Source organism: Elephas maximus, chromosome 2 (genome assembly GCF_024166365.1).
Source record: "Elephas maximus indicus isolate mEleMax1 chromosome 2, mEleMax1 primary haplotype, whole genome shotgun sequence".
Classification (NCBI taxonomy): Eukaryota; Metazoa; Chordata; class Mammalia; order Proboscidea; family Elephantidae; genus Elephas; species Elephas maximus.
Window position 1 is genome coordinate 83680525 of NC_064820.1, and position 236934 is coordinate 83917458.

Here is a 236934-nt window from a genome sequence, read left to right on the forward strand (position 1 = left end):
GGAGAGGTACAAAATAGGAGCAGCTATCCCAGGTCAGCGATGCTGTGTTGTTGTGTGCCATTGAATCATTATGACTCACAGCAACCCAAGAAAGAATAGAGCTGCCCCATAGGGTTTCCTAGGCTGTAATCCTTATGGGAGCAGATCACCAGGTCTTTTCTGCTATGGATCAGCAGGTGGGTTCAAACTGCCAGCCTTTTGGTTAGCAGCCCAGAGCTTAACCAATGTGATACCAGGGCCCCTTTCCCAGGTCGGTAGAGTTAAAGGTCCCTTCCCTGGGAAGGTTTCCCCAAGTTTAGACCTGGAGGATGAGTTAGTAAAACAAAGAGGAAAAAGAAAAAACTAAGCAAAGCAATCAGCATATATGTTAAGGCTCAGAATCAGTTAAGAATCTGAATTAATCATCCTGGAAAAGAAAAGGCTAAAAGTTGAATGAAAGATTTTCAGGTATAATGAGTTCTTTATACAGACGGCAATGACCTCCTCCCTCAGGCTACCTCACAGGAAAGCCTCGTCAGAGTAGATCCAGGCTCAGGGAAGAACCAGCCAGTGTATATGGGCCTGGAGGCATCGAAGCACTGTCAGGAGAGAGGTACAACTGTGGTAATCGGAATCCTCTCAGGGAGATCCTGCGTGGGGTTGGATGGAATATGGTCTTTGGGGGTGAGTAAGAGCCCTCCAAAGGGTTGTTATATAAGAAATAAGTGGTCATTAAACTGCCTTCTGAGAAGTGGAGTCAGTAATCTGCCAGGCTTTTGTTTTGTCAAATGGAATGTGCCAGTTGGCACATTCTGAGGCTGAGATCCCAGAGGAGTGTCTGGGAAGCCTCCAGCTGCCTTCCCTCTCCAACTTCTCCCATCCAGTGCTCAGCCTCTCCTCTAAGAAGTTTGATATTAAAAGAACATCACTTTGAAGGAACACCAAATTATTTGCCTTCCCAGAAGGTTCACAAGTCTGTTTGGCCCTGTCCATAAGAAAGAAGGACATTGACTATTCTTCATCCACATTTTACACTTTTCCCTGCCTCCTAACAGTCTTCCAAACACTGCATATAAACCAGAAGCAGTTGATTAGCACCTGGAATGGAGGAAGGGGAGCCCCAGCTGAGATGATGGTTCAGAAACAAAGCCAGCTCCAAATTGAGTGCTGGAGATTCTGTTCCTTAACCCCTTCCCTCTACCACAGGGCCAGTGAGATTGAGGGTGCCATAGGGACCAGTAAATATAAGGAAAAATCCAACATACCGACATTTAAGGAAACACAAATTAAAAAATGCATTCATATTTAAACCTGTCAAACAAGCAAGCCATTTTAAAATTGGATAGTATCAAGAACAGGTAAAAGTGAAGTAAAATTCTATTCACTAATGGTATGATGTGTAAAACCTTTGTCAAAGCCAGTTGCCATTGAGTTGATTTCCACTCATGGTGACCCCGCATTATGTCAGAGTATAGCTGTGCTTCATGGGGTTTTCAGTGGCTGATTTTTTGGAAATAGATCAGCAGCTTTTTCTTCCGAGGCACCTCTGGGCAGACTTGAACCCCTAACCTATCAGTTAGCATCCAAGCATGTTAACTGTTCGCACCACCCAGGGACTCCATCAAAGCCCAGTAGGAGATATATAGAAGGGGTTTTAAAATATTCATATATAACCCAATAACATGGGAAATGTTATGTTTTAATGTTAAATGGAAGTCAGAGCTACATGGAATATGTTCTCACCTATGCAAAATAACAAATAAGATAAATTAACAAAGGTCATTGCTGGGTGATGTGATATATGGAACACTCTGGCTTCACACATTAGTCTCATGAGCTTGGTCAATGTGAGTTTGTATATTGAGATGGATTTGTTCTCAGGATCCTTATAAAATTTTGAGCAAGGGCAAGTTGCAAAGCCTGGATCACATTAAATCCAACAAACTAATGAACGACTACCTGTCACTCCTTTCACTGGCAACACATTCAGTATCACTACTGGACACTTGTTACTAGGTCCAGAAGACAGGAAAGAACAAGACAGCGCTCCAGTCACAAATGACCTGCCAAGGTCAATGCGTAGAGGTAAACCAACGCATAGAGGAATGAGTCAGAAACTGCTACCAGACTGTTGTAAAGAAAGGGTCTGTCACAATAAATAATAGCCTCATTACCTGAACCAGAGTGCAGGGTCAGAGTGGGACAGCTGGGATCCATTTCCCTTGCTTAGGGCCTGGTCAGAGCTGCCTCTAGTGGTGGGGTTTGGGAGGACCTAGTAGAGAATGGGCTGCATCTGAAGGGACACCGAGGTGAGGCACAAAAAACAAAAAGAAAACAACCAAAACTGGTGCCATCGAACTGACTCTGACTGATAGCAACCCTATAGGACAGAGCTGCCCTATAAAGTTCCCAAGGCTGAAATCTTTCTGGAAGTGGATTGCCACGTCTTCCTTCCACAGAGCAGCTGATGGGTTCAAACCGCTGACCTTTCAGTTGGCAGCTGAGCATTTAACTACTGTGCTACCAAGGCTCCTTGGTGAAGCACAAGACCCCTGAAAGCCAATGAGTTAATGGTACAGTGATGCTAGCAGCTGCTGGTGATATAGGGGAGAGGCGAGATTAACAGATGGAATCTTAAAGCTCACTAAGCTTCTGATGATGATGCTGGCTTGAAAATGGAATTTAATATCGTTATCTAGTTCTGTGACCAATAGACATCAATCAGTCTAATCTTTGGGCACACTCAGTTACCATCTTGCTGAATTCTGGAATTCTGGAAGTGGATGGCTCCTACTAGCAACCCAAACCATGCCTTTTATAGTCAATAGCACCCCATTCATCCTTTGTGTTTAGGTGTTCGAGATAAATGTCCGTTGACATTTCAGTTGTATACAATATTTCTTAAAGTTGTATCTGTAATGATTTATCTTTGGGGATTGGGATAATAAGAGAAAGCAGTGGTTAGCTTGTATGCGTGACCTTTCTTATAAACAATATTGTTTTGTGAGGGTCTCTCCTTGAAAAAGAGGAACAAACACTGGCTATGTTTGTGAAGGTCTCTCCCTGGAAAAGAACAAATACTGGCTATGTTTAGGTTCAGGTAGTATATTTGTCTTTAAACTGTTAAATCAGAGTTATATTGGCCAACAAAAGCCTATTTAAAAAATGCTTTGATTTCTATACAGGTAGTCCCTGACTTATGACAAGGTTACATTCAGACTCCGTCATAAGTCAGTTTTGACTTAAGTCAAGTAACTTTCTTGTTGCTAGGTGCCATCAAGTCAGTTCTGACTCATAGCAATCCTATGTACAACAAAACGAACCACTGCTCAGTCCTGTGCCATCCTCACAATCCTTGTTATGCTTGAGCCCATTGTTGCAGCCATTGTGTCAGTCCATCTCATTGAGTCTTCCTATTATTCTCTGATCCTTTACCCAGAATGTCCTTCTCCAGGGACTCATCCCTCCTGATAACATGTCCAAAGTATGTGAGACCAAGTCTTGCCATCCTTGCTTCCAAGGAGTACTCTGGCTGTGCTTCTTCTGAGACAAATTTGTTCGTTCTTCCGGCAGGTCATGGTATAGGCAATATTCTTTGCCAACACCATAATTCAAATGCATCAATTCTTCTTCAGTCTTCCTTATTCATTGTCCAGCTTTTGCAAGCATATGAGGTGATTGAACATACCATGGCTTGGGTCAGGTGCACCTTAGTCCTCAAAGCGAGGTCTTTGCTTTTTAACACGTTAAAGAGGCGTTTTGCAGCATATTTGCTCAATGCAATACACATTTGCTTTCCTGACTGCTGCTTCTATGGGTATAGATAGTGAATCCAAATAAAATGAAATCCTCAACAGTATTTTCTCTGTCACAAAAGACCTGCCAAGGTTGATGCGTAGAGGTAAACCAGCATGTAGAGGAATGAGCTAGAAACTGTTACCAGAGCTGCTGTTAAAAAGGGTGCCTGGTCACAATAGATAAGAGCCTCATGACCTGAACCAGAGTGCAGGGTCAGAGTGAGATCCACACTAAGGCCACAGCAACCTCGGTAAGTCTTCTGTAACTTTTTTCAGTTTTCATTATTTGACTTTTATTATTAGTATCTTTATTTTTTTTTTATAAATCAGATCCTTGTCTTTAGGAGTTGGCATGAGAATGATAACATCAGCAAATTTCACCTGTGACATTCTATGTAGTACATATCACTGACCATAAGTAAAAAAAAAAAAAAAAAAGGTCATTAAGTATGGTTCGTCGTTAACTCGAATACATCGTAAGTTGGGGACTAGCCATTAAACATTGTTGCCTTAAGTAAAAAAGGTTAAGTAGCTGAGCCAGTAATAATTATGCCCACAACTCCTCTCACTGGGTGTTGGGTGAGCACCTGTTTCTCTTGCAACAGGCCTGGGGGATGCCTGCTCCCGTTGGCAGGCTCTGGACTAGGGCTGTAAGAAGGTTGGGCTGCTTCTACCGGTGATGCTTTTAGACTGGGTCAACTGTAGTGATTACTCCTGTACAAACCCACCAAGTTATCAAGCAGATTAAATCCAAAGTAATGAATAAGATCTAGTTAATCTGTTAGATGAGGAGAGACAGCCTACCTTGGGACAGAGGTGCCTAGGTGCAAAAGTGAACAGATGGTACCATATCTTTTTCTTACTAATAACATCAACTAATTTTTTAGTGCATATTATATGTTAGCACTGATCTAAGTTCTCTGCATGTTCTTTGCTCATTAAACCCACTCAACAACCTTATGGAGTATTATTATTACCTCTATAGAGGGAGAAACTGAGGCACAGGGACGTTAAGTAACTTGCCCAAGGTCTGCCAGCTGTAAGTGGCAGAGTCAGGATTTGAACCCAGGAAGTCTGGTTCCAGAAGCCATGCTTTTAGCTACAAAATTAGGCTGCATCTCAGTACTCATTACTCATGCAATTAGGCATTTTCTCATAACAGGTGTGAATAATCCTCAATTTAGTCAAACACACAGGTGGGCGAAGAAAATTTGAAATAGACTGCTGTAAATTAGTAAAACTAGCCTCCAAGTCATTCTGTGACTGAGGCCGTCAGCAGTTACACCAAGTACAAGAATACTCCACCTGGTGAAGAGAAGGGCCTCACACTCTCTCCTCCCATTTCATGAGCTTTGGTAGCCTTAGGCAAAGTCCATGAAAGCCCAGAGTCCCCACAGGCAGGAGGGAATGTAACTCACCCTTGATTTCTGGAAGAAACAGCATCACTCAAAACATCTGATGTGGACAAAATCCAGTTTATTTTTCAAGCTTTTCCAGGCCCAATTCTATTATCTCTTGGCCGTTCTTTCAACTGTATAACAACTCTTAGGAAGTTTTTTGGCGCCACTCCAATCCATGGTGCTGTTAGTTTTGTCTGAGTTCACTGGGACAAGAGCATAGACCATCACCCACTTGGTGGGGGAAAGCAATTTTCACATTAAGTGTATGAAAAACATAAATAAATTTCCTTTCCAGGCTGATAATTCCAACTCCTTTCTCATGTTCTTTTTTTCTAAGCCTCTAATTAGCTTTTTATCCTGCAGCTTTCACATCTCTTTTAGTTGTCATTACTTCTCGGCTTATCTGTCACTTTAGCCTCCTCTGCGGTTTCCCTACCCCCACCCATCACACCCCCTCTGCTTTGCCGATGGTCTTAAAGTCTAACTGTTAGCATATCACTCACCAGAGGCCCCTCCAGTCCTGACTTGTAAAAACAGGACTTCCTACACATTATACTCTGTCCTAAAGGCACAGGACAAGAGAAGGAAACCCAAGAATGACAGAAGGAAGCCCTGGGCTAGGGGCTGCAGGGCAACAGCTCAGGGTAGTAGAGAACAGGGTTTCAGTGAGGCGCATTCTGGGCTCCAATGCCAACTTTACTGGCTGTGCGACATCATGCAAGATAATCTCTAAAAATGGGAAAAAGTTTTACTTAACTGGTAGGTATTATCGTGACAAGTTAAGTGGTCATTATAAGAGTCAAATGGCATCTGGCATATAACCAAAAACCAGTTGACCTCTAGTTGATTCCAGCTCATGGCTATTCCATGTGTGTCAGGAGAACTGTGCTCCCCAGAGTTACAACAGTTGGTTTTTCAGACGTAGATCACCAGGCCTTTCTTCCAAGGCACCTCTAGATAGAGGTGACTCTTGGTTGGCAGCTGAACACATTAACTGTTTGCAATACCAAAAAACTACCTGGCATATAGTATGTCCTTAATAAATGTTAATTTCTTGCCTTGCCCTTGTAATTAGCAGGATACGGCAACCCTGAAGGGTTAAATCACAGTCTCCAAAGGGGTTAAGTAAACTCGGTCCAGATGAGGGTCACTTGGGTACCTAAGGGGTATGAGCCGGTGGATGAGGCAGAGCAGCAGCAATTTCTAGGCATTAGTGACATTTGGAGCCTCTTGGGACGGCAGCTTTATGATCCAGGGACCATGGATTACAGTCCTGGAATTGAAGCAAGGGAGAAGGGATCAGATCACCAGTTCGATATCTGACTCAGAAAACTTTTTCTTAACCTAAGAACCACCCATTTTCCCTTTTTCCTCCTTTCAGTGTTTTAGTTATTTCTCCTAAACATTTCATCTCTGTATGTTGCATCTCCACCAGCTTGGTTACTGACATTCCCGGCTTCTTCCTTGGTTGGATCCTCTGTGATTTCTCCGTGTTGCAGAGGATATGTATATTGATTTTTTACTGTGTTTATACATTTAGCTCATTTAGTGTGCTTCCCTCGCTTTGGGGCCTCCAAGCACTTGAGCAAAACAGTCAGGAGGAAAGCTCAACTGGGATTCTTCCTGGAGGAAAAAATGGCCCAAGGGCAAACAGAGGGGACAGTAGCAAACCAGGAAGTAATCAGTCAGCACCAGCACCCACGAGGCAATATGATTGATTGGGCCTGAGCACACACCAAAGAGACATCCCTGCCCTCAAGGAGTTTCTGTCTCCAAGACAACATTGCCAAGTTGTAGACATTCATTGAATTACTTATTTAAAAATGTTATGTACTTGTCAGTTTTCTTTTATTTCTTCCAGTTACCTCAACAAACTCTCCTGTGGTGGAGTATTCTCAGACTCAAAGCCTTTGGCCAGAAACTGTTCCTAGCTCAAATTTAATAGCAATTCATATTCGTTGTGTATATTTTTATGACTACCAGTCATACTGGGTTCCCCTTTATCTTGGTGATAAAAAGCATCTCTTTGGGGCTGGGAGGAGGGGTCATGGGGAGTTACTGCTTAATTGATAGAGTTCCTGCTTGGGGTGATGAAAAAGTTTTGGAAATACATAGGGGTATAGTGGTGATAAGGAGCCCTGGTGGTACAATGGTTAAGTGCTCAACTGCTAACTAAAAGGCAGGCGGTTTGAACCCACCAGCCACTTGGTGGGAGAAAGATGTGGCAGCCTGCTTCTGTAAAGATTATAGCCTTGGAAACCCTATGGGACAGTTCTACCCTGTCCTCTAGGGTTGCTATGAGTCAGAATCGACTTGATGGTAACAGGTTTGGTTTGATAGTGGTGATGGTAGTACAACAGTGTAAATATGATTAGTGCCAGTAAACTGTGCACTTAAAAATGGTTACAATTAAAAACAGCGGAGAGGGGGGTTGGGAGACAACAAAATTAAGAGGCTCCCATGAGCCAAAGATGGGACCATTTGAACATTAATAAAAATAGCGGATTGAAATGCACATATGCAGGCACTCTTTTAAACCCCAGTACTTACTCTAGTTAAGAATAGTGTTTCAGGAGAAGTGCCATGTAAGAATCTCAGCGGTGGCACCTGAGTTGACCAAAGCAGTGAAAGGGCCAACGTGAGTGACAGAGATCTGGCTGAGGCCCCTGCATGGCTGCCGAGATTGGGCAGTACCTTCTGTCAGCTGGGAGGTACCCCGGCCTGGGGGAGCTCTGGCCCTGGTTGCCTAGGGGCTCTAGCCGATGTTAGGGGAAGGAATAGCTGCGGAGCTCAGTGACAGAAGACAGGCAGGTCTCACTAAGTGTGGCCCTCCTCCTCGAGCTGGATGTTGGGGCCACGCACTTCCATCCTTGCCCTCGCCCTCCCACCAGTCCAAACGCTTTCATTCAAGCCCTGGCCTAAAGAACCAAGACAAGGTAGCACCCTATAATGACGCTCCAGCAAGTAACATTTTCAAACCACACCAGCTGCTTCCCCAATAAGACTCAGAGGGTCCTCTAATCAAAGGTTTTAGCTTTAAAAATAGTTTATACAGAAAGAACTCAGTGGCTCTCAAGAGTGTAAAAAAAAAAAAAAACCGAAATTAAGGTAAAGTGAAGTTCCCTTACTGGACTTTCCACTTCCTTTCCTCTGGCTCGTTAGCCCTTTCATTCCGGCTGGCTGCTCCTGACCGCACCAGGTGCCTCCTCCTCCTCCTGTCTGCTGGGCTTTACGCTTGTGCTTCTTTATAAGCGAGCATCATGGAAACGGAGTCTGCTCTGTTCCTTGTACTGCCCTCCTTGCCCTCGATGGACACACCAGCTGCAGGCAGACACCAGGCCTGCCATCAGCTGCCCCTATTCTCACCTCCAATGTATGTCACAGAGTGGGCGTGAATGATTCCACCCGCAAAATTCTGGCACAAATGCCCAAGGGCAAATCCAAGCTTTAATCCCTTTAATTTAAGTAAAAGCACAATAAGCCTGCTTACCTGAGGAGAGGAGTATGTGTTTGTGTTTATCCCCTCTGCCTGGCTCTTTAAGATTCTGATTTGAACAGGAGACCAGTGGCAGGGCGCTGCCAACCACACTGTCTGGTCAGATGCAGTTTCGGTCAGAGCCCCTTACTTGTTGGTTTGATTGCACGCTACCCACCTGAGCAGGCCCCAACTTGAGGTCCATGGAGGGAGTGGGCAGAGCAGTGGGGTGTTAAGCCAAGCTCCTTTTGGAGTAAAAATCCCAAGAACATCTATCTGCACTTTAGTAATGGGATTAAAATAAAGATTTCCAAAAGAGGAGGCAATTTATTTATCTACCATCTTGAGTCTCTAATCAGGGCTTAACTGGCACAGTGGGATTTGAAAACCAACACAGGAAGTGGGCTACTTCTTAAAATAGGTACAAAGGGGGTCTAACATCTATCTCTGGGTGGTGGATTATGAATTGTTTAACTTCCTTTTATGTATTTTCTAAAATTGTTCCTACACTTCTAAAATAGAAAATTGATACTTATATATCACCAGGAGCCCTGGTGGTACAGTGGTTAAGTGCTTGGCTGCTAACCGAAAGGTTGGCAGCTTAAACCTACCAGCCGCTCTACAGGAGAAAGATGTGACGGTCTGCTTCTGTAAAGATTACAGCCTTGGAAACTCTATGGGGTAGTTGTATTCTGTCATATAGGGTCACTGTGAGTCAGAATTGACTTGACAGTAATGGGTTGATTGGGTTGTATGTCTATCATTAGAAAAGTAATAAGGTTATTAAATAAAATAACCTAAGCTCAGTGATTGGTTACTTGGGTGAATTAGTTGAGAATTAAAATGCCTCTCCAGGTTCCTGATGGTCACAAAGCCCTGAGGTCAGACCCAAGGAAGCGTAAGTCATGCTTCTCCCCTTCTGCTTCATGCCATTTTGGTGGGTGGCTCCCATGGTAACGAGGCTCCTGGGGGTGAGAGTGATGTCAATCCATTCGAATCCACCTGCTGATCTGTGAGGGGATGGCCCAGGGTGAGCAGGTTGGTTTCCAACAACCTGAAAATGGACCAATCTACACAGGTATAGGGATCAGTCCCTGAAGAAGGACATCATGCTTGGTAAAGTAGACAGTTATCAAAAAAGAGGAAGACCCTCAACAAGATGGATTGACACAGTGGCTGCAACAATGGTCTCAAGCACAGCAATGATCATGAGGATGGCGCAGGACCAGACGGTGTTGTACATAGGAGTCACTGTGTGTTGGAATCGACTCGATGGCACCTAACAACAACATAGGTATGGCTACTCTTTACTTGAAAAAATTGATTTTAAAGTTTGAATGGTGACTGGGAAGGATAATAACGATTTCAGTATTTTTAATGTTGATGGAATGTTCTCAAAAACACTGTAACTGGGAAGAATTGTCTTGTATATCACAGAACTAGATTGTAAGCTTTGTAAGGGTAGGAGGCATACTTTCTATCCAAGGGCCTTAAGCCCCCACCCCCAGCACCTGACACATAGGTGTGAACCCTTTAGGAAGACCCCCAGCAGCAAAATGTCAATTTTGGAAATCTAACTCGGTGGATAATTCTTTGCATTTACAAAAGGATTCACAAAAGGGCTTCTTCAATTAGTCAGTTTCCTCTGAGCATTTAAAATGTTTTATTTACAAATGTATGTGTTTTTATAAGCATATTTTAGAAACACCTATTACACAAAATGAGAGAACTATGTAGTGCTCTTTTTGCTAAAAGGCAGATTTTTTTTTTTGCTTGTTTTTTAAAGCATTTTTGTATTGAGGTATAACAGAGAAACCACAGAGCGTATAACTTAAACGTTTGTTGTGACATAATAAATGTTTGTTGTTTTAAGCTGCTAAATTTAACGGTTATTTGTTATGGAGCAATAGATAACCAATACACTTTACTTTTACTCCTACCTTTCCTCAATCTCCCTCCAGTATCTTAATTTATAGTTTCTTTTTTTTCTTAGGGCAATGACCGACTCTCTCTCTTTCTATATATATATTTAGGTCTTCCATTTTCACTATTTACTTGTTTAACTACTTTGTTGAGTGGTATAATTCACATACAATAAAATTGGCTGACACATTTTCAAAGATGAATTTAACTTTATTTTGTTCCTCAAATCTGGAGTAATCATGTAGCAACCAAGAAAAACTAGACCAAAATTAAATAAAACTTTCTTTAAAGGCAAACAAATTTAGGGAGAAATACCATTAACACGTCTACTGATAACATATGAATCTTTTCACAGTCTTGTACACCTAAGAAAATCTAATAAGACATATTATAGATAAAACTAAATCTCATAATATTTTTACCAAAAATAAAAGTCTTTTTAAATCTATTGAGTGCAGAACATCCTCATCCTACATAGCTATCAAGGGGCTAGAATTGGGGACAGGTGTTGGGAGTACACAGGGAGAAAAAATAAGTGTCATATAGTGATGGCCTCAAATAATATTAATGGCTTCCTGCTGCCACGTAACTAGAAGGCTCCAGAGAAGGAATCTGGGCTCAGTTCACAGTATCTGGCACAAGTTTGGAAGTAAGAAGTGGAGGCATCTCAGCCAGATGTTTGCCAACCCAGGAGTGGTAAAGGTTGGTTTCATTAGTTCTACCACCATTTCCTTCCAGCAGTCTTAATTTAAAATACTGGTTAGATGTTGTTGTTGTAGGTGTGCCATCAAGTCACCTTCAACTGATAGTGACCCTATGTACAACAGAGTGAAGCATTACTCTGTCCTGCACCATGCTCAAAGTTGTTGCTGTGTTTGAGCCCATTGTTGCAGCCACTGTGTCAAGCCATCTCGCCGAGGGTTTTCCTCTTTTTTGCTGACCCTCTACCAAGCATAATGTCCTTCTCCAGCGACTGGTCCCTCCTGATAACATGTCCAAAGTACGTGAAACGAAGTCTTACCATCCTCACTTCTAAGGAGTATTCTGCCTGTACTTCTTCCAAGACAGATTTTTTCATTCTTCTGGCACTCCATCAGATACTCAATATTTTTTGCCAACAACATAATTCAAATGCATCAGTTATTCGGTCTTATTCAGTGTCCAGCTTTTGCATGCATATGAGACAACTGAAAATACCATGGTTCGGGTCAGGTATACCTTAGTCCTCAAAGTGATATCTTTGCTTTTTAACACTTTAAATAGGTCTCTTGCAGCAGATTTTCCCAATGCAGTATATCATTTCATTTCTTGACTGCTGCTTTCAGGGGCATTAATTGTGGATCCAAGTAAAATGAAATCCTTGACAATGTCAATCTTTTCTTCATTTATCATAAGTTGCTTATCAGTCCAGTTGTTAGGATTTTTGTTTTCTTTATGCTGAGGTGTAATCCGTACTGAAGGCTGTAGTCTTTGATCTTCGTCAGTAAGTGCTTCAAGTCTTCTTTACTTCCAGCAAGCAAGGTTGTGTCATCTGTATATTGCAGGTTGTTAATGAATTTTCCTCCAATTCTAATGCCCTGTTCTTCATATAGTCCAGATCCTTGGATTATTTGCTCAACATACAGACTAAGTATGATTAAAGCATACAACCCTGACAGATGCCATTCCTGATTTTAAACCATGCTGTACCCCCTTGTTCTGTTCTCAAACACTGCCTCTTGGTCTGTGTATAGGTTCTGCAAGCACAATTAAGTGTTCTGGAATTTCCATTCTTCACAATGTTATCCATAATTTGTTCTGATCTGCACAGTAGAATGCCTTTGCATAGTCAATAAAACACAGGTAAACATCTTTCTGGTATTCTCTGCATTCAGCCAAGATACAGCTGACATCAGCAATGATATCCCTTGTTCCACACCCTCTTCGGAATCCAGTTTGAATTTCTGGCAGTTCCCTGTCCATGTACTACTGCAACCATTTTTGAACGATCTTCGGCAAATATTTCCTTGTGTGTGATATTAACGATATTGTTTGAGAATATCTGCATTCTGTTGGATCACCTTTCTTTGGAATGGGCACAAATATGGTTAGTATTGATCAGAAAATATTGCTGCGGAATAAAACAATGGCTATACCATGACCTATATAATGCTATTTGGTGGCTTTAGTGTCCTTTGAAAATAGAACTGAGGAACAGTTTATATTTTTATTTCTTGCCTCCTAGGGGAAAGGAGACAAAAGATTACCTTTGGTAGGTATACAGGGTCGTTATAAGTCAGAATTGTCTCGATGGCAATGCATCAATAGGTCAGGCATATTTTCTTTTTTGCCCCTCCCCCCCCCACCCCGAAAAGACATTACAACCTTGCTATGGAGTCCAGCTATGAAAACTATGCTCTTACCCCAGGAGGGCAGCTTGAGAACAGAAAAGTGGCAGTTGAAGGACACTGTGGCACCCTACATTCAGCTCATTGGTCTAGCATCTTTCATGGCATGAGGCTGTCTCATTAAGTCACTTGTCCATGTTTTCATTAAAAACAAAAAAACTAGCACTGAATGCCTCCTATGCACCAGGCACTATTTTAGGAATTCATGATGAACAGTGGACAAAACAGTGGCACTTCTGCAGGAAAGAGTAGAGCATGGTTTTTGTTAATATTCCTCTAAGGCTGACACTCTCTGGATCTAGTCTAGACTGATTCATGTTAGTAAGATGCTATAGTTCTCCGCTACTGAGAGTTTACAGGTCAAATTGTGCATCCTTTCTCCCCAACTTGGAAACCTCAACATAGGAGGAAAACAGAGAAAAACAAAACATGAATGTGCCTCCTTCACTTTTACACAAGGCTCAGGATCCTGGACCCCGGCCATTTCTTTCTTCAAACTGCCCACTTCCACCATCTCAGGGCATCATTTCCTGGAGTTTGTCTTCACTACTAGGGAGTAACAGCTCCTCTTAATATATTATGAGATGCAGTCACAGTCAGGCTACAGACTCCATGCAGTTTAGAAATAATCTCACTGAACAATGACACAGACCCAAGCATCACTTTTCACCCTCCTCTATGCCCAGCACAAGCACTTTCAAAGAGCCAGACTCAACCACCACCCCAAGCAAGGTACCAGCTTCAACAACCTGGGTTTGTGTCACAATTCCATGGTTTACTTGGGGCAAAAGGAAGGCAAGGTTCAGCAGTGCTCCTAAAATCAGTTGCGCTCAAGGTTGAGAGGCATAGCAGTTTTTCTAGGCACAGGACACCTGAGTCAAAAGGAAGAGCAGGAAAAGAGACATAGGTGGTTGGGGGTGGCAAGAAGTCTAGACAAAATGAGCAGTGGTTGGAGAAAAAAAAACAATTTGGGACAAAAACAAACAAAAAAATGTTTCTTTATTGTAGAAACCAATACTGAGGTGTAGATACATTGCCATGTTGACTTTAACAATAAAATGGGCCTTATGGTATGGACAGAGTGACGGACTGAGGGTGAACCAAGAGGGGTTATTCCCATGGAACGCCTGAACATGGTCTCTCACAGACAGGGAGAACCCTTGGCCAATAGAACCATTAACAATTGTCTGCTCCCTTCATTTGTTACAAGAAACACGAGTCATTCCAATAAAACCCAGCTATTGGCAGAAGGGAAATCTAATGTCTGAATTGTGAGGCAAAAAGAACCAGCTGCTTCAGCTTCTGGGACTCAATTAGAACTTCCTATTTCAAGTCAAGTTCTCAGCTGTCCCACAGCTCAGGAAAAAGGGGATGAACCCAGCCACTCTCTCCTCTACATACATGCCCCAGCCAACAGCAGGGTTGTTCCATATTTTATTGGCTTCTTAAATGCATTAGGAGTTGAACTTAGATACCACAGGATGATTTAGGAGCAGGGCTTCAAACCAATTCCTTCCAGTTTATTCCCCTGCTAAGAAATTGGTTAGGGAGTAGGGACTAATTCTGAGAACCACTAGTATAGCAGGGGTTCTCAAAATTTATTATACATAAGAATCACTCCGGGATCAGAATGAATCAGAATCTACATTTAAACAAATCCCCATGTGATCCTTACGTATAATAAAATTTGAGAACAATTGCTCTACTAGTGGCTCTCAGAATTGGTCCCTACTCCCTAACCAGCAGCATTAGCATCACCTGGTACCTTGTTGGAAACCTTGGTGGTGTAGTGGTTAAGTGTTACGGCTGCTAACCAAAGGACTGGCAGTCGAATCCACCAGGCGCTCCTTGGAAGCTCTATGGGGCAGTTTTACTCTGTCCTATAGGGTTGCTATGAGTCGGAATCTACTCAATGGCACTGGGTTTCGTTTTTGGTTGGTTGGTACCTTGTTAGAACTGAAAATTCTCAGCAGGGGTATGAATGGGTTTCAAGCCCTGTTTAGGAGCAAGAGAAAGACGAAGTGAAGCCAGGTTGGGAGAACAAATGAGATGAGAGTCACATGAATGAAGGCCTAAGGTCCAATTTGTAATAAAAAATTTTTCTAGTCTTCCCCAAATGCCTGGAAGCTTACATCCATGGGCCCCATGCACCGGTGCTCTCTGGGTCACAGCGGGGGTCCTGCGCAGGGTAGTACACGGGCACTGAGTGTTTGTGGTAGAACTGCAGCCGGGAAAGGAGTTGCTTGATGACATGGGGATACTCTCTTGAAAGGTCATGTCTTTCTTCAGGGTCCTGCTCAATATCAAAGAGCCAGAGAGTTTTGGTTGGTGGGTCCAAAGATGGTATCTCAGAAACATTGGATTGAGATGGTGGTGGGAACCAGTAACCACAACCTGGCAAAGGCATAAAACAGTTTATTGGGGGAGAAGCATCGTAGGCAGGTTCTAGCTTTAGAGAGGGAGTCTGGGGGTAAAGGCTGAGCTGGACTGTGGGCAAGTAAAAAAAGATGCAGCCCTTTGATTACCATTTCTACATTTGTCTCAGACTCCCATCTCTGGTGCTTTAACTGTTCATATCTACAACTTTACAACCAGGTGCACCCAGGAATGTATGTGTTGGAGGGTGGTGATGGTTGACTGTCACAATGACGGGGGCGGGGGGGTGCTATCGGCATTTAGTGGTCGGGGCTAAGGATGCTAAAACATCCTGGATGCATGGGATGATCCCAAACAATGAAGGACTGTCTTGCCTCAGATGCCAACAGTGTCCCCATTAACAAAAAAAAACAAACCAAACCCAGTGCTGTCGTCGAGTCGATTCCGACTCACAGCGACCCTATAGGATAGAGTAGAACTGCCCCACAGAGTTTCCAAGGAGCGCCTGGTGGATTTGAACTGCTGACCTTTTGGTTAGCAGGCGTAGCACTTAACCATTATGCCACCAGGGTTTCCGCCCCCATTAAAAGTACTGCTTAATTGCATCGCAGCCTTAACCATTATACCACATACTTAAAAAGTATTGAAAGGACGTCACTTTTAGAGAATGCTCAGGGAAGCAACCTCCTCCCCCAGTTGCACCACTGATTGAGGGTGTAGCTCTTAGAGATTCTCTTTGCTAGCTAGATGTGCTGCGCCTTGATAGACACGCATATCTGACCTCCTCATTTTCTACAAACAATCAGAGTGGATGGAATTCCTTCTTCTCATGTCCCTACATTTAATTCCCGCCCCCCTCTTTTTTTTTGTCAGAACCAGTAGGTTGAACGCAGCCTCCTCATTCAGCAGCCCCAGAGATATGTTTTTGTAAAAGGGCAGTTACTACTTCCCGTTTTCTCCTCCTGACGTTCTGGTGGGAAAGCCTGTAACGATAAACTCGGACCATCCATCCCAACAATGGAGGCTGTGTGACTGGGAACAAGCTGAGTCTTAAAAGTAGGAAAAGAAAATCTCAAACAAAGAGTCGTCTTACTGTGACACATACCAGCAGGAGTCATGAAAGGTTTTAAAGACAACTTAATATCCAGGTGTCTGAGTGGAGTTAGGAGAGTTGGTCTGGCTTTGGAGTGTTGAGGGGTCAAGTAAGAAGAGGTGGGAATAGAGACAACAGGAGATGCGGAGTGGTTAGAGCTAGAGTGATAATGTCCTCACTTTCCGGGAAAATGGCTGAGGGAAATAGGCCCAGGAGCATGGATAGACTTGAGGTCCTGCTCAGAGGACATAGCCTGCCTCGCCGGCTACAGGAGGGGAGTTTGCTAAGCTAGGCATTCTACCTGGATAGCCCGTCAGGAGCTTCCAGTTTCTGTGTCTGATTGCAGCATGGAAAGATGTGTTGAAGGCTGTGTAGTCTGGAAAAGAAGAATCACCCTTTGCTGGAGCTGTGCTGTTCCCAGGACCTGAGAAGAAATCGTTTGGGAGAATTAGATCGCTGTTATTGGAACGTGTCATTATAAATTAGCATTTTACATCCTTCTTGTAGAACAGTAGCTTTTATTCAACACTGGAGTGCAAATGTGTATCCTGCCACAGAAACGAATCTTTTATTAAATATAAACAGAAAGCTATAGTTACATTAAATGTCAGTCATAAACCACCACAAATATAAAAGGAAATCCCAAAGAGATTAGAACACTAATTCATCCTTAAAATCACTGTGCTCTGCCAACGTGCGGCTTGCTGTATGCAGAACAGTGTTCTGTTACAGCAGGGTGGTTTGTTTTGTTTTGTTTTATTGTTAAGAAAAGTTCAAATAAAATAAATACATTTTCTGTATGTACTTACACCTATGTAGCTAATAGACTAATTATAAAATGTACATTTTAATCAGGTCTCTTTCAAAATATGAGAGTTCAAGCATGCCATGAAAAATAGTACGTATATTTATTTTTTGAAACCACATTTATAAAATCTAAAAGTGAGCAAAGCTCACAGTTAACTATTCAGACAGGGCAATTCTGTATGTAAGAATAAATTGTGTCCAAATTATTGGTTGGTATATTATTTTTTATATAGAGAGTGCATTAATTTTATCATCTTAAGGTCTTATATTAGTTGATCATATGTTTTTAAGGGAAGCAATAACTAACACCTATTCCTTTTCCTCTCTTGAGTTTGGAGCCAGTTGAGAGTAGGGGTAGATTTCCCAATAAGCAAGGCAAACGTGTGCTTACCAGTACTTACCAGTAAAGAAATTGGAAATCTAGTACTTCACTATTTATGTGAAGTTTGAAAAACTGATTTTTCTGAGTGCAGAGGCCAGTCCTATGATAATGCTGCCAATATGTCAGAGCACAGGGATGTGTTACCCAATAGAAATGTAAGTGCGTGGTTACGGTGCTTACCGCACACCATCTGCTGTGCATTCACTTAATCTTGGAGCCTACAAAATTAAGTAATCCGACCTTGGTTGAGAGGTAGAGGCCAAGCACATGGAACTAAAAATATTGCCTTTATTATTGATACAGTTGATTAGAAAGAACATAGCTTCAAATCTGCAGCAGAGAGGATTCACTAGTAATCGTCCCTGGATTTAGAAAGAGGTTTCCCTGGGCGGTATAAACAGTTTGTGCCTGGCTACTAACCAGAAGGTAAGAGGTTGAAGGTTGGAATCCACCCAGCAGCACTGTGGAAGAAAGGCCTGGTGATTTGCTTCCATAAGATTACAGTTATTGAAAACCCTATGCAGCACAGCTCAACTCTAAAGCTCATGGTGTTGCCATGAGTCAGAATCGACTTAATGGCAACATTTTTTTTTTTTTTTAACTTAGAAACACTTGGCCACCTGTCAGTAATCTTGCTGGACAATCTCTGGCGTCCCTTAGAGCACACAGCCAAGAGCATAGCAGAGCTTATATACATCCTGTGGACACGTTGGCTCCAAAATTAAACAAACGAGTTTTCTTGTGACACATACCAGTAAGGGTATAAAAACATTTAAAGACAGCATGCTCAGTTCTTTAGTTTGGATAACTTTCCTCTTTTCTGCTGGTAGAGAGGGATGAGTGAGGTGCACCAGCAAGGCCAAACACTACTCTAGTCAAAGACTCCGTGGAAACCTGAGGGCAAGCCATGGCGGGTCCCCTCCTCACCCTTCTGTCTATGCATATGTAAAAACCTCAGCTTAAGACCTAACCCATAGCTTAAGACCTAGCTGTATAGTATTTAGTCTATTTTAAGTCTATATTTATCTTTTTTCAAATATGGTTATAGCAATCATCTTGGGAACACTTAAAAATGTTGCTAAACTACCAGCTCAAAAATTAATAGCCATAGTATATGATATGTCTGTTCAAGTACAGGCTCCATCAAGGTGGTCAATTCATCTGTTTTTCTTTTAGAAAAGGCTTTGAGAGCACCCGTACCCACCAAAGCAGGACTTCTCTGCTCCTCCTGGTCTTAATGCAGAAGGCAGGAGCATGGTCATTGGTGAAAAAGCCCCGTTCTTTGTCAGTCTTTTGGGAAAAAACATGGTAGAGACATGCTAGAGAGTAATCAAGTAAACATCGGTGGTTTCAGACTTTCAGTCTTAACAATCATGAACCAACAAATCATTAGCACCACAGAGGAAAATCTTTCTGACTTCTTCCTGTTTGTATGTCTTTTGGCTCCAATACAAACGGATGCTTCTAGTGGTTAAGGTGCCTGAGGATGGCTATCACAGGAAATACATTCTTAATATACAAACTGTGAAGCCTCATGATTGTCTGCTCATAAGTTTGTATAAAGACCCTGTTTGGATAAACAAAACAAGTATGTTTTGTGAACATAAACAAAAAAAGGAAACATAGCTATCTCAGTTATACTTATATACATTTTTTCTTAAAACAAACAGGAACATCAAATACCTAAACAATAAATACTACACAAAGAAGACTAATAATGAAAGATGCTCTTATCTCAACTTTATTTACTTTTTTTTTAAATTTTGAGAAATTAAACAAAGAGAATACTATAACTAACACCCTGTGAGCCATCACCTAGAATTAACAGATATTGACATTTTGTCGTATTTGTATTTTTTTTAAATAAAGGAAACAAGACAATGAGGTGGAAGTCTCCTTTGTCCCCATTCTCAGTCCCAGAGCCCTCAGCCACTCCTCCAGAGGCCACCGCTGTCATGAATTTAGCGTATCCCTCAGCCATTGTAATATACAGTAATGTATATGTGTCTGTGTGTGAAGGAATAATATATAGTATTGTTTTTTACTTTAAAAACTTGTATACATGTGTCATGCTCTACATATTCTGCAACTTGCTTTTTTCACCCATTATTGTGTGTGTGTTTTAAGGAGCCCTGGTGGAACACTGGTTAAAGCACTCAGCTGGTAACTGCAAGGTCGGCGGTTCAAACCAACCAACTGCTCTGAGGGAGAAAGATGTGGCAGTCTGCTTCCACAAAGATTTACAGCCTTGGAAACCCTACAGGGCAGTTCTACTCTGTCCTATAGGGTCGCTATCAGTCGGAATTGACTCAATGCAGTGATTTTATTGTGTTTTTTAGAGACTATGAATGTATATATTCCTTTTAACTGCTTAGTATTTCCCCTTATAAACATACCACATTTTATCTATCCATTCCCCTGTTGATAAGCATTTAGGTTTTTAATTTTTTTTTTCTATTATAAACTATCTGCTTTCTGCACATGTACAAGAGTTTCTCTGGGGTATGTGTCTGGAAGTCGAATCGCTCATTTGTAAGGTGCACACATTTCCAACTTTACAACGTGCATACTAACTGGCCCTCCCATATACTGTACCTGATACTGTCAGGCTTAAAAAAAAAAATTGCCTATTCAAATTTTTAAAAAACAATTTCATGGAGAAAAGTGAGCAAAACACAGGTACAGGCTTGATGAACAGTGACCTCTCCCGTGTAAACACCAGTCTAATCACAGAACAACATTACCAGGACTTCCGAAACCTCTCTCAACCGGCGTTCAATCACTACACTTTTCTCCCTAAAGGTAGTTGCTATCCTAACTTTAAACAGAGATTAGTTTTTGTCTGCTTTTGAACTGTGTATAAATGAAATCATACAGTATGTACTCTTTATTTCAGGCCTCTTTTGATCACCATGAGATTGTAAGGTCCATCCATGTTGTTGTTTCCAGTACTTCACTTATCTCATTGCTGGATAGTATTCCGTTGTATGAAAATCTCACAACCTCTAACATTTAAATTTAAAACCCACCTAGAAGTAATTTTTGTATAAGGAATGAGGTTTTTTTTGTTTTTGTTTTTAAATAGGGCTATCAACTGACCAAGCACTCTTTATTGAAAAGGTTATTCTTTTCCTATTCACCTGCAGTGACACTCCCTCCCAGCCAGGGGGTAGATGGACCCCTCCCTTGCTCAGTGCCTCTTGACCCGGGTCCCTCACAGAAGGGGTCTGTATATACATTAAGAAAAGCCCCACCCCCTCCCATGTTGCATGCATGTTATACTCTACAGCCAAAGCGCAGCTGTTCCTCCTGTAACCTCTGCCCTGCCTCCCCCTGCTGGGGCCAGAGGGGTAGGGGTGGAGGAAAGGGTGGAGGGAGACCGAATTTGGGCTTCCTGCACGGTTAACGGAATCCCTGGTGGCACAGTGGTTGAGAGCCACAGCTGCTAAGCAAAACGTCAGCAGTTCAAATCCACCAGGCACTCCTAGGAAACTCTATGGAGCAGTTCTACTCTGTCCTGTAGGGTCGCTATGAGTCGGAATCGGCTCCAGGGCAATGGGTTAGTTTTTTTTTTTTTTGGTACAGTTAACTCTCTCATGTGGATTCTGTGGAGGAGGAAATGGGCATCAAGACTCTAAAGCAGTAGACAATCCCTAAATGCCATCTCTAGATTGGAACTGCTTTTATTTTTTATGCATATATTTTAGGGCTATAGATGTACTTTCCTAATTTTGTTTTCCATGGCTTATTTTTGAGCACAAAATGATTGTAATTGATTACGTTTATATCATCACCTCTTTGACTTTTCAAAGTCCTTTTACACTATTGGCATTTTCCTTACCCTAGCCCATGAGGTAATTGGGACGAGCAGCGTTGTCTTTTTTACAGGAGACCTGAGGAAGTGAAAAGTGGGTTTAAGATCTAGGACTAGAGAAACTTGGGCCTCTTACCGCCGAGGCTGGGTGGCAGAAGTTTGGCTGAATAAGCGCTACAGTTTCACGAAGGGGAACCTGAAAACCTGCAGTTATTCACTGAGAACTTTGTGCATGTCCAACTCTGCTCTAGGCCTGGTACAGCCACAAAGAAGCCAGCCCTGCTTTTGCTTTTTCTTTAGGCCTTGCTAATAAGAGAGAGTTGACCGTAAAAAACCATACTTCCAGATGAGGTGGGTGGGTCTCTAGAGTAGTGCTGTCCAAATGAAGTTTCTGCAATGATGGAAACATTCTACATCTGCATTGTCCAGGGCAGTAGGGTGGGACTGAATCTAGGGGTCAATCTGGGAGCACTGATTTCTTAAAATATTGAGTTTTACAATTCATGTACATGGTGTATCTCGACATTTATTCATGTCTTTTATATTTTCTTTAAATAATGTATTATAGTTTTCTATGTAGAAAGAAGTCTTCCATGTTTTCTTGGATATACTCCAAGTTGGCTAATGTTCTTTATATTAAAGTGATATTTAAATTTAATTTTTGGTGAAAATATACACATCAGAACATGCTCCCGTTTGACAATTTCTGCACATATTGTTCAGGGACATTGCTTACATTCTTCACATTGTGTCAACATTCTCATTATTTCTGCTCTAGTTGTTTTACCCTCATTAATTTAGACCCACTGCCCCTAAATTTCTCCTCTATGCTCTAGAGTTACTGTTGTTCCTTTGGTCTCATATAATTTTTTTTTTTTAAAGCACAATACTTAAGGATGACATTTTTTACTTTTTCAGCTAAACTGTTTTGTTTTTGCTTAAAGATGACTTAAAACAAAAGTTTAAAGGTTTGAAAAGTATCTCAGGGCAATTGTCGCAGGGATTCCTCCAGGCTCAATGGGTCCAGTAAGTCTGGATTCTTTGGGAATTTGAAATTCTGTTCCATACTTTTTTCCCTTTCTATCAGGATCTATCTACTGTGTCCCTGATCAATACATTTGGTAATGGTATTAAAATATATTTTATTTTCTAAATATTTGCTGGTATTAAAAAAAACAAAAACAAACAAAAAACATGTTGCCATTGAGTCAATTCCAACTCAGAGCGACCCTACAGGACAGTAGAATTGCCCCATAGGTTTTCCAAGGCTGTCGTCTTTAGGGAAGCAGATTGGCATATCTTTCTCCCTCAGAGCAGCTGGTGGGTTCAAACTGCTGACCTTTTGGTTAGCAGCTGAGCGCTTAACCACTGTACCATCAGGGCTCGCTCCTCTGTTGCTGGTGTGTAAAAATACAATTGACTTTTTTTTGCATCTTGATCACATATCCAGTGACTTGGCTAAACTCATTTGTTAATTCTAATCTTTTATAGATCCTTTGGATTTTCTATGTATGCCATCATGGCATCTGCAAATAATGACAACTGTTTCTGCTTATATCATCTTTACACCTCATTTCTTTTTCTTGCCTTATGGCATTGGATAGAGTACAATTTTGAATAAAAGTAGAGACAGTAGGAATTCCTATCCCATTCTTGATTTCGGGGGAAAGAAAAGCTTTCAATAATTCACTGGTAAGTATGATAGCAATAGGATTTTTGTAGATACACTTTATCAGATTAAAGAAGTTCCTTCTTAGTCCCAATTTACTAATTTTTTTTAATCATAAGTGGGCGTTACATTTTATTACATGATTTTCTTCATATAATGAGACTATCATATAATTATTCTCCTTTATTCTTTAATATAATGAATTATATTTATTATTTTTAAATGTTAAACTAGTCTTGCATTTTTAGAATAAACTCCTTTTAGTCATGATGTTTATCCTTTTCTATATTGCTGGATTCACATTTTGTTTAGGATTTTTACATCTGTGCTTGAGGCAGAAATTGCTCTATAATTTCCTTTCTTGTAATGTTTTTGAATCAAGGTTATGCTGGTCTTATGAAAGAAATTGGGTAGTGTTCCCTCTTTTTCTATTTCCTGGAAGAGTTTTATAATATGGGTATCACTTGCTACATATTTTGAAAAATCCACTGCTGAAGCCATCTGTCTTAGTTATCTAGTGCTGCTATAACAGAAATACCATAAGTGGATGGCTTTAACAAAGAGAAATTTATTCCCTCGCAGTCAACGCATTGCAAATTCAAAGTGAAGTTCAAGTTACTAAGGGTTGCACTGTGCCAGCCAGTTGGAGCCTGGCTGCCCGGCGCCATGTGTCCTTCTCTAGGCCGTAGAGTGGTCAGGCTGCATCTGGAGGGACCCTCCGCACATATGTGCATCAAATCTCCACTCTGTTCGTGTTTTTACTTGTTCCAATTACTGTGGGCTTAGGCTGAGTCTGCTCTCTCATTTCGCTGTGTGGTAAGCAATTGCATACCCAGTTACACATGTGTTCATTGTTGTCTTGATTCTTGATTTTAAAAATCATTGTGGATCTAAAAACAAAAATTTTTCTCCAAAAATAGTTCCCCAAGAAACACTAGCTAGAACACCCGCACTCCAAGCTACCCCTCTACTGACCCTATTTGCTTCCTTTTCAGAGATGAAAAAAGCCCCCAACAGCTTACATAGGGCCCTCCCTGCTCCAAAGCTGAATTCACAGAGCTGGATTTAAGAATTTAGCTGTAGCATTCTGTATGCCTTTCCTCTATATTTCCGAAAAGGAACTAATCACTGTGCATTTTAGGAGCCTTGATAATAATCTCTTTTTATTATCTCATTAAATCATCTAACAACTCTGGATTTCAATTTCCTTGTGTGTGAAATGAGGATAAAAACAATGCCTCCCACACGGGATGAGTGTGAGGATGGCATAAGATCATACGTATGGTAAGGGTTCTGTGCACTGCAAATATAGAAATCCCACTTACAGATCTTCTGAATTCCCACAGAAGTTGCCATAGGGCTGGCATACAGACAAAACTGATTAACCAAATGAAAGAAATCATTGCAATTTAGGTTGAACCCATGGCCTCTGATTGATAGCCATCAAAATCAAAGTGTGACCAATTGCCGAATCCTGTTATGACTGTAAGAGCTGAGCCAGCTGTCAAAGAAACAAGGTATGGATTGGAAAATTACAGGGAGGAAAGTGTAGTAATACCTAATTTCTACTTGCTAAACCACCTGGCCAAAGTTGTGAAAGTAGAATGAACTAGAATAGGGATTCCCAATTCTGGCTCTGCATTGGAATCACTGACCCCTGTAGTCACCTAAGTATCTAACTCTGGTTCATTGAGCCCAGTCCAGCCCAGCCCTGGCACAACATGGGCAGCTGGGCCGCTGCCACATTCAATGACCTGCCATCATCACCTGAGCAGCAGCATTGATTGTACTTGTGATGGACCTGACCTAGCTACTGCCCTAGGTCACCAGACAGCCCATTCTATGGATGAGCAGCGATAGCAATCAGAAAGCTGTCAAGTTTGCCTCCCTGTATTGTCCACCCCATTGCTCTTATTCTGTCTACAGTGAGCATTCAGAAGACATTTAGCACTCTTTCCTTAAAATACCTCTTTAATAATTGAAAACAAACCTCTTTTCTCCATCTCCACATTTATTATACAGATAGTAGGGACAGGAAGAAACAGGTAGTTTCTATTCTAGTCACCATTTTTATGTGAAATTGATGTTACAGCTAAATCAAATGTCTATGAGCATGGATGTTCTTGGTTGGTGAGCAAATTTTAGAAGCCGAGAAACAAACAGAAATCTCTTCCTGATTGTTTGCTGGAGAATCAGAGTCTAGAAAGGAAAAGGAAGGACAGAGTGAAGAGGTGGGAAATGCCTGAAGTATGTGGCCATGGTACCTCCAGAAATAGTCATTTACTCAGTCAACGAATGTTTATTGAGCGAGTGCTACCAGCTGGGGACATAATACTGATGAAGTAGGATGACTGTTGTGACAGAGGACAGGGAGCTCTAGGAACACAGGTGGGGACTTGGGTTAGTCTGGGAGAAAGTGAAGACTTCCCTGAAGAAATAATGTCTAAGATGAAACTGGAAAGCTGAGTGGAAGACAGAAAGATTTTTTTTTGGGTGAGGATGGGGTGTGTTTGTGGGGGAGGATGTAAAGTAAGAAAAGCGATCAGGGCAGAGGCACAGATGTAATAGGCTCTGTAGTATCTATACATTTAGACACCAGAAATCCTCAAGGTATTCAGTTCCTGCTGTACCTTTAACTTTGGATAAACATTTCTTTAGGAGTTTTTGAAACATCTAACCTCAGAGCTGGAATCAACCTCATCCCATGAGACTTTGTCTCTCAGGCTTGCAGTAAGCTACAGGTGCTATATTAAAAAAAAACAAAACAACAAACCTGTTGCTGTTGAGTAGATTCCAACTCACAGTGACCCTATAGGACATGGTAGAACTGCCCCATAGGGTTTCCAAGCAAGGAGTGGCTGGTGGTTTCAAACTGCCAACCTTTAGGATAGCAGCCAAGTACTTAACCACTGTCCCACCAGGACTCCAGGTGCTATAAAAAAATCAAAACCAAACTCAGCGCTGTCAAGTCGATTCCGACTCATAGTGACCCTATAGGACAGAGTAGGACTGCCCCACAGAGTTTCCAAGGAGTGCCTGGCAGATTCAAACTGCTGACCCTTTGGTTAGCAGCCTTAGCACTTAACCACTACGCCACCAGGGTTTCCATAGTGGATTCTAAATTTGCTTGCCAGTAATTTTATGGATCGGTCTGTGATTCCTGGTGTTACAGCCCTGTTTAAAAAAATTCCAGGGGCCCTGACTCAAAAGTGCAATTCTAATTCATAAACCATTTTTTGGGAAAAAAATGGATTCAATAGTCTTCAATTCCACATGCATGAAATAAAGTAACATGTTTTTTTGAGACCAGGTAACTAACACTGAGTAATGAGAGGAGATAGCATGTCTAGGGTAGAAGTAAGAGGAGAAGTAACCTGTCCTGGCTTTATGGCAGAAATAACAGCTAGAAGAATCTAGCAGGAGGAAAAGAAAAGCAGAACAATAAAGGTACAAGGAGAAAACAGGAAAGGAAGAAAAGAGGTGGAGTGAAGGAGTGGAGACAAGAGAACATAGTACAAAGGGGCAGGAAGGGGAAGAAGGAAGCTGTATCAGCCTGGCCTTTCAGGGGAGTATTTAGAAGCCATTTTTTGCTTTGAGCCCTAGTGGTGCAGTGGTTAAGTGCTCTGGTGCTAACTGAAAGATCTGCAGTTTGAATCCATCAGCTGCTTTGTGGGAGAAAGAGCGTGGTGATCTGCTCTGTAAAGGCTATAGCCTACAAAACCCTATGTGGCGCAGTCCTACTCCATCACATGGGTCACTCTGAGTTGGAATCAACTCAAGGGCACAAAACAACAACCCTTATTTATTTGCCTCTCTGCTTGTCAGAATTTGATGAGGCCGTTGAGGCTGGGGGATAAAGTGAAACTCAGAGTAACTAGGGTTCAAGCATTATTAAACTCCATGGAGCACAGTTCTACCCTGACATACATAGGGTAGCAATTAAGTCAGAATCAATTGGACAGCATCTAGTTAAAAAAAAAAAAATTAGCTACTTTGTAAACATTTGTTGCATTATTTTTAGTTATTTGAGCAGCTCCACTACTTTACCAGAGCTAATTTATGGCAGTATTAGCAGTGATATGACGATCCCTGATTTGGGAGTCAGATTGCCTGGGTTCAAATCCCAGCCCCACTACACAGCTCCATGGCCATGGGCATTTTATTTAGCTTCTGTTTTCTCACAGGTAAAATGAGTACCTATCTCAGTGATCTTGTTTTGTTTTTTGGCGAGAATTAAATGAGGTATTACATTGAACGCCCTTAGCACAGTCCCTGGTATATAATAAGCTCTCAGAAAATGTTAACTATTATGATTTATTATTATTATTAAATTAATAGTTGTTGGAACTACACAATTTTGTTATGGCAGTGGTTTTCAAACTTTCTGAGTGGCAAAATACTCCCCAAATCTTATATAGTGAACCTCCATCTTGGTTCACCTTTGACAGTCTCCAAAGGACTCCACAGGCTCCATGGACCCCAGGGTGAAACCCAGTGACTCACGTGGGCAGAGGCAGAAGGGGTGTGGGGGCCTGGAGGGCCTGGAGAAGCCATGTCAGCATTAGGGGAGGATGGAGCTGGTTGGTGGGTATGGGTTACAGTGGGCCATAAGCCCCTTGCCTACATGGCCACCCCACCCCTCAGAGGCCTGTGCAGAAGAAGCCCTGTGCCTGGAGAAGAATAAAATAGGGAGGCCTGACCACCATCAAAAATTCCCTCACCAGACTCATCCTGCCCCTTATTTCTGGATTTAAACTTGATTACTACAAGTTTGCTATTACACCCACACGACTTATTTAGAATCCTTCCTGTCCTTGGCTAAATCCTTACAACATGAAACAGGAGTGTCGGGAAAAATATGCCAGACATGAAGCTAATCAGAAAAAGGTGAGGAGGAATATTACAGCTGTTATTTATTAGCTGCAAGGGAAAAATAAAAATGCTCATAATTTTTCTATGTGCACTTCACATGATATATTTCAAATGAATCTAAGTTTATGATTTTCAGTTTACAAAGTCAGTTTCTCTAACATCTACTCACTCAGTCCATATTTGATATTTTAAAAGTCCTAGTGAAAAACAAGCTTTGATGTGGCTTGCTCAGCCTAGATAGAGTTCAAATGTTAATCATTATTGAATTGTGTATAATAAGTATCCAGAGAATGTGCTTGTGTTACAGAGAACTTCAACAGTTGGTTAATGTCTGACATTAGCTGGGAGTGTTAATTGAACAGTGTAAGCTGAAACAACAGAAAACAACCATACAAGGAGTCCTCAAACTCATGACCCTCCCAGTAAATTAAGCCATTTCTCTCTGAGGTGGGTTGAAGAACATACTTTGGCTTAAATTGAATCTGAATAAATAACCTCTTATACATTACTCATTCATTCACCTACAGAGCAGATATTTGTTTTGCTGATCACTCTATGTGCCAGATATTAAATCTTCAAAATGAATAAGCTAGAGTCCAGCAGGTAATAATCAAATAATTATGCTAAAAGACCATAAATTCTAAAACAGTGGAATAAGCATTTATTGACTGAATTAATGTACGAAGTGCTAGGAAATTCCAAAGGAGATACCAACCTTCCTGGGAGCTGGGCCCTAAAGGACTGAATGAATGTGACAGGTAAAGAAAGCATGGCAAAGATGTTCCAGGCAGAGGGGACGTCTCAAAAGTTTTCTTCTCCCTATGATATCTCCCTCCTTTTCAGTCTCTAATGGGAAAATACATGCAAAGCAATTAGCACAGTGCCTGGCACAGAGAAAATGCTCAATAGGGTTAGTTATTTTTGACATTCTTTTTCAGCCTCCATTTCTTTTTCTTCTTCTGTTTATCCTCCAAGGTTCTATGTTCAACATTCCCCTGGATATGCTAGACTCCACAATCTTAACTCTTGCCCAAACAATTGTGCCTAATCTCCAACCAGAGCCCTGGTGGCAGAGTGGTTATGAGCACAGGCTGCTAATTAAAAGGCTGCCAGTTTGAATCTAACACCTGCTCCTTAGAAACCCCGTGGGGCAGCTCTACTCTGTTCTAGAGGTTCACTGTGAGTCAGAATCAATGGCAACTGTTTTTTTTTTTTTTAATCTCTAACACAGCTGTGTCTCTAACCCAGGCTGACCTGCCCAGGCACCAAGTGGCCAAAGTCTAGACTTCTTCCCTCATTCATGCACTGCACCTTCCATCATGCTCCATTCCTGCACTTGTAAATATGGAATTAGATATCCATCTCCTATTTCTGGCTTTGACTATCAAAACAGACTCAACCTCTTCAGCTCATCTCCCCAACCCAACTCTTCTAAAAACAGTTTAAGTACTCTCTCTGGCTCTGTAATCTTCCTGCTGCTCCCATGAGCAACTCTGACTGTTTTCAGCCCCATAACCAGGGTAAGGAGTTGGGGCAGGGCTCAGAAAAATCCTGTATAAATAACTGCCTATAAGATAGTGTCCATAGGCAGTTACTCTCCTCTGATGTCCCATAGGCATTGCAGTGTCCTGGAGTCCCAAGCTGGGTGCACTGTCTCCAGCTCTTCCTGCTGTAATTAAAGTGGTAGAGAGAAAGAGACAGGGGATGGAAACCTGGGCAGAACCAACACTGAAAGGCAAAACAGAGGGAAAGGAGCCCCCAAAACACAGAGGAGGAGGAGTTAGACTAGAAGAGTGCTACAGAAGTCAGTGGAAATATTCCAAAGAGAAACTGGTTAACGTTGAAGAGAGAGAAATACGTATGAGAATGCCGGAAAAGAGAGCACTGGATTTGGCAAATAGGGTGTCATTGATGACTGTGGAGACAACAGTCTTACTGGCCATGTATGAGGTTTACATTACTTTACCCAAAGAATTTGGTCTTTGCCCTTGGTTCCTGAGAGACAACCTCTAAAACCTTAGATTTTTTCCAGTAATCGTAAGTGTCTTTGATGAGGGCTCCAGATCACACCTAACCTAACAGGTTATGCTAATGAGATGCCAGGCCAGAAAAACTCACTCTGTAATTTCAGCCTCATGATCACCTTGTGATATGGACCAACCTCAGGGGAGAGGGGCTAGAGCTTGAATTATATAACAAGACCCCCAATAAAAGCTTGGCAATGGAAGCTACCTGGGCTTCCTGGTTGGTGAAAGACATTGATGCATGTGGGAGACTAGCATGTTACTTTTTGGGCCATGGAAGCACTTTGGGAACCCTCCCAGACCTCATCCTATGCATTCTTTTTGCTGTAATAAAACTGTAATTATAAGTATAGCACTTTCTGTGAGATCTGTGAGTCATTCCAGCAAATTATTGAACTCAAGGGAGTACTGGGAGCCAGCAGGTCAGAAGTGAGGGGGCTGGGAACCCCTAACCTTATGGTTGGTTTCATGAGGGTATAGAGGGAACCCCTGCATGTGCAGCCAGCAGGTCAGAGTGAGGGGAGCCCTGGGGACTTCCAAGCTTCCTGCTGCTGCCTGAGGTCTTAGGCAGACTTGTCATTCTGGGGACTGTGCCCTTTAACTTGTGCTCACTGACCTAGTGCTGGGGGCGGGGCGGGGGGGAGGGTAGGATTAGAGGAAGAAGTGCTGCCTATGCAGCTGGTGTCAGAACAGAAGTGGCAGGGAAATGAAAAGTGGGGGTTTGTTATATCCTTACAGCATGTAACATACAATGCCCATGATAAACATGAATGTGAGGTCCAATATAACAAATACAGATAAAAGAGTGTGTATTTTCTCTAATCATCCTCAAATTAATGTGATAACAGTCATTTCCAGTTCTGACATCATTACTCATGTGCAACCACCCTCTCCATTGGGCTTCTGCCTCACAACAGGCTAATCGAATGCAGAACTGTGGCTTTCCATTGAATTCACATTTTTAGTCTGTCTCCCTCTAAATACAAGTTTTTTCAAGTAATTGGTAGAGTCCGTCAGCAAATAGCTATAAATAGGTACTGTGTGTATGAAAAAAAAAGGGAAAATAACCAAAAATATTCCTCCTCAGCCTATGATTGAGATGATGAGCATGGACTGGGCTGAGTCGTCTGTTCTCTGGCTGGGGATGAAAGAATAAAGACTCCCCCGCCCCCCAACATGGCATTTAGTGAAATCCCAACCACACAGCCTCATGGTTCAAAATGCCTTGCTGAAGGCCACACTCTTCCTGTGCTGTGTGGCTCATATTCCAGTGTGCAGGAAAGACGTGTCTAGGCTCTGAAAGCATTTTTGGATAGGGATGAAATAAGGCTAATTTAATACTTAACTTGGAAAGGGGGCCCTGCCCACTGAATCAACCCATGATGACTGTCGGATGGGCCTGGTTTCCCTGCGCAGCTTGGTGATACCGCCCTTCGCGACCCTGGAAGCCCACGTTAGGGTAACACCGACAACAATTACAATCCAGGAAACTGAAGCCTATTGGCACCCTTCCAATGATAGCCCTCCACGGCACTGCCATACCATAGTCCCCAAACCCCGGCATGCTATTGTAATCACTGAAATGAGGGCCACAGGGTACTGCTTGCCAAAGGTAAAAAAGCAAATATCTGAGACTTTTTCTATCCTCCCGTTCTTGGCAGCAGCTCAGCTGAAACTAAGGATGTTTCATATTTTGAGAAGTATCAGAGTCTCATATGAACTAGGGTTCAGAGCACGATCTCTCTTTCCACTGAAAACTGGAAGCACATCTGAGACAGTAAGCAAAGAGGGTTTCTCTGATCTACAACTCATTGTGAGAGAGCAAAATATTCAGCAGGTGCCACTAGCTCTTCAGATCAGCTTTGAAGAGGTTTGATTCCAGAACACGCTCGCCTTAATGTTCATGAATTTTTAGGTGCTGATGTGAATTTGGCAGCACAATTATGGAATCCAACAGACAGATATCCTGAGATTCCTGAAGCTGCAGTCCTCACCCTAACAACCCCTATTAACTCTCACATCCATAATCCCAAAGTGCTCGCCGAGGATCGCTGATGTTAGATATCTCACACACATCCGTGAAATGACTCAGAGAAAGGGCGGAATGTGAATCTGTGTGGGCCAACCCACTATGGAAATTTCAAAACTCTCTCCTTAACAGTGACTTTGCCCTGCCATTTTGAAGCTCAAAGCAGGTGGGAGTGACTTAACCCTAAATATTACTACCCATTTCTTCCCCTTCCCCTCCTGCAGTGTTAACCTGCTCACATGAGGGAAGACGTGTACAGCAAAACTCCACTTCTGAGACCCGGACGTGGAAAACTAATTAAGATGGGGCAATAAACAAGACAGAACTGAAGTTTCTATCTGATTCGAATAGGAATGTTTAGAATCAGGTAGATTTGGAAATGAAATGGAGGGGCTACTATCATATCGGGGACTCACTTTACTAGAGGACAATACCCTACAAAGCCAGGATATATTCTGAAAGTTTCGCTGGTTGGTCTGATGTCTGATGTCTTCTCCTGGCTCTAGCAGAGGTTTGTCACATAAAAAATCCTGGTAACATGGAAAATGTAAAAGACATACCGCCCCCCACCCCTGGCAACACTCCTACCCCCTGCAACCGCTTGCTTGGTTAAAATAAGGGTTGTGGAGAGCAAAGTGGGAATCTTAGCAACTGAACACTCCATGACAAACCCAGGGTCGGCCTGAGTGGGCAGAGGAAGCAGAGTAGGAAACTGCCTACAGACGGGTAAAGAGTTGCTGACAGTCTCTGCTCTTCACCAAATATGTCACCCACTGGCCTCCCTCTGGGGCTAGAATTCCCAACAAAAGCATCCTCCCACAACTGACAAAGACTTTGCATTTTAGAAGGGATTTTATGTTAAAATGATGACAACAACAACAGCATCTCAACAAGAGTTTTTTGAGCATCTGCTTTGTTCAAAAGATTGAGCAAGGTGTCACAGGAATTATAAATAGAAAAGCATTAATTAATTGATTTAAAAAAATTTTTTGAGGATGTGCCTGGTACTATTTTTGATATTGGGAAAAGTCTCTCTATTCAAGAAGTTTAGAATGAATTGACAGATAAATACCAATATCAGGCAATACATGATAAATGCCAAAGGAGTGGTGAGACATAATTTAAGCATTAATGGAGCATCTGGAATTTACATAAGCCATTGTGCAAAAGACTTTGGGGAGTAAGTGCTACAGAACGGCAGAGACAGAAAGCTTATTGCTGGTGGGCGGGGTAAGGAAAGGATTCCCAGAGAAGGGAACCTAGGTGGGGAGGGTGTGCATAGAAGGATCAGTAGGACTCAGAGAGGCAGATGGATAGAAAGAGGGTGGCCCAGGCAGAGGTGAATGACATGAGGAGGAATTCACCAAGGCTCCACGGATTTTGGAGGATAGTTGGAAAGCTGGCTGGCAGGAGGAGGACAGGGTGAGAACATTTTGAAAACGATGGGTTGAGTCAGTTTCCCCTAAACCATAGAAGTTAGAGCCTAGAACTTCTTTCGGTAGCTAATTGGAAACCAGTGACATTTTCTGAGCAGGGGTGAAAGACATACTTTAGAAAGATTCAGCTTCATGCTCACTGTACTCTGATTATTAAGTTTCCCATACGACTCAATACTGCGAAAATGCTCTTTATGACCACTGGGAGGGAATATTCTACATTGTAAGATCATAAATAAGTATTCTGTATCAGATGAGGAAGAAACCAACCAAAGAGTCTAGCTGTGCAAGTACTGAAACAGTCCAGGCCCAGGAGGTGGAGGGAAAAGCCTAATGACAAGAAACCAAAACCAAACCCATTGCCATCGAGTCAATTCTGACTCATAGTGACCCTATAGAACAGAGCAGAACTGCCCCATAGAGTTTCCAAGGAGCGCCTGGTGGATTCAAACTGCCAACCTTTTGATTAGCAGCCGTAGTTCTTAACCACTACGCCACCAGGGTTTCCTAACGACCAATAGAGCAGGAAAAAGTGAGGCAGCAAAAATGACCACCAGCCCTGCATGGCCATCAGGGAAAGAAGATGAAAACAATGAGAAGAATGTTACTTTTTCAGGGGAAGGATTAGTTTGGTTTTAAGCATATTGCATGACAGAAGCAATTGCATGCATAGGTTTATGATGCAGGTGCATTTCACTTCACATTTTTCAGTGCACTGGGAATGACACCAGAGCTCCACAGCATGGCCCACAGGCCCTGCATGATGTGCTATATTCCTTCCTGGGACTACCATCCAATCAGGTTCTGCAGTTAGGTGTATGCCAGTGGAATGTGAGTGGAAGTGGGCACACCACTGCCAGGCCCAGGCCCAGAAAACCCTCTTGTGCACAACTTCCCATGCAGACAAGCATGCTAGCCTTGGAAGGGCCACAAGATGGAGGGGCTGTGCTTCCTGAGACACTTATTGGGGGAGAGCTGTATACTGCTCAGGAATACTCATTTTGCACTTTACATGAGTGAGAAATGAATGTCTATCTTATTTGAACTGTTAAGAGCTTTTGGTTTGTCACAGCAAATAATCCGTCACCTCTCCAGTGTCCTCTCACACCATTCCCCTCATTTAGTATATTCCGACCATACTGCTTTTCCTTCAGTTCTGCGGACACACTATGCTGTTAGTCCAGTCCAGTCCTTCCCTGCAGCAGGGGTCTTTGCCTTTGCTGCTCCTTCTACCTAGAACACTTGTGATAACTCTTGGCCTGGCTAGCTCCTTTCCCAGGCCTCAGATCAAATTATACTTCCTCAGAGTGCTTCTACTGATCTCCCAAATTAAATTAGGTCAACCCCTTTTGTAACACATACTACAATTCGTAATTAGGTATTTATTTACATGTTTATTTAATCTCCCTTTAAAAATATAAGAGCCAAAAAAGGAAGGGATCATGCCTATTTTGTTCACCAGTATATTGTACACTCAGCACCTTGCACGGTGCAGGTGTTTGATAAATATTTTTGAATAAATGAATGGCCTGGAGCTCAAAAAAGAAGCTCTGATGAGATGTGAGAGTGATATAAATACAGACTAGACAGATGGAGGGTGGGGAGAGCGGAGCAGAGAGCTGAGACAGAACTTAGGGAAATGTGCGCTTGGGTGGGGCATCTACAACTCCGTTTCACTGGGTGGTTGCCATCTCCACACCCCTAAAAAGAGTCAGCGTAAACGAATAAGGTTTAGAGAAAAGGAACTAGGATAATTAGGAGAAAATCATTCTAGAATAAAGAATGTTAGAGCTGTGGATAATATCTCATCTGAGCGCCCCTTTGCATAGATGAGAAAATGGAAGTTTATTTCCTTGACTCAGTTTACCCAGCTAGTTTGTACCCAAGGTGGGAATTGCTTGTCAGGCATCAGCTCTGTATTAACCCAAAACCCATCACCGACGACTAAGTTTTGATTCATAGCAACCCTATCGGACAGAGTAGAACTGCCCCATAGGGCTTCCAAGGAGTGGCTGGTGGATTCAAACTGTCAACCTTTTGGTTAGCAGTCAAGCTCTTACCCAGTGTGCCACCAGGGCTCCAGCTCTGTATTAGGCCGCACTAAAAAGGGGCCTTTTCTCCTGAGCAGTCAAAGGGAAGGGGGACTGTGTGCAAGCATGAGTGGAGGAACGAACATCTAGGTCCTTATTTAGTTGTGTCTGCTCACATGTTACAAGGATGAGATAAAGAGCCTCCTCAGAGAAAACACCAGCAGGCATCCTGGGATCTGGAAAGAAGCACCACATTTCCTTTCCCGGGTGACTCAGCTTCTCCATGGAGAGTGTTTTCACTTACACGTTGGAACTGGAGCTCTAGCTCCAAGACCGGCAATTCCCTGTATCACACTTCTCTCTGCACTGGGGATCTTCTTGTATTAATACGATTAAACTAGCCTGTCAGTCCTGGGGTAGCCTTTGAACACTTGAGGGAAAGCTAGCAGCTTTCTGGGGCTTTTCCAAAAGAAATATTTGTTACTAAAGAGTGATTCCCACACATATCCCTGCCTCCCTTGATCAGGAGATAATTATTGGGCTGCTAAAGCCGCTGAAGCCAGGGCCTGGCAAGGCAGTGTGAGCTGCTGCAAGAGCACCAACGGGAGCAGAGAAGGCCCTGGATTTGCACTCCACTCATCCCCTCCACTCTTGTAAGCTTCGATGAGTGATGTCAACAGCATTCAGGATCCAACAGAAACAGTACTGGCCTCTTTGTCTGCATCTGACAGAGACCAACAAGGCTTGGATCAGCCATCTGCTTCCCTGCTATGGCTGTTTTCCTACTTTGTTGTTATTGTTGTTAGGTGCCATGGAGCCGGTTCCAACTCATAGTGACCCTCTGTACAACAGAATGAAACACTGTCCAGTCCTGTGTCATCCTCACAATCATTGTTATGCTTGAGCCCACTGCTGTAGTCACTATATCAATCCATCTCACTGAGGGTCTTCCTCTTTTTCACTGACCTTCTACCTTACCACGCATAATGTCCTTCTCCTGATAACATGTCCAAAGTATGTGAGATGAGGTCTCTTCATTCTCACTTCCCTTAAAGAGGTTCCACTGATGAGAACACTATAAAGACTGGAATTCTTCCTCCATGGAATACAGTAATTTATCCTTTCTTTCAGAAAATATTTATTGAGCATCTACCCTGTGCATAGAGTCCCTGGGTGGTGCAAATTGTTAACGCTCTTGGCTGCTAACCAAAATGTTGGAGGTTCAAGTCCACCCAGAGGTGCCTGGAAAGAGGGGCCTGGTGATCTACTTCTAAAAAATCAGCCATTGAAACCCCTATGGAGCACAGTTCTGCTCTAACACACATGGGGCTGCCATGAGTCAGAATCGACTCAACAACAGGTTACTGGTACCTTGTGCCCGGTGTTGTGCTAGGTACTGGTTTTATTCTACCAATGAATATTTATTGAGCACCTACTATGTACTGGGAACTGTGCTCCAGTGCTATGGGAAATGCAAAGATGAGAAAATTACATTTCCTGCAGTCAAGAAGCTTGCAGTCTATTGAAAGAAAGGCCTGCTCATTGTTTCAGTGGCGTTGCTCTCCAACCCGAGGGTGTCGGCAGAACTAGATAGGACTCCTGGCTATCTTGGCCAGGAAAGGGTAAAAGCAGAGTTCCCAAATGGTTCCGAGGGCCTTGAGTCTTTACCCATTATTGTGGGAATAGGAAGGAATGCCCTTTAGTTCCAAAGAGCTCATGTAAGATATATGCAGAGTCAGAATCCTGTAAAAGGAAACAGAAGTACCAGGGAAGAGATTCTCTCTCAGGATTAGTAACTGCTCATTGCAGATGTAAGGGAAATGTGGAATGAAAAGAAAAAATGTGTTTCATTCTTAGCACAGGCTTTTTTTTTTTTTTAAACCAAAACTAGTTCAATCCTCTTTCCTTTCCTTGCCACCTACTCCAACCCACCTAGCCACTGAGGTTAGAGAACATGGTGAATAAATCACAAAAGTTTCTTTTAAGTAAAAAAAGTAGAGAGTAAGTTAGGGAAGAGAGGAAGGCTGGGAAGTGCCTAATTTTCATGTGACACAGAAGAAATGGAAACCACTGAACTATTTTGGCTGGTAGAGCAGGGTGAAAGCTACTCAGAAGAAAAGGGTGAGAGCTCAGAGGGATCAAGAGAAATCTCTTGACACGGCAGATAATTAATACACCAGAACTAACAGCCAAAGGCAGAAATGGAAGCTGTAATTACCCAAATGCTTTCAAAGAGTGGATCCTGGAGGGGAGACAAAAATGAGTAGTTCCTACTTTAGCAGATGTTAATGATCTAACTGGGTGGTGCACATGGGTAATATCCCTCCTCTGCTAACTCAAAAGTTGGTGGTTCGAGTAAACTCGGAGGGCTTCAGAAGAAAGATCTGATGATCTACTTCCAGAAAGAAAACAATTAGCCATTGAAAACTGTATGGAGCATAGTTCGCTGACACATATGGGGATGCTGTGAGTCAAACTGACTCAACACAACTGGTTTTTGGCTTGTTTAATGGCCTAGTAGGGACTGATCCTTCCATTCCCGCCACGGGGTTGATGGAGTTGTCTACTGGTCTCTGACCTCCTGGCTCCCTCCCAAGTCTTCCTGCTCTAGGGCAGCAATCCCTCTGGCTGTGTACCCTGGGGGAATTGAGAAAATGCAGCCATGCGTTCATGTCTCTTCTGAAGTCTGTGTCGTCTGTCTCTAAAATCAAGGCCACTTGAGGGCAGGGACTGTATCTTCCACATCCTTTCACATTACCCCCTAAATATCTGTCCACTGGCTGATTTTTGTCTGCAACATTCCTGAATCTGTCAACCAGAGACAATTGCTGAATTCTCAGTATTGGCTTCCAGGGTTTTGTGAGAACAACAACACACAGACACTGTTTCTTAGGAATAGGAAGTTCCTCACAGGCTTACTCAAAGGAATGCACCTTGAAGAGAGGGAGAGACCCCTACCAAATTAGAAAAAACATTTCAAAAGGACTGTTGAAAATACCAAAGGCTTTTCCTAATAACTGCTGAATGCCAGAACAAGGATCAGACCTAATCCTATATTCATATCAGGTTGGCCTGCATGCTGAGTTCCTTTTGGCATTGACTATTATCTGTGTTGACAATGGATCCCTGGTGACAGTGGTGAAGAGCTTGGCTGCTAAACAAAAGGTTGGCAGTTCTAATCTACCAGGGGCTCCTTAGAAACCCTATGGGGCAGTTCTACTCTGTCCTATAGGGTTGCTATGAGTCCGAATTGACCTGATAGCAACAGGTTTGGTGTTAACTGGGTGGCGAGAATCTGACATAAAAGTGAGAGAGCAGAATTAAGTTGGTGAGGCACACGGTCATCTAGTGTTCTATCATTAGAACCAACGTTTTAATCAGTGATTTGACACCAGGTATGTGATTACGACTTAATAAGGTTAAAAGGAGAATAAAACAAGGTTATTTGGAAGAAAAATATCTTTTTGTTTTTATTCCTTAATTGTATTTCTAATTATTTTCCTCCTTTTCATCTTCCACTATTCAAGGAAGAGGATAATGCAGTGTTTCCCTCTGCTTTCCAAGACAATAAGAACTATTTCTGAGAAAGAACTCACTCGTCTCTGCATTAGATTTTTCTGGTTCTCTCTGACCTGACTAGAAAAACAAGAGGGAAAGAAAGGGAATGATAATAAGTGAGAATATACAACTAACATGCCTCTGTTCCCTCATAAGGAAGATGGCAGTGTGAGCTGGAATGTCTAATTGAAGCAAATTTACAAGTTTTGATTATCGTTTTCTGAGCGCTCACCTGGGTCTGTGGGCTCTGGTACACCCAAGAAATGTACCTGTTGTGCTGGTTGCAGTAAGAACCCTGGGTGAGGAGAGCTTGAGGAAAACAGTTCTTCACTGCTCAGTGAAGGGCAATGCTGAGTGTAGTCATGAAGAGCCTGGACCTTGCCATTGATTCCAACTCATGGGGAGCCTATGTGTGATACAGGAACCTGGACTCCAATCCCAGCATGCCACCTTCTGGCTGTGCAGCCACGAGTAAATGACTTAACTTTTCTAAGACTTGGTTAATTTATCTGTAAACTAAGAATACTAATAGTGCCCACATTCATGAGTTTTCTTTGAGGATTAACTGGGCTAATGTGTGTAAAGTGCAGAGGCAATGACTAGCACATAATAAAGAGTCTATAATGGTGGCCTTTTTTATTATTGTCATTGTTACAAAAACCTCTCTGGCCTTATTCTCCTCTCTACCACTATATTGTGTAACGTAAGAATTTAAAGGAAACAACAACAATAACAAAAAACTAACTGGCACTCAGAGGAAATAAGAAACAACAGGGTCACAGTGTGCCCTGTTGTACATAACAACTTTATATCTGAAAGATGTCATGAGGCTATTAATGAGCATGGATTTTTAGTGATCACCTCCTGCATGTAACACATCGTATCAGGAACCAGCAGAGAAATAGTAACTTTCACTAACAGCTAACATTGACTGAGATGGCCCCTTTCAGAAGCTTACAGGAAACAAAACATGATTTTTGGATTTGCCCTCCTCATCTGGATATATTACAATATTGACGCTTCTCAACGTCTCCATGCAACTGGATTTTTAAAAAAACTTTTGTAGGTCTGTGCAGCCACATCACACTCTTTCCTCATAGTAAGTTCCCAGTCAGCCATTCCTCCTTACCCTGCTCTTTGTAGATGGCCCCAAGCCCAGCATACTACATTCACTCATATTACATTCCAGCCTGTTAGATTTGCCTCATTATTCTCAACTGTTAGCTTCTCTGGGATTCTGACTTAGTCTTCTAATGTACTCACTCTCACCCACAGACCCCACCACTTCTGAAATGTGGTAAGTATGGCTTTGGTAGCTTCCTCCAAGTCACACCACTAGAAGGTAGAATATGGTTCGGCAGCTAGACAAGGTGGTTAAGTCAAACGGGTAGACATCACCAAAAACTCTACCATTCCACTAAAGACTTTACCAGCCGACACACACTTGACATGCTTACTTCTTCACTCCTCGTCACCCCCAACTAGCTAATCTCTTTCTGTGCTGTGTTTGTGGACTGCACAGATGAGAAGTTGGGGTGGGTAGGGAGTGTTTTAGAAACAACAAGGATGGTGGAAATGATGCCAATGAAAATGAACACTGAAAAATGTTAAGCTAATGTACTTCAGTGCTTCCAGTCTGTGGAGGGAGATAAAGCAGCAACTTTTGAGAGATTAAATAATTCAGTGCTGAGCCTGCCCTAGACACTTACTCTTATGTTCCCAACTGGCTTGTCATTCCCAGGCTCTATCAGATAGCACACCATTGTCAAATGGCTTCTCAGTAGATTTAGCCCCATTAAAATGTCTTTCTTTAAAATGCTTCCATGCCAGCTCCCCTGAGATACAGGCACAACGAAAATGGTACATTTCTCTTCTATAACCTCTCATGAGGGAGGCAGTGATTCCTCATTTGAGAGAGGCAAGTGATTAACACCCAGAAAGAACATTAAAGCCAATTTCAGAGACCTGGCTTCCAATACTTTATGCTGTCCCCTTTAACACCAAACCCAACCCCGTGCCGTCGAGTCGATTCCGACTCATAGTGACCCTATAGGACAGAACAGAACTGCCCCATAGAGTTTCCAAGGAGTGCCTGGCAGATTCAAACTGCCAACCCTTTGGTTAGCAGCCGTAGCACTTAACCACTACACCACCAGGGTTTCTGCTGTTCCCTTAGCCCACCTCAATAGCAACTGGAGGAAAAGCATCTCAGTTTTCAAAGCCTTTTAAACATATTTGAGGAAACTGAAGGGAAGATTTTTTAAGAAGGTGCTTAGGTGGTAGAGATACCAATAGTTTGGGCCTTTTTCCATAACTAAGACGTCCTCAGAGGTGACCTTGGATGGGACAATAATAAACATAATAAGACAAATTCAAAAAGTGAAGGATGAGAACAAAATAACCTTCCTTCTAGCTTCTTTCCCACATACTTAAAAAAAAAAAAGTCTTATTTTGAAAAATCTTAAACATACACAAAAGTAGACAGAATGGCATAATAAACACCAATGTACCCAACACCTACCGTGAACAATTATCAATTGATCGCCAATCTTGTTTAATCTCTACTTCTCATTCTTCCCTCCCCATATATATATATATTTAATTTTTATTGTGCTTTAAATGAAAGTTTACAAATCAAGTCAGTCTCTCACACAAAAACTTGTATACGCCTTGCTACATACTCCCAATTGCTTTCCCCCAATCTTCCCCATATTATTTTGAAAAAAAAATTCCTGTCCTCATAACATTTCATCTGTAAATATTTTAGTTGTAAACATTTTAGTATATGTCTTTAAAAAAATAATAAAAAGTCACAATACTATTAAACTTGTTGCCAGCAAGTCGACCCTATAGGACAGAACTGCCCTATAGGGTTTCCAAGGAGCAGCTGGTGGATTGAAACCACCAACATTTTGGTTAGCAGCCAAGCTCTTAACCACTGTACCACCAGAGCTCCACAATACTATTATCACATCTAAAACATCAACCATAATTTCCTAATAACTCCACCTATCCAGTGAATGTTCAAACGTCTGACTCCACACGGTTTGCAGGAAACTTTTCTGGTGAGGCCAGTTACCCCCCCGTTTGGCTGAGGATCCTGTCCCGGTGCACGTAGCTAGCTCAGGCAGCCCAGCATGCCTCAGAGCACATCCTGTACTGGGTGGAGTGAGATTCATTTCATATTGCATTTACACCTCCCAGCAGAGAGAAGCACTCCCTTTAAAGCATTTTCCTTGTTTCCAGAGCCACAGGCAGCTTCAGAAAGCCAAATTCTTTTCAATGCCACGGGGATCAATCTCCCTCCCAGCCTTCAGGACAACTCAACACTCCTGTCTTTGCTGATGCCTCGCCCAGTTTGCAGAGTCACTGGAGGGCAGGACGGCCCCTTAGCCCTCTCTGCTGGGGCCAGCGATGTCCGGCTAACTTTCGTGGAGTGAGGTGGGGCAGCACCTAGGAAGGCACCAATAAATGACAGCTATTCCACTTGCCCTGCTTTTTGCTTCCTAAACTAAAACAAACAAACAAAAAAACCCAAACCACTTGCCATGGAGTCAATTTTGATTTGTGGAGACTCCATGTGCTCCAGAATACAAGTGCGCTCCATAGGGTTTTCAAGGCAGTAAACTTTTGGAAGCAGATTGTCAAGCCTTTCTTCCACGGTTCCTCTCAGTTTGAACCACCAACCTTTGACAGTCGAGTGTAAACCATTTGTGCCACCCAGAAACTCCTAAACTAGCCAAAGTTAATCGTTAATAAGTGCTAAAGATAAGAGATTTGCAAAGCAGTTACGTGTAAAACAGACATGTGCTGTGTTGGAGGGGATACAAAGATGTATGGACTGACATCCCTGTCCCTGTCTTTGAGAGGTTTGGAATCTACCAAATTACAATAGGGAACACTATCAAAATGGGCTCAGTGGTCACCAAACCAAACCCAAACCCACTGCCGTCGAGTTGATTCTGACTCATTAGCGACCCTACAGGACAGAGCAGAACTGTCCCACAGAGTTTCCAAGGTGCGCCTGGTGGATTTGAACAGCCAGCCTCTTGGTTAGCAGCTATAGTACTTAACCACTATGCTACCAGAGTTTCCAGTGGTCACTAGGGAGGAGGAATTAGTGCTTCATTCTGCCAGGAAAGGTGGTGGTGGTGCTGGCTGAGAAGGCCTTTCCAAGGAAGGTTACATTTGAACTGGATCTTGAAGAATAAGTTGGATTTTAGCAGGCAGAAAAAGGTAAGAACGAGCCCAGAAAAAAAAAACCCAAACAAAAAACCCATCGCCATCATGTTGATTCTGACTCATGGTGACCCCATGTGTGTCTGAGTAGAACTGTGTAGTATAGGAGTTTCAATGGCTGATCTTTTGGAAGTAGAGTGCCAGGCCTTTCTTCCATAGCACTTCTGGGTAGATTTGAACCTCCAACCTTTCAGTTATAGCTGAGTGCAAACCTCATGTGCCACCCAGGGACAAGAGAGGGCAGTCAAGACAAAAGGAACAGCATGAGGAAAGCACAGAGGCAGGAAACCATGTGCACATTTGGGGAGCAGGGAGAATCTGGCAGCGTTGAGTCTGAGAGCCAGTGGGAAGGAGGGACAGGAAACAAGTCTGGACAAATTGGCGGGGCCCAGATGTTCAGGGCCTCTGAAGTGTGGACTCACGGACTCGAGTCCAGCTTTATTCTGGAGCCGGCACGGGAGAGTCACTGAGGGATTCGAAGCAGGCGAGCAACTCTCATGGAAAGGATTCGAGGTCCACCCCTGCCAGCAGGGGAGGTATTTGGTGACAGATCTTTCAGCACTTACCATGGGTGACTCCTATATCTACATGAAGGGACAGGCCTGTGGAGGAGCTAGAAAGAGTGAGGAACAAACAAGGAGACAGAGTATTCTGGAGCACGTTGAGGAGGAATGTAGTGACTGTTGGGCCTGCCTCAGCTCCCAGAGCCAGCAGCGCTTCTTGTACTTCAGCTGGAGCTGGGAGAGCTATGCTGCAGTCAGGTTGGGTCAGGTCCAGGCCTGACACTGGGCCAGAGCCCTCTAGCAACTCCACAGCCACTTGGTAGAGGGTATCAAGTCACACTTGCTGTCAGCTTTCACCCTGTGCTCCTGCTGTGATAACCATGCCCTGGCCACCTGCCTGATCGAACTGGACTGCCTGGCTGTTGCCAGCCTACTCTCCCCACAGTAGGCCTGCCAGTCTGGCCCTAGACCCCATTGTACTGACGTGCTTCTTAAGCTAGACGCCCACTTGCCTGGCTAGAATTCTGGCTGACCCTGGGATTCCTGGCCACAGCCATGAAGTGGAGGCAGCTGAATGTTCGCAGACAGTGTAATCTATAAAGCAGGGCCCATCTCTTGGCTCTCCTCATCAAACCTTGGTCTGGTGGCCCAACATGGACCCCTAAGCAGTTTGACCCAGTGGACAGTGGCCCATCTGCTGCCCCAGAAGTGAAGGTGTTGCTCCTCCGCTTATCCTTAGCAAACCTTGTTCTCCTAATTTCTATTCACTTCTCAAACTTCCTATCCCATCATCCTCAGTGCGCCCCTTAGATCTCTCTGCCAAGGCAGAATGTCAATTCATCTTTTCTTCAAGTGTTCACAGCAGGATATAGACAGATAACAACAGATTCTGCCATGCAGGGAGCCAGGTCAGGCAGGGAAAATAAAGACAGAAATATTAAATCTTTTTTCAGAATCAAATCTCTGATCCCATGGATTTCTAGTATAACTGGTACAAGGACTTCAGAGAGAACTGTATTGTGAAAAGACAGATAGAAATCGCGCAGTGAAAACCATTCTTGCTTTGGACGGAAAATGAAGTTACTGCCTGAGAGTTGTTTCTCATTTGCTTTGGAAAGAGATTGTCTAGGCAGTATGGAAGCCTCCACTCCATTTAGGAAAGCAGACCAGATTTCTCCTGACAGTTAGTTTGGCAGGGGATAGATTCTGTGTACTATGCCATGTGAGCTCATTTTCCGGGTGACATATGACACAGTTCTAATTCTAGACACTAACAAAGCTGCACCTTCAGTCACGAAATTTTAATTAGCATTGAATTGTCTTTGACTTTTTATTTGGGATGCATTTTAAGAAAATAAAGGCCTTCCTTTTCCAAATAGTGAGCACCCTTCAGGGACTATGTTAGTTAAACATCTTTAACCATGATCTACAGCTTGTCCTTCGCAGGCTAGTGGAGTTTCAGGCACTTTCTACAACAGAGTCCCATGTTTTGGTTGTATCAGAAAACGGCTGTGGTTGGATTTCTCCCAAGACCTTAAAGGCCTTGATTCTTTAACCGAATGTTGTTAACATACTTAAACTTCTTTCTACACAGAAGGTTTTACATGATACAACAATTTAGTAATGCAAGAAAGGTTAGATAAAGTTTCTGTAGAAAATTCAGGCCCTGAAGTGTTGGATTGACGGTAGTAGTGGTCTGAGTCCACCCAGAGGTACCTTGGAAGAAAGGCTTGGTGATCCAAAAAATCAGCCATTGAAAACCCGAAGGAGCACATTTCTACTCTGACATACATGGGTTCACCATGAGTTGGAATCAACTTGAGCCTATCTTCAGCTGTCTGCTAGGTCCTGGGAGGGGCACAAGAGAAGCACAAGAGCTGAGAAGAAAAGCACAGCGTCCTGGAAGGTAGAATTCTCGTCTTCCATGTGGGAGGCCCGATTTGATTCCCAGTCAGTGCACCTCATGTGTGGCCACCACCCATCTGTCAGTGTTGGTTTGCATGCTATGATGCTGAACAGGTTTCAACAGAGCTTCCAGACTAAGATGGACTAGGAAGAAAGGCTTGGAGAACTGCTGAAAAATCAGCCAATGAAAATCCTATGAATCTCAATGGTCCAATCAGCAACAGAAATGGGGATGTCACAGTACCAGGCAGCATTTTGTTCCATTGTGCATGACACTGCCATGAGTTGGAGGTCATCTCAATGGGAGCTAACAACAACAAGGTGTTGGGTTAAATTATAAAATTTGAAACAACAGCTGGGGCATTGGGCTAATAAGGTGAAGGTTCTCTCTCCTTTTGAGCTCAGCAAGAGCACAGTGTAGAACCACTTGTTAGACACTTACCACACACTGCCATCCTACTGTTATTTTAGGTTTCACCTCTCCAACAAGAACGCAAATTGTTAACATTCACTGTCTTGCCCACATCTAGCTGTAACACAGTGGGTACTCAGCACTATTTGTTGATTAAATGACCAAGGGCACACACTGATAGGCTAGCACTTTTAGGAGGGGGCATTCTCCTGGTTGGTGGCATTCTGTTCTGGATACTGAAATTTCCTCTCTCCCTGCCTCCCTAAGAACATGAATTCCACTAAAAGGTCACAATCAAACTGGCAATATTACCTAGTGGGACACTGAAATTCATCACACCAAACCTGTTGCTGTCGAGTCAATTCTGACTATTAGAGACCCTGTAGGACAGAGTAGAACTGCCCCATAGGGTTTCCAAGGAGCAGCCGGTGGATTTGAACTGCTGACCTTTTGGTTAGCAGCCATAGCTCGCTGTAGCTCTTAACTACTGCACCACCATAGGAGGCCACTAAAGAGTTAATTCAGTTCTGACATAAGAATTATGTGACAAGGGTATAAAGATTGCATACAATCGATTTATAACACAATAAGATTATTATTATTTTTTTTAAAGGACAAAAGTAGTGACTGGGGACATTTCAGATGAAGAAATAACCATGTTAACCTCACTGCCTTTTAAACATTTGCATCTGTGAACTGCAGAGGCTCAACATAAAGCAGATATCCACTGAAAGCCATTCTGGCACGAGAAATTTCTCTTGAATAAAGCAAAACAGATGTCTGAGAGGGAAAAGCAAACTCTTATGGGCGTATCAACATTCAGAATTATATAGTTATCTCAGGAACCATACATTGTGTGAAGCAATAAATATAGAATCTTGACCACACTATGTCCCTAAAAACCAAATATAAAAGGCAGAAATTTAATAGCTGGAAAACACTAATAATTAATGCAGATGAAAAACTAAGCAGTATATTCACATTTCATCTATCATTTTTTTTTTTTTTTAAACCGGAAGGATACGTGTCAACTGAACTAACCCTGTTCCAGAGATAAATATTCAGAACTTTTTGGCCAAGTGCTTGTAAAAGATGTGAGTTCAGATTCACTTGACTGTTTAAGTAATTAGAAGTGCCACATCTTTGTATGTGCTTCCAGAGCAGGAAAGAGTATACCAGTGTCGTATGTATTTATGTCCACATCTTGGGATCCACAAACTAATTTGAAAATAGGAAAGCGTTCAAAGGCTACACCACTTGATGTGCCAATTGGTATTGCAGAGCCGTAGCCTGTGTTCAAGGAGTCCCTGGCTGGTGCAAATGGCTGCTAAATGAACAGTTGGAGGTTTGAGTCCACCCAGAGGTACCTTGGAAGAAAGGCTTGGTGATCCAAAAAATCAGCCATCGAAAACCCGAAGAAGCACATTTCTACTCTGACATAGACGGGTTCACCATGAGTTGGAATCAACTTGAGCCTATCTTCAGCTGTCTGCTAGGTCCTGGGAGGGGCACAAGAGAAGCATAAGAGCTGAGAAGAAAACCACAGTGTCCTGGAAGGCAGATCCACCCAGCCAAAGAAAGACATCTCTATGGTAGGAAGGAAAGGAGTGAGAATAGACAAACTCAACAAGCAACCCTCTGAAACCAGGCTGGAAAAGCTTTTCACAGACGCTTAAACTTTAGCCTATATGTACAATGGATGTATATAATAGTCTGGGAATGGCTGTACTACAGTAAAGATCAATTTGGTAGGAATGAATGCTAATATAACTAAAATAATCTCAAATGCTTGATTTGGTCACATTACAGAAACAAAGTCACAGGAACATTCTGTTCAAAAAACACACACACATACTAGATGTGGCTTATGTATGTAGAAGGCTCAGAATTGTACTGGGCACACATCCATATTATAACAATTGATGATGGTAATTAAAAAGCTTACACATTATGTGCATACATATAAGGAGTAAGTAAAAATATTTTCACTAAGTTTTTCTACTCATTCAGTTAAACAAATTAAACTTCAGATACAGTCTCTACTAAAAGCCACATGGCATTTATTTACCATTAAAAACAGCAGAGATTCGTACTCCATGTAAGAGTCAAACAGTTCTATACAAATCTCCACTTTTTTCATTATTTATTATGAGTATTAGCAAAAGAGTGGGTTTTGTTCACTTTCTTCTAATTTTGTTGTTGTTAGGTGGCAACCAGTTGGTTCCAATTCATAGTGACTCAATGAACAACAGAACAAAACACTGTCTGGTCCTTCACCATACTCTCAATCATAGTTATGCTTGAGCCCACTGTTGTAGCCACTGTGTCAATCCATCTCACTGAAGGTCTTCCTCTCTTTTGCTGACATTCTACCAAGCATGATGTCCTTCTCCAGGGATTTGTCCCTCCTGAGAACATGTCCAAAGTATGTGAGACATAGTCTCGTCATCCTTGCTTCTAATGAGCATTCTGGCTGTGCTTCTTCCAAGACAGTTTTGTTCATTCTTCTGGAAGTCCATGGTATGTTCACTATTCTTCACCAACACCATAACTCAAAGGCATCAATTCTTCTTTGGTCTTCCTTATTCATTGTCAATTTTGCATGCATATAAGGTGACTGAAAATATCATGCACCTTAGTCCTCTAAGTGACATCTTTGCTTTTGCACTTTAAGGGGCTCTTTTGCAGATTTGCCCAATGCAATGTGTCTTTTGATTTCCTGACTGCTGCTTCCATGCGTGTTGATTATGGATCTAAGTAAAATGAAATCCTTGACAACCTCAACATTTTCTCCTCTTACCATGATGTTGCTAATTGGTCCAGTTGTGAAGTTATTTTATTGTGCTTTAGGTGGAGGTTTGCGGGGCAAATTAGTTTCTCATTAAACAATTAGTACATATATTGTTTTGTGACATTGGTTGCCAACCCTGCAACGTGTCAACACTCTCTCCTTCTAGACCTTGGGTTCCCCACTACCATTCATCCAGATTTCCTGTCCCCTCCTGCCTTTTCGTCCTTGTCCCTGGGCTGATGTGCCCATTTAGTCTCAAATATGTGGTTGAGCTATGTGTATTATTGTTTATGAGCCTGTCTAATCTTTGGCTGAAGGGTGAACCTCAGGGGTGACTTCAGTATTGAGTTAAAAGGGTATCCAGGGCCATACTCTTGGGGTTTCTCCAGTCTCTATCAGACCAGCAAATCTGTTTTTTGTTTTTTTTTTTTGTGAGTTAGAATTTTATTCTATATTCTTCTCCAGCTCTGTCCAGGACCCTCTATTGTGATCCTTGTCAGAGCAGTCAGTGGTGGTAGCTGGGCACCATCTAGTTGTGCTGCCTCAGTCTGGTGGAGGCTGTGGTGGTTGTGGTCCATTAGTCCTTTGGGCTAACCTTTCCCTTGCGTCTTTGGTTTTCTTCATTCTCCCTTGCTCTAGACTGGGTGGGACCAGTGGAGTATCTTAGATGGCCGCTTGCAGGCTCTTAAGGCTCCAGACACTACTCACCAAAATAGGAAGTAGAACATTTTCTTTACAAACTATGTTATGCCAATTGAGCTAGATGTCCCCTAAGACCCAGTTGTGAAGATTTTTGTTTACTTCATGTTATACTGAAAGCTGTGGTCTTAGATCTTCATCAGTAACTGCTTCAAGTCCTCTTCACTTTCAGCAAAGTTGTGTCGTTTGCATATGGCAGGCTGTTAATGTGTCTTCCTCTAATCCTGATGCAGCGTCCTTCTTCACACAGCCCAGTTTCTTGTATTATTTGCTCAGCGTACAGACTAAGTATGGTGAAAGGCTACAACCTTTCCTACCTTTAAACCAAGCAGTATCCCCTTGTTCTGTTCTAACGACTGCCTCTAATTCTGTATACAAGTTTCTCATGAGCAAAATTAAGTGTTCTGGAATTCCCATTCTTTGCAATGTTATCCATAATCTGTTATGATCCACACAGTTGAATATCTTTGCATAGCCAATAAAACACAGGTAAACATCTTTCTGATATTCTCTGCTTTTAGCCAAGATCTGACATCAGCAACGTCAGTTTGTCATACTGTGTCTGTCAGTTTGTTGTGCTGTGGTGGTTTGTGTGTTGATGTGATGCTGGAAGCTATACCGACAATATTTCAAATGCCAGCAGGGTCACCCATGGTGGACAGGTTTCAGTGGAGCTTTCAGAGGAAGGAAGAAGGACCTGGTGGTCTACTTATGAAAAAATTGGCCTGTGAAACTCTTCCGATTTTACTAAATATAATGTTTTCCAGCATTCAAAATTGTTTGAGTGAGAAAAAATGAATTATAAAGCACAAGATTCAAATAGTCTCCAATAAAAACACTTAGACAGTGATCCATTTAAAAAGACTGAGCTCCAAATATGGTTATATGAATAAACAAAGGCTGCACTGTACAAAGAGTTGTTAGAGTATTTTCACATTTAATTTTGTGACTGCTTCCTCTATGTCACGGATTTGTAATATAGTCTGAGATGTCTGTAGCCCTGTCACTTCTGAAAGAAAATATACAGAGTAAAAAGTATGCTGAGAAGGAAAACGTTCATTGTCAACACAAGGCTCTTGCATCTGAATTTAATAATCAGATGTCATTTCGAGTCTACATAGTTTTTCAGGAATATAAACACTTGAATAAATCAGGTTGAAATTATATATAACTCGGTTCATATATGTCAACTGTGATTAATCTATTTTTACAAGCACATGGGCAATTTCTTATGAAATATTCTTAAAAGCAACCTAATAAGGAAGAACAAGCTTGTGGCTCAAAAGGATCATCAACAAAGCAATGGAGAGAGAACAATTCAATCTTCCCCTAGGATGCTTTGAGCTGTCACCACCTAAGCCCACCATGCCTTTATTCAGATACTTTCCCTACCTGCAATGCCTTCGCCCCCCCCCCCCTTTTTTTTCCAAATTGTGGTAAAAATATATATAATAAAACATTGGCCAATTCAATGATTTTTACATTTATAATTCAGTGACATTGTTTATGCTTATTATGTTGTACAACCATCACCACTATCCTTTTCCAAATTATTCTACCACCATTAACAGAAATTCAGCACCCTCTAAGTAATAACTCTCCCTGCCCCCCTCCCTCCCACCTCTAGTAATCACTAATAAACTTTGGTCTCTCAAACCCGTTGCCATTGAGTCGATTCCGACTCATAGCAACCCTGTAGGACAGAGTAGAACTGCCCCATAGGGTTTCCAAGGAGCACCTGGTGGATTCGACTGCGACCTTTTTTTGGTTAGCAGCTGTAGCTCTTACCCACTACACCACCAGGGTTTCCTTAATCTCTATATATTTGCTTATTTCATATAAGTGGGATCGTATAATATTTGTCATTTTGTGACTGACTTATTTTTCTCAGCAGAATATTTTCAAGGTCTATCCATGTTGTTTATCCATGTTGTATCATTTATCAGGGCTTCGTTTCTCTTTCTGGCTGAGTAATATTCTACTGTATGTGTACACTACATTTTGTTACTCTCCTTTATTTAAAGGCCCAATCTCTCTTCTGAAATCTTTTGAGAACTCCATTTAGGAATATTCTTCCTCTCTCTACCTAATATCTCATCTACTCTGTTTTCTCTATTATTCATTTGGCTCTTTAGCATCTACTGTTGAGTATTATTAGTTAACTTGACATATGTCTACCCCCTATTTCCCTAACTTAATTATATGCTCTTTGAGGGCAAGTAACTATGGATGATACTCTTTCCATCCCCTATAACAACCTTGAATCATCAGAATTGTCTGGGTGTTTGATAAAAATAAATCTTCAGAATCTTGTTTCTGCATACATAGGGACGGGGAGCGGAGGGCAGGAAGCTGCATTTTAAACATGTTGCAGATTAAACATTTTAAACGTGTTGCAGATTTTAAACATTTTTATGCAGATTAAGATTGAGAACCACTGCTATAGCCAAGGATTAACAGAGTGCTGTGAACATAATCCATACCAAGAAGTATTTGTTGACTATATAAAGATGGAGCCCTGGTGGTGCAGTGGTTAAGCATTTGGCTGCTAACCAAAAAGTCAACAGTTTGAATCCACCAGACGTTCCTTGGAAACCCTATGGGGCAAGTTCTACTCTTTCGTATAAGGTCACTCTGAGTCAAAATCGACTAGACAGAAATGGGTTTGGTTTTTTAGTTTTATATAAAGGTACATTAAACAAACAAACAACAACAAAAAAAAACCCAGGCCAAACCAAACCAACCACAGCCACCACCAAACCAAACCAACCAAATAAAAAACAATGTGTAAAGTTAGGAATTAGAATTATCTAGACTTATGTCTATAAGTTAAATCACAATCCATTCATCTTCTCATGTAGCTGACTGTACATCAAGTGTTATTTTAAAGAGAATGCTTATTTTTAGTCTCATGGTTGCTTAATAAGGCAAACTATTTCCCTATACTCCTAATTAGGAGATCATATGGCCAACTCCTTGTCCCCTCCCTATTTACCTCCCCCAGAACTCTTTCCCTTGGCTTTCCTTCTTGTCTCCGTTGCTCCTTCACTGCTTTCTATCTGTCTAAGATATTGGTTGCTTTTCACCCATCTCACTGCAGTTCACAGGTTCAAGACAGAGTACCTTTGTATAAGAACAAGACATCCCTTCTGTGCCAGGGAACATGGCTTGATAAATGAAGGACAGGCTATGCCCTTGTGCACTTAGCAACCCGCAAACCTGTGCATGGCAGCCTACCAAAAAAGGTGGAGTACAGCATCTGAGCCTACCATCCTTGCTCCCACATTTTCCTGAAGATGGTTTTTCCAGATGTGCTTTTATCTGACTTAACACTTTTATTATTGAGCCCAGATGCTATTGAGTAATAAGGAAATTTCCAAACATTATTTGTGTAAATGCTCAGAAGGAAGCTGCATGTGATGAATTCTTGTGAGACAAATGTGAAGGATTTGCTTTTTATTTCTACAAAGGAACGAATAAAAGGGAATGGATTTACATTTTGGAAAAGTCCAGAATAAAGACTTTTTACTATAAGGGAGACTGAGGAATTCTCACCTCTGGATATGCTCTGAAATAATATAAGGAATGATCCATCTTTGGTAATTTATGGTTGACCTGAGCAAGATGGTGTCCTGAAGCCCCTTCTTTTTCAGTGAAGGCATTTTTCCTATAATGCTATGATCCTAGTCCTGCCTTTGCTGCCATTTCTGCTGAAACCACCTGAGGTCCTGAGGACCCCTTCCAGGAGTACAACCTTGGGTCTCAAGTCCTTGCTTCTTATGCCCCAGGTTATCTTTTGAGTAGAAAGCTGGTGGCAGCTACAGCAGCAGCAGGCACTCAGGCCAGTGGTAAATCTATAAAACTACTTTCTAATAGATATGCAGATTTCTCAGGAAACAAGTAGTATCAGAACAGCATTTCCAGTCTGGGACATATCTTACAGTCTCACTGGATTCTGAACTCCTGAAGGGCAGGGAGTCCTATAGGTAATACTCTAATGCTTATAGGGCCCAGCAGAGAAGTTTCTCGACAAAAATGCTTATTGACTAAAGGGGCTTTTTATTCTTGAGCTCAGACATCTAATTCTGCCCTAAAAATTCTTCTCTGCTTGGCTCTTCAAGAATATTTTCCTTCCTTGTGTCACTCCACATGATCCTTTCCCATTCCTGGTTACAGTTTTCTGGTCCCTGGGCCACGGTTACTAAATAAAACACCAGTTACTGTTGAATTGACTCCCACTCATGGTGACCCATGTATGTTAGAATAAAACTGTGCTCCATAGGATTTTCAATGGCTGATTTGTTTGAAACCAAGCCTTTCTTCTCGGGTACCTCTGGGTGGACTCAAACTTCCAAACTTTTGGTTAGCAGTTGAGTGTTAACCATTTATACCACTCAGGGACTTGACCTTAGAATAGGGAGATTAACTGGGTGGGTCTAACCTAATCACATGAGCTGGTGGCAGAAGAGAAGTCAGATAGCATCTAAAGGTGAGAGGGATTCAACATGGGGAAGGTTCTCTGTTGCTGGCTTTGAGATGAAGGGAGTCATGGGGCAAGGACCTGAGAGTGACCTCCAGAAGCTGAAAGCAGTCCTTGGTCAACAACCAGCGAAAAAACAGGAACTTCAATCCTACAACCACGAGCAGTTGAATTCCACCAACAACCTGAGTGAGCTTGGAAGCAGATTTTTCCCCAGAGTCCCTACACAAGAGCCCAGCCTGACTGATACCTTCATTTCAGCCTGTGAGGCCCTAAACAGAGAATCCAGTTGAGCCTGCCTGAACCTGACCTACAGAACTGTGAGATAATAAATGAGTGTTGTTTTAGGCCACTAAGTTTGTGGTAATTTGTTACACAGCAATAGAAAACTAATATAGCAGCCCTTTGGGAACTTCTGTAGCACAACCCTACTTGCCTCCATGACTCTAGTTCAATCATTTCTCTACTTGGAGAGATAAAGAATGGGCATTAATAGACTGAAAATAAGCAATAGCTATGATTATGATTTTTGTTGTCATTGGTCACTGACTCATTCAACCAATTGCTTCATTCTCTCTCGTATTTGTGCCTCGCTCCCCAAACTCACACATCTGTCAAATCTTCCACCTGGCTATTTGTCTAGGTTTGTCTGGGTTTTGGTACCTTATGGTAAAAGCCTCTGTCTCAAGCCATATCCTCTGTGCTTCAACACAAACAATTGGAAATATCAATATAGGCCCTGCAGAGTATCTACAGACAGATCTGGGGCAATCCATGGATCAGATAATGTGACTTATATAAAATAGACTTGAACAGAATAAGAGTCAGATTAAGATCACTGACATACAACCACAGCTGCTCAGACTTGAGCTTTTAGGACAAGGACAGCCAAAATCCTGGGAGCTTTTAGCAATGTCTGAGATATTGACTCCCATTTCTAAGGTTCGGGGCCTTGCTCAAGCTACATGGCACTTGACAGTGGTGCTCTTTAGACTCTAGCTCCCTTGACATTTCTTCCTCCCTTCAGAAATTCCACTTTCCTTGTGTTTAAATCAAAAGAATCCATCAAACAAAGCTTCTGTTATTTTTGAGAGAGGTGAAATGATTTTCAAATACATTGCTTGATCCCGTCATAACTAATCCCCCTCCACCTTGAGCAACTTTGCTCGATCCTCTTTTTAGCACTAATTTTATTCTGCTTTCCATTTTAAGTGGTGGGTTACATGTGTTCCCTCCCTCCAGCTCCTTGGGGCAGGGGCCATGTCCCATTTATCTTTATGTTTCCCCAGGGCCTGCACCATGAGCATTCAATATGTGGGTAAGGAGTTTAATTTAAGCATTGGGTCCAATTATAGTTGAGATTTCCTTTTCTGTCAGGTTTCAGGTAGGACGTTTAAGACCCCTTGATCCAGGGAAACAAGGACCAGATGGCAGCTGCAGCTGAGTCTACTGGGGTCTGCTCACAGGAGTAAGAGGATGTTAGGAGGTGATGGTTCCACAACCCTGAGGAGGTTAAAGACTGGAAGGGTAGGGTAGAGAGAAGCTCCAGATGGAGGGAAGGGAGTGCCAACCTCACTTCCCACCCCTCAGCTTGCAGCAAGCAGGGGGTTCCTTCTCTAATTTGATCTTCGCAAAGGCCAAGTGCATTCCCTGGAGAGCAAATGTGAAACAATGCAGTTGCTGTTTCAAAGCATAGAAAAATAGTGGCGGTGGGAAAATGTGAGGAAAGCATTTTTCTTGATTTATTTTTTCTTTTAAATGCATGCTAGGGGAGAAGCAGTCATGAAGATAAAATATGCAGCAAATTATGAACCATGACAGAAAGACATTTTCTACTGTCCTTTAAAATCTTTAAAATGTATCTAATCATTTCTTCAGTCACTTAGCAAACTTCACATCTACCCTGATTAGAGCAAGCTTCACTCTGTGTGATGTGTACGTGCTTATCTTCCAGACTAGAGGGTCTCCAGGGCAGGAACCTTCCACAACTCGTTTTCATTCCCCCAAAGCCTCGCGCAATGACTGAAGACACCAAGAGCTCAGGAAATGGTGGCTACTGGCCAGGAGGGAGACAAAAAGGGCAGCAGAAGCAGAAAGGTTAAGGGAGGACTGACGAGACCAGAAGGGCCAAGTGCTTCAAGGAGAGGGGAGTGATCAGCACTGACAAACATCACAGAAGGCCAGTTGGCTCATCCTAAAAAGGAACCAAGGGCTTTGGAAATTAGAAGGCTACTGGTAAGAGGTGTCTGGGGGAAGGCAGGTAGTAGTTGGGTGAAGAGTAAATGGAAAAAACACTCCCTGGAGAGCACAAATAGACATGTTTAAATACATTCAGCTCTATGTCCATTGTTACAGTAGTGGCTACAGAAATGGTAGAATACTGTGTGTCAATTAGAACAATGAGGAAATATCAGGGTTTCTCAACCTTGGCACTACTGGCATTTTGGGTGGATAATTCTTTATCATGGGGAGCTAACCTGAACATTGTAGGATACTTAGCAGCATTCTTGGTCTCTACCCATTAAGATGTTAGTAGCAGCCCCTCCAACCACAGTTGTGACAACAAAAAATATCTCTATAAATTGCCAAATGTCCTGGGAGGGGGGGATTGCCCCTGATTGAGAACTACCAATCTATATGTAAAACAAAACCAAATCTGTTGCCATCAAGTCAATTCCAGCTTACGGTTGACCCCACGTGTGTCGGAGTAGAACTGCGCTCCATAGGGTTTTCAATGGCAGTGATCTTTCAGAAACAGATTGCCGGGCCTTTCGTCTATAGTGTTGCTGGGTGGATTCAGATTACCAACCTCTCTGTTAGTAGCCAAGCACAAACCATTTGTACCAACCAGGCACTTGCACATAAACCCAAAACTCGTTGCTGCCAAGTCGATTCCAACTCATATCGACCCCATAGGACAGAGAGAATTGCCCCACAGTGTTTCTAAGGAGTAGCTCGTGGACTTGAATGGCTGACCTTTTGGTTAACAGCCAAGCTCTTAACCACTGCACCTTCCATTCTTGTACATAAACCAAAAAAAAAAAAAGAAAAGAAAAGAAAACCAAACCCACTGCCATCAAGTCGATTCCAACTCATAGAGAACCTACAGGACAGAGTAGAACTGCCCCATAGAGTTTCCAAGGAGTGCCTGGTGGATTCAAACAGCCAATGTTTTGATTAGCAGCCACAGCTCTTAACCACTATGCCAGTAGGGTTTCCTACTTGTACCTACTGACCTGGAAATATCTCCAAGCCAGATCACTGGGTGAAAAACGCATGTGACAAAAAAGTACATTTTATGTGGTACTACTTACTCAAGAAAAATACTATATACACACTCACCCCTCCATAAATACATATTATATAAGTAAGCACATTTAAAGTGATCTGGAAGGATAAAACTGTTAACGGTGGTCTCCTCTGGGGAGGGAGCTAGGATTAGTGAATTTTGGCTTTATCTTTACTGCTTGCATGTAAAAAAACTAATGAAAATATAACCGTGCATTGCCTGGTATTAAAATAAAATCATTTTTAAATGAATGGAAATTTAAGATATGTAGAAAGCATATGTAAATTACTCCTTGACATGTTTAGGGATGAAGAGAAAGGTGTGAGAATGAAGCAGAGTTATAGGAAAGAATTTTTAGGATATGGGATAATTGAGCACTGCTAAATCCAGTCAAAGTTAAATTTTGTATAAAACATTATGAGGAGGTGGGTGAATAACTTTTGGAATGCTTCCACTTATTAGCTCAAGATTTCAATAAGGCTTTGCCAGCAATGACTTTCCCACTACAGTAAAATATGCATGAAATGATAGAATTTCTCTGTTTTTCTACCGCATGTTTCTTTAATTTATATTTCTTTGGTGTGTGTACAGATTTCTGTAACTAAAGTGCTGATGCCATTATGGAAACGATCATTCTTCAGAGCTGGAAAGACCTGAGAAGAAAAGCTGACTTTGACTTGTGTTTCGTCTGGCATGGCTGGATATAGTGCAGAAGTATATTTGTTTTTCATTAATTTGTTTGTCATTTTTCACCATGATCTATGGAACATTTATTTCCCCTGAAGCAAAAGGATCTGAAATGTCAGGGGTTTCTCTTGGTTCTGCTGGGGGTAGTGAATTGTTGCAAGAACGAGATTTTCTTCATGCTTTTTGATTGTAGGAAGAGGCATTTTATGACCTTTTGGTGTTTTACAGTGATAATGAATTTTGTGACAAACCTGGAAACTTCGAGCTTCTTTGTTAAAGTAATAAGGCTTGAGAAATAACTTTGACCTGGACCTCTGGAGAATTAATCAAATACAGATTCTGGAAAAATTGATGAGCTTGGTCTTTACTGAGACATTCTAATTTATTACTGTCACAGAGGCAGTACACAGATCTATACCACATAAAAACATCAAACAATTAGCTACAGACCCAAGACCCTAAACAGAGATTTCAGCACTTTTGGTGGGAGGAGCTATAGGCTCAGGAGACTTTCAGCCTGATCACAGTGTTGCTTTGTTTCCTAGTTCTTTTTTTTTTTAGTGTAAAAGTGCTTATACAAAATATGGCCTATATGGAATAGAGTGGAAAGGAAAATAAAAATCATCCATAATTTTACTACCCATGACAACACTATGGTATATTATTTATAATCTTGGTTTTGATGCCTATATACACGTACACAGTTGAGATGAAACTGAATATAAAATTTTACATCCTCCTTTCTTCCCTCTTAAATATTTCATATAATGTTTTATTTCTAATCTCTAAACATTTTAAAGTACAACTATACTGAATCCTGTTAGGATGTTCAAAAAAGCCACCAATTCATGAAAAAAGCAAGTCATAAAGGTTTTCTTTTTTTCAATAATATGTTGTTGTTAGGTGCCACAGAGTTCGTTCCAACTCATACCGACCCTATGTACAACAGAATGAAACACTGCCCAATTTTGCGCCATCCTCACAGTCGTTGCTATGCTTGAGCCCATCATTGTAGCCACTGTGTCAATCCGTCTCATTGAGGGTCTTCCTCCCTTTCGTTGCCACTCTACCAAGCATGACATCCTTCTTCAGGGACTGATCCCTCCTGATAACATGTCCAAAATACATGAAACCAAGTCTTGCCATCCTTGCTTCTAAGGAGCATTCTGGCTGTACTTCTTCCGAGACAGGTATGTTCATTCCTCTGCCAGTCCTTGGTATATTAAATATTCCTTGCCAGCACTATCATTCAAAGGCATCAACTCTTCTTTGGTCTCCTTGTTTAGTGTCCAGCTTTTGCATGCATATGAGGTGATTGAAAATACCATGGTTTGCATCAGGTGTACCTTAGTCCTCAGTGACATATTTGATTTTGAACACTTTAAAAAGGTCTTTTGCGGCCAATTTGCCCAAAACAATGCATCATTTGATTTCTTGACTGCTGCTTTCATGGGCATTGAAAGTGGATCCAAGTAAAACGAAATCCTTGACAATTTCAGTATTTTCTCTGTTTCTGGGTATCATGACATTGCTCATTGGTTCAGTGTTGAGGATTTTTGTTTTCTTTATGTTGAGGTGTAATCCAAACTGAAAGCTGTAGTCTTATCTTTATCAGTAAATGCTTCAAGTCCTCTTCACTTTCAGCAAGCAAGGCTGTGTCATCTGCATACAGCAGGATGTTAATGAGTCTTCCTCTAATCCTGATACAGCATTCTTCTTCATACAGTCCAGCTTCTCAGATTATTTGCTCACCATACAGATTGTATGTAATAAGTATGGTAAAACAGTACAACCCTGATGTACAACTTTTCTGATTTTAAACCATGAAGTATCCCCTTGTTCTGTTCAAACTACTGCCTCTTGGGCTACATACAGGTTTCACATGAGCACAATTAAGTGTTCTGGAATTCCCATTCTTCACAATGTTATCCATAATTTGTTATGATTCACATAGCCAAATGCCTTTGCATAGTCAATAAAACGCAGGTAAACATCTTTCTATTATTGTCTGCTTTCAGCCAATATCCATCTAACATCAGTAAGGCTAACCCTCATTCCATGTCCTCTTCTGAATCTGGCTTGAATTTCTTGCAGTTCCCTGTCAATGTACTGCTGCAACCCCTTTTAAATGATCTTCAGCAAAATCTTACCTGTGTGTGAAATCAATGATAATATTCTATAACTTCCACGTTCTGTTGAATCACCCTTCTCCAGACTGGGCACAAATATGGATCTCTTCCAGCTGGCTGAGTAGCTGTCTTCCAAATTTCATGGCATAGATGAGTGGGTGCTTACAGTGAAACTTCTATTTGTTGAAATATCTCAATTGGCATCCCGTCAATTCCTGGAGGCTTGTTTTTCACCAATACCTTCTGCGCAGCTTGGACCTCTTCCTTCAGTACCATTGGTTCCTGAAATGGCTGAATGTTGACTAATTCTTTTTGGTATAGTGACTCTGTTTGTGTATTCCTTCCATCTTCTTTTGACGTTTCCTTTGTCACTTAATATTTTCCCCATAGAATCTTTCAGTATTGCAACTCGAGGCCTGAATTTTTTCTTCAGTTTGTTCAGCTTGAGGAATGCCAAGCACATTCTTCCATTTTGGTTTTCTAATTCCAGGTCTTTATACATGTCATTATAATACATTACTTTGTCTTCTCCAGCCACGCTTTGAAATTTTCTGTTCAGCTCTTTTACTTCATCATTTCTTCATTTTGCTTTAGCTACTGTAGTTTAAGATCAAGTTTCAGAGTCTCTTCAACATCTATTTTGGTCCTTTCTTTCCTTCCTATCTTTTTAATAACCTTTTGCTTTCTTCATGTATGATGTCCTTCATGTCATTCCACAACTTATCCAGTCATTAGTGTTCAATGAGTCAAATCCATTTTTGAGATGGTCTCTAAATTTAGGTGGGATATACTCCAAGTTGCACTTTGGCTCTCATGGGCATGTTTTAATTTTCTTCAGCTTTGACTTGAACTTGCATATGAGCAATTGATGGTCTGTTCTGCAGTCAGCCCCTGGCCTTGTTTTGACTGACCTTATTGAGCTTCTCCATCATTTCTTTCCACAGGTGTTGTCGATTTGATTCCTATGTATTCCAACCCATGAGGTCCACGTGTACAGTCACCGTTTATGTTGATAACAAAAACTATTTGCAGTGAATAAGTCATACGTCTTGCAAAACTCTATCGTGCGCTCTCTGGCATTGTTTCAGTCCCCAAGGCCATATTTTCGAATTACTAATCCTTCTTTGTTTTCAACTTTCACAATCCAATCACCAGTAATTATCAGTGCATCTTGGCTGCAAGTTTGATCAATTTCAGACTGCAGAAGTTGGTAAAAATTTTCAATTTCTTCATCTTTGGCATCAGTGTTTCGTGCATAAATTTGAATAACAGTCATATTAACTGGTCTTCCTTGTAGGTGTATGGATATTATCCTATCACTGACAGTGTTGTGCTTCAGATTAGTTCCTGAAGTATTCTTTTTGACAATGAATACAATACCATTCCTCCTCAATTTGTCACTGCCGGTATAGTATACCATATGATCCTCCTATTCAAAATGGGCAATACCAGTTCATTTCATCTCAGTAATGCCTAGGATATCGATCTTTATGTGTTCCATTTCATTTTTGACAATTTCCAATTTTCCTAGGTTCATATTTCATAGATTCCATGTTCTGGTTGTTAATTAATGTTTGTATCTGTTTCTTCTCTTTTTGAGTTGTGCCACATCAGCAAATGAAGGTTCTGAAAGCTATACTCCATCCATGATATTAAGGTTTACTCTATATTTTTGAGGAGGCAGTTCTTTCTGAGTCATATTTCAGTGCCTTCCAACCTGGCCGCTCATATTCTGGCACTATGTAAGACAATGTTCCACTATTATTCGTAAGGTTTTCACTGGCCAATTTTTTTAAGAAGTAGATCACCAGGTTCATTTTCCTAGTCTGTCTTAGTCTGGAAGAACTGCTGAAACTTCTCCACCATAGGTGACCCTGCTGGTATTTGAAATACTGATGGCATAGCTTCCAGCATCACAGTAACCTACAAGCCACCACAATACAACAAACTGACAGACGAGTGGTGGTGCAATATATGTAAATATTGCATATATATGTATATGTATGTAATATTATAATAGGAGCATTATATTCTACCATGTTCCCTCTGAATGTATGATGTCATCAGATACATTTTTCAGATTCTCTATAATTGTGGACATGATTATCCTTTATTTTTGGGAGGTGAGAAGAGAATACAGACTCTCTGAGGTCAGGATGCAGGACAAGCTCACAATGACAATTGGCGAGGACGCTGTATTTACCACAGGGACAGGGTGACTGACCAACAGGCCAGTATTTCCGTTACTCTGCAAGATCAGAGTAGGTACTTGAAAAGAGTCAGAACCCACAGCACAAACAGGATCTCAAAGAAAATTTGTGTCGGAGAAGTCTGCTACCTCACTCTTACTTTGGGAACCACATTTCCTGAACGGTGGAAGCTCAGGTCACTGCCTTTTTCTGGAAGCTTGAGTTTTCTCTCTGAATGTTGATACAATTAGATCATCAGGAGCAAAAGGAAAAGGAACCAAGCCTGTGAGATAAATTCTAAAATCTTCCACTCTTGGTGACTTAAATACATGTTGAAATTTTTTCATCGACACACACCACTTTAGGATCAGAAAACAATTTGACATTTGGATAATCAGAATGATAATGTAAATTGTTATCCAACTAGCCTAAATAGGAACTTGGGGAAAAACAATAAACACTTAAAAAACAATTTTGAATTTTAAGGTCTTGTACCTCTGTTTTAATTGTATTATCTCACAAAAAAGGTTTAATTAGTCTTAAATTGGTTATTCATGCAATATTTTATGTTATTAGAAATCTTGAGCTTCAAACTGGGTGAAAGTCCTTTAGGCTAGAGGCTTGATACTCAAAGTGTGGTCAGAGAACCAGTAGAATAGGCACCACCTGGGAGATTGCTATAATTGCAAAATCTCAGGTCCTGCCCCAGACTTACTGAATCAGGTGATTCACATGCACATGCAAGATGGAGAGGCACTGCTCTAAGTACAGTGGTACACCAGAGGTCTGGGATGAAAAATTGTTTTCACCTGGTGGTCACAGAGGACTTAACAGGCCATGAGTTAGAGTTGTTAGTTCTGTTCACCACTTGTTCTCTTCTTTCACATTAACAGCTTTCATTTTCTAGTATTACCTTTTCATCACCACCTTATCGACACTCAAAATCTGCCCCTTCTGTTGAGTGAGAATATAGCTCAGGTAACTAACTGTGATTTTCTAATGCCAACAATGCCAAGATTGTTATCTTCTTTTGGTCAGGCTAAGATAGGCTTAAAAGGAAGATTGTTGGTATGAAAGCCTCTGATGGGTTGGAGCACTGCACTGATAATAATGCATTTTAACGGCTAGTGATTGATAAAGAGTGCGTTTTTCTCTCACTCACTTCTGTTTCCAGAAATACAGCAGTCTTTTGGAGCCCTGGTGGCGCAACAGTTGAGAGCTTGGCTGCTAACCAAAGGGTCAGCAGTTTGAATCTACCAGCCACTCCTTGGGAACCCCATGGGGCAGTTTTACTCTGTCCTGTAGGGCCACTATGAGTTGGAATCGACTTGATGGCACCTAACAGCAACAACATGGGCAATATGCAGCCCTAGTGGCACAGTGGTTAAGAACTCGGTTGCCAACCAAAAGGTCAGCAGTTCAAATCCACCAGCACCTCCTTGGTAACCCTACGGGGCAGTTCGACTCTATCCTATAGAGTCACTGAGAGTTGGAATCGGCTCGATGGCAACAGGTTTTACAGGCAATATGAAGCCCTGGTGGCACAGTGGTTAAAGCACTTGGCTGTTAATTGAAAGGTTCAGCGGTTCAAACCCACCAGCCATTCTGTGGCAGAAAGATGTAGCTGTCTGCTTCCGTAAAGATTACAGCCTTAGAAACCCAATGGGGCAGTTCTACTCTGTCCTACAGGACTTCTTGAGTCAGAATTGACTCAATGGCAGCTGGTTTGGCTTTTTTGGTACGGGCTATGTAAGTTTTCAGGAGCATTTAAAAGCAGGCCCAAGGTCAGGAATATGTTTGGTTTAGTAGTTAATGAAATTTAAACTCAAACCCAGTTAGTTTTTCATTCAGCTGAATCATCAAAACTTGATGAAGTGCCATCAAGTTATCTAAAAGAAAGCAGATACTGCACAATGGAACGGCTGATGTCATCTTTGCAGCTGCCAAACCATCAACGATTTGGAAAGTGATTCTTTGACAGGGAAAATGTAAAATTATGAAAAACACGTACGTCTTAGATTTGCTTACAGGCTCTTCCAAGTGTTTGGTGATTTATGTTCATCTCTTTCCTTTCTTCCCTAATTTAGTTTCAACTGTCAATATTTTCACTTTAAAAGAATGTGTACTCATTTGCGTTCAATGAAGGGTAAATGCCGCACTTTAAAATCTGTGGAAAGTTGAAAAAAAAAGTCATGTAAACTTGAAAATATAGTTGATACTAGAAAAAGGGAAAGGTTTAAATATTTTTTCAGTTTCGATCATTTAATTTTTAAAACATTAGTTGTTAAGTTAAAAATCAAGTACTATAACTTGTATAGGAAATAATCCAAATCCAATCTTAAAATTTCTTTAAATGAACTATATTTATACTCTAAATAAATCTTATTTCTCAGTCAAAGGATTATAATGGAGGAAAGTACTTGAGCTGAGTTTCTCTTTCCTGTTTTATAATCTTTCTTCTTTATGAGAAAGGAACTGAAAGTCAGAAAAGCAACAAATTATTTTCTGGAAGGAGTTTTTACAACATGATAGAAAAGAATGTCTCTGAAATGAATTTTTACAAGTAGTCCAAATAATTGTGACTTTCTATTTAAGTCATTAAATTTATAATAGTGTCAGTCACTGGTAAGGATGGGTTTTTTCCTCTCTTAAACTTGACATCAATTAAGTCAAATCCAAGCTTCCTGTGTCTTACTTTATAAACAAACATTAACTATTACAAATCAAGTAGTTTATGGCATCTACTCAATCTCTACAGATCTTTTAAAGTCTTTCCTTTTATTACTATTTTTTTATATAAAGAAAGACATATATTCAACAGCTACTTTTTGTTGTGACACTGTTTGGATATACAAAAAAAAAAAAAAAGAATTCATTGCCATCCAGTCCATTCCAACTCACAGTGATCCTATAGGACAGAGTTGAATTGCCCCATGGGGTTTCCAAAGAGCACCTGGTGGATTCGAACTGCTGACCTTTTGATTAGCAGCCAAAGTCTTAACCACTACACCACCAGGATTTTAGTAATGAATAAAAAAGACAAAAATGTCTGCCCTCATGTAGCTTATATTTTCATGGGGTGCAGTAGATGATAAACAAATAAGTAATTAAAATATAATTATGTTAGATGGTAATATGTGCTCTGAAGAAAAGTAAGGAATGGATAAAGGATGGGGTAGTGGTGGGGAGGATGCCTAGATAGTGCCTAGAATACAGTGCATTGTCAACAAATGTTAGTTTGTTTCTTTACTCCTCTCCATGTTATTTCTCTCAACTCCCCTCACTTAATCATGTACTTACTTTGTTCAGAAATGTATATGTGGAAGCATCTAGGAAAGAAAGCACTACCCAACAGAGCACAGGTATATAACACCCCTCACATACTAAAGGAAGATGCTAAAGCTGACTGAAAACTCTTTTCCTGAGAAGACAGTATGGTGCCCCCAGAAAGTAAGTGGAGGAGATACAAACTTTTACTAACATTCCAAATTTGGAAATAAGGACAGGTCACAAAACAGGATGGAAGCCTCCCAGTGAGAAACTTTTTCAATTATTATGAGTCAAGAGTATTAAGAATCACCTATGCCAGGAAGCACAAAAGTATCTCCAGAATATCATATGGGAAGCTTGCAAGTAGGGAGTTCATCCTAATAGGGGGTTCAGTAGCACTAGGAAAAGAACTAGGCACAGTCACCTCATACCTGGAAAAGAGTTCAAGGTAATGACAACAAATAGCAAAACTGGCTCCAGATCTGTGGCTCCATCAAATACAAAGAGGCCACCTAGATACTGTGTTTCCAGTCTAGTCCTGCTCACTGCACTAGAACACATCTCCTCATCCACCGGCTATTTGACCTTGTATCTTACATACACTAGCCGTCCTACTTTCATATTTAAGATTATTCTAACAGTATCCAGTGATAATCCACCTATATTGTTTTCTGAGAAAACCAATCAGTTTACCTTAAGAATGAGCAAACAGAATAATACTAACGTGGAACATATGAAAATATACAAAGACATGAAATATTATACAACATAAAAGAAGATGAACATATCATATAGTGGTAGAGATGAAGCATCTATGAGAACTATTTACTGAAGATGGAAACCCTGGTGGCGTAGTGGTTAGGTGCTACAGCTGCTAACCAAAGGGTCGGCAGTTCAAATCTGCCAGGCGCTCCTTGGAAACTCTATGGGGCAGTTCTACTCTGTCCTATAGGGTCGCTATGAGTTGGAATTGACTCGACAGCACTGGGTTCTGGGTTATTTACTGAAGAAAAAGAGTAAACTCTGAGAAGTTAATACAATCAAATTAAATATTTGTGAAAAAGAGGTAAAACATAAAATAGTAAAGAGACTTTTTTTTTTTTTGAAGAGCCGAGAACCTATAAAAAGGCAGTGAGGAAAGAGTTTTACTGTACTACAATTTGAAATACCATTGGAAGCATTACAAAGAAGCAGAATCAGCTCTATAAAAAATTAAATAAATGATGTAGTACTCATCTCAGGACGTAAGGGACAAGGTCAAAGAGGTAAAAGTGGCAAGTGACAGAACAGATATATAAAGGACAATGGATATCCAACATACATGTAAGTGGTGGTCCTTCCAAAAAGAGCAGAGTAAATTTAACAGAGATAAAATTTAAAAATATAGCAGAATAAAACTTCCCTCAGCTGAAATAACTTGAATTGTGCACTGTTCACTGTGTACTAGGAAAAACTGATGAAACAAATCCAAAATTCACTGGTAATTTTTTTTTTTAATTATCAGTGCCAAAGACAGAACACTATCCAGATGGAGGAAGAAAAACTAGATACCTCCAAAGCAAGGAAATCAGGCTAGACTGAGATATTTTTCTGTAACAATAGATGTCAGAGGCCATGAGCAATATCTGCAGAATTTTGAAAGAAAAAGTTGTGACCTTGGGATTGTTTACCCAATGAAGTTGTCACTATGTGAAAAAGACACATGCTCAAAAACTCAAGGACTCAGGAAGCATACCACCCATGAAATTTCTATGGAAAAAAGATAATTCGAAGCCAACCAAAAAAAGACAAAATAAAATTTCTATTTCTAGATAAAATTAGTTGTAGTAAAAGAGAGCAAGCACTAAATGTATAGGAATTTATATAAAATTAAGTCTGTCCCTCACTCCTGTATCCTGGGATCACTTCCCAAATAAATTGCCTTCACATAAGCCTTTGTCTCATGCTATCCTTTTTGTAAACTGATACTAATACAGCAGGCATGAATGAAAAATTCATCACATGACATTGAAAATACTGGTAAACTAAATTAAAAGTTTTTAGTTCTCTAATTCATACCACATAAGAAAACAATCTTTTTTTTTTTTATGAAAACAATCATTTCTGGTAGTATAGTGGACTAGAAATCTCAATGGACCCTCCCTTTGAAAATAACTAAACATGCTATATAAGTTTATTTTGAAAAGAAAAAAAAATTCAAATGTATTGTTGAAATGTTAGAAAAGTATCCTTGAAAATTATATGGTGAGAAACTGCCATGTCCAACAATATGGAGGATTAGGAGTTAGATTTGCCCTTCTGCCATAAACAACTAGAAAACTGGACAATATATAAGAAGCAACTGTTTTTAGGTATTTAACAACAGACAAAATTAAAACCTCAATGATATATCATTAAATACCTACTTGCATGGCTAAAATTAAAAAAGACTGCCAATACCAAGTGTTGGTAAGAAAGTAGAGTTACTGGAAATCTATACACTGTGAATGAGAATGTAAAAAAACTAAAGTTTGTTACACCGGGTAAGAGAAAGAAACCAAATACAAAACTCTGCTATATACTCCTTTCAACAGACATACTTAAAACACTGGGAATGTAGAAACGTTGAAAGTAAAGAATTAAAAAGAATATAACAGAGAAATATTAACCAAAAGAGAGCTTGTATATCTGGGGAAAAAAAAAAAAAAAAGGACTTTAGGCATCACCACCCATTCCCCCACCCCCCCGCAAAACAAGCACTCAAACAAAAACCCAAAAACATAAGAGAAGAAAGGCTACTTAGCTATGATAAAATGTTCACATAGTTTGATATAAGATTAAACAAGATTAATTTGTATATAACTAACAACATGACCTCATGTTAGACAAAAAATTAGTGAGTACATAAAAAATTTGAAAAAGAAAATTAACGAGCTGATCTAATACATAGACAGAGAACACTAAGCCCAACAATTGAAGACCACGTTTTCTTTTCAAGCACATATGGAACATTTATAAAACCTGCCTAGGTGCTAGCCTAAACAAACTTCAGAGGATTGGTCTCTTTCATGTCACATTCTCCGATACCAATGCAATTAAGATAGAAATTAAAAACAAAAGAAATTACTAGACAAGCCATGTATTTTCAAGTTTAAAAAAACACATTTTTAAACAACTCATGAGTCTAAGATGAAATAAAACTATATTTATAAATGAACAATAATAAAAATACAATATACCAATATATATGGGATGTAGCTATGGCAATATATATTATATATTAATAAAATTATATCTATATATAATTACTTCAGAAAACAAGAAAAAAATAAGTGAATTGAATTTCAACTTATGTTAGAAAAATAACAGAAAAAATAAGGAAAATAAAGAGGAGGAGTTAGTAAAGTAGAAAATACAGACAATAGAGAGGAATAGCAAAGTCTAAAGTTGGTTCTTTGAAGACTAATAAAATAAAAAAACCTCTTAAAATGTTGATAATGAAAAAAACAGAATGCATGATATAAAATATTAGGAAAAGGGGAGACTGTAGAGATAGTGTTAGTTTGAACCATACGAAACTGCTGTATTTGTAGGTCAAAAAAGGTCAAATGTTGGCAATTTCATATATTTTAATCTAATAAAAGATTATTTTTACCAAATGTGTGCAAATAAATTAGAAACCTAAAAAGTATAAACTCATAGAATTTAGACTCTAGAAAAAAAGGAAAAATTTAATAATCCTAAAATTGGAATCAGTAGTTAAAATTTTTACCACAAAGAAAACACCAAGCCCAGATGATTATCACCCTTGAGTTCTACCAAACATTCAAAGACAAGTATCTCCACATTTGCAGAAACTCTTACATAAAAAGAGGAAATGTCCTCCAACTTATTTTATGAAACTAGTATAACCTTGAAAAGACCTGACAAAGACAGTATAAGAAATCATAATTACAGAATACTCATAAACATGAATGTAAAAATACTGAATTAAATATTAGCAATTTGAATACAACAATGTGTAAATTAAGTGTATCCTAGAAATACAAGTTAAACATCAGAAAATAAACAAAGAAGAAAACCATATGATCATTTCAATAAATGCAGAAAAAGATTGAAAAAAAAGCAAGCACTATTCGTGATTTTAAGCAGTAGTTAAGAGGCTGGCAGTTCAAATCCACCAGGCATTCCTTGGAAACTCTATGGGGCAGTTCTACTCTGTCCTATAGGGTCACTATGAGTTGGAATCGACTCGATGCAGTGGGTGGGTACAAACGAGGAAATGAAGAGAATTCTCTTAATCTGATAGAGAGTATAAAAAAAAATCTACAACAAACATCATGTTGTTGCTGTTAGGTGTTGTTGAGTCGGTTCCAACTCATAGCAACCCTATGTACCATAGAATGAAACACTGTCTGGTCCTGCATCATCCTCACAATCATTGTTATGCTTGAGCCCATTGTTGGAACCACTGTGTCAGTCCAACTTATTGAGGGTCTTCCTCTCTTTGCTGACCTTTGACTTTACCAAGCATTATGTCCTTCTGCAGGGACTGGTTCCTTTTGATAACATGTCCAAAGTACGTGAGACGAAGTAATGCCATCCTTGCTTCTAAGGGGCATTCTGGCTGTACTTCTTTTCAAGACAGATTTGTTTGTTTTTTGGCAGTCCATGGTATATTAAATATTCCTCTCCAATAGAATAATTCAAGGCGTCAATTCTTCTTCAGTCTTCCTTATTCACTGTCCAGCTTTCACATGCATATGAGGTGACTGAAAACACAACAGCTTGGGTCAGGTGTGCCTTAGTCTTTAAGGTGACATCTTTGTTCTTTAATTTAAAGAGGTCTTTTGCAGCAAATTTGCCCAATGCAATAAGTTGTTTGATTACTTGACTACTGCTTCCATGGGTGTTGATTGTATATCCGAGTAATATGAAATCTTTGACAACTTCTCTCTTTTCTCCATTTATCATGATGTTGCTTATTGGTCCAGTTGTGAGGATTTTTGTTTTCTTTATGTTAAGGCGTAATTCATACTGAAGGTCTTTGATCTTCATGAGTAAGTGCTTCAAGTCCTCTTCATTTTCAGCAAGTAAGGTTGTCTCATCTGCATACTGCAGGTTGTTAATGAGTCTTCCTCCAATCCTGATGCCACACTCCTCTGCATATAGTCCATCTTCTTGGATTATTTGCTCAGCATACAGATTGAATAAGTATGGTGAAAGGATACAACCCTGACACACACCTTTCCTGACTTTAAATCACTCAGTATCCCCTTGTTCTGTCTGAACAACTACCTCTTGATCTATGTACAGATTCCTCATGAGTACAATTAAGTGTTCTTGGAATTTCCATTCTTTGCAATGTTATCCATAATTTCTAATGATCCATATAGTCAAATGACTTTGCATAGCCAATAAAACACAGGTAAACATCTCTAAGGTATTCTCTACTTTCAGCCAAGATCCATCTGACATCAGCAATGATATCCCTGGTTTCACGTCCTCTTCTGAATCTAGCTTGAATTTCTGGCAGTTCCCTGTTGATGTACGGCTGCGACCACTTTTGAATGATCTTCAGCAAAATTTTAACTGCATATGATATTAATGATGTTGTTCCATAATTTCCTCATTCTATTGGATCACCTTTCTTGGGAATAAGCATAAATATGGATCTCCTCCAGTTGGTTGACCAGGTAGCTATCTTCCAAATGTCTTGGCATAGACCAGTGAGCACTTTCAATGTTGCATCTGTTCGTTGAAACATCTCAATTGGTATTCTGTCAATTCCTGGAGGCTTGTTTTTTGCCAGTGCCTTCAGTGCAGCTTGGACCTCTTCCTTCAGTACCATCGGTTCCTGATCATAGGCTACCTCCTGAAATGGTTGACGGTTGACTAATTTTTTTTTTTAATTAACTTTTATTAAGCTTCAAGTGAACGTTTACAAATCCAATCAGTCTGTCACATATAAGTTTACATACATCTTACTCCGTACTCCCACTCACTCTTCCCCTATTGAGTCAGCCCTTTCAGTCTCTCCTTTCGTGACAATTTTGCCAGCTTCCCTCTCTCTCCTCCCATCCCCCCTCCAGACAAGAGTTGCCAACACACTCTCAAGTGTCCACCTGATATAATTAGCTCACTCTTCATCAGCATCTCTCTCCCACCCGCTGACCAGTCCCTTTCATGTCTGATGAGTTGTCTTTGGGGATGGTTCCTGTCCTGTGCCGACAGAAGGTCTGGGGAGCATGGCCGCCGGGATTCCTCTAGTCTCAGTCAGACCATTAAGTATGGTCTTTTTATGAGAATTTGGGGTCTGCATCCCACTGATCTCCTGCTCCCTCAGGAGTTCTCTGTTGTGCTCCCTGTCAGGGCAGTCATCGATTGTGGCCAGGCACCAACTAGTTCTTCTGGTCTCAGGATGATGTAGGTCTCTGGTTCATGTGGCCCTTTCTGTCTCTTGGGCTCTTAGTTGTCGTGTGACCTTGGTGTTCTTCATTTTCCTTTGCTCCAGGTGGGTTGAGACCAATTGATGCATCTTAGATGGCCGCTTGTTAACATTTAAGACCCCAGACGCCACATTTCAAAGTGGGATGCAGAATGATTTCATAATAGAATTATTTTGCCAGTTGACTTAGAAGTCCCCGCAAACCATGTTCCCCAGACCCCCGCCCCTGCTCCGCTGGCCTTTGAAGCATTCATTTTATCCCGGAAACTTCTTTGCTTTTGGTCCAGTCCAATTGAGCTGACCTTCCATGTATTGAGTGTTGTCTTTCCCTTCACCCAAAGCAGTTCTTATCTACTGATTAATCAATAAAAAACCCTCTCCCTCCCTCCCTCCCTCCCCCCTTCATAAGCACAGAAGTATGTGTTCTTCTCAGTTTTTACTATTTCTCAAGATCTTATAATAGTGGTCTTATACAATATTTGTCCTTTTGCAACTGACTCATTTCGCTCAGTATAATGCCTTCCAGGTTCCTCCATGTTATGAAATGTTTCACAGATTCGTCACTGTTCTTTATCGATGCGTAGTATTCCATTGTGTGAATATACCACAATTTATTTACCCATTCATCCGTTGATGGACACCTTGGTTGCTTCCAGCTTTTTGCTATTGTAAACAGAGCTGCAATAAACATGGGTGTGCATATATCTGTTTGTGTGAAGGCTCTTGTATCTCTAGGGTATATTCCGAGGAGTGGGATTTCTGGGTTGTATGGTAGTTCTATTTCTAACTGTTTAAGATAACGCCAGATAGATTTTCAAAGTGGTTGTACCATTTGACATTCCCACCAGCAGTGTATGAGAGTTCCAATCTCTCCGCAGCCTCTCCAACATTTATTATTTTGTGTTTTTTGGATTAATGCCAGCCTTGTTGGTGTGAGATGGAATCTCATCGTAGTTTTAATTTGCATTTCTCTAATGGCTAATGATCGAGAGCATTTTCTCATGTATCTGTTGGCTGCCTGAATACCTTCTTTAGTGAAATGTGTGTTCATATCCTTTGCCCACTTCTTGATTGGGTTGTTTGTTTTTTGTGGTTGAGTTTTGACAGAATCGTGTAGATTTTAGAGATCAGGCGCTGGTCTGGGATGTCATAGCTGAAAATTCTTTCCCAGTCTGTAGGTGGTCTTTTTACTCTTTTGGTGAAGTCTTTAGATGAGCATAGGTGTTTGATTTTTAGGAGCTCCCAGTTATCGGGTTTCTCTTCATCATTTTTGGTAATGTTTTGTATTCTGTTTATGCCTTGTATTAGGGCTCCTAGGGTTGTCCCTATTTTTTCTTCCATGATCTTTATCGTTTTAGTCTTTATGTTTAGGTCTTTGATCCACTTGGAGTTAGTTTTTGTGCATGGTTTGAGGTATGGGTCCTGTTTCATTCTTTTGCAAATGGATATCCAGTTATGCCAGCACCATTTGTTAAAAAGACTATCATTTCCCCAATTAACTGACACTGGTCCTTTGTCAAATATCAGCTGCTCATACGTGGATGGATTTATATCTGGGTTCTCAATTCTGTTCCATTGGTCTATGTGCCTGTTGCTGTACCAGTACCAGTACCAGGCTGTTTTGACTACTGTGGCTGTATAATAGGTTCTGAAATCAGGTAGAGTGAGGCCTCCCACTTTCTTCTTCTTTTTCAGTAATGCTTTGCTTATCCGGGGCTTTTTTCCCTTCCATATGAAATTGGTGATTTGTTTCTCTATCCCCTTAAAATATGACATTGGAATTTGGATCGGAAGTGCGTTATATGTATAGATGGCTTTTGGTAGTATAGACATTTTTACTATGTTAAGTCTTCCTATCCATGAGCAAGGTATGTTTTTCCACTTAAGTATGTCCTTTTGAATTTCTTGTAGTAGAGCTTTGTATAGGTCTTTTACATCCTTGGTAAGATTTATTCCTAAGTATTTTATCTTCTTGGGGGCTACTGTGAATGGTATTGATTTGGTTATTTCCTCTTCGGTGTTCTTTTTGTTGATGTAGAGGAATCCAAGTGATTTTTGTATGTTTATTTTATAACCTGAGACTCTGCCAAACTCTTCTATTAGTTTCAGTAGTTTTCTGGAGGATTCCTTAGGGTTTTCTGTGTATAAGATCATGTCATCTGCAAATAGTGATAACTTTACTTCCTCCTTGCCAATCCGGATACCCTTTATTTCTTTGTCTAGCCTAATTGCCCTGGCTAGGACTTCAAGTACGATGTTGAATAAGAGCGGTGATAAAGGGCATCCTTGTCTGGTTCCCGTTCTCAAGGGAAATGCTTTCAGGTTCTCTCCATTTAGAGTGATATTGGCTGTTGGCTTTGCATAGATGCCCTTTATTATGTTGAGGAATTTTCCTTCAATTCCTATTTTGGTAAGAGTTTTTATCATAAATGGGTGTTGGACTTTGTCAAATGCCTTTTCTGCATCAATTGATAAGATCATGTGGTTTTTGTCTTTTGTTTTATTTATGTGATGGATTACATTAATGGTTTTACTGATATTAAACCAGCCTTGCATACCTGGTATAAATCCCACTTGATCAGGGTGAATTCTTTTTTTGATGCGTTGTTGGATTCTACTGGCTAGAATTTTGTTGAGGATTTTTGCATCTATGTTCATGAGGGATATAGGTCTATAATTTTCTTTTTTTGTAATGTCTTTACCTGGTTTTGGTATCAGGGAGATGGTGGCTTCATAGAATGAGTTGGGTAGTATTCCATCATTTTCTATGCTTTGAAATACCTTCAGTAGTAGTGGTGTTAACTCTTCTCTGAAGGTTTGGTAGAACTCTGCAGTCAAGCCGTCCGGGCCAGGGCTTTTTTTTGTTGGAAGTTTTTTGATTACCGTTTCAATGTCTTTTTTTGTTATGGGTCTATTTAGTTGTTCTACTTCTGAATGCGTTAGTTTAGGTAGGTAGTGTTTTTCCAAGAATTCATCCATTTCTTCTAGGTTTTCAAATTTGTTAGAGTGCAATTTTTCATAGTAATCTGAAATGATTCTTTTAATTTCATTTGGTTCTGTTGTGATGTGGTCCTTCTCGTTTCTTATTCGGGTTATTTGTTTCCTTTCCTGTATTTCTTTAGTCAGTCTAGCCAATGGTTTATCAATTTTGTTAATTTTTTCAAAGAACCAGCTTTTGGCTTTGTTAATTCTTTCAATTGTTTTTTCTGTTCTCTAATTCATTTAGTTCAGCTCTAATTTTTATCATTTGTTTTCTTCTGGTGCCTGATGGATTCTTTTGTTGCTCACTTTCTATTTGTTCAAGTTGTAGGGACAGTTCTCTGCTTTTGGCTCTTTCTTCTTCTTGTATGTGTGCATTTATCGATATAAATTGGCATCTGAGCACTGCTTTTGCTGTGTCCCAGAGGTTTTTTTTTTTTTTTTTTTTTTTTTATAATAACTTTTATTAAGCTTCAAGTGAACGTTTACAAATCCAATCAGTCTGTCACATATAAGTTTACATACATCTCACTCCCTACTCCCACTTACTCTCCCCGTCTTGAGTCAGCCCTTTCAGTCTCTCCTTTCTTGACAATTTTGCCGGCTTCCCTCTCTCTCTATCCTCCCATCCCCCCTCCAGACAAGAGTTGCCAACACAATCTCAAGTGTACACCTGATATAATTAGCTCTCTCTTCATCAGCGTCTCTCTCCCACCCGCTGACCAGTCCCTTTCATGTCTGATGAGTTGTCTTCAGGGATGGTTCCTGTCCTGTGTCAACAGAAGGTCTGGAGAGCATGACCGCCGGGATTCCTCCAGTCTCAGTCAGACCATTAAGTTTGGTCTTCTTATGAGAATTTGGGGTCTGCATCCCACTGCTCTCCTGCTCCCTCAGGGGTCCTCTGCTGAGCTCCCTGTCAGGGCAGTCATCGATTGTGGCCGGGCACCAACTAGTTCTTCTGGTCTCAGGATGATGTAGGTCTCTGGTTCATGTGGCCCTTTCTGTCTCTTGGGCTCTTAGTTGTCATGTGGGCTTGGTGTTCTTCATTTTCCTTTGCTCCAGGTGGGTTGAGACCAATTGCTGCATCTTAGATGGCTGCTTGTTAGCATTTAAGACCCCAGACGCCACATTTCAAAGTGGGATGCAGAATGATTTCATAATAGAATTATTTTGCCAATTGACTTAGAAGTCCCCGCAGACCATGTTCCCCAGACCCCCGCGCTTGCTCCGCTGAGCTTTGAAGCATTCATTTTATCCCGGAAACTTCTTTGCTTTTGGTCCAGTCCAATTGAGCTGACCTTCCATGTATTGAGTGTTGTCTTTCCCTTCACCTAAAGCAGTTCTTATCTACTGATTAATCAATAAAAAAACCCTCTCCCACCCTCCCTCCCTCCCCCCCTCGTAACCACAAAAGTATGTGTTCTTCTCAGGTTTACTATTTCTCAAGATCTTATAATAGTGGTCTTATACAGTATTTGTCCTTTTGCCTCTGACTCATTTCGCTCAGCATAATGCCTTCCAGGTTCCTCCATGTTATGAAATGTTTCAGAGATTCGTCACTGTTCTTTATCGATGCGTAGTATTCCATTGTGTGAATATACCACAATTTATTTACCCATTCATCCGTTGATGGACACCTTGGTTGCTTCCAACTTTTTGCTATTGTAAACAGAGCTGCAATAAACATGGGTGTGCATATATCTGTTTGTATGAAGGCTCTTGTATCTCTAGGGTATATTCCGAGGAGTGGGATTTCTGGGTTGTATGGTAGTTCTATTTCTAACTGTTTAAGATAACGCCAGATAGATTTCCAAAGTGGTTGTACCATTTTACATTCCCACCAGCAGTGTATGAGAGTTCCAATCTCTCCGCAGCCTCTCCAACATTTATTATTTTGTGTTTTTTGGATTAATGCCAGCCTTGCTGGTGTGAGATGGAATCTCATCGTAGTTTTAATTTGCATTTCTCTAATGGCTAATGATCGAGAGCATTTTCTCATGTATCTGTTGGCTGCCTGAATATCTTCTTTAGAGAAATGTGTGTTCATATCCTTTGCCCACTTCTTGATTGGGTTGTTTGTCTTTTTGTGGTTGAGTTTTGACAGAATCATGTAGATTTTAGAGATCAGGCGCTGGTCGGAGATGTCATAGCTGAAAATTCTTTCCCAATCTGTAGGTGGTCTTTTTACTCTTTTGGTGAAGTCTTTAGATGAGCATAGGTGTTTGATTTTTAGGAGCTCCCAGTTATCGGGTTTCTCTTCATCATTTTTGGTAATGTTTTGTATTCTGTTTATACCTTGTATTAGGGCTCCTAGGGTTGTCCCAATTTTTTCTTCCATGATCTTTATCGTTTTAGTCTTTATGTTTAGGTCTTTGATCCACTTGGAGTTAGTTTTTGTGCATGGTGTGAGGTATGGGTCCTGTTTCATTTTTTTGCAAATGGATATCCAGTTATGCCAGCACCATTTGTTAAAAAGGCTGTCTTTTCCCCAGTTAATTGACACTGGTCCTTTGTCAAATATCAGCTGCTCATACGTGGATGGATCTATGTCTGGGTTCTCAATTCTGTTCCATTGGTCTATGTGTCTGTTGTTGTACCAATACCAGGCTGTTTTGACTACTGTGGCTGTATAATAGGTTCTGAAGTCAGGTAAGGTGAGGCCTCCCACTTTCTTCTTCTTTTTCAGTAGTGCTTTGCTTATCCGGGGCTTTTTTCCCTTCCATATGAAATTGGTGATTTGTTTCTCTATCCCCTTAAAACATGACATTGGAATTTGGATCGGAAGTGCGTTAAATGTATAGATGGCTTTTGGTAGAATAGACATTTTTACTATGTTAAGTCTTCCTATCCATGAGCAAGGTATGTTTTTCCACTTAAGTATGTCCTTTTGAATTTCTTGTAGTAGAGCTTTGTAGTTTTCTTTGTATAGGTCTTTTACATCCTTGGTAAGATTTATTCCTAAGTATCTTATCTTCTTGGGGGCTACCGTGAATGGTATTGATTTGGTTATTTCCTCTTCGGTGTTCTTTTTGTTGATGTAGAGGAATCCAAGTGATTTTTGTATGTTTATTTTATAACCTGAGACTCTGCCAAACTCTTCTATTAGTTTCAGTAGTTTTCTGGAGGATTCCTTAGGGTTTTCTGTGTATAAGATCATGTCATCTGCAAATAGTGATAACTTTACTTCCTCCTTGCCAATCCGGATACCCTTTATTTCTTTGTCTAGCCTAATTGCCCTGGCTAGGACTTCAAGTACGATGTTGAATAAGAGCGGTGATAAAGGGCATCCTTGTCTGGTTCCCGTTCTCAAGGGAAATGCTTTCAGGTTCTCTCCATTTAGAGTGATATTGGCTGTTGGCTTTGCATAGATGCCCTTTATTATGTTGAGGAATTTTCCTTCAATTCCTATTTTGGTAAGAGTTTTTATCATAAATGGGTGTTGGACTTTGTCAAATGCCTTTTCTGCATCAATTGATAAGATCATGTGGTTTTTGTCTTTTGTTTTATTTATGTGATGGATTACATTAATGGTTTTACTGATATTAAACCAGCCTTGCATACCTGGTATAAATCCCACTTGATCAGGGTGAATTCTTTTTTTGATGCGTTGTTGGATTCTACTGGCTAGAATTTTGTTGAGGATTTTTGCATCTATGTTCATGAGGGATATAGGTCTATAATTTTCTTTTTTTGTAATGTCTTTACCTGGTTTTGGTATCAGGGAGATGGTGGCTTCATAGAATGAGTTGGGAAGTATTCCATCATTTTCTATGCTTTGAAATACCTTCAGTAGTAGTGGTGTTAACTCTTCTCTGAAGGTTTGGTAGAACTCTGCAGTCAAGCCGTCCGGGCCAGGGCTTTTTTTTGTTGGAAGTTTTTTGATTACCGTTTCAATGTCTTTTTTTGTTATGGGTCTATTTAGTTGTTCTACTTCTGAATGCGTTAGTTTAGGTAGGTAGTGTTTTTCCAAGAATTCATCCATTTCTTCTAGGTTTTCAAATTTGTTAGAGTGCAATTTTTCATAGTAATCTGAAATGATTCTTTTAATTTCATTTGGTTCTGTTGTGATGTGGTCCTTCTCGTTTCTTATTCGGGTTATTTGTTTCCTTTCCTGTATTTCTTTAGTCAGTCTAGCCAATGGTTTATCAATTTTGTTAATTTTTTCAAAGAACCAGCTTTTGGCTTTGTTAATTCTTTCAATTGTTTTTTCTGTTCTCTAATTCATTTAGTTCAGCTCTAATTTTTATCATTTGTTTTCTTCTGGTGCCTGATGGATTCTTTTGTTGCTCACTTTCTATTTGTTCAAGTTGTAGGGACAGTTCTCTGCTTTTGGCTCTTTCTTCTTCTTGTATGTGTGCATTTATCGATATAAATTGGCATCTGAGCACTGCTTTTGCTGTGTCCCAGAGGTTTTGATAGGAAGTATTTTCATTCTCGTTGCTTTCTAAGAATTTCCTTATTCCCTCCTTGATGTCTTCTACAACCCAGTCTTTTTTCAGGAGGGTATTGTTCATTTTCCAAGTATTTGATTTCTTTTCCCTAGTTTTTCTGTTATTGATTTCTAGTTTTATTGCCTTGTGGTCTGAGAAGATGCTTTGTAATATTTCGATGTTTTGGACTCTGCAAAGGTTTGTTTTATGACCTAATATGTGGTCTATTCTAGAGAATGTTCCATGTGCGCTAGAAAAAAAAGTATACTTTGCAGCAGTTGGGTGGAGAGTTCTGTATAAGTCAGTGAGGTCAAGTTGGTTGATTGTTGTAAGTAGGTCTTCCGTGTCTCTATTGAGCTTCTTACTGGATGTCCTGTCCTTCTCCGAAAGTGGTGTGTTGAAGTCGCCTACTATAATTGTGGAGGTATCTATCTCACTTTTCAATTCTGTTAAAATTTGATCTATGTACCTTGCAGCCCTGTCATTGGGTGCATAAATATTTAATATGGTTATGTCTTCCTGATCAATTGTCCCTTTTATCATTATATAGTGTCCTTCTTTATCCTTTGTGGTGGATTTAAGTCTAAAGTCTATTTTGTCAGAAATTAATATTGCTACTCCTCTTCATTTTTGCTTATTGTTTGCTTGATATATTTTTTTCCATCCTTTGAGTTTTAGTTTGTTTGTGTCTCTAAGTCTAAGGTGTGTCTCTTGTAGGCAGCATATAGATGGATCGTGTTTCTTTATCCAGTTCGTGACTCTCTGTCTCTTTATTGGTGCATTTAGTCCATTTACATTCAGCGTAATTATAGATAAATAAGTTTTTAGTGCTGTCATTTTGATGCCTTTTCATGTGTGTTGTTGGCCATTTCATTTTTCCACATACTTTTTTGTGCTGAGACGTTTTTCTTAGTAAATTGTGCGATCCTCATTTTCATAGTATTTGACTTTATGTTAGTTGAGTCGTTACGTTTTTCTTGGCTTTTATCTTGAGTTATGGAGTTGTTATACCTTTTTGTGGTTACCTTATTATTTACCCCTATTTTTCTCAGTAAAAACCTAACTTGTATCATTCTGTATCGCCTTGTATCACTCTCCATCTGGCAGTTCAATGCCTCCTGTATTTAGTCCCTCTTTTTGATTATTGTGATCTTTTACCTATTGACTTCCATGATTCCCTGTTATGTGTATTATTTATTTATTTATTTAAATTAATCTTAATTTGTTTGTTTTTGTGATTTCCCTATTTGAGTTGATATCAGGACGTTCTGTTTTGTGACCTTGTATTGTGCTGGTATCTGATATTATTGGTTTTCTGACCAAACAATATCCTTTAGTACTTCTTGTAGCTTTGGTTTGGTTTTTGCAAATTCTCTAAACTTGTGTTTATCTGTAAATATCTTAATTTCGCCTTCATATTTCAGAGAGAGTTTTGCTGGATATATGATCCTTGGCTGGCAGTTTTTCTCCTTCAGTGCTCTGTATATGTCGTCCCATTCCCTTCTTGCCTGCATGGTTTCTGCTGAGTAGTCTGAACTTATTCTTATTGATTCTCCCTTGAAGGAAACCTTTCTTTTCACCCTGGCTGCTTTTAAAATTTTCTGTTTATCTTTGGTTTTGGCGAGTTTGATGATAATATGTCTTGGTGTTTTTCTTTTTGGATCAATCTTAAATGGGGTTCGATGAGCATCTTGGATAGATATCCTTTCATCTTTCATGATGTCAGGGAAGTTCTGTGTCAGGAGTTCTTCAACTATTTTCTCTGTGTTTTCTGTCCTCCCTCCCTGTTCTGGAACTCCAATCACCCGCAAGTTATCCTTCTTGATAGAGTCCCACGTGATTCTTAGGGTTTCTTCATTTTTTTTTAATTCTTTTATCTGATTTTTTTTCAGCTATGTTGGTGTTGATTCCCTGGTCCTCCAGATGTCCCAGTCTGCATTCTAATTGCTCGAGTCTGCTCCTCTGACTTCCTATTGCGTTGTCTAATTCTGTAATTTTATTGTTAATCTTTTGGATTTCTACATGCTGTCTCTCTATGGATTCTTGCAACTTATTAATTTTTCCACTATGTTCTTGAATAATCTTTTTGAGTTCTTCAACAGTTTTATCGGTGTGTTCCTTGGCTTTTTCTGCAGTTTGCCTTATTTCGTTTGTGATGTCTTGAAGCATTCTGTAAATTAGTTTTTCATATTCTGTATCTGATAATTCCAGGATTGTATCTTCATTTGGGAAAGATTTTGATTCTTTTGTTTGGGGGGTTGGAGAAGCTGTCATGGTCTGCTTCTTTATGTGGTTTGATATGGACTGCTGTCTCCGAGCCATCACTGGGAAACTAGTTTTTCCAGAAAATCCGCTGACTGGTACGCTGGCTCCAGGCTCTGAAAACAATCGCTGCCTCCCCGTATTTGTTCGTTCTCCGTCTCTAAATCTGTGTTTGTTGTTCAGGGTTTGTAGATTGTTATATATGTGATCGATTCACTTGTTTTTCCGAGTCTTTGTTGCAAGAGGGATCCGCAGTAGCGTCCACCTAGTCCGCCATCTTGGCCCCCTAATTTTTTTTTTTTTTTGGTATAGTGACTCTGTGTGTTCCTTCCATTTTCTTTTGATGCTTCCTGCATCATTTAATATTTTTTCTGTAGAATCCTTCACTATTGCAACTTGAGGCTTGAGTTTTTTTCTTCAATTCTTTCAGTGTAAGAAATGCTGAACGTGTTCTTCCCTTTTGGTTTTCTCCCTCCAGGTCTTTGCATATGTCATTATAATACTTTGCTTTGTCTTCAACAGACATCACACATCATGGTGAAACTCTGAAAGCTTTCCCTCTGAGATTGGGAATGAGACAATGATGGCCAATATCATCACTTTTTATTCAACATTGACTAGAAACAGTACAGTAAAATATGAAAAACAAGCGAGAGGTATAGGATTGAAAAGTGAAAAAAATTTCATTATTCACAACTTCCTTATTAATATAGAAACCCGACAAATAATTAGACTTGATAACAGGGTTTGACAATGTCATTTACTAGATGTAAGATTAATGTCCAAAAGACAACTGAATTCCCATATATGAACGGAATTCAAAATGAAAAAGGCACCTTTGTGTACCATTGTCTAGGTACAAAAACATAAGGTACCGAGAAACAAATCTAAGAGAAACTTTTGAAAATTATCATACTTTACGGAAAGTCATTAAAGAAGACATAAATCAATGGAGAGACATACCATGTTCATGAATAAGAAGACTCGATATTGGTATAATGACAATGCTCTCCCAATTGATCTACACATTCAATGCAATTTCAATCACAATCCCACTGACTTTTTTTCACATTGGTGGGTATAAAAATACTGATTTTGTTATTTTCAAACTGTAAGCCTATGTTGCATTTATTTTATTGTATCTAGAGTACAGTTTCTAGAAGAGTTAAATGTGAGAGGTTAAGTATTTGGAGGACTGAAGAAAATATAGGTAAATATTTGAACTCAGAATGAATTTTTAAACAAAAACATTAACAAAATGGAAGAATTCTATAAAATGAAAATTTTTAATTTAAAAAATATCATAAAAAATTAAAGGTCAAATAACAAAGTGCATATTTTAATATATAAAAATTTCTTATCAATTGATGAGAAAAATCTTTTTTTCTTAACATTGAAAAAGGACACAAAACTAGTAATTATGGCCCCCAAATAGCCCCAAAACATTAAAAAAATCCAACCTTAGCATTAGTTAAAACAATTCAAATTAAACAACATGCTATTTTATTTATAAAACTTGCAAATGTTAAAAAAAAAAAAAAAGCTAATATGTCCTATAATCAAGGTTCCAAGAAATAAGCACCCCCATATGTTTATGGTAGAAGTATCAGTTGGCACTATATTTCAGGAAAGCAACTGCACCATATATATATATATATATATTAAAGAATCTTCAAAATGTTTATACCCTTTAACCCAGGAATTTTGCTTTCAACCATTTATACCCCCAAAATAATGGATGTTCACCACAGTTTTATTCATATCAGTGAAAATATGGAAATATCCTGAAGATGCAAAAATAGGCTAATGGTTTTATAAAGTGTATCCTCATGTTAGAATGGTAGATGAGAGTGACAGAATACCATGCTGTGCAATGTACTAGCAGAAGTTTTACAAAAGAATTTTAAAGATGAAAAGTTTCTATGCTTAATAATGCTAAAAATGAAAACCAGTAAACCAGTTGCTCCAACTCATGGCAACGCCATGTGCTTCAGGGTAGAACTGTGCTCCATAGAAATTTTAAAAGTTATGACCTCTTGGAAGTAGATCAACAGGACTTTCTTCCAAGGCACCTTTAGGTGGATTCAAACCACCTACCTTCCTGTTAGCAGTTGAGCACTTAACTGTTTGTACCACGCAAGGACTCCTTGACAAAAACTCAGTAATGACATAATATATCATATGATCCAAATTCATGTGTGTATCAGTGAGTGAGTGTAGAGGGGAAGAGAAGAAGAGAGAGGAGGGGAGAGATAGGTGAGAAGAGGGAGAGAGGGAGAGGGAAGAGATGGAGCAAGTGGGGTAGAGAAGAAGAGGAGGTGGGAACTCCATCAGCCTGAGATGGGAAGAGCTAGATGGTGCCCAGCTACCACCGATCACTGTCCTGATAGGGAACATAACAGAGGATCCCTGATGGAGCAGAACAGTGGGGATGCAGATCTCAAATTCTCGTAAAAAGACCAGGCTTAATGGTCTGACTGAGACTAGAGGGACCCTGATGGTCATGTTCCCCAGACCCTTTGATAGCCCAAGATTGGAACCATTCCCAAAACTAACTCGAACTATAAGACAGACAATGATGCTGGTGAGCAGTGAACTTCGTGGCTCAAGTAGACACATGAGACTATGCGGATGACTCCTGTCTGGTAGTGAGACGAGAAGGAAGAGGGGGACAGGAGCTGGTTGAACAGACACTGGGAATACAGGATGGAGGGGAGGAATGTGCTGTCTCATTAAGGGGAGGATAGCTGGGAGTGCACGGTGGGGTGTGTATGGATTTTTGTATGAGAGGGTGACTTGATTTATAAATTTTCACCTAAAGCACATTAAAAAAAAAAAAAAAAAGAAGAGGGATAAGAGAGAGAGAAACAACAACAACAAAAAACACCAAAATATTAACGCTGCTTATTTTGGGGTAGCAGGATAGTGGGATTAGGGTTATTTCTACCTTTAGCTCTAAGCTTTCTGTATTTTTCAAAATTTCTCCTTGAATAAGACAAAACAAAAACAAGCAGGTAGCTTCCCAATGCATAGAGGATGAAGTCTAATCTCCTTAGTCTGACATACTAACCTTACTTATCTTTCCCATCTTCTCTTCTATGCCTTTCCTTTGTCCTTTGAACAGGTTCACATACACACACTTTTTCTTACACTCTATGTTTTTTCCACCTCAGTAACTCTTGCTTCAAGTTTCAGAGAAAGTTTCCCTTCCCTCCATTACCTTTGTGACTTAGCCTTCCTTCACTCTCACAGCAACTGTCAGAGTCCATGGAAAAGACTTGGCAATTAATCGAGAACAACTTGTAACATCTCTACCACTGTTGCCTTGAACTGTTATTTTTTCTTTGAATTCTTTGCATATTTTTGTTTTTCTCTTCAACTAGGTTATAAACTATTCTTTGTATTTCCCATTAAGCCTAGCACAACAGAGTGTTTGTGGTAGGCAGAATAATGCCCCTCCAAAGATGTCCACATCTTAATCCCTAGGACCTGTGAATATGTTAAATTACATGGCAGAAGGAAATTAAGGTTGTAGATGGAATTAAGATTGCTAATCCGGTGACTTTAAAACAAGGGGATTATCATGGATTATCAGGCAGGCCCAATGTAATCACAAGAGTCTTTAAAAGTTGAAGAGGGAGAAAGAAACTCTTTGATGGTTATGAGGGAGGGAAGGAGTGGAGAGGGAAAAACACTAACTAGACAATACGTAAGTGATAACATTGGTGAAGGGTAAGACAGTACACAATACTGGGGAAGTCATCACAACTTGACCAAGGCAAAGTCATAGAAGCTTCATAGACAGATCCAAACTCCCTGAGGGACAGAGTTACTGGGCTGAGGGCTGGGGACCATGGTCTAGGGGAACATTTAGCTCAACTGGCATAACATACTTTATAAAGAAAATGTTCTACATCTTACTTTGGTGACTAGCACCTGGGGTCTTAAAAGCTTATGAGCAGCCATCTAAGATACTCCACTGGTCCCACCCCATCTGGTGCAAGGGAGAATGAAGAAAACCAAAGATACAAGGGAAAGATTATTCCAAAGGGCTAATGGACCACAGCTAGCACAGCCTCCACCAGACTGAGCCCTGAAGAACTAGATGGTGCCCAGCTGCCACCACCAACTGCTCTGCTAGGGATCATAACTGAGGGTCTCAGACAGAGCTGGAGAAAATGTAGAACAAAATTCTATCTCACAAAAAGAAGACCAGACTTACTGGTCTGACAGAGACTGAAGAAACTCTGAGATTATGGCCCCTGGGTATCCTTTTAGCTCAGTACTGAAGCCGCTCCCAAAGTTCACCTTTCAGCCAAAGATTAGAAAAGCCTATCAAACAAACAATAACATGCATAGTTCAACCATATACACGAGACTAAATGGGCATAAAAGCAAAGATGAGAAGGCAGGAAGGAAAACTGGATGAATGGAAATAGGAAACCCAAGGTCAAGACGCAGAGAGTGTTGACACATTGTAGGGTTGGCAACCAATGTCACAAGACAATTTGTGTATTAATTTTTTAATGAGAAACTAATTTGCTCTTTTAACTTTCACGATTAAAAAAAAAGTGGAAGAGGGTAGCAGAGAGGAGACATGATGATGGAAGCAAGGTCAGAGTGATACGAGAAAGACTCAATCCTCCAATGCTGGCTTTGAAATTGAAGGAGGGGGGTCATGAGCCAAGGAATGCAGGCAGCCCCTAGAACCTGGAAAAGGTTTCCCCCCAGAGCCTCCAGAAAGGAACACAGCCCTGCCAATACCTTGATTTTAGCCCAGCGAGACTTGGGACAGAGCTCTGACCTACAGAATTGTAAGAAAATAAATTTGTTGTTTTGAGCCACTAAGTTTATAGTAATTTGATCTCATAAAAATAGAAAAATTAATGCAATGTTAAATATTATTTGCCTTCATTCACACTGAAATCATGAAAGATAAGACCAAAGCTGATGAAATCAAATAAAACAACAAATAATAAAAATCCTTTTCAAAGAAGTCTTTCCTAATCATGCCTAAATGCTATTTATTCATTTCTCTTTAGTGTTTATGTACTTATGTTATATCACTTATCATTTGTCTCTATTTTATAACTGTGTTGATATCATTTCCTATGCAAATATATATATAATTATTTTTTTTAACTCTGATTCAAAAGACTTTTCAGAAGCAGGAGCCATGTACTCATTCCCTAGGCATTTGCTCCCGGAGATAACAGACTTCGGTCTATAAATGCCTGATTACTAACATCTTACTTTATGGGTTAGTTAAGGCAGATCATTTATTCAGCGTTGTAGAGCTCATTCATGTTTCAGAAATTTTTAAAAAAGAAGTTTTATTTCAGACTTATACACAAGCAACCTAAAGCCCCTAAAAATAAAATCTAACCAGATTAGTAAATACTTAGAAAGTAGACTCTTCACAGTAAAAACAATTTATTGTGGTAAAATATATAAAACAAAACATTTGTCATTTTAATAATTTCTAAATGTTCAATTCAGTGACATGAATTACCTTTGCCATATTGGCAACCATTATCACTAGCCAACTTATTACATTTTAATTTCATTAGATATATCTCATACAATTTTGTGAGGTTTTTTCAGAATTCTCTGGAAATAAAGGAAGTGGTCTAGATACCCCAAAATCTTTAACAGTCCTGGGTACAAATTGGGCTCAGAATTGACTCAACAGCAGTGGGTTTTTGGTGGTGGGTAGGGTGGACAGAGCTGCTAGATCTGAAAGGGACTATTTGGAGGGTGGTCTGTTTTGTGTTGGATATTAAAATCAGCATAGACCTTTTTAATCAACTAGAATTGACAGGCTACTCTTTGAAACCTAGGCTAAAATTTCTAAGCTCTACCAGAACTAAAGAAAAGTAAGCAAGTAAATAAGTGGTCAGTTGGAAATAAGAAGGTTTGACATCATCATAACTCTGGGAAAAAATAAAAGCTGTGATGTGTAAATGGGGTTATGGGCAAGTAACCACATGGTGTTGTACGGAAAGGAATTCAGAGAGGCAGCTGGCCTTTTGTCAAATGCTCTTATACCCAGCGGCTGGGCCAGACCAAGCCCTGGCCTTTCAAGTCAGGTTCCTTATCTGGCCCTGGGAAGCCTTAAAAAAAGTTGCTTGCCCTGATTTCTCCAAACATAAAATTGGGGCAGTGGGATCTGTCATCTCTGTGTAGCCTATGTCTGTGGCGAGGATTAATTAGTGTTTTTAAAGTGCTGTGGATTTGGTTTGGTTTATTTATTTTCTCAGGATGAAAGCCAATATGCCAGAACCAAGTGTTAATAGTAAAGGTTTGATGTCTATTACTTGAAATGTGCTGTGTGAAGTGGGGTAGATAGGATATGAGGCTTGTGGGACTGCCTTTGGCATCAAAAAGGCCACATTTCCAAACGAGCTTTAGTACTCCCAAAGTGGAGGAAGCAGAATAAACGCCTTTGAAAATTAAAAAAGAGGAACATGATCTGGGTTTTGGCTCTGTTATTGAGAGCATGTACCAACCCACACAAAGGAAAATTTGACGAGCCACTGTAGACAAATATAGGCAGCTAGAGATGACACAAAATTCTGCTAATTTGGTGATAAGTTGTAAAACGAGCTCCTGTTCAGTGAAGAGAAAGAATCTGCAACCAAGGATATGAGGGCTGATGCTGTCATATACCAGTTTCTCTGATCCTATATGGGCAGGTTCTCTGACCCTATACAAGCAGGCATAAGGAGCAACAACTCCTATAGCCACAAAACTCACTCACTAAGAACCCAGCAGCTTCACAAACACTGAAGTCTCATAATAGCCCAGGTTTTTTTTTTTTTTTCCAATAGATCTTTATGACTTTTATTCCTGAGGATGGAAATAAAGTGTTCAGTACTAAAAATTAAAACCGTAGCTTTCCCCTATCCCTATAATCCCAACAGCCAGAATACAGTTATTGTTAACTGTTGTTTGGACATGTTTACAGGAGATTGGTATAACTGTCTCCAATTTACAGGTAATGAAACAAACAGCTCAGAGAGCTTGTCCACAGTCTTACAAGAAATAAGTCAGAGCTGGTATTCGAGCCCAGGTCTTTCTGCCTTTCCATAACTACATGTCCCATTAGGCTACACTGACCCAACCCCATACTCTGCTCCCTCTTCCTTCCACCACTCTCAAATATAATTATTATTAGGCACTGACAGGGCTTCCATAACTAGCTTTACAAACAGAAGCATTTATCATTCTAGAGCTAGAGTACGCATGAAACCAGCCTCATTTAGATGTATAATGTTCCATAAACATATTATTTAAGCAAGATAATTGTAACTAAGATCTGAGTGTACTTTTCCCATGAAACAAGTGTAGGACGGAAAGCAAAGAGACCCCTGAAATCAATAGGATGTGACTCATGTGCAAGCCCTGAACCTGGACAGCCCAGAGTTCCAGTTCTGTTATTTATTAGCTGTATGTGACCCAGTACCCAATTTCTTCATCTCGATTTTGAAGAGGGTGGATGAGCTGATTGTCAAGGTGCCTTCTAGCGTCTGGCGTTGTATGTAGTGATGGGCAGTTTGTAGCTGATTTGCCACTGCATCCTGCCTAACTCCTTTTATTCTGCTCAATATCTAACTTCAGAATGAAAGACAGGAAGCTGCTTCTGTGTTGCTACTTCTATAACTATCCACAGAAATAAATGAAAGCACTTGAAAACCATGTATATTGTTTTTGCTCTTGCTAGATTTACTCTAATCAAATGAGTTGGTGATAAACAAATTATTAATTTATTAGCATAAATTCATTCAATATGTAATAATCTCTTACACATAAGGCATTGAGAGAGTTATACAGATGAAATCTTGCCCTCCTTGGAGCTTACGGTTCTAGAAGGGAAAAACACACAAATCTACATAACCGTAATGCAAAGTGACAAGAGCTCAGTGTCCTAGGAAGCTTCAGAGAAATTCAAGGGATTCAAGTCTGGGGCAATCAGAGATGGCTTCATGGAGGCATAGAGATGTGAACCTGGCTGTAAAGGGGGAGCAGAGAAGCCGAGGAAGATGAGGGTGACTGAAGGAAGGCATGCAACAGACAGTGCTGAAAGGTCGTTTTAGCTGAATGATGGTAGGAGGTGGGCTGAGGAGTCTGTACTTGGCTCTTCGGGAAGTTGGGAACCACCAATGGCCCTCAAGCAGGGAAGTGGGAGGCTATGTCGATGCTCTCTTCCAGACCAGTTTCTAACAAAACTTAAAGCCTAACTGATCAACAGTACCTAGAACAGTACATCCTGAGCAGTAAGTATTTAATAAATAAATAATCTTGGAAATAGTAACATAATATCAGGAAATGTGCTTGAGTGTTGCTCTAAAGAGGAAACAGAGAGCAGCTCCAAGCATTCCAACCTGGATGACTCTTGGATCTCAAGTAGAGATTTGGCAGTTTTACCACAGCAAATGCATGTGAGAGTGGAGAGGAAGGGAAGACTGTTCTTCCACCCTATAATCACGAGCAGAAATAACATCTCATTATGACCTTTAAAGAGATGAAGCCCTTTAAATGAAATAGTAACAAAGCTGTACAGAATCACTTTGAAGACAAGGCCTTTGGTGGTGTGGAAAATGCTAACATCTGTCAGTGCCCTTCATCTATAATCAACCTTCTACTAGGAGAATCCTAGCGTTTTGTATGTGTGCCTATGTGTTAAGTACATATGTCAATATTACACAGTTGGATGTATGCGAGAACTCTAACGATTCACAGAATGCTACATTTGGCTTTACAAGGTGAGTTGTATTCTCAGACGGGGTAGGATCATTACCTCAGAACAGCCAAGATCAATCTTGGGGTCCACAGGATGGTGTATATATTTTCTCTAAAGCAAAATAATGCTTTAGAAATTATTTCTCCTTGTGGTCTGAGACATTCTGCTTAGAAGCTAGGGGAATCACAGAGTTTGGAGCAAAGCTCCCCTCTGAACCACATGAAGATGAAGAATCTCTGGTCTGGGCCTAACTTGGGACAATGGCCATTACCCACCACTTTGAATGTTCCAGGCTTTCCCATAAATCAGCCTGAATGGTACTCATCCCGCCCCCTCAAGTTCTCTCAGTTTTCCTTACTGCCTGTCTGTACCCCTAGAGAAAGATGTAGAGTCTTTTCAGGAAAAGACTTCAAAATATTTCCGGGAAGAAATATTTTAAAGACATGGGTGAGTAAATAATCCTTATGATCTATTCTTGGAGGGGAAAAAGAGAAGAGAAAAAGGTATTATCTGAACGGAGACCAAAAAACTTCCAAGATTTCCTCAGAACAAAGCATCCAAAGATGGGTAAAAAGTTTCCTCAAACCACACAGAAAATCAACAACAGCCCACACATCTGATGACATTGTGATGAGGGCTGTGGGGAGACAGAAGTGTAGCACTGAGACAACCAGTGATGGATGAAACAATGTGAAGGGGAGCTTTCCGCTGGTACCTAACACCACAAAGAGAGCGGTAAGAAGAGGTGGTGCTCCAGACCCAGAAGGGAAGTCAGGCTGAGTCGAGACCAGAGGCAGGGGCTTTATAAATATATATTTGCCTCCCAGGGAGGTCTAGGGGAAAGGAATGAAGATGGATAGGGAAAGTCCACATTACCTCTTCTGGCTGATAGTTTCAACACTGTGGAATAGTGAGAGTGAGCATTTATAAGCTGGATAAATGGTTTCAAACATCTGTATATGATAATACCAATTAAAAATTAAGAAGTGGCTTGTGACTATTACTTTTATGTATTATAAAATGTAGGATGTAGGTTCAGGATTTAAGAGTAGAGTGTGAACCGGTATCTGGAGGTCCTTCTGGGCTCAGGAAAGGGTAAGAGGCAATAAAACAATAACTTTTCAACCTGTTGATCTGTTCATCATTTATGCATTCAGCAAATATTCACTGAGAACTTACTATGACGGTGGCTGGCCCTGTGCTATGCACTGGGAATAGAGCAACAAATAAAAATATACACACCCTGCCTTCATGGAGTTTCTATGCTTCGTTGAGACCTCTTTATGCTTTACTGTGGATTTCCCTTGGTCTATAGGAAATCCTATGGCCTCTGTTTTATGTGAGCTAGACATTTATGCCAGTCTTTTGAGAGTATTTTTACTGCTAATATTAAAGCTACAGCCTACCAAGGGTAAAAAAAAAATGTTACTGTATAAATAACCCCATACCCTATACCCTTAGAGTAAGGGAGTGAAGGGGTAATAGCTGCTATCAAGGGCCCAGCTTCTTTGTTTTACTTTTTAATTCCCATTATTTATTTTTTATTGTGCTTTAGGTAAAAGTATACAGAGCAAATTCATTTCTCATTCAAAGATTTATACACAAATTGTTTTTTGACATTGGTTGCAATCCCACAATGTGTCAGTACTCTCCTTTCACTCTGGCTTCCCTGCATCTATTCATCCAGTTTTCCTGTCCCTTTCTGCCTTCTTGTCTTTGCTTTTGGGCAGGTGTTGATTGATCTAAGAGGCACATTCCTCACATGTATCATTGTTTGTTTTATAGGCCTGTCTAATCTTTGGCTGAAAGGTGGACTTCAGGAATAGCTTCAGTTCTGAGTTAACAGGACGTCTAGGGGTCATAGTCTCAGGGGTTCCTCCAGTCTCTCTCAGACCAGTAATTCTGGTCTTTTTTGTGGATTTGAATCTTGTTCTACATTTTTCTCCCGCTCTGTCTGCGACCCTCTATTGTGACTTCTGTCAGAGAGGTCAGTGGTGGTAGCTGGGTACCATCTAGTTCTTCTGGGCTCAGGCTGGTGGAGGATGTAGTTCATGTGGTCCATTAGTTCTTTGGACTAATATTTTCCTCGTGTCTTTGTTTGTTTTAAATTGAGCTTTAGGTGTAAGTTTACAGCTCAAGTTAACTTCTCATCCAGAAATTTATACACATATTGTTTTGTGACATTGGATGCAATTCCCACAGTGTGACTGCATGCTCCCCCTTTCCATCCTAGGTTCCCTGTGTCCATTCATCTAGTTCCTGTCCCTTCCTGACTTCTTGTCCTCCTCTTGGCCAGGAGCTGTCCATTTGGTCTCGTATATTTCGAATGATGTTAAGAAGCATGTTCCTCACATGTGTTATTTTTTGTTTTATAGGCCTTTCTAATCTTTGGCTCAAAAGTGGGCTTCAGGAATGGTTTCAGTTCAGGGTTAGAAGAGCATCTGGGGGCCATAGTTTTGGGGGTTCCTCAAGTCTCTTTCGGACCAGTAAGTCTGGTCTTTTTACGTGGATTTGAATTCCGTTCTATATTTTTCTCCTGCTCTGTCTAGGACTCTTTCTTGTGATCCCTGTCAGAGTAGTCGCTGGTGGTAGCTGGGCACCATCTAGTTTTTCTGGTTTCAGGCTGGTGGAGTCTCTGATTCATGAGGTCCTTTAGTCCTTTGGGCTAGTATTTTCCTTGTGTCTTTGTTTTTTTTTCATTCTCCTTTGCTCCAGGTGGAATGCGCCCAATAGATAAATTTTAGATTGCAGGCTTTTATGACCCCACACTACTCACCAAAGTGGGATGTAGAACATTTTCTTTATAAGCTTTTTTATGCCAGTTAACCAACATGTCCCCCAAGGCTACAGTCCCCAAGCTTCAGCCCCTGCTACTCAGTCCCTCAAAGTTGGATGTGTTTAGGAAACTTCTTTGCTTTTTCTTTGGTCCAGGTGTACTGACTTTCCCTGTATCGTGTGCTGTCCTTCCCTTCACCAAAGCTGACACTTGTCTACTGTCTAGTTAATGATTTCCCCTCCTTCTCCCTCACTATTCTTGTAACCATTAAAGAATGCATTTTTCTATGTGTAAACCTTTCTTGAGTCCTTATAATAGTGGCCTCATGCATATTTGTCCTTTTGTGAACAACTTATTTCACTCAGCATAATGCCCTCCAGATTCATCCACGTTGGGAGATGTTTCACAGATTCATCATTGTTCTTTATCGTTGCATAGTATTCCATTTTGTGTATGTACCATAATTTGTTCATCCCTTCATCTGTTGATGGGCATTTAGGCTGTTGCCATCTTTTTGCTATTGTGAATAGTGCTGCAAGGGCCAGCTTCTAAGGGAATCTGGTGCTACTTAGGGCTTACTTAGGATCGATAGGACTTCCCTGGGAAACGTCCCATACCTACTCATATGATTCAAGATTAGGGAGATACTGGTCCACAACCCCCAAGAACACCCACTGAAGGAGAGAGAGCAGACGGAAAAGTAGATTAATGCCAGGATGCTTTAGAACAGAAATCAGACAGGTGGACGAGGAGTAGTATTAACAATATCATATAATAATTTGAATTACTCTGGTGTTTATAATGTTTCTAACATTTTCACCTGTATTCATCTATTTGCCACATGCTGTTGGCTACATCACTGCTCATTAACAAGTGCACCCTTCCTGGCAGGGTAAAAAAGTAGAGAAACCGAGTGAATAGCTTTGTTCTTTTGAGGTCCTATTTATATAGAGACCTGTAGAATGGTGAAGCCAGAGACCTTAGAGATAATTCAGTATCTTCACCTCACAGATGAGGAAACCATGAAGTGGCTTTGGCAAAGGCAGAAATAGAGCTCTCCCCTCTTCTCCTGTAGATAAGTACAATCTGGGATAAGCTGAATTAGAAACCAAAGAAATGTTTCTCTGATAACACTGACCAAATCCTTAATCATTACATTACACTTTACACTGGCTGCTTCCTGATTCCACAAAAGCTTCCAGAACATATTCACAGATCATACTCTAACAGAACATACTCGATGAATATTATTTCTAGGCTTGGCTCTCCCATAAATACATATTTTCTTTTTAAAATTTTCCCCACAAATTAGTTGCATAGAAAAGGAAATGGACTTGGATCATATTCTAAAAAGGAACAAGCCCCATAAAAAGCTCTCCTTGTTTCTACCTTTGCCTCACAGTGGATTGAGGTAAATAAAAAAACTGGGGAGAAAAGGCCCATGGTGTTTCCCCACATATGATGAGGAGGGTAGCACTTTGCTACCTGTAGTCAGAGACAATAGAGAATACCCATTGATATGGACCAACAGTGAACGTGGTTATAGGTCAGTGTAAGGGCCTGACATGTTCCTCTGGTGGGGCAGCCCCAGGCACCATGGCAGAAAGCCCTGGCCTGAGCAAGGGGAGGCCAACATGAAGGCCTAGAATGTGCTTCAAAGGTAGGTAGGGAGGTGAACCAGAAGATCAGAGAGCATCCCTGAATGCGCATCTTAGTAAGTCCTAGTGCAATCCCCAAAGCGAAGAGACTGGCTGAAGTCCTTACAACTCATGGGTAGCAAGCCTAAGACAACTCTCTCTCCTGATTTACATTCCTCTGCTAACTTTTACACTGGAGAAACATTTTGCTGTGCTGTTATTTTGCTAATGGCACTTTAGGGAAGATAGCAAGAATCACAGCAGGTTCTACCAAAAACCCTGCAGTAAGCAGTGTTGTGGCCAGGAATACAGGAATACAGGACAGGAATACAGTTCTTAAGCAAGCTCCCATTCTGATATTCAAATACAGCTTAGTGAGGGAAGGGAGGGTCTAAGGCTTTTAATTTTTAGGTAGAACTTAGTGGGTGAGAATATTTTATAATCATTATAATGTTGGCAAGGGGACCCTGGGTGGTATAAATGGTTTGTACTCATCTACTAACCTAAAAAGGGTCCCTGGTGGCACAATGGTTAAGTGCTTCGCTGCTAACCAAAAGGTCAGCAGTTCATATCAGCAACTCCTCGGGAGAAAAGACCTTGAGATCTGCTCCTGTAAAGATTACAGCCCAGGAAAGCATATGAGACAGCTCTACTCTGTCCTGCAGGGTTGCTATGAGTTGGAATTGACTCAACAGCACACAACAATAACATTGACCTAAACTAGTGGTGGGAGAAAGCCCTGGTAATCTAATTCTGAAAAATCAGCCATAGAAAACCCTATGGAGCACAGTTTACTCCGTAACACATGGGGTCACCATGAGTTGGAATCAACTTGAGGGCAACAGGTTTGCTTTTTCTTTTTAATAATAATGTGGGCACTGTATTTCACACATCATCTGGAACCTAGGCTATAATGGGTTTTGTGGCATATTAAATTACAGAAAAATTTTAAAAACTATTCCTTCCTTTCTTCCATTCCCCTCTGGCCACCGGGAGAGATTTTAATACCACCCCCTGGTAAGGAATTACTACCCTAGTGAGCCAGCTGTGGACTAGAATACATCATATCCCTTAGTTGTGCTGGGGCAGGGAAAAGTTTACGAAACACCCTCTTCAGGTCTGAGAACCATTCTTTTCAGGTCTAATACTTCCACTTTGGTCCCGATTCCATCTCAGCTCCCCTCTAATTGCCCATTCAGTCATTACTGAGTAACTACCAAGGGCCAGGTATTTGTGTTAACTGATGAGGATAAAAAAGTAAATAAGACATAGTCCCTGACTTCCAGGAGCTCTCAGTTTAGCAGGAAATGCAGGCATGCACACGAAGAAGTACAATCTGATGAATGCTATACAGAGACAGGGACAAAGGCATGCACAGAGGAAGGACTGACTGCTGCTTTGAGGGCGTCTGGCAAGCATTCCCAGAGGAGGGACATTTGGGCCGGGTTTAAAGGGAGGAGAAATTTTGTGGAGAGTTAGGGAAAAGGTGTTTCAGGCATAGAAAAGAGCATATGAATAATCTGCCTATGTAGAAGTGACAAGTTAGAGCAAGAACATGGCAAGGATGCTAGGAATGGAGCCTGGCAAGGCAAGCTGGGCTCAGATGCCCAATGACACATTTACATTTACTGCTGGCAATGGGAGCCACTAAAGATATCTGTTAATCTAGTTAATGCAGAAATTATTCTAGTGTCAATCTAGAAAAGTTCATTCAGTGGTGGGAAGTAGCACAGACTGAAAGGACACACACGTAAGGAGAGGCTGAACTAAGGGGTAGCAGTATGTCTAGAAACAAGAGGATGTGAGCATCCAAGTGAATAAAAGGAATGTAAGGGCAATATTTTCTGAAGATAGCTTCAAGATAAGGCACTCTGATGGAACTGGGCAAAGGACCTAATGGTTAAGGTTTTCTAGGCCCAAATTCACTATACTACGGGCATTAGGGCCACTAGCATAGTATTTATGCAGGACAATTAGAGCTTATTGTGATCGGAGAGAACTCAATTGTCCCTTCCCTGCAGGAAGGAACGTGGCTTCCTATGGTTCCCTAGGCAACTAACTGAAAGACTAACCGAATCCATCCAGCTGCGCCACAAATGAACAGTCTGGCAGTATACTTCCATAAGATTACAGCCATTGAAAACACTATGGAATGCAGTTCTACTCTGACACACAAGGAGTCGCTATGAGTTAGGCTGACTCCATGGCAATGAATTTGGTTCCCCTCTCCCCGCTACCACACACAGAGGTATAATTTAGGCCATAGGGAGAATCGAGCTCAATTACTTCCAGGATCTGTAGGAAAGTCAAACCGTCTGATGGTTAGGAGGCTGCATATGCTCTAAATCAGCATCCAATATATGGTGCTGTTTCTCTCATAGCCAGGATTCACAGGTCCAGGAATCAAGGCGCAGAAATGGGAGTGGCACCATTCACTATTACTCCTAGTGACCCACTCACAAAATTTTTGTTTCCTGTCTCCACGACCCTATGCTCTCTGGGTCTAGAGGTCTTAGTTCCAAAGGGAGGAATACTCCCACCAGGAAACACAGCACTGATTCCACTGAACTGGAAGTTAAGAATGCTACCCAGTCACTTTGAGCTCCTTGTGCCTCTGAATCAACAAGCAAAGAGGGCATTACCATATATTGACTGGTGTGACTGATCCTGATTATCAAGGGGAAACTGGACTGTTATTATGCAATGGAGGTAAAGGAGGGTGTACTGGGAATACAGAAGACCCCTTAGGGCTTTTAGTACTACCATGCCCTGTGATTAAAAAAAAGGAGGGTGTATTGCGAATACAGGAGACCCCTTAGGGCTTTTAGTACTACCATGCCCTGTGATTAAGTCAATAGAAAACCACAACAACCCAGTTCACACAGGACTAGTAATGGCTCAGACCTTCAGGAATGAAGGTCTAAGTCACCCTACCAGGCAAAGAACCACGATCAACTGACATGCTTGCTGAGGGCAAAGAGAACACAGAATAGGTCATGGAAGAAGGTAATTCTAAATACCAGTTACAACCACATAACCAGTTGCAGAAATTAGGACTATAATTGTTATGAGTATTTCTTCCTTGTTTTGTTATGTGTTTCTGTGTGTGTACATATATAAAACCAAAACCAAACCCATTGCCGTTGAGTTGATTCTGATTCATAGTGACGCTATATACACATACATACATATACATATGAACATATAGCAAATATCTTTGTTTTGTTCCTTCCTTTATCCTATTACTCATTATAAAATACAAGATGTAAAAGGGGCTAGTGTGTTTTCGGTTGTATGCATGTTAGTTGTATCGTGTTAGGTATAAGTATGAGTTTATCACTGTCTTTATTTTGAGATTATGTATGGTTTAAGGGGATGTGTATAGGTGCCAATTTGACAAAGAGTAGACTGTGATGGTTAATGTTATGTGTCAACTTGGCTAGGCTGTGATTCTCAGTGGTTTAGCAGACATTGGACTGGTTGCTCTTCCATGATGTAATACAATGTAATCATCTTCTATGATATGATCAGCCAGTCGCATCATAGAAAGGAAGCTTTCTTGGGGTGTGGCATGCCTCCAGTATGTAAACAGATGTTCTGGCAAAGTTTATTCTCTCTCTTGAGGCTGTGACCCTGCACTGTTCTTGTCATTTACCTCCAATTCTTGGGATGTAAGCCTGCAAGAGTCTTCCAGGCTGCCAGCTGACCTACAGATTCTAGATTCGTGAGCCCCACAATCCTGTGAGCCAACAGAGTTCTCCAGACTGCCACCTGACCTCACACCACAATTGTGAGAGCCATTTCCTTGAAGTATCTCTCTCTCTCTATGGATATATATACATAGATATATGTCTCACTGGTTTGCTTCTCTAGAGAACCCAGACTAAGACACACCTGGAGACCCAGCAGGTGCTGGGTAGACCAGGCCAGCCCAATCAAAGGATGGCTCACACCACTCTAGAACTTGACCCTGGCTTATTTGACCATGAGTTTTCTGCAAGAGGGCTGTGGAGCTCTTCAGTAAGAACAGGACAACCACATGAGAAGACTCAGAGATCCTATGGTTTCTCCCTCCCTTACAGAGAAAGAAACTGAGGTGCAGAGGGTAAAATGGCTTAAAGGTCACAGAGCTAAGAAGTGGTAGAGCTAAGAATAGAGCTCATCTCTCCTGATTCATAACCTGGTACTCCTTTCACAGCACGTTGCCTCAGTGGCACTGAAGCCACAATGAGATTAGTGGGACTATGTGAGGGAGAACTGTTTGGGTTTGTCAACTCAAGTGATGAAAGAGAAAGCTAGGACAGAGAAACACTAGGTATCTTTGTGAGCCAAAGTGATTAAGGAGCAACGAACTAGGTACTCACATGGTGATATATCTACAAAGTTCGGGTCGATGTTATGCAGCAGCTCCACTCTGGGGGATGGGCTTCCTTCACTAGAAAAAGAATTTTTTAGGAAACATTAATTTCCTCTCTCAAATGGTAAAAGTTATTTTAATACTTCCTTTCCTTCCACTTGTAGAAAATAACAAACCTACCAGTTAACAACTTTGTCATGAACTCAGAGGTCTCCAAAATCTCTGGTTGGTGCACCCGCAAGTAGTCATAATTTGTCTACATTCTAACGATGACTAAACATTTATATAAGAGCCTCAGCATCAAGCCTACGGTGGTTTTAAAAATATAAGTCCTGTGACCCTTCGCAATAAACAATGTGCTGCATTTAAATATGGCCATTCTTTACACCAGAGAAATAAGAACTCAAGTCATCCTGTGTAGACAGCTAGCTTCATACTGAATACACACAAGCAAATGAGGAAAGAGTATCTGCCAGAAATGGTGGCACCAATATTACAGATGCAATACGCCTTTTAAACATTAGCCTGCATTAGGAAAATTAATATCTTTTGCATTCAATTTTGTAACATGGAACGTAGGTTTAATATAAATACATATGAAATACCTAGATCTCTTTAAGATTTTTTTTTAAATGTACATGTAATTACAATTACAATCTACATTTTTTCTAAAAAGAAACTTGGAGATTACTTAGCCCAACTTCCTGGTGTTATAAATGAGGAAGGTATATAGTGACTTATTGGCAGAATACTGGGTGTGTGACTCTTAGAATCATGTTCTTAAAAAGTTGGAAGCATAAATGCCACCAGATACATGTGAGGAGTGCAGGAAATACCCAGGTAATTTTGCTTAAGGCTTAGTCTTATGGAAGAAGTTGTTTAATATAATTTCAATCACTGGGAGGGTACTGAGGATTACTTGATAACTCACTACTGTCTAGTAGCAAATGTTGCACAGTATTGTTAACACCATAGGATTTGAAAACATATGAATGACCAATAAAGCTCTTGATGTAACCAACAGGACATGCTTTCAGGTGACCCAATGTTCACCTGTCTGATTTCTGTTCTAAAACATCACAGCAGTAACTCACTTTCCTACCTGCTTTCTCTACTTCATGTGTGTTGTTGGGGACTGGGGGATTTCAGGGACCAGTTAAGTTTCAAAAAAATCTGGATTGATATTGATATTACTTTACCAAGTAAGAAAACGTTAAAACAAAAATAAATGAATGAATAAGTAAAATTTGAAAAAATAAACAAACCAAAAAAACTTCAACTATCATCATTACTATTTCTTAAAAAAAGTAATTGAACAGGAAAAAGTAGGATGGTTACACTCTCAAAAGAAATACCAGTCCTTTAAATTGAATACATTTAACTTTAGAATCCTGTAAGGTTTCCCTGTCCCTCTCTACTCCATAACACTTACTACCTATACAGATTAGAAGGAAATACTCAGGATGCCTCTAGTCTTGGGTACAGCAGGGGCAGCATGGGGGGAAGGTTCTTATCTCCCAGTGCTCTTTTCATTTTATTTCTGAGGCCACTTAGCTACATGCGTATGCTGGAGACTGTCAACCAGTCCCAAATGCTAGAAATTAGGGTTAGGAAAGAATAAAAGTAGAGAGCCCATATGGCTGTGGTCCTCTGATGGGAAGTAATACCTAGAAACATGAAAACTACTGCAACATACAGAAGAAGGAAGACGAAAAGGTTGACTTCTGAGTCCAGCACAGAGCCATTCAGAGAAACCTCTCCCAATATAGCACACTTAACTATTTTGCATAAAACATGCTGAGTTGTCAAGAAAGAAAGGTCAAATCTGTAGGGTAAGTAGGCACTGGAACTGACATTTGCCTTAAGGTATCTGGGCATCACTGATGACCCAGAGCAAAGTTTTAATTAGCAGCAAACAGGGACAAAGAGCAAAGCCTACTTCTGGGGGGGGGGGGGGTGGGGGGAGGAGGTGCTCTGGGGTAAAGCATCAGATCAAAGACTTCCCATACAAAGCTGAAACTCCCAGAGTTCACAAGAATGATAGTGGTTATACAAACCTCTTCTGGTCTTAGCTCTTGGTTGAAGTGCAAAGGAGAAAAAAAAGCTGCTCTGAGAATTCCTAACCACAAGCCCATATTTGTCTGGGTTTGAGGCCTAAATTCATACTACCTTTGTGACCTGAAAATCCGTAACACGAATATTTAGTTTATAGTAATCCCAGGTTATTAGAAGCAAACGCATATCATCTTGGGAGTAATAAACTTTAAATATAGACTGGAAGAATTCCAATTGCACTATTGACATTTTCAGCCAGATAATTCTTTGTTGCGGGTGACTATTCTGTGCATTGCAGGGCATTTAGCAACATCTATGGACTCTACCTACTAGATGCTAGTATTACTTCCCTAGTTGTGACAACCAAAAATGCCTCCGGATACTGCTAATGTCCCCTAGGGGGAAAATGCCTCAGTTGGGAACCGCTGCCATAGATAAAATCCAAAGAATGTGAATTCATAATAAAAAGTCACTGAAGGCAGGAGAAAACAAACCACCATGAGTGAGAATCAGCAGAAACAACCAGACCATTAAAGAAGATATGCTTTCAGGTGGGTTTATCAGATACAGAATATATAATAAATATATTTAATATAGCCAAAGTAATAAAGAGAATATTAAAAATATGTAATGAAAGAAAAAAACCTGATCAAAATTGTCCAGGAAGATTTGAAAAACAATCAAATAGAACTTTTAGATATAAAAAATTATATAACTGAAATTAGAAGCTCAACGAACAAGTTAAATAGCAGGTTAGAAATGGCAGAATGACAGTTTAGTGAATTGGAAGATGGACCTGAAGAAATTACACAGCAAGGAGCAGAGAGAATCAAAGAGCTGAAAAAAATATGAGAAGAGACATGGGGGACAGAGTGAGACCTAATATATATTTAATTAGATTTCCAGATGGAGAAAATAGAAAGAATGGGTGAAAAAAAAAAAAAAGGGTGAAAAGTCAGTATTAAAAGAGTTAATGACTAAGAATTTTCCAAAAACTGTTGAGAGATGTCAGTCCTCAGATGCTCATATCAAGCAAACTCTAAATAGAAAAAAAAAGTCCATACTTCTACATAGTGTAAGAAAGCTGCAGAACATCAAAGGCAAAGAGAAAATATTAAAAAGATCCAGATCGTAAATGCAGAGCAGCTACAAAGAACAAAGATTGACAGCTGGTTTCTCAGTAACAATAATAGACGTTAGAGGACAGAAGAGTCATAGCTTTAATGTGCTGGGAAAAAGTATTTTCATTTTAGAATTTTATATCTAGCAAAAACAAGGTCTTCGAAGAGCAAAGGTAAAATAAAGATGAATAAAATTTTCAAACAAATAAACAAAAAAATGAGGGCACTTACTACAAACAACCTCGTTAAAAAAATTCTAAAGACTGCACTTCAGGAAGAATGAAAATGATTCCAGAACTTCTGAGAGGCAAGTGGGGATGATAAGCAGAGAAAATGGTAAACGTTAGAAAAAAGAAACCACTTACAGAATGATTATAATGATGTCTAATTTGTAGGGTTAAAAATAAGCACAAAGAATTAAAATCTTGGATAATAGTGACAAATAAGTTGGAGGGGAAAATAAGGATGAAAGCATTTTGAAGTCTTTGTATTGTTCAGAATAGGGCAAGGCTGTTCATTAGATTTAACTAAGTAACATTTACATGTTAATTTTTTAGGGTGACTACTTAAAAATTAGAATTTTTCTGGACTACAGAAAAAATAAAACAAAACTCATTCAATTCAAAAGAAAGAAAGGAGAAAAAACCTAAAACTTTCAAGGACAATTTTTTTTTACATATATCTTTAATAGCAGAGTTCACTAGAATACTCTTAAAACCCTAAAATACTAGGCACAATTAAATAAAGGATATTTTTCTGATAACTTTAGAGAGAGTTTATCTGTATATTATACATTTATTTCATTTCTTCATTACTCAGAAGAGCGAGCCGCATGTATTTCAAAATAAGGAAACAGTAAGATGAGATGACATTTTGAACAGCAAAGGTTGCGGATAATTCCTGTAACTAATTATTTGTTTGGAAAAATCCCCACAGGCAGAATCATCATGATGCAAATAGGAAAGGGGAGGGAGCTCTCTTAAGTCAAGTATGTTGTGAAGTTGCTTTTTAAAATGTACTAATCAGAGTATTTTGATAAGGACATGATTAGAGATAATGAGCCAAGAAAACACAATATGTGGCAAGTGATTAAAATGATGGTCCAAACATCCTTAGTGGCTCCAAGTTATTCAATAAAAGAAGAAAACCAAATGTCTATTTATGAGAACTGAATAAAATATCATAAATCTTGAGTTACCCCAAGCATAGAAATTCAAAATATAAAAGGTTGTTAAAATTCCTATACAAGGGCATATAGCAATTCCTTGCTGCTAGTCCTTTAGGAAATGATAGATTTTAGAAATATCTTCAGGTAGATTTTTTTAAAAGGTGACTATACATGGGAAGGGAAATGGTAACAATGGAAACATGGAAACATGCAACAAACTAGTAACTAGGGTGGGGGATGGGTAAGTGACACTGTAGAGGGCTTTTACTTTCTACAGTGCTTTATATAACTAGCATGTATTACTATTATAATCGAAAAAAGAATTAATTACTTTTAAAGTGGAACCTTAAAGAAGTATAAACATAATTTGTAGAAATTCCTGAACTCCCACAAGCACATTTAAAAGTATAACAGGAAGAAAACGCAGATATTCTACAGAGTTCTAGGACTTTAAAGACAGGAAAACTATCCATAATTACAATGTATGGTAATATTTGAATGCAATAGTCAATTAAAAAATTAACTATATTCTACCTACTTATAAACTATCACAATAATTGATCATGTAATTTTCACTTCAGGAGCATGGAAATTTCCCTGTATGCTTAAGAGCAGAACTGCCTCTACACCTACTGCTCACTTATCAACATGGTTAGGTTCCAAAGACCAGGTTGTTATGCGAAAATTGGCATTATGCAAAAATGAAGGATGACCACATCAGACCACAAAATGGAGGATGACTACGTCATTACAAAACTGCCAAATTACATCCTTACATAACTGCCAAACCACTGAGAATCATGGCCCAGCCAAGTTGACACATAACCTTAACCGTCACAGCCAGTGTTACTCTTGCCTCACGCCTCGGCATTTGTTACTGCCAGATGTACATCATTAATGCTCAAAATAGTTGGAGAGTAGATTTTTTTAGTATTGTTGTGAACACAAAATGTCAGATAACAAGATAGACCATAAGCAAAGAGTAGGTGTCCTGAAAGGTAGAAAAAACAGGCATGAGTTTAGGATCACTAGGTTCTCATGTCCCACTGCTGAAGTCCGTTAGTTTAGTTTACGTTAAGGCTGCAGGGTCTCAATGCCTGGGAGAGAGGGGAGGAGAGAGGTCAGAGGTGGAGGAGAGGGTAGGAGAAAGTAATGAGAAGGAAAGGGGAGATAGAAGGTAAGGAGAGAAGATGATTCTGTTAATCATCACATATTAAATTATTAGCACAAATTAACTAAAACAATTATATACACACATACATACATACACATCAATTGATGAAGACACAGAAACCTTATGGGCAAGGTTAACTTCACTGGAGACAAGGATGCAGTACGTTGATGGTGGAACAGGGAAGGTGGACTCAAGTCACCTGGAGGAAAACATGGTAGGGAGAATGGGGCTGGTGGGAGATAAGCTGAGAAAACTCAAAGACTAACCATATGAGTCCCATAATTTTGCCTAGGAAACAGTATATAGTTATAATTTTGAAAAGACCAATAAACGGCAGAGAGACCTTGGTCACTGCAGAGGTGTGGATTGTTGTTGGGGAGGGCTAGTCCTTTAGGCCTGAATGACATGCCCAGGAAGAACATGGACCTGACTGTGCTCAGGTTCCACTGTTTACATAGGAATTCAATTTCCCCAGAACTTAGAAACCGTACATGGATACTCTAGTTCCTGGGAAGGAACACCCAACATTGTATAAATAAATTAACATTCTCCTTTATATATTAAAAGAAAGAGAAGTTCAGTAAGTGTACATATATATTCAGTGTACTTTAAAAACCCTCTTTTCCTAAGAACTCACAAATCCTTGGCCACTTAAATTTGTGTAGTCTCTAATAATCACATGAAAGATCTCGCTCTTCTATCTGGAGGGAAAATGCTAGGTCTTCTCTCCCTCCTCGTCCCCCCCAACGCCCGGCCCTGTGTCTTTTTTGGGCCAGCCTCACCCCGCTGTTGTCTTACGCCCATCCCTTCCCTACCCGCTTGGAAGTTTATTGTCATCAAAAACCTCCACTTTCTTCTGTACATTATGTTCTTCCTATGTTTTTTTTTATGTTATCTTAGCCCTATGTTAAAAAATAAATTTATAAATTTGCGTTATCAAGCATCTAATCTTTATCTTTACCATCAAACCTCTTCCAGCAGCTTTTTACATTGGTGATTCTCAAACTTGGCTGCACATTAGAATCACCCTGAGATCTTTTAAAAAATACTGATGCTTCTTGGCCTCCACTGTTGAAAGAGATATAGTTGGTCTGGGATTTAGTCTGGGCTAACAGTTTTTTTGAGATATAATTTACAAACCCTACAATTCACCTATTTAAAGTATGCAACTTCATCTTTTTTAGTATATTCACAGAATTGCACAACCATCACCAGAGTTTAATTTTGGAACATTTTTATCCACTCTAAAAGAAACCCTGAAGGGGTTTTTTGTTGATGGCACCTAACAACAAGAAATCCTTTACCCATTAGCAGTCACTCCCTATTCCATCCCTTCCTGCCCTTGAGTTCTAGGAAACCTAATTTACTTTCTGTCTCTATGATTTGCTTACTGTGAATATTTCATTTAAATGGAATCATATAATATGCGGCCTTTTGTGAATGGCTTGTCATTTAGCATAACGTTTTCGAGGTTCATCATGTTGTAGTACGTATCAGTACTACATTCTTTTCATGGCCAAATAACATTCCACTGTATGGATATACCACATTTTGCTTATCCATTAATCTGTCGATGAACATTTGGATTTTTTCTATTTTTCAATATAATAATGCTACTATGAGCATTCATGTACAAGTTTTTGTGACAGCGTTTGTTTTCATTTCTGTTGGGTATATACCTGGTGTATATACCAGGTCTTATGATAACTCTATGTACATCCTTTTGAGGACCTGTCGAACTGCTTTCCAAGGCAGCTGCATCACATTACACTCCCATCAGCAATGTATGACGGTTCTGATTTCTCCACACCCTAATAGACACTTGTCATTTTTTTTCTAGCCATCCTAGTAGGTGTGAAGTGGTATCTTACTGTGGTTTTGATTTGCAGTTCCCTTTTTTTTTTTTTAATGACTAATGATGTTGAGCACCTTTTCATGTGTGTGTTGACCATTTGTATACCTTATTTGGAGAAATTTCTATTCAAACCCTTTGTCCATTTTTAAATTGCGTTGTCTTTTTATTATCGAATTGCAAAGGCTCTTTATATATTCTGAATGCAAGTCCCTTATCATATATATGGTTCAAAGATATTTCCTCCCATTCTTTGGGTTGTCTTTTCACTTTCTTGATGGTATCCTTTGTAACACAAGTTTTTTAATTTTGGTGTAGTCCAATTTACCTAGTTTTTCTTTTGTCACTTGTGCTTTTGGTTTGTATCTAAGAAATTATTGTCTAATTCAAAGTCATAAAGATTTACTCCTATGTTTTATAGTTTTAGGATTGGTTACAGGACTGATTATTGCTATATTACACTATGTGTTAGCTTCTGTCTTCTATATGTTGTCTATATGTATACATATATATTTATCCATTCGTTTATAAGTAATACCACAAATAGTGTAGTATTTTTCACATTATACTGTTCCAAAGTTTCATCTCCATGCAATCAATCAACAGCACTAGAAAGTGGCAATGTCAATTTCTTCAATAGCTTATGATCTTCCTTCTGACAGTTTTGCAGGGCTCACTCTCTCTTACGCGGTACAACATTGTCTTTAAAAGCATAGAATTTGAAGGTTTACATCTCACCTCCACAAACTACTGGATATATAAACTTCGGCCTTATTTTTCCTCAGTGGACTGTGGATAAAAGTACCCACCTTCCAGAGCTGTGGAAGCCCTTTTATCACAAAATGTGTATTTCTGACTCTGCAGACATGGAAAGGGTATAAACACAGACACAAGACTATCACCTGAGACACAGATACAAAAATAATATGTAGAAACAACGGAACATTCATATTCCTAGCCATTCTTCTTGCTAGCAAAGTTCTCTTTATGGATCACACTGTGGTTGCTATAACTTTAATTTCTAAGACAGGATGTTCTCTTCCTTCTTAGAACTTCTTTTTAGAAACTGTAAGCGTCAAATATGGCTTATTTATGCAGTCTACTCATTATGGAATTGTATACACAAAAGATATGTTGCTCTTTGTTATCTAGGAATTTTCCTTAATTTTTTTGTGTAGACATATGGTATATTTGAGCTGTATAAGCAACACTACCTTCTTCACTGAACTGTGAATTCCATTTGTGAAATTTAAATCTTTGAATAAGTCATGGGAAATGACTTCATTTTCATACAAGTTCATGAAATGCTCTAGTTTTAAGTGAATCAAGGCAATGAGTGTTTTTATTATGGAAATGTATGACTGCTGGCTGATATGAACAAAGCAGAGCTCTCTAATTAGCTTCTGTAAGGTAGGTACTGATGGGCCCCCTCAAGGATCCTATGCACACTGCATCACACACCCATTATACATTCATATTTATGGCGGTAAGTACGTAAAGGATTATGTAAAGTAAAAGAACTAAGTGATTTTTGTTCACCATTGTCTACCTAATGACAGAAATCTACCTCTAAACAAGTGAAATATGAATGTTTCATCTATGTCCATAACACACCAAACTGGAGTTAATTTTGGTTATTGTTTGTTTGCTCGCTTTGGCCAGGCTAGTTTGAATAACAGCAGCTAGCATTTATTGAGCATTTCATATGTGTCCCATGCCATTTTAAATGTTTACCAGTATCATCTCATTTAGCGAACACTCAGTGATTGCGGCACAGAGTAGTTAAGTAACTAATGAGAGCATGGGATTGAGCAGGAGTTGGAATCAGGTTTGAAACTCAGGCAGACTGACTCTGAATCCCTACTTCTAACCATATGCTAAAGTGCCTCCTTAGTAAAATGTAGACATGGCCTCAGTGTCTCCTTGCACGTGTTAAGTTTCCATTCATTTAGCTTATTTCTTAGGTTCTATTAACAACTATCTCCATTAACTGGAAACGTATCTATATCAAAAGAGTTATCATTGTTCTCCATCCTCTTCTCTTTAAGGCTTATATAGTTAATTGTCTCTGGTGAAATTTCAGTATTCAGTTTTAATTTACCTCAAATTTTGTATTTTCTGGATTGGTTTAAAAAAAAAAAGAGGCAAAGAGACACTAATCACTGACTAGTTTCTAATATGCTATAAATATTTTCTAAAAGTCTACAGTTTCAGACACTGAGATCACAGCATTGTCCATTTATAAATAGTTTCCAATTTTTGACTTTCATTTTCCAACTAGTTGAAGGGTGGGGCAGTAAAACATTTCCCATAAATAAATGAAATGCTATGACATTCCATACTTCTTTTACCACTAGCTGTTGACGATCTGTCATAAAAAAGACACACCCAAGGATGTAGTATCAAATTTTTGGACATAGCAATGGCAATATTTTCTCAGAAGAACCTTAAAAACAAACAAAACACAGTCACTGATTAAAAGCATCTTCATGTGTAAGCTTCATCATTGTTATCATCTTACTCCCAGAGACTGAGTTCTCACTATGTTCCAGGCACTATAGTTAACTGGTTTATACACATTCTTCCATAAATGGCTATGGGGCAGGTACTACTAATGTCACATATTACACAATATGAAATTGATGCTTAGAGACGTTAAGTAACTTGCCCAAGATCACACAAATAATAAATGGAGAAGACAGGGTTTGAACCAGATCTAACCAAAGAGTGTACATTTTGTAACCACCATACTAATAGAATTCCTTGCAGGACTTAATTTCTTTGTTATGTGGGTGTGGGTGATATTGAGTTTACATAAATCCCATACTCCTTGAAAAGCCATTCTAGCACGCAGACATAACCATGAATAAAAAGTTTAGGTATGGAAATTATACAATTTTGACTAAGTTTGATGAGGAAATATGTAAGTTGAATTCATTTGATATAGAGTTATAAATGGAAAGAGTTTTTTTATGTACATTTTTAAGGAGTCAATTTTATTAAGTTTTTAAAATAGGCTACTCAAGAAATTATCAATATTATTTAAAAAAATCACTGACTCACACCCTTAATATAATTTTTTGCTATTCATTACTGAAAAATAATTGGTAAGACTTCTGAGTTAGTACTGAGGCAAACCAACAGGGCCTAATATGACTTTCTTCCAATTTCCGTTATAATACCCATGAAGAATTACAAAAAGATGAAAACTGGCAACAGTGCTGGAAACTAGAGAGAAGGCCAGATGCCAAAGTCCCAAGGGAATTTTCGCTAACTTCAATGCTGAAGAGATTAACAACATATTCCTGGATTCTATAACAAGAATCAAAACCTTATCCCAAAGAAAAGTAGAAAAAAGATGGATTCACTCTGTCTACAGGACTCGGGATACACTAAGCACAAAATGGCGATGATCTCTGATTAACTGTCTAGCCAGTCGTGCCTTTCCTCTCCCAACCGCAGGCCCCTCCCTCTCTAAGTCCACCCAGGCAGCAAAACAGTATAAACTAACATGGGAGGAAATAGAAGAAACAAGGTATAATATGTAGCCTCCTAGAATGTGAAAAAAATTTTTTTTTTTTTTTTTAGAATGTGAAGCTACCTGACAAAGAATTTGGAAATAACCCTTAGAACACTACACGACATGGGTATAGGATAAAAACAAAACAAAAAAATAGTTGCCCTCAGGTTGATTCTGACTTGTGGCGACTCCATGCATGTCAGAGTAGAACTGTGCTCCAGAGAGTTTTCAAGGCTATACATTTTAGAAGCAGATCTCCAGGCCATTCTTTCAAAGTGCCTCTGGGTGGGTTTGAACCATCAACTTTTCAGTTAGTAGTTGAGTGTTTAACTGTGCTGGTAGAAGCTCTTTTATCAAAAAACTTGGTAGAGAATCAAAGATAAGACATTATACCTCAGATATTTTGTTTTAACTTAAAAACATTTATATAGTCACTTGCCAGTCACTAGGTGCAGTGCCACTGGCTAGAGCTCTAACGTTTTTATTTGATAAACCATACCTAAAATCCTTCAACTACAATGCCTAGGGCTATTTTTCTTAAAGTGGAGCAAGAGCCTAAGAATGTGTGAATTACCAGGGTTCCCTAGAATAATGTTGGCCATCTAAATTTAAACCTCTTCATACATTCTCTTTAAAAAATACGTAGATTGATAAGGAAAGAAAGTAGAATCATCCAAAGCCTAAGCCTACCACATAAGTAGGAGGCACAGCATATTTCAACCCTGGAGGCAAGTGAGGAGATAAGCATCTGAGGCCAGATCTGTCAGTGGTGGTGTTCACACCGCCCAGAGTCAGGATGAGATTATGCAGAAGAGGGTGAGGGAGTATGAGAGGGGAAGGGACTCAGATCATATCTGCTAAGGTCCACCCCCAGAAAGGGAGAACCTCACCCTGAGTGACAAAATGCTGTTATACAGGACTGATACTTGCCGAATCAGAGCACTGAAGACAGGCAATTGAAAGGGGCTTGGAAAGTGTGGAGGATGAGCATGGCAGTCCTAGGCAGGCACCAATTCCGAGAGAAGAGTGATTGAAGAACAGCTGTCTCTTGGAAGGTTAATGGAAAAGGGCAAGAAGGAGGTAGGTGAAGATCAGGGTCCTACCGAAACAACACAGTATCACAGAACTGTAAGATGGCACACCAGAAAGAAGAGGTAGCACTTCTTAAAGAAATTCCATTTCACTGCAGCAATGGAAGAAGGTGCTCTTGAACTGAGAAATAAATTAAATTACACAAATTCAACCCCCACAGATCCCCTGCTATTGCAGGTCAAGGAAAAGCCAATATACATAAACATGAACAATAACAACCAAAGGAACACAACATCTAAACAAAATTACCAGAGAGATGTTAAAAAATAGAAAATGAGAATTCAAAACTTCTGGCAAATGAAAACATTCCCCTACTATGGAAAAAAAAAAAAAAAGCCACAAAGCAGAGGAAAACTGTTACACAATATTTCAACCCGAATTAAATATAATTACATCAACAATTGACAGTATAAAAAACACTATGAATCAGAAATTTAAAAACTCAGAATAGAAATGCACAAGCAGAAAGCTGTGAAACAAGAGCTCATCAACTCAGGAAAGAAACTAAACAAAAAAACAAAATCTCAGAAACAAGGGTACATTATATATGACTGAAAGTAAATGAAAGCATATAGAGAATAGAAATAAAAGAGAAAAAAATGAATTTAAAATTTAAAAATAGAGCTAAGAGTGTAAAGAAAGGGACATATGTAAAATATATGTGAAGATTCAATAAAACACATAATTGGATTCTCTGCAGAAGAGAAAAACAATGGAATATAACTAATACTTAAAACTATAATTCAATTAAAACTTTTCTGAAATAAAAGAAGGCCTGAATTTATACACTGAAAGAACCCACTTGTGCATCTGTGAAAACTGACCCAGCATTGTCACCTTTGAGACAAGTCTACTAAAATTCTAAAAACTTTAATAATAATGATGATGATAATAAAAAAGATGTTCTGGGCCTCCATGCAAAAGGGCCAAGTAATTTGCAAAGAAAATAAAATCAGGTTGGCATTATATTTGTTAACAGTAACATAAAACAAGAAAAAAGTAGAAAATATTTTCAAAACTCAAGGAAATAAAGAATGAAACAAGGATTTTATATCAGCTAAGCTAAGCTGTCTTTCAATTATCACGGTTATAGTCAAAGTTTTCATAAACGTGTAAAAATCTAAAAAATCCTGAGAAATCTATTAAATAAAGAATTTCTCCAATTAACAGGTCATTGGGAAAACTTGGGAAACAGGTGGTTAGCTTTGAGTATATTACTGTAGGTATAAACCTAAAAGAAAAGTGTGGCTAAAAGTAGAAGAACAGTAGTAAATGTTATATGCTCTAAGTAGAAATAACACAGCTAAAAACAAAAAAAATGTGAAGAGAAGGGAGAGAAGATTAAGTTGAATACACTAGTTGACACCCATATAGGTAATAAGTGGGAGTCAAAATGTCACTTAAAGCTGACATATGAAATAGTAGAAACCTAAGTAAATAAAAGGGACTAAAGGAATTATTCATAAGGGATTATTCAATATCATCACTCAGAATATGGCCAGGGGCCAACTGTGGGACACACCATCAATTGCTCTCATGCAAGTTCAAGTTAAAGTTGAAGAAAATTAGGACAGGTTCACAAGAGCCACAGTATGGCCTTGATCCCAACGGATTTAGAAACCATTTCAACAATAGATTTGACGCGTTGAACACTAATGACTGAAGACCAGACGAGTTGTCTTCACACATGAAGAAACCAATAGGTTGTTAAAAAGACAGGAGAGAAAGAAAGACCTAAATGGATGTCAGAAGAGACTCTGAAGCTTGCTCTAGAATGTCGAGTAGCTAAAGCAAAAAGAAAAAATGATGAAGCTAAATAGCTGAACAGATGATTTCAAAGGGCGGGTCGAGAAGACAAAGTATTATGATGACATGTGCAAAGACCTGGAGATAGAAAACCAAAAGGGAAGAATATGCTCGGCGTTTCTCAAGCTGAAGGAACTGAAGAAAAATTTCAAGTCTCGAGTTGCAATTCTGAAGGAATCTACAGGGAAAATATTAAACAACGCAGGAAGTATCAAAAGAAGATGGAAGGAATATATAGAGTCACTATACCAAAAAGAATTGGTCAATGTTCAACCATTTCAGGAGGTAGCATATGATCAAAAACTGATGGTACTGATGGAAGCATCCAAGCTGCACTGAAGGCAATGGGGAAAAATGGTATGGAAGCGTCCAAGCTGCACTGAAGGCAATGGGGAAAAACGTGGCCCCAGGAATTGATGGGATACCAATTGAGATGTTTCGGCAAACGGATGTGGCACTGAGGTGCTCACTCATCTATGCCAAGAAATGTGGAAGGCAGCTACCTGGCTAACTGGAAGAGATCCATATTTGCATCCATTCCAAGGAAAGGTGATCCAACAGAATGTGGAAATTTTCTAACAATATCATTAATATCACACACAAGTAAAATTTTGCAGAAGATCATTCAAAAGTGATTGCAGCAGTATATCAACAGGGAACTGCCAGAAATTAAAGCTGAATTCAGAAGAGGACGTGCAACAAGGGATATCATTGCTGATGTTCACATGGATCCTGGCTGAAAGTAGAGAATACCAGAAAGCTATTTACCCATGTTTTATTCACTATGCAAATGCATTTGACTGTGTGGATCACAACAAGTTATAGATAACATATAAAAGAATGGGAATTCCAGAACACTTAATTGTGCTCATGAGGAAACTGTACTCAGACCAAAAGGCAGTCATTTCAACAGAACAGGGGATAGTGTGTGGTTTAAAGTCAAGAAAGATGTGTCAGGGTTGTATCCTTTCACCATACTTATTCAATACCATATGAAGAATGCAGCATCAGGATTGGAGGAAGACTCATTAACAACATGCAGTGATATGCATATGACACAACCTTTCTTGCTGAAAGTGAAGAGGACCTGAAGAACTTACTGATGAAGATTAAAGTCCACAGCCTTTGGACCAATAAGCAACATCATGATAAACAGAGAAAAGGCTGAAGTTGTCAAGGATTTCATTTTACTTGGATCCACAATCAAAATTCACGGAAGTAGCAGTCAAGAAATCAAACAACACATTGCATTGGACAAATCTGCTGCAAAAGACTTCTTTAAAATGTCATAAAGCAAAGACGTCACTTTAAGAACTAAGGTACACCTGAACCAAGCCATGGTGTTTTCAATCACCTCATATGCATGTGACAGCTGGACAATGAATAAATAAGGAAGGTCAAATAAGAATTTGGTGCCTTTAAATTATGGCATTGGCAAAGAATATTGAATATACCATGGACTGCCAGAAGAACGAACAGATCTGTCTTGGAAGAAGTACAATCAGAATGCTCCTTAGATGCAAGGATGGCAGGGCTTCATTTCATATATTTTGGACATGATATCAGGAGGGACCAGTCCCTGGAGAAGGACACTGTGTTTGGTAAAGTAGAGGGTGTGTGAGAAAGAGGAAGACCCTCAATGACATTGACTGACACAGTGGCTGCAACAATGGCTCAAGCATAATAACTGTAAGGACGGTGCAGGACAGGGCACTGTTTCCTTCTGTTGTACACAGGGTGACTATGAGTCAGAACCAACTCAATGGCACCTAACAACAACAACACAAGGGAATTACATAGATTTTATAAAGGTGAACACTAGAATAAAAATATGAATCTTCCTAAAGATTAAAAGAACTAAAAAATAAATAAAAGGTAAAAAAGAAAATGTAAATATCAAACAATTTGAAAGAGCTAAGAAGAAAAATAACAATCGTAGAAATATATACAAATGGGCTTAACTCATCTACTAAAATAAAAACATTCCCAGGTTGTATCACAAGGAATATCCTAACACTACGCCTAAAAAGGGCAGAACGCATGTTCTTTTCCAGTATACATGGAATAGACATCAAGAAAGACTCTATTCTTAGCCATAAATCTTTAATTTAAAAGGATTATTCAATAATAATAAAAAACGTGTCTTCTGACCACAATAAAATTAAACTAGAAATCAGTAATATATCTAGGAAAACCTAAACTATCTAGATATTAAACAACACACTTCGAAATACATAGGTCAAAGACGAAATCACCATTTGCACCATTCCCATCATGTGCTAACCAATAATTTTGGCATAAATTTTACCTTTGAAGATAGAATCATATATCAAGATTGCAACTCCTGCTTTCTTTTTTTGTTTGCATTTGCCCGATATACTTTGCTGTGACAGTAACTACCAGAGAACAATAAATCAATTTCTTCAGAATCTTGAGGAGAAAAAGTTTGACAAAATGTCTTTATCAAATTCTTATTTGTGCTTAAGTGTTGACACATCGTGTGGCTGGCAACCAATGTCACAAAACAATACGTGTATTAATTGTTTAATGGGAAATTAATTTGTCCTATAAACCTTCATTTAAAGCACAATAAAAAAATTATTTGAAAGTTAAATAAAAAATATTATTCCATATGCAAAGATTCAGAAAACTTACCATTTATGTGCTTCTACTGAAAAAATTACTTAAAAATATTAATCGACTAATCAAAAGATTAATTAAAATCCAGAACTCAAGAATAGAAAAGCTATATAAGAGTAAAGACTAACACTAACATGTTATTTCTCATCTATAAAGAATACAAAATCTTTGTTGCTGTTATTGTTAGGTGCCGTCCAATCTCATAGTGACACTATGTACAACAGAACAAAACATTGCCCAGTCCTGCACCACTCTCACAGTCATTGTTATGTTTGAGCCCATTATTGCAGCCATTGTGTCAGTTCATCTCATCTAGGGTCTTCTCTGTTTCACTGACTGTCTACTTTACCAAGCATGATATCCTCCTCCACGGCCTGGTCCCTCCTGATAATATGTCCAAAGTATGTGAGACGAAGTCTCTCCATCCTTGATTCTAAGGAGCATTCTGGCTGTACTTCTTCCAAGACAGATTTGTTCATTCTTCTGGCAGTCTACAGTATATTCAATATTCTCTGACAACACCATAATTCAAAGGCATCAATTCTTCTTCAGTCTTCCTTATTCACTGTCCAGCTTTTGCATGCATTTGAGGTGATTGAAAGCATCATGGCTTGGGTCAGGAGCATGTCAGTCCTTAAAGTGACATCTTGTTTTTTTTTTTTAAAACACTTTAAAGAGGTCTTTTGCAGCAGATTTACGCATTGTAATGTATCATTTGATTTCCTGACTGTTGCTTCCATGGGTGTTGACTGTGGATCCAAGTAAAATGAAATCACTGACAACTTCAATCTTTTCTCTGTTTATTATGATGTTGCTTATTGGTCCAGTCGTCGAAAATTTTATTTTCTTTGTGTTGAGGTGTAATCCATACTGAAGCTGTAGTCTTTGATCTTCATCAGTAAGTGCTTCAAGTCCTCTTACTTTCAGCAAGCAAGGTTGTAGCATCTGTATAACACAGGTTGTTAGTGAGTCTTCCACCAATCAGGATGTTACGTTCTTCATGTAGTGCAGCTTCTCAAATTATTTGCTCAGCATACAGATTGAAGAAGTATGGTGAAAGGATTCAACCCTGATGCATACCTTTCCTGATTTAAAACCACTCAGTATTCCCTTGTTCTGTTCAAATGACTGCCTCTTAGTCTACGTACAGACTCCTCATGAGCACAATTAAGTGTTCTGGAATTCCCATTCTTTGAAATGTTATCCATAATCTGTTGTGATCCACACAGTCAAATGCCTTTGCATAGTGAATAAAACACAGGTAAATAGCTTTCTGGTATTATCTACTTTCAGTCAGATCCATCTGACATCAGCAATGACATCCCTGATTCCACGTCCTCTTCTGAATTCAGCTTTAATTTCTGGCAGTTCCCTGTTGACGTACTACTGCAATCACTTTTGAATGATCTTCTGCAAAATTTTACTTGTGTGTGATATTAATGATATTGTTAGAAAATTTCCACATTCTGTTGGATCACCTTTCTTTGGAATGGGCACATACATAAATCTCTTCCAGTCGGTTGGCCAGGTAACTCTCTTCCAAATTTCTTGGCATAGATGACTGAGCACTTCCAGTGCTGGATCTGTTTGTTGAAACATCTCTATTGGTATTCTGTCAATTCCTGAAGCCTTGTTTTTTGCCAATGCCTTCAGTGCAGTTTGGATTTCTTCCTTCAGTACCATTGGTTCTTGATCATGTGCTACCTCCTGAAATAGTTGAACATCAAGCAATTCTTTTTGGTACAGTGACTGTGTATTCCTTCCATCTTCTTTTGATGCTTCCTGCAGTTAATTTTTTTTCCTGTAGAATCCTTCAATATTGCAACTTAAGGCTTGAATTTTTTCTCCAGTTCTTTCAGCTTGAGAAATGCTTAGCATTTTCTTTCCTTTCGATCTTTCAACTCCAGCTCTTTGCACATTCCATTATAATACTTTGTCTTCTCAAGCCACCCTTTGAACTATTCTGTTCAGCTCTCTTTATCATTCTTTCCTTTCACTTCAGCTATTCTGCATTTAAAAGTAAGCTTCAGAGTCTCTTCAGATATTCATCTTGGTCTTTTCTTTCTTTGTTGTCTTTTCAATGACCTCTTGCTTTCTTCATGTATGATGTCCTTGATGTCATTCCATAACTCAACTGGTCTTCAGTCATTCGTGTTCAATGTGTCAAATCTATTCTTGAGATGATCTCTAAATTCAGGTGGGATCAATGTCATACTTTGGCTCTCATGGGCATTTTAAAATTTTTTTCTGCTTCAACTTGAATTTGCATAACAGCATTTGATGGTCGGTTCTGCAGTCAGCCCCTAGCCTTGTTCTGACTGATGATATTGAGATTTTCCATTGTTTCTTTCCACAGCTGTAGTCAATTTGACTCCTGGGAATTCTACCTGGCAAGGTCCATGTGTATAGTTGCCGTTTATGTTGTTGAAAAAAGGTATTTGCAATGAATAAGTCATTGGTCTTGCAAAAGTCTATAAAATCTCACTGAGACTAAAATATAATCTTGAATAAATGAAGAGAAATAAAGCACTATGTTCTGAGTGAGAGGAATGAACGTGTCCATTCTTCTGAAAGTAATTTATAGGTTTAAACTTATTTAATACAATTTATAAGAAATATTTCTTTTAACAAAATAATTCTGAAGTTCATTTAAAAAAAAAGAGTAGGAATTGTCAAGAAAATTTTGTAAAGGAAATATGATGAAGAAGCTGATAACTATTTCTACCAGCTATTGAAACATACACTAAAAAGACAATAACAGTGAGGTGTTGAATAAGAACAGATAAATCAGTGGACTAAGATAGAGGGTACCAATACACATCAAAGTATTACTAAGAACTTAACACATAACTCAAGGTTTTAATGAAAAAGGAAATATGATTCAATAACCAGTCTGAGTTGTCTTCTTAATATCTGGAAAAGAATCATTTTAGACCAGAGGTTTTTAACCTTTGCCTCACGGACCATTATGTTTATTTAGGCTTCAGAATAACTATGAAAGTGGGGTGTGAAAAGTGATTTATTTTTCCTTCAACTTCCTTCCTAAAACTGAATCTATAAGGGAAAATAATCTTTATAATGTCATATTAAGTTTTTAAGACATTTTACGTGGTCAGATAATATTCAGTTACCATTGCCATGTAATGACATTTAGAAGAATTTTCCAAGGATGAGACCAAAAAAAAAAAAAAAAAAACCATTATCATTATGGGGTCTGCTTTTACTATATGAAGCCAATTAAATATAAAATAAGTCAAAGGAAAGAAACATGAACTAGGAATCCTTTGGTTTTCCTTTTGTCAACCAAACTTAAAAGATACAAAAGCCATAATGCTGTTACATTGAAAGATTCTTGTCAATGAAAGCATGCGACTCACCGTGTTGAAATGTTTTGAAACAACCTACAGACTGTCAATCATACTGAAAAGCAGAAAAAATGTACAGAACTGCAAAGATCCTGGAGAAGCTGTATCCCCTGGAAATGACAAACATGGTGTGTGGCTTGGAACAGAAGAAAACTGAAGCAGTTGAAGTAGCTTCTGCTGGAAACAATGTCACCCACTCCAGAATTGCTGATATTTCTTCAAATATTCTAACATTTTGAAGCAAATCTAAGAGGAATTGGCAACTATGCAGCTAGATGAAAGCTTTGGTGCTCTCAGCGCAGCCAATTTTGTTTTTCATCCATTTTTGGCATTCCTATTTCATGAGCCTCTTTTGAAATTTCCAGAAACTACCATCATCTTGAAAATGGTGAACAAGTTTATTTTCCAAGTAAATATCTGATTGGAAAAAAAGTTCCAGAGCTCAGGACACAGGTCAAGTGACATTTGGCTGCCCCCTTTGTTTTTACCCCTTTGGAAAAGAAGCTCCAAACGTCAATGTGGCCAGCTGATTCTCTATCAACAGGCGTGGGTACCAAATGTTCTGCCACGGATACTGGAAGGAGGCTTGCCCAGTGCTGTGAGAGTCATCAGCTTCATCAGGGCCAGGGACTGAGTCATTTTCTCAGAAACTTTTATCAAGAAATGGGAGCAGAATGAGAGCAGTTCTTCACTTACTAAACAGAAATTTGCTGGATTTTCAGAAGACAAGTCTTGAAATGCTTGGTCAAACTTTGGGCAGAAATTTCACTTAAAAAAAATCAATGAAAAGGAAAGCCCACTTTCTCATGGCTTAGCATACTTGGACAATATTTTTGGCCATATATTTTGGTTAAAGCTCTGCAGACAGTATCATGTACACAGCTGAAGAACGCAGAGCTCCTGTATTATAAGAGGAGATTGGTCATACGAGAATGTTCTAACACTGAAGAAAAACCTCCTGTGATTTAGAGTTAAAGGGGACCACATTTTCTCCAGTTTTTCTGCAGGCAGAAGCAAGCATGGGCTGAACTCTTAAAGGTTACTTCTGATCAAGATAATTTTAAGATTGAAACAAGGATTTATGAAACATCAATGACATGAATTTTGCCAAAGATTGAATGGGGACAAAGAAAAGTGTTCAAAATGAATTCAACTGTTTCTCAACTCAAGCCTACTCTAATCTGGCATAACGTGCTGGGGAGCTTTGATTCCATTTGCCACTGAGTGCTTTTACAAGTCAGGGTTTTGTCACCAAAACGAAACAAAGCAGAAATAAAAACTGATGGGATTCAAACACGGCACAAATGTTGCTATGTCAAAAGCACTCAAAATTTTCTCCTAGTTCTTTAAGGCAAACCTCAGTAGCCTTCACATTGAAAGTTGGTGATAAGCTAAACTGAAGTTCATGTTTTGCTCTGCTTGGAAAATTTTATTTCCTTTTTTTCACGAAGTTGGTATTAACTTTTGCATTATAACTTAGCAAAAGAGGGCTAGGTTTGTAAAGAATGTTTCTCATATTTTTCTATGTGTAAAGAAAATAATTTTCTAATACCATGAAAAAAACTATCAAAATTTGTGTGCATATGTTTAGGTACTTCTATTTTCTGCAAGTGCACAGCTTTCAGCAGAGTCTCAAAAAGGTCTAGATCAAAAACTCTCAGGGGAAAAACCCTTATTTAGATACTCACGTCATATAACATATACAACATCTCAAAAACAATTCAAGAATTATATGGAAGAAAATCAAACCACAACATTTAGAATAAAATATCGACAAATATTTAGCATATTTTAGGCTGAGAAAGGGTTTTCTGAACAAAAAAAGCAAGAGAAAATTGGCTTAACAAAATGTGAAAGACATCTATGTCAAAAAACATTATCAACAAAATTAAAAGACAAATTAGATAGGAAAAATATTTGTAAGAAATAATCAAAAGACTTAACATAGAACAAACAAACCTGTAAGAAAAACACATATTCTTCAGTAAATGAATGTAAAAAGGCATGAAGTGAGTACTCTCAAAGGAGAAAATACGAATGGAATATAAACATTTACAAGGTTAGTCTCTTCAATAATCAAAAATATTCAAGTTAAAATGAGATTGTTTTGCCTATAGTATTTGGATCCCTGTCGGTGTAGTGGTTAAGAGCTCAGCTGCTAACCTTTGGCAGTTTGCTAACGCTGGCAGTTTGACTCCACCAGCCACTCCTTGGAAACCCTATGGGGCAGTTCTACTCTGTCCTATAGGGTCTCTATGAGTCTGAATCAACTTAACGGCAATGGGTTTGGTTTTATTTGCAAAGATTTTTAAAAACTATACCCATTCAAAGCTGTGAAAGAGATGAGAATTGTCGTACACCAATGGACTAGCATACATTGGCATGGTCTTTCTGGAATGAAATCATATAATTTGTACCAAATGCTTTTAAAATAGTCATTCCCTTTTAGATCAATAATTTCAAATCATGTACATCTAAGGGAAAAATCCAAAATATAGAGATGTTATATACGAAATGTTTATTTACAGTGTTACTGATTTTAAGAAAATAAAAAATAAGTTAAGGCAATGATTAAATGTATCAAGGCACTTACATACAACAGAATATGCAGCCTTTATAATGGCCTTTGCAGTGAGTTTTTTGCGTAACATGATCAAAAACTAATGATATAATGTTAAATGAAGGAAAAAGAAGTAGTAAAAAATGCTGAAAAGAAAAATTATAAGGAAATATGGCAAAATGATTACAGTACATGGGGTTTGGGTGATTATTTTTGTAATCTGCAAATTGCTAATTTAAACTATAATGAGCACAACCAAAAAAACCAAACCCATTGCCGTCAAGTCGATTCAGGCTCATAGAGACCCCATAGGACAGAGTAGAACTGCCCCACGGGGTCTCCAAGGAGCAGCTGGTGGATTTAAACTGCCAACCTTTTGATTAGCAGCTGCGCTCTTATCCACGACACCACCAGTGCTCCAATAATGACCACAAACTCGTTGCCAGAGTTGATTCTGACTCATAGCAACCCTGTGTGACAAAGTAGAACTGCCCTACAGAGTTTCCAAGGAGCACCTGGTGGATTTGACTGACAACCTTTTGGTTAGCAGCTGTAGCACTTAACCACTACACCACCAAGGTTTCCAATAATGAGCATATGTCACTAATATTCAGGAAAACAAAATAAAGTAAAAATAGAGCAATTGCTGAACACATACGGATATACAAAGTTTAGATCATGGATAGCAGAAATATTTGAAAGAAACAAAGGGTGATCTCATATGAATATACAAATAATGGGTACCAACTTTCAAAATAACTGATGGGATAAAATGCTCTGTTGTTTGTTTTTGGGCTTAGCTGTCCGGTAGTGCTAATTTTCCTGTGACTTGGATGCTATTGAGTGTTCTTTAAATGGCAAATAATAAATGATCATTTATAAATTGATCATTGTCTCCAAAATGACAAATCAACTTATCAGGCAAAAGTAAAAACAAACAATTTGGGGCTAGTAAGAATTTTTCTGTTCCAAATAATATAATTTACAAAAAGGATTGAAATAAGTTGAAAAAGGTGAAGAGCTATCCAAGTGGTTTAAATTTTGCTGCTTGAAAAACTGATCTTTTAAATTTGATAAATTCTCCAAGGAGAACCTGGAACTTTGAATTACAAAATAATTTAAAGAAGATGGGTTATAAAGCTAATTGAATCAGATGTTCCCTTTGGTTTGCAGGCAATGAGTATTTTCCCTCTTCTCACCTCCTCTGGGTGAAACTCACCTGAGTGGAACCAATAGACTGGGTGGTTGCTGAGAGGCCAAGAAGCCCAGATGAATGCTTCTTCCATTCACTCCTAAACTAACAGGGAGCTTTAAACTATAATAGCTGTAAAACTTGCTTTGTAAAATAATCTTCTGCCAAACCCTATTATTTTTTAATGTTGAAGATTATTGATCACAGAAGAATTTACATATAAAAATATTAGCAATAACCTATATATCCAGCAATTGGAGATGATTAAATTGTAGTATATCCAGGCTGTTGAATACTGTGATTAGGTGGATCACAGATTATAAACTTAAAAGTCCACAGGGACCAGCTATTTCCCCCCTGCCTGGTCTTCATTCTTCTAGGGCGGGGCCCCTAACCCACTGCAGGAAGCTTTCAGTACCACATCCTACTTCTCAGGACAGTGTCTCCTCTTTAAAGGGCACTCACACTTTAACAGACCTTCCACAGAGGATGAAAGGCTGAGGAAAATCTTGTTCTTCATGTAAAATATGGGCCCACATCTCAAATTTAGAGTTTAAAAATATATATTGCAATATTTCTAAAAGCATTTCCTTTTATTAAAAAAAAAATCACATTTATTTGAGAGCAGGACTATCATTTCAACACAAAAGCTATCATCCTGACTCAATTAAGTCAACTTGTTCTTGGGGTTTCAGTCCTAGGAGGAAAGACAGGAAGGTTCAGGTACCTGACAGTTTTCCAAACATCGAAGCCATCCAGGGGCTTGGTGCCATTTGTGTGTCCCCCAGCCAGCTTCACCAGAGTCGGCAGCCAATCAGAAATGTGGATCAGCTCCCGGTTCTTCACACCCTTCTGTTTCAGCAAGGGGCTTGCCACAAAGCCCACCCCTCGAACGCCACCTTCCCACAGGGTCCATTTTCTTCCTCGGAGGGGCCAGTTATTGCCCCCAGCCAATGTCTGTCCTCCATTATCTGAAACACAATTAGTTCTTGGCATGAAGACAATGTCAACCATTAAATACATTTAGGAACAGGAGACTTCTATGTACTTTGTTATCAAACAGTATCTAAAAAAGTAAAAATGAAAAACTCTTCCTTACCCTCTCCCATACCAAATACCCTTCTTCCACTCCACACTACCCTCCTACCATTAAACACAGGAAAACCTGAATCCAGAGTGGTACATACCCTCCCTCCTCCATGGATAAAAACCAGTTGTTATCAAGTCTACGCTAACTCACGGAAGCTCCATATGTATCAGAGTAGAACTGTACTCCACTGGGTTTTCAATGGCTCATTTTTTGGAAGAAGATTGCCAAGTCTTTCTTCCAAGGTATCTCTGGGTAGACTCAAACCTCCAACGTTTTGGTTAGCAGCCAAGTGCATTAACTGTTTGTGCCACCCAGGGACTCTCCTCCATGGATAAGGCCACTGAAAAATAAGAAGGTTCCTTGATTGTAATTGCTTGGGATAGGTCCCTTGCCAAGAAATCAACTAAGTTTCAAATGCATGTGTGTATGTCTTTGTATAGCCTAGGAGGATGAGTCTATGTAAGTTGAGGCCCCCCGGTACATGAAAAGATACCTTTGAATTCATTTCTTTTAGTGACTTAAAGCTCCTGAGAAGTGGAGACAGTGGATCTTTTTTTTTGTAACTGAATTAGCATTCTACTCCCTGGTGATCTAGCCTCTTTCTTAATTGTGAAAGTTGATTTCTCTAGTGGGTTAAATGTCTCTTATGAACGGAGCAGTCAGCTGGAAAAATAATTGCAAGAAAAATTATTCCCTTTTAATAGCATGGCAAAATAAAGCTGCATCGTGTGCAATGCCAGGAAAGAGAAGGTTTCTCCTCCAAGACAACAGAGGGAATGGGGACCTTGGTGAAGACAAAGCAGAAGTTCAAAGAGTGACTGCAATTACGTATCTCACCAGCCAGGAGAGGGCTCAGAGTTAGCCTGTAGAATAGGAAGTGGTTGTTTTTATACTAAGGTTGTAGCATCATACTAGCTCAAAAAGCATCCATACATTTAGGTGACTTTAGAGACACATTTTAAATAACTCTTATCTGCATGTGTATTACACTTCAATTTAAAAAAAAAGTCTGCTATCCAAATGAACCACATGAGGGCAGTATGGCAGACCTGCTTTATAGAACGTTGTAGATAAAAATCTAATACAGAAATCAGAGATCTATCAAAGCCACAGGATAAACATGGAAGCAAAGAGAACTACACCTACTATGTTAAGCACCTACTATGTGCCAGAGTCTCTGAGTGGTACAAACGGTTAACACACTCAGTTGCCACCACAGCCAGAGGTACCTCAAAAGAAAGACTTAGTGATCGCCTTCTGAAAAATCAGCCATTGAAACCCTATGGAGCACAGCTCTACCCTGACGTAACTGGGGTTACCAGGAGTTCAAGTGGATTCGATTGCAACTGTTTTTGTTTTTTATGTGCTGGGCACCACTCTGTATTCACATTATCTCTCCAGAATCTGGAGTCTGACAGACCTGGAATAGGCCTAACTCTAGCCACTCACTGGCTGTGTGACCAGAGACAACATGCTTGCCTGTTTCCTCATCTTTAATGTGGAAATAATCATTCCTTCCTCATACATTATGGTGAGGATTAAATGACACCGTTTATGAACACTGCTTGGTAGGGTGCCTGGTACAACTTAAGCGCTCAATAAATTGCAGCTACTGTTGTCATTGTTATTTTTGATTTTTACGACAACCCACATGCTCTAGGATTATAACATTTTACGGCCAAAAAAAAAAAGCAAAACAACAACAGAAAACAAGGTTTGGAAAGGCCAAACAGCTAGTAAGTGGCAAAGCTAGGATTCAAACAAAGTCTGTGCGACCCCCAGATCCAGCCTCCTTCTGTCCCTGGAGTCCCATGCTCCTGAAGTCCATTTGTAGACTTGGTTTTATACCTCTAGGTCACAGAAAGCTTCCCTGTGAACACACTGTAAACTTCTCAGCAAGAGCACTGGTCAATCTCAGCAAAGTGCACACTCTTCCAGTGACCCAGCAGAAGAAGAGTTATTTTAAGGTGATGATCATTCCCTTTAGAGCCTTTATCACTGGTCAATAAGAAATTCAAGGCCCTACTGCCAAGGAGGCATCTGATCAAGCCCTTAACACACCAGGTCCTCAATTCCTTTCTGTGCTTCGTGAAGGGGAACAGAGAAGAATTTTTGAGCTAGATCAGATGAAGATAATTCCTCAACACATGGGCTAGCTGACAATCAATCTCATCATTCATATCACAGGCTTATAAGAACCTGTCCTCAAACCTCACATCTCTTCTTGGCAAAAACTCAAGGCCCAAACATTCATCCATGCCAGTTTATTGAATACACACAAGCTGAACAGACCTGTATATTCCAAACAATAAGAGGGCCCTATTTCCAGAAGAGTGAAATTCCTCCATGTGCTCTGTTCACAGAGTACCAGTCACCCATAATCTATGTAATAAAACTTAAAGGAAAGTACTGTGCATGTGATACAAAAACACACTGGAAAAAAATAAATTTACACTCGCCCCATGATACCAAGAAGGCTGAGACAAGCACTATTATTTCACTCATTGTCTAGATTGCTATAAAAGATACTAGCTCAATGCTCATAGAATACGTCTGGGTCTTATGTTGTCTTCTTTTTTAAAAAAACAAGCTCCTTTGAGATATTACATTTCGTGTCCTTCATATTTTTATATTTATTTGTTAGTGTTCAATACTAACAACAGTCTTCAATATTGGATGAGGATAGTGGTGAAAGTCAGAGTAGAGATGCTGGGGATAAGGGCGGCTGGAATTGGAATCTGATTCTAGGGGCAGCCTTTCAGTTATGACTCAGGAAGGAAAATGCTCCGAGCTGTTATGAGAATTTGGCCACTGCTGCTACTGTAGGAGCTGGAAGATGTTTCCACATATTACTAGAAAGGGCTTTGATGGTGTGCGTGTGACTGTTTTTGCCATTAGCTCAAGTGTGATGTTTTTGCCATTAACATCGATAAGCATTTCTATCATCAGTTATCAGCGTGGTTTCCCCCATCATTTATATTTTCAAGAGCATTCCAGGGAAAAAGCACTGCCAGTTGACACACCTGCAGCTTCCCCTCTTAGACTCCCACCACAGAGCCAACTGCAGACTTGGCGGCATGAGGGTGGCCGTTCAGCTTTGCTGGGCTTTTACCTGCTCAGGTGGCATCTAGCTGATGGTTGCCACCTGCCCAGCAAAGGAGCAGACTCCACTAAGTCAGGCCTTTAGTTTAGGCCTTTAGTACATGTGTGAGAAGGTAGGCAGCTGGCCATCATTTCTAGTTGCAGTCTCCTGGGTGTTTCAAAGAGTTTGGCATAAAGCTGATCAGATTTACAGCAAATGCGAAACAAGCTCTGTGAAACAAGGGAGAAAAGAGGGTCTCCTGTATTGCTTACTTAAGTCTGATATAAATTTAAAAAACAAAAACAAAAAGCCAATGGTACCACCACTATTCCAAACATGTTTCTTCTCATTTTCCCTCCTAATTTTCTTTGTGGCAAGGGTTAATTTTTTCTCTTGTTAAGAACTCAGTTTCAACAGAACATTTTCTTGTTTCATTTCCTGACTGACTTATGAAAAAACTTCCAAATCAAAATAAGATGACTCTAACCAGTAAAGGAAGCCATGAAACATTATTTTTTTCAGGGAAATAGTTTTTCTGTAACATCTTGGCAGAGGGAAAACCTAATTATAAAAATCTGCTGTCTAGAAAAGAAATGTCAAAATAAAATAAATGTTGTCATATACAGATTGTAAATCTCACTTTATTATTCATTATTGAACAAAAATAACTGTCAAAAAGTCATGGAAAAACATCGGTTTGCCAACGATCTGAGTGAAAGCACTAAATGTATGACAAGCCTCATCCCTATCCAGCTGATAAAAATTAGGGTGAAACCATGACAACAAGACTAGTTTTTAGGACTACTCCCCAAACAATTTACAGTTGTGGTTTGGCTGTGGAAGGCTGCCCTGAGTCATCATGTATCTCTAGCTCCCCACCCTGGTGGCTCCATCGCTGGCTTACTCCTCACTTTGACCAGGGGATCATGAAAGGAAAAGCAAAACTCCAACAGCCCTGCACCAGGGCTTGGATGTTCCTCTGAATAGGGCCACCAATGCGAGTGTGACGGGTTGTCTAGGCAACGTGATTTCAAAGACAGAGAAGCCTCTTTGTCCATAAATGGTGCCTGCTTGTTAATGGTTAATTATTTTGGGTTAATTTTTTTAATTGCTAAATTGCAAATATATCTCTTATAGGGCTAATACCTGCCTCAGTAGCCATGTAAAAGATTAGATAAATTCACTTGTTTCCTCCAAAACATTTTGGAGACAATAAACCAGTAAAACCAGTTGCTGTTGAGCCGACTCTGACTCGTGGTGATGCCATGTGTGTCAGAGTACAACTGAACTCCATAGTGTTTTCAGTGGCTGATTTTGGGGAAGTAGATCACCATGCCTTTCTTCCAAGGCACATTTGGGTGGACTTGAACCTCCAACCTTTTGGTTAGCAGCCTAGTACCTTACCCATTTGCACGACCCAGGGACTCTGAAAAAATATCTATCCAGATACTCAGCTTACAACCTAATGTTCTCAAATCTTTCCCTCCTGCTCTACGTTAAATCATTTCTTATTGATTATTCAGTCAGTTCTGTCCATTTCTATCTTTAAAATGTTTTTCAAGTCCATTCCCTCTCCTGAATCCCACTGCCTTGGGTCTGGCCTGCACGCCTCTCACCTGAACTCCTCGAGTAACTTACGTAGAGCTTTACGTGGTTGCCAGAGCTGTGTTTGTGAAGCCCCAAAGCCAATCAGGCCACATCCTTGTTTAAAGACCTCTGATTGCTTTACAAAGCCTTCAGGAGAAAGTCTAAACTCCTCCATCCAACATACAGAAACCAAATGGCAACAAGTTTGTTTTTTGTTGTTGTTGTTGTTTGCTTGTTTGTTTTTATTACTGGGGCAGAGCCAGAATGACTCCATTCTATTTCCATGGCTTTAAATAAGCCAGAACGCTCCTTAGAAGCAAGGATGGCGAGACTGCGTCTTACATATTTTGGACATGTTGTCAGGAGGGATCAGTCTCTGGAGAAGGGCATCATGCTTGGTAAAGTACAGGGTCAGCGGAAAAGAGGAAGACCCTCAATGCGGTGGTTTGACACAGTGGCTGCAACAGTGGGCTCAAGCATACCGATTGTAAGGATGGCGCAGGGCCAGGCAGTGTTTCGTTCTGTTGTGCACAGGGCCGCTATGAGACGGAACCAACTCGACGGCACCTAACAACAACAAATAAAGCACCAACCTACTTAAACCTGTGCTTTAGTCACATAGAACTAACTTCTCCCCTTTGTTAGGATATGCCGTGTCCTCTTGTGCTAATTTTTTGTACATGTTGATTTCCTTGTCTAAAATGTCCTTCACCTTTTTTCCCGCCTGACTTCAATTTTAAATCCCAGGTTAAATGTCACATCTTCTGTGAACCCTTCATTTTCTTTCCCAGACAGTCTTTATCTCTACAGCCATAAAAACACAATAAAAACTAAATCAGTACTTCCACTGCAATACACAATACTGTATAACACATGTGCGTGTGTTTACTAACAGCACTTATGTCTGTGTATTGTTAATTAGTTGTTCATGGGTTTGCCTCCTCCATGGACTCTGCCTAGAAGGGCAAAACAATGTCTCATTCTTTGTATCCCCAAGACCTAGGACATGACTTCTTCAAAGCTTCTGGAGGAACAAGTAAATGAATGGAAAAGAGGCCACCAAAAATAGAGGCACTAAAAATTAAATTTGGTTACTTTATAGGTTTTCTGAGTCTTGGTCTAGAGGCTGTTCTGTGTACAAATGCTGTTTATTCCACAGGATATTAGCGAGGGGAGCTCCTGGGTCTTTGATGATTTAAGCAGATAAAGCTCACAAATACCAGAGTTGTCTATTCAATCTGACACCTGGTCAATTATATTGAAGTGGAAAAAGTTTGTTCTCAGTTCTCACCTTTAACAAATCTTTTTTGATGCCTACCACGTGAGTGCTAGGGACCATCTAGCTCTGGGCAAATGGCAGAGAATGAACAGACAAGGTCCTCTGTCTCATAGAGTGAGTGATAAAAAGAGATGAGCTCTTTCCATTCATGGTAGGCAGTGACTGGGGTGGGGAAGGACAGCCCCAGTGTGTGCCTGTGTGGGGTAATAGCAGAGGTCTGGTAGGGCCTCTCGGAAGAGCTGAAACCAGAATGCTGGGACAGAGCCAGTCGCGTGACCATCAGCAGGGAGCCCAGGCAGAAGCAGCAGGAGTTTCAAGGGCCTTATTCAATGACACATCAGATAGTGGGGTATTCTGCATCAAGACTGCCTTTTAATTAAAGATTAATTATCCACTTAAGAACACTCTGTTGCCAAAAGTTCGGGAAAACTTGATCTGAATGATTACTAGGTATCAGCAAAAAGGTGTACAGATGTTTTGTGACTGTCATCATTTTTCTCTATCATTACTATTGCCACGTTTCTACACTCACTGAAATGTACTCAAGTGACAGGAGTTAAGCACTGTGATTTTAGGATTTACTTAATCTCTTCAAGCCTAAGTGTCCTCATCTGAACAAGGACAACAACAATACCTAGCTTAATGCAGTGTCTGGCATAGAACTAATGCTCCATCAATATTAACTCCCTGTATTAATGATAATTAGCAGCAGCAGCATCAAAGTATGCAGAGCAGAACAGACTCCTATCTGGTTATTTATTAAACACACACTAGATTTAAATATTATACCCATATCTAAAGAGCGCTGGTGGCACAGTGGTTAAGCACTCGTGTAGCAGTCTGCTTTTGTAAAGATTACAACCTTGGAAGCCCTACGGGGCAGTTCTACTCTGTCCTGTAGGGTCACTATGAGTCGGAATTGACTTGACAGCAGCAAGTTTAATTATTTACTTTTTACCCATACTCTAAAACACCAAGCTTTTGTAAGAAGAAAGCATTTAAACAGAGCCTTTCTACGTTGCACTCTCTAGTCTGCAGGTAATTTCTTCAGAGCTATAAACACACAATGAATTGTGAAGGGTTTTGTTCTTCTTAGGTCCTTGGGTGGTGCAAACAGTTTGGCTCGACTACTAAAGGTTCGTGGTTCAAACCCAACAGCATTGCCATGGAAAAACAGCCTGGAAATCTGCTCCCATGAAGATTATAGTCAAGAAAACCCTATGGAGCAGCTCTACTCTGTAACACATGGGGTTGCCATGAGTTGAAATTGACTTGATGGCAGTGGGTTTGGTTTTGTTGTTGTTATTGTTGTTCTTATTACAGAGGCAGAGCCAAATGACTTCAATCTATTTCCATGATTTTAAATACAGCACATCAGTTATCAAAGAAAGGCATCACGACCATTGCCTATGACTCAACTAACCTCAAAAAATGAATATTTACTCAAATATTCACTAGAATATTTGTAGGGGTATTTATGCAACACTATATTTCACCAACGCCTTTACAATGTTTTGTAGCACTCAGGGCAGATAAGTGCTTTGACCCCCAACTCATAGTTAGAAATAATCTGATTTAACATCTTGATTGAAAGCACCAGCATGGGGAGCATTCCTGTTGAGCCAGCATTAGGAATGGAATGGAATTGGCAGCAGAACACCAAATGACTGATGCAGCCACCAAAAGAGTTGAAGATAAAGGAAGATGGATGCAGCGGAAAGGACAAACCCAGGAATGAATGGGAATTAAGAAGAAAAAAATTATAGACGGTTATAGTAAAAGATTTCTTCATTTTCATTGCTGGTAATCATCAGATACCAACGGGACTTTATCTCTCCTTTAAAATTGATTAAGGAAGAAAAGAATCAAAAGTTTACTGAAAGATGGAAAACATTTGGTCTCTAAAAGTCAGATGGAACTGGAAACCAGAATCCAAATCTTTTACACATTGTTGTTGGTTGCCATCAAGTTGGTTCTGACTTAGAGCGACCCTATGTATAAAAGAATAAAAAAATGCCTGGTCCTGTGCCATCTTCACAACTGTTGTTACGCTTGAGTCCACTGTTGCAGCCACTGTGTCAATCTATCTCGTTGAAGTTCTTCCTCTATTTCGCTGACCCTCTACTGTACCAAACATGATATCCCTCTCTAGAGACTGGTCCCTCCTGACAACATGTCCAAAGTATGTGGCATGAAGTCTCTCCATCCTTGCTTCTAAGGAGCATTCTGGCTGTACTTCTTCCAAGACAGTTCTTCTGACAGTCTGCGATATATTCAATATTCTTTGCCAACACCGTAATTCAAAGGCATGAATTCTTCTTTGGTCTTCCTTATTCACTGCCCAGCTTTCACATGCATATGAGGCAACTGAAAACACCATGGCTTGGGTTAGGAGCACCTTAGTTTTCACAGTGACATCTTTGCTTTCTAACACTTTAAAGAAGTCTTTTGCAGCAGTTTTGCCCAATGCAATGTGATCTCCAGCATCATTTCTATCACCAAGGGCATATTTTCCAACAACCAATCCTTCTTTGCTTCCAAATTTTGCATTACAATCACCAGTAATTATCACTGCATCTTGATTGCATGTTTGATCAATTTCAGACTGCAGAAGTTGGTAAAAATTTTCAATTTCTTCATCTTTGGCATTAGTGGCCGGTGCATAAATTTGAATAATAGTTGTATTAACTGGTCTTCCTTGTAGACGTATGGATATTATCCTATCACTGACAGTGTGTCACTATGAGTTAGAATCGACTCGACAGCAACCGGTTTGTTTTTTTTGGTTTTTGACAGTGTGTACTTCAGGATAGATCTTGAAATGTTGTTTTAGATAGTGAACGATGCCACTCCTCTTCAATTTTTCATTCCTGGCACAGTAGACCATATGATTGATTCAAAATGGCCAATACCAGTTCATTTCATCTCAGTAATCCCTAGGATATTGATCTTTATATGTTCCATTTCATTTTTGATGATTTCCAATTTTCCTAGATTCGTACTTTGTATATTCATAAATTGCTTACGTATTTGTAGGCGAACAATTTAACTCTGTAAGACAAGTATAAAATAAGAGTTCTAAGATAAGTATAAAATTTGCTCTCACTTAGGAGGCATGGTGTTATGGATTGAATTGTGTCCCCCCAAATATCTGTCAACTTGGCTAGGTCATGATTCCCTTGTATGACTTTATGATTGTCTACCATTTTATTACCTGATGTCATTTCCCTATGTGTTGTAAATCCTATCGCTGTGATGTAATAAGATGGATTAGCAGCAGTTATACTGATGAGAGCTACAAGATTTGATGGTATCTTAAGCCAATGCCTTTGAGATATAAAAGAAATGAGCAGAGGCCTCATACCACCAAGAAAGCAGCACCGGGAGCACAGCAAGTCCTTTGGACCTGGGGCCCCTGCACTGAGATGCTCCCAGACCAAGGGAAGATTGATGACAGGGACCTTCTTCCAGAGCCAACAGAGAGAGAAAACCTTCCCCTGGAGCCGGTGCCCTGAATTTGGACTTCTAGCCTACCGGGCTGTGAAAGAATAAACTTCTCTTTGTTAATGCCATCCACTTGCGGTACTTTTGTTATAGCAGCACTAGATAACTAACACACATAGGTAATGCTGGATTTAATCTCCATATTCTGGGTCCCCCTAACAAGTAGCAAAGAAGCCCTGTGTTTGGGGCACTTAGAGGAAGCAGAAACACCAAATGTTTGCTCCACCCATTTTACAACTAAAACCTTTCTTGTTTCTCTTGCAGTTTGATCTTGAAAGTATGTTTGTTTTTTTTTTTTTTTAATAATGAAGTTAGGAACTTCAGGGAAAATTACAATTTTTTGGCACCCTGAGGGAATTTAATAATTTACTAATAAATTATTTGGTTCCCCTTTCAAAACTGGGAAACCCTGGTGGCATAGTGGCTAAGTGCTACAACTGCTTACCAAAAGGTCGGCAGTTGGAATCTACCAGGTGCTCCTTGGAAACTCTACAGGGCAGTTCTACTCTAACCTATAGGGTTGCTATGAGCCGGAATTGACTCGACAACAAGCTTGATTTGCTTTTCCAAAACTGAAACTCCTTTAAGGCAGCAAGACTCAAAATGAGAAGAAACAGCTGCGAACATCCCTTAATAATCAGAATGTGGAACGTATGAAGTATGAGTCTAGGAAAATGGGAAGTCATCAGAAACGAAATGGACTGCATAAAGATTGATATCTTAGGTCTTCCTGAGCTGAAATGGGCTGGTATCGGTCATTTTGAATCAGACAGTCCTACGGTCTACTATGCCAGGAATGAAGAGGAATGGTGTCACGTTCATTGTCAAAAAGGACATTTCAAGACCTATCCTGGATACAGCGCTGTCAGTGATAGGATAATATCCATACACCTACAAGGAAGACCCGTTAATACGACTATCATTCAAATTTAGGCACTAACCACTAACGACAAAGATGAATAAATTGAAGATTTTTACCAACTTCTGCATTCTGAAATTGATCAAACATGTAATTAAGATGTATTGATAATTACTGGTATTTGGAATATGAAAGTTGGAAATGAATAAGAAGGGATCGGTAGATGGAGAATATGGTCTTGGTGACAGAAATGATGCTGGAGATCACATGATAGAATTTTGCAAGACTGATGACTTATTCATTGCAAATACCTTATTTCCACAACATAAACAGCGACTATAAACATGGACCTCACCAGATGGAAAACACAGGAATCAAATCGACTACATCTGTGGAAAGAGACAATGGAAAACCTCAGTATTATCTGTCAGAACAAGGCCAGGGGCCACCTGCAGAACAGACCATCAATTGCTCATACACAAGTTCAAACTGAAGCTGAAGAAAATGAAAACAAGTCCACGAGAGCCAAAATACGACCTTGAGTGTATCCATCCTGAATTTAGAGGCCATCTCAAGAACAGATTTACCACACTGAATATTAATGACCAAAGACCAGATGAGTTGTGGGAAGACATCAAGGTCACCATACATGAAGACAGCAAAAGGTCATTAATAAGGCAGGAAAAAAAGAAAAGGCCAAAGCGATGTCACAAGAGACTCTGAAACTTGCTCTTGAAAGCAGAGTAGCTAAAATGAATGGAATAAATATGCAGTAAAAGAGCTGAACAGAAGATTTCAAAGGGCAGCTCCAGAAGACAAAGTAAAATATTATAATGAAATGTGCAAAGACATTTCTCAAGTTGAAAGAACTGAAGAAAAAATTCAAGTCTTGAGCTACAATTTTGAAAGACTCTATGGACAAAATTTTGAATGATGTGGGAAGCATCAAAAGCAGATGAAAGGCATACATGAAGTCACTGTACCAAAAAGAATTAGTCAACATTCAGTCATTTCAGGAGATAGCATATGATTAAGAACCAGTGGTACTGAAGGAAGAAGTCCAAGCTGAAGGCATTGGTGAAAAACAAGGCCCCTGGAATTGATGGAATACCAATAGAGACATTTCAACAAACAGATGCAGTGCTGGAAGCGCTCACTCATCTACGCCAAGAAATTTGGAAGATAGCTACCTGGCCAACTGACAGGAAGAGATCCGTATTTGTCTCCATTCTAAAGAAAGGTGATCCAACAGAATGCAGAAATATCATTAATATTACAGGCAAGTAAAATTTTGTTGATGATCATTCAAAAGCTTTTGCAACGCTGCATTGACAGGTAACTGCCAGAAATTCAAGCCGGATTCAAAAGAGGATGTAGAACAAGGGCTATCATTGCTGGTGTCAGATGGATCCTGGCTGAAAGCAGAGAATACCAGAAAGATGTTTCCTTGTGTTTTATTGACTATACTAAGGCATTTGACTGTGTGGATCACAACAAATTATGGATAACATTGAGAAGAATGGGAATTCTAGAACACTTGCCTGTGCTCAGGCAGAACCTGTACATAGACCGCGAGACAGTGATTTGAACACAGCAAGGGGATACTGCATGCTTTAAAATCAAGAAAAGTGTGTATCAGGATTGTATTTTTTCACCATACTTATTCAGTCTGTATGTTGAGTAATAATGTTGAGTAGATAATCCAAAAACCTGGACTATATGAAGAAGAAATGTGGCATCAGCATTGGTTGAAGACTCATTAACTACCTGAGATATGCAGATGACACCATCTTGCTTGCTGAAAGCAAAGAGAGCTTGAAGCATTTACTGATGAAGATCAAAGACTACATCTTCAGTATGGATTACATTTCAACATAAAGAAAACAAAAATTTTCACAATTGGACCAATAAGCAACATCATGATAAACGGATGAAAAATCGAAGTTGTTAAGGATTTCATTTTACTTGGATCCACAATTAACACACATAGAAGTAGTAGTCAAGAAATCAAACAACGTATTGCATTGGGCAAATCTTCTGCAAAAGACCTCTTTCAAGTGTTAAAATGCAGGCGTCACTTTGAGGACTAAGGTGCATCTGACCTAAGCCATGATATTTTCAATCACTTCATATGCATGCGAAAGCTGGACAATGAATAAGGAAGACTGAAGAAGAACTGATTCCTCTGAATTAAGATGTTGGCAAAGAATACTGAATATACCAGTGGACTGCCAGGAGGAGGAACAAGTCTGCCTTGGAAGAAATACAGCCAGAATGCTCATTAGAAGCAAGAATGGCGAGACTTCATCTCACATACTTTGGACATGTTATCAGGAGGGACCAATCCCTGTAGAAGGACATCATGCTGGGTAAAGTAGAGGATCAGCAAAAAAAAAAGGAAGACCCTTGACGAGATGGATTGACACAGTGGCTGCAGCAATGGGCTCAAACATAACAACGATTACATTTCAACATAAAGAAAACAAAAATCCTCACAACTGGACCAATAAGCAGCATTAGTGTTTCCTTCTGTTGTACATGCTGTCTCTATGAGTTGGAACCAACTTGATGGCATCTAACAACAACAGATATGTTTTTACTAGGTAGCAATTCATCCTTCAGTAAATGCCAAATGAGAAGTAATAGATTAGGAAAGTATCACAGAAGTGCTTGAGAGTCTAGCAGGTTCAAGGACAGCAGAAGAGAGGTAAAAATACCATCAACAGATAAAAAAAAGTGGAATTGTGATTTCAAAATAACAGGCATACTAATTACTTGCATGAGAAAAAGGGGAATTCAGGTCAATAATGTTTTAGAGAGTATTAAACCAGAGAAAGCTAACATATTCTACTTGGGCAAACATCAGCTACTTTAATTTGTCTTTATATTGCCAAATATGTAATAGAAGTTAAATGTTCTGAGTTTACCCTTCAAGCAAAAACAACATTTTACTTAATCTCTACTTCATAATTAGGAAGATATGGTTTTAGGGTTACTCAGAAAAATCAGTGACCCAAAGTGGTTAAGAGCTATGGCTGCTAACCAAAAGGTCAGCAGTTTGAATCCACCAACCGCTCCTTGGGAAACCTAGGGGGCAGTTCTACTCTGTCCTATTGAGTTGCTATGAGTCAGAATCCACTCGACAGCAATGGGTTTGGTTTGCTTTGGCAAACTAAGTGGACAGGCAGTTTCACTTCTCCAGTGCTCTTCTCTGAAATTTTCCCAAATTAATGGATCTTACTGGTGTATGTGTGTTGAGTGGTGGGAGAGACAAACAAAAGTCACAAGAACTTTGATCCACATAAACCTCTTAGATGAACATGGAAGAGTGAAACAATGGCAGAAACAAAAGTTAATAAATCTAAATATCAAAGAGTTTGTTAAAAGTATTTAAATATTTAATGCATACTTAATAAAGATACAAGAAAAAGATTTCCTTCACATCTGCAAAAGACACTTGCTCAAAGCCAAAGTAAAATAAGCCATCTGGGGAACGTGAGTGAGCCTGCAGGTGCAATGTGTCCTCCTGACCACGTGAGGCAGAAGCACCCTTTCTGACCTGGGTGTGCACGGTGGGAGTGTGGACAAAATCTAGGGGACACTGAATATCTCAACCAGGTGAAGCCAGCCACTGGCTATTGGGGAGTGAAGGTGGCTGGAGGTGAAAATAATGTGGGAAGTGCCTGGGTCTCTGTGCATAAGGGGAAGTAAGTGGCTAAACGGAGGCATTTTAGCAGGCGACAAGAGGGATGTTGACAGAGGTAGAGCCAGTGTGTGGGAAACTCAATGTTCCCTGAATAGCTATGAGCCAGGAAAAAAAAACAAGATCAAACAATCACATAAATCAAAACAAATGCCCCCAAGAAGGCACGATAAGTATCACAAAGTCTATGCAATCAGGTCCTGTCTCCGGGCTTATTTAGTCTTAGGCATAATTCTAATAATATGTATGATATTTGGTTTCTTAATTTCACAACAGACTAGAGTCTGCAAATTGGAAAGGTGTGTATGTTGGAGATGGTCTCTGTAGAGATAGAAGGCAGCCTAAGAGCGAAGGAAGAAGAAAAAATATATATAAATTTTAAAAGTAGACAACGAACTAAAAGTGCACTTGCCTGTTTTCCAATGTTAAGTGATCCAAACTGGTGTATATTAAGGGCAGTACTCTACAAAGCACAATACTATAATTAAAAATTTTAAATGATAACCCCAGAACATGAAGAGTCTATTCATAGAGTTAAAAATAGCTTAGACCTAGAAAAAGGTTTATATTCATATTCAAGTCACTGATTCTGTCTACATCAATATAATGTGGCCCTCCTCACATTCTAGGGGTGGGGAACCAAGAGTGGAAAGAACCTGTGATTCGTCGCCTGGTGGGGCCTGGGGGTGGGTGAGGGGATGGCAAGGATCAATGCATTCTAAACAAAGTCTTCCTGAAAACAGAACAGAAGCCTATACTTCTCAACTCGTTCCATGAGGTCAGCATTACTCTGGTACCAAAACCAGACAAAAATTTTACATAAAAAAGAAAACTATAACAATATCTCTCATAAACCTGAATGCAAGATCTCTAACAAAATTTTGGCAAACCAAATTCAGCTATATACAAAAAGCATAATACATCAGTGTATTTTTTTTTTTATTACTGCAATATCAAGTTACTACAAACTTAGTGACTTAAACAACACAGATTTATTATTTTATAGTTCAGTAGATTAGAAGTCAAATGAGGATCTCACTAGACTAAAATCAAAGTGTCAGGAGGGCTGTATTCTCTTCTGGGTGCTCTACGGTAGAATCTGGCTCCTTGTCTTTTCCAGCTCCTAGAGGCTGCCCACATTCCTTGGCTTGTGGCCCGTTCCTCTAACTTCTAAGCCAGAAATGGCAAGTTGAGCCCTTCTCACATCACAACACTGAGCTTTTCTTCTCCCTCCTCTTCCACTTTTAAATACCTTTGTGATTACATCAGGGCCACGCAGATAATCCAGGATAATTTCCCCATTTTCAAAACCAAACCAAACCCGTTGCTGTTGAGGTGATTCTGACTTTACAGCGACCCTGTAGGTTCTACAGAGTAGAACTGCCCCTACAGGGCTTCCACTTTAAGGTCAGCTTATTTGTAACATTAATTCAGTCTACAATCTAAATTCCTCTTTGTTACATAACATAACATATTCACAAATTCTGGAGATTACAATACGGAGGACATCTTTGGGAGGGGGAGGCACGTTATTCTGTCTACCATAATCACAGTGATCAAGTGAGGTTTACCCCAGGATTGCAAGCAATTTTAAAATCGAAGAGCAAAGTTAGGAGAATTACATTACCCAACATCAGGACCCCTATAAAGCTAGAATAAACAAGACAGCATGGCACTGGAATAGAGAGCCCAGTAAAAGAACCACACTTAAATGATCATTTGATTTTTAGCAAAGGTGTCAAAACAAATCAATGAAAGAAGAAAAATCTTTTTAACAAATGATACTGGTGTAATTGAATACCTATATGTAAAAAAAAAAAAAAAAGATAGAACCTTGATCCCCTACTTCACTGCTTCACAGCATACATAAAAATTAAAGATGGGTCATACTATAACTCAACAATAAAAAGCCATAAATCAATGAAAACATGCACAAAGAATTTGAATAGACCTTTCTTTGGAGAAGATAAAACAAATGATCAATAAGCACATGAAAAGATGCTCAGAAAATCAGTCCTTAGGAAAATGCAGATCAAAGCCACGATGACATACCATTTCTTATCCACTAGAATGGCTAGAATCAAAAAGACAAACAACAACAAATCTGGATGAGGATGTGGAGAAGTTGGAACCATTACACACTGCTGATGAGAACGTAAAATGGTGCCAGTGGTCTGGAAAACAGTTTAGCAGGTCCTCGCAAAGTTAAATACAGAGTTACCACATGACCCACAATTCTGCTCCGAGGTATATACCCAAGAGAAATAAAAACATATGTTTATACAAAAATTTGTACATGAGTGCTCATAGCAGCATTATTCATTATAACCAAAAAGTAAAAGAACCTATTCATTAATTGATGAATGAATAAACACAACGTGTTAAAGCCATACAGTAGAATATTATTCAGCCATTAAAAGGAAAGAATTCTTGATACATGCTAAAACATGGATGAAGTTTGGAGTCACAAGAGGTCACAAATTCTAAGACTCCATTTTTATTAAATGTCCAGAATAGGCAAATCTGAAGAGACTGAAAGTAGGTTAGTGGTTGCCAGCAGCTAGGAGGAGGAAGGAAACACTGGTGGCGTAGTGGTTAAGTGCTACAGCTGCAAGCCAAAAGGTCGGCAGTTCAAATCCGCCAGGTACTCCTTGGAAACTCTACAGGGCAGTTCTGTTCTGTCCTATAGGGTCGCTATGAGTCGGAATCGACTTGATGGCAGTAGGTTTGGTTTTTTTTTGGTAGGAGGAGGAAGGAAAGTGGAGTGACTGCTATTGAGTATAGGGTTTCTTTCTGTGGTAGTGAAAATGTTCTGAAATTAAATAATGGTGACGACTGCACAACTCTGAATATATGAAAAACCACTGAACTGTGAATTTTATGATATGTGACTTATATCTCAATAAAAAAATTGTATAAGAAAAATAGATGGGTCAAAGACCTAAATGTAAAAGCTGAAATCAAAAAATATTTATGGAAAAACATAAGAGTATATGTTTGTGACTTGGGGGTAGGTGAAGATTCCTTAAAACCAACAGTTCTTTTTTTTTTTTTTTAAGTGCATTTATATATAAAAACTGATAAGACATATAATGGTGTAAGAGAAAGCAGAGTGATGATGTAAGCTCAAAGGCAGAATAAGCAGTGGGAGAAAGTGCAGCTGTTGGTGGGGATCTCACTGCAATTAAGCACCCATCCTGAATTTTTTGCTCTTTGGATGAGAGATGGGTTAAAGAAGAAATTTGATGTTCAGGAAAACTCTGCCTGCTGTCACAGGAACGTACACAGTCTGCTTCATGGAAACAGTCCAAACCTGCCCGCTCAGTGTATATTTCAGAGCAGAGGCAAGGATATATCTCAAAACAACAGATGTGATTCCTTCAGACAGGATTCTAAATACCACCCTAATTATCAAAACCCAGAGGTTCCAGGACATGTCAGATTCTTTGTTCTTGTCTTCACCAGTCCATCAAATTGACTTGGCTTCTTTTAAAAACAGTAGATCTTTTCTGGAGTCAACGTGTCTCTCTCTCTCTTATAGGTCCTACATCTATACCTCAATTTTTTATCAGGACCTTTTGTGGTAAGCTGAGCCGACAAAACATCTGCCTGGCACATGACATACAAAAATCATTTTTGGAAAGCTTTTTATATGTACCCAAAGAGAGTGTTTCATTGTTTATTCCATTTTTGGCTTTTCTGCAAGGTTAAATATGGAATCAAGTGGAAAATGACTTCAAAACAGATGAGATTACATGAATCTTTTCCATATTTCATATAGTCATAAAGATTTATTAACCCTTTCAGATATGAAATGGTGTGCTAGTGATTTCTTCTATTTCTTAATTTATATACAGCATAATTCACTCATTTTGGTGTGCAGTTCTATGAGTTTTGACAGATGGATAGAGTCCTGTAACCACCACCACAATGAAGACACAGAACAATTCCATCATCCCTTGTGCTACCTCTTTGTGGTCAAACCCTCCCTCTACCCTTAACCCCTGACAACCACAGATATTTTCCCATCTTTATAGTTTTCCCTTTTCCAGAATGTCATATAAAAAGATTGATGCAGTATGTAACTTTTTGAGACTGGCTTCTTTCACTCTGTGTAATGCATTTGAGATTCATTCATGCTGACACATGTATCAATAGTTCATCCCTTTATATTTGTTTATCCATTCACTAGTTGATAATAATTTTTTAAGTGTTTTTTTTTTTTTTTTTCCAGTTTTTGACAATTACCAATAAAGCTGCTATACATGGGGCAGGAGGGGGAGGTTGTATAAACATATGTTATTGATTCTCTTGGGTAAATACTCAGGAGTGAGACTGCTCATTTGAAGATTTTTTTTTTCTTCATCTTTGGTTTTAAGCAGTTTGATTATGATATATCTGGATGTAACTTTCCTTCAGTTTATCCTGTCTGAGTTTCACTTAACTTCTTGAATCTATACACATATCTCTTAGCCTATTTATAAAGTTCTCAGACATTTCTTCATATATTTTTTCTGCACCAATATTTCTCCTCTCCTTCTGGGACTCTATTAAGATGATAGGTCCCTGCATCTTTGTTCATTTTGTTTCTCTATCTTTCAGGTTATATAATTTCTATTGGTCTATCTTCAAATTCACTGTCTTTTTCCTCTATCATCTCATTCTGCTACTGGGCCCTTGGAATGAATTTTTTATTCCCAATATTGTATTTTTCAGGTCTAAAATGTCCATTTTTTTAAGTTTATATTTCTGCTGAGAAATTCTGTCTTTCCATTCATTTCAAGAGTATCATTTATTATCTCATGAAGAATGATTATAATGGCTGCATTAAAGCTTTTGCCTCACAACTCCAACATCTGGGTCATCTCAGAGTTGGCCTCTGGGGATACTCTTTTACCATGAGTATTGGTCAGATTTTCCTGGTTCTTTGTATGCTGAGTAATTTTGGGTTGAATGCTGGACATTTTTAACATTATGTTGTAAGACTCTAAGTCTTGTTAAAACCCTCTTAAGGATGTCGATTATTGTCTGTCTTAGCAAACAATCGACCCAGATAGATTCAGACCACAAGGTTTGTTTTATTTTCTGTGGGCCATGGTTCTAACATTAATTTTTTAAGCCTCTTTTATGATGTTTGAGTCTGTCCAGTGCTTGTACCACTCAGGAGTTAGTCTAGAACTTGGGCAGTGGTTTATATTGCAGTTAAGTTCTTGAAGACTTTGCTTTACTTCTTTGGGTCTATGTGGGAACTTGGAGGTGAGCCTGGACTTATGTCAGCTTATATACAGAATCAGGGAATCTTCTTCCCAGCCTGCTCTTCTCTGAGATTCCCCCCATACTCTCTGGTTCCAGGGTTCCCCTTTCCTAGTTCCTCTGGTCAGAAAAGGAGCCCCAGTGGTGCAATGGTTAAGTGCTTGGTTGCTAACAGAAAGATCCATGGTTCAAGTGCACCAACCATTCCTTGGGAAAAAAGACCTGGTGATCTGCTTCCATAAAGATTTCAGCTTAGGAAACACTTAAGGGCAATTCTACTCTGTCACACGGGGTCGCTATGAGTTGGAATTGACTCAATGGCACACAACAACAACTGGTTAGAAAGACAGATTTCTCTCAGGTTGTAGCTCCCCATGCTGTCACACAGTTCTGCACGACTGAGGCTGCCTTTGGAATAAAGCTGCAAAAGAAAAGAGGGAGAAAAAGTAATGGAATTCTACCACACTCTCTGGACAAAAAGGGCCCCATTTCCCTGGTCCTCTGATCAAAGAGATGCGTCTGACCCATCAGATCATCTACTGGGGCTGGCCTTAGCACATGTTTGGGAGAGGGAAGAGAGAAAAAACAAGCAAAATGTAAATTCCTCCATGTTCTCCAGCAAGGGACCCCTTTCTGGGATCTCTGGTTAGAAATATGATGTTTCTCCTGGAGATTTTGTTGCCAATGCCTGTTGTATAGTTTCATAATTCCACCTGCCCTTGAGTCAAAGCCAAAAGATACAGGAGAAAAAAAAAAAAAAAAAACCCATAAAGCTCACCCCCATTTCGAGGAATTATTCCAGTTTTTATTTCATTTCCCATTCACCTGATATTGTTTACTTTTCAGAAGTCTCAGGTAGTTGCCTTCTGTATTTTGTCAAGAGTTTTTAGTTGTAATCAATAGGAAAGGTGCTTTAATTGGCCTATTCCATCTTGGCAGCACCAGAAGGATGTGCTAGTAATTTTAATGAGAAAAGACCCAAGGGACCTCTATTGTCCAGACTTTATTTATTTATTTTTTTAACCTTTGCCTGAATTAATACAGAAGCAGAATGAATGATTCCTCAGGCCAGGCAAATATAAAAAAGAAAACAATTATTTAAAAAACTTTAATTAAGTACCTGCTGTTTAAAAAAAAAAAAAAAAATTAGTTTTTTTAGTGTTCTCAGGATCCTGGTGGCACAGTGATTAAGAGCTCAGCTGCTAACTGAAGGGTTGGCAGTTTGAACCCACCAGCCACTTCATGGGAGAAAGATGTGGCAGCCTGCTTCTGTAAAGATGTATAGCTTTGGAAACCCTACCGCAGTTCTACACTGTCCTACAGAGTCACTATGAGTCTAAATCAACTCAACACTAACAGGTTTTGGTTTGGCTCCATGCCCACTACTGCTGTCCATACTGTGGGGAAAGGCAACAGAGGTTCAACACATGGTCCTCGCTCTCAACAGATACGCCAAATAAGCCTGGCCCATGGAAAAGGTACAAGACTGCACACAAGTAAGGGGTATCCAGAAAAAGGAGAGATCAATGAAAGCTACGGAATTAAAGAAGGAGTCAGAGAGGCAGTTCAACTCATGTTAGACCTAGATGGAGAAGGGAAGCAACATGCCACCAGAGTGGAAGGGGACTTGATGAGGTAATTATTCTTCTAAAGTTGGTTTTGTACCTTTTTATTACACATTGAGTTTATTTTCCAGAAGAACTAAGAGGCAGTTTCTAAGGGCAATTTATTACTCCTGACCCAGTTCTTCCCTCTACTTCTCTCAACTTCATAGAAAAGGTTTCCAAGACTTTGATTCAAACTGTGGACTGGAGGCCCAGCTATGCCGCAGTGAGTCATGAGAAATTTCCTGGGGACTCTTGAATTACCACAGTCCAAATTCTCAATAATTGTTGTAACCCAGCTGGTTGCTGGCACTGCTTGTATGTTTTAACTGAGTGAAAGCATTCAGAAATGTATTTTTCATATTTTATTTGTGTTTATTCCTATAATTACAAAGCCAGTGTCTTTATCCTGGGATGTTATCTGTCATATTTGAAGATACTTTTTTGTTAAGTATTCAGAAAGACTACACGTAAAGGCCCTGCTAGAAGACAACAGCAAAGGAGAAGAGGCCATGGTTAGAGTAGTTGCACAGATGGCATGCATAAGCAAATGGGGGCCACATCCGTTGTGAATTTTGCTTGCAGCTGTGTAGAAAATACCTATGCTGGTGACTCAAGGCCTTGGGATTTCTAGCTTTAACTCACAGCAGGGAAGAGAACTTTTTCAAATGCTGAGCACATCGGGAGACTGGCTTACTGCAGCCAGTTTTGAGCCCATCAGCTACCATGCACTGAAATACAGAAAGAAATTAAAAAAAATAAAAGGATTATAGTTACAATCTAGGCATCAAGCTTGGTACCTGGACAGCTGGCACAGCAGCCAACCTGGCAGAGATACTGTATCCACTTCCGATAAGAGAAATTTATCTTCCTTCTAGTGCCGCTTCCTGCTGAGATCTTGGTTTTCTTTTCTGGAATGAGGTGTGTTCAGAACCAACAATATTGCTCTGTCAATCCATCAGGGTCACACGTAAATGTCAGGACCAATGATTGTATCACATTTGTGCTTTTTCATGGTTTGGTCTGGGAACTTCAGTTGGTGTTATAAAAGACCATGTGTCCTCTGATCCCCATCCCCTCACTTTCACCCTCATCCTGGCCTATTGCTGGGACTGTATTCTGTCACTTATCTAACACAAAATAAACAGAACAATCTGGAGCTAATTTAAGTGGTTTACCATATCAGGATACAGCTGGGAAAGATTTTAAGAAAAAGGCTCAAAAGGAACAATAGTGCTGTGAAGTGGAGTAGCGGTAGAGAGCACAGGAAGCCAGTTTCAGACAGCCAGGCAGACAGCTGTCAGCCACTCCAATAACAATCCCCACAGCCAATGAAAATGGGCAGGGTCTGTTCGGGCAGATTGGCCGGAACACCAACAATGAAAACAAGGGATTAGAGGGCGTTCTGAGTTAATGGCTCAAGTGTCAGGGCCACCAGTCTCCCAGGAGCCCTTCTGCAGGGCTCCCATCCTTAAGGACTGAAGAGGAATTGCAGATGAGGAGACAACACTTCATTTCTCCGCAACACTGGCCAAGACTTTTTTTTTAGCATGCATGCATACATGCTGGCTTTATCCTGACTTATGAATCCAGCAAGGCCCACAAAGGAACATCTGTTTTTGACATCATTTTCTTCTACACTGCAGGCTGGTTAGATTTTTAACTCTTTGGGGGCCTCTGGCTAGACCTTGAATTTCTGGTGCAACTTGACAGAGGTGAGAGGGCTTGAAGGAATTAAATAAAGCTATGTGCTGGCCTTGAAAAAATTTTAAAATGCTTTATACATTAAAGCAAAAATAAAACCCCTAGGATCAAGCTCTTGACAAAAATCCAACTGATTAGGTAAACTGTATACTCCTAAAGGCGGTGATGTTTAGTGCAAAGAACAGTGAGTTGGAAGTGTGGAGACTTGGACTCTAGTTTACTCTTGCCACTGCAAAAGGTTTGTGGGTCAAAGTTTCCTCAACTAAGACCAGGTGCTCTTATCTAACTACATTTTTTAATTCATAATATTAGGTGATACACCTTTCTTCCAGAGAACACTCAATTTAGTAAAAATTCCATCTGTTATGACTCACTTTAAAAAATAATCCTTGACTCTGTTCTCAAGAAGAATACCATCTGGAAGGATCAATAAAAAATAAGCAATGAAGAAGTAGAAATTAAATGAAGGTTTCTGTTAGTCACTGCTCCATTATTTTATGATATGTCATAATAGATCATTTAAATAGCATTGATTATCAAAGTTTCCATGATAATAGAATTTGAGACTAAAATTTCAGTATGCAAATATGCAGAGATATGGATAGGTCTTCTGAGAGCAGAAAATAATATGAGAACTTCTAAAGGATAAAAAGATAAGAAGGCTGGGAAATTTCCCCTTTAAAAACATACAAAACCAGTTGTCACCTCTGACTCACGGTGGCCCCATGTGTGTCAGAGTAGAACTGTGCCCATAGGGTTGGCGATGCCTCATTGTAAAGAAGCAGATTGCCAAACATTTAGCAGCTGAGCACATTAACCATTTGTACCACCCAAGGTCTCCTTAAAAACATAACATCCCTTTTATTTCGAGAGCAGTTTATGTATGATTACTTTGAAAATATCTGGACACAATTTAAAGAAAAAAAAAATTCAACCGCCTGAAAATATAAAACCTCTTCAGAAATGTTCTCAAACAATAGCACATATGACAGTCACATGGAGGGCATATTAAAGCACACACTGCTGGGTCCAGAGTTTCTGGTAGGGGGCAAAACCTGAGAATTTGCTTTTCTAACAAGTTCCCCCGTGTTGGTGATGCTCCTGATCCCAGGACCATACTTTGACAACGGTTGCTCCAGAGAGAGATTTACCCATTAATGCATTAAAGTCAACTGGTTTTACCCTGTATCTTTTTGCTGTTCTTTTCAATCCCTCATCCAGTTAAAACCAAATCCATTGCTGTCCAATCGATTCTGACTCATAGTGACCCTATAGGACAGAGTAGAACTGCCCCATAAGGTTTCCAAGGAGCGGCTGGTAGATTTGAACTGCTGACCTTTTGGTTAGGAGCTGAGCTCTTAACTGCTGCACCACCAGAGCTCTGGTTAAATAGTGAGAGTGGACAAAATAAGCAAGATCACAAATGGGTATAAATCAATGCAGAATAAAAAAAAAAAAAACTAAACCTGTTGCCATCAAGTCAATTCCAACTCAGCGACCCTATAGGACAGGGTAGAACTGCCCCATAGAGTTTCCAAGGAGCTCCTGGTGGATTTGAACTGCTGATTTTGGTTAGCAGCTGTAGCACTTAACCACTACGCCACCAGGGTTTTCCAATGCAGGATAGTTCAGAATGATTACACAAAGAGAAAATTGTTGTAGTTGTTGTTAGATGCCGTCGAGTCAGTTCCGACTCACAGTGACCCTAGGTACCACAGAACCAAACACTGCTATTCATAAGGTTTTCACTGGCTAATTCTTTTCAGAAGTAGACTTCCGGGTCCTTCTTCCTAGTCTGTCTTAGTCTGGAAGCTCAGCTGAAACCTGTCCTTCATGGGTGACCCTGCTGGTGTCTGAATACCAGTAGCATAGCTTCCAGCATCACAGCAACACACAAGCTCCCACAGTATGACAAACTAACAGACACGTGGGAGAAAATGGCTGGACCTTAAATTCTGTGAGGATTAAATTACAAAGGCAGTTATTTTCTGAAGGGTAGAATTGTCCTTGATTTAAAGATGACAAGATGTGGCAAAGGGCAAGGCTTTATAATAGTGAGTCGGAATCTTGGGAGAGGGCTGTCTAGGTGATTTGGAAGTAAGAGGGAGATTGTGAACTGGCCTAGAAGTGGCTCTTCGCTGAAGCCCAGAAGAAAAGACGAAGCACTGACATAGCGTTTTATGGGTGGAGTTTTTAATCTCCATGACTGGACCACAGAATCTCAGATGGTATCTTAGAGTTCAACATGAAGATAACCTGAAGAAAGATTAAGTGGCATGCAAGAGGCCACACAACTAGTGAGAACCAAAGTCAGAATTAAATCTCCTCTCTGAACCTCATCCAAATCTCTGTCTACCATATTATTTCATTACAACTGTGACGATAGTTTAAAAAATAGAAAAAGGAAGTATTCGAGAAGGATCTAAAATAAAGAGATCTTGGTACACAAAAGTAAGGTCAATTATCATCTTGGAGATTAGAGCAGCTTCATTCAAACTGTCCATTTTAAGAAACCGAGGCATTAATGCAGGCTTTCATCAATCCCAAAACTAAACTTTTAATGAATGGTTATGCAACCAGGCCTTCACTATCTACAACCTAAGTGGTTACAGTAAAGTTAGTCAGTGACATTACTATAGTACATGAAGATAACAGGAATTTGAAGAAGGAAAAAAGAGAGAAGATAGACTATGGTGATGATATCTGGCAGGCTTAGCAGCTCAGAGCCAAGTTCCTCTCCAGCAAGCTGTTTCTGACACTCCACCAGCAATATCACCATATTGCGCTGAGAGAGGTTTGCCAGAGGGAAAGTGAGGTCGTGGAGTAACTTGATGAGGCCCACAGCTTGCTGTGACTCAGCCTACTTTATGGAACTCAAAGTGAATTAAAACTACATTTTAAAAGCCACATCTTCCACCTGGTTCCCATCACTGTTTTCGGCTGGCAGGAAAAGGACCTGTCAGTTTTATCTGCAGGAAGTAAAATGGGACAGCACATTGCAGGGAAAAGTAAATAAACATATTTGCGGTGATGGTTCCAGTGTTTACCAACACAGCAGGTGGGCTGGCAAGCCCCGCACCACCGACATTTCAACATCGACATTTCACTCAATCAGATAACATGACATCACATGGTTGATGAGACAGCATGTTTTGAGCTCATGATACTGAAGAGAGGTCAGACAGCATTTGCTCCAATTATTGGACTGAAGCACCTACATTTTATGAGAACCTTTTTTCCCTTGGGATCAATTCATAATACCAGAAATTATTTTTAAAGCAGTTTTGTTGAAAGAATATTCAAAGCATTGGGAAGAATAATCATTGCATCATTTTGATCATTTAAAAGCCTTTTTCATGGCTTTTTAAAGCATGATCAGAAGTAGGAGATGGGGTCCTAGAAGCTTATTTCCTGTCAGCCAGGACAATGCCTCCTTCACCAGACCTTGTTCTACCAACAAAAACAGTGGTGGTAACCAGACCTTTAAAATGTATTTTTAATTCACTTTGCATATCATAAAGTAGGTTGAGTCACAGACAAAAGCAGCAGTTTGGAGTGGACTTAGGGTTACTTTTTCCCATCCTCAAGTGTGATGAAACCTATTTAATTCATGTGATCCTCAAGTTTCTGATACTACGAACAAACACAAATGTAGTGGTTCCTATCCGTTTACTTTATAAAAATGAGTTAAAACCTTTAAATATTTAAATACAAGCTCAGTTTCGCAAATGTGTATGTGGAACGGAAATTTATAGGCTTGCTATTATAGACACATTACGATTATTATCTGCCACTATATTTAACTGTTTATGTCCAAGTATCAAATTAAGGTATCCAGAAATTTTAGACAAAAAAAAAGAAAAATCTTTCTTTGCTAGCTGTAGTCACCCAAATCATAAGATTTCCAAAAATGACTGCTGTAGTTAAAAATCATGTTTTTAAAGAATCTTTACTGTCAGAAAAGTTTTCAATACAGAATATTAAGTATTTCCTTTACACAATAGGATAATGAACAATTATATTTTTCTCTTTATATCTTTTTATAATTTTCTACCATAATCATGTATTAATTTTTATCATGTGATTAAAGCAATTTTAAATAAATTAATAAAGAGATACAAAGGATTCCTTTCAAAAGCTTATATTAAATCTAAAATAAGTGTGCCTTACTGTATAATAAAGTCTACTAATCTGGTAACCCATAGGTTAGAAAATGTTATTTTAAATGTGAAGTTAAAAAAAATGAACTGGGGCATACCTTTTTTTAGAGGGAAAAGTTTAACACTTTGGAGCTATATTGTTAAAAATATAAAATGAAACAAACCTTCAATATTCCTCACCAATACTTCTTCATGCCATTCATCACAACAAAATAACCCACATAAGGGAATGGAGGGGCTCACGTATCTGAACAGGGGCCTACAAATACTCAGAGCTGTATCATGGTTCCAAAGATACTTCATTATTCATTACATTTCATGAAAGTCATCTTAGGGATATTAAACATTCCTGTTAATTTTTTAGGTAATTTGCCAAGTAATGTACTTCCTTCTCCAGCTTTTGAGCTTGCTCCTTGTTCCTTACTTGTTTTTGCCTCGAAGACCCAAAGACAGTCCAATTCTGGCAGAAACATTTTCTTTTGTCAAATAAATCTGGTCATCACTGTTGATGTGCAATCAGTTTGTTTTCTCTTTCCTATTCATTCCCTCCATACCTTCTTTACTTCTCTGATAATTACTTGACCAACTAACTACTACTGCCACTTATATTCAATAAAGCTGGACACTTGACACAATTTATCTAGTCATTATTTCTAACCCATTGGCTTTTACTTTATTTACTTTTTTGAGCTTCACCAGTCACGGTACGAAAAACTTTACTGAGCTACACTGATAATCTAAAAGGAAACCAGTGAGCCCAGGATCATGAGTATTAAGACATGATCTTCAAGTCTGTTTGGGGCGAGCTAAGTCTGTACTAAGAGGAAAGGTGCCCTACTGGCAATAATGAGGAAAGTCAAACAGACATTCTATTATACATGAAGACAATATTAACTTGGGGGGAAAAAAAGAATGTAAAAAAGAAGGTAAGGTGTAATCTGACATCTCAGATTTAAGTGTATGCTTATCCCTTGCTATACCTTATATAATCTTTGTGACTTCATTTACACTAAGCTTAACATGTATTGCAAGTCTCCCCTAAAACAAATGATTCATTGTAAAAGTTGCTGAAGTTTTAGATGAGCATAAAATGTGAGAAGTGAGGCATGGCTTCCTTAAAACCCAAAATATCCTAGACACATACATTTCCTGTGTGAACTGGTGATAATAATCACACCCTCTATCTTATCTTTCTTCTAAGGATCTCAGCAGGAGGTTTGTGAAGGCTTCCTAAGCAAATTCTAAGGCAGATAAGAGTCCATGCTATATCAAGGTGCTGTATTGAGTGAAACCAAAAGATGAGGCCCAGAGATCCTCCCCAGCTTGTTCAACTCCAGAGCCATGAAGGCTGGGCCTGGGAACATGGATAAGCTTTCTTTAGTGTAAAGCCAAGGGGTGACTTCATCAAACTTCTGGGTTAATGTAGTAATACACTAAACTTGTCTATCTTCCGGAAATATTCAGGCAGAATATTCCTAGTAATGACCCCTGGGAATCCTAGTCCAGGACCTCCTTTTTTTCTGTCCCATTTCCAAAGTCATCTTTCTCTTACTGACTAAAGCCAGAAGATAAGGGAGCTAAAACATCAATTTGTTCTGCAGATAAAATCTTACTTTAACGCTAAGTTTTCTCCCTGAGATTTATCATTTTCCTGTTAACCTGTATCATTTATCATACCCTAAAAGCAATACTAAAGAAAATCAGAAATGGAGTCGGAATGAGAAAAGGATTTAGTGGCTGAAGTTATTCATTCAAGGGGGAACTTTCTGGCACATTTTCAACCAGTAATTATGTATGCATGAGTGCCTATACATGCATATTGCAATGTCAAACACTAAATCATTAACCTACTATGTGCCAGTGTTCTAAGCAGGGGGTATGGTGGTGAACACGACAGACAGGGTCCCTGTTCCCATGGAGCTTGATTCCGGTGAGGCAGATAGATGATAAACAAGGAAAGCATCACACCAGAAGACAAGATAATTCACACTGTGGTAAGTGCTATGAAGAAAGCAAAACACTGAGAGAGGACAGACAATGTGCTGATGAGGCGGAGCTGACTTGTAAACTGCGACTTAAAATGACAAGGAGTCAGCCCTGTGAAGGTCAGGATGAAGAGGGTTCTAGACAGAAGAAGCTCAAATTCCAAGGCTCTCTCTATAATATTAGGTAGTGGGATCCACTGTTCCAATGTTTCTTTTAAATTAAAGACTACTATTTATATTGCTGACAATTTTCTCTTCTCTGGGAATGCATGAGCTAAATGATGCCCAGAAAAAAATAGACCACTTCAAATCAAATGTTGTGATTATCACTTTTTTTCTCAATGACTACCCATTTACTTAATTTCATTGAAATTTATGTATATGCTAGGATTGAAAAAAATGCTTGAAAGCATTTTTTGAATGTAATTGTGTTTAAAGATGGCAAATTGAACCACAGATTCAAAGGGAATCAAAGCAAACTGTATATTCTTGCAAAGCTAATCAAATTCAGCCAACATCAGTTAATTTCTTAGAAACTTATAATGGAACAAACCCAGAGAAAGGCACTATTCAAACTGTTAGCAAACTTCCCCATGTTGGCTCATCAGCATCATGAAACAGACTTTAAACCCTAAACACAATAAAGGCATAGTTTCTAAATGAAAGTCTGACTCAGGTATAGACAGTGGATTTATTAGCACACAGTAGATTTATTGTTCCTTTTGGGAAAGATATCTACAGGGAGGTATTTGGCAATTAAATGTTCTCCATGTAATTTCATAGCTAATGTTTTTGTAATTCTGTAATTTCACAGCTAATACATTTGCACATGCTGGATTTCTAATGGCATTATCAGGAACTAAAACTATGACTCCTAATACTTCTCTTAGGGAGCCTTAGGAAGGCGATACATCATCAGTTTGTTTTTTTTAATAAAGTTATTTTTTAAAATGGAATTTCACTTACAGAAAATTTTCAGGGATATTCCCATTCAATTCATTGCAGAATATACATAAAATGATTTTAAAGGAATCTTATGTTTATTGTTAAAAACACATATTTGTTTTTAAATAAGCTATTAATTTTAGAATAGTTTAAGATGTAAAGAAAAGTTGCAAAGATAGTAGAGGGCCCATATGCTCCACACCCAGTTTCCTCTATTCTAACTTCTTACATTAATTAGTCCTATATATTTTGGGTGACAGTAATCACATGCCAGCACACATACACATGCCTGAAGAACTCCTAATCCAATGTGTTATTTCTTATATGCTTTAGTATGAAATTACAACCTTTTAAGACCTTAATGTCTGATTTTCTAAATTTTAGAACAGTAATTTATTAAATTAAGTAATTCTTCTCCAGCCATTTTTAGTCGAAGTATTTTTTTTTTATTAAAAGGTCACTACCAAAGAATCGTCAAATTAGCAAAAACATTTTTTCGTAGTTCAGAAAATAATTAGAAATTATAACCGTAAAAGGGCGTTAATTGGGTTTTCCCAGAAGCCTGAAGTGCCTGAGCATTTTTCTGTTTGTTTCACTGTCTTCAGTGAAGACTGCCCTAATGAATCCTTTGTCTTCTGCATGACAACACCAGTATGAAATGATGGGGTCCCCATGAGTCTGAATTGGCTCCATGGCAAGGGGTTTAGTTTTTTGGTTTAGTAGGGGAAAAGAAACAAATAGAGTTAAGGAGGCTTTGAGATTTTCCCAAAGGGTATAATTTCCTATCAGTGGACACAAATTCAATACAGGAAGCTAGGAACTCCATTCTCCAGTCTGGGAGAAGAAGGTGGAGGTGGGTGGGGAGAATCGAGCTCTATGTGCCCTCATGGGAATGTCTGTTGCAATGTTTTATAGCAAGTTCCTATGACCCCTATCGTGCCAGTGAGGCTGTGACAACCCAGATTGGAGAGTGATCAAGACAGGGCAAGCTGTGGGGACCACAGGGTCCCTATTCTATACAAATGTCTACCCATGTGCTACAGATTGAACTGTATCCCCCAAAATGTGTGTCAGCTTGGCTAGGCCATGATTCCCAGTATTGTGTAGTTACCCACCATTTTGTGATCTGATGTGATTATCCTATGTGTTGCAAATCCTAACCTCTATGATGTTAACGGAGCCCTGGTGGTGCAGTGGTTAAGAGCCTGGCTGCTAATCAAAAGGTCAGCAGTTGGAATCCACCAGCCACTCCTTGGAAACCCTATGGGGCAGTTCTACTCTGTCCTATAGGGTTGCTATGAGTTGGAATCAACTCAACGGCAACAGGTTTGGTTTGTTTTGTGGAGCCCTGGTGGCACAATAGTTAAGAGCTCAGCAGTGCTGCTAACTAAAAGGTCAGCAGTTCGAATTCACCAGCCACTCCTTGGAAGCCTTATGGACAGTTCTACTCTTGTCCTATAGGGTCAATATAGACTCAACAGCAATGCATTTGTCTTTTTTTAATGATATTAATGAGGCAGGATTAGAGGCAGTTATGTTAATGAGGCAGGGCTCAATCGAAAGGTAGGCTGCATCTTGGGTCAACCTCTTTTGAGATATAAAAGACAGAAGCAAACAGAGAGAGGGACCTCCTACCACCAAGGAAGATGAGCCTGGAGTGGATTGCATCCTTGGACCTGGTCCCTTCTCTGAGAAGCTCCTAGACCAGGGGAAGATTGATGACAAGGACCTTCTCCCAGAGCTGACAGAGAGAGAAAGTCTTCCCCTGAAGTCGGACTTCTACCTACCTGAACTGTGTGAAAGAATAAACTTCTGTTTGTTGAAGCCATCCACTTGTGGTTTTTCTGTTATAGCAGCACTAGATAACTAAGACAACCCACTACAGATGTCAGCCCATTTATGACATCCTGATGGTTCATGAATTGGAGAGAATGCTGTTGCTGGTAACTAGCCTAGAGTGGACTTTAAGCAGGGCTGATATACACCCCAAATGCCTGATGGAGTTTTGTGGAATCTGATTCACTTTGTGTGTTTAGCACAGAGCCTTCCACAGAGGAGCCACTGAGAGAATATCTGTCGGACAGATGAAGGAGTCAAGAGTTCACTCACCCCTAAAAGAATAGCAGAGATTTGGGGTTATATGCAGCTGTTGGAGCCCAGATATCAATGGTTTAGTGGTCCCAGTAAGGCAACTACAGAGATCTCATTTGAGTTTGAAGCATGGCTGGCTTACAGTTGCTGCTAAGCAAGCCACTGTCTAAGAGCATGAATGCCTTTTCAGAGGACAATGGCCAGCTCCTCTACATCCCAACCCCCAAGAGGAAGGAAGGGGGAACGGGGCAGAGGGGCTACCTATTACAAATAAATTCAGGAACTGGTAAGGGTGGTTTTCTCTGAGAAAGAAACTCCGTGGCTGGAGGAGAGCAGTAGAGACACAGACACTTTACTCAAACACTTTCGAACATTTTTAAAATTCTGTACTTCATGCATTATTAAAAAATAAATATTACTAAAAATTAACTGTGGGTGAAGTCATTTACCTGGAATAAGATAAAATGGTCAGTAACCTGAGGAACCTCTCAAATAGAAGTAGGATGGTAGAGGGGGCTGAGAGACATACTGTGGGGCTCAGTGGGGCTGTCAGAACCCTCAGTGGGTGGACAGGCGAGGTGAGCAGCCAGGACCCACACCACCAACAGGAAGGGAGGACAGGACCATCCCTCGGTATCTCGATTCTCATCCCCAGAGAGTTTTGTACATTTGCTAATTGGACTCCAAATCCTAATAATTCCCAGTTCCTGAAATCCCTCCTCTGCACTTCTGGTCCTCACAGACCACCATCAACAAACATCCTTAGATCCTGAAGCCCTGGCTCTCGCCTGAGGACACTGCTTCCCCAGCCACCTCACTGTGCATTATTGGATTTCCTAACATTTTTCCTACCTTATTCTCTAACCTCCCACCCCAGGTTTGAAGCTCATGCCATCAGATCACACCACTAACTAAATTACTTTATTGCAGGTGTTCATAGATACCTCCTGCCACCCCATCTGAAGATTTTAACAACTAGCATCCTCTCACTCTAGTACTGTTCCTGTCATAATACTTGATGATTTAAACATCTATACAGATGATATTTCCAAAAACCTGAACCCTCAGGTACCTGACTGTCTCTCCTTCAATGCTCTTATCTTCCCCCCTACTACAGTCACCAACTCCCACAGTCATACTCCAGACCTTGTTTCCCAATATTTGCAAATCCTCCACAATCTCAATTTTAAGCACCATATTCCCCAACCACCAACAACCATCCTTCCAGCTCACTCCCTCTAGAACTGAGCTATTTAAAACAGTAGCCACTAGGCAAGTGTGGCTATTTTGCATGTGAAATGGCTAGTCTGAGCTGAGGTGTCCTGTAAGTTTAAAATATACACTGGATTCTGAGACTTGGTATAAAAAAGACCGTGGAATAACTCAATAATTTTTTATATTAATTACAAGTTGAAATGATAGTATTTTGGATGTACTGGGCTGAATAAAATATATTACTAAAATTAATTTCGCCTGATTCTTTTTACGTTTTAAAATGTAACTACTGGAAAATTTAAAATACATATATGGTTCACATTTGTGGTACACATTATATTTCTATTGGAAAGTGCTGGTCTAAAACTTCCCTTCAATAACTCTTCAACCCCAACCTGGGGGTTGAATACTATATGCCTTAACAACCCTCCACCAAGTCCTAATTTCTCTCTTTAGCCAGCCCACAGGAGCCCTGGTGGCCCAAAGGTTAAGTGCTCAGCTGCTAATCAAACAGTTGGCAGTTCCAACCCACCCAGCGGTTCTGAGGGAGAAAGAACTGGCAATCTGTTGTCATAAGGATTACACCCTAGAAAACCCTATGGGGCAGTTCTACTCTGTCACAAGGGGTCACTATGAGTCAGAATCCACTGGACAACACCTAACAACAACAACAGCCAACTCACATTTGATGGCCCATCATAAGGATTGCATCCTATGCCCCTTGCCCTTCTCTCTCTTCATTATACTCACCTGGGCAAACCCAACCTCGTTAATTCAACTCCCATGGCCCCCTGGGTATCCAGAACCGAGTATCATCAGTGTTTCCTTGGCCAAATTCTGTCATCATCAGTTTTTTCTACTGGGAGCTCAAGTGGCTTGAGAGCCAACACAAAATCAGTAAGGAATATAGAATGAATGACAGTTTTAAAAGAAAGGCCACTGCCCAAAAAGCCTGAAAAGGATTCTATTCCCGACTCTGCCTCTAACTAGCTGTGTGACCTTGGGAAGTAACTTAATATCTTCAGGGCTCAATTTCCTTATTTATAGTATGAGGCTCTTAACCTTTCTAGCCTCAACATGCACTGATTTTGTGAAGACAATGGGATTCAGTATGAACATGGGGCTATGAATAAATGCTTTTTTGACACTGTCTTTGCCTGGGCCAAAAGCAGAAACTTCCTTGCTGGTAGTTTACTTTGGAAGTGATCCCAGGGAGCAGGAGTAACAGATTGTGGGAGTTGAACAGGAAAGGAAGGAGAAACAAAACAACGATGTGTTATCAAGTTGGCCACTGTCACGGGTGACTTATGCTCAATCTCACTGGAGCCTTCTGAGAATCCTGATGAAATTCATCGCAGAACTGTCACTCTGGAGGGTACACAGGGGAAAACATTTATCCACTGGATCCCAGGGGTTAGGTGGTCCTATGGGCATCAGCTCCCAGTACATCTTGGTTGTGCATGTGGGAGTCCCTCAGTGTCAGAGAATTTATGGGCTCAGGCAAGGCACAGAGGTTGCCCCTGTGAGAACATGATCAAAGCATGCTCTGGCCTGGTCACCACAGCAACAGCTGGAGCAAGATGTGGGGCTGAGCAAATGTGTAGTGATGCACAAGAGGTGTCTAATGCAGACACTGTATGAATAAGTGTAGTTTCTAAATGAAAGCTTAAAGCTAACAGATGTAAGCGTGGCTCTGCTTTTCACTGTGAATCACTGTCCTTTAAGCCCATCTCTTCATCCAAAAAATGGGGAATAGCATACCTACCTCGTATTCTGGGAAAGGCTTAAAACCAGAATGTTGCCATTAAATGGTTTTAAGAAATTCAGTAGCATTTAAGGACTGTAACTAGCTAATGGGTCATAAACTCATGCCTCCTCAGCTTGCCCAGTTGCAGATTCTGAGACCTTCAAAGTATAGACTCAGCTCTGCTCAGGCCCTGGATACTGGGAGCTCCAGACTGGAATGTGCAGCTTTCCCTGTAACGCTAACTTCTCTTTATGCCAGGCCTAGTGCCAAGTCCTTTACATGCATTATCTCATTTAATTCTCACAAAAATCCCAAGAGTAAACTTTACTTGCAAATAAGAAAACTAATGCTTAGAAAAGTAACTTATACAAAGTCACCCAATTACTAAGTGGTAGAATGAGGATCTGAGCTCAGGTCTATCTGATTACAGAGCCCCTGCTCCATCTTAACCGTTGGTCCATGCAGACTCTCCAAGATGGGAACCAAACTTACAGTGTCTCCTGGGCCATTATAAATAAGACTCTTTGCCAGTCTTCTGGAGCCAATCCTATAATCAGCTTAGCCTCCTACCCCTGGGCTTTGCCCAGACCTGGCTTCACACCCTCTCCCCATTCCCACATGCCAAGTAGTTGAGTCTGCTATTAACAAGGTTTTCCGGGGACTTCTATATTGACTGAAGCTGGAATCTTTTTGGGCATGTTATATGGCACTTGACTTGGATAGCCTTTTTAAGTTAAAACATAATATAAATTTCTAGTGTTCTCTTTGAGTGAAGAAAAAAATTTATGTGCTTTAGCAGATAAACGGAACTAGGCAGGAGATATGACTTGTAATTTTTAAAGCTAATGTTTGTGGCTCCCAGACACCCTTTTAACTCAGTACTGAAGTATTTCCAGAGGTTCACCTTTCAGCCAAAGATTAGACAGGTCCATAAAACAAAATGAGACTAAATGGGCACACCAGACCAGGAGCAAGGATGGGAAGGCAGGAGAGGACAGGAAAGCTGGTACTGGGGAACCCAAGGTCGAGAAGGAGAGAGTGCTGACATGTCATGGTGTTGTCAACCAATGTCACAAAATACTATGTGTATTAACTGGTTAATGAGAAACTAAGTTGTTCTGTAAACCTTCATCTAAAGTACGAGAAAAAAAAAAGTCAGAAAAAAAAGTAACATTTATCCTGAAATGCCAACATGTAAAACCATTTTTCTTTTCCTAAATGTGTTTCTTAACCTTCACACATTGTATACACATGTGACAGGGAGAAAGATCCACTGGCCGTTACTCCAAATCTTGAACGCTTAAGGAAACAAACCTTGGCTGACTGCAGGTAACCTTGTCTGCAAGAAAGAGGCTGTTTATGTCTGCTTCTTTCTGAATCCTCCGTCTTGGAGCACCCTGTTATCACGACCCATAATTTCTTTCTAATTTAGAGTTCCCTGCAGGATCCCCAGCTGATGGTTACACAGACTGTACACTAATCCACAGGAACACAGTTTCTGCATTCAGTATAACAAGCGACATCACTTAAGTTCCAAAATCAATTAGTGCCTGAACTTGGGAAAATATTATCAACAAAGGGACAGGCAGCTAAGAAAAAAAAGTAATGTAAGTTCCTGCAGAGAAAATAAATACCACTGGTTTTCAGTCATACACAGCAATAAAACTGATTAAATTCCTCAAGAATATGAGCTGACAAAGCAGTGGGAATGTGATGATGACGGTTTCACAGCTTCAGAGTCACTTTGCCTCCAAGAAAGCTAGCAAGGATGCCTATATCCTTGAGAGGAAAGGAAAAGCACCAAGATCAGTAAATCAGTTCTTCTTTACCTTGTTTAACTTTCTAAGCATGTTATAAATAGCTATATTATTAAACAAAGCATTGTGTAGAATTTAATGGAAAGTGTGCCAAAAAATGAGACATACCCCCTCACTTTTCAGAACAGCATGTTCGTTTGTGAACAAAAGACAATTTGGTACTCACATATCCATGTGGGAGTGCAAACGCAGTGGTCGGGATGGAAAGCTAAAATTTTCAAACCCTTTCTTCTGTCACTGATCCCCTGTGCTTCCCCCCCCCTTTTATAAAATAGTGATAATTATTTGTAATTGGCTTATTCCACAGAATTAGAAAACAATGCATGCTCTACAACAAAGAACAGTTTTAAAAGACTGTAAAAAACACTAGCCTTCTTTTTGGAACAGATTATTTCTATTTTTGAAGAAATAGTCCATTAATTGTGAACTTGTCAAAGAAAAGATTTCATAATCTTAAAAAAAAAAAAAAAGACTTCTGAAAACAGATTCATTAGCCTTGAGGCTATCTTTGACTTATCTAAGAACTAATGATCAAAATTCAAAGATAATATGTTACAAAATTTGGGCATTTAAGAATATTTTGATATAGGATCCCATAGTCCTATTTGCTATATGTTGTAGCAACTTTCCTTCTGGCAGGAAGGAAGAAGCTGTATCACTTTATGTCAAACAAGTTAAATATTTTGGGTTTTCTTTGGAGTAGTTCCTTTCCCTTTTCTGTCCCAACATGCTGCAGCCTGCATGGGTAAGATAACAAGTATGACCATCTTTCTCGCCCAAGTACCTTCTAGCACTGGAGATATGGACTTTCAATGATGAAATTTTTTTCCAGAACATTTTTTCCCAGAACATTCTAATCCTAGGCTTATACAGCCAAATGAATTGGGCCTTTTAATGGGGTCACTGGGAGGTAATATCCTTATTTCAATGATGCTGTCAATATTCAAAGCTGTTTTTAGAATTGCCTTCAAAGCCAGTTTATTAACCTCATAAAAAAAATGATCTCACCTCACATGCCTTCAAAGAAGTATGTTAAATAGTCACAGCTCTTGCCTTACAGAACTTTATAGCTACTATGTGTTATTCCCAACTTAGCCAGTCATTAAGACAGGAAATCTTCAGTAAACAATCCCTGGGGAACTTCCAAGAGGCATGAATTATTACAATGATCAAGATACAATCTAGAGCAGCACTAATAGAAATATAATGTGAGCCACATATATAATTTTAAATTTTCTAGTGGCCACATTAAAAAAAAAGGTAAAAAGAAAAATTTTTTATTTTTTCTTCAACCCAATTATCAAAAATATTATCAATTTAACATATAATCCATACAAAATTATTGAGATATTACTTTATATTCTTTTTTTGTATCAAGTCTTTGAAATCTAGTACGTATTTCACACTTACAGCACATCTCAATTCAAATTAGCCACATTTCAAACGCTCAATAGCCACATGTGGCCACTGTACTGAACACTGTAGATCTAGGCTCTTTCTCCCTTGAATAATGAAGGCAAATGTGCTATTTAGTACTGGATAAACTGAGTTCTTGGCATTTTCTAAATTCCCTTGACTTGTGAGTAGATGACCTTGGTACAAGAAAGCGCTCTATAACACTGGTCAGAGTTTGGTGTTTTAACAAAGTAAACCTTACAACAAAGTCAACTGGACACATGCCATTAACCATGGCAATTAAAACAGAAATGGTAAAGAAAGGTCTCGAGGCTCTTTCACCCACCAGCAATTCCACCTCTGGTTGGCCTCAGAAACTACTCTAGCTTGAAGAGGCTGAATATGGCCTTCTCAAAGCTGGGAGAAGGCCAGAGTCAGCTTTGAAGAAAAAAAGTTTGCCTCTGCCTGGGAAAAGGGCATCTGTTATCTAAGTTACCTAAGGATTACAACCTAACCATGTTGAAAACAAAGGAATAGTATGGGGGTAAGGGCCTGGGGACAGCGGGAAACCTGAAGAGCTACAGAAGTGGGGATAGGAACTTCATGCTTAGGACCAGTTGGAGAGAAAGGAAAGGAAATTGGAGGCTCAGGAAGGACCTCTGAAGAGCCTTAATTCCATTATCCTGGGAGACCAAGGCCGCCAGGCATCCTCACATTTGTAGCAAAAGGTATAGGCTCCATGGCCCCAGACCTGTGCACAAACGTATTTTGTGTCTATTGTGTGGGATGGAGGCACATCCCTTAGGAGGAGCCACACTAACCACCATTAAGATTTGCCACCATGATGTGCATAGTGTCAAAGAGCACAGCACAGTTATGACAAGTCCAAATAGCCTGGGCCTCCAACTTGCGTTCTCTAACAGCTAAGCAAAATCCTTGGCCATGTAGCCAAGTGCTGGACTCCTTACCCCATCTCCCAAAAGGAGTTAAGAGGAACCACAGCTGTGCTTCAAACTCTAAGTAAGGATCTGTGGGCAATTCGATTTCTACTGACTTTTAATTTTTGGGGGAAGAAAGGGAAGGAGGGAAGGAGGAAGGGAGGGAGGGAGAAAGGAAAGAGGAAGGGAATTGATCTCCTTTAAAGAGTTTAAAATTTTTTACATCAAAGGATGAAAACAAAAGAGTGAATTTGAAATTCTGAACTTAAGAAATTGATTGCATTCTGTCCCATGATTTGCCCTTGTTTGTACTAATAGAAAAATGTTAAAAATTATTTACAAATTAAGTTACTTAATTTTCCCTTCTATACATTCAAGCAAAATTAACATGCCAGAGAGGTATGTTCTGTTTATATTGTGGTTTTATATATCCCTTTGAATACCAATGGAAAGGAGGCCTCCCAGGTAGCTGGACTGGCCTCATCACCAGGCCCAAAAGACACAGTTGCTTTCTGCCTCCTGCATATCTGCTCATGCCACTTTCCATACCCAAAACGACCCGCCCTCTTTTCCCATTCACCTACCTATATCTCATTAATCATCCAACTTACATCCCATGTCCTCTGTGAAGCCTCCCCTTATGGCTCCTTTCCCCAGGGCTCTCTCTCTATTCCATTCACTTGTCCCTGAATCATGGTCTCTGTGGGTGTGTACTGTATTTAGAATGCATGCACACTCCTTTAAAATGTATGCACACTTCTCCACTTGCAAACATTTCCTGAGTTCTCTGCTAAGTGCTGTGCTAGGCTAGCAGCTCAGGATATGTTTTTGTCCCTGTCCTTACCATTCATGCACACATCAGTAACATTTCTCTTTACCCTAAATGATTTTCAGCCAGGAAGTCAGAGAATAAACACAAACCCTTCTAGGGGATATATCATAACCTCAGACACATGAAAGGGTTTCTCCAAACCATACACTTAACCTGGAATTCTCCTCACCCCCAAGCGTATCAGATACTTAGCCTCACCCTAAATTAAAGACCACTACACTAGATGTTCTTTAAGAGAGATGACCATATCATGTTGAGCTTCAGATCTCCCCAGGGCCAGCATACTGTCTTAAATAAAATATAGAGCCGTCAAAATAGAAAATATATAGAGACTCATGCTAGTTAATTAACTAACTCTTGTCACCAAGACGAAAAATGATCAATGGTCAGGGCCCTCACCAGGTGGCAGCCTGATGGCCACAACCCACCATTGTAACCAATCATGCCATTTCCCTCCAGGACTCAGATATGAGCTACGTGTACTGCACACAGCCCACTTGGGGGGACTGGATTTTCAATGGACCCCACCATTCTGTTACCCACTCTGTTACCTCTGGCCAAACACGATACCAGGGTGGGATTTTAAATTGGCACCAGAAAGTCCAAACACACCATTCCCTTTCCTCCGCTTCTTTTACACTTTTCACTAATTTGTATATGCCCGTATATGTCTGAGTATGTCATATCATATCACAGGCTGTTTTAAGGATAGGTATAACGTTGGTTTCTTGTTGTTTTGTTTGTTTTTGTAGTCTCCACAGCAGTAACTGTCATTTTTCATGTTTGTTAAATTATTTGAAACAATCCTTATTTTTAAAAATTCACACATAAAAGAAAGCACTCTGGGATGGAAATGATAAAAAACAAAAACAGACACTCTGCTTTGAGCAACCATCTTAGGAGAGGCTGATTAGATGTGGCCCATGCTGTGAAAGAAAAACACAAAAGAGAGATCATAGAGATTACAGTGGTTAGGAGTGAAAACCACCAGAAAGGAATAAACCTGTGGTGCCAATAATCTCTGAAGTATTTTCTTATTAAGAAAACATGAAGAAAGAGCCCCACACCGTTAAGGGCTGTTCTGTAAGAGGGGAACAAGCCCGGAAGACAGAATTTCTGTATACAAAGCTTTGTTGATGCTGTGCACCTAACTGCCAAAGTCAGCAAGAGAAGCAACTGGGGAATTTTTCAAATATATTTTTATTATTGTTTTTAGGCCTGATGGGGGGGTCTCATGCTTCTGAAAACAAAGGATGAGCAGCCTGTTTGAGGCCAAGCACAGCAGGGCCATCTCCTGCCAAGAGCGTAGGCAACTCGGTTCCCAGGCCCTCTGCAGAATAGCAAGTCTCCATAAAACCCCGGGAAGTAAGGGCACTGCGGGCTCTTCTCAGCTGACTAAAACAGGGTCCCAAATCAGGTTAGAAAACCACAGTAATCACTGCATAAACCCAAACGGGAGAGGAATCTGGGACAGAATGCTGGCAATAGCTAGCCCTGGAATTCTCTTATTTTTTTGGAAAAAATCCCTTCTAACAAATATATTCCACACATATGTATAGCAGTTACCATTGCCCTCAGGGAGAACCCCACATGTGGAGAGTAAAATGGGGGAAGATTTAGGCTGTTTTGGTTCTTTAGTAGCTAAAATTTTCTTTTCCTAAAAAAAAAAAAAAAAAACTACTAAAGAATAAATTTCCCTATTTTTACATTCTGGAAGATATGAGTATAAAAAATATTTGGCTTTTTTTTTTTTAACTGATAATACTGATACCTCATTTGAAACCTAAGCATTTATCTTTCATCTATTATTAATAACATTGATTAAAAAAAAAAATTCTAGACCAAAAGCTATGGTCTAGCAATTCTGCTAAATTTATAAACTAATAATTCCTAGATCAGTTAAGCCCCTCTTTCATCCTCCAGCTGCCTACTTTGGGCCATTTCTTTGCCTATTAATATCTCTACTGGAAGGTGAGAAGAACTGGAAAAAGATAAAATCACAGTAAGTCCATTTTACCACTGGATGGGAAGCAGGATAAAAGGTAGAAAAGCATAATGAAATTTCGTAGGGAGTAACATTTTCACATCATTGGTAAACACAATATTTTCTATGCCAACACATACCCAATTCTTAAAGTTGACTGCATACATATAAAAAAGAAATACTTTAGAGAAAAATTCACAGGCAGTCAAAAAGCTCTTTGCTTTAATAGGAAAGAACGAGCTATGATCTCCTGTGGTGGAAACCATTCCCATGAGACTTTTATATACTGCTGACAACTCATGAGCCTGAAGCATCCTACAACTGCATTCCAGTCCCCAGGAAGGCAACTCTAAACTCTTGTGCATCCTTGTCAGATGGCCTCACCCAACTATGATGGGAAAGCAAGAACAGGATGCTGGGAGTAAGAGACCAAGGTTGCTTTAATCCTGACATCACTTACCTGTCCAGGTTTCTGCTTCCTCATCTTTAAAATGAAAAGATTGTACTGCAATCGTCTCTAAAATCTTGCCAGTTCTAACACTGCAAAACTCCACTTATCCAAACTTTCTGAAGGGCTCCCAAACACCCTTTCCTTTATGCCGACCTGGGTTCTCCTCCTGGATCATGGCCAACTGACTCAGTGATTATGAGTTTGAGCTCTGAAATAAGATAGCCCTATATCTGATTCCACCCTATCACTTAGGAAGTGCTATGCACGACTTTGAACAAGTGACATCACTCTCTAGATCTATTTCTTCATCTAGTAACTAGAAATAATTGTAAACCCATTGCCATCGAATCAATTTCGATTTATAGTAACCCTATAGGACAGAGTAGAACTGCCCCACAGGTTTTCCAAGGCTGTAATTTTTACAGAAGCAGACTGCATATCTTTCTCCCACAGAGCCCCTGGTGGGTTCAAACTGCCAACCTTTCAGTTAGCAGCTGAGTGCTTAACCAGGGCTCCTGAAATAATAGTAAAAAATAGTAGTACCCATTAAATGAGTTAGGAGCACTCGTGGCCCAGTGGTTAAGTGCTTGGCTGCTAATCAAAAGGTGGGGGGTTTGAACCCACTAGCCACTCTGCAGCAGAAAGATGTGGCAGTCTGCTTCCATAAAGATTTATAGCCTTGGAATCCATATGGGGCAGTTCTACCCTGCCCTACAGGGTCGTTGTGAGTCAGAACTGACTTGACAACAGCGAGTTTTTTTTTTTTTTTAATTATTATTAAATGAATTAACACATGTAAAATGCTTGGCACAGTGCCAAACATACAGCAAGTGCTCCTGAAATGTTGGCTGTTAATGTTACTGCCACTATGATTACCTCCATGACAGCATCTAAAATGAACTCTTCTCTCTCCCTCTGCCTAATCAAATTTTAAGTATCCTTCCATTTCCAGCACAAATCCCACCCCTTCTGTGAAGTCTTCCCCATGCTACTCTAGCTATTTCCCTCTCTGCTATGAACTGTTACAGCAATTACTGGTGCAGTCACTGCCACACAATTTAGTACTTTAGTTATCTAAAGTCTTACATTGCTAGCAATTGGGTCAGATGCTAGTCTTACCTTTAAGAATGCAAGCTCTTGAAAACAGAACGTAGAACTTCTATATCTGTGGAAGTACAGAGGTGACTGCATTGCTCATCACACAGTGGGTGCTCAATAATGCAGGTAAGCTGAGGAGCTTATTTTACAAAAAAAAATATTAATGCAAGTTCCCAAGGTGTGAAAAGTATACCTGTAGAATGGAGAATGGGCCTCAGGTTTTAGCATTACTCAGAGCTTCCTACATATTTTTCAGGATTTACAACAAATTCCTAAGTAGAAGAAAGTGCTCTGTAGATTCCCATGAAAACTAAAGCCAACCCCTCCTCAAGTTTCAAAGGCTCTAAGGTATAATCCTACTAAAAGCATCTATTTATTCAGTTGTTCTTATCTTCACTGTCACTCACAAATGACATTTAAAAACATTTCATTATCCTTATCATTCAGAACTCCGGGCCTACAATTGCTTTTTTTGAGGAAGCAAATGGTGATATGGTATAACCACTGTCTGTTTTCCAGTACAGTCTGCTGAGTCCACTGCCCTGTGGACTCACAAGTGCCACCACGTAGGTATCAGTACGAGAATTTGCCCTTGTTGTTAATATGTGTTGCAGGTATAGAACTGGTAGAGAATGGTAGATGATTAGAAAGAGTTCTGGAAATTTTCCATCATTCCAGAGGTGATTGCATATGGTAGGCAAAATAATAGCCCCCAATATTGTCTGTGTCCTAATTCCAGAATCTGTGAATAAGTTATGTTACATGGAAGAAGAAAATTAAAGTTGCAGATAAAATTAAAGTTGTTATCCAGGTGCTCCTTGGAAACTCTATGGGGCAGTTCTACTCCATCCTATAGGGTCGCTATGAGTCGGAATCAACTTGATGGCAACGGATTTTTTGTTTGTTTAATCAGCTAATTTAAACATAAGGAGATTATTTTAAATTATTGTGGGATGTGTTATGAGCTCTTAAAAGCAGAAGAAAGAGGAGGAAGAGCAGATCAGAGAGATAAGACAAGAAGGAGGGAAACTTTGAAGCATGAGAGGGACTGGATGCATTTTGTTGATGTTGAAGATAGAGGAATGGGGTCATGAGCCAAGGAATGTGGATGACCTCTAGAAGCTGGGAATACCCCTAACCTGACAGCCAACAAGAAAACACAGCTCTTGACCCCGCAACCGCAAAGAACTGAATTCTGCCAACAACCCAAATGAGAAAGAAAAGGATCCTCTCCTAGAGCCTTCACAAAGGAACATACCCTGAAGACACATTAATTTTACCTGGTAAAATCTGTTGGGCTTCTGACCTACAGAACTATAATACATTTTTCTTGTTTAACCTGTTAAGGTTTTTGATAATTTGTTACAGTAGCAATAAAAAACAAATATACTGCATTTCCATTAAAAAATAAAAATAATTGAACTGTTATTGTTGTTAGGTGTCATCAAGCAGCAGACTCATAGCGACTCTGTGTACAACAGGAGGAAACACTACCCAGTCCTGCACCATTCTCATAATCATTGCTACATTTGAGCCCATTGTTGCAGCCACTGTGTCAATCCATCTCGTTAAGGGTTTTCTTTTTCACTGAACCCTCTACCTTACCAAGCATGATGTCCTTCTCCAGGGACTGGTCCCTTCTAATATCATGTGCAAAGTACACGAGATGAAGTCTCACTATCCTGGCTTCTAAGGAGCATTCTGGCTGTACTTCTTCCAAGACAGATTTGTTCGTTCTTGACAGTCCATGGCATGTTCAATATTCTTCACCAACACCATAATTCAAAGGCAACAATTCTTCTTCGGTCTTCCTTACTCATTGTCCAGCTTTCTCTTGCATGCATATGAGGCCACTGAAAATACCATGGCTTGGGTCAGGCGCACCTTAGTCCTCAAGGTGACATCTTTGCTTTTCAATACTTTAAAGAGGTCTTTTGCAGCAAATTTGCCCAATGCAATATATATTTAATTTCTTGACTGCCACTTCCATGGGAATTGATTGTGGATTCAAGTAAAATGAAATTCTTAACTACTTCGATATTTTCCCCATTTATCATGATGTTGCTTATTGGTCCAGTTGTGAGGATTTTTGTTTTCTTTCTGTTGAGGTATAATCCATGAAGGCTGTAGTTTTTGATCTTCATCAGCAAGTGCTTCAAGTCCTGTTCACTTTCAGCAACCAAGGTTGTATCATCGCAGGTTGAGTCTTTCTCCAATCCTTATGCCCCATTCTTCTTCCTATAGTCCAGCTTCTTGGATTATTTGCTCAGTATACAGATTGAATAAATATGGTCAAAGGGTACAACCCTGATGCACAACTTTCCTGATTTTAAACAATGCAGTACCCCCTTGTTCTGTTAACAACTGCCTCTTGGTCTATGCACAGGTTCTTCATGATGAGGACAACTAAGTGTTCTGTAATTCCCATTCTTCAAAATGTTATCCATAATTTGTTATGATCTACACAGCTGAATGCCGTTCTGGTAAACATCTTTCTGGTATTCTTTGCTTTCAGCCAAGATCCATCTGACATCAGCAATAGTATCCCTTGTTCCACGTCATCTTCTGAATCTGGCTTGAATTTCTGGCAGTTCCCTGTGGATGTACTGCTGTAAATGGTTTTGAATGATCTTCAGCAAAATTTTACTTGCATGTGATATTAATGATATTGTTTGATAATTTCCACATTCTGTTGGATTACCTTGCTTTGGAATGGGCACAAATATGGATCTCTTCCAGTCGATTGGCCAGATATGTGTCTTCCAAATTTCTTGGCATAAGATGAGTGAGCACTTCCAGCGTTGCATCTGTTTGCTGTAACATCTCAAATGGTATTGTCAATTCCTGGAGACTTGTTTATCGCCAATGCCTTCAGTGCAGCTTGACTTCATCCTTCAATACCATAGGTTCTTGATCATATGCTAACTCTTGAAGTGGCTGAATGTCAACCAATTCTTTTGGGTACTGTGACTCTCCATATTCCATTTTCTTTTGATGATTACTGGGTCATTCAGCATTTTCTCCACAGAATCCTTCACTATTGCAACTCGAGGCTTAATTTTTTTCTTCAGTTCTTTCGGCTTGAGAAATGCTGAGAGTGTTCTTCCCTTTTGGTTTTCTAACTCCAGGTCTTTGCACATTTCATTGTAATACTTTGTCTTCTCGAGCATCCGTTTGAAATCTTCTGTTCACCTCTTTTACTTTATCATTTCTTCCATTTGCTTTACCTACTGTACATTCAAGAGCAACTTTCAGAGTCTCTTCCAACACCCATTTTGGTCTTTTCTTTCTTTCCTGTCTTTTTAATGGCTTCTTGCTTTCCTCATGTTTGATGTCATCCCACAACTAGTCTGGTCTCTAGTCATTAGTGTTCAATTTGTGAAATCTATTCTTCAGAAAGTCTCTGAAGTCAGGTAGGATATACTCAAGGTAGTATTTTGGCTCTCATGGATTTGTTTTAATTTTCTTCAGCTTCAACTTGAACTTGCATACAAGCAATTGATGGTCTGTTTCACAGTCGGCCTCTGGCCTTGTTCTGACTGATGTTATTGAGTTTTCCATCATCTCTTTCCACAGATGTAGTTGATTTGATTCCTGTGTATCCCATATTGTAAGGTCCATGTGTAAAGCTGCCGTTTATGATGTTGAAAAACAGTATTTCCAGTAAATAAGTTGTTGGTCTTGCAGAATTCTATCACATGATCTCTGGCATCATTTCTATCACCAAGGTCATATTTTCCAACTACTGATCCTTCTTCATGGAGCTCTGGTGGTGCAGTGGTTAAGAACTCAATAGCTAACCAAAAGGTCAGCAGTTCAAATCCACCAACCGCTCCTAGAAAAACCCTATGGGGCAGTTCTACTCTGTCCTATAGGGTAGCTATGAGCTGGAATTGATTCGATGGCAAGGGGTTTGACCCTTCTTTATTTCCAACTTTCACATTCCAATCACCAATAATTATCAATGCATCTTGATTGCATGTTTTATTAATTTCAGACTGTAGAAGTTGGTTAAAATCTTCAATTTCTTCTTCTTTGGCATTAGTAGTTGGTGTGTAAATTCCAACAACAGTCGTATTTACTGGTCTTCCTTATAGGCATATGGATATTATCCTATCACTGACAGTGTTGTATTTCAGAATAGATCTTGAAATGTTCTTTTGATAATGAATGTGACATCGTTCCTCTTCAATTTATCCTTCCCAGTACAGTACAGTAGGCCATATGACTGTCTGATTCAAAATGGCCAATACCAGTCAATTGCAACTCACTAATGCCTAGGATATTGATCTTCAAGAGTTTCATTTCATTTTTGATGACTTCCAATTTTCCTAGATTCTTACTTCGCACAAGCCACATTCTGATTATCAATGGATGTTTGCAGCTCTTTTTTCTCATTTTCAGTCAAAACGTCAGCAAAATAAGTTCCGAAAGCTTTACTTCATGTATGTCATTAAGGTTGACTCTACTATGAGGAGGTAGCTCTTCTTCAGTTGTATTTTGAGTGCCTTCCAACCTGAGGGGCTCATCCTCAAGCAGTATATCAGACCTTGCTCCACTGCTATGCATAAGATTTTCACTGGCCAACTTTTTCAGAAGTAGATGGCCAGGTCCTTCTTCCCCATCTGCCTTAGTCTGGAAGCTCTGCTGAAACCTGTCCACCATGTGTGACCCTGCTGGTATTTGAAATACTGGATGGCATAGCTTCTGTCACAGCAACAGACAACTACCACAGTACGACAAACTGACAGATGAGTGGTGCATAATTGAACTATACCCCCAAAATTCAGCTACAGATAAATTTACTACTACCATTTATCTAAACCTGGGAAGGTAGTCATATCCTAAGTATAATATTTTACACTATTTAAATAAAATAACAAATTATCATGGCAGAGAAATTAAATGACATTAAAGTTCTGGATAAGAAATGTGTCCGGAGCATTTTGGGTTAGCCTCGCAAATCAAATTAGATTTTAAAAAGCAGAAAATTTTTATGTATTCCAAGAGTGCTCCAATGGATTTTTTGAAGTCTTTTTTTTAAGTGGACTAGGTACCCGAAATAGGAAGATAAAAAATAATCACTAACAATATTAGAGTAAAAAATAAATATAGTAAGTATGGATTTGGCCTCAATAGCAGTCAAATCTGTTGCTTGAGTTCTCCATTAACCCCTTAAAAGCCAAAGAGCCAAAGGCCCACTGCTATGTCATTTCTTTCATCCTTGAACTTGAATATGAGCAATAATGGTGTGATTGTTTAACTTTCCCTCATAACTAATCAGTGTAACTACATCAGTAAAACAAAAGAGGTGCATTATTTGGGGCTTTTATTAATATCCAAGCAATCTCTTTCAAGTATATTCTAGATGTCATTTGGGGTGAAAAAACCTTATGTGCTTTATATGTAGCAGTTATAATCGAAGTACAGACATTTCTTACTGCAAGAGTAAAATACTTCAATTAATGACTGTTCATACTACAATGTCATACACATATATGTATTTAAGAACTTTCAAATTGCTTTAAAAATAGGAAAATGAATTAACAGTTAATATGAGAAAGTGTGGCAGCTAGATAAATTTAGGAAGAAATATATCCTAACGAAACAATAAATACCTATAAAAATTAAATAATACAAGACAGAAAAGCTTAATCAAAATTCTAGTTTTTCTAGTAGTATTTGCTCAACTATCATTCATAACACCAAACAAAATGACCTTTAAGAACTACATTCAATTTTTGATTATTTAATTTGTCATAAGTTTTTCAAGAAAAAAGTATTGAATTAAAAGCAGAATTTCAATTTTGCTACTCCAATAATTAATGGTAGAAAAAACTCCCAAATCACGACCATTATCTTCCATGATTACCTCCAATTTAGACAAAACAAAGAGTATAGGAAAAGAAGAAACATCAGAGCGGAAAACAGGTTCCCAAAGCATAAGGCATTTTCAATAATCACTTAAAAATAAAAGATTGCTTTAAGAAAACAATTCCTTAATATTTTCAGAAGATGGATGCTAAATATGTAAACAAAAAGTTCATCAAAATAATTGCTACAGAATGTCAGCCATCTTCAGTAGTTGAAGATGGAGACTTTTTACATTCCTGATGCTCACTTACGGACTACTTGAATTAGGAAATTTCCCCTATGGACAGTCAACCTCATTTTCTGCTATTTCCTGTGGGCCTAGCAGAGAGTATGGTCCGTACTAGGTGTTCAGTTGATGACTGAAAAAGTGAACGGATGAATGAATGGGTATACGTATTAGTAAATGGCTAGGTAAGAGTAACATGATGAAAAAAAAAAAAAACAAAAAACAAATTTGAGACCAAAATGTTAGAATGGTTTTGCCTCTGGCCAGTTAGCTATTACTTTGTACAACGTAACACAGATTTCATACTGTCAGCTCAGTAGTAAAACATCTTAGCTTCCCAGTGGCAGATCCGGGTTCACTTCGTGGCCAAGGTACCTCATGCGCACCCACCACCTGTTCATCAGTGGAGACTTGTGTGCTGCAATGATGCTGAACAGGTTTCAGTGGAGATCCAGACCAAGACAGACTGGGAAGAAAGGCCTGGTGATCTACTTCCAAAAATCAGCCAGAGAATACTCTATGGATCACAACTCTCTAATCCACAACCAATCATGGTAACGGTGCAGCACTGAGCATGAGTTCGCTGTGAGTTGGGGCTGACGTGATAGCAGCTAACAGCCACGACAATAGGTCAAAAACTGTTGTAATCCCAACAGCTCAGTCAGGTAGATACTATTTTTTTTCACATTTTCCAGTGAAGAAACTGAGGCACTGAGAGATTTAGTAGTTTACCCAACATTGCATAAGTAGCCAGGGGCAGAGCTGGGTGTTAAACACAGGTATTCTGCCTCCTGAGTATTATAAAACCAGTCCCTCTTTGGGTCTTAAATTCATCCTCTACAAGATAAAATAATTTTATAAGGTCCTATGTGACTCATTAAAAAAAGTGTGGAGGGGGGGAGGCGGAGTAGGAGTAATACAAAATGACAAGTTGCCCTGAACTTGATTCAATCAAAATAAACAAACCTCTACTCTCATGGGAAGCTACCACTCTCCCTCATATCAAGAGATTTCTCACTGGTGCTTTCTAATTAGTTCATTATTCTATTTTGTTCATCTCTAGTAAACAGTATTTGTGATTATTAAGTTTGTGTGTCAGCTTGGCTGGGCCATGATTCTCAGTGGTCTGGCAGTTATGATGTAGTCTGGCAGTCATGTAATGATGTAATCACCTCCATGATGAGATCTGATATAATGAGATCACCTCTGTGATGGAATCTGCTGTGAGTAGCCAATCAGTTGAACGGGAGTTTCCTTGGGGGTGTGGCCTGCATCCAATGTATGTGCACTTTCTGGTAAAGCTCACTGGCTTTTGCTCTGCTCTGGATCCTGCATTCGGCTCATCAGCATCTGACCTCCAGTTCTTGGAACTTGGGTCAGCAGCCTGCTGTCTTACCTGTCAATCTTGGATTGGTCAGCCTTCACAGCTGTGAGCCAGCAGCCTGCCATCTGACCTGTGGTTATTATGTTCATCAGTCCCTGCATCTGTGCGAGTCAGGAGAAGTCTCCAGCCTGATGCTTGATACATGGACTTGGGACTTGCCAGCCTCTACAATTGCCTGAGCGATTTCCTTGAGATAAATCTCTCTCTCTCTACATATATATGCTTCATTGGTTTTGTGTCTCTAGAGAATCCAGCCTAAGTGAGTATCTTAAAGTCTGAAAGGGCCTGCATATTTCTTTATGCTTAGACAGGGCTGATCTGGCTAGCTGTCCAAATAGGAGTCTTAACAGTTACAAAAGGAGCCCCGGTGGTGCAATGGTTAAGCACTCAGCTGCTGACCTTTTGGTCAGCAGTTCAAACCCACCATCCACGCCACAGGTGAAAACCTGTAAAAATTACGGCCTAGAAAACCCTATGGGGCAGCTCTACTCTGTCACATAGGGTCTCTATGAGTCAACTCAACAGCACACAATAGCAGCAACACATCCAATAACATTTGTTGGCAAAGTTCACAGACACAACTTAGCAATTAGTCTGTCTTAATGAATTTAATACCTTTAAATATTTGATTGGCCTGACCAATTTAGGACATAGCAGATTTAGGTACCAGGTGTGATATAATATAAATATACACATCCCCTGGTGGTGCGGTGGCTAAGCACTCAGCTGCTAACCAAAAGGTTGGTGGTTTGAACTCATCAGCTGCTCTGCAGGAGACAGATGTGGGAGTCTGCTCTGTAACGATTACAGCCTTGGAAATCCTCTGGGGCAGCTCTACTCTGTCCTATAAGGTTGCTATGAGTTGGAATCAACTCAACGGCAACACGCTGGACTGACTGGACAGTTTCTCGTGACCCGATTTCACTTCAGTCCCTTCTGCATGTTTTGACAACAGTTTCAAGGTGATTACTTCCACCTAGAATCTACTTTTCCTTCCACTGTACCCTCCAGTGCCGCCTGTCCAACACAGCATTCCTTGACTTCACAGGGAATTTCGACTCCAATGAGTTATGAAAGGATTGAACGATATAAAAAATGGAACCATGCTAAATGTGACCTTTAAAGTGGAATGCAAGAGAAAAGGAAAAAGTAAACCGAAACACATTGGAAAGCTTTTTGAGCTTTTTATCCTGCAATTTAGTCAATAAGTATGCTCAGTTCAATCTGTATTTCCCATTAATTATAAACTCAAGAAAAGGCCACAGTGCTGTCCTCTCGCAGACGTGTGAAAATAACGATTATTTCATGTTTCTTCTTCCCGCTACAACATTCATAATGTCAACAATGCTATATTATATAACAGCATATAATAAGCAATAAAATTAAATGTTGACGATCTGATAAACACGGGGATTGAGACATCTCTTTTGCCTTAGACTTTAGGATTGTGGATTCAATGGTTTGTCACAGAGAATACAAAGACAAGACTTTGTTCTAGAGGCCTTTAAAATGCACTGGCTGTTATTTTCCTCTCAAAATAATCAATAAAGCTATACGCATTATTACCTATTACTAATAAAATTCTAAATCCAACGTGCTTTCAGCATGGCATTAACACATAAAGCCTGAAGAGTGAAATGGATTGATGACTTCTGGCTAGAGAAAATCCAAAAATTAGTTGCCGTTGAGTAGATTTCGACTCATAGAGACCCCATATGTGTCGGTGTAGAACTGCGCTCCATAGTAGTAGAACTCTACTCCAAAGATCAATGGCTGTCATCTTTCAAACGCAGATCACCGGGTCTTTCTTCCAAGGCACCTCTGGGTGGGTTTGAACCACCAACTATTCAGTTAGTGGCCAAACGCTTAAGCATTTGTGCCACCCAGGGACTCCTGGCTACAGAAAAAAATCATTCTAAATCTCAGTTTTGAGCCATGTGTTATTATCTCCCTCTGTCCTGGTTTGAATTGTGTCCCCCCAAAAGTATGTGTCAACTTGGCTAGGCCATGATTCCCAGTATTGTGTGATTGTGTACCATTTTGTCATCCGATGTGATTTCCCTGTGTGTTGTAAATCCTATTTCTATGATGTTGATAAGGTGGGATTAGCGACAGCTCTGTTATTAAGGCAGGACTCAATCTACAAGATTAGGTTGTGTCTTAAGTCAATCTCTTTTGAGACATAAGAGAAGCGAGCAGAAAGACAGGGGGACCTCATACCACCAAGAAAGCAGGGCTGGGAGCAGAGCCCATCTTTGGACCCAAGGCACCTGTGCTGAGAAGCTACTAGACCTGAGGAAGACTGAGGACAAGGACCTTCCTCCAGAGCCAGCAGAGAGAAAAAGCCTTCCCCTAGAACTGGCATCCTGAATTTGGACTTCTAGCCTCCTAGACTATGAGAGAATAAACTTCTGTTTGATAAAGTCATCCACTTGTGGTATTTCTGTTATAGCAGCACTAGATAACTAAGATACCCTCTATGACAGATGCATTAAATAAAGGGAACATTGCAAAGAGAAAGATTGTAGACCTACTGTGTGATTTATTCACATAACAGCTTTCCTTTAGCTTTGTCAAAATGAAACTCACATGTTCAAATAACCTAGTGAGATTTGTTCTTGGCACAGAATTTCTAATACTTTAAAAGTCTGCTAATTGCATACATTTAAAGCCATGGAAGAATTCTCCATTTGTCAATTACCAGTTTTTACAAAAATTTTACATGGAAGGGAGAAAGGAACATAATATCTAGGGGAATTCGTTAAGACTCTTCATTACTCTATTTGAGCTAATAAAATACATTTAATTTTGTGAAAGCTCAGATCATAACCATTAGAAGTTTAGGTTCTGTAATAACTAGCCCTGTTAGGTTAAGTAGGAACATGCTATCGAACACTATCTATTAAGTGTTCCTCAATGTTGGCGCTCCTGATGTTTAGGACAGGACACTTCTGTGGAGCAAGGCTGGCCTAAGCATTCCCGGTCCCAATCCAATAAATGGCCCCTTTGTCTTCAAGTTACTGTGACAACCAAAGCCATTTCACACATTTCCATATGCCTCCTTCCCCAGTCTGAAGTGGACAATGGATCCACAGACTCAGGGTCTAATGCTTTGAGGATTATATGGACACTCTGGCCATGGCTTGCAGTCTTTCCGGCTCTCTACAAATGCATCCCACTGCCAGCAGAAGGGTCCACAGCAAGATTATGGATGGCCCCATCTAAGGCTATCATCAACATCAGCAAAATTAAAAACCCACAGAATTCCGGAACCATCAACTTTCCTAATAACAAAAATTCTTAAGAGTTCAGCTGATCCAACCTCTCCTACATATTTCTTAAATCTGTCCTTTCCTCTCCACCAACTTTCCTTCTGCCTTTATTCAGACAGTCATTGTCGTCCCATCCCCCTTTACTGTCTGCCTGCCTCCAACTATCCTCCATGCCAATTCTGAAATGAAAATCTGATCCTGCTTAAAACCCTTCAATGCCTCCTCACTGCCTTCAGCATGCCATCACAATCCCTTCCTGCATGCACACAGGCCCTCTTTGATCCGGCTCACACGTCATGCTCTCCAGCTGGTATCTCACCATTCCCCGTCTTATACTCCAGGCTCCAGCCACGCTGAACCACAGACAGAACCGCTTTCTCTGCCTTCATCCACGTTACTGCTCTCTCACAGTTTAGAATACTGCCCCAATCTCCTCTCCACCTGCACACCACTTATCTGGGCAACTCATTACCATCGTTAAATCTCAGAAAGCCTCCCAGATGCACCCTGGGCTGCATCACAGAACTCTTCTGCTGTGTTATAATTATAAATTTACTTGTCTGCTTCACTAAATTGTGAATTTCCTACAGGCTAGAACGATGTCCTATTTGTCTTTTTATTTGCACTGAAAGACTGAGTGAATAAATGGCTGATCAACTAAGCTTCCTTGAACAGATGATGAAACTGAGACTAAAGTCTCCATAACTAATTAGTACAAAAGCTGTAACTTGATCTCTGATCATATCCTACCAGAGAGGGATTAGAAGGGTCAACTTTTTATAAAAGAACACGGCATTATGTTTGTAACAAGGCAGGCAACATTTGGTAACAGTGGTAATAATAATGCATCGCAGAGTGGCACTAATCTATCAAGGTTGTAATTTACATGCAGTAAGAGCACAGAGAGTAGAATAATGAAATTTAAATTTTTCTTCTTAGCTTTTTGAAGTTTACTTCTAGAAATGGGTGCATCTTCATGAAATGAAAATGAAATTACTTGGGAGAGTCTGAACTTCAAAACTCACTTGGTTTCTGTCACATATGTGTGTGAGTGTGTATGCGTGCATGTTTGTGTGTGTGTGTGTACTGTATATTCCTCATTAGGTAAATTCCCAAGGTCTGAATAAAAGTTACCTTAGGAGAGGTTCTCAATTTTTTTGTGTGCAAAATCATCACCTGGATTCTTGTTAAAATGGAGATCTGTGGGCCCTGACCCCAAGGTTTCTGATTCAGTAGGTCTGTGGTAATGTCTGAGAAACTGCATTTTTAACTAATGCCCCACTGTTGCTGGTCGTCCTGAGACGACACACCGAGAATAACCAACCACCTTCAGCACTCAAATGATGGGTACAAGTGATGAGGAATGAGAAGTCTCATGGATTTCTCTTAGATTACAAAAGGGATATATTTCTTTAAAAAAAAAAACAATTTTCCCAAACATCAAAACCTAAAATATATGCCTTTGCCTCTCCCTTTCACTAAATATAAGTCCAATACCAACAGGCTAGTTTATTTCTGGGTTTTCTGTACTTAATGGATTCAACATTCATTTGCTTGGAAGCCATGTTCTCAATGCATCCAGTATTTTTACACTTTTAAAGAAGAGCAATGCTGAGTGAAGTAAAGTGAGAAAACTCAAAAAAGTGAATCACTGCCCTATGACCTGCCAGATCCAGGTCCTGCTTCCTTGGGTTTTAATCACATTATTATAGCACATTACTAAATTCTACTTCAGGTAATGAAATTGTCAATAAACACAGAAAATGTCTCTGGAGAAAAACTGCAAGTTTAGTTTTTCATTTGTTATTCTGATAAGAGTTAATGTAAACTAAAAAACGACTGCATATAATATGTTGGGATCAATCTATCCCAACTTAAATCAGTTCACTGTTTCTCTTCAAGGTTTTAGAATTAGTCTTCCCAATTTTAATTCATGATCTAGTTGCCCAAGGGTTGGCTCTAATTTTAGTTCATTTTAGTCAGGGTCAGATTTCTGTGCAAATTCCTGGAGTTTAGCAAATATAAAGATCAGCTGTGGAGATCCAGGTTAAAATGATGTCATCCTAGCAGCCCCTGGTGCTGCTTCTCTTAACCAATATCCTGCTAAAACAACAAAGACACAGAAAAAGATGAAATCCCATACAACATGAGGAACTAAGACTGGCAGACAACCTATACTGCAGAATCTTGGAGAGATTTTCATAGACTGTATGGCCAAAGAAGCTGGGCTAATGAAATAAAGGCTGGCCCACCCTGCTTTGCCTCATGACATCTATCAACAGTGCCCACCTAAAAAGAGGCAGGAAGACAGCTTTAGAGGTTGTTATTAGGTGTCTTCGAGTCAGTTCCCACTCATAATGAACAGCAGAATGAAACACTGCCTGGTCCTGTGCCATCCTCACGATCTTTGCTATGTGTGTGTGTGTGTGTGTATGTATGGTTGCAGCCACTGTGCCAATCTATCTTGTTGAGGGTCTTTCCTTTTTTTTTGCTGACCCTCTATTTTACCAAGCATGATGTCCTTCTGCAGGACTGATCCCTCCTAATAACATGTCCAAAGTACATGAGACAAAGTCTCACCATCCTCTCTTCCAAGGAGCATTCTGACTGCACTTATTGCAAGACAGATTTGTTTGTTCTTCTGGAAGTCCATAGTATAGTCAACATTCTTTGCCAATACCACGATTTCAAGGTATGAATTCTTCTTCTTTCACATGCATACGTGGTGATTGAAAACTCCATGGCTTGGGTTAGGTGCAACTTAGTCCTCAAAGTAACATCTTTGCTTTTTAATACTTTAAAGAGGTCTTTTGTAGATTTGCCTAGTGCAATGTGTCATTTGAGTTCTTGACTGCCGCTTCCATGGGCATTGATTGTGGATCCAAGTAAAATGAAATCCTTGACAACTTCAATATTTTCTCCATTTCTCATGATGTTGATTTTTGGTCCAGTTTTGAGGATTTTTGTTTCCTTTATGTTGACATGTAACCCATACTGAAGGATATAGCCTTTGATCTACAGACTGGGAGGGTACGGTGCTAAATTTGAGGTGACCAGAGAATTATTACCTCCTCAACTTTCTATGTGCAGATAGAGACTACAACTCCCAGAAAACAATGAGAAGGGGAAGAAAAAGGTCTAGCAGTGGGACACACTGCATCCTGGGAATGTCCCCAAATGTAAAGCCCTGAAAGTCTGGATATAGGAAGAGACTGGTTACTGGGCATGCTAAAGTTCTTTTAGCATGTCAAAGAACCAGGTAGCAAATAAATAAAGGAAAGGGGTAGCCAAAAGACAAGAAAATGTCAACTACGTCAATGGTGTTCAGTAAAATATATAAGACTTAATACTTTTGAGGAAACCCTGGTGGCGTAGTGGTTAAGTGCTACGGCTGCTAACCAAATGGTCAGCAGTTTGAATCTGCCAGGAGCTCCTTGGAAACTCTATGGGACAGTTCTACAACAGTTCTACTCTGTCCTATAGGGTCACTATAAGTTGGAATCGACTTGACGGCACTGGGTTTGGTTTTTTGGTTTGGTAATGCTCTTAAACATAGAGTAGCTAAAGTGAAAGGAAGAGATAATGAAGTAAAAGAGCTGAACAGAAGATTTCAAAGTGTGGCTCGAGAAGACAAAGTAAAATATTATAATGAAATGTGCAAAAAGACCTGGAGATAGAAAACGAAAAAGGAAGAATATGCTCAGCATTGTTCAAGCTGAAAGAACTGAAGAAAAAATTTCAACCTCGAGTTGCAATACTGAAGGATTCTATGGGGAAAATATTAAATGACACAGGAAGTATCAAAAGAAGATGAAATTAGTCTTCTTCAAAAAGAACTGGTTGACGTTCAGCCATTTCTGGAGGTAGCATATTATCAAGAACCGACGGTACTGAAAGAAGAGGTCCAAGCTGCACTGAAGGCATTGGCGAAAAACAAGGCTCCAGGAACTGACAGGATACCAACTGAGATGTGTCCACAAATGGACGCAGCACTGGAAGTGCTTACTTGTCTATGCCAAGAAATTTGGAAGACACCCACCTGGCCAACCAACTATAAGAGATCCATATTTGTACCCATTCCAAAGAAAGGAGACCCAACAGAATGTGGAAATTATCAAACCATATCAATAATATCACATGCAAGTAAAATTTTGCTAAAGATCATTCAAAAGTGGTTACAACGGTACACCGACAGAGAACCGTTGAGAACTTCAAAGCAGATTCAAAAGAGGATGTGGAACGAGGGACATCATTGCTGATGTCACATGATCATAGCTGAAAGCAGAGAATACCAGAAAGATGTTTACCTGTATTTTATTGACTATATAAAGGCATTCAACTGTGTGGATCAAAACAAATTATGAATAATATTGCAAAGAATGGTAATTCCAAAACATTTAATTGTGCTCATGAGGAGCCTGTACTTAGACCAAGAGGCAGTCATTTAAACAGAACAAGGGGATACTGTGTGGTTTAATGTCAGGAAAGGTATGCACCAGGGTTGTATCATTTCACCTTAGTCAATCTGTACACTGAACAAATAATCCGAGAAGCTGGACTATATGATGAAGAACGTGCATCAGGATTGAAGGAAGGTTCATTAACAACCTGTGATATGCAGGGGACACAACCTGGCTTGCTGGAAGTGAGAGGACTTGAAGCACTGACTGAAGAAGATTAGAGACCACAGCCTTAAGTATGGATTACACCTTAACATAATGAAAACAAAAATCCAATGGATAAACAAAATTATGGTGCATATACACAATGGAATACTACGCGATGACAAAGAACAATGAAAAATCCATGAAACATCTCACAACATGGATGACTCCAGAGGTCATTATACTGAGTGAAATTAGTCAAAAAAGGACAAATATTGTATGAGACCACTATTACAAGAACTCAAGAAAAGGTTTAGACACAGAAGGAAACATTCTTTGATGGTTACGAGGGTGGGGAAGAAGAGAGAGGGGAATTCACTAACGAGATAGTAGACAAGAACCATCTTGGGTAAAAGGAAGGACAACACACAATACGGAGGAAGTTAGCACAACTGGACTAAGCCAAAAGCTAAAAAGTCTCCTGAACACAACCAAACACTTCAAGGGACAGAGTGGCTGGGGCTTGGGGGCCATGGTTTCAGGGGACATCTAGGTCAATGGGCATAACAAAGTTTATTAAGAAAATGTTCTGCATCCCACTTTGATGAGTGGCGTCTGGGGTCTTAAAAGCTTGCAAGCAGCCATCTAAGATGCATCAGTTGGTCACAACCCACTTGGAGCACAGAAGAATGGAGAATACCAAAGACACAAGGAAAATATTAGCCCAAGAGACAGAAAGGGCTATATAAACCAGAAACTCCATCAGCCTGAGACCAGAAGAAGACCTCCCTGGCAGGGAACATAACAGAGAGTCCATGCTGAAGCAGGAGAAAATTGTGGAACAGAACTCAAAATCACATTAAAAAAAAAAAAAAACCCGGACTTAATGGTCTGACTGAGACTGGAGGAACCCCTGAAGTCATGGCCCCCAGACGCCATGCTAACCCAGAGCTAAAACCATTCCTTAAGGCCACTCTTCAGACAAAGGTTAAACTGGACTATAAAATATAATACTTGTGAAGAGTGTGCTTCTTAGTTCAAGCAGATACACGAGACCAAATGGGTGGCTCCTGTCGGGAGGTGGCATGAGAAGGCAGGAAGGGACGGGAGCTGGTTGGATGGACATGGGAAATTGGGATGGAAAGGGGAAGTGTGCTGTCACATTGTAGGGACTGCAACTACTGTCCTATGACAATACATGTATAAAATTTTGTATGAGAAATTAACTTGAGCTGTAAACTTTCGCCTAAAGTACAATAAAAAAAAAAAAGAAAGAGAACAAAAAACCTCACAGCTGGACCAAAAATCAGCATCATGAGAAATGGAGAAAAGATTGAAGTTGTACAAGATTTCATGTGACATGGATCCACAATCAACGCCCATGGAAGCAGCAGTCAAGAAATCAGACGATGCATTCCATTGGGCAAATCGGCTGCTGCATTGGGAAAATTTGCTGTAAGAGATCTCTTTAAAGTGTTAAAAAGCAAAGATGTCACTTTAAGGGCTAAGGTGTGCCTGACCCGAGCCATGGTGTTTTCGATTGCCTTATATGTATGCCAGGGATGGACACTGAAGAAGGAAGACCAAAGTAGAAGTGATGTCTTTGAATTATGGTGTTGGTGAGGAATATTGAATATACCATGGACTTCCAGAAATATAGACAAATCCGTCTCGGAAGAAGTATAACCAGAAAGGTTGGTAGAAGCAAGGATGGCGAAACTTTGTCCCACATACTTTGGACATAATATCAGGAGGGACCAGTCCCTGGAGAAGGACTTCATGCTTGGTAAAATAGAGGGTCAGTGAAAAAGAGGAAGACCCTCAACAAGATGGACCGACACAATGGCTGCAATAACGGGCTCAAATACAGCAATGATTGTGAGGATGGTGCGGGACAGGGCGGTGTTTCATTCCTCGTGCATATGGACGCTATGGTTCGTGATCAACTGGACAGCACCTAACAACAACAACAACGTCTGAAAGCCATTGGGAATTGAGTGAGTTATATGTGTGCATCAACTTGACTTCAAGCTACAGATGTAAAAAGGAATTCAACCAGGAAACAGTGACTAGAGCCCAAGAGACCAGTGTGTGCTCTGTCTGGCAAGATCACTTATACTCACAGGGAAAGTAGATAGCTGGTAATTATTTACAATGAAAAATGAAGATCTAGAAAAGTTCTATTCACACAAGCTCAGGAGAAGCATGGGTTCTGTGAGCGGAACTGGAGAAGCCGAAGTAGAGACAAGGGACAACAGAATGAGATAAAAGGAAAAGATGACGAGACGCAAAAGCACAAATGATTAGTGCTTAACAGGTGCTGACCTCAGGATTGATCTGGTTTGAATTCTAGCTCTTCTATTCACCAGGTGTGTGGCTTTGGACAAGTCACCAAAGCTCCTTAACTGTGTTTCTCCATTTGCAAAAATGGGGATAGATACCGATCTCACAAGGTTATACTGAGCAAATGCTTACAACATGATTGAGATGAGAAAGGATAGGAAACACACGAGGACAAGGTTCAGGCACGCAGTAAATATTTAATAAAACATTAAACCGTTGCTATACTGACTCATGGTAACCCCAAGTGTATCCAAATAGAGCTGTGACCCATAAGGCTTTCAATGTCTAATTTGGGGGCAGTGGGTTACCAGGCCTTTCTTCTTAGGCACCTCTGGGTGTGCTCAAACCTCCAACCTTTCGATTAGCAGCTCAGTAAGTTTACCCTTTGTACCAAGAAGGAACTCCAATAAAAGGTAACCACTCTTATTAATAAAAAGCTTAGAAGAAAAGGGAACTGACTGAAGAAAGAATTACAAAGAAACTAAAAATACAATCAGTAATAATCTACACTGGAGACACTAAAGAGCAGGATTAAAACTGCAAAAGAAAAAACAAACAAACTGGTAATGTGGTGGAGCCCTAGGAGGCTAAGAGAAAGGGCAAAAACTGAAAATAATGAGAGAAAAGCTGAATCAGAGGTTCAACCTATTAATTAAAGATATTTTTGAGCAGAACAAAAGTAATAAGCTAAAATATGAACAAGGAAAACTTGCTGGAGTGAAAAATAATCTCTGTATGAAGATCAAAGGCCTCACTTTATTTCAGGCAAAATTAATTTTAAAATATTTTAATCTAGCAAAAAATTTAAGCTATGGAGATAATTAAAAAAAAATAATAATAATAATTAACTCCATAAAAAGGTTCCAGGGAACAGCTTAATCAGGGAGGTCTTTCAAACATCTGTAAGCTGTTCCAAAACACAGGAAAAGATGAAAAACCACCCAAATTATTCTATGAAGTGAGCACAACCAAGACAACAAAACCTGACAAAGATGGAAAAGAAATCACCAACCCCACTTAAACTTAGGAGTTGGTGCAAAAATCCTAAATAAAACACTAGCAAACTGAAATCAGTAGAACAATAAAATACATCCACATGATCAAGTTGGATTTATTCCAACAATGCAAAGACGGTCCCAGATTAATTTATTAATATATCATAGTGCCAGAATATAAGACAACCTTAATCTAAAGCAATTTCCATTTTCCCAGTGAGAAGTTCCAAAAAATTTTTTCCAATTTGCATGAGTATTATTTTATGGATGTATATAAAATACTCAAATACCTATTTAAAAATATATAGTTATGTATTTGAAAACACAGAATAATACATTGATTTTAAAATACTGGATTTTTTTTTCCATTGTCACATATGAAAAAATTTATTCCACCTCTTCCCCTTGCAGTCTTGATACAATTTATCTGTCTGTTGTCACAGGAGCCACTCTGAGACATTCTGCACTGTTTTCCAGTGTATCCCGTCTTCACTTCTGAGTAATTTTTTTTTTTTTTTTACTGTGCTTTAAGTGAAAGTTCACTGCTCACATCAGTTTCTTATACAAAAACTTATACACACCTTGTTATGTGACGCTAGTTGCTCTCCCTATAATGTGACAGCACGCTCCTCCTTTCCACCCTGTATTTTCCGCGTCCATTCAACCAGCTCCTGTCCCCTTCTGCCTTTTCATTTTGCCTCCAGGCAGGAGCTGCCCATTTAGTCTCATGTATCTACTTGAACTAAGAAGCACACTCTTCCCAGGTATCATTTTATGTCTTATATAGTCCAATCTAATCTTTGTCTGAAGAGTTGGCTTCAGGAATGGTTTTAGTTCTGGGTTAACAGAGAGTCTGGGGGCCATATCTTCTGAGGTTCCTTCAGTCCCAGTCAGACCATTAGGTCTGGTCTTTTTACTAGAATTTGAGTTCTGCACCCTACTTTTCTCCTGCTCAGGCCGGGATTCTCTGTTGTGTTCCCTAGCAGGGTGGTCACTGATGGTAGCCAACAGCCATCTAGTTCTTCTGGCCTTAGGCTGATGGGAGTCTCTGGTTTATGTGGCCCATTCTGTCTCTTGGGCTAATATTTTCCTGGTGTCTTTGTTGTTCTTCATTCTCCTTTGATCCTGGTGGGTTGGGACCAATTGATGCACCTTAGATGGCCGCTGGCTAGCTTTTAAGACCCCAGATGCCACTCACCAAAGTGGGATGCAGAACATTTTCTTAATAAACTTTGTTATGCCAATTGACCTAGATGTCCCCTGAAACCATGCTCCCCAGACCCTCACCTCTGCTACTCTGTTCCTCTGAATACTTTTTAATCTGCATTTTAACTCACATATGATTTCATTTTAGGGAATCATTTGTCCTGAAACTACAGAATCGTTATCTCAAAAACAAATGCTTTTTTTTTTTTAATAAGCTTATGATTTCCAATTCTTGCAATTGTGAGGTCATATCCCAGAAGTAATTATTTTATCAGTGTTATGTCTTGCCTCCTATTTTATTGACTCCCTCTAGTGACCTCTTCAATACCAGCACTGATTAAAGTGCAATATTAGGTTGTTAAGAATAAAGTAAATTGAGAAAGATTCTTAGAATATGAGACATTTTAGAATATCAGTATATTTCCCTCTTTTCTGAAAGGTAAGTTTTGGGAGAAAAATTTCTTTTTATATTCAGTCTTTTCACAGCAGGGCACACTTAGAAAATTACAACATTTGTACTGCTCACTAAACCAACTGAACAAGGCTTATCAGGCTAGACAAAGAAAGCTCTACAGTAACGTTAGCTTCCATAAAAAAAATGTAGATCAGTCTTTCAGAGGCAGGATACTTCCATGGAGCCAGAAAGACTGAACCCTGGCTCTGCTACTTAGGAGCTATGTGACCTTGGGCAAGTTACTGAGCCTCTCTGTGCTTCGGTTACCCATACGAAAGATGGATAATAATGGTATCCAGAGAATTATTGTGAGAGTTAATTGAACTAATTCCTGTATAGTAAGCATCAATAAATGCTAGTTTCAATGACCATGCCCGATGAAAAGAAAAGCAAACAAAACAAAATGTCTCTCAAAAGAAAAACATGCTTGCTCATGCCCCTGCATAGTCACTTTACAGTGAAATTCACCAGACAATTAGGCTGACCTCACACTTGAAGCTTCCAATCAACTTTTTAGGTTGTAGTTGAGGATCACTAGGGAGATGAGGAAGCTTCCTAAATGAAAGACAGACCAAAACAAAGACACAAACTGGCAGATATAAAAGAACTTGGAAGGAAGAGATACATCGTTGGAAATGCAGGCAAACTTATAAAATATACATAAAGGAGCCCTGGTGGTGCAGCAGTTAAGAGCTCGGCTGCTAACCAAAAGGTCAGCAGTTCGAATCCACCAGCCACTCCTTGGAAACCATATGGGACAGTTCTACTCTGTCCTGTAGGGTGGCTGTGAGTCGGAATTGACTCGACAGCAACGGGTTTAGTTTATATGTGTATATGTACACACACATACGTATGCATATAAATATATTTGTATTATCAATATGTATACACATGTACATACATGGACACACATATATAATTAACAGTAAAGGGCACAAGCACTGGAAAAATAAGTTATTATATCTATAAAATAAGAACAGAATGTTACAAAAACAGAATTACTAGAAAACAAGAAGAGTTCTTTCAATAGAAAAATTACAAAACAATGTCATGGAAATTTCCCAAACAGAAGAAGAAAATAGGAAAGGAAAAAACAAAAAAAAAGAGAATCTTAGAAAATCAATCCAACACTGAACTAACAGGAGTTCCGAAAAGAAAGAATAGGCGGAAAATGCTAGACAAGGCCAAAGAATTTTGGAAGATCTGCATTTTCAGACAGAAAATGCTCTTTGAGTGTTCAGCAAATGAATAAGCAAAAATCTATACCCCAAGCACATCATGGTTAAAATTTAGAAAACTGTGTTCAATGAGAAGAAAAGAAGTTACATATGTAAGGAAACAGGAATCAAAATGGCATTGCATAACGAAAATGCTTTTAAAGAGTTATCTCTGGGTGTGAGATTATGAATTTTCTTTCCTTCTTAGTCTTTTCTGTATTTTCTATAATGAACAAGTATGACTTTTATTGTCAGAAAACAATCAATATTAAAAAATATATTCTTGTAGACCCTAGCCTGGGTTTAAATGGCCGCATTTCTTATCTGTCTTCATAATGTCATAATCAATCTCTGAGCACTGATACAAAAGCCTGGCTAGTCAGCACAAGTCATCTTCATAGAGGATGCTTGAGCTGTAGAGAGAGCAGAGAACAACCACTCCAGGGACTCGCTACCCAGCTGTATTTCCGCATATGAATGACATACACTCATATGTACTCAGCTAGTGAACTCTTGTTTTTTAAGCAAACTCCCAGAATATTTTGATATCTGAAGGAAGGGGGCAGGGAAAGCCTACAATTCTTTTGCCTAGGCACATCTTTCGGTCATGTCTCCACCATTGCAGTTAGCATTTATTTTAATAAGGAACTGCTAAATGCTCCAATTTGTCTTCATTCTGTTTATCGAACACTATGTCTGAGGCTTTGCCAGGAGATGATTTCCCTTTTGACAGACTTACCTGTGGAGAAGATGAATACTGTGTTGTCCCAGAGCCCACGTTTTTTTAAGGCTGCGGTGACATTTCCCACTGCTTCATCCATAAGTGACACCATTCCAGCATAGTGACGCCTGTTCTTATCTTCGATAAAGTCATAGGGCTTCAAATATTCTTCAGGGACCTGAAGTGGCTCATGGACAGACTGGAGAGCAAGGTAGAGGAACAGAGGCTGGAAAGAGATTTTGTGCAAATCAGTTAAGAAGGCATGGAGGCATTAAATGTAGAGTAAGACTGTCCAGATTTATCAACACACACAAAGAAAACCAAACTCATTGCCATTGAGTTGATTCTGATTCATAACGACCCTACAGGACAGAGCAGAACTGCCCAACAGGGTTTTCAAGGCTGTAAATCTTTAGGGACGCAGACTGCCACATCTCTCCCGAAGATAAGCTGCTGGGTTCGAACAGCTGACCTTTAGGTTAGCAGCTAAGCACTTTAACCACTGAGCCACCAGGGCTCTGTTAAGCATTTCTATTAAAAAAAAAAAAAAAAAAAAAAACCTGCTGCCATCCAGTGGATTCCGACTCATAGCATTTCTATACTATTTTCAAATCAATAAAAAATTAATAGAGCACCGTTTTCAGTGCTACATGGTGGCTCAGTGATAGATAAATTAACTAGGGCTCCAAAGTTCTCCAAACACGATTAGGACTCCACCTGCAGCCACTGCTCCTGAGACCACTGACTGTAACAGCTGTAGCCAATTTCCCCACACCTGCCAGTCTCAGTTCACCATCAGACTTAACTAAGCAGCCACCATTCTGGGAATGAGCTCGTTTTAGTGAGTCTAGCTCATGATTACTTTACTGTACTATACTGTCCATTGACCTCCACTCCAAGCCTGTGCAATCTGCTGGTCCATTCTGACCTTACTGACATCCTGATCTGAAACAGTAAAGTCCCTGGACCACTGATCTCCAGTTTAAGCTGAACCTTGATGTTTCCCTTGCTCCTTCTTGGATCCAGCTGGGTTCAAACATAAGAAACATACCCAGTACCAGCTGCTACCTTTATATCATTCTAACCATAACCTTTCAGATTTCTTAGGAATATGAAACAGAATTCTATATGTGAAACCACGGCCAAATATTTAAGTAATATCAAAGTAAGACATCACCACGGCCAAATATTTAAGTAATATCAAAGTAAAACATCATTACCTAAAGACATTAATAATGTTTAAGATACTAATGGTTTTTTCCTTTCTTATCATGCCACGCAGCTACTGAGATACACACTCTAAGTATCCTCACCATGCTAAGAAACCTTATTTCAATGAGGAAGAAAGCCTTATTTCAATTTCTTTAATACATTTTCTTAATTTAATGCGTAAAAAAAAAAAAAAAGAACCAAGTGATGTGTTTTAAAATTGTGATTCTATCGACTTCCAAATTAAGGTATTTCTGCCCAAACTGTGCCAGGGAACTGTGAGAGCCTACTATGAAAAATGTACATTTTCTTTAAAAAGCTTCTACCAGACTAGGGATATAAGAAAACATTTGTTTTTATGCGGCAAAGTGTTGTGTAGAAAGAGCTATTTTTAAAAGAAAGATGTTCTATGAATATGTTCCTTTCACTTTGTAGTGTTATTACCATAGGAGTTATCCTGTAGAAAAAGGACATTCTTCCTCAGCACATGTGGAATGGCTATTAACAGTATCTCTCCCCCAGTCTAGCATCAACAACTGTTTGCTACAAAATAGCTCTATATGCTTTTTGCTGGCAAGTGCTCTTTAAAACCGGCACAATTTTAAGTTGGCTTCTAGATACTTCATGTGTCTTTCTTTAATGATTTGCATTTCTGAACTTGCCTATGTTACATTGTTATTGTTAACTGTCATTGAGTTGATTCGGTCATGTCACCATATGTGCACAGAGTAGAACAGCTCCATAGGGTTTTCAAGGCTGTGACCTTTCCGAAGGAGATCACCAGGCCTGTCTTCCAAGTTACCTCTGGGTGGGTTCAAACTACTAACATTTTGGCTAATAGTCGAGCACTTAACCATTCGCAACACCCAGAGATTAGCACAGAACTAGATTTAACATTAGGATAAAAAGCCCCACTCCTGCAACTGGTTTGAAATATTTTAATGAGAATTGAAAATAAAAACATTTGATTATCCTCCTATTATTATTTCATTCATTTATACCTATCTTGAAAATTTACTTTGAGGATGCTATGAATATTAGGCACTACTTGAGAATAGTTCAAACACTGTAGGAAAATGACCATCCTCTAATCTGGCAACTTCCGTAAGGTTACTCATGAGCAGCACCTTAATAATACTAGCTGAGATAGCTTGCAAGTTCTTGCTGTTAGTTGCCATCGAGTCAATTTTTGACTCAGAGTGACTCCATGTTACAGAGTAGAACTACCCCCATAGGGTTTCCTAGGCTGTAATCTTTATAGAAGCAGATCACCAGGTCTAACTCCCAGGGAGCTGCTGGGTATGTTCGAAATGCCAACCTTTTGGTTAGCAACTGAGTGCTTAACCATTGTACCACAAGGGCTCTCAGGGCCTCGCATTGTCCTCAATTCCCGCGCTTTCCCCATCACACAAAGTTAAGATAGTGACCCACAAAAATCCTATCTCACCCCAGCTGCTTCCTGTGCTTAATGTTACGGGGCACACTGCAAGGGAATACTCTATTATTCTTTAATAGGCTGAAATTGACTCGACAGCACCTAACAACAACAATTTTTATTATAAGCATATTATAGTTATTACATGATTAAAGTACTGTTATATTTACGAACCTGTAAAGGTCAATAGGCTTCTGCATGACCCTCTATGTTTGAGGTGAGTGCCCTGAACGACACATGGTACAATGCTCCTAACCACACAGGGTGTCAACAGTGGCTGCATATCAGAAATCACTGGCAGAAGTGGGTGGGGGGGGAGGTTAATTAAATACCAATGGTTGGAAACAATAAATCAGAATTTCTGGCATTTTCCAGATGACTCTAATCACAGCCAGCATTGGAACCCTCAAGCTGAATCGTGTAGCAGGCTCAGAATCTCTGATCTTTGAGATTAGCTGTGAACTAGGGAGGCTGATTAAGTACATGAGCTCCAGAGTTAGGAAGCATGGGGTTAAATTCTGATTCAGACTCTCAATAGTGTTCTGTGACCTTCAACAACTTACTTCTCTAAGCCCATTTGCTTATCTGTAAAATGGTACCTACCTCAAAGGATAGTACAAGGACGACAGTTCCCTTATGATCTTACCTTATTCTTTGAGTTTTTAGCCGTATCTATAAAATGAGAAGTTAAGCCAATTACCTAGCAGTTTTTTCAAATATTTGAATATTGGTTTAGATCTAGATTTAAAACATGCACATTTCTCCATATTTGAGAGAACATTCCAATTTCTTCCATATTCCACAGGAAGCATAATCACTCCAAGATGTCAACATATAAGAATGAGGCAGAACTGAGATCAGATACCAGGGAAAGATCCTGAGTAAGAGTTGGCAAAGACAGAGCCAGGAATGAACCACTTCAAAAAGGGAGTTAGCAGTTGGTTATCAAGTTTGATCAGGTACGTAAACTAGAATCTAAATTGTGACCTGCACTAAGGACCTTCAGGCATTGTCGAAGAGTCAAAGTACTAGAAGAACCAGGTAACATTGACCCTTTATGTTTGAGGGGAGTCCCCTGAATGACACATGGTAGAACGCTCCTAACCACGCACCGTGTCAATAATGGCTGCATATCAACATCACTGGAAGAAGTTGGCGGGGGCGGGGGGGGAAGGTTATGTAATTTGCCGTGTCAGGGTCCCATTGAGGGACTAACTGTGGGTATGCTAATGTACTTCTTAATGAAGCCATATTTTGAGCCCGCTGCCTAACAACACAAGTATTTGACCCAATTTTAAAAGCATTTGTAAACTAAAGTCAGAGAACTTAGCTTAAACTTCAGCTCATGAAGTTGACTCTAGGCTGAGAAAAGAAAAAGAGAGAGAGCTGTTCAGACTCTTTTCTATTTTTACCAAATCAAACTCATTGCTGTTGAGTTGATTCCAACTCCTAGCAACCCTACAGGACATAGGAGAACCGCCCCATAGAGTTTCCAATGAGCGGCTAGTGGATTTGAAGTGCTGACCTTTTAGTTAGCAGCCAAGGTCTTAACCACTGCATTACCAAGGCTCCATTTTTACCTATAGATAAGTCAGAAGGTTTTTATCAGCACATGACATACACAATAGCTTCAATATGGTAAATGTGAAAAAACAGGTTCATTAATATGCCATATTTACGAACTGAAGCTCAATACTGTTAATATATCCTTTTGACCCAAACTGACATACAGATTCAATGCAATTCCAATCCAAATACAAGCAGACTTTTTTTTAGAAATTGACCAGCTGGTTCTAAAATTAACATGGAAACACAAAAGGTCTAGAATAGCCAAAATAATCTTGCAGGTTAAAAACAAAGTTAGAGGGCTTGCATTACCTGATTTTACAATGTGTTATAAAGCTCTAGTAAATTACAAAATGTTCCATAGCAAACAGGGCCACTGTAAGATGTCATATGTGGAAATGATATTATGGTATCAGCATAAAGACAGCCAAATAGATAAATGGAACAAAACTGAGAAACAGACCCACACATAAAAAAAAAAAAAAACAACACATATACAGGCTATTAATTTTGATCAAGGTGCCAAGCTAATTCAGTGGGGAAAAGGAAGTATTTTTAGCAAATAAGGTTGAAGCGATCGGGTTGTATGTATGTGGGGAAAAACTTACTCTCAAACAATTTGATGGATGTGGTGAATTGAATCCACCTAAACCAAGAACAACAAAGCCCAGGTCCAGCTCAACTACGAACTACATTGACTCAATGCACCAGACTAACGGCCTGACAGAGAAAAAAGTGTTCCCTTTTCTGTGTGTAAATTTTATTTGCTTTAAGCTCTACTGTTCCTTTACTCAAACTGTCTGGGATTACATCAAGAATTACAAGATATGCGAAGAAACGAGAAATATGATACAACATCAAGAGAAGACATAGCCAATATGAGATACAGATACAGCCCAGATTCTAGATTATCAGACAGACTTGAAAATAACATTAATAAATATATTAAAGGGTCTAATAGGTCTAGTTAATCTGCATGAATAGTTGGAGAATCTTAGTAGAGAGATAGAAGTTATTAAAAAAAAAGGCAAAGAGAAATGCTAGGAATGAAAAAGTACACAATAGAGATGAATAATATTTTTGATGGAATTAATAAATTAGACAGAAAAGAGGAAAGTATCAACGAACTTGAAGACAAGTCAATAGAAATTACTCAAACTGAAAAACAACGATCTAAAAAAAAGGCTGACTTACATGTATAACTGGACTTCCAGAAAGAAAAGAAAGAGAATAGGGCAAAAGAAATACATGAGCTGATGGTCAAGAATTTTCCAAAGTTGATGATAAACACCAATGTACAGTAAGCCCTAAGGAGGACAAATACAAAGAAAACCACACCTAAGCACATCATATACTCAAAATACTAAAAAACAAAATCTTGGAAGGATCCAAAGGCAGAAAAATATATTACATCCAGAAAAATAATAAGAATGTTGGCTAATTTCTCATCAGAAACAACGGAAGCCATAAGACAATGTAGTGATATCTTTAATGTGTTGGGGGAAAAAAATCTGTCAAGCTATAATTATATATCCAATAAAAATATCCTTCACATGAAGGTGAAATAAATACTTTCCAAATAAACAAAAGCTGAAAAAAATTGTCTCCAGCTTATCTGAACTAAAAGAAATACTAAAGGAAGTTAAGGGCTAAAGGGAATCTATATTATGTCTGTCTTTTCATCTTTTTTGAAAAAATTATTAGTATATAAGATTTGTGGTAGATTTGTGTATCTACAGAGGAAACACACAACTTATCTAACAAAACAAAGTATTTCTAAAAAAACTTTGACAGTGCCCACTTGGTATTAGGAAGAAGTTATTTTTAAATGATCTGAACCATTAATTTATTACAGTAAATCTGGCAAGACATATATTTGGCAAAGCTTCGTTAGCTGCTAGCTTACGTTATTTATAGATAAGGTATAGAAAATTATCCTTGATATATTTCTTGTACTTCTTTTAACCAAAAATCATATTAACCACCATGACCATTCACTTCATTAAACATATTTGTGTTCTGACTTACTTTAATTCAAATTTATCTTCAAAGTGTCAAAATTTTTAACACTACCGAATGATGTCCCCAAGGACATTCAGATTTGTGTGCCCCCACTTCTGAGGTCAGTTCCCACAAGATAATTTCCAAAAACGTAACTGAAATAGGAGTTTATAATTGAACTAGGAGTAATTCATAATTACTTGAATTGAAATAGGAGTAAGCCTTCAAAAGCAACTATTCTCAGCCACTTTGACTTGTTATGGGGTCTGTGCTGTCTGGTAGCACCAAGCTGCAGGTGGCTACTGAACACCTGAAATGCAGGCAGTACAGACTGAGATGTGCTGTACGTGTAAAATATACACAAGATTTCAAATACTCGTAGGAAAAAAGGAATGTAAAAATATCTCATTAATATCTTTTTATATTTGATTATATGTTGGAATGATATTTTGGATATACTGAATTATTAAAATTAATTTCTTCTTTTACTTTTTAATGTAAAAATTTTTTAATTACATATGTAACTATTTCTACTTGTACAGCACTAGCATAGGGTTGCTAAAGGGTCTATAGGGTCACTATGAGAATCAACTCGACAGCAACAGGTTTGGTTTTTTTTTTTGCCTGGAGCAGTGCTTTTCAAACTGTAATAAGAATCATCTGGGCACCTTATTAAAATGCAGATACTGATTCAGTTAGGTCTGGAATATGGCTTAAGGTTCTGAATTTCTGACAAGTTGCCAGATGATGCTAATTCTGCTGCTCTCCAGTCTACAATCTGAGTAGCAAGAGACTAAATGATCTCTCAGGGCCACATCGAATTCATGTTTATATAGCAAAGCAGGGGTCAGCAAACTACTGCCTAAGGGCCAGTTGGCCTACCACCTGTTTCTGTAAATAAAGATTTATTGGGATATAGCCACACCCACTGTTTACATATTATCTATGGCTGCTTTTGCTCTACACTAGCAGAGTTAAGTAGTTGTGACAAAGACCTTATGGCCTACAAGGTATAAAGTATTTACTACCTTATCCTTAACAGAAAGTTTGCTGTAACAAAGCCACATCTTGTATTAAAACTCATTTTTTTTAAAAAGAGGCATTTAACTAATTTCTTACAGCACATACATGAAATACGCCAAAATAATAAAACTATTTGTAGTGAAATACTATAGACACATTACTCCTCAAAGTGTGATCTGGGGGCCACTTGTACAGAATCACCCTTGAGGACTTTCTTTCAAACTCTGATGTGTGGATTTCCCCTAGACCTACAGAATCAGACTTTTAGAGGTGAGCTCCAGGAATCTTCATTTTTAAGAAGCTTCTGAGGCTGATTCTGATAACTCTAAAATTTGTAAACAACTCCCCTAGAGTTTGTTAGACTTTCATCCAAAGGACAATGGCCTTTTCCTGTACTCATCTGAAGAAGTGTTATCTTAACAAGATTTTGATATCAGTAAAGAATCAAGACATACCTTCTCTGGTGGGTGGTTAGCTATGAGGGCTATAGCCCTTTCGGTAAATACATTGGTTGAATACATATTTTTATATCCAGTTGCCACTTCTTCACCATCTCTAAAATCAAGAGCACATCGTGTGACATTCAGGGCATCGATTAATGTGCAACGCTCATGGGAATAGTAATCTTCACTCCCTAGGAGATATCCTGTAACAAGAACAGAAGATGAGTCAGCATAGCAAAAAGCTTGCTAAACAAACTAATGTTTCAGCATTTAATTTGCTAATGCAACTGATTGCCTGTGACAAGGCTAATCAAATGACAAGGCTCATCAGAGCATGGTTTCTTAACATCTCTATGTAGGGTTGCCATAAGTCAGCAGTGAGTTTGGTTTTTATATTTGATAGTCTGAGGCATTAAAATGTTACTGTATAAAAGTTCAAATCCTTTCCTCAGTCAAGTCTTTAAAAAACAAGCGCTATCATACAACTGTCAAATCACATGGTTGCTTCCAATTAAATATGCTTAGGAAAAAGATCAGAGTTCGAATTCTGCAACAACGATTAACATCTTAGTCTTTGCAAGCAACTAATGGCAAAAAACAATATATGGCTAATGAGGTTTGTTACAAGTTTTTACTATGAGGTGATCATATAAATAAACATAGATTTAAATAATGCTGCTCTTGACATTCTGAGACTGGCTTCAAGGTTATTTATGGAAACAGCTCTAGGAGGAATCATCTTTAACTAGATACTGACACCCACTGGTAGAAGACAAACCTTTCCAAACAGAGGCTCTCCAGACATAATGTAAAGGAGCCAAAAGACTAAACTAAAATGCGGCACTGAAATGAGATCTTTCTGCCTACAATGATCTCTATTTCTCCCCAAATTTAAAGGGTATCAATTGCCAATCCCACCATTTAGACTTAAAAATAGAAGAAAACAGTTTTCTCAACTAATAGCAAATCTTTTACATTTTCCTAAAATATTAAAATAAGCTATGCTGTATATTGTATGGTTCCATATATATGAAATATCCAGAATAGGCATCTATAGAGACAGAAAATAGATCAGTGACTGCCTAGGGCTAGAGGGATTGGGGGAAATGGAGAGTGACTCCTAATAGGTACGGGGCTTCAATTTTGGGGTAATGAAAACGTTCTAAAAGTAGATTGCTGTGATTGTGGCACAATCCTGCGAATTTATTTAAAAACACTGAATTGTACACTTTAATTGGGTGAACTGTATGGAGTATGAATTATACCTCAAGAAAGCTGTTAAAAAGAAATAAGCTGTGCCAGACTCTTACCTGTTTCTTGACAAATACTGCTTATTAACCTAAAAATAAGAACGATAAAAATGGCCCAGCCCTTTCCATAGTCTTAAATTTTCCCTATTATATCACAATTAAGAGCTTTACATAGCTTATACAATAAATTAATTCATTTTTCATTAATTACTCCTTTCCCAGGAGCCCTGGTGGTACAGTGGTTAAGTGCTGGGCTGCTAACCAAAAGATCAGTAGTGTGAACCCACCAGCCACTGCACAAGAAAAAGATGTGGCAGCCTGCTTAGGTAAAGATTTAAGGCCTTGGAAACTCTATGGGGCGTTTCTACTCTGTCCTGCAGGGTCACTATGAGTCAGAATCAACTCAACGGCAGTTGAGTTTGTTTTTTTCTTTTTCTGCTCTTTTCCCATTGTGATGGTTAAGATTATGTGTCAACTTGGCTGGGCCATGATTCTCAGTGTTTTGACAGTTGTATAAGGTTGTGATCACTTCCCTGTTGAAATCTCATATGTGATCACCCCCATGATGGAATCTGCTGAGTGGTACAGGTGAGGGCAGGGCCTGTGGCAGCTCACCGCCCCCTCAGCCTTCATTCCTCCACCCTCCACCACCTACTTCCTTCCTGCTTGCCTTGCCAAGGTTTTTGGCTTGTTCTGGATCTAGCAGCTGCCTCTTGTCGGCTGGTTCTTGGGACTTGAGCTAGCAGCTTACCTGTCAATCTTGGAATTCCTAGACCTTCACAGCCTGTGAGACAGAGCCCTGCTCTCTGACCTGATGATCTTGGGTTCACTAGCTTCTGTGGCTGTGTGAATGGGGAGAGGCCTCCATCCTGATCCACAGACTTAGGACTTTCCAACCTCTGCAATCATGTGAGCTGTTTCCTTGATATAAATCTCTCTCTATACATATTTATACCCTTTACTGGTTTTGCTTCTCTAGAGAACCTAGCCTAAGACACTCATGATTCAATAAAGTCAATATCCTGAATATAATTAATATCTTGGTCTTAAGCTAACTTTTCAATATGATAGTTTTTAATGGTATGTATATAAAAGAAACAGAAATTTGATGTGTTTGCTAATTAATATGTAATAGAGAAAGAAATGTACCCATGAAAATAATTTCAACCATTGTATGGGTGATTAGCGAGGTTAGGAACTGCTGTGTGTTAGGGCTTGAAGAAAGAACTTTAGGTTATGTCTTAGGCTGTATTCTCTAGAGCAGTAAAACCAGTAAAGGATATAAATATATACATAGAGAGAGAAAGATTTACATCAAGGAAATGGTTCCCGTGGTTGTAAAGGCTGTAACATCCCAAGTCTGTGGGTCAGGAAAGAGGCTTCTCCTGATTCACGTAGACGCAGGAGCTGGTAAACTCAAGACTGGCAGGCTGGAGAGCAGGGCTGTGGCTCACAGGCTGTGAAGATCCACAAATCCCAAGATTGGCAGGCAAGGCTGCAGGTAAGCTGCTAGCTCAAGTCCCCAAAACCAGAGGTCAGACAAACATGAGCTGCAGGATCCAGAATGAGCAAAAGCCCCAGAGGCCTGCCTGAACATCCACACACACTTGATGTAGGCCACACACCAAAGGAAACTCCCTTTCAACTGACTGGCTACTCACAGCAGATCCCATCACGGGGGTGATCACGTAATAAATCTCAACAGGGACATGATCACAACATTATATGACTGCCAAAACACTGAGAATCATGGCCCAGACAAGTTGACACACACTCTTAACCATCACAGTCCACCCTCTGTCAACTTGGTACCCATACACGTCTCCTTAAACCATATATAATCTCTGAATAAAGACAATTACAAAGTCATACTTGGGCCTAACCTGATACAACAAACACACATACAACTGAAAATGCAATAGCCCTGCATCTTATATTTTATAAGTGAAGAAAACAAAAATATTTGATGTACACATACAATGCAGAAATACTCAACAATTACAGTCGTCATTCCCGCAACTGGCCATGTGGCCGTAACTGGTATTTAGAACTACCTTCTTCCACCACCCATCCCATATTCCCTTTGCCCTCAGCAAACACCTCAGCTGGTTGTGGTTCTTTGCTTTGGTGGGGTGACCTGTACCTTCTCCTGAAGGGTCTGGGCCATTAGTAGTCATGTTGGAATTGGGTTGCTATAGTTTTCCATTGACTTTAATCACAAGGCATGGTAGTACTAAGAGATGCCCTAAGGAATCTCCTGCATTCCAGACATACTCTTCTTTACCTCCATCATGTAATTCAATCTGATTTTCTCTTAGTACTCAGGATCAAACACACCAGCCAGTATGGTTTTGCCTGTTGATCCAGAGACATAAGGAGCCAAAAGTGGCCAGGTAGCATTCTTAGCTTCTGGCTCAATGGAATCAGTGATGTGTCTCCAGGTGAGAGCATTCTTCCCTTTGGAACCTCTAGACCCACAGAGCATAAGGTCATAAGGACAGGAAGCAAAAATCTTTTGAGTGGGTCACTAGGGGTAATAGTTAGTGATGCCACTCCCATTTCCACCCCTTCATTCCTGGACCCATGAATGCTGGCTATGGGAGATACAGTACCATATATTGGATGCTGGTTTAGAGCATATACAGCCTCCTGGAGAATACTGCCCCAACCCTGCAATGTATTGCCACCTAGCTGTCTTTAGGAGGCCATTCCATCGTTCTTTCAAGCCAGCTGATTCAGGATGATGGGGAACATGGTTAGACCAGTGAATTCCATGAGCACGGGTCCACTGCCACACTTCATTTGCCGTGAAGTAAGTGTCTTGATCTGAGGCAATGCTGTGTGGGATGCCATGACAACATTCTGTAAGTCCACGGATGGTAGTTTTGGCAGGAGCATTGTGTGCAGGGAAGGCAAATCCATATTCAGAGTAAGTGTCTATTCCAGTTAAAACAAAATGCTGCCCTTTCCATGGTGGAAGTGGTCCAGTGTAATCAACTTGCTACTAGGTTGCTGGCTGATCACCTTGAGGGATGGTGCCATTTTGGGGACTCAGTGTTGGTCTCTGCTGCTGGTAGATTGGGCCCTCAGCAGTGGCTGTAGCCAAGTCAGCCTTGGTGAGTGGTAGTCCAAGTTGCTGAGCCTATGCATAATCTCCATTCCTTCCACCATGGCCACTTTGTTCATGAGCGCATTGAGCAATGATGGGAGTGGCTGGGGAAAGAGGATGACTGATTTCCACAGAACATTATCCACTTGATTGTTAAAATCCTCCTCTGCTGAGGTCACCCTTTGGTGAGCATTCACATGAGACACAAACATCTTCATTTCTTTGCCCCATTCAGAGAGGTCTATCCACATACCTCTTCCCCATAAATCCTTGTCTCCATTTTTCCAATCATGTTCCTTCCAAGTCCCTAACCATCTGGCAAAACCAGTGGCCACAGCCCATGAATCGGTATACAGTTGCACATCTGGCCATTTCTCCTTCCAGGCAAAATGAACATCCAGGTGCACTGCTCGAAGTTCTGACCATTGGGAGGATTTCCTTTCACCACTGTCCTTCAGGGAGGTCACAGAAAGGGCTGCAGCTGCCGCTGTCCACTTTTGAGTGGACACACAGAACCATTCCTAAACCAGGCACAAGTATTCTCTTCTTCAGCCAACTGATCAAAAGGAACTCCCCATGAGGCCATAGGTGCAGACTGGATAATGGAAGGTAATGTGACAGGAGTGGAGGCCATGGGCATTTGGGCCACTTTGTCATGCAACTTACTTGTGCCTTCAGGTCCTGCTTGGGCCCAATCTTGTATATACCACTTCTATTTAATGATGGAGTGCTGCTGTGCATCTCCAACTTCATGACTCTGTGGATCAGACAACACCTAGTTCATGATGGGCTGCTCAGGCTGCATGGTGACCTGGTGTCCTGTGGTTAAGCGTTCAGTCTCTACTAAGGCCCAGTAACAAGCCAAGAGCTGTCTCTCAAAAAGAGAGTAGTTATCTGCAGAGGACAGCAAGGCTTTGCTCCAAAATTCTAAGGGTCTGCACTGTGATTCACCAATAGGGGCCTGCCAAAGACTCCAAACAGCATCTCTATCTGCCATGGACACTTTAAGCACCATTGCATCAACCGGATCATATGGCCCAAGTGGCAGAGGGGCTTGCACAGCAGCCTGAACCTGTTGCAGAGCCTTCTCTTGTTCTGGGCCCCACTCAAAACCAGCAGTTTTTTGAGTCACTTGATAAATAGGCTGGTGTAGCACACCCAGATGAGGAATATGTTGCATCTAAAATCCAAAGAGGCCCACTAGGAATTATACTTTCTTTTTAGTTGTGGGAGGAGCCAGGTGCAATAACTTTTCCTTCACTTTAGAAGGAATATCTCGACATGCCCCCCACCAGTGGACCCCTAGAAATTTCACTGAGATGGAAGGTGCCTGAATTTTTGTGGGATTAATTTCCTACCCTCTAAGTTTTACCAGTAAGTCCAGAGTCATTGACACTTCTTCCTTACTAGGTCCAATCAGCACAGTGTCATCCATGCAATGGACCAATGTGACATCTTGTGGAAGGGAAAGGCGATCAAGGTCCCTGCGGACAAAATTATGACATAGGGCTGGAGAGTTGATGTAGCCCCGAGGTAGGCAAGTGAAGGTGCATTGTTGGCCTTGCTCCTTATGGTCTTTTGAAACAGATATGGAGAAAAAGGCATTAGCCAGATCAATAGCTGCATACCAGGTATCAGGAAATGTATTAATTTGCTCAAGCAATGAGACTACATCTGGAACAGCAGCTTCAATTGTAGCCACCACCTGGTTAAGTTTTTGAAAATCCACTCTCACTCTCCAACATCCATCTGTTTTTTGCACAGACCAAATAGATAAGTTGAATGGGGATGTGGTGGAAATCGCCACCCCTGCATCCTTCAAGTCCTTGATGGTGGCAGTAGTCTCTGCAATCCCTCCAGAAATGCAATATTGCTTTTGGTTTACTGTATTCCTAGGTAGGGGCAGTTCTAAAGGCTTCCACTTGGCTTTTCTTACCATAATAGCCCTTGCTCTATTTGTCAGAGATCCAGTGTGGGGGTTCTGCCAGTTGCTGAGTATATCTATTCCAATTATGCATTCTGGAACTGGGGAAATCACTACAGGATGTATTTGGGGACCCACTGGACCTACTGTGAGATGGACATGAGCTAAGACTCTATTAATAACCTGACCTCCATATGCCCCCACTCTGACTGGAGGGCTACGGTGACATTTTGGGTCTCCTGGAATTAGTGTCAATTCAGAGCCAGTATCTAGTAATCCTGAAAAGTCTGATTATTTCCTCACCCCAAATGAACAGTCACTCTCATAAAAGGCCATAGATTCCTTTGGGAGATGGTGAGAAGAAAGATTAACAGTGTAAATTTTTGGCAGTGTACTGAAATCTTTCCTTAAGGGGACCTGGCCTCCCCTTCAATCAAGGGGTTGTGGGGTCTGTAAACTCACTCAAGCCTGGCAATTGATTGAGGCATTGTGACTCTCTATTCTGGTGATTCGAGTTAGACTGTTGTTCACTTGACCTAGAATTCATCTGCTTATACAGATCAAGTAAATATTTAGTAAATTTCCTATTTATTTCACTCCTGGGGGGACTAAGTAACCAATGCCATAAGTGGATATGAGTCAGAATACTCGGATTACTGCTTTGAATCTGCTGTCCATTATAGTACCACGGCCACCTTGCCTTTGTCAACTGAGTGCCGCCACTTGGCCCCTACCACCATGGGCACCAATCAGCCCCACTGCAGTTAGGTGTCTTAATTCAGTTAGGGCAGTTCCCACTGTCAAAACTGACTTAAATAAAAAACCAATCATAGCAGTCTTCAAGGATGCTAGGATGCCCTTCAGAATTTGTTCCTCACAGTTGTGGTAAAAGGTACGTCCTCTGGGAACTCCATGTGTGGGTCTGTGGGTCTAACCTGATAAATCCACCCTAGCATGCCAATTTCCCTAAGCCTTTGGATACCTTCTTCTACAGTATACCAAGGCAGGTCTGGTACTTCAACTTGATTTAGTGTAGGCCATCACATAATCCATGTTTCAGCAAACCAACCAAATAAACTATTAGATCCTTTCCTAACTTCTCAAGCTGAAACACTGAATAAGGAATCTATGCTTAGTGGGCCCATATCAATAAACTCAGACTGATTCATCTTGCACCATTATCCTATACCTTAACAGCCATTCCCGCGCATATTCCCCAGGTTTCTGTTTGTACATATGAGAAAATTCAGGCAGCTCTTTTGGAGTATATCATACCCCCTTCTGGGTTACACTTTATAGTTCACCTTTTGGGGCTCCCTGAGACTTAAGTTTAGTTATAGGTCCAGAAGCCAAAATCGGTGGGGAAAGGTTTTAAGAACATTCAGCACAGTCTTGTAAAGTATCTGCCTCAGGCAGTGTCCCAGGCAATGACTCAGACAAAGGCACTTTAGACGCAGCTGGGTTAATCTCATTAGATGGGAGTGGAGGAGCTAATGGTTCTGTTGGCAGTAGTGATTCAGTGGAATTTAGGGGTTCAGCGTCTTCAGCTTCCTGATTATCCGCCCATATGTCCCCATCCCAGGTTTCAGGATCCCATTTCTTCCCTTACTTCAACTGCAGACACCTCTCAATTTTGAGAGTTGAGTTGGTGTTGTAATTCAGCCACTTACAATAAGACTCTAGATTTGGTTTTCAGCAATATTAGTTCTGTTACTATACGAAATAAGCCTTTCTTTCAAGACACAAGTAGAAACTTTGAGGTCATTTGTGCAGCACTTGAGCTTTGACTCTGAAGCCCTGAGCTCATCTCTTTCTTTCACCAGTTTGTCTAGTGAAAGTAGGGCTAACCAACCAGCTTCTTTATATTTCTCATTATGACAAAACTATAGAAAGGTATCATACATGCAATCACCCAGAGCCTCATCTTTCACCAACACCTGATCTATTGGTGGTGATATTTTCTGTATTTTAATTGCCACCTCATGCCATGGATTAGCAGTGCCCTCTTTACTACTGGAAGCAGAGTCATCAACATCTTTAAGACTAACCAGACTTGAGAACCAATTTAGAAAACTCATCCTTACAATTTTATTTCTCTAGAATCACTCTTGGTACCAAATGTCTTAGGCTGGGCTCTCTAGAGAAGCAAAAACAGTAAAGCGTATAGATAGAGAGAGAGATTTATATCAAGGAAATAATTCACACATTTGTGGAGGCTATAAACACCCAAGTTCGTGGGTCAATAAAGAGGCTTCTCCTGATTCACGAAGACACAGGGGCTGGTGAACCCAAGATCATCAGACCGGAGAGCAGACCTGTTGCTCACAGGTTGTAAAGATCCACAAATCCCTTGATCGGCAGGCAAGACTGCAGGTAAGCTGCTAGCTCAAGTCCCAAGAACTGGAGGTCAGACAAACATGAGCCAGGATCCAGAACAAACAAAAGCCCAGGAGCCCCTGTCTGAAAATCCATCCACACTCAATGCAGGTCAATGCAGCCCAAGGAAACTCCCCTTCAACTAACCGGCTACTCACAGCAGATCGCAATATGGGGGTGATCACGTATCATATCTCAACAGGGAAGTAATCACAACATTATACGACTGCCAAAACACCAAGAATCATGGCCTAGCCAAGTTGACGTACAACCTTAACCATCACAGTTTCTTCGTCGGTAAGAGTAAACTGTTTTCTACCATTTGGCAGAATATGTACACAGAATATATCTGATTAAAAAACATATGAACTATAAATAATTTAAAAATATTACTAACAGGAGGTTTCTGGGAATAGAATCTAGTCAAACTGATACCAAGCAACCATGTGACAATCACACAGAGCTTTTCATCATAACAGTGACTCACAAATTTGAACTGACATGCTGAACCTAAAGAAAATGGCAGGCTATGCTGTTTGGGGAAAAATCAGAAGTATTTTTTGAAAAAATAAATCTCTGTTTTAACAGCTCTATTAAGAAATAATTCATAAACCATGCAATTCACCCATTTAAAGTATACAATTTAAAGGTTTTTAGTGTATTTACAGAGTTGTACAACCATCACCCCAGTCATCGGCCTGCTGCTTAACAGAATATCTAAAGTGTAATAGCGAAAACAGCTGCATAGTCATCACACCCTCCTTTATGCAAGTTTCTTATTAGTTCACTTCCATGTGAATGTGGGCTGTTTTCTCTGTTCATCTAAGTCTTGGCTAGGTTTCTTAATTCTCATAACAGGTTATCATTTCTACCTTCTGTTCAACTGAATTTTTTAAATATATAAATTGGTTTTTAATCAGAAATTGAAAATACTCTAGTCTATGCTCTTGTCAAAGTATAGATCTCAACCTGTATTTTAGCAAAGGCCTAATTGAAAATTTTCAAGGAATGTATAAACTATTTATTCCTCTAGGATTTCCAAGATGACAAAGAGATCTTACACCCAAGTCCAATTTTTAGGAGTCATTCGAGGATACTGAGGATATGTCCACCTTCATCAAGAAAGAATGCCATTATTGATTAGTGATAGGAGTGGGCACACAGGCTTTCATGTCTGATGTCTTTGAATCTTGATTTTAGCCCTGGATCTAACAAAGCACGTCAGAGCTGCACGCTTCTACTGCACTGATCTGCCCCCATACAGTCACTTTCACTGAATTACGCTTTGGTGCTATGGCCCTACCTTGCATGGAATATCTCGAAAAACATCTACAAAAAAAAAAACTATTTTATTACTAAAATGATGTTTTTAAGGATGCTGTCCACCTTACCTTTATAAAGATCCAAAGGAGAAATTTCTGTCAGGCCAAAGAGCCAGAAAATGCCTTACTCTTCCTAAACATCTGGTTTACGTTTATCTGATGCATAATGTGACTCTTAACAGCCTTTTCCTTTTTTGCTTTGGACTTAAGGAGTCTGAGTTGAATGTGAGGCCTGCCTAGAACCTCTCCCCCTTTTTTTGGCCATTTAGTGCCATGTAACTATTCCATCATTTTCTATTCTCCTTGATTTTTTATTCTATTTATCTTTAAACTTCTTGTATTCATTGTATTTTCCTTTTTGGATTGTAAGTAAGCAAATGAAAGTTGTAGATAAATGAAGAGACAGATGGGAAGTATAAAACCAAAAAACCAAACCTGCTGCTGTCGAGTCGATTCTGACTCATAGCGACCCTATAGGACAGAGTAGGACTGCCTCATAGAGTTTCCAAGGAATGCCTGGCGGATTCAAACTGTCGACCTCTTGGTTAGCAGCTGTTGCGCTTAACCACTACACTACCAGGGTTTCCATCATGGGAGGTATGTAGGTAGCTAAATAACCTGACAGAAAGATAAGTTAATATAAAAAGAGCTTGATATATAGCTACTGGCAAAATAAGTATGTTGCTAATTAAGACATGACTCACAACAGATTTGAAGAGGGCAAATTTTAAAACAGACTTATGTTTCACATATATTTTTATGAGGCTATCAAGGCCATTGGAGCTCTGGTGGCACAGTAGTTAAGAGCTCAGCTGCTAAGCAAAAGGTCAGCAGTTCGAATCCACAAGCCACTCCTTGGAAACCCTATGGAGCAATTCTACTCTGTCCTGTAGGGTCCCTATGAGTTGCAATCAACTCAGTGGCAATGGGTATTGAGGCCATTAAGTATTTCTTATTATCCTTCCTTTTACCATTTGTTACTTACCCTCCTCATTTTATTTTTGATCTATCTTCTCCAAACTAGTGATTTCAAAAACAGATCTCACAGATGGGAAGAAAGATGCCAATGGAAAAGAGACTTCCCCTGACACCCTAGGAAAAAAAAAAATCTGAATACAGGGCATACAGAAAAAATATACTGAGCCTTTGAGGGGGAAACACTCTTGTGTTGAGTTTCACTGAAAACTGAGAAAAAAATTAACCTACACCCTCCTTTGGTAATAAAGTTCTCTGAGAGTACCTGGTCTCTGGTGTGGAGGTAGTAAACTCTCCTAAGGCCCTAAGGTGGCATCTAGCATCCTGTGGGCTCATGCACACCATGTGCTAAGCACAGAGCCCTGTTTTAGGAGGTACCATTATAAAGCAGCCCCACTGTGGTGCTGACTGATTCACTCTGTGTTCAAGTTTCCAGTTATGTCATTTGATTACAGTTGGGTGTGTTTTATGAGATGGCTGCAGTTAGTCTGGGTTGTTAAAGAAATGTGCATTTCCATTACCAAAGTAGGTATCAAATCCTCGCCGGGTTGGAAGGCATTCTTTCCGGTACATTCCCAGGTGCCATTTTCCGACCATGTGGGTAGTATAGCCTGCTTCTTTTAGAAGCTGGGGCAGGAGTTTTTCATCCAGGGGAACGCAGCTGGGTTGGCAGGGCCAGATTATTTGGTGCTGTAAACCTGTATGGATCTTAAAGAGAGAAACATAAAATTATGGATTATTGAAGTTGAAACATTCTGAATAAGCCAGCAAAGTGGCTGCCTAATTTATTGGGACATATTTGTAGACTTGGATGTTTAACTTTATTCCCGTACTGGCTTAAGGATATTTCTGAAAGGCAGTTTACTCACTTAATCAAATGAGGTAATGGGCATAAGCAAGATCTGAAAAATGAATAAAAGCATTTTAATAAATATTTTGACAAATACTTATCAAGGCATTATGTTAGAAACCATTAACTTAAGTTTTCACTTCCTATCTGAAAAAAAGTAGCAAGAATATGAGGTGTGGATTTATCATGGAAAAAGTGTCCCAATTCCTGTGCACACAAGAAGTTGGCATTTGATTAGAAGCATGTACTGTCATTGTTAAAGATTTGGTGACTGTTTTAAGGGTTATTTAATAGTCTAAGAAAACTGATGATTCACACTCCTTATTACACTTCATATAAATAAACTGTAATCTCAAAAAGAATGACAAACTTTTTTCTCAACTACCCTCCCCCACAAAAAACCAACAACAGCAACAAAAAAAAAACTAAACTAAAATTCCAAGGGGAAAATTCTTCCGTCTGTGGTTAAATAAAACCAAAGCATCCATACAACAAGCACTTGTAGAGTTTTACTGTAATATTAAAATAGAATATGTGCAAAGTATATGAAAAGGATTTTAAAAATATCTTTCCCTTTTCCAACTACTTATCTTTGTGAAGCCGGATTTTCATCATAAGCTTCATTCCAAACAATATATCCCGACATTGGATACAGAGGCATATGTAACAATCTAGGTATCTTCTATTAATAAAAGAGATTTGCAAAAACATAAAACCATGTCACTCTTCTCACTCAATTTTTTGTTTTGGAAAATACAGTTATTTTTCATATGCTATTTATGTTAAAATGCATAATTTATTATTTCTGTCTTTCAATGAATAAAAAATATTTTTAAATTTATCACTTTTAGCTTCTAATATGGTAAATATTGATAGGTATAATCCACAAAACCATAAGGCTCTTTAGGGTCCTCAGTAATTAAATGTATAAACAGGTCCTAAGCCAAAAAGTTTGAGAACTGGTGATATTAATGCCAGAAAGTTACGACTTCTATGAAGAAAAATAAAGCAGGCTAAGGAACTTCTCTGAGGAGGAGATATTTGAGCAGTAACCTAAATAAAGTGAGAGTTGTTGTCAGGTGTTGTCGAGTCAGTTCCAACTCCTAGCGACTCTACATAAAAAGGAACGAAACACTGCCTGATCCTCCACTGTCCTCACAATTGTTATTATGCTCGAATGCTCGAGCCCATTGTTGCAGCCATCATGTCATTAAAGTGAGAGTGAGCCTTGCAAAAACCGAGGGGAAGGGCAATCTAGGCCTAAGGAATAAAAAGTACAAAGGCCCTGAGACCTGAACATGCTTGGCAAGTTTGAAGGCCAGCTTGGAACCAGCGTGGTCCTTGTCACAAGCTTTATGCTGATGGATGCCACTGAGCCCTCTGCTGGTGCACAACAGTGATCTCTCCATCTCGCGTTAGACCAGGGGGCCTCCCTTTCTGCTTGCCTAGGCCCTCCCTTCCTTAAAACCTGACACCTTTCTGCACCTGTCCTTGCTTAGCCAAGGAGGCACTCTTCTTTGTTTGAAGTGGGGCTAAGGGATTGCATTCAGCTCTGCACTGGTCTGCACTGCTGATTTCCCTAGACTAAATCAGGCTCTGGGGACATCGAAGGCTGAGAGTGCCAGTTCTCAACCCAGGCCACAACTGTCCTGTGCCTCCATCAGCTGTGAGGTGAGACATAAGCAATTTGTTACTGATAATGGTGAACATGTGTTTTCAAATGATTTACTTGCTTTACCATTCAAACAGATTCCCTGGGTGGTGCAAATAGTTAACATGTTCAGCTACTAACCGAAAGGTTGTAGGTTTGAGTCTACCCAGAGATGCCTCAGAATAAAGGCCTGGCAATCTATGTCTGAAAAATCAGCCACTGAAAACCCATGGAGCACAGTTCTACGCTAACACACCTGGGGCCGCCATGAGCTGGAATTGGCATGACTGCAGTGGACGGCACTGGTATAATTTAAAGCAGAATAGCCTAAAGCTCAGGGAATTAAATCCCAGCTCTGTCACGTACCAGCTTCATAACTCTGGACAATAACTTCAGTAACTCAGGCTCGAGCTCATCATCTGTAAAATAATAATAATAATATCCCCTCCCAGGGTTGTTTGGAGGATTAATAAGGTAAATAAAACACCAAGCACATACTAAGTACACAGTACTTGCCATGGTAATAACTGTAAGCATTTTAATATGCTTTCGTGAGCAAGAACAGGGTGTTATTGCAAAGAGCATGCACCTAAGCCTGGGCCTGCCCCCAGGTATGTGTGTAGTGCATAAAAATATCATAGAAAATGTAAACTGGAACAACCAATCTATAGCTCTGCTAAATAGATTAGATACCTGCCCTTGAGCCAACTCTGACTCATGGCAACCTTATGTACAACAGAACAAAACGTTGCCCAGTCCTGCGTCATCCTCAGGATCGCCGGCATGTTCAAGGCCATCGTTGTGACTACTGTGCCAATTCATCTCATCAAGGCTCTCCCTCACCTTCCTTGGCCCTCTGCTTCACCAAGCATGATGTCTTCCTCTAGAGATTGATCCCTTCTAATGACATGTCCAAAACAAGCAAGTCAGACAATGTTCTGTCATGATACAACAAAAACCAAACTCACTGCCGTCGAGTTGATTCAGACTCATAGTGACCTTATAGGGCAGAGCAGAACTGCCCAATAGGGTTTCCAAGGAGCGGCTGGTGGGGCTGACCTGCTGACCCTTTGGTTAGGAGCTGAGCTCTTCATCACTGAGACGCCAGGGCTCCACATAAGGTTTTTATCAGCTGATTTTTGGAAGCAGATCATGAGGCCTTTCTTCTTGGTCTTAGTCTGGAAGCTCTGCTGAAACCTGTCCACCATGGGTGACCCTGCTGGTATCTGAAATACTGGTGGCATAGCTTCCAGCATCACAGCAACACGCAAGCCACCGCAGTACAGCAAATTAAGAGGTGTTGGATAACTCTGCTAGTACTGGCTAAATATATTATTTACTACCAATTTTCTCAGATCACAATATTGAAGACAAGACAAATTCACAGATTTTTTGTGGTTCTGCTTTTTAATATTAGGTTAAAAAAAAAAAAAAAAAAACAGGTACAAAGTGGAGACCAAAAAAAAAAACTTTTAAAATCACATTTTTCTTTTCTAATTTATTATAAGCACTACTGAAAGGTTGGCGGTTCGAACCCACCCAGTGGCTCTACGGGAGAAAGACCTGATGATCTGCTTCTGTGAAGGCTACAGTCTAGAAAACCTTATGGGACACTTCTACTCTGTCACATGGGGCGACTAGGAGTTGCAATCAACTCGACAGCATCTAACAACAACTATTAAATAGCTTTCTTATAAGTTTTAACATTGTCTTGAATTTTATTTTTTGTGAGTGTCTTTCCAGATTGAACATTTTCAGAACCACACCTGCTGTTGCTTGATTTCATATCTTTCCACACTCCTCCTCAAAGAACCATATGGAATATCTTAAATGTTAAACTAAAGTGAGTTTATTGAGGGTAATGGATAAGTTCATTATCTTGACTGTGGTGATAGCTTCTGGGTGTACAAATATGTCAAAATTTATCAAACTGTATACTTTAAATTTGTGCACTTTATTATATGGCAAGTATATCTCAATATAGCTGTTTTAAAAATTAAAGTGAGTTTAAGTTTTCTATTGAGATATTCACGCCTCTCCTAGGAGTAAGTGTACACACTCATCAGGATAAGTGCTAGACACCTTCCATTTGCCCTCCATATCCACTCTCTGTCTTCCCAGTCCTGCTCTCTACTCTGGGAGGCTGGCCTATGTAGACTAAATCAAAAGGTGACTGGATTCAGCCAATGGGGAGCCCAGGCAGGAGATCAGAGAGAAGAAAGAGTGAGTGCCCTCGGCCTGGCTATGTCTCTCTAGTGAGGGTCACTCTGAGAACAGCTTTCTCTACATGACTCTCTCCTTCTAGGTTCTTTCTAGTCACTGCCCTTTCTTTTTCTCCCTTCTGGTCTAGGGGTAGTAACAGTTCCACTGGGTTACTGGACCAAGAAGGTTCCCCCACATATTCACACCTCTTAAAATAGTCTCTTTGTAAATAAACCCTCCCTAAATTATCCTAATCTGAATGTGCCATCTGTTTACAGCTGGGACCCTGAATGATACAGAATGTTACAATATTCAGGTAGGGAAACACTGTTCTCAATCAAGAAATATATATATAAACATACCCACACCCCAAAATCAAAGAATGGTTCTTTCCATGGTTAACACTAGAAGTTGACACAATAGAAAATTGATCCCAGGCTCAAAAACTTCATAATATATACTAATGGGCAAGAGAGCAAGATGAGTAAAGATAAAGATAATATTTTTGTGGAATCCAAAAGACCCAGTGAAGATAAATGCTGTGCACTTTTTTTTTTCTTTTAATGGAAAGCTCATCCATCGCATGCAAGGAGTTAACTCTGATCGCTAAAAAGCACTGCCAAGGGAAAGGATGCTCCGTGATTTGGCTTTCCTAAGCCACCGGCGCCAAGCCAGGTGCTCAGCTGAAGCCTGCCTCCATTATCTGCAATTGGATGGAGCAGGGAATTAGTTCTTTGCAGTTCCTGAGAATTTATTTGACTGAGCACTTTTATGATATTTTGCGGGAAGCGGAAGCCAAACTTGGGAAGACCACCAAAAACATGCTTTTGGTCTATTCTAAAACTATTTGAAGTATGGAAGCTGTAATGTGTAGAGAAGCAGTAAACAGGCAAATGCCAAGCTGGTTCCAGCCTAACACTCTAGTTTCACACAGAGCTATAAAGCCACAGCATGCTTCACAGAGCAGGAAAATACACCTAAACAGGGTACCAAGGAATCAAAAGAAAAAAATAAGAATGCTGAGCTTCAACAACAGAATCCCCTTGTAAGTACAAGACCAAACCCAAATCAATCCTGTCGCGCTTGAGTCAATTCCAACTCATAGCGATCCTAAAGGACAGAGTAGAACTGTCCCATAGGGTTTCCAAGGAGTGCCTGGTGGATTTTAACTGCCGACCTTTTGGTTAGCAGCTGTAGCGCTTAACCGCTACGCCATCAGGGCTTCCTTGTAAGTACGACAGATGCAAAAATAATTTCATTTTAACAGGTATCTATAATGCCCAAAGAATATATGTGAATGTAGAAGATCCCATATAGAATATATGAAAGTCCAAAGGAGTTACCCCTCCTATCTACTACATGTGGCTATCTCTCTTCCTTCTTCATCAATCTGAAGCTTCTTCAATAAATAGCATCTATTAAGATTTTATTTGACCATGAAAGATTCCCTCCACAAAGGCAAAAGATCTGCACAGTGAAGGAACTGACTTGTCTCTGCAGTCTTTCTGTCAGATAACTATGAGATAAGAAGGTAAATCCTTCTTTTCATGATTGTGTTGCACGTAACAATGTATTTTCTCCTGAGAGTTATTCTTTCCTCTGTAGACCAGCTAACAATATAGTTTCACAAGCTTGAAAGAGAAAAACCAACCTGGAGAAAAGACAGGAGAGGAGGGCAGCTCCCACACCAGAACCTCTTACAATCCCTCTTGAAGAAGGTCCAGGAAGTGTATCTGTTATCTATTCAGGAGCTCAGAGTACAGTATTTCAGCTACACTTATAATAAAATTTCCCAGGGGCTAGGTGAACCACTGCCCACTGCCACATATATGGCAATAAATACTCTTTCTCTCTTAACATCAGTAGTGTAGAAATATTGTCCAGTTGAACAGAAGGAAGGCTTGTCCTGTCAACGTAAGGTGTGCTAGATGAACTCATACCTTCAATAAAATGTACTTGTGCAACACCTCCTTCTCTAGAACTTGAAATGGGCAGATACACTCTTCTACTTACACACCAGGAAGTCTAGAGGGACACTTAATGACTGGAACACAATTATAGAGCAGGCTGGTGGCCAGGCAGGAGTTCAGAGTTTCTAGCCTATGGATCGGCCAGTACACTCCAGGTCTGAACCACAGTGAAGTACAACTCCTGCCACCCTAGAGCTTACTGCTGGAGATGCCCCAGAGAAAAACAAATGGATAGTGGAAAGTCTGCTCCCTCCCCCCTTACGCCTTCTATAAGCAGTCAGCTGCCCACGATGCAAAAGCCAAGAGCCACAGAACACACATTATGTGTGCTAGGGGCTTGGGCTTGCCATCTGGCCTGGGCCTGTAGTGCTCAGGCAGCAGAACTGGATGGTGTCACTGACAGTTTTAAGGGTCTATTTATTTTGGTGTTGATTAGTCCAAGAGTGCCAATTGCTGACTAAACCCACCAAATGGATGCTGTTTGTAAAAAGAATAAACAAGGTAGGAATTGTTTCAGTGCCTGCCTCTGTTTAAATTATAAATCCAGCTGAAAGCCCAAAATGAAAGGTAAGGAAAATATGGAGAAAGCTGAGCTATAGTAAGGTGACATGATAAAGGAAACAAAAACAAAAGATATTGGTCAAATTCTGAGAGTAACAGCTTCTGTTCAACGTGATTCTTCAAATAACAAATCTTGTAAGTTAATCAACAACAAAAGCCCCATAGGTCAATCATTCATACTCAGCCCCAAATTTGCTTCCTTAGCTCCAATTACTTGGGAGGTAAAAAATATATATATGATAGAACTGTTTCTTTAAAATATCTTTAATACATGCAGAGTAAGGCCTCCAGACTCCTCCTGCCTTCCAGGAAAATGTGTCTTGGCTCTTGCTAGGCTTGGGAATGGCACTTGGGTTTGGCAAAATCAATCAGCGCTCCCTGAGGTGCGGGACTGATGTGTTTTAGTTGGAAGCCATCTTGCCTGTCACTAGGAAGCTGTTGCATCCTTTGTTTTTCCTTCTAACTGAGCACAGGAATAAAGACTAACAAGTGTTTTCTCTTCAGAGGCACTGACAGCCTCTGGACTGGATGCTCCTGTTAACCCTCATTCCTAGAATGCCTTTGCCAGAATATTCCTAGGAACATTCCCAATTTCCAATGCCCACCTTTCCCAGCTCTTTACTTCTTTGTTGTTGTTGTTGTTATTAGTTGGCACTGAGTTGGCCCCAAATCATGGTGACCCCATGCACAATGCAATGAAATGTTGCCTAGTCCTGTGACATACCTATGATCAATTGCAGACAGGACCATTGCGACTCAAAGGGTTTTCACTGGCTGATTTTAGAAGAAGATCTTCCTAGTCCATCTTAGTCTAATGCTCCACCGAAACCTGTTCAGCATCATAGCGCCATGCAAGCCACCACCGACAGATGGGTGGTAGCTGCGCATGTGGTATACTGGCTGGAAATGGAGGCCATATCTCCCACAATGAAAGTGAGACTTCTGCAACTGAACCACCAATGTCTCCATCACTTCTTTTTACCATACTTCTAGTCTTAGAGCCCAAGCAGAGGTGACCGCTGGCAGGAGTCCACTGAGAGGCAAGCGCATGGGGGAATGATGAAGAATGGGTGGGCGCAACACTGAGGGCCATGAGGAAAAGCAGCAGCAAGGGGAGGACATCCTCAGGCAGCACTGCTCTTCCCATGGCACAGTATGCAATGTCCTATCCTCCTGCCACCATGGGTTTTGGCTGCTTGCATTTTTGAAGCAAGCTTGGGAAAATCACAAACCACTCGTGATGTTCCTGCACAACCTTCTTTCTGCATTTCTTGTCCAAGGCTCTGCTTCAGGGGCGAGTAAAAAGCCTGAACATGTCTTGTCCATTTATCAATGTGATTAAGAAAAATGTGGCTTGGGTCCCTTAAGAATATAAGCTTGGAGTCATCTTTCATCACTTCTATTCTCTGCCAAGGTTTATGGAGTTCTGGTGGAGTGGCCCCCCCTCCCTCCCCAGTCTCCAAGGTAAGAATGTCCCAGTTGAGGACCAAAGTTACTTTTCTGTTAGTTTTTTTCCAGAAGGCAGTATTTCCACTAACCTACCACTTTTGTTACCTCTTAATCTTTTTTTGTTTCTTGAAAAAAGAATCAGGGGACTCGAGATAACATGTCAACCCTAAGCAGTTTAGTTAAGATAGTGTGCTTTTTGTGGAAATTCTCCTGTGGTAAAGTGCTCGGCACACTCTATTAATTCAGCTGTTCAACACTGAATGTCACTCTATGCCAGAAAACGAGCAAGGCAATCTAATGGAGAGGTCAGACCTGAGAACAAATGATCATAATTAAAATGTCTGAGTTATGAAAATACAGAGGTAGAATTAGTATTTTGAATTAAATAAGACTAATTCATAAGAATATGAAAATTTAGTATTTTTGTCTTCTATCTTAACTAAAGACAGTACACAAATTCTATTAGAAAAGCTGAAGGACTTTTAAATTAATTTTTTTATCTTAAGATTTTAAACAAGGGGAAAACTAATACAAAATCTGCTTACTTATATACGCATAAAATGCCTCTGAAGGATCCCAAGGCGCTAGTAAAGTGGGGTTACCTATGGGTTGCTATGAGTCAGAATCAACTCAGCGGCAACGGGTTTGGTTTGAGCAGTGGTTCAGAGCTTGGCTGCTAACCTAAGAAGCTGGCAGTTCAAATCCACCAGCCACTCCTTGGAAACCCTGTGGGGCAGTTCTATTCTGTCCTACAGGGTCGCTATGAGTCAGAAAGAAATTAACGTAGATCTAAATAAATGGAAAGGCATCTCATGTTTATGAATTGGAAGACTTGACATTGTTAAAATAGTAATACTCCCCAAATTAATCTATAGATTCAGTGCAATTCCTATCAAAATGCCAAGTGCCCTTTTTTACAAAAATGGACAAGTTGGTCCTAAAAGTCATATGGAAATGCAAGAGACCCAGAGAGCCAAAAACAGTCTTGAAAAGGAAGAAGAAAGTTGGAAAGCTGACACTTTCTGATTTCAAGACCTACTACAAAGATACAGTAATCAAGGGTGTATAGAAATGGTAGAAGGACAGATGTATAGACCAATGATAGAGAATTGAGGGTCCATAATAAGCTGATATATTTATGGTCAATTGAGTTTCAACAAGCGTGTCAAGGACATTCAACAGGGAAAGAATAATTTTTCAACAAATAGTGCTGGAAAACTGGATATCCACATGCAAAAGAATGAAGTTGGATCCCTACCTCACCTGATATACAAAAATTAACTCAAAATGGAATAAAGATCGAAAAGTAAGAGCTAAAGCTACAAAACTCTTAGAGGAAAACATAGTTGTAAATCTTTGTAACCTTGGATTATGCAACAGTTTCATAGATAAGACTCCAAAAACGTAAGCAACCTAAGGAAAAAATAGATAAATTGGACTCCTTCAAAATTAAAAACTTTTGTACTTTCAAGAACATTATCAAGCAAGTGAAAAGATAATCCGATTTATGAGAAAAAAATATTTGCAAGTCATATATGTGGATCTTTATATATCCAGAACATATAAAGAACCCTTACAACTCAACAATAAAAAGACAACCCAATTTAAAAATGAGCAAAGGGTCTGAATAGACATTTCTCCAAAGAAGAAATACAAATGGCCAATAAGTACATGAAAAGATGCTCAATATCATTAGTCATCAGGGAAATGCAAATCAAAGCCGCAATGAGATATCACATCATGCCCAGTAGGATGACTATAAAGCTATAAACAAAAAGACCGATAATAACAAATGTTGAGAAGGATACATTGCTGGTGAAAATGTAAAAAGTCTGGCAGTTCCTCAAAAAGTTAAACAAAGGATTAGCACATGATCTAACAATTCCTTTCCTAGACCCAAGAGAACGGAAAAAAATGCTCATATAAAAACTTGTACATGAATATTCATAGCAGTATTATTCCTAATAGCCAGAACATGGAAAACAACTCAAGTGTCCATCAACTGATGAATGAATGAACAAAATGTGGTATATCCATAAAATGGAATACTACTTAGCAACAAAGAGGAATAAAGTACTGATACACGTGACTACATGGATGAATCTTGAAAACATCATGCTAAGTGAAAGGAGCCATACATAAAAGTCCATATATTATATGATTTCATATATGCAATTACCAAAACAGGCAAATTTATAAAGACAGAAAGTATATTAGTGGTTGCCATGGGCTAGGGGAAGGTAAAATGGCAAGTGACTGCTATTGGGTCTGGGGTTTCTTTTTGGGGTGATGAAAAAGTTTTGAAATTAGATAATGGTGATGGTTGCACAATGTTGTGAATATATGAAAAACCATTTAATTCTATATTTTAAAATGGTCAATTTTATAGTATGTGAATTATACCTCAAAAAAAAAAAAAAAGAATATAGACGAAAAGACAATATCATATATTTCTGGTAGATATGTAAACTGTGGAAACCCTGGTGGCATAGTGGTTAAGTGCTATGGCTGCTAACCAAAGGGTCGGCAGTTCGAATCCACCAGGCGTTCCTTGGAAACTCTATAGGGCAGTTCTACTCTGTCCTATAGGGTCGGTATGAGTCGGAATCCACTCGACGGCACTGGGTTTGGTTTGGTTTGTATGTAAACTGTACAACCTTAAGAAGTACAATTTTGCAATATCTTTTTTTTTTAATCAGAATTACGAAAGCACCTACTCTTAAATAAAAAAAAAAATCTTTCTCTAGGAATTATCCTACATGTATGTGCAAACATGTACAAACTGACAAGTACAGCAGCACTGTTTGATATAGTAAAAGACTGGAAACAACCTATATGTTCATCAATAGGTGACTGGTTAAATAAATTATGATATGTCCACTCAATGAAAATTATGCAGTCATAAAAATTAATGAGGATGCTTTACCCAAAGATATGAAAAGATTTCAAATGTTAAGTGAAAAAAACCACAAGGTGCAAAACAGTGTGAAGAGTATGGTACCATTCGTATAAAAAGGGAGGAGGGGAATACATACGTATTTGCTGGTTTATGAATAAAATACTTGCAGAAGACTATATACAAAACTGGCAGTATTATTTGCCTCCTAGATGGCTGAGGAACGGAATGAGAGGAACATTTTCAATGTAAGCCCCTTTGTAACTTTTGAACCACGTGAATATACTTCCTATTCAAACCAAAACCAATTGCCATCTAGTCAGTTCTGACTCATAGCAACCCTACAGGACAGAGTAGAGCTGCCACATAGAGTTTCCAAGGAGCGCCTGGGGGATTCGAACTGCTGACCTTTCAGTTAGCAGCCTTAGCACTTAACCACTATGCCACCAGGGTTTCCTCCTATTCAACAGATAAATAAAATATAACTTTTTTAAAAAAAAGGATTCATGTGACTGAGGAAAGTACATTAACCTGAGGGTACACAGACCTGAATTTTAGTTCCTGTATTTACCTCACATTAGGCTAGTCACACATTGCTGACCAGCCGCTCCTTCCCCCCACCTCACTCCCAAGTTCTATGTATTTTTCACCAAAACATGAAGGTTATAAAAAGTTCATAATGAGGATTATGAACAATTAAATGATTCAACATAAGAGGCTGAATTCACACTCCTCTTTAAGTCCCTAGCAGCAGAACAAGTGTCCATTAAGTTTCATTTCTCTTTCTACCAGTAGATGGGGTTAGTGAGTATGATAACATGCCTTTTATCAAGTTAGAAACTTGCCCTCAAAGGTGAAAGCCTTAGAGTCAAAAAAATTTAGAGTTAGACAGAGCCTTAGAATTCAGCCTTACTCCCGTATTTTACATATGAGGAAAACGATTTCCAGCGAGGTCCAAGTCTGGCACAATAAAGACTGACACCCGTATCTTATCATTTCTAACAAGTCCTGTTTACTATTTTTGCAAGCCAAAAAACTAAAACTCAGGACTTCCCGGGGGTGCAAATTTCAATCAGTCAATCAAGACTTATTTATCATCATACGCTTTTTTAAAATTAAAGAATTATGATAAGGTGGTCTCTAAACATTAACTTAAAGCATAATGTCAAAATTTACAGATATGACTATTAAATAGCTCTTTAAAGTATCTAATTTTGAAACAGCCAAAACAATTCATTTCATTGTTTAAAATTAACACCAAATGATTCTTTCAGAAATAAAACCTTTCTCCCTATTGTCATTTTACATGTAATACAGGCAATTCCTGAGGTTTCCTGGGTGGTGCAAACAGTTAAGTACTTGACTACTGACTGAAAAGGTGGCAGTTCAAACCTACCCAAAGGTACCTTGGAAGACAGGCCTGGTGATATGCTCTCAAAAAGTCACAGACTTAAAAACCCTATGGAGGAGTTCTACTCTGCACACATAGGGTCACCATGAGTCAGAATCCACTCAAAGACAACTAACAACAGGCAATTCCCGACTTAGAAATGTTATGGGTTAACCTCTTATACTGACTTACTTACAAAAAAACCTAAACCCATTGCCGTCGAGTCGATTCCGACTCATAGTGACCCTATAGGATGGAGCAGAATTGCCCCATGGAGTTTCCAAGGAGCATCTGGTCGATTTGAACTGCCGACCTTTTGGTTAGCAGCAGTAGCACTTAACCAGTACACCACCAGGGTTTCCTGACTGGCTTAGGAGCAGCCCAAATGTCCAGAAATAATAGAGGTATTATTTAGTAAATATTATGTATCTCTTAAAATGATCTTTTTAATAATTCTGAGTAGGTAATATAGTGTAATGGTGATAAGCACCAACCCTGGAGCCACACTGCCTGGTTCAAATCCTGGCTCCACCACTTGCTAGCCCTGTGACCTCAGGCAAATTTCTTCTCCTCCTCCAGCCTTGGCTTCCCTACTATAAAATAGAGATAACAGCAGTACCTACCTTACAGGGTTGCTGTGAGAATTTAAGGAGTTAATACATGTAAAGTGCTCAGAACAGCATCAGCATAGAGTATATGAGGGCAGCAAAGCTCAAGCATCCTGGAATGATTTATTCCTTTTAAAGAGGATGCTTGCCCAACTAGATGGTGCCCAGCTTACGACCACTGACTGTTCTGACAGAGGTCACAATAGAAGCTCCCAGACAAAGCTAGAAAAAAATGTAGAACAAAATTCTAACTCACAAACACAAAAAGACCAGACTTGCTCACTTAACAGAGACTAGAAAAACCCTGAGAGTAAGGCCCCTGGATACCCTGATAGCTCAGTAACAAAGTCATTCCTGAGGTTTCCCCTTAAGCCAAAATTTAGACAGGCGCATATAAAACAAAATGAGACTAAACGGGCACACCAGCCCAGGGGCAAGGACAAGAAGGCAGGAGGGGATAGGAAGGCTGGTAATGGGGAAAACAAGGTCGAGAAGGGAGAGTGTTCACATGTCGTCAGGTTGGCAACCAATGTCACAAAACAATATGTGTACTAACTGTTTAATGAGAAACTTGTTTTCCCTGTAAACATTCATCTAAAGTACAATTTTAAAAAGTTAGAAAAAAAAAAAAAAGAGGATGTTTGCTAACCCAAGATAATTTTTAATTGGATCTCATGAACTGTAACAGAATAAAGTAGGGGCAAAAGAAAAGTAAAATGTTAAGAGTCAGCCAGCCCTGCTTTAGAGTCTGTTATGTTGAATGGTCTCTAAATCTGTCCTGGAGTGCCTAGCTTCTGCCTTCTCTCATGCCTTGACCAGAGTACTCTGAACACTCAAGTTTTTTCTCCAAGACTAAATGTTGGTGATTGGTGGGGGAGAATGACAGAAGCAGTCATTGTATAAACCATTTTTGAAAGGGTTATTGGTGGGAGCAGGGAGCAAGTCAGAAGAATGAATGGCCCACCTATTCTTGTGCAATCTGAATTCAGTTTTCTCACTTAAGAGCAAATGCAGAACCTTTGGGGAAGACCTTGTCTGTCCTTTTTCTTCTTTCCCTCATTCCCCTTTACTCTTCCAAAGTATCTAGCGTGAGATTTGCATTAGCACAGGATTTCTTGATTAGACTTGGGAGCCAAAGCCAGAACTTCAGAAAGTGCTTAGAGTTGACAGTGAAGGGAAGTACTCTTTCATCCCCACTCAAACCCTGGCTAACTCTACTTCTCAGTCCCTTATAAAATACTATCTTTTCTCTTTATAAAAGTCTTCAGGCCACTATGCAAATCTTTATTACAGGCGAACCCTCCCCTGGCTTGATCTCAAGACAGTATGAGTAAACTCCCATATTCTCTCACTGATGTAGATAGATAGGCTAGCATTGATCTGAATAAATAGTGTACATTTATGTTAAGTATGCATGTGTTCTCAAACAGTACCCGTCTATTTTATTTATACGTCATATTCACAACAGGATCTTATAAAAGCTTAAATTTTATTCAGATGAAGGAGGGAAAAGTCCAATTTGATAGGCCTGAGACGACCCCTGCATGGAGGAAAGGCACAGGGCCCCGCTTTACCACTTTGTTCCAGGGTGATTCATAATGTGTCATTGTCTCGGGCTTATTTCTTCAACTGTAAATGGGGAATCAAAGAGTAACAGGTACCTTATGGCCTGTTTAAAGAATTAACTTTAAAGACAATAAAGCACTATGCAAATATTCTAGTCTTAGTATTCTTACATATATACACGCTCTCAACATATAAGATCCCCGGGTGGTGCAAACAGTTTGCGTTCATCTACTAACCAGCAGATTGGTGGTTCAAACCCACCCAGAGGTGCTCAGGGAGAAATGCCTGGTAATCTGCTTACGTTAAGATTACAGCCAAGAAAACCCTATGGAGCGCAATTCCACTGTAACACATGGGGTTGCCATGAGTCCGAATCCACTCTGTTCCACGAGTTTGGTTTCTATGTATATACTGGAGCCCTGGTGGTGCAGTGGTTAAGTGCTTAGCTGCTAACCAAAAGTCAGCAGTTCAAACGGGCAGCTCCTTGGAAACCCTATGGGGCAGTTCTACTCTGTCCTATGGGGTCGCTGTGAGTTGGAATAGACTCGATGGCACACAACAAATGTATATACTTCTATTAACTACAGAGAAGCGTTTAAAGAGAGAATGGAGATACTCAGAGTTCACTATAAGGTTAAATGTGAAAGGAATATCAGCAACCCAAGAAAAATCAACCGGGGTAGGTTTCATTCGAGGGTGCTGAGAACCTGGAGAAACTACTTTGATCTTTGGTCCGACACTCCTAACCTATGACCGCTGGGCTCACAGGAGGTCTCAGTCGCATCCACAGAGGGCATTCTTTCATTTTAGCTCTGCCGTTTGCTTTCCTAGAGCCCTCCGCCTCTCTCGCTCCACGTCCGGGCGCCCCCACCACCATCTCACTTCAGCAACGCTCCGCGGGGTCCATTCTGACCCTTCGCCTACCCGCTCGCAGCGCCCAGCCCCTAGCATGCTTCGGAAACTCCTTCCCCTGACCTTAGAACACGGAAGACGGAAAAAGGAGTGTACCCGGGCCCCACTCTCTAAACCCGATGAGGAGCCGGGCATGCGCAGAGCTGCGGCGGGCTACGGAGCCGGGACGGACGACCGGGCACAGCCCCGACCAGAAGCCGCCTCCGTAGACCCCAGGTTACCCGGCCTCCTGGACCCCTTCCGGCAGGCCTCGCGGGACGCGACGAGACTGGGCCAGTGGGGCTGCGCCCCCAGGAGGAGGAGGGCCGCGGGCGGAGGCGGAGCCGACGCCGGGTGCCGGCAGGCCGGCGGGACGCTGCGTACCTGGTAGCGGCCGCTGAGCAGCTGGCTCCGCGATGGCGTGCACAGCGGCTGTACGTAGTAGTTGTCCAGCCGCACCCCCCCGGCCGCCAGCGCGTCCAGGTGCGGCGTGCGGATGCTCGAGCCGTGGAAGCCCACGTCGTTCCAGCCCAGGTCGTCGGCCAGCAAGAAGACGAGGTGGGGCGGCCGGCCGGCCGAGCATGATGGCGGCGGCAGCAGCAGCAGCAGCAGGAGGAGCAGCGGAGGCAGGACGGCGGAGAGGAGCGGGCTCGGGCTGGGGCTTCGGGGCAGGCTCGCCGCGCCGCGCGGGCCCATCCTTCGCTCTCCACCGTCTCCGCTCCTGTGGCGCCGCCAGCGCCCGGCACCACTTATAGAATCAGGAACTGGGCTGCCAGGGGCTGCTCCGCCCCACAGTGGGACTTCCACCCCCGGCGGGCCGCGAACACGGGCTCGAGGGGCCCAGCGCCGGAGCCCCAGCCGCCTCTAACCCGGCTCCGGGCAGGTGTGGCGGGGGCGGAGCCGGCGGAGAAGAACCGTGGGGCTCCTGCTGCCCAACTCCGTGGAAACTCGGTTGACCTGAAAGGGGCCCAGGCCCGATGCCTTTCGCAGTGGTGAACTGGGTGCAAAGTTGTGAGCCTAACACAAACTCAGTTCTGACTCCAGATTCTGGGCTGTGAGTTTTTAAAGAAAGAATCATTTCTAACAAAAGAGCCCTGTCTGGGACAAGTATGAGGAAGGGGAATGGACAGAGGTTCAGACCTCGGTTCAGATTCATGTGTGGGAACTGTCCACCCGGGAAACCACTCCCTCCCCACTAGCAAACAGGGCCAACGACACAATCCAGCTGCGGGGTGCATTTTTGAAGGTGCAGTTTTACTTCCAGGCTGCCCTGGGGGTTGTTTCTAGGCACTGGTGACAAAAAACAGTTTGCGCTCGGCTAGTACCGAAAATGTTGGCGGTTTGAACCCACCCAGCAGTGCCCCAGAAGAAAGGCCTGGTGATCTTCTGTAAAGATTGCCAAAACCAAACCAAACCTGTTACGTGGAGTCGACCCCAACTCATAGCGACCCTATAGGACAGAGTAGAACTGTCCCATACAGGTTCCAAGGAGTGCCTGGTGGATTCAAACTGGTAACCTTTTGATTAGCAGCTATAGCTCTTAAGCATTAAGCCACCAGGGCTTCCCTGCAAAGATTACAGCCCAGAAAATCCTACGGATCGTGGTTTTACTCACGGGGCGTCACCACGGGTTGGAAGCACTGGACAGCGAAGGGATTAGTTTTTGGTTTCGGAAGATCATTGAGTGAGCTCATTATCTTCTCCAGGTATGAGCCAATTCAGAGCTGGCTCCCCAACGATCAGTGAACCAAAGAAGTATCTAATTTGCCTGAAAGATAACGTGGAAAGAAGTATTTCCTTATTCTTACGCTTCTTGAATTGAGACGTTAACCTGTAACTGCTATATTCCCGTTGTTATGGAAGACTATTCCTGCCTACTCTATATCATAACAAGTATAGGGGGAAATTTTTGCATTGCCTAAACACTGTTCAAGGTTCTTTTGAGTTTCCAAGAGATCTTTTACAACTCTGTAAATTTTAGATAACTGATAGCAGTGGACAGTAATTCTTGTTTATTGACATGCAAATGAATTCTGTCTAGTGGAAGGACAATCCCCACCACCAAAACCAAAAACCAAACCTGTCGCCATTGAGTGGATTCTGACTCATAGCGACTGTATAGGACAGGGTAGGACTGCCCCATTGGGTTTCCAAGGAGTGCCTGGTAGATTCAGACTGCCCACCTTTTGGTTAGCAGCTGTAGCTCTTAACCAGTACACCACCCGGTTTTCTGCCCATCACCACTGTGACCATGAAATAAACAGTTTTGCTTCCATTTGCACATTTATTTTAATATTCCTGATCTATTCTGTAAGTCCTTTGAACTGATTTTAACACCTTACCAGTTTCCTCATTAATGAGTTAAATAAAATATTTAACACATTTATTTTTTATTTTTATATCTGTATGAGTCATAATTTTACCTTTTTAAAGAAATTATCCTTTAACACATGAAATACTTACTTTTACATATCTATACTGTTTCCTTTGCATGAAGTAGATGAGTTTGTATTGCGTCCACTTTTCATATATAGTGTAATCAATGAAATTTCGCAGGAAAAAACATTTTAGCTAACTAAATTTTTAAAAGAATAATTTTGAAAAGCTGTTTGACTCTTATCATGTTAAAACTGAAAAGTTTCGTTTAAAGGCCCTGTAACAGACCTTAAAGGACGGAAGATTTTCATGGTGGCTCTTGAATGCCCTTCTCCCCCATAGCTGTTCTTCCCTACCCTTCTTGATAAAAGTCAAACTGCTCAAACAGTGGCTGCTAATCTGCAAGAACAAATCCGCCTTTGACCAGCTAGCTGAACTAGTTCCTCAAACAGCTAACTTTGCACGACCCTTCTCATGCACTTTCAAATAAAGACCTATACTAAGGGCGCTCTGGAAGTGCGAAAGAGAAGAGTTAAATCTAGTTTTCATATGTGTTGAACACCTACAATGCACAGTAAATGATTTGATGCTGCAGGAAATACAAATAAGAATCGGATAGGCAGATAAATAAAATTGATAATCCATACACCGAAAGATTATTTAGCCGTGAAAAACAATGAAGTACTAATTCATGTTCCAACATGGTTGAACCTTGAAAACATCATGCTAAGTGAAAGAAGCCAGTCGAAAAGATCATATGTTGTATGCTTCCATTTATATGAAATGTCCAGAACAGGCAAATCTATATAGACAGAAAGTAGATTAGTAGTTGCTTAGGGCTGGGGGACTTGAGGGAAAAATAGAGTGACTGTTAATGGGTATGGAGTTTCTTTTTGAGGTGATGAAAATGATCTAAAATTGATTGTGGTGATGGTCGCACAACTCTGAATATACTGAAAACCGTTGACCTGGGTGAATCTTACGGGGTATAAATTATATCTCAATAAGACCATTTTATATATGTATAAAATGAACAACATGAGATATAAAAAAGACACTGACTGGCTTATGAAGTTTACAGATTCTGAGCATCACCTATATGGTAAGGGCACATATCCTCCAAAACTGAATAGAAATCAAACTTGACTGTATGGTGCTATATCTTTAGAGCTTTTTGGTAATCTCGACACATTCTGTAGTTGGGCTGTATCAGTGGTTCTCAACCCTAACTGCACATTAAAATTACAGGGGAGTTTTAAAAAAAAGTCCTGCCCACATCTGACCAATTAAATCAGAATCTCTGGGGGATAGGGGTCAGGCACCTGGACTTTTAAAAAAGCTTCCCCCATTATTTCAATGTGCAGCCAGGGTTGAGAGTAAATGGACTAGATCCACATTAAAAATTTCATATATGCGTGTGTGTGTAGATAAATAGAGAGATATACATGAAACTAGGACTGTGCTGTCGGGATCATGAGGGCAGACACTTCTTTATCTAGTCTACCATTGAATCCCCAGGGCCTAGCAGCTTTCTGGTACAGTGTTCAATAAGTACTTACTGAATAATGACATGAAATACCTATTTCCCCTTCATATAAGTCTAAAACACTGGCCAAAACACAAGAAGTCATTTAATAAAACCATTACTTTTGTATAACCACAGTACAGACATCAAAATCAGGACATGAGCAATGATAGAATACTGTTAATTTCATTCCAAACTACATGCACACTGGAGAAACAAAGCCAACTGTCAGAGACATCGTGGGTATTTTCAGTTTTCAAGGCAAACGCACTCATACCAGATTTTTCACCCTTGGTGTGTCACTAATCTTTGCATAATACCCCTAGGCTAAAAGAATTATTTAATGGTTCAGTTTGTTAAATTGGGCCCAAATATTTTAATAGTAGTAGTTCTACAGTGTCTGCCTCACTTGCAAATTGCATATCTAACCTAGGGACCTTATTCACGCTTTACCAATTATTCCAAAATATTGTCCTTTATAGTAGAAGAACATACTAGATCATGTGTTGCCTTCAGTTGTCAAGTTTTCTTAGTCTCTTTTAATCTGGAACTGTTTTCAGCCTTTATCTTTCATGACATGGATATTTCTGAAGAGTACAGGCTAGTCATTTTGCAAAATGTTTCACAATTGCAGTTTGATGCTTCCTCATGATTAGATTGTGGGTTTGTGCCGCAATATCACAAAAGGGATGTAGTATCCCTCTCAATGCCTCATATTAAGAGGCACATGATATTGATTTGCTCTAATTATTGATCACTTTTTTTGTTAAGGTGTGTTTCTCTGCTGTAAAATTACTATTTCACTTCTTGTAATTTATAAGTATTTTACGGGGAGATGCTTTCAGAGTATGTAAATATCCTGTTACTCCTCAAACATTTGCTTATTGTAACATCCATTGATGATGATTCCTGCCTCAATCATTATTATGATGGATGTCAAATGGTGATTTTTTAGTTCCATTGTTCCTTCTCTACTTATTAGTTGGCTTACTACTGTAAGGACGAACTTCCCTTTTTCCTCTTTTATTTATTTCTTCACTATTGTGGATTCTTGTTTTAATTAATAAGTTATAATCCTTTAGTATAATTCTTTCAATGCTCAAATTTTCTGACTATGCTAGTGGGAACCCTTTCAAGCTGGCTCTGTATTCCTTTGGCATGTCACCTTCAATCCTTGAGCACTTTCTTATTTTTTGGTACAAGATATTCTAGGCCCATTTTGTACTTTCCCTGCCCCAGCCACTGGAATCATCCATTTTTCCAAGGTGCCTGCATTTCATTTAGCGGAGAATAGCATTTAGAAACCAAAATCTATGATTTAGGTATGCTCATTGCTATTGTAGTGTCATTGCTTCTAGAATCTCTACAAACCAGGCATAGGTTTTCTCTTCTTCAGCCAACTGATCATAAGGAACTTCCCATGAAGCCATGGGTGCAGACTGGGAGATAGAAGGTAATGTGATAGAAGTGGAGATCATGGTCATTTGGGCCGCTTCCTCAAGCAATTTACTTTTGCATTCAGGTCTTGCTTGGGCCTGATCTCATGTACACCACTTCTATTTAATGATGGAGTGCTGCTGGGCAAGTCCAACTTAATGACGCTGTGGGTCAGACAACACCCAGTTCATGATGGGCAGTTCAGGCCACATGGTGACTTCGTATCCCATGGTTAAGCTTTCAGTCTCTACTAAGGCCCAGTAACAAGCCAAAAGCTGTTTCTCAAAAGGAGAGTAGTCATCTGCAGAGGATAGTAGGGCTTTACTCCAAAATCCTAAGGGTCTGCCTTGTGTTTCACCAATAGAGGCCTGCCAGAAACTCCAAACAGCATCTCTATCTGCCACGGATACTTCAAGAACCATTGGATCAGCTGGATCATATGGCTCAAATGGCAGAGCTGCTTGCACAGCAGCCTGAACCTGTTGCAGAGCCTTCTCTTCTTCTGAGCCTCACTCAAAACTAGCAGCTTTTGAAATCACTTGATAAATAGGCCACAGTAGCACACCCAAATGACGAATATGTTGCCTCCAAAATCCAAAGAGGCCCACTAAGGATTGTGCCTCCTTTTTAGTTGTAGATGGAGCCAAATGCAATAACTTATGCTTCTCTTAAGAAGGAATATCTCAACATGGTCCACACCACTGGACCCCTAGAAATTTCACTGAGGTGCGAGGAGCCTCAATTTTTGTGGGATTAATTTCCCACCCTCTAGCATGAAAATATTTTACCAGTTCAGAGTCATTGACACTTCTTCCTTACTAGGTCCAATCAGCATAATGTCATCAGTGTAATGGACCAGTGTGATGTCTTCTGGAAGGGAAAAGCAATTAAGGCCCCTTCAGAATAAATTATGACATACGGCTGGAGAGCTGATGTAGTCTTGAGGTAGGCAAGTAAAGGTGTATTCCTGGCCTTGCCAGCTAAAGGCAAACTGCTTCTGATGGTCCTTTGAAACAGGTGTGGAGAAAAAGCATTAACAGATCGATAGCTGCATACCAGGTACCAGGAGATGTATTAATTTGGTCAAGCAATGAAACTTCATCTGGAATAGCAGCTGCAATTGAATTCATGACCAGGTTAAGTTTTTGATAATCTACCATCATTCTCCAAGATCTATCTGTTTTTTGCACAGGCCAAATAGACAAGTCGAATGGGGATGTGGGGGAATCACTACCCCTGCATCCTTCAAGTTCTTGATGGTGGCAGTAATCTCTGCAATCCCTCCAGGAATGTGGTATTGCTTTTTGTTCACTATTTTCCTATGTAGGGGCAGTTCTAATGGCTTCCACTTGGCTTTTCTTGCCATAATAGCCCTTACTCTATTTGTCAGGGATCCAGTGTGGGGATTCTGCCAATCGCTGAGTATATCTATTCCAATTATGCATTCTGGAACTGGAGAAATCACTACAGGCTGGGTTTGGGGACCCACTGGACCCACTGGGAGACAGACATGAGCAAAGACTCTGTTACTAACCTGACCTCTGTATGTACCCACTCTGACTGGTGGGCCACAGTGCAGTTTTGTGTCTCCAGGGGTTAGTGTCAGTTCACAGCCAGTATCTAGTAATCCCCCCAAAATCTGATTATTATTTCCTTTTGCCCAATGAACAGTCACTCTCATGAGGGAAGGCTGGGAGAAAGATTAACAGTAAAATTTTGGGCAGTGTATTGGAGTCCTTCCTCAAGGGGACCCAGCCTCCCCTTCATCAAGGGGGTGTGGGTCTTTAAACTTGCTCAAATCTGGGAATTGATTGAGGGACCATGACTCTCTATTCTGGCAATTTGAGTTAGATTGCTGTTCACCTGACCTAGAATTCATCCATTTGTACAAATTGAGTAAATATTTAGAAGATTTCCCATCTATTTCACTCCTAGGGACACCATGACTAAGTAGCCCAGGCCATAAGTCCAAAAAAATCAGACTATTCTGATTACTGCTTTGACTCCACTGTCCATTACTGTAACCACACCCACCTTGTCCTTGTCGATTGAGTGCAGCCACTTGGCCCCCACTACCATGGGGTCCAAACAGCACCACTGTAGCTAGGGGTCTTCATTCAGTTAGGGCAGTTCCTGAATTAAATCCAACCTACATAAAATAGCAATCACAGCAGTCTTCAAGGATGCTGGAGCTCCCTTCACAAATTTGTTCCTCACTGTTGTCCAAAAAAGGGGTATCCTCTGGGCACTCTATGTGTGGGCCTGTGGGCGTAACCTGATAAATCCACCATAGCATGCCAATTTCCCTAAGCCTTTGGATACCTTCTTCTGTAGTATACCAAGACAGATCTGTTACTTCAACTTGATTTAGGGTAGCCCCCCTTGTAATCCATGCTTCAACAACCCAGTCAAATAAGCTATTAGATCCTTTCCTAACCTCTTGAGCTGAAACATTGAATGAAGACTCCGTGCTTAGTGCATCCATGTCAATAAACTCAGGTTGATCCATCTTTATGTTCCTTGCACCATTATCCCTTAATAGCCATTCCCACACATATTTCCAGGTTTCTGTTTGTACGTATTAGAAAATTCAAGCAGTTCTTTTGAATCGTAGTATACCTCTTCCTGGATCACACTTTGTACTTCACCTTTTGGGGCTTCCTGCGACTTAGTCTAGTTATAGGTGTAGAAGCCAGAATTGATAGTATGAAATTGTTTTGAGAACATTCAGCATTGCCTTGTAAAGCATCTGCCTAGACAATGCCCCAGGCAATGACTCAGGCAAGGGCTCTTTAGAGGTAGTTGGGCTGGAGCTAATCTCATTAGATGGAATGGAGGGGCTAATGGTTTCCCTGGGCAGGGTGGTTTAGCAGACAAACAGGAAATAACCTCTTCAGATTGGAGTGGTTCTGTTGGCTGGAATGATTCAATGGAATTTAAGGGCTCAGTGTCTTCAGCTTCCTGATTCTCTGCTTATAAGTCCCCATCCCAAGTTTCAGGATCCCTTTTCTTCCCAGTCAATGCCTCTACTTTAACTTCAGGTACCTCTCACAGTTGGCAGTTGAGCTGGTGTTGAAATTCAGCAACTCATACAAGAAGGCTCTGGGTTTCATTTTTGGCAATTTCAGCTGTTACTACAAGAAATAAGGCTTTCTTTCAAAGCACAAATGGAAACCTCAAGTCCATTTATGTGGCACTTGAGCTTTGACTCTGAAGCCCTGAGTGTATCACTTTCTTTCACCAGTTTCTCTAGCTAAAGCAGGACCGACCAACCAGTTTCCTTATACTTCTCGTTCTGATAAAACAGTAGAAAGATATCACACTTGTGTTCACCCATTGCCTCACCTTTTATGAATACCTGATCACACGATAACTATGAGCCCAAGAGACAGAAAGGGCCACATGAACCAGAGACTTACATCATCCTGAGACCAGAAGAACTAGTTGGTGCCCGGCCACAACCAATGACTGCCCTGACAGGGAGCACAACAGAGAACCCCTGAGGGAGCAGGAGATCAGTGGCATGCAGACCCCAAATTCTCACAAAAAGACCATACTTAATGGTCTGACTGAGACTAGAGGAATCCTGGCAGTCATGGTCCCCAGACCTTCTGTTGGCCCAGGACAGGAACCATCCCCGAAGACAACTCATCAGACATGGAAGGGACTGGACAGTGGGTAGGAGAGAGATGCTGATGAAGAGTGAGCTATTTGTATCAGGTGGACACTTGAGACTGTGTTGGAATCTCCTGTCTGGAGGGGGGATGGGAGGGTAGAGAGGGTTAGAAGCTGGCAAAATTGTCACGAAAGGAGAGACTATTTTTTTTTTTTTTTTTAGGGGGAGAGAAAGTGGAAGTATGGAGTAAGGTGTATATAAACTTATATGTGACAGGCTGACTTGATTTGTAAACGTTCACTTGAAGCTCAATAAAAATTAAAAAAAAAAAAATTAGCCAGTGAAAACTCCATGGATCACAACAGTCTGATTCACAGCCAGTGCATGGTGTTACCATGAGTCAGGGGCCAACTCCATAGTAGCTAACGATGACAATATATGATTAAAACCTTCCAATAATTAACAGTAACTTGCCAATAATTGTAACAATAAAATATTTGAACCAAAAAAAAGGCTTTTTGGGACAGGAGGATTTTTATTGTTGACATTGTTTAGAATTTTCCACATACGGTTGTAATAAAGAAGCAGACTGACTTTTAATTGGTTTTATTATTTTTAAAAAATTCTTTACAAATAGTTCAGCCCCTATTGTCTGCATCTCAGGTTGTAGATTCATCTCAGGTGTTTGTTCCACAGGCTTGGAAGTGTGAAAGAGCAGTTATCCCAGGAGTCTGATATTGTTGGATCTTTATAATTTGTAGAATATCATCTACTGTATTTACTTCACAATAAAAAGAATATTTAAATAATCTGTGAATGTGATTAAAAGAAAATATAATGATTGCAACTATGACAACCATCTTGTGTCCATGTGGCAACAAATCTGAGGATGACAGAGTCGGAAAAGAGAACTGAAATGCTTAATGGCATCATTGAGCCTAGCTCCAAACTTCTTGTTATGTAATTTAGTAAAATAAATAGTTATTCAAACTACTGTTAATTGAAATTTTTACTTTCAAGTAAAGCCTCCTAATTGATATCCTTTATAATCAATCTTATTAAGAAGCTGATCCTGGTTAGTTAAAATTCTCTTCCTGTCTCTACCTTATTATCTCCTAATTGTCAGTGCAGTCTGGCCTGCAACACCATCCAGTCAATGCAGTTTCACCCTCACTGGTCCCCTGAAACGGTTCATATCAATGGCACCAATGGGCTACCCTGTTGCTTAACCCAAGGGACACTTTTCTCTTCCCGTACCTTTCATGACACCATAATTTGAAACTAAGTATCTACTTGGTTTTTGTAGCTAACTGCTTGACCTCTCTGTAAGCTCCATGAAGGCAGGAACCATGTCTCTTTTGTTCACCACTGTTTTCCCAAAGAAGCCCTGATGGCTCAGTGGTTAAGAACCTGGCTGCTAACCAAAAGGCTGGCAGTTTGAATCCACCACCCATTCCTTGGAAACCCTGCGGATCAGTTCTACTTTGTCCTATAGGGTCACCATGAGTTGGAACCGACCCAACAGCAATGGGCTTGGTTTCATTTTGGTTTTCCCAGTACCTGGCTATAGTAAGTACTCAACAAATATGTGTAGACTAATGAATACCTCAGAAATCCCTGGTGGTGCAAACAGTTAAAGTGCTCAGCTGCCAACCTAAAGGTTGGTGGTTCAAGTACCCCTTAGGCACCTCAGAAGAAAGGCCTGGAGATCTACTTCCAAAAAACCAGCCATTGAAAACACTATGGAGCACAGTTCTACTATGACACACAAGAGGTCAACATGAGTCAGAGTCAACTGACAGTAATTGGTTTGTTTTCTTGTAATGAATACTTCACTAAGGAAAACACTTGTTCATAGAACTTTAAATACAGTAAAGGCTCTGGTAGATGATTCTGTAGTCTGTGCTTAGTTGGTAACAGAGCTGGGAAAAGTAGGTCTTCTGGCCTTTGTTCCAGTAGCCTTCATACTACCCACAACCACCTCTATGCTTCATGAAATAGTAATATTTTCAAAATCTATATCTTGTGAAAATGTAATTAACTAATGTGTTATCCTTTTATAATTCATAATACAGCTTCCTATAAACTACTGAAATATTCTAAAGACTCATTAATAGCAAAGAGATAAACAATGGCAGGACGATAATTTCTATTTTTATATAAAGATTCATCAGAAAAAGGGCATAATTAACTTGATTTTTAGTTTCCTACTTTTTTGGATTTAGGCTAAAGGATGCTATTTATGTAGCTGAAACTTTCTTCCTTTCACAGCTTCTGTTTCCTCATAATGTCAACCTTTCTTTTTGTCCAGTTTGAATATGCACAAAATCCTTTCAGTAAGATTCCAGAATCCAGTCTGCCTGCTATTTAAAATCTCACACAGCACACTTAAAAAAAATTTTTTTTTTTCTGTCACCTTTCCTATCAGCAGAAAAGGAGAAGGACATAGATTAGTTAGGGTGTGAACATTAGTGAAGTAACAACGTTCATAAATGTTTTGATAATGAGTTGACTGAAAAGTGCTTTTGCAGCCCTGAAAAGTGTTCCTAGTTCAGGGGTAGAAAGTGCCTTTTATTCATCATCATACTCTTGAGAATGTTTTTTCCTAAGCTGTAGACACAGGCTTCTTGCATATCACTGAAGTACTCTCAAGTGTGCTGGTTGTTTGTTGTTCATGGCTGACACGAATCCTCAGCACATTCCTTTGAGGCTGCTCTCAGTATAAATCCCACTTTTCAGAAGCTAGTGATTTTAGGAGTCCCTGGGTAGTGTAAATGATTAAGTGATCCGCTACTAACTGAAAGGCTGGCAGTTTGAACCCACCTAGAGGTGGCTCAGAAAAAGGCCTGGTGATCTACTTCTGCAAAAAGTGAGAGGCTAGATCTTCCGATTCTCAGCCAAAGGCTTTAACCAGCATTTAACACCACAGCTAAGATAGAGCAACTGGATAATATTCCCAATAATTAGGAAATATTTGTTACCAACAGGATTCCCCCTTTTCTTATGTAATAGTACACACCAAAGAGAAATGAATAGCGTATTGAAGAGTTCCAATATATGGCTACTTGTATGAAACATTTAATGAGCCCTGGAAGTGCAGTGGTTGAGCACTAGGCTGCTAAAAGGTCAGCAGCTTGAACCCACCAGGTGTCTGGTGGGAGAAAGACATGGCAGTCTGCTTCTGTAAAGATTACAGCATTGGAAACCCTATCAGGGGGCAGTTCTGCTAAGTCCTATAAGGTCGTGAGTTAGAATCAACCCAATGGCACACACAACAACATGAAGCATTTAAAATGTAAATTTGGCACCTTTTCAAAACTTAAAAGTAAATAAATTATTTTAAAGTTTATTCTAATTACATAACCTTATCTTGCTTCATATTCAGCTTTCTTTAATACCTAGAAAAAGTTCAATAAATGTATAACAAGTATGCGTGATATAAATTAATTATAAATGATAAACTGTCTTTAAAAAAGAAACTTCTGACTTATTCAGACAATTAAACTGAAATAATTTCAAGAAGTATATCAAAGAATTATTTCTAATTTTTTTTTTTTCTGTATATAACGCTAAGGGTGATTCTGTCAGCTTTTAAACTTTTGTTTGACCTGCTTTGTCCAACACTTCGTGAAATGATAATCAGAACAGCACTGGGTGATGTCAATTTGCATTAATTTTTTCCCAAGGAAAGGTGTTCAGTATTCAAACTGTGTTTGTACTGGCACAATCTATTTATGTTTCAGCTTCATTTCTGAAAGTTTACAAGTACTGCTTCCTTTGGAAGACTGTTCTTTTTTGCAATTTCTCTTCTAAAAAACAACCTTTGAAAGGACAATAATGATATCCTATAAAGCTGCTTTCGGGGAAGTCATTAAGAAAATAAATATTTCAGAG

The 236934-nt window shown here is 39.9% G+C and overlaps 1 protein-coding gene across 4 annotated transcripts; it reads right to left on the reverse strand.

Annotated features, from left to right (window-relative positions):
* Positions 1-13943: 13943 nt before the first annotated feature.
* ARSB (arylsulfatase B) lies at positions 13944-225073 on the reverse strand. Of its 4 annotated transcripts, none has more exons than XM_049866374.1 (8): positions 224471-225070; positions 208574-208760; positions 197109-197299; positions 189438-189645; positions 123528-123771; positions 99263-99333; positions 16732-16854; positions 13944-15355 (listed from the first exon to the last, which is right to left on the reverse strand). In XM_049866374.1, exons 1-8 carry the CDS (start codon positions 224780-224782, stop codon positions 15090-15092), a joined length of 1602 nt encoding a protein of 533 aa, XP_049722331.1. In that variant the 5' UTR covers positions 224783-225070; the 3' UTR covers positions 13944-15089. The 4 variants fall into 4 exon arrangements, with proteins under 4 accessions (XP_049722331.1, XP_049722339.1, XP_049722349.1 ...); XM_049866382.1 differs by lacking the exon at positions 224471-225070 and adding an exon at positions 224171-224461; XM_049866392.1 differs by lacking the exon at positions 224471-225070 and adding an exon at positions 224204-224460.
* Positions 225074-236934: the final 11861 nt, after the last annotated feature.

What these genes read in the sequence shown, in the direction of transcription:
- ARSB (XM_049866374.1), bottom strand. Translation starts at nt 224,782, where the DNA reads ATGGGCCCGCGCGGCGCGGCGAGCCTGCCCCGAAGCCCCAGCCCGAGC. An exon ending in AGGATTTGATACCTACTTTG is followed by an intron (nt 197,300 to 208,573) that starts GTAATGGAAATG and finishes TTCTTGTTACAG; the next exon opens with GATATCTCCTAGGGAGTGAA. An exon ending in CTTTGTAGATATATCACCAT is followed by an intron (nt 16,855 to 99,262) that starts GTGAGTACCTAG and finishes ATTTCTTCTCAG; the next exon opens with GTCCTGGGAACAGCACAGCT.